General features: G+C 40.6%; 30 protein-coding genes across 64 annotated transcripts in view; 14 read left to right on the forward strand and 16 right to left on the reverse strand.

Moving 5' to 3' along the window:
* The first annotated feature begins 1,665 nt into the window (after window positions 1-1,665).
* On the forward strand, window positions 1,666-6,319 carry LOC118240388 (bactericidal permeability-increasing protein-like). Its single transcript, XM_081705785.1, has 11 exons — window positions 1,666-1,752; window positions 3,875-3,995; window positions 4,225-4,339; window positions 4,598-4,729; window positions 4,837-4,987; window positions 5,279-5,446; window positions 5,570-5,637; window positions 5,745-5,787; window positions 5,866-5,926; window positions 6,005-6,081; window positions 6,182-6,319. The coding sequence occupies exons 2-11, from the start codon at window positions 3,887-3,889 to the stop codon at window positions 6,221-6,223; spliced, it is 966 nt and encodes a 321-aa protein (XP_081561911.1). The 5' UTR covers window positions 1,666-1,752; window positions 3,875-3,886; the 3' UTR covers window positions 6,224-6,319.
* Window positions 5,475-12,486, reverse strand: LOC118240375 (mitochondrial tRNA methylthiotransferase CDK5RAP1-like). 2 transcript variants are annotated; one of them, XM_035520546.2, is made up of 13 exons: window positions 11,938-12,486; window positions 11,723-11,826; window positions 11,583-11,617; window positions 11,330-11,430; window positions 10,988-11,192; window positions 10,221-10,341; window positions 9,881-10,114; window positions 8,964-9,061; window positions 8,770-8,825; window positions 8,536-8,666; window positions 8,201-8,350; window positions 7,098-7,238; window positions 5,475-6,837 (listed from the first exon to the last, which is right to left on the reverse strand). In XM_035520546.2, the coding sequence occupies exons 1-13, from the start codon at window positions 12,218-12,220 to the stop codon at window positions 6,754-6,756; spliced, it is 1,743 nt and encodes a 580-aa protein (XP_035376439.2). In that variant the 5' UTR covers window positions 12,221-12,486; the 3' UTR covers window positions 5,475-6,753. The 2 variants fall into 2 exon arrangements, with proteins under 2 accessions (XP_035376439.2, XP_081561793.1); XM_081705667.1 differs by having other exon boundaries at window positions 8,189-8,350.
* A 4,491-nt stretch (window positions 12,487-16,977) lies between these two features.
* On the forward strand, window positions 16,978-19,486 carry ghrh (growth hormone releasing hormone). The gene is made up of 4 exons (XM_081705706.1): window positions 16,978-17,056; window positions 18,522-18,626; window positions 18,849-18,953; window positions 19,047-19,486. The coding sequence occupies exons 1-4, from the start codon at window positions 16,980-16,982 to the stop codon at window positions 19,168-19,170; spliced, it is 411 nt and encodes a 136-aa protein (XP_081561832.1). The 5' UTR covers window positions 16,978-16,979; the 3' UTR covers window positions 19,171-19,486.
* Window positions 19,487-19,533: 47 nt separating this feature from the next.
* On the reverse strand, window positions 19,534-27,440 carry rpn2 (ribophorin II). 2 transcript variants are annotated; one of them, XM_027001904.3, is made up of 18 exons: window positions 27,389-27,440; window positions 26,570-26,757; window positions 26,355-26,450; window positions 25,999-26,174; window positions 25,474-25,549; window positions 24,996-25,130; window positions 24,664-24,840; window positions 23,953-24,071; window positions 23,637-23,742; window positions 23,089-23,180; window positions 22,873-22,987; window positions 22,544-22,738; window positions 22,341-22,427; window positions 21,968-22,063; window positions 21,742-21,817; window positions 21,251-21,380; window positions 20,626-20,720; window positions 19,534-20,131 (listed from the first exon to the last, which is right to left on the reverse strand). In XM_027001904.3, exons 1-17 carry the CDS (start codon window positions 27,399-27,401, stop codon window positions 20,669-20,671), a joined length of 1,929 nt encoding a protein of 642 aa, XP_026857705.2. In that variant the 5' UTR covers window positions 27,402-27,440; the 3' UTR covers window positions 19,534-20,131; window positions 20,626-20,668. The 2 variants fall into 2 exon arrangements, with proteins under 2 accessions (XP_026857705.2, XP_026857707.2); XM_027001906.3 differs by lacking the exon at window positions 20,626-20,720.
* A 1,511-nt stretch (window positions 27,441-28,951) lies between these two features.
* On the reverse strand, window positions 28,952-37,340 carry mybl2b (MYB proto-oncogene like 2b). Its single transcript, XM_027001824.3, has 15 exons — window positions 36,250-37,340; window positions 35,318-35,405; window positions 35,086-35,157; window positions 34,675-34,767; window positions 33,989-34,209; window positions 33,620-33,764; window positions 33,413-33,469; window positions 33,025-33,228; window positions 32,413-32,685; window positions 32,076-32,218; window positions 30,942-31,041; window positions 30,748-30,858; window positions 30,338-30,460; window positions 30,094-30,240; window positions 28,952-29,811 (listed from the first exon to the last, which is right to left on the reverse strand). The coding sequence occupies exons 1-15, from the start codon at window positions 36,267-36,269 to the stop codon at window positions 29,683-29,685; spliced, it is 1,926 nt and encodes a 641-aa protein (XP_026857625.1). The 5' UTR covers window positions 36,270-37,340; the 3' UTR covers window positions 28,952-29,682.
* Window positions 37,341-37,799: 459 nt separating this feature from the next.
* On the reverse strand, window positions 37,800-43,293 carry ift52 (intraflagellar transport 52 homolog (Chlamydomonas)). 3 transcript variants are annotated; one of them, XM_027001918.3, is made up of 14 exons: window positions 43,165-43,293; window positions 42,537-42,698; window positions 42,360-42,447; window positions 41,990-42,119; window positions 41,809-41,884; window positions 41,585-41,656; window positions 40,106-40,232; window positions 39,948-40,031; window positions 39,779-39,847; window positions 39,037-39,191; window positions 38,856-38,943; window positions 38,547-38,655; window positions 38,311-38,456; window positions 37,800-38,209 (listed from the first exon to the last, which is right to left on the reverse strand). In XM_027001918.3, the coding sequence occupies exons 2-14, from the start codon at window positions 42,662-42,664 to the stop codon at window positions 38,165-38,167; spliced, it is 1,317 nt and encodes a 438-aa protein (XP_026857719.2). In that variant the 5' UTR covers window positions 42,665-42,698; window positions 43,165-43,293; the 3' UTR covers window positions 37,800-38,164. The 3 variants fall into 3 exon arrangements, with proteins under 3 accessions (XP_026857719.2, XP_026857718.2, XP_081561344.1); XM_027001917.2 differs by lacking the exon at window positions 43,165-43,293 and adding an exon at window positions 42,812-43,134; XM_081705218.1 differs by lacking the exons at window positions 40,106-40,232; window positions 41,809-41,884; window positions 41,990-42,119; ... (1 more) ...; window positions 42,537-42,698; window positions 43,165-43,293 and having other exon boundaries at window positions 41,585-41,633.
* A 1,022-nt stretch (window positions 43,294-44,315) lies between these two features.
* Window positions 44,316-48,744, reverse strand: srsf6b (serine and arginine rich splicing factor 6b). Of its 2 annotated transcripts, none has more exons than XM_027001880.3 (6): window positions 48,528-48,744; window positions 47,780-47,913; window positions 45,971-46,092; window positions 45,669-45,871; window positions 45,396-45,473; window positions 44,316-45,313 (listed from the first exon to the last, which is right to left on the reverse strand). In XM_027001880.3, exons 1-6 carry the CDS (start codon window positions 48,632-48,634, stop codon window positions 44,875-44,877), a joined length of 1,083 nt encoding a protein of 360 aa, XP_026857681.1. In that variant the 5' UTR covers window positions 48,635-48,744; the 3' UTR covers window positions 44,316-44,874. The 2 variants fall into 2 exon arrangements, with proteins under 2 accessions (XP_026857681.1, XP_026857680.1); XM_027001879.3 differs by having other exon boundaries at window positions 47,753-47,913.
* A 481-nt stretch (window positions 48,745-49,225) lies between these two features.
* On the reverse strand, window positions 49,226-51,596 carry acot8 (acyl-CoA thioesterase 8). The gene is made up of 6 exons (XM_027001877.3): window positions 51,262-51,596; window positions 50,987-51,123; window positions 50,305-50,530; window positions 50,059-50,216; window positions 49,666-49,857; window positions 49,226-49,556 (listed from the first exon to the last, which is right to left on the reverse strand). Exons 1-6 carry the CDS (start codon window positions 51,405-51,407, stop codon window positions 49,441-49,443), a joined length of 975 nt encoding a protein of 324 aa, XP_026857678.2. The 5' UTR covers window positions 51,408-51,596; the 3' UTR covers window positions 49,226-49,440.
* A 4,726-nt stretch (window positions 51,597-56,322) lies between these two features.
* Window positions 56,323-70,591, forward strand: hcfc1a (host cell factor C1a). Of its 5 annotated transcripts, none has more exons than XM_081705208.1 (29): window positions 56,591-56,726; window positions 56,929-56,997; window positions 57,704-57,910; window positions 58,956-59,104; window positions 59,190-59,350; window positions 59,450-59,658; window positions 60,110-60,194; window positions 60,294-60,400; window positions 60,508-60,687; window positions 60,796-61,131; window positions 61,332-61,483; window positions 61,593-61,775; window positions 61,891-62,115; window positions 62,437-62,541; window positions 62,658-62,874; window positions 62,969-63,102; window positions 63,205-63,337; window positions 63,519-63,718; window positions 63,876-65,796; window positions 66,000-66,127; window positions 66,444-66,599; window positions 66,811-67,021; window positions 67,160-67,450; window positions 67,717-67,820; window positions 67,912-68,049; window positions 68,129-68,314; window positions 68,582-68,879; window positions 68,977-69,040; window positions 69,176-70,591. In XM_081705208.1, exons 2-29 carry the CDS (start codon window positions 56,955-56,957, stop codon window positions 69,210-69,212), a joined length of 6,360 nt encoding a protein of 2,119 aa, XP_081561334.1. In that variant the 5' UTR covers window positions 56,591-56,726; window positions 56,929-56,954; the 3' UTR covers window positions 69,213-70,591. The 5 variants fall into 5 exon arrangements, with proteins under 5 accessions (XP_081561335.1, XP_081561336.1, XP_081561334.1 ...); XM_081705207.1 differs by having other exon boundaries at window positions 56,592-56,726; window positions 66,444-66,608; XM_081705209.1 differs by lacking the exons at window positions 56,591-56,726; window positions 56,929-56,997 and adding an exon at window positions 56,323-56,479 and having other exon boundaries at window positions 66,444-66,608.
* Window positions 70,592-70,888: 297 nt separating this feature from the next.
* On the reverse strand, window positions 70,889-75,387 carry si:dkey-13a21.4 (ras-related protein rab7). Of its 3 annotated transcripts, none has more exons than XR_014119328.1 (6): window positions 75,113-75,386; window positions 74,728-74,854; window positions 74,340-74,558; window positions 73,600-73,725; window positions 71,776-72,582; window positions 70,889-71,459 (listed from the first exon to the last, which is right to left on the reverse strand). XR_014119328.1 is itself a non-coding variant. In XM_027001830.3 (6 exons), exons 1-5 carry the CDS (start codon window positions 75,166-75,168, stop codon window positions 72,475-72,477), a joined length of 636 nt encoding a protein of 211 aa, XP_026857631.2. In that variant the 5' UTR covers window positions 75,169-75,387; the 3' UTR covers window positions 70,889-71,836; window positions 72,432-72,474. The 3 variants fall into 3 exon arrangements, 2 of the variants coding, with proteins under 2 accessions (XP_026857631.2, XP_026857630.2); XM_027001830.3 differs by having other exon boundaries at window positions 70,889-71,836; window positions 72,432-72,582; window positions 75,113-75,387; XM_027001829.3 differs by having other exon boundaries at window positions 70,889-72,582.
* Window positions 75,388-79,120: 3,733 nt separating this feature from the next.
* Window positions 79,121-84,677, forward strand: gata1a (GATA binding protein 1a). Its single transcript, XM_027001875.3, has 6 exons — window positions 79,121-79,275; window positions 82,409-82,637; window positions 82,898-83,392; window positions 83,551-83,696; window positions 83,776-83,901; window positions 84,030-84,677. Exons 2-6 carry the CDS (start codon window positions 82,424-82,426, stop codon window positions 84,291-84,293), a joined length of 1,245 nt encoding a protein of 414 aa, XP_026857676.2. The 5' UTR covers window positions 79,121-79,275; window positions 82,409-82,423; the 3' UTR covers window positions 84,294-84,677.
* A 4,145-nt stretch (window positions 84,678-88,822) lies between these two features.
* On the reverse strand, window positions 88,823-93,833 carry adnpa (activity-dependent neuroprotector homeobox a). The gene is made up of 4 exons (XM_027001903.3): window positions 93,492-93,833; window positions 92,625-92,737; window positions 91,973-92,062; window positions 88,823-91,891 (listed from the first exon to the last, which is right to left on the reverse strand). Exons 2-4 carry the CDS (start codon window positions 92,730-92,732, stop codon window positions 89,192-89,194), a joined length of 2,898 nt encoding a protein of 965 aa, XP_026857704.3. The 5' UTR covers window positions 92,733-92,737; window positions 93,492-93,833; the 3' UTR covers window positions 88,823-89,191.
* A 643-nt stretch (window positions 93,834-94,476) lies between these two features.
* On the reverse strand, window positions 94,477-97,936 carry si:dkeyp-97e7.9 (DEP domain-containing mTOR-interacting protein). The gene is made up of 9 exons (XM_081705586.1): window positions 97,097-97,936; window positions 96,745-96,923; window positions 96,394-96,541; window positions 96,006-96,184; window positions 95,667-95,846; window positions 95,204-95,341; window positions 94,973-95,043; window positions 94,752-94,856; window positions 94,477-94,602 (listed from the first exon to the last, which is right to left on the reverse strand). The coding sequence occupies exons 1-9, from the start codon at window positions 97,177-97,179 to the stop codon at window positions 94,477-94,479; spliced, it is 1,209 nt and encodes a 402-aa protein (XP_081561712.1). The 5' UTR covers window positions 97,180-97,936.
* Window positions 97,937-98,210: 274 nt separating this feature from the next.
* Window positions 98,211-99,948, forward strand: mafbb (v-maf avian musculoaponeurotic fibrosarcoma oncogene homolog Bb). The gene has a single exon (XM_027001872.3). It carries the CDS (start codon window positions 98,478-98,480, stop codon window positions 99,489-99,491), a length of 1,014 nt encoding a protein of 337 aa, XP_026857673.3. The 5' UTR covers window positions 98,211-98,477; the 3' UTR covers window positions 99,492-99,948.
* A 12,144-nt stretch (window positions 99,949-112,092) lies between these two features.
* On the reverse strand, window positions 112,093-117,211 carry fam83d (family with sequence similarity 83 member D). 2 transcript variants are annotated; one of them, XM_027001828.3, is made up of 5 exons: window positions 116,913-117,100; window positions 116,666-116,802; window positions 115,456-115,623; window positions 115,102-115,226; window positions 112,093-113,825 (listed from the first exon to the last, which is right to left on the reverse strand). In XM_027001828.3, the coding sequence occupies exons 1-5, from the start codon at window positions 116,953-116,955 to the stop codon at window positions 112,883-112,885; spliced, it is 1,416 nt and encodes a 471-aa protein (XP_026857629.1). In that variant the 5' UTR covers window positions 116,956-117,100; the 3' UTR covers window positions 112,093-112,882. The 2 variants fall into 2 exon arrangements, with proteins under 2 accessions (XP_026857629.1, XP_026857627.1); XM_027001826.3 differs by having other exon boundaries at window positions 116,666-117,211.
* A 1,442-nt stretch (window positions 117,212-118,653) lies between these two features.
* zhx3a (zinc fingers and homeoboxes 3a) lies at window positions 118,654-130,148 on the forward strand. Of its 3 annotated transcripts, none has more exons than XM_081705212.1 (4): window positions 118,654-118,915; window positions 120,021-122,375; window positions 125,331-128,388; window positions 129,169-130,148. In XM_081705212.1, the coding sequence occupies exons 3-4, from the start codon at window positions 125,489-125,491 to the stop codon at window positions 129,200-129,202; spliced, it is 2,934 nt and encodes a 977-aa protein (XP_081561338.1). In that variant the 5' UTR covers window positions 118,654-118,915; window positions 120,021-122,375; window positions 125,331-125,488; the 3' UTR covers window positions 129,203-130,148. The 3 variants fall into 3 exon arrangements, with proteins under 3 accessions (XP_081561338.1, XP_081561339.1, XP_026857703.2); XM_081705213.1 differs by having other exon boundaries at window positions 120,024-122,375; XM_027001902.3 differs by lacking the exon at window positions 120,021-122,375.
* A 735-nt stretch (window positions 130,149-130,883) lies between these two features.
* top1a (DNA topoisomerase Ia) lies at window positions 130,884-142,524 on the reverse strand. Of its 6 annotated transcripts, none has more exons than XM_081705215.1 (23): window positions 142,390-142,518; window positions 142,131-142,145; window positions 141,880-141,904; window positions 138,490-138,537; window positions 138,301-138,397; window positions 137,937-138,039; window positions 137,747-137,793; window positions 137,018-137,110; window positions 136,713-136,797; window positions 136,523-136,620; window positions 136,220-136,335; window positions 135,329-135,450; window positions 135,114-135,236; window positions 134,820-135,007; window positions 134,256-134,400; window positions 133,987-134,130; window positions 133,543-133,728; window positions 133,350-133,418; window positions 133,128-133,242; window positions 132,881-133,008; window positions 132,661-132,755; window positions 132,399-132,548; window positions 130,884-132,237 (listed from the first exon to the last, which is right to left on the reverse strand). In XM_081705215.1, the coding sequence occupies exons 1-23, from the start codon at window positions 142,420-142,422 to the stop codon at window positions 132,135-132,137; spliced, it is 2,328 nt and encodes a 775-aa protein (XP_081561341.1). In that variant the 5' UTR covers window positions 142,423-142,518; the 3' UTR covers window positions 130,884-132,134. The 6 variants fall into 6 exon arrangements, with proteins under 6 accessions (XP_081561341.1, XP_081561340.1, XP_035376338.1 ...); XM_081705214.1 differs by having other exon boundaries at window positions 137,931-138,039; XM_035520445.2 differs by lacking the exon at window positions 142,131-142,145 and having other exon boundaries at window positions 137,931-138,039; window positions 142,390-142,524.
* A 2,123-nt stretch (window positions 142,525-144,647) lies between these two features.
* On the reverse strand, window positions 144,648-151,065 carry cyld2 (cylindromatosis (turban tumor syndrome) 2). The gene is made up of 13 exons (XM_027001896.3): window positions 150,524-151,065; window positions 149,946-150,051; window positions 149,179-149,417; window positions 148,877-149,045; window positions 148,624-148,756; window positions 148,381-148,488; window positions 148,169-148,248; window positions 147,087-147,153; window positions 146,687-146,819; window positions 146,467-146,575; window positions 146,254-146,372; window positions 145,613-145,817; window positions 144,648-145,204 (listed from the first exon to the last, which is right to left on the reverse strand). Exons 1-13 carry the CDS (start codon window positions 150,935-150,937, stop codon window positions 145,014-145,016), a joined length of 2,073 nt encoding a protein of 690 aa, XP_026857697.2. The 5' UTR covers window positions 150,938-151,065; the 3' UTR covers window positions 144,648-145,013.
* A 5,074-nt stretch (window positions 151,066-156,139) lies between these two features.
* tp53inp2a (tumor protein p53 inducible nuclear protein 2a) lies at window positions 156,140-180,650 on the reverse strand. Of its 3 annotated transcripts, XR_014119389.1 has the most exons (6): window positions 180,512-180,650; window positions 180,129-180,220; window positions 165,425-165,594; window positions 157,472-157,707; window positions 156,838-156,949; window positions 156,140-156,698 (listed from the first exon to the last, which is right to left on the reverse strand). XR_014119389.1 is itself a non-coding variant. In XM_035520265.2 (4 exons), the coding sequence occupies exons 2-4, from the start codon at window positions 157,593-157,595 to the stop codon at window positions 156,455-156,457; spliced, it is 480 nt and encodes a 159-aa protein (XP_035376158.1). In that variant the 5' UTR covers window positions 157,596-157,707; window positions 159,530-159,724; the 3' UTR covers window positions 156,140-156,454. The 3 variants fall into 3 exon arrangements, 1 of the variants encoding a protein (XP_035376158.1); XR_014119388.1 differs by lacking the exons at window positions 180,129-180,220; window positions 180,512-180,650 and adding an exon at window positions 165,720-165,856; XM_035520265.2 differs by lacking the exons at window positions 165,425-165,594; window positions 180,129-180,220; window positions 180,512-180,650 and adding an exon at window positions 159,530-159,724.
* On the forward strand, window positions 163,073-167,679 carry snai1a (snail family zinc finger 1a). The gene is made up of 3 exons (XM_027001899.3): window positions 163,073-163,675; window positions 164,083-164,589; window positions 165,316-167,679. Exons 1-3 carry the CDS (start codon window positions 163,600-163,602, stop codon window positions 165,495-165,497), a joined length of 765 nt encoding a protein of 254 aa, XP_026857700.2. The 5' UTR covers window positions 163,073-163,599; the 3' UTR covers window positions 165,498-167,679.
* On the forward strand, window positions 177,143-196,791 carry myh7ba (myosin, heavy chain 7B, cardiac muscle, beta a). The gene is made up of 44 exons (XM_027001901.3): window positions 177,143-179,749; window positions 180,154-180,284; window positions 180,590-180,744; window positions 181,028-181,131; window positions 181,313-181,456; window positions 181,845-182,001; window positions 182,698-182,725; window positions 183,472-183,568; window positions 184,325-184,345; window positions 184,633-184,725; window positions 184,847-184,910; window positions 185,008-185,106; window positions 185,188-185,291; window positions 185,432-185,570; window positions 185,967-186,085; window positions 186,387-186,536; window positions 186,645-186,815; window positions 186,915-187,094; window positions 187,285-187,417; window positions 187,504-187,580; window positions 188,054-188,141; window positions 188,242-188,359; window positions 188,518-188,641; window positions 188,788-188,924; window positions 190,011-190,266; window positions 190,451-190,693; window positions 190,803-190,979; window positions 191,070-191,215; window positions 191,303-191,393; window positions 191,683-192,072; window positions 192,183-192,309; window positions 192,444-192,562; window positions 192,854-193,050; window positions 193,178-193,527; window positions 193,689-193,813; window positions 194,250-194,365; window positions 194,466-194,658; window positions 194,745-194,948; window positions 195,199-195,324; window positions 195,512-195,682; window positions 195,789-195,893; window positions 196,079-196,174; window positions 196,266-196,400; window positions 196,589-196,791. The coding sequence occupies exons 3-44, from the start codon at window positions 180,645-180,647 to the stop codon at window positions 196,598-196,600; spliced, it is 5,826 nt and encodes a 1,941-aa protein (XP_026857702.2). The 5' UTR covers window positions 177,143-179,749; window positions 180,154-180,284; window positions 180,590-180,644; the 3' UTR covers window positions 196,601-196,791.
* Window positions 196,792-197,196: 405 nt separating this feature from the next.
* On the reverse strand, window positions 197,197-212,412 carry trpc4apa (transient receptor potential cation channel, subfamily C, member 4 associated protein a). Of its 2 annotated transcripts, XM_027001898.3 has the most exons (20): window positions 212,260-212,399; window positions 209,944-209,975; window positions 208,863-208,991; window positions 207,615-207,731; window positions 207,423-207,477; window positions 207,223-207,278; window positions 206,939-207,067; window positions 206,315-206,516; window positions 205,815-206,003; window positions 205,543-205,685; window positions 203,485-203,616; window positions 203,321-203,379; window positions 203,132-203,233; window positions 202,934-203,017; window positions 202,601-202,691; window positions 202,171-202,311; window positions 201,904-202,015; window positions 200,107-200,219; window positions 199,696-199,902; window positions 197,197-199,485 (listed from the first exon to the last, which is right to left on the reverse strand). In XM_027001898.3, exons 4-20 carry the CDS (start codon window positions 207,708-207,710, stop codon window positions 199,348-199,350), a joined length of 2,049 nt encoding a protein of 682 aa, XP_026857699.1. In that variant the 5' UTR covers window positions 207,711-207,731; window positions 208,863-208,991; window positions 209,944-209,975; window positions 212,260-212,399; the 3' UTR covers window positions 197,197-199,347. The 2 variants fall into 2 exon arrangements, with proteins under 2 accessions (XP_026857699.1, XP_026857698.1); XM_027001897.3 differs by lacking the exon at window positions 209,944-209,975 and having other exon boundaries at window positions 212,260-212,412.
* A 4,245-nt stretch (window positions 212,413-216,657) lies between these two features.
* Window positions 216,658-222,136, forward strand: arf4a (ADP-ribosylation factor 4a). The gene is made up of 6 exons (XM_027001864.3): window positions 216,658-217,069; window positions 218,021-218,101; window positions 218,599-218,708; window positions 219,843-219,914; window positions 220,619-220,744; window positions 221,115-222,136. The coding sequence occupies exons 1-6, from the start codon at window positions 217,003-217,005 to the stop codon at window positions 221,199-221,201; spliced, it is 543 nt and encodes a 180-aa protein (XP_026857665.2). The 5' UTR covers window positions 216,658-217,002; the 3' UTR covers window positions 221,202-222,136.
* On the reverse strand, window positions 221,269-224,820 carry pde12 (phosphodiesterase 12). Its single transcript, XM_027001914.3, has 3 exons — window positions 223,523-224,820; window positions 223,246-223,324; window positions 221,269-223,157 (listed from the first exon to the last, which is right to left on the reverse strand). Exons 1-3 carry the CDS (start codon window positions 224,747-224,749, stop codon window positions 222,718-222,720), a joined length of 1,746 nt encoding a protein of 581 aa, XP_026857715.2. The 5' UTR covers window positions 224,750-224,820; the 3' UTR covers window positions 221,269-222,717.
* Window positions 224,821-225,044: 224 nt separating this feature from the next.
* Window positions 225,045-233,827, reverse strand: atp6ap1la (ATPase H+ transporting accessory protein 1 like a). Of its 3 annotated transcripts, none has more exons than XM_027001820.3 (7): window positions 233,692-233,827; window positions 231,075-231,115; window positions 230,650-230,738; window positions 230,083-230,324; window positions 229,779-229,829; window positions 229,441-229,684; window positions 225,045-228,403 (listed from the first exon to the last, which is right to left on the reverse strand). In XM_027001820.3, the coding sequence occupies exons 1-7, from the start codon at window positions 233,790-233,792 to the stop codon at window positions 228,167-228,169; spliced, it is 1,005 nt and encodes a 334-aa protein (XP_026857621.2). In that variant the 5' UTR covers window positions 233,793-233,827; the 3' UTR covers window positions 225,045-228,166. The 3 variants fall into 3 exon arrangements, with proteins under 3 accessions (XP_026857621.2, XP_026857622.2, XP_081561964.1); XM_027001821.3 differs by having other exon boundaries at window positions 230,650-230,802; window positions 233,692-233,814; XM_081705838.1 differs by lacking the exon at window positions 233,692-233,827 and adding an exon at window positions 232,622-232,707 and having other exon boundaries at window positions 230,650-230,802.
* Window positions 233,828-235,311: 1,484 nt separating this feature from the next.
* On the forward strand, window positions 235,312-236,590 carry rps23 (ribosomal protein S23). Its single transcript, XM_027001909.3, has 4 exons — window positions 235,312-235,419; window positions 235,915-236,074; window positions 236,156-236,276; window positions 236,397-236,590. The coding sequence occupies exons 1-4, from the start codon at window positions 235,416-235,418 to the stop codon at window positions 236,541-236,543; spliced, it is 432 nt and encodes a 143-aa protein (XP_026857710.1). The 5' UTR covers window positions 235,312-235,415; the 3' UTR covers window positions 236,544-236,590.
* A 4,634-nt stretch (window positions 236,591-241,224) lies between these two features.
* asb14a (ankyrin repeat and SOCS box containing 14a) lies at window positions 241,225-246,541 on the forward strand. Of its 5 annotated transcripts, XM_081705445.1 has the most exons (11): window positions 241,225-241,360; window positions 241,455-241,557; window positions 241,707-241,904; window positions 241,985-242,037; window positions 242,154-242,285; window positions 242,603-242,761; window positions 243,166-243,411; window positions 243,628-243,799; window positions 244,013-244,556; window positions 244,795-244,948; window positions 245,637-246,541. In XM_081705445.1, exons 3-11 carry the CDS (start codon window positions 241,780-241,782, stop codon window positions 245,813-245,815), a joined length of 1,764 nt encoding a protein of 587 aa, XP_081561571.1. In that variant the 5' UTR covers window positions 241,225-241,360; window positions 241,455-241,557; window positions 241,707-241,779; the 3' UTR covers window positions 245,816-246,541. The 5 variants fall into 5 exon arrangements, with proteins under 5 accessions (XP_081561571.1, XP_026857642.2, XP_026857639.2 ...); XM_027001841.3 differs by lacking the exon at window positions 241,455-241,557; XM_027001838.3 differs by lacking the exon at window positions 241,455-241,557 and having other exon boundaries at window positions 241,721-241,904.
* A 737-nt stretch (window positions 246,542-247,278) lies between these two features.
* On the forward strand, window positions 247,279-257,843 carry appl1 (adaptor protein, phosphotyrosine interaction, PH domain and leucine zipper containing 1). Of its 6 annotated transcripts, none has more exons than XM_027001832.3 (22): window positions 247,279-247,514; window positions 248,430-248,528; window positions 248,654-248,713; window positions 248,886-248,957; window positions 249,124-249,211; window positions 249,298-249,339; window positions 250,122-250,180; window positions 250,804-250,950; window positions 251,109-251,191; window positions 251,632-251,799; window positions 252,658-252,846; window positions 253,249-253,291; window positions 253,423-253,479; window positions 253,575-253,666; window positions 253,770-253,949; window positions 254,170-254,222; window positions 254,333-254,507; window positions 254,645-254,681; window positions 254,880-255,026; window positions 255,526-255,576; window positions 255,737-255,826; window positions 256,242-257,843. In XM_027001832.3, the coding sequence occupies exons 1-22, from the start codon at window positions 247,461-247,463 to the stop codon at window positions 256,389-256,391; spliced, it is 2,136 nt and encodes a 711-aa protein (XP_026857633.1). In that variant the 5' UTR covers window positions 247,279-247,460; the 3' UTR covers window positions 256,392-257,843. The 6 variants fall into 6 exon arrangements, with proteins under 6 accessions (XP_026857633.1, XP_026857635.1, XP_026857634.1 ...); XM_027001834.3 differs by having other exon boundaries at window positions 247,282-247,514; window positions 251,632-251,790; XM_027001833.3 differs by having other exon boundaries at window positions 247,283-247,514; window positions 254,173-254,222.
* Window positions 257,844-258,272: 429 nt separating this feature from the next.
* hesx1 (HESX homeobox 1) lies at window positions 258,273-260,396 on the forward strand. 2 transcript variants are annotated; one of them, XM_081705613.1, is made up of 5 exons: window positions 258,273-258,568; window positions 258,820-259,034; window positions 259,128-259,285; window positions 259,519-259,620; window positions 259,805-260,396. In XM_081705613.1, the coding sequence occupies exons 1-5, from the start codon at window positions 258,540-258,542 to the stop codon at window positions 259,913-259,915; spliced, it is 615 nt and encodes a 204-aa protein (XP_081561739.1). In that variant the 5' UTR covers window positions 258,273-258,539; the 3' UTR covers window positions 259,916-260,396. The 2 variants fall into 2 exon arrangements, with proteins under 2 accessions (XP_081561739.1, XP_026857661.2); XM_027001860.3 differs by having other exon boundaries at window positions 258,273-259,034.
* A 2,011-nt stretch (window positions 260,397-262,407) lies between these two features.
* Window positions 262,408-272,256, forward strand: part of il17rd (interleukin 17 receptor D) — a 25,025-nt gene continuing 15,176 nt past the window's right edge. The window contains exon 1 of the mRNA XM_035520660.2: window positions 262,408-262,579. Coding sequence (XP_035376553.1) covers window positions 262,463-262,579 — 117 coding nt within the window. The 5' untranslated portion in view covers window positions 262,408-262,462. The remainder of the gene's footprint in view (window positions 262,580-272,256) is intronic.

The raw sequence follows: 272,256 nt of genomic DNA on the forward strand, positions 1-272,256 counted from the left end.
TGTTTACAAGCTGCTAGGCATACATAGCTTTAAGGCCTTCCTCCATCATGCTAAAACAGATGGCTTGATTGATAGATTTTACCAGACTCTCAAGGCAATGTTTTGCACATTTGTCTGACAGACTGTCAATGACTAGGAGCCGAGGTTTCCATATCTTCTGTTTGTTTACAGAGAGGCAAAAGCTCTTTGGATGTCAACTGAGGAGTCTGTAAGACCTTTTGAGAGAGTGGTGGAACCCAAGAACTCTATAGTGAATGTGGTAAACATGATGAAGATGCTGGAGAAGATGGCTCAGGAACATCTGTGGAAGGCACAGAGCAGTCAATGTGCCTAATATGACTGCAAAAGCCTGGCAGGACAGGAGGTATTCCTGCTTCTGCTTATCAGCAAAAGGAAGCTCCTGGCAAAGTGACATGGACTGCAGATGAGGAAGAGTTGCTAGAACAGTACGTCCCCAATAAGCAGGCAGGATGTGGATCCGTCTCACTATTTCATCGGCAGAAATGCAGGAGCAGGTGATAATACTCCTGGGCCCAGCACTCTTCAACCTGGGTACTTTAAGGAGAACACAGCAGCCTCCCAAAAGTGATACAAAGTCCCAAAATGGCTATTACCTGTGCTGAATAACAGTATGAAGGACAAATCTACCCCTGTCCAAAGTTTAATTGATTTAATTGAATGCCAACTATACTACCACCATCAATCTGTGTAAGGTATACTGGCAAGTGCCTTTAGCACCAAAAGCAAAAGAACTGTGTTTTCCACATTTTACAGTACACTTTTCACAGGCTAATGGACACGGTTCTGCAGCACGGTACCGGGACACTGTTGCCACATTTATCAATACCTGGTACAACCATCTTTCACATCTGTAGTATGTATTTACTAAAATATATGTAGCTGGGTTCACGAATAATCCTCAGAAAAGTGTCATGGCTCAGCATGAGATGGATATGTGGAAGCAATATAATAATAATAAAAATTAAAAAAAATAATAATAATAATAAAATAATAATAGTAATAATAATAATAATAATAATAATACTCAACAATAATAATAATGCTCAGTAATAATAATAATAAAATAATAATAATAACAATAATAATACCCAATAATAATAATAATAAAATACTAATATATACAACCATATACATTGTACATTGTGTATATAATCATAATATACATATATTGTACATACATTGTTAATATATTTTGTACATACATAGAATATGTATATTTCTCTTTGCATATATATATTTCACATATATAGAATATCTATATTTCTCTATGCACCCCTGTTTTCTTTTCCTCAGTTTGGACAGAGCACGCTCAACCATTTCACTGCGAGTTATATTGTGTATGACTATGTATGTGACGAATAAACCAAACTTGAAACTTGAAACTTGAAACTAATAATAATCATAACAATAATAATACTCAATAATAATAATAATAATAATAATAATAATAATAATAATAATACTCAATAATAATAACTTTATTTGTAAAGCCTAAAACAGTTTACCAAGTGAATCACAGAGAATAGAATGTATAGAGGAATATGGTCATTTCCTGTACCCACAGAGAGGAGGGCTCAGTCCTTACTGGTGGATTGGTACTATAAATTTATCCTGCAGATCTATAGAGCTATAGGCAGTCAGAGAGCTGCTCTTACACGCAAAGCCAGAGAGAGAGTGAGTGAAAGAGAGAGCAAGTACAGGCCACATAGCACTTCATTACGACAATACAAGGTAAATATGAATGTAATTACTATTAGCTCACTGTAAGATATTCTAAACAGGATAAGATGAAACTTTGTGGTCTCATTGACCTGCCTGCATCACTCACCATGTTTGGTTCTTTTCATTAATTGGATCAAGAAATAGCTGAATAGAGACTTTTTTAAACGGGTTGCATGATATTTGCAATCTGTATTATCTCAGACTCTAGCATTAAAGGAAACATTAAAGGAAAGTTTTAACACAGATTTTGTCTGGGTACACACTTTGCAAACTTCAAACTGCATGATTAGCAGACAGTATTGTAGCTATCTAAGTTTATGATCAATAATGTAAGGTAAGTGTGTGTTAACTCTGGGTGGGTCAGGGTGTATTCTCCCTTAAACATACTTCTGACATAATGATTTGTTTAAACACTACAGTTCTCTATATCCTAATAATTACTGCCACATTTTAATAACCTGCAATACACTGTAAATACAGCATTTGTAAGCTTTAAATTTACAAACATGAACAATCATACTATAGCAAATATATGATATTCATACCTGTGACTATATGATATTCATACCCGCTGCCACACCTGCTATTTTAGCAGGCTATATAATCTGCCTTCTGAAATGCTAATATGCTTAATTTCATGCAAGTGCTAGTGTTCTTATTTGCTTGCTGATGTGCATGGAAGCGCCATATTATTATTATTATTACTATTATTATTATTATTACTATTATTATTATTATTATTATTATTATTACTATTATTATTATTATTATTATTATTATTATTATTATTATTATTATTATTATTATTATTATTGAGTCACTCTTTTCACGACACTGCTATCAAGTTAGCTGGTTGCGCTTAACTAGTAGTGCGAACAGGACAGGGGACTTGGGGAAGACCCAAAGGGTGAGGTTTGTGTGTGTACATTCACAAGTACTGGTGCACAGCCACTGACATACATAAACACTGCTATCTGGATCTGGAATTTTTAACATTAAAGTACAGACTATTCTTTCTCCTTAAAAAATTCATTATGGTAATAATTATGGCAGTGTATGTTCCCCTGCAAACAAATGCTAGGCTGCAGGCTGCACGATGCTGCATCAACCAGCTGATGGCAAATCCAGACAGTGTTGTTATTGTGGCAAGAGACTTATTGTAAATGCATTGCCATTAATTGAGAGTCATTTTAAAAGATATTTACTCTCCCACTGCGCATACTCCCATTTTCATAAATTGGTAAATATACATGTTGCTGCTTGTCACACAAACTTTTGTTGTACGCAAGTAATAATGAGAAAAAGACTCATCATATATTTTATGATATAGCTAAAGCTATGCATTTATCAAGAGGATTTAACACATTACAGAACACATCTAGTTAATCCTTTCCATGATTGACCCAAGGGCAGATAGCAATTATTTGAGTATTACTATGTTTTAATTTAATAATAAAAATGACCATATGAACCTTTTTGCTTTGTATTTGTTTATCTTCAGCTGCCTTTATAATGACAATTATTTATGACAATTTATGACAATGACAATTTACAATACATTATCAGTGATTAGTATAATTAAGGTAAACTCATTGTTAAATAAGTCTCATTCTTGTCTCAGATTCAAACACTACAAAATCTTGGTCTTTGCTTGAATGATTTTTTAATGGTCCTGACTACAACACTATCCTTTGATAAGCTTGGAAGTTGTACACTACTGTGAGAGGAAGTTACATTCAGCTAGGAAAGAACCAACAATCAAATAATATACACAGATTAAGATGCTCATTAAAGATCCCAAACTAAGATTAATGCACTAATTAATAAACTACAACTTGTTTGCAGGAGTTCCTCAGTGTTTTATCATTGGCATAGGTAAAGGGGTTTTCAGGCACAAGTTAAAAAAGGCACAAGTTGTCAAAGCATAAGAATAATTACCATAATGATCATAAGAAAGCCTTTCTGAGCCAAAGAGCTGAATTAACAGGGAATAACAGGAGCACTTGCAAAACTGTGCCTAAGTGTATCCAGAAAGCACTGTTGGGTTTTTGTAGGAACAAAAGGTTACACAAAGGTTGCTGGAGATCTACATTTCATGTGTGTCTCTGCGATCCATGTGTGTCTCTACCAGGCCTGAGTGGACATGCTGCCTCTGTGCTGCATTCTGGCCCTATTGGCCTCATTCTGTCCTGACACCTCTGGCACCACTGCTGGAGTCAAGGTGAAACTAACTCAGAGGGGACTGGAGTACGGTAAATGCAACATAAAACATGGTAGACATGAAGTTGGACATCAGTGTTTGTAGTATTGCAAATAACAGAGTAGTGGCAACATGATAATGTTACATGTCTCAAATAGAATACACAAAGTGGAGCTACAAGCTGAATGGTACCATTATTGATGTTCACTACAGATGTTGATACCGCTGAAGTTTGTTAAATCCACTGTGTGCAATCAGGTTTCTATTTGTTTTGACTATAGGCCAAAAGATTGGGATACCCATCCTGCTGAAGAAACTTAAAGCAATTGATTTGCCAGAAATGAGCGGCTCAGTTGGCGTGTTTCTCATTGGCCGGGTTGCCTACAGTTTGACAGGGTCAGAGCTACAACCCTACTCTAACATTGCTCCTGCTTTATGTTAAGTTGTATGTCCAGCTTCCTACAGCAGAAGATATTCAAATGCTTAAGAGAACATTGGAACAACACAATATTTTATAAATAATAGACATAGGGCCAGTTTTCCGGACATAAATTATGACTAAATGGTAAAATCTTAGGAATAATCTTGGTGTGGAAAAGGACTTTAGTAAAGTGTGGCTTATTGCTCCTCTTCTTGTGCTTCTGTCCTTATCAGGATGAAAGTGTTGAATGTGAGGTTGCCACAGTCAGCAGTGGGTTTGGTCCCAGGCATTGGAGTCAGCCTGATCATCAGTGATGGCTACATTGACACGGGTGGCAACTGGAGAGTGAAATTCTTGGGATTCATGTAAGCAGAAGATACAAGCAAATATTTTCTGTTCAAACTGGAACTCACTGGTGTAGTTTATATTAAAGATAAAGGAGAAAAGCAGTGAGGTGTTTTACATTCTATAGATCGGACAGCGGTTCTTTTGACTTGTCCGTGTGTGGATTGACCATCACTACCACCATTACCATCAAGAGTGACGGCACTGGCCGCCCAATGGTCAGAAGTGCCAACTGTGAAGCCAGTCTTAGCCACGCCAGAATCAGATTGCGTGGGGGTGCCAGGTAATCAATCAAAGCAACTGCTTGCATACCAAACTAATACCAAACCAAACACATAGGTTTCCTAACACAGTAGACTTTGAATCTTAAAGGAATAATAAGGTTTAAAGAGTAACAAATAATATGATCTCATTAGCAACGCAACCATATTTAGATGAAGAATTTCCGAAAAGAACATTTCACATGGTGATGCTTGGATGAAATCTAACATTATGGTCAATATTTAATACTGGCATATTTGAGAGCAAGTATTCCTTTAATGAGTGACTCCTACTGGTGTCTTGCTTAGATTGCTAAGCAGTACCCTAACATGATGATGAAGCTCCTGGTGAAGGCAGCGACAGCACCAACCGTCACGTTTGCACCCAACAACGTAACGCTGCAGGCCAACACCACTGTTACTGTTTACGCCATCCAGCCCAACACCACCCTCACAACCCTCTTCATCCTTAATGTGGTGGGTAATAAAGGGCAAAACAAGGGAAGGTGGTTGGGGAGTTTGACCTTTAATGACCACATTAATCTCAGTACATTATACTTCACTTCACCTCAGACAATATTTGCTGTATTCTGTGCATAGGATGCCAGTTTGAGCGCTCACGTTTATGTCATAGGGAAAAACCTGGCTGGAAAACTGAGTCTTAATAAGTAAGTCACACAGTAAGGTTATATACATTTATGTAATAAGACATATGCAGGCTGTTCATGTTTGTTTAAATATCGTTTTGATTTTAATGTCCTCCTTCTTCCCACAGATTTAATATAGACTTAGGTACAAGTTACATCGGACCATTTAAGGTAGGACAACAATCTCACAAGTTAGCTGAATAAGAGGAACAGTTACTCTTGTAATTGTATTAAATATGTTTTCAACAGGTGAAACCATTAGCCTCCTTCCTCCAGATAATGTTGAAAATTGTGATACCCCACGTTAATGGTGAGTACAGGATCTGATGTTTTATGTTTAAAGTTACTGGAAAGTCATTTTAAATGTCTGAATTCCCTTTTATGGCAGTTATCCTACAGCGAGGTTTTCCTCTGCCGAACATTGCAAATATCAGTCTGGTGAAACCTCGACTGGTTATTATGAAGGTAAGTTTATATCCGTCATATGAACAAACCTGGATGCATGAAGTGTTGAATGTTTTGTGTATCTATGAGCCTCTGCTATAAATACACACTGTTCTTCCAGGACTATGTGCTCATTGGGACAGATGTTCAGTTCAAGCCATGAATGAGCATCACCTGATGTCTGCTCACTTTCAACTGCTAAAAGTCTGTTCTTTTGTCAAATTGAGTGGAACAAATTGAAAACAATCTGCTTGGACATATCAATCTGCTTGGACATATTACTGTGTGAAAGCAATCTGCTTTTCCATCATTTATTACACTTGCACCTCCATTATTTGCTGCAATCATAAAAAATTAAAAAAATGTCATACATGATTCTGAATAAATGAATGAATGAAAAAATGAAAAATCTTATTTCATTTCAAACTGCACTTCAGGAACACTGAGCTCAAGTTCTGAGGAAACTTCCCTGCATATTTTCAGGGGTTTTCTGCCTCACCATGCCTGATTCACCTCATAAGGAGCTTGATAATGAGGAGACAGGATGACTGAGGCAGTGAAAACTCCTCACTGAGCATACTGGCTTCCAAGAGCTGGAGCTGGGAAGACCTATAGGTCTGAGACACACACTCCCACCCAGTCCTGATACTAAGAAGGTGGAACCTACAGGCTAATATGCAGCTGCCTGTGCATTCATAGGCGTCTGGGGTGTCCATCACTCAGGGAGGCGTGGCTGAAGGCGTGGCCTTGCAGACTCTGAGAGTTGGCTGAGGTAATCTGTAAAGGAGAGAGTAGTCACCAATAATCATGGAAATGTAGCCACGACTGTACAGTATATTTCACAACCATGTATATTACATATCACAGACCAGGCTTACCAGAATAAATATTCCACACATACAGCCCATATATATCTGTGTGTGTGTGTGTGTGTGTGTGTGTGTGTGTGTGTGTGTGTGTGTAAAAACATGTTCCTGTTTTAGTCTCAACACAGACAGATATACATGTAGGAGTAGCAAACTAAAGTAAGAGCTCACCTTCACCAGTACATAGTCTCCAGCTTTAACGGTGACAGGGTTTGTATCCGTGGGATAAGAAAGCAAATCCTTTCTTGGAAAAATAACCTTCACATTCCCATCATTCCGACCACAAAGATCTTGAGATGACTTCTTACTTTCCTGCAGAAAACAGACTCAGTCAAGCAAAAACAGCAGATAACATTTGTACAATATAAAAGGCTTGACTAAGCACTGTAGCAGACAGAAATTCTCTCCTGCTCTTACATTGCCTCCAGATACCATGCCACAATGTCTCACTAGTGTCATCCAAGCCAAAGGTGGTTATTCCCACTGTTATGTAGATGGTCATAAAATTCTGTTATCAGTGTGTATATCGGTAGATCCAATCTCAGCATGACTGGTAGCGCATATTAACACACAAGTGGCAAACACCTTGGGGTAGTTTTCTGTGCATTCGCCAGGCATGTCCTCAAAAGAAGGACACTAACAAAAATCAAAATTAAGTAAGACCCCAATCTTCAAACAATTGATGGCAGGTAATACACTAAAGACCACAAGCACAAGGAAACCAGTCATTGGGATTAACCCTGTACCAAAGATGTGAACTGCTCTCAACACTTCAAAAATAACAAAAAGCTCAAAGCATCCACAACAGACACAATGCTATGCCTAACCAGGGAAGGGTTTCAAATGAAAGGGCCACAGAAACCCATGCGGCAATCGCAAACTAACACCACAAACGGGAAAGTGACCATACAACTCACGTAGACTAAAATTGACCAAACAATGCCATAAATACATAAACTCTACTTGCCCTCCAGAAAAGAACAAGGCCAAAACCAAAATGAAATGCCAAAAGGTGCTAGGGCTGAGCTGACAGACAATGCCATTGTTCATCATCGTTGTCAGACAGACCTTATGATGTTGATCCAGCAGGTCTAAATAAGATAAGGGAGGAGAATTTACTGCAACTATTTATTTTCTTGCAGAAATCTAGTTAAATCGATATGCAAAACATGATGACCAAAACACACAGATGCAGCAATCCCAAATTATTAACAGCAGAAGTGCTCCAAACACAGTTGTAACACAGCATGGCTTCAACCCACTGCAGTACTCACTCCCTCCACTAGGACAAGCTGTGTGCTGCCGATGAGCCTGGTGTTGACCTTGGTCGCCTCTTCTCGGAATGTACAGATAAGCTCCTCCAGGCGACGCTTCTTCACCTCAGCTGGGATATCGTCCCCGAGACGGTGGTATGCCTGAGTTTTCTGTGGGTGTGGTACACACATGTTCATGTCAGAAGGTAAAGCCCAACTGGCAGCCACAACAGCCTTTCAATTCTCCAAATGATAATAGACAATGGTGAATTTCTTGATAGAACCACCACATGAACCAGGGAGAATGTCTCAGTTTTTTTGATAGTGTTAAACACAATGACAAAATAGGACCTCACCTTCCTCATGCTGTAGGCAAACAGGAAGGCTACATTATAGCCCACTTCCCTGATCAGAGAAACGGACTGCTGGTGGTCCTCCTCGGTTTCCCCACAGAAGCCTGTGATGAAGTCACTGCTCAGACTGACCCCTGTAGAAAGAAATTATACATAGATATATATATTCACACACGACCTATTATAGCTACAATAATTTTATAATTACATACTGAATGTTTGGTAATGATAGGACACCTGGTATTATCTTTCGAATGTTTTCCACAAGCTCAAGGTAGGCTTCCCTAGTATACCTATGAAAACATCCCAGAGCATGATGACTTAAAGTGAGAACTAGGTTTTAACACATGAGACATCAAGAGATTTGAGATAAGCAGGTTAATCTCTACTGTGCTTGTGGTGAGTGTTGTCGTTCTAGGAGCGTTTCTCACCCACGCCTCATGGTCTGTAAGACTCTGCTGCTGCCGCTCTGAGCTGGCAAGTGGATCTGCTTACAGATGTTCCTCCGCTCTTGGAGTAGCTGTAACACCTTCAGGAAACATACTCACCCACCCCAGCACAGGTCAAACGAAAACAGCACAAATTGACTATGGCAGTCAAACCTTATTTCACATATCTGATAAGCATAAGGCTTTTTCAATCTGATAATCTATTAATGATCTTATCTACTGCTCACATCCAAATTTGCGAATCCTAAATTATTATCCAGTCTGCTGCTTAAAATGGCCTATGAGCAATATCTGCACATGAATTCAGACTATAAGAAACCATTTTCTCATTCTCAACTAAATACTTAAACTCTTTGAACATCCACTACACCACACAAGCCATAAACAGTCAAAGACAGTCAAGGCCGGATTACCAATAGATTACCAGAGCAGGCAGTGACCAGTAGGCCCCACACCTTTTAGGGGACATGCAACAAGGAATTTTTAAAAAGAATATATTAGGAGATAATTTGCAAGGGAGGCCCCAAGATTATGACTGCCTAGGGGCCTCCACAGGGCTTAATCTGTCACTGTAGGCAGTGTTGGAATGGTTACTTTTAAAATGTATTTCACTACAGATTACAATGTACATGGCCCTAAATGTAATTGGTAACATATTCCATTAGATTACTCAAACGAGGAACATACTTTAAAAACTTTGGAATACTTCAACATTCTCCAAGACTATTTAAAATATAACTCACTTTAATTACATTTAAATTACATTTAACAGCATGTATTCTGTGTTCTGTATTTTGTCATCTGCAACGAAATACATTTTAAAAGTACCTTCCCCACACTAGTCATGGGTATCCCAACCAAAAACCACATGCTCACATCCATGACTCTGGGGTTTCTACCTCATCAGGAAAGTCTTTAGGATGTGGCGAGGTGAAGCGAATCCTTATGTCAGGGTTTACGAGGGAGACGTGGTGTAGCAGGTCAGCGAATCGTAGGCCACCTTGCTTATCACGGTACACGGTGCTGAAACCACGGCTGAGGCGCGAACCAAGCCCCGAGTTGCTGGCCCCGTCCCCAGACACGTCTCTGTAGCTGTTCACGTTTTGACCCAGCAGGGTCACTTCCTTCACCCCCTGTGGCCATGATAATTTCATATACTTAGTGTTCACATCTGGCCAAGTTTCACACACAGAAACTAGTAAAGCCAGACTGCACACATAGTCGCTGAAGGGAAGAGACCTGGTCAGACAGCATGCGCACTTCTTCAAGTATGGAGGACACAGGTCTGCTCCTCTCCCTCCCCCGGGTAAACGGCACAATGCAGTAGCTGCACATGTTGTCACAGCCCCGCATGATAGACCTACAGCAGTCAAAGAGGGACAAAATATACTGGATAATCCCACTGTAAGACAAGGTGCCACCAACAAGGCTTGCAGTACACAAGGTCTGTACTGTCAACAGCGTGAAAGGACTTTAAAAAGTATCGACACCCCTGATATCAAACCATTGTTTGAAGTGCTACATCTAAAAGCATGAAGGAGGTGAAGATGAGCCACCACGGTGTTTGAAGTTTTATATCCCTTCATAAGTGTAGGAAGGTCAGTGATGTATAAATATTTAACCAAAAAATGCAGATTGACAAGTGTTCAGTAAAATGATAATAATAAACAACTGAACTATGAGCATTTGCTGTTTTTGGCTTTATTGTGGATGCAAGTCCCATGTTTCATCCAATATAGTAGCAAATGCCTTTAAATTATAGCTGACTTTTCTGTATTTTAATCTAACAGTTGCTGTTCAGATTAAATTCAGTGTATTAGAGTTGAATATGAAAACACCAAAAACTGTCTATACATGTTAACTTAAAAATTGAACTGTACATGTGAGACTGTTATTTTACTCTTTACCATCTTTACAAAATCACACAATGCAAAGTTAATTTAAGAGTTAGTGTTTAGTAGGAACTCCTCCCTTATAAATCAGCCAGATATTATTATGGCACTCACACAAAGGCACTGTGTCCTGAATGGTGAATGGGCATGACATCAGCATATGTCTCTTCCAGGGAGAGCAGGACATTGCTGGTCCTCTGACCCCCATGGGCCAGTGCAAGGAGTCGGGGAAGATCTCTGTAGGCATCTGGCCCTGCTACAACATCCACCACCCTCTCCTTCTCCAGCAACTCAGTCTTTAGTCTCTCTGCCATGCAACCTACAAGAGAGCAAGCACACGTATGCGTATACAGGCGCGTGAACTCTCACACAAACATACATGCGCACACACAAACATTTCAGACTGAGAGATACATTTGAAAGTGAATGAAGAACTATGGTGAAGTGAGAAGTTACCCAGGACTCCTATCTTTAATGGAGTGCTGCTCTTTAGACGCTTCTTTTTCAGAACTGCTAGATGTTTGAGTCTGTTCCAGATGGTTTGCTCTGCCTTTTCCCTGTCACAATGATTTTTATTTTTTCCAACAAAAAATAGCATTACATCCAAGCAAAAAATGTCACTGAAGTCAAGGACTGCTGTCAAGTTGCACAAGATTGGCAACATATAGATTCACTGTGTAAAATATAAACAGAAATAGGCTTTTCCTACCTTATGGAACATGTGACAAGAAGCACCACATCTGCCTGTATAAAAAAAAAATAGGAAAAAAAAATTATGAGAATGAAAGCTTTCAAATAAAGGAAGCGCTGTGTTCATCAAGGGTCAAAGGTCAAGGCATTGACACTTACCTCTGATAGTTCATGGGTCCGAACATATCCACCCTTCTGAAGAATGGACCACGCAATTTCAGTGTCGTTGACGTTCATCTGACAGCCGTATGTTTCGAAATACACTGCAAGATGTAAACATCAAAATAAAATTGGCAACGACTACCGGCATACTGACACATGGGAATTAAAATCCTAAAGCCTGAACTATCACGGCAACAAATGCAGTTACATACCTTTCCGTAGCTGCGCCAGACCACTTTCTTCAGGAAGATACGATTCCTCATGTTCCTGTTGCGTCTCAGTTGAACTTTTGCCTGAAGAACTCTTAATGAAGTCGTGAAACGTCGGACCAGACGACAGCTTGGTCTTAAATGTGCTCACTCTCGTCTCATCAGTCTCATTAGTAGAAGTGCTAGATACAGACACTGAGCAATAACCTCTGCATTTGTCGGCGAGTCGAGATAAACACTTTTGAACAGAAAAAACTAGAAATCTAAGCCTGCGGGCAGACATCATGTCTAAACGGGAGATTCAGCTACAAAGCCATGAACAAGACAAGAAACTCAATTTAACTTTCAAAGTAACGTTAGCTAAGGCTAAGTGCTAACTTAGCAATGGTGCTGTGGTTTGCGCAGAACAATGTTATATACAAAAGTATATTATCAGCGAGCTAACAAATCTGTACAAGCAGCCAATAAATATAAAAATATCTGTAGCTTAGTTAGGTAACCTAATAATTCAGCTGTAACATACACTCACGTATGACCCCACACTGTTAACATTGACATGCAGTTTTGTAGTTTTCAAAATAACGGTTTTATTAAAACGTAACAGTGATAATCGTGTTTCAGTTCTAAGACAAGTAAACGGTGTAACTTGGGAGGAAGATCAATCGCAAAAATATCGATTTACGTTTTTTAATTAATAGTTTTAGTTAGGAAATCTTATATTTAACATAAACGGCGACTTTTATTTTGCAAGTGTTTACTTGTTAGTCATAAGTAGTGTTTTGTGAGATGATTGTTCGTTTTCACACATGGCTCTCTGTCCATCGCCTACTCTGATCTAATGACGAATGCGTCATTTATTTTATAAGTGGACTTCACACTTCGTTCTGTTACCTAAGGGTCAATACAACATACTCGTTTAAATGTGCGGATACAAAGATTGTGAAACAATTAATGTTTTTAATTAACTGATTAAAGTTTTACTCTGAATGAACACATTTTACGAATATATAGGAATGTTAACCTTATTACATTTTCTTTGATGAGGAAATGGGTATTTTGGATGTTTTAACCTTTTAAACATGTTTTAACCTTTTAACTTTTAAATATTATCGTAAGGTTATAAATATTTTAGGTATTTTGATTATTCATTTTGCCATTTTGATTGAAAATTTTTTTTTTTAAATAAATAAAATAAAAAATCAAGTTATTTAAACATGTCCAAGAATTGCTGTCCACTCTCTCATCTTTGGATAACCATCTTGGTAAAAATGCGACCTTTGACATCAGTGACCTCACAACTTTAAAAAAGGTCTATCTTCATTCGACTAAAGGCATAAACTGCGTGCTCCTATAAATCTCCATACTCAGATGAGTTAAAGCTAAAAATGTCCACCCCGTTGTGATGAAATATTCAGTTAATAAATATTATTTTAGAATATCAAAATCTATATTTGAAATGCTAGCTTTAGCTAAAATTGTCCACCCGTTGACATGACAGTTGCACAATACGGTGGACATATACTTGCATATACCTTCTTTGCTGTTTTCTTGTTGTTTTGTTTTAAGTAATATTTCCTAATATCTGTTAAACTGTTGATGTTCAGCTATGACAGGAGCTGAAGTAGCAAAGAGGAAAAGGTCCAGGTGAGATGCAGACCCTTGAAGGAAAGAGACAAGTACCTGTGAAATCAGAGAGAGAGAAAGCGCTGTAGAAAAGGTGAGGAGATTTTAACAAAAAAGGGAATTCATGACTGAAAAAGAAAAGTATGCAAAAAAAAAACCCCAAAACAAAACAGAGTCGAGAAAGGAATAGTTGCCATAACAACTAAACATGCTTGAAGAGCTATAAACTGTGTTATCAAGGTGTATTTTAAATGTTGATAACTTTGCTTTTAATGGCTTTAAAAGTTATATATATCTTAGAAGTACGTAGAGGTTGTTGGAATATGTGTGGCTATATTTGGGTTATTTCTTCTGTTTGGGTATGAGTGGTTTGGAGCATTTAGCTGTGGACATTGAGAGTGCTGAAAAGTCTAAATGTGTCTGTGAAAGCTTTAGAAGTATAAAGTGATTGATTTTTAAATTATTAATGAAAATGTCATAACAGATTGATATTAAAATGTAAGAGTTGTTTACTATGAAACTGACATATGTTGATTACTAAACAATGTGACAATCGTTATCATATTTAAGCCTTATTTGTGGTTAAAAATAGCCTACTAGTAGGTTTTTATCAGGAATTTGGCTTTGGGGAGTTGAGGCCTATGTTCCTTTGGGGATGGCTGTTATTCATGGACATTTGGCTGTGGGGGTCATTTTGGCTGATGGTTTTTTAGCTGTGGGGCAGTTAAGATTGAGTAGTATTTTGTTTGTGAGGTAGTTGTGGATCTGGTTGGCTGATGGGGCCAGTTGTGTTTAAAGGGCTTTGTTGTGTTTAAAGACTTTTGGCTGTGGGGTAGTTGAGGCATAGGGGTATTTAGCTGTTGGGTTAAATCTTGTTGTGGGCCAACTGCCATTAAGGGGCATCTGGTTGTGCAACAGTATTTTGGTTAACGGACAATTGACTGTGCGGTAGTTGAGACTCAGAGATACTTAGCTGTGGGCATAGTGGAGGTTGAGGGTTATTTGGCTGAAGTCATTGAATGGAGGGGTAATTTGACTGTCCGGGGGTAATTGCTGTGGGGTAGTTGAGGCTAAGTGGTATTTATTAGTGGCCGTAACTTTGATTGAGACCTAATAATCTGATGGGCTAAATTGTCATTGGGGCATTTGATTGTGCAGGGTATATTGGTTGAGGGCAAAATGGCTGTGAGATCAAATGTTATAATGAAATCATAACTGTACTTTTGCTTCAATTATGTAATATCCTACTTCACAGGTTCTCTAACTGTGCTTTGTAACACTGATGGTACGTGTGCTCCCTCTAGTTGTATGTGGAGGAATATCTGAAATATTTGTAAAAAATAAAATTGGGAAGATTGTAAGATGAATGGTTCAAAACTGCTGTCCTTACTTCCTGTGTGTGTGTGTGAGGGACTGCCCCTTGCTTTGTATGAGAGTTGTGTGGAAGCTTTTAAGTGCCAGTTCTAGTGCTACCACTTTGTACAGTGTGAGTGTGGCTGACAGAAGTCAACAATAAATAATATTCTTATTAGGAATAAATTTGCCTCAACTGTGTGTAGCCAAATAGGATATACCTAGACAACTGTATCAGTCATAATGGTGGTACTCGGAGAGCCAAATATTTTATGTGGTGCTATGTGGTGTAAAAACTTTGAGAACCATTGTCTTATTGTCTTACTAGACCAACATCACTTTACCTACTGGGCAAAAAGATCATCTGAGGATGCGATCTGTGTGATTCTCAATTCAGGCCTCTTTCACCTTGAAAGACACAACACTGACATCAAGATGCTCTTCGGTGACTACAGCCCGGTGTCTAATACCATCATACCAAACAAGCTGGTCATCAAACTTGTCACCTTTTACAGATACACCACAGACAGCATCCTACAGAGCAGCCTGGTATGGCAGCTGCACCAAAGCTCTCCAGTGTGTTGTGGTGTTGGCATAGAGCTGCCAGCACTAGAGCATCTTCACAGCATTTGGTGCGTGAGGAGAGCTTACAACGTAATAAGTCCACACCCTGGACACCATCTATTTAAGTTCCTCCCAAGAGACAGGGACTTTAGATCAATCCACACACATACAAATAGACCTAAAAAACAGCTCCTTCCCAAAACTACTGTGGAACTACTGAACTCAGAGATGACCTGCTATCATTGGGGTACTTGCAATATTCGCTTACATGAGATTTCAAGCCACTGATGATGTGTGGTTCTATACCACCTAAATGTGTGGTTCTAACACCCCAAAAATCCATGATTATAAAAGATTTTGAGGGATCATAATAATTACTGTTGAAAAGAGGACATGATTTCTCTCTGAAAATAACTATACAGATTCTATTTTCTGTTTGTCCATGACAGGATGGACACAACTTGTGGTTCCAAAATAGAAAGTATTTAAGCTTGACACGTTCCTTTTCTGGGTAGCCTACAGTCTTATAAATTTGATGAACATACTTAAAAATCTTACGTAATTTTTTTAAATTATGAGGTTACAAAACCATTGTATACTGATAATGACCCTGATCTTTACAGAGGATGCAAACATGATCACACTTACTCAAATTGTTTTGAAAGGCCTGTGTTGTTATATTAAATAATATGACAGACATTAAATCAGACTCAAAGGTCAACAGATAGAGAGATAGAGAGATAGAGAAAGAGAGAGAGAACAGAAAGATACTTTATCAGTGATAAATTTGCTTGTGAAGGTTTTCTCAGTGTTGTAGGTCTTTATGAAATGTTGTCACCTGATACCTTCATGTGGTTGGTGTGCAGTGTAGACCCTGAAGCCCAGTCCTCATGGTTCTCCTTTACTCAAGAACTGCCTTCAGCACCACCTGTTTGAGAGAGTGTTGAGCATGACAGACAGCCGTGAGCGAAAGTAACCTGCACTGGACCATCTATCCTTCACATCCAAGACTACAGGAGGGAGCACTTAGAAGCAACTACACTTAAGGAAATTATCCAGGTGAACTGATTAATTACTCAGTAATTAGTTAACTGGAGAATTTATTGCCTAGTGTAGCCCGCATTCTCTGCCTTTCTTTTCTATCTGTTATTTTGCATGTGCTCATTGCTATTGTACTCATTTCTGTTGTATTGATGACATATTTTGAAACAGCATTCTAGCTCAATTTTGACCAAATCCCAGATTCCAAGGATTATAATGATCTTCAAAAACATTTGTGCTTTAAAATCTGGAAATGCTATAACTATATAGAACTGCAAATTCCTCAGAAAACAGGTAAAAATACAATGTTACATCACTGCAATCAGGAAAAAAACAGTGTGTGCTGCTAGCAGGTTTTTGTGACTTTTAAAAAGTCAAGAGAGGTGAACTGTTGGTTCAGCGATTTCTGAGATGCAATTTTAACTGGTTTCTCGCAGGTCCTGTTGCCAGAACAAGGCAGAGAGATGGGGAGAGCCGTGGTGTTGGCACTCTGTAGCCTGTTGTTGCCGGTACCATGCACTCCACTCTATCCAGCATTACAGTAAGTCACACACAACCAGTGTTTTCCATTAAATATTTACTGAATATTTGCAGGAAAATTTTAAGTATGCTAATAGTGGCATGGTCAAAAACAAAATTAGTTTTAATTGGAACCTGAAATGTCCATTTATGTAAATTCATCCACCAAATTTAGGTTGCTATTTTAAACAAATTATTTGAAATTTAAGGATAATCAAAGGAAAGATGCATTTGTTTTTCCAATTATATACATGATCTTTCTAAGTAAACAATTGCTTCTAATTTCTAATTGACTATCAGTATATTTTTTTAATGTTTTTTATATCACTGATTATCTGCACAGCTACTTTTTAAGAGAAGATTATTCGTTTCACCATTTATAATGATTAGAGAATCTGATTGAAAATCTATTTACCCCAGTGAAGCTTCTAATGGCTTCAAAAAAGCTTTGAAAATACAAAACAAGTGAATGAAGTCTGCAATAGAGTAAATCTTCTCAAAGTGTTTAAAAATTTATTTAGCCTAGCCAACACAGATGTTCCACGCTAAAGTGATTGATGAAACATGCATAGCTGTAGTTACCAGCAGATCTCTACACCTACAACACTGATTACAGTGACCCTTCTTTACTAATAAACACTCCATCCAAATATTCTGCTCAGTCATGGACAGGGTTTGTACTGCAGTAGTATACGTACACATGCATTGTGCCATATCTAGAATTTTGGTTTTCATTCCTAGCTGAAAGGCAGCTAATTACTGCAATATGACTCATTTTGCACATTGCACATCCATATTGTTCCCTTCTTCCATCTCCAAACCCACCCACAATAGGGTGGGAATTAGGTAGAAAGAGCAGACAAAGACTTACTCCCTCTGAGAGGGGAAAGAGGAGCTCCAATGTGCCAATTCTGAAAGCAGGGACTGGCGGTCCTCACAGGTCACTCTACTTGACAGAGGCTGCGCTTGCGTCTTTTGTTGTGTTAACTAGCGGTAGGCAGTTGGAATAATTCATTAAAGGTGATGAACATTTGCAGAGTGCTTTTATTGCATTATTATCTATCAGACAAGGTTTTTCATTGGGGTGGTGTCTGTAATTCCTTTGCTGTCGATTTGTGATTTATTCGACCACAGAGTGAATGATGTGGAGGAGGTCAACAGAAAATGTTAAGGGTGTTTTTTTTCCCCCCAGAGATCTTAATATTCAACAGCTATCTAAATAAAAGTCATGAGGAAAAGGTATCTTCTCACATTGCCCTTGCTGATAGGACATTACATTTTAAGACAACACATTAGTATCGTATTACTACTTGAGAGAGAACAATTTTATAAAACACACTAACAATAATACATTTTATGTTTTTTTCAGGTCTTAAAACATAAGCGTTCCTGTTTAATGTGTCTTCTGTTCAGTTAGTTAACTACATTAAATCTGTTTGGAATTATATATTAATTTATACAGTTAATTGTGTTGAAACGTTCTATAGATTTGGACAGCAAGCAACGGCTATTCTGATGAGCTCCTCCCTGGAGGATCCATTGCAGTTGCCTACAGACTACAGCTCTGCACAGAGTCAAGATGTTGAATATAGGTGAGTCTTCCAACTTAATTCTTATCATTAACCTCACTTACCCAAATAACAAATGACTACCTCTCATTCTGAAGAAGGAAGAGCTGTAATCTTCTCCAGAATGTAGCCATTAGCACCATTTTAACACTAGTCTTTATATGCTTCACTTATATATGCAATATAATCAAATAAACAAGTGTAGTGGCGGTACTGTGAGGTTAACAGAACTCTACACATGCTTAGGTCAGGGAGACATGCTGATGCTATCTTCACCAACCGCTACCGAAAGGTTCTTGGACAAATTTCAGCCAGGAAATTTCTCCAGACAATCATGGGCAAAAGAGTTGAGTAAGTATGGTTAGTGGGTCATAGCATTTTTATTTCCAAGGCCTCAAGGTAAGAGCTTCTATCTAAAAACAGAGTGTTTTTGCTGAGTAATAGGCCAGAGTCTGAGACCTACATAAAACGCCATTTGGGCATTTTCGAGGACACCTACAAACAGGACCTGGCAGCCATAGAGAGGGAACAAAGTTACAGAAAGCAACAACTTACTTCGAAGGCTTAGGTACCTCTTTAGTATATATCTAAACTTCAGATTTTATCCTTATCCAGCTATCTGCTGTCTTTCCTAAGACCAATCTTTTTTTAATTGATCTTCCAGTTCCCAGTGCATTGACTGCATCTGTGGATGGACCACAAACAGCAAATGTACAGGAGGTCAGCACAAGTAACCGGCTGCTGGTGGACATCTATTAAGTGTAAAATACAGAATACATTTTTCCACTGTAGTACATCAGCATGTTTGTTGTTTTTTTTTCTTCCTGTGCTCATAAAATTAAAATCACAACGAAACATGAATTATACGAGTTCTCTTTTAAGATCAAGACTTCATCACAAATGTTTACCAGATGGTGGGCAGAAAAGAATCTTTGATCCAAGTGTTTCTGTATTTTATTTGTTTTCATTACAAAACCATCATTTGCTGAGCTGATGTTTCAGTGTGGTACAAGCTGTAAAATGCACAAAATGTTTCATTGTTTAATAAACTTTACTTGGGAACACAATCCCACATAGCACAGATGACTTCTGGTGATGGGTGTCTGCTTAAAAAGGTAAATCTGAAGACAAGTTGAAACCCTTGCTAAAGAATAACTAAGGAACAGATCAGGTAGAAGGACAAAGGAAGAATGTTTACAGCTTTACAGGACAACACCACTGGCATTACAAACCTGAACGAAACAATCAATGAAACAGCCACAATGTTACAGTGCATTTAATTATCCCCTGGAAAGAAAAAAAAGCCCCTGAAGGGGGGGGGGGGCAGGGGGAAAGGTATTCTTGTTTTCGTATTTGTAAAGTTCTCCCTTTTTTGGAACAGTCTTTAAACTGAGCTGGTCTGAAGCAACATGGCCATGTCAGTGAGCTCCTGCTTCACTTCCCAAACTTCTTTACTTAAATAAAGACACGAACAAAAATGAAGCACCAGTCCTCTCATGGCTGTGTTCATACGTCATTTTCTTTCCAGTCTGAAAGAGAAAAAAAATTATTCAATTGAATTTGTGTTAACCTAAACTAAAAACAGTAGTTTACAACTGCAAAGAAGCAGAAATACACTGAACAAATGTTTGATTTGTGACACTTTGAAATCGAACACAACAACAACAACAACAAGCAGAACTCCACATTCAAAGCAGACTGGGTTTTGAAGATGCAACTGCTCATGCAATTCTGTTGACCAGGCAGTGGACACTGTTTCCATTTGCAAAATTCAAAGACATCACAACAAAAAGAACCACATGAATCTCAAAGCTAACGTCAGTGACCCATGACGGCAGGGCAACTGCTTAGTGAAAACATGACTCATCAGGGATGAATGGGCTGGTGTTGATGACAGACTACAACATCACAGCTGGTGACACACTGAACCGAGCAGCGAGGACGCACACAGGTGAGCGGCCGTGAGATGGGCGCAAGCACGTGGGCGTGCAGGTCGCGCGGCAGCACTGACAGCGAGGCTTACTTCAGCCTGGGAGACTGGGCTCTGTTACTATCAAAGACACCTTTCACCGCAGATTCCTATACTTGGCCAACCTATAGCTCTGCTCAGCAGCGATCCTGGAGCCGCAGCAGGGGGAAGAAAAAGAAGAGTAGCAGAAAGCAAAATTATAGTCGCCAAGCACCACAGATCCACAACAGAAAACGCAGGGAGGATGGAAAACGGGTAAAGCAGTCACTTTCCATAAAGGTCATTCGGTTAAGGGAAGCATTGAGAAAGCTGTACGCAGAGTCTTAATTTAACTATGAAACCTCAATGTGTAACAGCTGCTTTCAATCTTAACGACAACAACAAAAAATAAATAAATAAATACCCCTCTCTTACAATCCTGTGGAGGTTTCTGAGGATACTACGCGCTAAAGAGATAAATGCCTGCCACAAGAGGGCGCTGACTCCGAGTGCCAGTGCCCAAGTTCACTGAGGCCTGTTAGACAATCAATCACTCAGTCTGATCTAGGCTCTGCTGATTCGTTGAATGATGCTAAAACCAAGTAATAACCAATGGGGATTGTTAAAAGGGCAGGTTCTCCTTCACAAGTGCTATTAATCTCATTGTAGTGCGAGCTGAACGTACAGAGAGGCACAGTACCTTTTGACTGCTTTCTGGGCCAGCATGCGGTTCCCAGCCAGGAACGTGAGACTGCCAATGATGGCCAGGTATTTAAGAGTCTGGAACATGTTGAGCTGAGTCCAGTACACGTACATTAGCCCCAGCATGGCTACAGAGGGAACACCACACATCAAACAATGGCTGAAAGATCCAGTAAATTCCAACGATTCACCCAAAAACTAAATCTCATCTGTAGGACTCGAGACATAAAGCATAAAAGAAAATGCATCAAGATGGGATCATAATTTTAGTTATGAGGGCAACATGTAGTTATTAGCCTATCAGGGTCATCTGTAGTTATAATAATGTTATCAGGGTAATCTATACTTGCAACCTAAGGCAAAACATACCAAAATCTACATGCAGTCACTGACTTGCTTAGCCTAATTTCTCACGTGCCAAATGTTTTAGTAAGTCAGGCGGACACTGTACGAAGTGTCTGCCATGTTTTGAGAGGACAGGCTGCTTACCTGCGTGGCCGACATGGAAGAGTACCGAGCTGGGGGAGAGGCTGAAGTTTGAAACATTGGCGCCCAATTTGAACCACTGCATGGAAAAAGAGGAACAAACAAAAACCTTTACCCATCATATACAGAGGCTTCTTCATAGCTTAAAAAAAAGTCACTAAAATAAATAACTGACAGTACAGCACGCACACCCTAAGAATGCCAGAGTGTGTGAAGACACTGCTCTTACCAGAAGGAGAAGCAGCAGGAAAGGAGAGAGGACCATAGCGGTGAACGTGTTAGACAGCACTGTGGGGGGCCTCCTCTCTGGCTCACGGAACAGATGCTGGAGGAAGAGAAGAAAGTAAATTCTGCACTGGGGTTTTACTGGTGCTCTGTGTTTAGCTGGCCTAGATATGCTCAGGGATGAGTGATCAAGTTTAATTCTTTCCAACCACATTTCTTTACTTGCATTATCCATCTCTTAACCTCAAGAACTACAGATCCTATGTGCACAAATAATGCCTTACAACGTTTGTTTTTAACACCACAATTTCAGCAATATTATAGTCCAAGGGCAGTTTTAAGTCAGCTGTGGTTTAGACCGTGATGGGGACACCTACCTGGATCTCTGGTTTGGGAACATACAGATTCTTTGACTGAATGGCTGATGGAGCCTCTTCATCTGGAAACTTAAGAACGATGTCCGCCTTTGGGAAAAAAAAGAAACATTCAAATATTAGATCTCCCGCAACACGTCACAATATGCACTGGTCCAGACACCATGTGATTAATGAAACTGTTCAATCCCACAGCACTTATGTACCATATTCCATAGGACTGGGTTCTCTAGAGTGGCATCTCCCACCATCAGGTATAGAGCGTAGGTGCCTGAGATGGAGTCGAACTCTGCCTTCCTCTCAGCAGTGTCCAGCTCAAACTTGTACAGGTTCTTGCTGTCTGGCTCAGCCACAAACACCACCTCCTGGCCAGTCTTCTGGTTATGCAGTCTCACAAAGGTCTGAAAAGGCCATAAAGAGGTTGGCTTGCTGAAAAACTCAAGGGTTAACACCACAATGAAGATATCTCCACATAGTTAACAGAAGACAAAGAGTGTTCGGGAAAGCTATTATGATGTGGGGGTGTGGCTCACACCTGGTGAGGGGTGAGCTCCACTCCAGTGCTCTCGTCTACCAGCTGGAAACTCATTGCAAAGTTCTGGTGACTATCGGCAATGAAGGATGACTTGGCCTTGTTGGGATATTCCACTCTAAGAACAAAGACATTTTAAATGCATAAGCCAATTCACATCATGAAGGGATGTCCATGAGACCCAATGTCCAAGAGCATCGTGATGGAGGTGGCTCTCACCGTGTGGTCTTGGTGCCGATGCTCTGGTCTTTGTCAACCACTGACAGGTCCATGTTGTTTATTGAAACCTTTGTGGAAACTTTGACTTTGAGCTAAATGCACACGAAGGAAGAATGTGGTTTAAATGGAAACCAATTTTTCATTTTAAACAAGGCAAATGGCAACATGCAAAGCAATACACTTAAAAGTGGTGAAGAAAGAAGGGCTTTGTGTGTCGTACCGAAATACATGTCAGCCTACAGCTCGCGAACAGAGGTCTACAAAAGATTACACTCTGACCTCGAAGATTTTATGTATGAGAAAAGTGAAACCCGCTTGACCTTACAATTTGACAGTACATTGACTCGATAATTGCACTTTAAAAGCCTCGTGCATAATTTGCGAAAAGTGGATGAATGGATAAATCAGTTCAGCAATTAAGCGCTAATCTGGGAGCAGGTTGTTGACCTTCTGCAACAAGCTGTTCACTTGAGGGCTCATGTGATTACACAGAGCTACACATTCACATTGCTAAGATCAGGCTGAGCAACAAATGCATGGCTCCTTACCTCAATATGGTTGCCTACAAGTCTGCTGTCCCCACTGATGGCCACAGAGAACTGATAATAACCACTCGCTGGCTGGCTGGCCATGAAGTTCAGCTGAAAAATCCCACTAAACCAAAAAATGTAAGCACTAATTAAAGCATTAAAGCAAACAATAGATTTTGATCAACAACAATACTGTAGTACATTTGCCGTGGCCAATACAGACAAAAATAAATTCCACAATGAAAGATGTACAGCCCAAAATGGCAACTAAAAGCAAACTCGCTCTCCGAGTGTCGCATGTGAAGAGTGAGACACAGAGGTGAAGGTAGCATACTCTCTCTGGGTGAAGGGGGTCTGGCTCAGGATGGTGGCTTTGGTGGCTGCAGAGGTAGCCGTCTCCACCAAGACGTTAGCTGAACTCAGAGACTGGCAAAGGACATCCATCACCTGGAGCTGTGATACACGTATATGCACACGAGGGGTGAAAACACAGAATCTTGCTAATTGTACACTATAACAACATCCTGAAAACTCTTTACACGTAAATACCAGCAATGAACACCAGCACAGAAGCTGTAGCATAACTAATTACCAAATCAAGTTTAGCAAAGGAGAAAGTTCACATTACAGTCTTCTAAAATTTTTCATAACAACCATTGTTACAATAACTAAACCATTTAAATCCCTCAGAATCTCAAGATCGGACACACAGTCAACACCTTTAAATCTTCTTAAATCTTGTAACTCCATATCTTTTTATATTAGTCTTAATGTAGTACTGCTTACTATTTACTGCACATTTAACTGCAAGATTAGTAATTAAATAAAAAGGATTATAAGAGGTTAAAGTACTTATTGAGTAATAATTTGTAGCAACATTGATGCCCAGATTTCCATCATGTACTGAGTACTAATTCATTGTTGCACACCATTTCAAAATACATTATAGTGTAACTACACTACAAGTGTGGCTTCATGATGTGCAACCCAGGCTTCCTGAGACAGCTTCCGTAGTGGTGCACTACAGAGAGACAATAGCGTGTACCTGCAGGAGCGGTTGACTGTGGGACACAGTGGCAGGACCCACAGCACTTACGATGACCGGCTTGTGAAAGCGGTTGTCGGCGAGAGCAGCAGCTGCACTGGCCACACTGAATGCCTCGGACAGGGAGTCCCACGACTTCTTACTGAAGACGGAGTTCAACAACTGGATCACCTGATCCTGCAAAGGCGATAAGGTGCACCGTTCGTCTCCCTATCGCAAACGCAGCTGGTCCGCCACGAACGCCAAACATCCACTTTTGATTCTGAAGGGTTAAAACCGCACGTCTTTTTTTTCGCTATTTGACGGACAGTGCGGCGAGATCGCTGCCCTACCTCTTTCAGCGGTGGCTCCACACCCACATGGTCAGACAGGGCATAAGCTGCAGACACAAACAGGGCTGTGACCTCCAGGCCCTCCTCAAACTGCAGGTACACCCCACCCAGGTCATCCAGGCGCGCTGCCAGATCCTGCACGCAACAGTTCCATAGCGCGCTCAATAACGCATCCGGAGTTTAACATTTACCATTACACAAAGCAAGGCAAGTTTATTTGTAGTGCATCTTTCATGCACAAGAGCAATTCAAAGTACTTTACACAAATATATAGAAACAACACAGGAAAAAAAGTATTAAATAATAAAGGCTATTGCCAAAATGAATTACAAAAGAGATAAAGTAAAATAAATTTACAAATGGAAGGTGTCGAGATAAAAATGAAGATCTGAATCATTAGATCAATCATAAAAAGGGGTTTGGAATCAAATTGTAAAACTGATGCAGCACCAACTTTTTTGGCAAGCCACATACTCACTTCAATTTCCTCCAAAATCTCTCCTAGTTCAGCCTGCTGAGATAGGTGGGAGGCTGTCTGCAGAGCCAGTGTGATACTGCATGTGTGTGTGTGTACACACACACAGACAGAGAGAGAGAGGGAGGGAGAGGGAGAGAAAGAAAAGGTAGAATATAACTTAATGTACTGTGTATGTATTGAATGCACATCTCTAATCCTGGCTGATGTCTTCACACCATATGCATAAGTATTTCTAGACAGGTTTAGTATGTTAATTTTTACTTTTATGCAATGTACTGTAGAAAAGCTATAACGCTAGTAAAGGTTTCAAGCAATAGTTGATGAAAGACCTCTATCTGAAATGACCTGTTTCTATGGAAACTGGGTACCACACTAAAACTTACTATCTATACATACATAAGTGTTTCATACATTAGTCATGAGGGCTATACTACACTAAAATCTCTGAACAATAGACATTCTGAAGCATATGCAATGAAAAGCCAAGCTTGCAGCACTCTCTAGCTAAGGGGAGATTGTACTCACGCCAAGACATTGTCCTCCTTGGAGATGCGCGCTTTGAGGGCACTGACCACCTCCTGGGAGGCCAGAGGAAGCCCAAGAAAACTGAGCGCACTCACAGCCTGGTGTATCTGAGACATAGTAGAGTCCTCACTTACTGTAGCATGGAGCAAATCTCGTGTCTCATTTGACACAGGGATCTAGTAAAGAACAAAAACACAACAAAGTCAAAAAATAAGATATCGAGTACCAAGAACAGACACAAAGAACTCTCGCTTTAATGGGAGCTGTTTGTTTTTTTTGTTAGGTGTTTGTTTGAAGTTTGTATTCATCATGCAGCCTGTATTCCACATAAACTAAAACACAGTTTGTTTTCATACCTCACAAGAAGCAATAGTCTGACTGGCCTCTGCAGCATAAAAGAGAGACTCCACACTAGAGGGGTCCAGATTTGACTTGATGAAATCACATGCCTCCTGAAGAAAGAACGAAAAGTGATCATTTCTGCTAATGAGAGTAATTTTAAAATAATTCATTCAAATACATGTGGTAAAGGGTTTTCAGTAACACCCCTCAAAAGTGTATTTGTCCTCACATTTGAGCCAGCAACAGACAATCCCAGTTTACTCTGGCCCACTATGGAGAGATATGCTGCCTTTAGGTCTGTGTAGGGTTGGCTCAAAACATCCTGGAGTCTAACTAGGTCTGAAGGGGTCAGATGATGTGATGGGGTTAGCGCATGGGCGCCAAGAGCCAGCACGAGAACCACCAGGCTGACCAAACCTGCGAACAGACACAATTCAAGAAATGATGCATGATTTAATGGCCTTTTCGCACTGCAAGGGCAGCGGTAGCTCAGTGCTTAAGGTATTTGTAATGGGAAGGTTGCTAGCTCAAGCCCCACCACTGCCAAGTTGCCATTGCTGGGTCCCTGAGCAAGGCCCTCAATTGCTCAAGTTGTACTCATACATAATTGTAAGTCGCTTTGGATAAAAGTGTCACGTAAATGCAACTGGGATGCACTGCCAACCAGCAAAAGAATGACAGCAACACAACTAGGAAGTATCTAGCAACATTTTATCAACATTAGGGCTTACATGCAAAAAGCATATCGTGGAGCAGACATCCATACTAAAATCAGTGGTTTGTGGAGCTAGTTCATTTAATTCCGTACTTGCAAAACAATGGAAAACCTTTGAACAGACTAATTTTACCCACTAGCGTGCTAGCTAACCTAACGCTTTAATGCGGTTAGCTACCTAGCTTTGTGCAAAAAGCCATTGATAGCTATATTTGCAGTAGGCACTCGAATGCATATAAAGCATTTAACATAAACTCTGCTTGGAAACTATTTAAGAATCAATTATGTAGCGATATACCAAAAATAAGTAAATAGATCAATCGAATGACTTACGGAGAAGCGCCATGTTGCGGAATGCAGCGTCACCAAAAGCACTGGGAAGACTTCCGGAACGGACAGAAGAAACCTTTTTTGACCACGATGTAGGGTGATTTTCTTTTTGTACCTCGATTGTGTTAGTCGTAGTGAATGTAAATTCAAGACAGCAACCAGAAATCCGTTTCATTTAATAGGTAATTACATAATCTAACGAAAGGTATTTATATAGTCTGCATTAAACACAATGCATATCAAACGTAAAATTACCACCCCTCGAGATTGAACATGGTGTGTTCCAAATGCTGATTATGAATTAAATGCAAGGGAAAATTTTTATCGGTGATGTTTGTAGGTTAAACGTCATGTGGCCTGTGTTTAAAAATATTTTAGATGAAAAATAAATTATTGTCATTGCAAATCGCGTAAGCATTCTTTTATTAGAAAGGCGAGAGGCGTTAATTTGGCATTGTGTCTTTTTCCCATTGGTCAATGTCTAGATACAAAGTTTCTATTCTGTCCAATCAATGGAAATAAAACGAAAATTACGCATTAAACCTAAATTTAACCCTTTATTTTAGTTCCTGTCACAGGGGTAAATTACAACAGGCCTAAGTTTTACATTTGTAAGATTGTGAACGTGTCTTTGTTGGCGTTGCTGTGTGCAGAAATTCCGACTATTGCTTGTCACTCAGACAGATATACAGATCTACATTCATGGTTAACATTAATAAACCTGAATTTTAAGTGTACAATGTACATCTCCTGCTGTGAACTTTATCGGCAACCTTAAATTAAGTACACCTTGGATTTTAAGAATGTTAATTACATGTAAAATAGCTTCTTGAAATAAATTGTTTATTAAATTGTTTATAAACAATTTATAAAATGGCTTTGTTTTATGGCAACCGTATCGCTGGGTGCAGAGGATTAGAGATACTGAAACGGGCCAAACGACTGCTGCACAACCCTTCCTTCCCCATTCGCTGGTCGGAGCAGTCCAATTGAAAATCTGTAACAATAGCCGAAATCTGCTATTGAGAGAAGGAACTCTGCAAACATTCAAGAGCTTAGGAAAAAAATGCACTGAAAGAAAAGGAAGAAACTACCAGCAGACATGTGAAAAAGCTCAAAGATGGTTAGAAAAATATTTGGATGCTGTCACTGTTGCCAAGGTTATACAACCAAGTATTAGGGAAGGGTGCTTTTAATGCCATAAGCTTCCTCATTTCTTCTTTGAAATGACTGCATGTATGTTGAAAAGCCTTTTTTAATGTTAAATGATTGGACATGCCATTAAATATAAACTAGGTACATATCCATTTATTTCTGATGGCATGAACACCAACCAGTTCTTCAAACATGGGCCCAGTATCATTGGAAAAAAAAAATTCCTCATATAGACCCAGACTGTCAAAAACCCAGTAGCTCGCAGGACTGTGTGCAAACATACCAGAGTTCAAAACGTTCTGCAGGAAAATGTTGAAAAATACTTGAGTCCCTGGTGTAAAAGCTTCTACCTGTTGTCAAGGTAAATGGCACACTGAGCTTTCAACACTTTTGGATGACAGGAGTATTTTATTTTCAAAATTACATACAGCACTTATTTCTCTGGCAACCAAAGCACAGCATAGCTCAACTCACATCAAAAATACAAAGTTAAGCACAATCTATAAAAATGTTATTGGAAAATACTGGGCATAATTATAGTTTAAGAACCTGGTAGAGCCAAAGATCTAGCTCTTTTATGAATGCTTCTTCCATTCTGCTGATCCTAGCAGACAAAATTATTTCTAAATTATCATAAAATGTATACAAGGGATCAAAAGAACCCTGAACTTTTCAACTTTTTTTTTTTCCACATAACTAGTTGTATTAAACAAGACTGCCAATTAAAGGCATGAATGCATTTTTTGTCTTCCAACAGGAAAGAAGTTGACAAAGCATTTCGGAAACTTAATAAATTACCTATACATTGACTCAACCAGATAGCATCTTTTAGCTGATGACATACCGTGGAAAAGGAACCACAACCTGAGAGAATGCAAGCACCATGACAAATTGACCATGCATAATGGCCATAAGGGCATACTGTATCACAACGCGCTTCACCACCATCATTCTCATTACACACGTTATTCAGGTTTTTTTTTGCTGGTTTTCTTTCTTTTCTTTTTTTTTTTTTTAAAACATCATAACTTGCAACTCGACATTCTACAACGTGTTGTAGAATTGAAGGTTGATGCATCAAAGCATGAAGGCTGATGCATCAAAGCAGCTCCTCTCAGAGGCCAGGATAAGGCGGTGCAGGCTCAAGACAGGATCAGAGCTCGGCTGTGCGTGGTCGATTTAAGGAAGCGAAGATAACGCCTGGCTTTCTCCGTCATGATCAGCTGGTCCTTCGTCCGGCCACATACAACAGTCTCCCAGGCTGGTGACATCTAGAAGACATGATCAAAACCAGTTCAGAACTTCTATACTAAAATCTAAATTCTAATTTATGAAATATATTTTATGCGCGTGCACACACACACACACACACACACACACACACATTTCCAAACACAGCCTGAACAGTTGATTACTAACATTCACATCAGTTAGACTGATCTCATTTTCAGTTCAATTAGCCCATATCGATGCTTAACTCATGATTAGCTTTTAGATTTTTAAGACTAGCATTAAAAAAAAAAAACAAACAAAAAAAAAAACACGGGACATACAAAGATAGGGGGAGTGGGTCTGGGGGCCACTCTTTCGTTGTTTAGCCCGCTTTCAGCGGGTCCAAGGATGAAGCCCTGGTCCAGGATGTTCTCTTCTTTCTTCACCGTGTAAGAGGAGTTGAGAGAGCTCGACAGCGACTGGTCGGCCTGTGGGAGAAGCAATATACTGATCCCACACTCTTTCGCCACGGAAGAGTGCATCCTGGTGTAGCACTCTGCTGTATCATCAGCCGTATTCTCCTACCTTCCTGTTGAGTTTCGCAGCAGATCTGGACTGCTGCTGCTGCCGTCGAACACCGCCACTTTCGTTACAGTCCATGACATCCAGTGCCAGTGATTTGCGCACTTTCTTCATGGGAGGTCGGTGCTGATCAACAAAGACACAAAAAAAGCCATGAGGACACAGGCCTCTGCAAGGAGACCAAGCCTAAACATCATCTCAGCTACATCAGGAGGGCTCAAGAAAAAAAAAAAAAAAAAAAAAAAAAAGCAAAAACAAAACAAAAAAAACCTTCTAGTCCAGTTCAAAGGTTAACTGGCATGCAATAAACCACACAATACTGTAGTGGGGTACTGCGGTATGAATCATGAGCCCCTGTGTGCAGAGGCAGGGCAGGTGAGTGAGCGGTCGTTGCTCTGCTGCATTCCATTCACCGATTGTTTGCGTCGCTGCTCAGGAGGACTCTCGTCCCTCACGATGAGCTCCACCCCTGCCTCGCTGCGCAGAACCTCCTTCAGGTCCTCCTCCAGGTTCGGTGTCGGGGGCTGCAAGACAGAACATACACACTGGGGTAACATGGACACCTCACCACCACGAACATCTTTTCCATCAGCTGGAATTTCCTTACCAGAGGCCGAATGGGCCCATATTTCTCCAGAGCGTTTTTAAATGGGGTCGGGGTGCGGGGGGTGCAGTCTAGATTAGCCTTGTGGTTCGGCGTGATGAACCTAGACGAGAGAAAAACTATATTCATATGAGTCTGCATAAAACCTCCAGGACAGTAGCACGTAGCTGGAGAAAAGCCCAGTTTGGTGATTCTCTGCTCAGAACACATCTGATTCAACTCGCAAGGCAAGTTTATTTGTACAGCATGTTTCAAACAGTGGCAATTTAAAGTGGTCGAAAGCCAAATAATAATAATTTAAAAATTTAAAAATCTCATTACACCTTGAGATCTGTCACCTCAGGAAGGTTTTTCCCAAAAAAAGGGGGGGGGGGGACAACTAATATAACAGTTTACATAATAGTTTACATAAATGGAAAACAAAAGAAACAATATGTTAGAAATCAAGTTTAAAACTGTTAAAAGAACATTAAAATATGAATGATTAAAATTGATTATTAAATTATTATTAAATTATTAACTAAGTGCATAAAATCAAAGTTGTATAAAATAGCAGGGGAGCTATCCTCTAGATCTAAAATCAGAGATAACATAAGGATTTACGTACAGGGCTGAAATGTTTCATTCTAAGGCTTTATTAAGAACCCTCACAACTGTATCTTGAATCAACTGAATCGAATTACTGTCTTTTTAAGAAGACATATATGGAGACCATTACAAAAACCAATCCTGATGGAAATAAAAGCAAGAAATCTATCATTACGTTACTATTCTTATTTGGTAATTTCAGCTAAAACTAGGATCAGAGTCCACTGGAACACCTAGGTCACAAACTGGTTCATTTGATATGATCTTGACTATGGTTTCATGGACTTGCTGCATATCTTTACTTCCAAATCTAATGAGTTTTTTTTCCCTTTTATTCAGCTGCAGTTGGTTTGTAATATGTACAAGCTAAAATGTTAACGGTACTGACACAGGGAGCCAACGGGACCACAGACATGAATCTGAGCATGATCTGCGTAACTATGGTATCGTCAGTTCATTACCAGGTTTAGCTGGTGTGTTAGAGCAGGCAGATCACCAGCCTGTGCTAGATTCCAGCCCTACCAGAGCCTCAGAGGCTAAAGGACATACACAGAGTTCTCCTTCTGTGTGAGGGGGGTTTTGTCCCGGTGCAGTGGTGTGGTGACAATAGCCTTCTGACTACACACAGGGGTCGACGTGAGAGAAGGGTTCTCCAAGTCCAGTGTGTCTTGTTTGGTCCACAAGTTAAGAAACTGGGAGACAAAATAAATATTTTATATTTATAAAAAATTATTATATATATTTTTAAATTTAAATATAAATTTTTGTTCTTCAGTTGACTTTGACCATAAAACAAACAAACAAACAAACATTCATATTACAGTCTCCAAACAGACATAAAACACCACAAAAATCTACCATATCCTAACAGAGAATTAATATTCACCTGGGAAGGTGAGAAGGGGAGAATCTTCACCGGCGTGCTCTTGGGAGTCATGGAGTCGTCGGCGTTGGGGGACAGAGCGATGCGGCGACGCGTGCGGCGGCTGAGGATGGAGGGTGGCGTGGCCCCGCCAGGCGAGATGGGGATCAGCTCCCCCTTGCTGCCCTTGCTGAGCTCATGCAGGGCACTGCCCTCCAGGCGGAACTTCAGCACCTCGGGACTCGCACTCGCATCTGGCAGGTCAAAGTCAGCCAGACTGCACCAACCTTCCAGGTCCTGTAGGGGGCGAGAGTGAGCTTTCGCAGCCAGAACATGCATGTAATAAAACGACTTGGATGCAAATCTGCTACTGTTGCCAAAAGGCTTTAACCTTTCATAATTTAACTACAGGAGGAACTGCAATTCCCCCATTTTCAAGTAATACTAAAACATCACTTCCGGATGTATTCAAGTCTTAAATGCCATTTCCTTCAGATCTGCAATTTTCAGCAAGGAATCAGTACTGCAACTTAGTTGAAGGCGCAAGATACGTGCACAGAGTCTGTAGGCAGCAGAATGACATGCTACTCCTGCTCTTCCTTCAGACAAAGTGATTTACAGTAGCCAAGTGCTCACCCCTTCCATCATCTCCATCATCTCCTTCACAGTGGATGCGGCTGAAGGTGAGAGGAAGCCTGACGCATCCACCACCCAGGTAGGCACATTTGATGCCCCTGTGCCCTCCGTTTCACTGGGTGTCACCGGGCCGCAGGGGGGTCGGGGAGACCCAGCGCTGGCTGCAGCAGGAGAACCTTCCTGCGGCTCAGGGTCGGCAGATTCCTGGAAGTTGCGAAATGCGTGAAGTTTATTTTTAGAACTAGTTCAAGACTAATAAATAAAGCAGTGAAGAGTTACAATAGACACAGCAAAGACTATCCAACTAAAGTCTTTCCCTGTGTGTAGTGCATACGTTTTAAACACGGTGTAATTTGCTTTTGGTCGATAAAAGCAGAATATGTTGCACCTGTGACACCACTTCTATAGGGAGACAGTCATCAACTCCATTGTAGCACAACTCCTCCTGCATTTAACACACAAATCGACATCAACACACTCGGGCATTACACAAAGATGTAGAGATTAAGCATGAGTCGAGAAGGAGAAGCAATGGGAGTGCTGTAAGGATACGCTGATTCATCTTTGCTGTGTACTATATACCAGCAAGTCCTACCGGTGGATCGGCGCTGTGCTGAATAGCATCGTCGTACTCAGGCTGGTAAACCAGATGCAGGGTTGTGTCCACTCCAGTATAATATCCCATCTCCACCTTCCGTTTGATGGTAGAATTCCAGTGGTTTTTCACTGCATTGTCAGTCCTGAGATAAAATAATGCACAACACATAAGGCAAACACGACAGTATCCACTATCTCAAACTCCAGTCTACAGAAGTGAAGCTTTGTTTTTATAATTATCACCATCACTGGTACCAAAATATGCTACAATGCTAAGATAAACAAAAACACAATTACTACTACTACTACTCCTACTATTACAACACCCCAGAACATACGATTGGATGAAAGGGCCACCCTCACTGACCTCCCGGGGAGCATCTTGGCGATCTCAGCCCAGCGATTGCCCAGTGCACAGTGGGCCTTATAGATGATCAGGTCCTCCTCTGCCGTCCACGAGCACTTCTTCACATCCGGGTTGAGGTGGTTATGCCATCGCTCTCGGCACTGCTTCCCCAGACGGCCCTTCAGGTGCTTGGCCACCACGGCCCACTGCTTATTGCCATATTTATTCACCAGCTCTATTACCTAAGCACACAGCATCGAGCAATGCCATCACTTACAACTGAAGGCCAGCGAGAAGGTCATGGAAAGCAACCCAAACCACCGCATTCAGTTGGCAGTTCACAATTGATATACGTGACCGATTCTAATAATCACTGCTCACAGTTGGGTTTGGCAGTCAGATTAACCATCTCTCCTCTTTAGGATCTCGTCTGTGTAGAAGGCAGCCAAGTATTATTTGAGCAGATTTGTGGTTAGATCATAGGCCACACTTAGATACACTGCCATACATTTATACTACAAAACTTTTTTTTTTTTTTTTTATTCTGACTAGTTAGTGTTTAATGTCACGTGACAAGACAGAGAGAATAATCAAAAAATGTTTTAAATGTTTTGGAATTAACCCCTTTAAGAAAACATGACATGCGTATTATTACATGTATGTATTGTATTATTACATGTATGTATTGCTTATATCTCCTGTCCTACCTTTTCATCTTCCTCTTTAGTCCAAGGCCCTTTGACAAGATCTGGGTCTAAAACCTTAGACCACCGGTGCTGGCACTGATGTTCTGAGCGATTCTAATGAAGACCATGTCTGCGTTAGCACCCAGTCGAAGCACGAGCGCAAAAGCACATTCTTTTTCAGGAAGCTAATAAACACACCAGGAATACTTTTATGGCTAGTTTTCTGAATGTGGATTAATCCTACTCAAGGACCTATTGCATAGTTTACAGTTAATCATCACTGGGAATTTATTTTGTCTTGGTTTAGGCTTAATCTAGGTCTAAGAAAACTGACACTTGGTACTCCTTACATCAGTATTTCTCAATACTGATTGCCACCAAACTCCTGCTTCATTAAATACACAATGTTCATATACAACTTAAATAACATACTGGTAGACAACTGGCAATGTATTTCCAGTCATTTGTTCCCACGTTCTGAACTAGTGTACGCAGATTATCATCCTGGAAAACAAAAAGTTTTATATTAGAGAAAAGAACTTTACATTGAAAAAAGAACACAGTGTTGTGCAACCATGACATTCTTGCAGAGCATTCATCTAGCCATCGTTCAATGGTAAAAAAGGTAAGTACAAACACTGGGTTCTCTTCAATACTAATTCACCTCTTCTTGAGTCCATTTCACTTTTACTTTACCACACTCCTTTTGGTCAGCCACATCAGAGTCAGTGTCCTGACACTCTGCATCCTCACTGTAAACAGACAGGCCATGTTAACAACCCGAGGACAGGAAGAGGGAAAACACTTCCAGCTAGTGAAGAGTAGCTAACAACAACGTGTTGATTACATGGACACCATTTGGATTTAAGGTGTTTACATCACCCTCCACCCAATACCAACAGGGCCAGTCTGATAACTGATTCGAAAATAGTTGCAGAAAATCTAACTGCCTAATAACGTATGTAAATACTCTATTTTAAATGCTGATTTAACCTCAATTTGTTTTACTTCCAACCACACCTATTAGTGCATTCTTGAGCGAGGCCTTGCTGGTATTGCTTTAACACAAAACCATTAGCCTGACACACAAAATAAGGTTATTTTTATATAGTTTGCTAGAGTAACTAGTCAGCCAAGATATTTGGCTAAATACATTCCAAATTATTATTTTGTTGAACATGGTTATCAACTTGCTGGCTTGCTATACGCTACAGCTAGCTACAAGAGCAAAGACGACTATGACCAATTCCGAGAGAAGTTGAAATTAGACTGAAGAACTACAAAAACAAACTTTAGACATTTAGGAAAAACCGTGCACTACATAGGTTGTATCTAGATAATTAAAAAGAAAATCTAGCGTTATGTATTTCACTGACCAAGATGAACTAGCTGGGATTACTCCTAGCAGAGTTAGCTCGCTAGCTATCCTATATATCCTATATAATTTATTAGGCGCGCTTCGACACATTATGTATGCCTAACTAGCTAGTTTCTGAAGTTATCCTGTCAAGTCATAAAACACGCTGGCTAGACCATATATTTATTTATTTTTTATTTATCATGTATATCTATATGCTTAATAAATTCTCTCCTTACCCGCGCGGCCACCAAGACATTTCTTGACTTTAGCCAAATTTTCCAATAAAAATTACTTTTCACGATGCCGTGCATGCAGCAGGTACTAAGACACAACCATTTGTAATGTAGAGGATGCCTAATTTCACAACTGTGTAATTACTCTTTGAAAGGGCCATAAAATTTTTGCAGACCAGCACTGAAATCTCCGCGCTCGAGTTTCTATCTCGCGCTTCTTTTTCACAGGCTTTCCCGGGAGTGACGTAGCTAGACAACATCTGCGCGCGCAACATTGTACACGCATTGCAGTGGAAAATATATTTCAGCAAAAGCTATAGTTAATCCCAATAAGCCTGTTGACACATAAAAGATGTGTTTCGCCAGCAAACTGGAACAGGGTCTGAAATTTGTAGTAATTCACATTTTTATGAAAACTGTTCCCAACCTGTTTTGTATTTTGGAGAAAACGACCAAATCAATCACGCCTATAAATACAAGCTGAAACTAATTAAGTGCAGCCTGGCAAAAATCATGGAGGAAGACCACGGCAGACGTGGTAAACGCAACAATAATGTTTCGCTTGTTTGCTTGGTACATGCTGTTTCTAACAAATTGTACTGAAGGTTCTGAAGCTGTATCAAGCTCTCTCTCTTTTTAGATGTGACTAAAACCAATGAGGGCCCATCAATGTCGGAGCTGGAAAGAGGCTTCTTCACAGACTGCAATCTCTCCTCTTTGTCTGTTGAAGGGATGTTAAGATCATCCAAAGGGATCATAGTAGAGTATCCAGATTCCAACCCTACCTTACCAGTTTGGTTTAATTACTCCTCTAGTGTTCTTTCACCTTCAAGTGCCCCCAGCAAAAACTCTCTCCTGTCTCCAGGCAACACGCTGAACACTGGACTTAACGGTCTCGCAGAGGACAGGTCCTCCACACCTTATGAGAGAGTAACTTTCCAAAAGCCTGGCCTAGCAAGCTCACTGGATCTGTCCTGTATTGATTTGACTACCTCCCATCCCTTATGGGAAGTCTCTCTCATCAAGCCCTGCACAGAAAGCCCAAAACCAGGCCTGAACCCAAACAAACTGGAACCAGCATGGAGCCCTAGTTACCAGTCAGCACCCCGTACACTAGCAGAGATTTCCTCTCTGGTCTGGTCAGGGAGGTCGCTGGGTAAATCCGTCACAGAGGACCATCAGAGGTCATGTCTGGAAGCCACGTTCCAGGAATCAAACCGTCGCCATGCTGTTCTCGAGCTTGCAGATGAGCAGCAGAAGAGTGTGCCCAGAGACCTGCCTCTCTAACATCATACTGGTGTAGTAAAGTTCACTTTAGGTAAGGGTATCACCTGTCACGTACCCTGTATTCTGCCTAATACTGGATCCATAGTAAACATTCCATTTTCTTTCATGTTTTCTAATTGTTTGGGGTTTTTGGTTGCAGGAAGCACATGTTGACCCATCCTATACTACTAACAAGTTAAATGTGTTTGCTGTTTCAAAAAATAAAAATAAAAAAATTGTATTTGAAAATAGTGTTATTTGTATACTGAATGAGCTGATTTCAAAGGAATGGTTAAAATGTTTATTACAAAATTGCATTTAAGCCTTTGTAAACCAAACTGTAGTGGAGCCACTTGTAACATTTCTCTCTGAACTTTACACACTTGAACATTTAAAGATTACACAGATCAAAAATATACATAATTTATAACCAGATCACTTGGTGAGTGTGGTGACAGGATTTGGTTCAAGGGTGGTGGATGTGTGGTTTTGTTTTATTAAGCCTTCATGTGCTACAACCTAAGTGGTGTTCCTTCTCCTAGGTCTGACAATTAATGAAATGGGCATTAATGACCTTTTGTGAGTAGTTGGACACATTCCATAAATTGGGTGCACACAGTCTTCTGCCTATATTCCTCCAGTGTCCTGTAGCTCAGATTGGAGAAAACCTGGTGTGAGTTGTGTCGATATCATGTTCCTAGACAAGAGAATCAATTTTAACACAGGGCTTTATTTTTAAAGAGATCTTTGTGTATAGGCACAGAGCAAATGGAACCATTTTATATATGCTGGACTTGCCTGATTTAGCTTTTTGAACTCCACCACCTGAAAGAAGACATGTTCCAGGATGTGCTTGGCATCTCTCTTTTCTTTGTCCAACTTCCCAGTAACCCCAAGGATGTCTCCACACTTCCTCACGTAAAACTCAAGGTCATCGTCTGTGCCTACGAGGTGTCATTAGCCTAATCATACCCAGGTCTACTATCTCAGCAGAGAAGTCACTCCCATTCTGAATGTCATGCCTGCAGACTCACATTTGTTTGAGAGTTGAGCGAGTCGCACTTTTTCAGATGAGAAGGTCTCGTCAAGGTCAAAGAGGTCAAGCATGGGAGGGGGCAGGCCCCTAAAGGGAGGCTGGAAGACCTGCACATACAGACCCATGTCACACTTGCATTGCCTTTTGTATGTTTGGTTACATGCTACCTTTTTTTTGTTTTACTTTCATATTTTAATTTCACCAAGAAAAAAGTTATATAACCAAAGGCCTGTACAAATTCAAATTCCAGGGAACCTGTCTCTGTTTGTGTTTGACAATGCTGCCGTTACGTGACTGAGCTGCTCACAGCAGGCTGTAGAGGTGGCAACGGTGTTTCAAACTGGGGTGTGATCAATTGCAGTTGCTCGTGCTTCACATTCAGCTGCTTGTAAGCCCTGAAAACAACAGAGCCTTGAGCTCAGAATCACACACTCCTGATCCTGCACAGTGCACTGTTCAGCTATGGGTAAAAGTATCAGCTGTGGTACCTAATAACACTGGGTAGGGCATCTGTAGACAGCTTAAACAGAGACATGTCGAAAAGAGAGGTGAAGTCCCTGGGGTTCTCTTCCCCCTCCTGTAGACACACCCTGAGTCTTTCAGACAGGCATCCTGTGTCTGGTAACATGGTGTAGTCTGTGATCTGGGAGAAAATAGACATTTTAGGTATTGATTTCCACAATCACTTTGAGGCACTGTGCATGGGTAACTTTACATTATGCTGCATTGTTTCTAAAGATAGATCTAGAATGATATTACAATATCATTCCAAGGCTCTATCAGACTTGTTGGTTAACTGAAGTGAGATGTTTTCTCACTGTGTCATTGTCCCTATGTTCTGGAAATAATTTATGGAACACTTCCACAAAGATCAATAATTATTTTGTCTCTGTAAACCTTTTTTAATGTCTTTATTAATGGGGTTTTAGGTCATTTATTCCAATTACAATTGGCACTACCTGATTTTTCGCTGTTACTGGCTAGATCCAAAGTATGCTGGTCATCTGAGATGTGATGGATAGATGTAAATAGTGATAAATACTACAAGTTGTAAATATTACTGGAAGTAAATAAGACAGAAATTCTGTTAAATGTGTGGTAATGATTTCCAAAGCACTCAGAGCAGTCCAAGTTGTTGCTAAGTTACTAGGGAGCACTGTCCTTAAACCCAGTGAAGTGGTGACTTTAATGAAGGTCAGTCGGTGGAAGGACGTGGCAGCTGCCTCTTACCTCTGGGTCTTCAGCGTCTATTTGATTAAGCTGAATGCTGTCAGTCATCAGCCACTGAAACACCACATCCTGCACCACACAAACAGAAATGTCGGAAGTAAGTGAGACATTCTCTCAGATTTCACAAGTGACTGCATTGGAAGGAACCACTGCTGAAACCAAAGCTCACCATTATTTTACTGTTCTCCTCCTTGTCCAGGTACTGGTCGCTGAACATGTGACATGAGCCCAGAACCACCAACTTGCCTGCATCCTGCATTCACACACAGAAAAGCATAAGCATACGGTGTGGGCAGATCCAGCTAGAAGAGCTAAGCCAATACCGACCCCAGCCTGGTGGAAGGCCAGTATAGGCCGGTTGAGCGGGAAGCAGACAGAGCCGGTGGACAGAACGGCTGCAGCGGGCTTCATCACGCTCAGCGTAGCCCCATACGGGTACACGAATGTCAGAGCTCTGTTAGATGCGCAAGGAATGAACAGAAAGTGCATGTTTGACTGGATGTCATATTTCATTCCTGTTATAAAACAAATTCTTGCAGACATTTGTGACATCTACACATCCTAAGCAAATGTATTTTCATAGTGAAGGCATAGGAACATAATTTTAATATTTTGCATACACTAAGAATGCTTTTCTAAAAATGTATATTATCAAGTAGAGATACATTACATCTGAAACACTTGGTCTTCTCCCTGCTATATTGACAGCTGACCCTTACACTAAAAGTAAACATATACATGCAGCAGTCCAGAAAGGTCCTAATGTAAACACTAATATGCAGCAGTCTAGAAATCACATAATGTAAACAGCCCACCACTTGAAGCTCAACCCCAGAAAAACTTCTGTACATCCCAGGAACTTCCAGCCCTTACCAGGACCTCACAGTTTCCTTTGAGAACTCCCTGGTATCACCATCTGAAACTGCTCGTAATCAGGGCAGAACCTTGGACAAACAGTTGTCGTTCTCAACTCATTTCAAATCTAACCCGGTCTTGCAGATTTCTACCCAGGTGCTTGTGCGGTCTCTTGTAACGTCAAAGCTAGACTACTGCAACTCACTACTTGCTGGCCTACCTCTAAGAGCCATCAGACCTCTACAACTTGTGCAGAATGCAGCAACACAACTAATCTTTAATCCTCTGAAGTTCACACGTTATTCCACTGCTGCACTCCCTTAAATGGCTTCCAGTAGCTGCCCGCATCAGATTTACAAAACCAAAAATGGACCAGCCCCTCCATGCATGAGGTCAGGGGTCAAAGCCCAATCCGTGCCTCAAGTACTTCAAACCTCAAGTACAGTTCAGCTTGAAATACCATGCTTCAAGTCTCATGGAAGATAAGCATCAAGACTATTCTCTGTCCTGGCTCCCAGATGGTGGAACAAACCTCCACTGGCTCTCCAGACATCAAAGTCCCTTGCAGTCTTTAAACGCAGACTGAAGACCCATCTATCTGTGGAATATTTAAATAACTGCTGAATCTGCTCCTATGTTGACTAACTGAAACGCTAATAATTATTGTAGGGTATTGTTTTTTGCACTGATTGTGGTCTGAGATAGACCTTATATGTATTTTGCACTTCTTGGCATCAGCACTGATCCCTGTATTTCAACAGCATTCTAGTTCATTGGTATCTGGGACTCTAACCTATTGTACTGGCTAGGATGCATTCAATGAGTAAATGACAAAACACTTCTGTAAGTCACTCTGAATAAGAGCGTCGTAAATGTAAATGTAAACACACGTAGCAGTCCTGAAAGCAACTGATGTAAACACAGTTCTACAGCAGTCCAGAAAACACTTACTGTGCATTGTTCCCAGTACTGTCATCATCAATGACCCCAGTTATCACTTTACCAGCAGCACGGCTGATCTCCCTAGCAGATACAATGAGTTTATCAGCATAAAGAATTTCTTCCTTTCTAACTATCATTTTAATACTTCTGACAGGAATCCAAATCATAATAGTAAAGTCATAAAAGAATGATTAAATGATTTAATCATAACACTTATGATTAAAATGAAAGACCTGTTGAGAACACCATTGGATACAAGTGCTTCTTTGGGATGGAAATATTTGTAATAAACATTTCTTACTACAGCATCTGAAAAGTGAAACAATGGTGGAAAGTGTGTTTTTCATAAGTTTGCCCAACAACAGATGCATTAAATACTCCATCATGTTTGTGTTCACACTTCCTCTTGCTCACCACTGTTCACCATGATACCAAAATCTTCCAGGAGGAAGTTGATATTAGTATCATTTTTGACTTCTCCTCCTTCTCCAAGCATCACAAGAACATTTCCACCACCATCCACATAGTGCTTCAGGACTTCCAACTAAACAACACACAAAAACATCATCAACATTTCCTCATGCACCGGAAAAATCACAGATGGTGGCAAACTTTACTTTGAAACCTAAGCGCTCACCTATTGTATCATTACTACCGATCAGCGCACCATACAGCAGTGTACAAGCATTTGTTCAAGTTCAAGTTTGGTTTATTTGTCACATACATATTCATACGTCATACAATTGTGTATGGTATAGCAGAATCCAGGTCATGAACACCTCACCTCGGCAGCCGTGAACTTTTCACGGGGACCCGCGGTGATCCACAGCTTAACACCATGCAATTTTTCTGCCGTGAGCTCATCTTTGATGCTAAGAGACAATAAACAATGAAATTCAGTCGCCGATATCATACCACGCTCAATGTGCAAATTAATCGGAGACGCAATAAAACGCGTTACCTTTGAATCTTCCATTGCGTCCTTAGTCTCTTCTGAAGAGACTTGTAACCACTGTTGACAGTGAAAAGTTCTCTTTTGGAAGAGTTGAAAATCACAACATTCCGCTGTTCCTTGTCCATTTTATCCATCCTCGGTCTTCGAGAGCTCTCACCTACCTAACGGCTACATAGTGTACAGAAATCATCATTTTACTCAGAAGAACGAGTGGTGTCACAGACCCATATTGGCAATGGCGAAGTAACGGTTAACCGATTTTCCAGACTTCCTCTCTTTACCTGCTGAAAATAACTGCTGTAGTTTATTTATCAAGTACAGTTAACTACTGAAATCAGAAGCAGCTAATCTACAATAGCTAGCGTTAGTTAGCTAACTAGCTACCAAAAGGGTAATTAGCTAGCTAGGTTAGCTAACTTTGGCTAGCTAGTTAGCCAAAGAGTCTATATACCGTTAGCTTGCTAGCTAGTTAGTCAGTTAACTGAGGCATCCACATATATAAGCATCGAGAAAAAATCGAATTGTTAGTGTAAATGGGATTGAAATTCTGCATAGATGGCTCGATAAACAATGTGAAAGTAGCCTATATTTAGTAAGATGAGAAACGCACAGCAAAAACATTTCAGCGACTTACCATGATGCATTGTGGGTAACTTCTGAAAACAACAGTTACCAGGGGCGCTTCGGCCATAGCAACAAGTCAATCTCTCTATCTCTCTCTCTCTCTCCATTTTTAATAATTTGAGCGCAAGCATCACCGTCCAATTAGGATCCATTAGAATGTACACACGGCCACACTGTAGTTACACAATAACTTCTCCCAGGTCGTCAGATGCACCTCATAGGCAGTTCAGGACAGACTACTACTCCTGATATTTACCTACTCTACTCCACTTTACTGCAGAAACTGGCTCTTATGCAGAACAGTCTGTACTCTTTACAGTATATGCTTTAAATACCGTTAAACATAACATTGTATTTAAAACTATTCCTCCATAGCCTGTTTGAATAGTTTGGTGTATAATGTGTTGTGGGAGGGGACATGGCCACTGTGCTAATATTACTGGGCAACCAACTAAGTGTTTCCCACAGGCTGAGAATTTGCTTGTGGCACTGAATGTAATGGGCATGCAGACCAATGCAGTTTAGAGGAGGAAATTGTTTTCCAGGGTATTTTCTGTAGTTACAATTTACAGACGTCCCATAAATGTCTCACACGCTGGTAGAAAACAGCTAGCCGACTGCATGCAGACAAGTACCTATGCCGCAGTTAGCTAGTGCAGCACAAGCAACTTGTGTGTGTGGCAAAAAAATAATGCATTAGTTTGAAAATAATATAGTAAGGCATTCTAATGTAAGATTTCCAGTTGAAACCAAGGGATTTTATCTACCTTTATCCAACATCTTTTTGCAACAGCAAGCCCTTGAAGTCTACATATTGAAGGTGGAACAACTGAGGTTTTGGCCACAGCCTTACAGGGCACGTTTACAAGACCCACTTCATGTTTGTTGATCAGAATTGACCTGATTCTAAACCCCACCCCTGCTCGTCAATAAACCAGAAGTGCATTCAATTTGTCCTGAGAGAACTTATGATCCTCTGCATTCATTAAAAGAAACTTGTAGCATTTAAAATATATGGGGTGGGATCATGAAACACACCACCACCCCTAGCCCCATCTTAAACTGGAGTGTGGGCATTTCACCACCTGGAAAAAGTGTAAAGACATATGCAAATAGAAACCCAAAAGGCACTCTACACCACAAACTATTCTGAAAATAATAGAAAATTAAACCAAGTTTATTTAACTAAAACTTGTTTACTCAGACATTAGTTTTTAAAAAATGAAACAGGACTTGAACACGAAAAAGGTCCAAGGGTCCAATTTGAATCAAAAAAAAAAAAACACACCAACAAATTACTGTACAGTAACCAATTACATTTCACTCAACCTAAGACAACGTTCTTTCATCTTATTAATAAATGGTTATTGACTTGATTATAAACAGCCAAAGATCAGCTTATTCTAGCGTCATCAACTGCTTACACACAAATGCAATTCAAGCCTTTTAATTTTACTTAGCAAAGTCAGTCATTCAAGTCAAACAGCTGAAGGAAAACCTGAAGAACAAGCCAATACAACTTAGAAAAATTACTCAAAACATAACTGAAGACGGCATGGAGTAGGAAAAGGTCTAGTAAAGACTTTACAGATTATCTGGTATGTCTGTTATTTACAATGTTTTTCCCTCCCTCATGCAACAATGAAAACACATGTGATCTTATGCACTCTGAAACACCTTGAGAATCACATGCTCAGCTAACAGCAGATCAGAGAGGACCTCAGTCCTGCGAGGCAGACCTAGAACGCGAGCGGGACTTGGAGCGGGAAGGAGAGCGAGATGCCGAGCGCTTGGCAGGTGATTTGGAGGCATGGCGCGCCTCCTGGGGGGAAGGGGAGCGGGACGCAGACTTGGAGCGCTCATCATTTCCATTCTCCATGGGCGAGGCAGAGCGGCTGCGGGACTTCTTACTTATAGACTTCTCCTTAGACCGACTCCGTGAGCCACGGTCAGATTTGGGCTTGGAACGAGACTTGGAGCGGGACTTGCGGGCATTTGAGCGGGAGCGGGACTTGCGACTTACAGAGCGACTGCGAGACTTTCGAGTACAAGAACGGGACCGAGAATGGGACTTCCTGGAGCGAGATTTGGCTGGAGATTTGGAGTGGGACTTTCTCCTGGACCTGGAACGGGACCGGCGTTTGCTGCGGGATCTAGAGCTGATAAGAAACAACGTTGTTAAAGTCTCTCTCTCTCTCACACACACATACGTTTGGTTTGGGTCAGTGTCCGCAATCTTACCGAGAGCGAGACCTTGAGCGACTTTGTGAACTCCTGCTCCTGCGGCTTCTGCTTCGAGAGCGGCGTCTGCTACGGGACCTGCGAACCAGCATCAAAGCAGAATTTACAATCACCCAATACCCTTACACCCTCTTGCTAATGTGCCATTAATATAAATAAATAAATAAATAAATAAATAAATAAATTTCTGCCATGCAGAGATTGAGGAACTCCATACAAAGTACCCAGTTAAAACCAAAAATGCTTCATAGGAGCTTGCGTTTGTGAGCACACCTGGATCTACTGCCAGAGTAGGAGCGCCGGCGCCGGGGCTTATCCTCCACCAGACGGATTTTCCTCCCATTGATGTCTGTGCCATCCAGCTTGTCCAACGCTCTCCTCATGTCTGAGTAGGTGCGGAACTCAATCACTCCCTCATTTGTCCGTTCCTTGTGGGCATCTGCGTAAGTCACCTCACCAGCCTGCCGCATGAAGTCCTGAAACCACCGCCCGCAGAAGTGAAACACTAGCCTGCAAGTTGGGATTTAAATATATGAACTGCTAGCCTGCACATGGGAACTTTGAGCAGCACTCACCTTGAGGTCCTGCCAGCTGCAACGGCTAGAAAGGTTCTCCACTATCAGCCGGTACTCTGTGCGCACAGGTGGTCCGTACTTGTCCCTGCCGGAGCGGCTCCTGCTGCTGTAACCACTACTGCCTTTAGACAAAACCGGAGAAGGGTACAGTCAGAGGGGGACATGAAGGCTAAGGCTACCCAGTGGACTGTGGGTAACCACGTTATACTAATTGAAAAGTCAATATATATATATATATATATATATATAGAAAGAAAAAAAAAAAAAAAAAATCTTTTTGCTGTTTGCTCCATTGAGACATCAGAAACACTCCTTGTTGCAGTCTAAGCGCCAGATACTGGAGGGATTGCAATATTTTAAAAGAGCATTTAAAAAAAGTGGAACAAAAGAAAAAACCTTGGCCGAGGTTGTTGAATGTACTCAGTTTACGTTACTGGTTTTTCATTCAACGGTCTAAAACCAGCAACAGCCTGAACATAATTCTGTTGCTCCAATATGTAGCCCACAAGGTGACCTACGAGACCTGCATATATAAAAGCAGGACAAGACTTTAGACAGCATGGATAAAACATGGGCACAAGTTATTTCAATTAGATGCACACTCTACCTAAAGTTGTGTGCATAATTTCGTAACGCATGGCCAACAGAAGAGCACTTGTCAATAACGTCAATTTTACCTGTTAGTCATGCTTTAACTAGTGTGCACGCTTTACCCAAACTGTTAAGCAATTAATTACAATCAAATCACAGGTCCCCTCCTGGGCTTCCTTCCATCACTAATTATTTTTTTAAACTTTGGTTTGATAAAAATGACCGCCACATAAGTAGCCATTAAAACCCTTTCCAAGTAGTTAGGGGGAAAAAAAAAACCTAAATAAACAACCAGGACTACTCACAATAGATGCTGACAAGCATTACCTTTCTAGTGACAGCACATGACAAAGCAACGGAAGCCCATTGCTCATTCTTTAAAACTAGATGACTGCTACATGTTTTTCCACAATAATCTCCCCGATATTTCGTTCAACATAAAAACCAATGGGTTTCCTCACCATCACCCTGGTCTATTGGCAAAAGGCTGCTGTCATCATGGCTTCCGGTTAGGTCAGCCAAGGGTCAAAGGGCAAAGGTCACACACACATTGTAAGGTGAAAGCCAAGGCCAAACGGGACAGGCAGTCATCTTAGCCTCAATGGACTCGGACTCAGCCCGCACTGGTCTCTTTCAAATTGAAACATCAAGGACTTTTGTTAATGTTGATTTAAAATGTAGACACATAGCATGATCACACGTCATATCCTTTGTTTACATGCCAGTGAGGCTCTTCCAACTAGAAGTTTACCCAAAAAAAGTGTTATATAGCAGTAACTGAGGTATAGCCTTCACCTGTCATGTAAACGATGTCATGTTCCCAAATTCTCTAAATTGTAAACTAACCATTTACACATGCCCTCTGGCACAGTAACAGTGTTGACATGTCCTCTTCGGGATAATCCCAGCTACAGTTTAACAGGAATCACACAATTAGGTTGAATGGTCAATCATTACAAAGATAACTATCCCACTGCTGTGCCTTGAGGCAACTGGCCTTATTTGTAGAAAAGGTGCACGTAGCCCAGCATAAAATTGTGAGGCCGTCTGTATCCGGCAGTTACTTCCCAAAATCCAGAACGGTTGGGCAGCAAACAAGACGAAAGGAACGAGTTATCGAGTGTCGTCTCTTCTGTGAACCTGGAAAAACGTTTTAACCTACGTCTCGATATCTTAGTAGACTTGACTTACTGCGCCCCCAACCCCCAGAACCCCCACCGTATCCATCGCGGTCCCGCCGTGGCCCTCTGGCATGCTCGACAAGGACGCGCTCGCCGCACAGCTCTTTGCCATTCAACTCGTACACGGCGTCGTCTGCATCGCGCGTATCTTCGAACTCCACAAATCCGTACCTTAAAAAAAAAAAGGTGATATTGTGGTAGTCAAGGTTGCATTCAAAAACCATAAGAACGTAGCAACAACAAAAAAAAATCTCCGTTACCCTAGCGTTGTAACGTTAGCTGGCAAGTCGTGTAGTTAGCAGTTAGCAACATTAGCTAGATTAGTCTGAAGGCTGGCTAGCCAGTTGAGTGCGCGCGCCGAAGCCTCGAAACCGACCGTCTAGCTAACATAATCGGTCTCATAGGCAAACTACATTTTTTTTTTTTTTTGGCAGCTGCACGTTTAGGAAATCAATTAATGTAAATATACAATGTGTGATAGCTGCAGATTCTCGAAGAAGCTATCTTATCGAGCCAATGCCTGAACAGCGAACGTATTGTTTCCTCATAGCCGCCATTTTGACCACGCGGCAGAATTCCACAGTTCATAAATTAACCGAAATGTGAACAACCTAGTTACAAGCTACTCGTTTCCGTTGTAACCTAGCTATGTGTCCCAAGATATATATACACGTTTTCGATTGTACTAACTTATTTACTGCGTAGGGATCGGTTGTTAATTCGAAGGCTCCGTCTATCGAGCGTGATGGCTAAACAACTAGCTAGATGACGTTTCTAAGGCTTACCCGTTTTTTAAATCAATCTCCAAAAGCTTCCCGTAACCACTGAAGAATCGTTGAATATCCTTCTCGCGAACGTGGTAGCTGAGTCTGCCTACGTATACACGTGGCATGTTTTATCTAGTTTACCTGACTCTTAAACCAATAAAAAAGACGAAACCTATTTCAAGCCTCCGTGGAACACTAGCTGCTACCTCCGCGAGAAATGTTTGACTTATGAGAAGGGTTGCGTCACCAACACTGCGACCTCACATCCGGTATTTGAACCATTGTAGACACGTTTAAGCAAAAGTAGCTTCTATTGACACTCTAGACTCCTTTTGAATGAAGCCATTCAAGCCTTGGTAAAAGATGCATCATCATTTTACATCTGAGCAAAAACAAAAATGAAGAAAATGTATATTTCTCTTTTGCACGATTAAGGAATTTGCATATGGAAGGAAATGGTAAGCTTAAAAAACGGACAAATGTACACTAAGTCAGTGTAAGGTATCAAAATATGTAAGGTTGCACAGTAATAATACAATTATAATATTTTGGTTTCTGCAGTCATGTTAGTCAATTGCAAGGAATTGTAAACAGCAACATTCAGATTTTCCATGTGCCAATGTACTCCAACATGCTCGCGTTATGTAGTTATGTAGAGGGCACTGTGACCATGTACCGGTAATTCTCTGTTACGAGCCATTAATTACAATTGCATGATCAGTTAAAATAACATGTTTTATGGGGGAAATTACAGAGATACTTAAATCTTTCATAGGATGGTCTTATGCAGATTTTCACACTTATGTAGTCCAGTATACCGTACTGTTGTATGTAGGACCATGGACCAAACGAAAGGACACCTCATTCCACTGCATACAAAGTATATGGAGGAATGGCAACAACACCTAAAATTCAAGTTTTCCAAAGTCATCTACAATTTACTCTGAGTCACATCTCTCACTCTTAACAGTCCCTCTTGCACACAAGAAGCTGCAAGAACACCATCTTCTCTCCACAAGCGGCCTTGTACCAGTCCTCTGCTACCGCCTGAAACAAAGGATATAAAACAAACACTTTAATAGACACACACACACACACACACACACACACACACACACACACACACACATACACAACGGTACACTGTGTTACTGACCGGCCCAAGGACTTTCACATTCATACAGCATCCACTGGTCTGCTCTGAATGTATTGTGGAACCACATGGCATGATCCAGGGAGGCTGCGAACTGGACCCTGTGCTTGGGGAAAGGCTGCAGTGTAGTGCCAAGGAAAGAGTAGTCTGACACATAGGCAGCAACACAACAGTGCAGTTTCATGTCATCCTCTCCTGAAAAAAAGCAATCACGCTATAATAGTCAACAAGAATTAAAAAAAAAACATTGCTCATTTTCTTGTATTAAGTAAATGAACATCTAGGCAAACAGAGAACAAATGTGACAAACATCAGTATAGTATACAATCTTTACTGCAAACTATAGTGAAAGGTGCCCTCTTTCTAATTAAATGTTCAGGAAGTGCAGACATTTACCTATATGTCCCTTTGCTCGGACCCAGAACAGCTTTTTGGGTTCCATGGCAAGATGCCTATAAACATCAGGTGGATTCACCGGTTTGATCTCGATAGGAACCTCATCTGCCAATATCTTGTTCAAACCCTGCTTGGTAACATCAGCCACATTTGGGTCACTGTAAACCCAGGCAGATGCAAGATATAATTAAAAGCATGTCAGTTTCCAGGTGACTTGCATAATGTACCAATATCTGTTAGTGATACCTAAGGTATTGCTGGATCAGTTCCTCCACTGTGAGCAGAGCAGCAGGTGAAGGAACACTGGGCATGGTGAACTGGTGCTCCAGTGGACTGGGCTGCTGCATGTGAAAGGATGCTTGGCATATTAGGATAGGTTGACCATGCTGGATGGCCTTCACTGACCTAATGGAGAAACTATGGCCATTTCGTGTTCGTTCAACCTGGTAAAGCACTGGAACTTTAGGATCTCCTGCAACACAACATCAGGTGTATTTTACACACACACACACACACACACACACAATCAATTTATTAAGAAACATTTATGTATTAAAACACCTTGTAGTTAGACACCATAGCTCATCTGTTACACTCAACAATTTGAGTTAATCATCGACTAATTCATCAGTGATCAGTTTCTGACCACATTATTATTATTTGATTATTATTTGGTGGCTGACCAAAATGTATTAAGTGTATGAATACTGCTGTCCTGGATAGACTTGTACCAGCTCAATACTCACAACCATACCACTATCATGTTGCTGTGAATGATTTAACAACCCCCCCTATAAATTGGTTATAGTCTATAATTGTACACCTATAAAACGCACACAGGTTTACCTAATTAAGTGACCAGAAAGTGTAGGTGGGGTGTTTTTGACAAAGTGCATTTCGAGTGTGTGCTGACTGACTTCTTGCTCACCTGCTTTTACAAAGTAACAATGCAGCGAATGAGCGTAGACATCATCACCAACGGACTTGGCAGCGGCTACTAAAGCCTGTCCCACAATTTGGCCACCAAAAAGGCGGCGAGTCCGTGGAATCCAGTGATGTTTTCCTCTTTAAAAACACAAATGTGTCTGACATCATAGATTAAGGTATACGATTAGCATTGTGGTATGCTATAGCAACACACTGACAGCTTTTACAGTATTTTATCAAGTTGCTAGAAGTAAGAATACTAACGTGTAGGCCTACCTGTAAAGGTCGGTGTCAAGCTTCTCTAAATTCAAAACACTTGTTACCAGAACGCTTCTGAGGTCCGAAACAGGAGGGTAAGGACTCGCCGCAACCGCATCATCTGTCATTTCACGTTTTGACGAATCAACATCGGCTTCGGCCATGTTAAAAGTGGAACAGTAAAAAACAGCTACGACTGCATCCAAAATGCCGTTATTTTTAGTTGAAAATGTGCTAGTTCTTTTAGACAAACTCAAAGAATATTAATGAGCTTTATCCTACTTGATCCTACTACATCGAGGAAGTGAATTCGCTACATTTCCAATGTCCAGCGACCCGTACGTTCTTTGACCTATGACGTTTCATCAGTACTGGGGAAGTTGTCCAATTAAACACGTTGATATTCACACTGCTTATTTATTTTGTTGCAGCATTTTCCCGTGCATGAACGCTTGTGTTGTTAGATCTTTTGTGATTCATTTATAAACGCTGCTGTCAAGTGTCGCCCAAAGGACATAGGGTTACGGGTGGCTATGGTCTTTGGAGCATGTCTCCGGTTTATTTGTTTTGTTTGTTTTTATTTGTTTTTAACGAGAAACTCAAATACAAATACAGCTATATTTCTATATTTTTATGTACTGCTAAAAGGTTTTTAGTTTTACCACAGCAGATTAATTAGGATCTATAAATGGAGCAACTGGAAATGGAAGACAATTTATGAAAACTACCGTACTGGGCACTTGTGAGTTCTAAATCAGCACGCAAACAATGATTCTAGATGTTTTATTTATTGGTTTATTGTACTGTTGTATTTATTGGTTTACTGGTTTATTGTAGAGCAGGAGCAAAGATGATGTATATCAATGAAAAGAACTGAACAGGAAAAAAACAAGCTTGAATGAATGCACTCAGAATGCATACAAACTGAATAACAGGCAAAACCATGGTAGATTTAGATAATCCAGAAAAGGCATAAAAGACAGTGTCCAAGCTTGTAAGATACTGTGTGGAGACAAACGTATCCTAAGGTGTCTTGCACATTTTCTTCTAATAGGACACATTGACTGGGGAGTTTGGACTGCACTTGGTGCTGGTCAGTAATGATTTAATTGGTATCTACAGGACTTTGAGCCAGTATGGGGCACACACAACAGTTTCATTTAATTTTGAGAAGGAGCAAAAAGGTAGGACGTGGATAGCTGGGTTGCTTTTGAGAAGGGGCAGAAGAATAGGACAAGTAGCTGAGAGATTAGTGGCAAGATGTTGTTGATGGGGATCTATATACCTGAAAAGAAAGAAGAGAACCAAGTATCCTAAGCATCGCAGACCAACCCATGTTGTTCTTGGATCTGATGGATACCATGTTTTGTCTGATGCAAAATTATCTACAGGCTTTTCAGGGTTAATGTAAGTGCAAAAGGAATTGACAGTAATATTAATGGTTCCATACACCATGGGCAAATCAGGTCCATTTGTATTAGTGACCTTATATGTGAAGTGGTCTGCAGCTGTAATAGGAATAAACCAGAGTCTGATATACTTAAACAGCTGAAGAATTTGCAGTTAGGGTCTAATTTAGTGACAATAGTGCTGGGGTTTGTCACAAGAACAGTGACAGATTTCAGAGCAGTGTAATCAACTGTGAGTTGATATGGCCCACCTAGCATGCATGCATACGGGGGGGAATCATGCTCTTTAACAATTCCTGAAGTACTGCCTTTTCAACATCCTTCTTGAGAAGATATTGTTGCACCTGAGTATGTGTTGGGTCAGAGGTTCTTAACAGGTGAAATGTAATGCTGGCCAACTGCCAGCTTGTCTTCTCTGAAAAGGATACTGTGAGGTTAAATAAGTGGTAACAGAAGAATTAGAACAACTACTAACTGTGGCAAGTGTGTGTTGGGAGGCAGATTTAGAGGGCTAGAGGAGGAGTCAAAGCCTTCCTTCAGCACATTTTTGGTGAGGATGATGTTATCTAACAGTCAAAGAATAGGCATGCCTAAAACGTTACCATCATTGTTTTGCTAACCAATAATGATATGGTTTCAGCTGCTTCTCACATTGGAAGTGATTTATGAAAAATATTGCTAACAGAGAGAAGTGTAGTACTTGTCAATAAGTGCATAGAAGTAGATTTATTACAGACACAGTAATCCTAGTGTCTACTAAACATGGTATTCCTGGCCTCCAAAGAGATCCCATCCATTTTTCCGCACATACCATCCACATCCCTCTTCCAGCATGAGGAGCTGATGATGAGGGAGAGTTTGGCAGATAGGAGGTGAAATAGGGAGGCAGGCTTATGGGACACTGTCTCTTACTCTGGCCCTTTTTTCTTACTCTTGCCTGGTGCCTTTTTTTGGGGGGGGGGAGATAGTGTTGTACCCACGACAGACCACATTCCCTTGCAATATATACCAAATGGCTGGCTCCACTAGGTCAGCCCATGTATTTAGGGTGGGTACACTGCTGTCATAGATTTCTGCGAAGGTGGAGTATAAATTACAGTAGACCCATCATCAAGTTATGGTGATGGGTGGTGCACAGTACAACTAGCTGTAAAGTCATTGAAAGCTGTCACAGAAAATTATAGATACTGAAGAAAAAACTTCAGTAGGCCAATGGAGGATGCCTCTCACATCAAAGAAAGAAAAACCTCCTAAACATAATATCTGCTGCATATTAACTTGCGATATCCCAAATGCCTCAGGATATATCCCAACTGGACTAAGCATTGAAAAGGCATTAATATAGTAGAAAAGGCATTAATATAGGTGGATGGTGTGCAAGTCTTAAGGATTTTAGTGACATCTTGAACAGAAAGATCATTGGGATCAAAGTATTCACTATTTTGATTGTGGGCTTCCCTAGAAAAAAACCATGCATGCTGATTCAAGCCTGAGAGGTGACTTTCATAACCAAACGTTTTCACAAAGGTGACTTGTATGAGTAAAGGAGAAAAGTACGCTAATTTTTCTTGTTCTACCTGCAGGGTCGGAATTATAGAATTAGACCCGAAAAGTGTACCTGGGATTATGTATTTAATGTCTATTAGTAAAAAAATGGAATAGAAAATCATGGTTGAGTGAATGCACCAATGGTGCGTCCAAACAGAATCAGTCAAAACTGTGCTAAGCTCAGATAAGCCTGAAAAAGCCTAAAATCCAGAGTCCAAGACTGTCAGTTATAGCCACTGCTTCAAGTATCCTATGTATTCTAAGATGTTTTGCACATTTACTTCTAACAGGAGACACCATAGCTTGGAGTGGAGGGTGGAGTGGTGGTATTGGACTTGGAGCTGGGTAGTAATGATTTAATTAGCATCTACATAGCTATCTGAATTAGTTCACTTAATTAAATGGTTTAATTAAAATACTAACAGTAAGAGCTCAATCAATAAGAAAATAAGAGTTCTCATAAACTAGAGTAGAAGTACATAATTATAATTAGATTAATATAGCTCTAAACTACTAGTCAGTAACAAAAATATGAAAGGCATAATATAACTGAAATGAGGTTAACACCTTTATTAGGTACTGACCAGTAACAAGTAGAGGTTATTCAATACAACTATTTTAAAGTGATTCATTATTATATAATTACAAATTATTGATTAACAAGTTTATACCTTTCAGCATCAAAGAAAAAAGAATATTCAGTTTTACTCACCGAAATGTAATGCACTGCAAGAAATTCTGAGTACTTATAAAGCTGAGAATTCTGATTTAGTAACTGATTAACTAGCAATATTGTATTTTTCAATAAAATTTTAAAGAATGAGAATTTTAAAGAATATTGTTTTAAAGAACATTTCTTCAGCCACCTACATTAAAAAATACATTGTAGGGAAGAAGAGTCCAAATAGAATGTCCCAGAAGCATACAGTCCCTTCCAACAAATCCATGGAGGTCCCCATCTCCTGAATCTGCCTGCTGCCGCCCCATTCCCTCAGTCTCACTGTACATGGTTCCAGACATAGGAAAGAGAACCTCCATGTTTTTTGGGGGATATTCTTAGTTTCATGATTTGGTCACCTATTTACTTTGTTTGTGTTTTCCCTGTACGATTAATATGAACTACAATAAAAGCCTCTCGCTTGCATACTGCTCTCATTCGTTCTGCATGGATGGCTTGTGGGAGAATATCCTGTTTATTCTCCAGGCTTCTATTTGTCTTGTGTACCTCTTCAGATGGACAGACAAAGCTGTTAATATTTGCTTAGCATTCTTCAAGGCCTCAGGTATGGACAGCTTGTTGTACTTCTCAGGTACATACATCATACCTTTCTGCATTTCTCATAGCTGGCTAAGATCACTTCGTGTTGCCCTTACCTTGTCCTCCATCCTCACTCGCCATGGAGGATGCTGCCGCTTGACGCTGTTCATCATGAAGCCAGGCATCTCAAGAATCACTGTTACTGTGGTGTATATGAGTTGGTTTATCTCAGTGATGGTCACAGTAGTCCTGCCATTTTATATATATAACACAAAAAGCTTAACACACACACACACACACACACACACACACACACACACACAAATAATTAGTAATTGTACTTGAAAACATTTTCTTTTCCCCTTGCTAATTCCAGGCATCTCTTAAAATTTGTTAATCTCGAAAAATGACATAAAACGACCAATGACAACAAAATTAACCCGTATAAAATCATGTTTGTTAACCAAACTTAATTTTTTTTTCTAATTTTTAGGACTGTTTGTTAAGCATGATATTAATTTGATTTCTATAAGCATGTTTGATCGCCTATATGTGTAGTTTTAGAAATATTTATTTTAGTGCATGGGAAACCCTCGTCCACGTCCAAAAAATGTACTTATTTGTTAAGGTCGCCATCTTTAGTGAGGGACAATAAACCGCTTCTGTAACTTTAAGAAGGAATAATTAAATACCTAATTATTCCATGAAACGTGTACGTATACCAACAGTACGTTTAATGTGAATGCCATCTTAATTTTTTTTTTTTAATTATTAATCATCTTGGATGTAATTTTGTTTCCAACTAGCACTAACTGCTAAAACGGGACATTTATTTCTCCATATTTGTCATGGGCGCTGTGCAGTTTTCCGTTCACCCTGCGCCTCAGTTACATTGTCAAGAACATGGCGGCTTCCAGGCAGGCATGAGAGTGGATACTTCTCAACAAATTGGATGAATCTGAGTTGCCGTTACAAAACAAGACCATACAGGCATCTCGTCAAGTATTTCAACTCATATCAAGTATGTGTGGCTTTTCTTTGGAGGAATGCGTTTTTTCAAAAATGATGTTTTTGTTATGGCGAACATAGGCGCCATTTTTCTTGTGGGAGCTGGAAAGTGGGCTGAGTTGTGGACAAGATGGCTGCGTGCACCGGGGAAGCGTGAATTAAAACCGCTTTTGATTTATTTAGATTTTATACATGTTTCCTCTTATTGTTAATACAGCAAATTATGGCTTCTTCGCTTCCGTCGTTGCTGTCTAGCTAACGTAAGATGTTCACGTATGAGCTCGTCAGTTTGCTTAACTGCTAATGCGGATAGCCTTGCTTACCAGCTAAACTGAAGTTGCTAACGCTTCAGTTTTTTGTACGAAAAAAATAATTTAAACATGCAATTTATAACATTAGACAATCGGCGTGAATGTAATATGGTTCTTTAATTGTTGGTGTGTCTAATTGTTTTTATTAAAGTTGGATGTTGTTTCCGTGCTGATTGGATGACAAGATGGCGACTCCCAGGGAGGCATGAACATAGAAAAAGTACAGCAACCCGGGATTGGGTTTCAGATATTAGTCAGATTTTTTCCTTCTGCTCCTGAGTGCACCACGTATAGTAATGACCCGCTTGATGATTTGTGACGCTGTAGCAGTTAATTAAGATGTTTGCTTATGTGAAATGATTGCAGAGTTGATAATAACCAGCTGCTGTTATTATTTTTCACTCCGCCATTTTTCGGACTGGCGGAGGCTCGTTTGGTCGGTTCAACATGGCCACTTCCATGGATTGATACGCTTTGGCATCAACTGTATTTAATCACAGACTGAGATTTTAATCACGGGCCTTGTACGTGCATCTCAGTAGAACAGGTCTTCCACTTTGCATATCAACTAATCAATGCATTTTTGCACGCAGGATTTTGCACAAAAAAACAGTCTTCTGTCTTGTTGCAAAGCTCCAAAATGGCGACATCCATTGATAGTCCATTCTCCCTTTTCTGACAACGAAATATATTATTCTTATGAATTTTAAAGGTGTCGTGTGTGATAACGCTGGCATCACAATTTCCCTGAAAATGTCGTTTGTTTCGCTGCTGTGCAAATATGTCACTCAGTTGCCTGCTGGCTAACTAGCGTTAGCTTGCTAACCAACTAAACAAAACAGATAAGCGCTTTAAAACAGACAAGCCAAGCCAAAAACTTAAGTTATACGTCTTTATTATTTTAAGTCATACGTTTTATTTTACAGTAAAGGACATGTCGTCCCCTGGTTCCGTGGTACCTGGAACCGCCGCTGGTTCCTCTCTGCAGCCGCGATGGAAGCGGGTTGTCGGGTGGTCTGGCCCTGTTCCCCGGCCAAGACATGGACACAGAGCCGTGGCAATAAAAGAGCTCATGGTTGTGTTTGGAGGAGGAAACGAGGGAATTGTCGACGAGCTCCATGTATACAACACTGGTGAGTTACTTTTAAGCCGGCAATTTTAAAGATGGCGAAGCTAGCTAACATTAGCATTTCTGGTATTTGCTAGATGTTATCTAACAGAAACTAAAGGGGTTTGCAGATATATAGATATTATAATTAAATATTATTTAATATTATTTTACGTCTATTTATACATTTACATTCTCTAGTTAGCTACGTATTTTACCTAAAGGAATTTAAGTGCTAATTAACATTTACCAGCCAAATGGTTAGCTAGCGATAGTTGATGTAGGGTTAACGTTAAAATATATTTGTGCTAGTCACCATTAGAGTAACTTGTCTAGCTGGTTTTGTCTATATTGCCACACTAGCAGCAAACCCGTTACACATTGTTACATAGCTCGTCGCAGTTGCACTTCTAGCTAGCGTGGCTGCGTAATGGTAGCTAGATGCTAAATAGCCAGATAGCTAGCTAGCTATTTAGATAGCATCTAATTTAGCAATGCTTTGCACACGCAGCGGACCGTGTGAGGATAACAAATCCAATATAGCCGATCGGCACGTAGATTTTAGCAGTGATTACATAAAGCTTCGGTTTGTCCACGTGTGTTCAGATTAAAGTTATACGATCCATGTGGTGTTGATCAATATTTAGATTTTAGCTGGCTAACAGCTGTCAGAGAAAAGGCGCGACGACGAAAAAAAAAAAAAAAAGGTCGACTCGGAGTCGCAGATATGTCTGTACCACTAGACGGCAGATTGTGCAGTCATGGTCGGTAGTTTTCTCCCTGCGGTTTAGACAATATTCATCAAAAATAATGTCAGTACAATAAAACTCATGAAACAGCCTACCAACTGAGATTAACAAGTGCACGTTGAAAAGTTTAAATGTCTTGTGTTTTTCAGAACATTTAAAATCTGTCATTCTGATTTCTTGGTTGAGCCCACTTAAAAAGTGCAGAGCAGAGTTGAAGGGACATGTGTGTTAGTTTGGAAAAAATGTTATAACTCAGAATATGTTCCTTGTAAAATCCCCGGATTGTACTGGCTGACACTTACCTTTTGTTTTTGTTTCCAGCAACCAATCAGTGGTTTATCCCGGCAGTTCGTGGGGACATTCCCCCTGGCTGTGCAGCTTATGGGTTTGTGTGTGAGGGAACACGGCTGTTAGTGTTTGGAGGAATGGTGGAATATGGCAAGTACAGTAATGATCTTTATGAGTTACAGGTAAGGAAAAGCTGTCTGTATATTTGTCATACCTGTAGTTCCTATGTCGCCTTGGCAGTGCTGAACACCTTTTACTTTTATTCAGGCAAGCAGATGGGAATGGAAGAAGCTGAAGCCTAAAACCCCTAAGAACGGTCCGCCACCCTGCCCACGCCTTGGTCACAGCTTCTCTCTGGTGGGAAACAAGTGCTATCTCTTCGGAGGTCTCGCAAATGACAGTGAGGATCCCAAAAATAACATTCCCAGGTGTGTAGTCTTTCTGTTGGAGGGCAGGGAGAAAGGACATGGTCTGAAGGCTGGTCCTGCACCTAACGCTCTGAGACTTGTGGCTTTGTTTTCTTGCAGATATTTGAATGATCTTTACACTTTGGAATTGCGGCCTGGTGCGGGTGTAGTCGGCTGGGACATACCGATCACATACGGAGTTCTGCCTCCTCCCAGAGAGAGTCACACCGCCGTGATTTACACTGATAAAACCAACAAAAAGTCTTCCCTCGTCATCTATGGAGGAATGAGTGGCTGTCGTCTGGGAGATCTTTGGACACTGGACATTGGTAAGAAACTCTGCTGTTTAAAACTGTTTTAAAACAAACCCTGCACAACTTCCACAATGTCATTCAGTAACTGTTATTGCAATTGCTGTTATTGCAGTTACTTTTTGCTTCTAAAATATGCAACTGAACCTTTGAGCAAATCAAAACATTTGTGTGATGTGACCACCCCTTCCAGTGTAAGGCATTACAAAAGACATTTTTGTAAAATGTGCACATGCAGTATATTATTTTGTCCACATTGAATAGACCAACGTATTTTGTTCCTTCTCCCAGGTAAAGCATTTTTTTGGCTCTTCTGGTGTTTTAAAGCAGTGCCTTTTTAGTGTTTTAACCCAACTTGATTGTGGTGTGGGTGGAACTGGCAACCTTTTGATTACAAGTTGAGTACCTTAACCACTGAGCTACCACTGCCCCACTAACGATTAACAATTGAACCTCTTCTCTTCTACAGACTCCCTGACCTGGACCAAGCCTGCAGTAATGGGCACAGCTCCCCTACCACGCAGCCTTCACTCAGCTACCACCATCACCAACAAGTGAGCTCTCCTCCATGCTTTGGGCCACATGCTCGCTTCCTCCTGTCATAAACATGAGCCCTTCTTTATCGTCGTCTTCTCTTCCAATCTGTTGAGCAGGATGTATGTGTTTGGGGGGTGGGTGCCTCTGGTGATGGATGATGTGAAGGTGGCCACCCATGAGAAGGAATGGAAATGCACCAACACACTGGCTTGCCTCAATTTAGGTGAGCTGATTTTTGTCTATATTTGCCGATAGCAAAGATTTTCAGGAGATATATCAGAAGTGCGCCTCTTGCGGGCGTTATGAGCACTCCACTTTTCCGTGTTTTAGATGTTATGTTGTGGGAGAACATTTTGATGGACACCCTGGAGGACAACATCCCACGGGCCCGTGCAGGCCACTGTGCTGTAGCCATTAACAACAGGCTTTACGTGTGGAGCGGTCGTGATGGATACCGGAAGGCCTGGAATAACCAGGTGTGCTGTAAGGACCTGTGGTACCTAGAGACAGGTGAGAAGAAAGATACATGCGGGACTGCTCTATAGCATGTCATTCATACTTCATATTGCAGTGGTGTTGAGTGGTGCGTGAGTGGCATCTGTGTTCCTGTCCTTGCAGAGAAGCCAAATGCCCCATCACGGGTGCAGCTAGTCCGGGCGAACACCAGCTCCCTGGAGGTAAGCTGGGGTGCTGTGTCCACGGCAGACACCTACGTGCTGCAGATTCAGAAATACGACATCCCCTCTACAGCCAGCACAGCCTCCCCAGCCCCCTCTCTCCCGAGCAACTTGCCCAAGAGCCCTGTGCCCGCCACTCCCATGCTGTCTGCCCAGAGCCTCCCTCAAGTGGGCAGCACACTTGTGCCCCAGACCGCTTCCCCGAGTGCCTCTGGCTTGCCAGTCTTGTCCAACACGCCAGGAAGCCCCCTGGTTGCCTCCCCTGCTCGGGGGCCAGGTAAACACCACACCAAAGCAGCCAAACATCCTTGTAAACGAAAACCTATACAGCCAGGAAAACACACAGACAGGGGTGCCAGGCTTTGGCCATGGAGTAAAGGCCTTATGAGAGAGGAGGGGGGGTGGGGGTCTTGTTTAACAATTCACTTAAACAGCAGTGGTGATGTCTCCCTTATTCTGTCTTTTTTATATTTCCAGCCATCCTTAAAGTTGCAGCTACTCAGTCTAGCACTGGGGCTTCATTTGTCACTGTGCGTCCAGCAAACCAGGCTGCAAAATCTCCTGTCACTGTGACGTCACTTCCTGCTGGTGTTCGTATGGTAGTGCCAGCACAGAGCACCCAAGGAGCGGTAAGATATGAAAATGTTTCTCTGTGTATGTTTTGTAGTTTTAGTCAAAGACTTCCTGATGAACTGAACAATGCTGTGTTAACTTTGCTGCTGCGATGGTTTTCCCCAGCCAATAGGCAGCAGCCCCCAGATGAGTGGCATGGCAGCTTTAGCTGCAGCTGCTGCCGCCACCCAGAAGATCCCACCCTCGTCTGGGGCCACTGTGCTCAACGTACCAGCTGGAGCCACCATTGTTAAAACCATGGCAGTGACCCCAGGCTCCACTGCAGTTAAGATGGCCTCTCCAGTTATGGTAGATATCTACCATATCAACAAATCTCCCAAGTCTCTTGGCTCAAATGGGTTTATCTCTTCTCTCCCAGATTTGTGTATTTTATTTGGTTTGTATGACTTTCATCCCCTGCCAGGTGAGCAATCCTGCCACCACCTTGCTAAAGACTGCTGCGGCCCAGGTGGCCACACCCACCCTGTCCAGTGCGACCACGCCCACTCGTCCCATCATCACCGTGCACAAATCTGGCACAGTCACAGTGGCCCAACAGGCCCAAGTGGTCACCACTGTCGTAGGAGGAGTAACCAAGACCATCACACTCGTCAAGAGTCCCCTTTCCATGGCCGGAGGAGGCACCTTGGTATGGGATTATGGAGATTAAATTATTTTTATAAAAGGATGCACTTAAAACAACTAATTAAGGAGCTAATTTCCTATGGTGTGCTCAATTTAGTGTTATCAAGTTATGTCTTTGACATAAAAATATTATGAAATCATGTCTAGTGATAATCAACAAATGCATCTAGAGATTTCTTTACACTAAATATAAGTAAGAATTTCTCTTTAATAACAATTGTATTTAAGCTTCTCTGAATAAGAACATCTGCCAAGTGCTGTAAATAAGTCCGAGGGAGGGAGGGAGGGAGGGAGTACTGTGACTAGAGTAATCCCCCTGCCACAGATCTCCAGCCTTGGGAAGGTGGTGTCAGTGGTACAGAACAAACCAGTGCAGACTTCTGCTGTGACTGGACAGGCTTCGACCAGCCCCGTCACTCAGATCATACAGGTAACGGAGTTCTGCCTTTCGGCTGGTCCTGCTGGTCTCCTACAACACTCTTGGATTGCAGGCTGTCTGTGACCCTTTTTAAATCCAAGTAAACCATGCTGATGTTCCTGGTCTAGACTAAAGGCCCACTTCCAGCTGGCACCATTCTAAAACTGGTGACATCAGCAGATGGCAAGCCAACCACCATCATCAGCACCACTCAGGCAGGTGGAGCAGGGAGCAAGCCTACGATCCTGGGCATCAGTGGCATAACACCTGTCAGCACCAGCAAACCTGGAACCACCACCATCATCAAGACCATCCCCGTCTCTGCCATCCAACAGGGCGCCGCAGGTATGCACTGGTGCTTCCTTAATGTAGCAATCTCTAGGTTACACACCAGTGTGTGGTATAACAGATACATGTACCTGCCTGATCTGCCCTCCAGGTGTCGCTAGTAGCACAGGGCTAAAGAGTCCCATCACCATCATTACCACAAAGATGATGACCTCTGGCACTCCTGGCAAAATCATCACAGCAGTACCCAAAGTTGGCACGGCAATGGGACAGGGACTGACTCAGGTACGACATGGAGACAGGAAGTTCTAATATTTGGCAAACTCTTAAACCTTCCTATGTTTTCTGTTGCCTTGGTGTGAGTGCCCTCTGTGCTCTGGGCCGTAGGTGTTGCTGAAGGGAGCACCGGGCCAGCCTGGTACCATCCTACGCACTGTGCCTATGGGTGGAGTTCGCCTTGTTTCCCCTGGGTCTGGCGTCAAGCCGACAGTTACTACGCTTCTTGTCAAAGGAACAACCGGTGAGTTGTGTTTTTTTTATTATTATTTTTTTTAGTCAGGTTGTTTTGGTTTGCTCAATTTAGGGTTTTTGTTGTCTTTACTGATTTGATCAAGTTAAGCACATTATATAACTAACTAATTGTAAATTTAAAGTTTCAGTGGTCTGTGTTGAACTGAAGTTTTGTTCGCTTCCTCTTGCAGGTGTCAGCACTTTAGGTACAGTTACAGGTACAGTGTCCACCAGCCTGGCAGGAGGAAGTGTGGTCAGTGCCAACGCATCCTTGGTGACGCCCATCACCACGCTGGCTACCGTCAGTACACTGTCCAGTCAGCTGCTCAGCGCGAGCGGGATCACCACTCCTGCAGTCGTCAGCAGCCAGAGCCACACCACCTCCGTGCAGGTAGGAGGTGCTGCAGAACAGTCCAGCTAGGCTGAGTATCTGAAATTGAGGATGACTGGAAATAACCATACCATTCAAAAACAGTTTGTTCTTATGGTTAAAGTGTGGCTGTAGGTGGTAATTGAGTTCTTGCTTGGTTTCCCCGGGTCCTCCCCAGCCTACGCAGGTGACCTTGATAACCACGCCCAGTGGTGCAGAGGCACAGCCTGGGCAGGACCTACCCGTCTCCTTCCTGGCATCTCCCACCTCCGAGCAGCCATCGTCCAGCGAGCCGTCCGCAGACGCAGCAGCCTCCATTTCCCTTGTCTGCTCCAATCCGCCGTGTGAGACACACGAGACCGGCACCACTAACACCACCACCACAGCATGTGCCAGCATGGGCACTGAACACACTGGCACGGTGCAGAGAGTCTGCTCAAACCCGCCCTGCGAGACCCACGAAACGGGCACCACCAACACGGCCACCACAGCTTCAGCTAACATGAGCAGCAACCAGATGGGGGCGGTACAGAGGGTGTGCTCAAACCCGCCCTGCGAGACCCACGAAACGGGCACCACCAACACGGCCACCACAGCTTCAGCTAACATGAGCAGCAACCAGATGGGGGCGGTACAGAGGGTGTGCTCAAACCCGCCCTGCGAGACCCACGAAACGGGCACCACCAACACGGCCACCACAGCTTCAGCTAACATGAGCAGCAACCAGATGGGGGCGGTACAGAGGGTGTGTTCAAACCCGCCCTGCGAGACCCACGAGACCGGAACCACCAACACAGCCACCACAGCTTCAGCTAACATGGGCAGCAACCAGATGGGGGCGGTACAGAGGGTGTGCTCAAACCCGCCCTGCGAGACCCACGAAACGGGCACCACCAACACGGCCACCACAGCTTCAGCTAACATGGGCAGCAACCAGATGGGGGCGGTACAGAGGGTGTGTTCAAACCCGCCCTGCGAGACCCACGAGACCGGAACCACCAACACGGCCACCACAGCTTCAGCTAACATGGGCAGCAACCAGATGGGGGCGGGACAGAGGGTGTGTTCAAACCCGCCCTGCGAGACCCACGAGACCGGAACCACCAACACGGCCACCACAGCTTCAGCTAACATGGGCAGCAACCAGATGGGGGCGGTACAGAGGGTTTGTTCAAACCTGCCCTGCGAGACCCACGAGACCGGAACCACCAACACGGCCACCACAGCTTCAGCTAACATGGGCAGCAACCAGATGGGGGCGGTACAGAGGGTGTGTTCAAACCCGCCCTGCGAGACCCACGAGACCGGAACCACCAACACGGCCACCACAGCTTCAGCTAACATGGGCAGCAACCAGATGGGGGCGGGACAGAGGGTGTGTTCAAACCCGCCCTGCGAGACCCACGAGACCGGAACCACCAACATGGCCACCAGAGCTTCAGCTAACATGGGCAGCAACCAGATGGGGGCGGGACAGAGGGTGTGTTCAAACCCGCCCTGCGAGACCCACGAGACCGGAACCACCAACATGGCCACCACAGCTTCAGCTAACATGGGCAGCAACCAGATGGGGGCGGGACAGAGGGTGTGTTCAAACCCGCCCTGCGAGACCCACGAGACCGGAACCACCAACACGGCCACCACAGCTTCAGCTAACATGGGCAGCAACCAGATGGGGGCGGTACAGAGGGTGTGTTCAAACCCGCCCTGCGAGACCCACGAGACCGGAACCACCAACACGGCCACCACAGCTTCAGCTAACATGGGCAGCAACCAGATGGGGGCGGTACAGAGGGTTTGTTCAAACCCGCCCTGCGAGACCCACGAGACCGGAACCACCAACACGGCCACCACAGCTTCAGCTAACATGGGCAGCAACCAGATGGGGGCGGTACAGAGGGTGTGTTCAAACCCGCCCTGCGAGACCCACGAGACCGGAACCACCAACACGGCCACCACAGCTTCAGCTAACATGGGCAGCAACCAGATGGGGGCGGGACAGAGGGTGTGTTCAAACCCGCCCTGCGAGACCCACGAGACCGGCACCACCAACACGGCCACCACAGCCACCTGCAACATGGAGACGGGAGAGGGGTCAGGTAATGTACCTCCCACATGACCAGGGTGCCCCACTCACAAGGCTGTCCTGTGATGGGTCTCTACACGCAGAGTTCCTTCATGTTCTTCATTTGAGTTCTTGTTGGATAGTGGTGGTGGTTGGTTGTTTTGTTTTTTAATAGCAGCAGCTGCTGTAAGGATGTGCTGACTGTTAATAAGGCTTTGGTATTGGTTTTGGCTGTAGCCCAACACAGTGGGGAGGTGTCGGAGGGAGCTGGCGGCCCAGACAGCCTAAACACTCCTGCAGTCCCTCAAAACCGCGCCATCACAACAGTTACCCAGGCAACGCCAGTACCTGGCCCTGCTGTTCCTGTGAGTTCTCACCAATATGCTCAGCACTTAATTATTTTGGTTGATTTTCATTTACTGCTCATTCAGCCTTATTTTTCTACTGATTTGATCTTTTAGATTACTTTTATTTTTATGGCATAACAAACAACAGTATGATGACGATCAGTTTCTCAGTCCAGTCTACGGGAGCCAAAAGTCTCAAGCAGCTTATAGTTTCTTTGAACTGAGTTGAGAAACACTGATGTACAGAATATTAAAAAGTAATTATTAAAAGGTTTTCTCAAGTCAGGTTTTTTTTTTTGGGTGAAGGTTGAATGTAATTCGTCTCCTTTTGCAGTCTCTCATATCAATCACAGAGCCATCTTCGGAAGCACCGGTGGAGGCTGGAGTGAGTGATGCAAGTAATGCAGGTGGTGCAGAAGCAGAGGTTGAGCCTATGCAGGTGGAGAACCAATTGGAGTCAGCAGAGCAGGTTGCCGCCATGACAACAGAGGCAGGACAGGTTCACGATTATTATTTATTAAATATTGAAACACTATCGCTGTCCTGTTATTGCTGTCGTCATGTACATTTTCAGCCTATGCTACTGGTTAACATTTACATGTTTACCTCCTAACGAGGCATTTACTGTCCTATTAAATGTATGCACCATGTTTGCTGGTGGTAGGCTTAAGCTGTGCTGAAGGTTCCTTTGCCCCTGTTAGATGGAGGGTGTGGAGGGAGTTGTAGCATCCCAGCATGCCGAGGCACTGGCATTACCCCCGGAGCTGATGTCCGAGGGACAGCCCACCACTCTCATGGTGACTGGGCTGACTGCTGAGGATCTGGCGGTCACAGCTGCAGCGGCAGTGAGTGACGAGGCTCAGGCCCTGGCCATCCAGGCAGTGCTGCAGGCCGCCCAGCAGGCTGTGATGAGTGAGTAAGGCTGAGCTCGCTGTAGTGGCTGAAAAGAATCCCAGCGCATTGCTTTTTAAGGGTCATGCCCATGGTTTATGCCAAAGCTTTTTTGCAGTGCTGTCGCCATGGCCTCCAGCTTTGAGCTGTCTTCCTCAGGTTCGAGCGAGGCCGAGGGCGGGGTCATGCCAGGTGAACAGCAGAGTCACGCCATCCCTATCGTGCTGACGCAGCAGGAGTTGGCTGCCCTTGTGCAGCAGCAACAGCAGCAAGAGGAGGCGGAGCATGGGGCGGTGCAACAGGTCTCTGCTCCGCCCACCGTGCCAACTGAGGGCCTGGCCCCCGCAGATAGCCTCAACGACCCTGCCTCTGAAAGCAACGGTCACAGTGAAATGTCTGCCGCGGTTTCCAGCACAGTGGCTGTACTGTTGCCAAACGCTACAGCTGAGAGTGAGTGCTAAATGAGCTGCCTAAAAACCTCAAGGCCATAAACTGGCCACACGAAACTAACAAACTCTGCTGCTTTTGTTGCAGCCTATGTGTAGTTGCCTGGCCAGTCTCTAGAATGGTTGCTGTTTGTGCACAGTTTTAGAATGTTGCTTGTTAGACTTTTACAAACACAAGCCCCTTCTGTCTGGCCCCATCAGATTTATTGGCCCTTACCAACATGCTTTGTTCCTCCGCTAACATGCTCCTGTTGTCTTGCCCCTGTCTAGCTTTAGCACCGTCCAGCACCCTGGCTCCTGCAGTTATCGCTGCTCCAGCCAGCCTGCAGGCTGCCGCCACACACTCCGAGGTAGCCAACGGCATTGAACCCACGGTAGGCCCTTCCTCCTTTGAAAAGACTCTAGCAATAATCCTCAGTCCGTGTTCTGGATTTTACCAACATCTGACATCCTTTGCTTGTGCAGAAACCACACCCTCCGACTGAGGTAGTTAAACCCCCAGTGAAGAAGGAAAACCAGTGGTTTGATGTTGGCATTGTCAAAGTGACCAACATGGTCGTAACGCATTATTATGTGCCGACCGATGACTCGCCATACGTTGAGGTAAGCTGCAAAGCCGCTTATCAAACGTTTTGAGCACATAAAGGAAATGAAGCACTCTAGCAACGTCTTGAATTTCTAGGGTGATTCTGGAACAGTTCCTGACTACAACCAGATGAAAAAGGTGGACTTGCAGTCAGGAACAGCATATAAATTCCGCGTGGCCGGCATCAACACGTGTGGCCGTGGCACCTTTTCCGAAATATCAGCATTCAAGACCTGTTTACCAGGCTTCCCTGGGGCACCGTGTGCTATAAAGATCAGCAAGGTAATTTTGTGACCCAGAAAATGGAGTGTAAATGCTGCTGTCCTTTAAAGCCTGTCCAGGGATCCAGGGAAATCCAGTCTGCAGTACTCCAGTGATTTTTGGTTGATGGTTGGGGATTTGGCGGTTTGCCATGTGCTGCTGAGAACTGAAGGGCCAGAGTCAGTCCAGGCGTGGCTGTGTAGAGAGACTGTTTGTTGTGGTGGTTTTTTTGCACAGTAGTTCACCTGTTGCCCCTCCCTGCCACCCCCCCCCCCCCCCCCCCCCCAGAGCCCAGATGGTGCCCACCTCACATGGGAGCCCCCGTCTGTGACGTCAGGGAAGATCATGGAGTACTCCGTTTACCTGGCCATCCAGAGCTCACAGACTGCTGAGGTCAAAGCTTCAACTCCGGCACAGCTGGCCTTTATGCGGGTGTACTGCGGGCCCAACCCCTCATGCCTGGTGCAGAGCTCCAGCCTGGCCAACGCCCACATCGACTACACCACCAAACCCGCCATCATCTTCCGCATCGCCGCTCGCAACGAGAAGGGCTACGGTCCTGCCACCCAAGTCCGATGGTTACAAGGTGAGTATCGGTGGTTTTGTTGGCAGCTATTGCTGTAGCTGGATGCTCTATGCCATGGTTTTTCATGCATGTATTTAAAACATTTCTCTGTTTCAAGAGTCAAGCAAAGATGGCATCTCTGCTAAGCCAGGTCCAAAACGAGCAGTGTCCTCACCAGATGTGTAAGCGCTGAAGTCAATCACTGACATTTTCTCAATTGTTTTGTTCATATGTGATTTTCTACTAAATTATGGGTTATGGCTTTTGGATTAAGCATTATTTGCTTGTGCTTTTATTTTTCTTCTTTTTAACTTCAGCAAAGGGAGTGTGAAGAAGGCAAGAACAGAGCAGTAGGGTTAATGGTGAGCAGACTCTGCCCCCTCACCCTGCCCTTTCCCAGAGCAGCAAGACTGAAACTTCATCCGGTGTTCAACATTCATGTCAATGTCACATCACAGTGGAAAAGACACCAGTCAGAAAATGAGCAACTTGTTCTAGATTCCCCCCCCCCCCCCCTTTTAAGTGAAAGGATCAGAAATAAGCACATATTACTCCTTTTGGGACTTTTTCTTCAGAAGCATCTTTTTTTGGAAGGAATAAAATGAGCTTTTTAGTAGAGTCTTCCTTATCTCCATTTCCTTTTCATTCATATGTCTTTTTGCTTCAATAATTTCACAATCTGTTTAATGTAATATAAACAGCCTGCTATACTATTGGCTTGTCTAAAATGGAGCTGCTTGTCATGTTAGACGAGTGGAATGGAGGGAAATCGCTCGTTAGGTGAGTGGACTCGGTGGGTGTGACAGAACATGAGTGGGTGTGGCAGGTGTCTGTTTTTGTTGTTCTTTGTTTGTTTGTTTTTTAAGGGGGCAGTAAAAACCGAGCAAAAGCACTTGTCCTTAGACAAAGGGAGGATGTGTTGTGTTTCTTTTTTTGGGGGGGGGGGGGGGGTTTCTCTCTTTTCTCTTTGTGGGAAGACTGGTTCATTAATGTAAGTTCTGCACACCCTTCAAGTATCTTTGTGAAGCTATCACTGAGTACTTTTGGCATGAAGAGGAGACTGGCAGAAACATGGACAAGAAAAGATGAGGTTTTACTGAAGGGATGCAGATGCTGCAGGACTGAGACTTGGTAAACATGAAAACATTACAAAAAAATCCAAAAAATTAGCAAGTAATGATGCAGAAGACCTTTTGTGTAGTTATTTTTGTATTTTTTAAAAGCTTCTTTCCTGCGTGTTAATGTGTATGTTGGTGTGCATTTTTGTTCTTGTTTGTTTTTTGTGGTACATTCTTGGTCATCCCCTGAGATTCAAAGCGATTGTGGGCAGAGTGTATGAAAGCTTGACTGGTTTAGTGCGCTTGGTATAATGGTGTGTGATGTAAAGTGTGCTGGCAGTGTTGACACACTGAGGTGTGGTGTAGCTGAATGGAGTTGAAAGAGCCTTCCGCATACAGGCAGGGGTGTGTCGCCAACTTTGTTTACTTCAGATTTTTTATGCTTGTTCCATTTAGTGTATGTTGTACGCCAACCACGGAGATGTCCTACCAAGCTTTTTTTTTTTTGTGTGTGTGTGTGTGTTCTCCATGTCCTGTATTCCCAGGGTTGATCTGCTCACTCTGGCTTTCCCTCTAGCTTTTTTAGAATGTTCCAGAATCGGGATTTGTAGATTTTTCTCTGCTCTAGATTGTGAAGGAAGTTGTCCATGTGAAACTTAATAAATTTTTACTTTCCTTCTTGTTTGGCTCTGTATTTTACAGAAAAATTTAACTGTTTACAGAGTCCGTTTTAATGTCTGCTTGTTTTGTCTTTAAAACGGATTCCTTGACCGATCGGGGATTCTTTTTTTGATGTTCTTATTGATTTAAAGCGAAGGACGGGTTCAATTGTATTATAGTTCATTCCTACTACAAAAGAAAATGATTTCATCCTGGCATTTTACATATTACCTGTAACAACAAGGTTTCTACATGTTGGTCATCTCCCAATTTCCTTTTTGTGTCTTGACTTACACTACCCCTCCCCCCACCTGCCAAGAATATATACTGTGCCCCTGGTGATTCATATTGACTTCTTGTTTGGGAATAAGACTCATTTAGCTGGTGTGATTCTAGCAGCAGTTCAACTTATGTCCTTTTGATTTATGTGGTAAGACGCTTTGGGGTAAATGGGATATATATATAAATATATATATATATATATATATATATTTTTTTTTCTTCCTTCCTTTTTTTTGTTTTGAGAAATTAAAGAACATCTTTGCCTCAATTTCTGGCAATCCTGTAAATTTAAAATTAACACATGCTTGTACAAAGGTTTTTGACCATTTTTATATGACTATTAAAGACAAACCTCTATAGCATACCAGCCCTCTTATTCTCAAATTACACGTAAATTTGTTGCTGCTACAAATTACGTTTATGTGCTTGAAAGGTGAAGTGAATTCCACGCCAAAGCACCAAACTCAGTTCCTTTGTAGTCTCACTACTGTCATCTAAGAGTCCTGTGAGATCCCAGCAGACAAAATGTGTCCAGTCAGGCTGGACACGTGTCCAGACTCGTGAATCTCATGAGTGCGCTACTTGGGTTTTTCAGTCTAAACTGAAAGCAAAGAAAGAAAGAAAAAGATGAGGGTCTGATAGATCGATTATCACCCGTCATGGCCAATAAAATACATACTTTTCTATTCAGACTCTAAATAAAGGTGCATTCTTCTCATCTTTTTTTAGCCACTTTTTGGTTGACACTTTTTTTTTGTTTTTTTTTTTTGCTCAGTTACCCTGATTAAATGATTCCCAAAAGCCTGTTTCTTATATATTTTGGCATGCTTAATGAAAATGGTTTCAGATTTTGTCAGCCATAGTTTTTTATTATAGTATACTTGCAAATGACAATGTATAGTAGGGAAATGTGTTACCAAGGAAAGTGGATCCCCTCTATGTTGTCAGATTATTGCTGGACACTGAAGAAGGATTTTCCTGAGCCCAAATACAGGCGTAAATCAAACAGTGCGTAGTAATAATGGCCTTATTTATGAATACGTAATTTGCTTTCACTTAAAACAATGCCTGATAGGTGGATCTTCTAATACTTTGTCTATTATAGTTTGTAGGACCAAAAAAAAGGTACATTTTTGGTGCCCATTGTTATTTGCATACATCAAGGTGAATACATCCCCATCAGAAATGTGTCGACTTGTTTAAACCCTGTCACCAATGACCATCAAGGGTCTGTTTAAACACTTCCACTTCAACTATAAAACAACCAACCAGTCAAGAATTTCTTAAGACTCGGTACACGAAGCACAAATGTCAGAAGGATTTTCAAGAACCGTTTGAAGACCTTTGTTCAAAGGTATGTGGTAGGAGGAGAGGTTAAAGTAAATCGATATTTTTGTTCTTCAAATCCCCTGCTTCCAAAAGATGCATGTAATTAAAAGTATCAAGATTATATTGTCAACAAGCTGGTAAAACGTGTCCTGTTTGCATTGTGTCATAAAATGATTAAACAGATGGCTCAGTAAATCTAGCCTTTGATGAATGGATGTTTGTTTCCATCTGAGGTTAATCGCACCTGTTGTCCATTTGAGTCACTACACTGGGACCTCAGTAGGACTTCAGCAGTTACACTGGGGACTTCGCAGGACTTCTGACTGTTTGCTGTTTGTTTCTTGCTTGCTGGTTATTTTGACTTCTTCTCTATGATCCATAGCATTAGACCTAAACTGTAGAGAGTGAAACATTTTAAAATATAGAAGTGGAATTTGATGGATACAGTCAATTAATTTACTTTGGCTGAGGACACCTGTTACACTGCAACAGCAAAAGTATGTTGCAAATACAAGCATCAAATACAAAGCATATTCAGTGTGATGCAGTATCATGAACATTATATAAATTAAGAAAATACTTGTTGATGTGTGCTGTATTTTGTAAACATGGTGCAAATTCAGAAAATTCATGCAACTTCAGAAACCCAGCCACATCATAATGGAAGAGGGCCACAACCAGACTTTATAATACCAGGAGACTGGTCACTTGCTAAAAAACGAATGGGACAGCTCGTAACACGGCGTGGTTGCTGTATCACAGGACGTCCTACATTAAAAAAAAACAATTGCCCTGTCGATAGAGGAGCAACTGCCAATAAAATGTCGGTGTCATGGTTGTCAAATATTTGTCCCTCCTGTCGCAGAGATATGCGCATGGATCGAAGCCGGAACAATCTGGAAAATAAAGAGCCCCGTTTTGTGCAATTCTTCTCACCTTGAAATCTGTATTAGAAACGATGTTTCAGCTACTAGTGTATATACACTAGTATATACACGTGTCCCCATTCAGAGATACGGGAGCCTGGACTTGAAATAACTGCCTGGAGGCCGACAAGTGGATAAACATGCCTATAAGGACTGTTGTCACTGGATTCGCAGCATTTCTGAATTTGCACGGCGTTTGCGAAATGTAGTGTATGTGCTGTCATTTTGAATAAAGCGTTTTCTGAATTTGTATAGTGTTTGTAAAATGTAACGCATGTGTTGTCATTTTGATTTAACATGCATGGTACATTTGCAGTGCGTTTTGTTTTTTTTGTTTTTTTTTCATTTGGTTATTCCCGGGCAGCGTATTAAATAACGTATTACAAAATACAAAGTAATACATAAAAAAATAATAATAAAATAGGGTAATTATTTTCAAACATAATTAGCAGGTTTGTCAAATAGATATAAAATAAAGCAACTCACATAGTGCAGAGCAGCTCTGGCTGCAACTTCGAACGCTGCGTCAATTGCTGTGCCTTCCTTAGCACTGCACTCAAAATACTGCGCTCCCACAGCCTCGCACCACAGCCGTGCACGGTTCATTGAAACCTGCCCACCAAATAATGACCAGGTTTACTGGTCAAGTTATTTTTAGTGCATCCTTAGACAGGGGAAAAGTGTAGTATTTACATGCACAAATATTCACATGACCCCAGAAAGAGCATTTCTGATGTACAGAGATATTTAAGAGGTCAATTTTATTTACCAGTAGGCCTCAAGGTTCTTGGTTTACTCAAGATTACTAGCCAAAAAAACAAAACAGAACAATGTAAATGCAGGAGTCTATTGACTTAATTTTGCTTTCTCAGTTTACTTTACTGTTGTCGCAATAAGACATTTTTTGAAGCTTGAATTACATGTATTCTAATGCATTTAAAAAGGAAATACATTAAAAAAAAACTGTCATTGAAAATAATGAAATTCAGAAAGCTTTATTGGCATGATGATATTCAGTTACAGTATTGCCAAGTAAGTAAAAAACAGTAATTGCACTGTCTGGAATATGTCAGACCAGTTCTGGTGTAGATCTGCTGTGAGTTGGGGTAAAAATAAATCAGTTTCATCCGAAACTGCCCCATCCTTCTCTTAACAATACCACCATCAACGCTTGAACCTGCGTGAACTTGGAAGTGCATTATCAGCATGTGTATAAGTGGTCAAACCTCTCGGACATCCAGGTCAGTCTTATTGCCAAGGACTATGAAGGGGAAACTTGCAGGTTCGGTGGGGCATGACTGTGCAAGGAACTCCTTCTTCCAGCCGTCCAGAGCACTAAAAGAAGCTGCTGAGGTCACATCGAACACTAGAAGGCAGCAGTGAGCCCTGCGGTACAGGGAAGTGCCCAATGAGTGGAACCTCTCTGTGCCAGCGGTGTCCCAGATCTGAGGGAGTAAGAACATTTTATGACACAACTCCTAGTTAAAATAGTAATATTAGTAATAATATTTCAGTGTCAAGGTTGTCAAATATTTGTCGCTCTTGTCGCAGAGATATGCACATGGATCTAAGCACAGCACAGCAAATGGGTGAAAGATGTCAGACTACTGTTACCTGAAAGACCACTGGGCTTTGGTCCACAGTCATCTCTTTAGTCAGGAAATCCACCCCAATGGTAGCACGATACATGTTAGTAAATCGATGGTCCACAAATCGAGTCATAATTGAAGATTTTCCCACACTTTGGATATACAAACAAGATCAGTTACTGGAAATAAAGCATTTATTTGCTTCTGATATTAAAGGTATCTGCAGCAAAGCCTTTGAAATAAAGATTATCAAGTCAAAGAAGGTGCAACAGCATCTTCCTTATCCTGAAACCAATCTGTCCTTCTCTTGAACATTATTAAAGCACAAATCAAAATCTCAGTGGTCGTTAAACCGCTCTTACTTTTCTTTTTTTTAAACACACCATGCTGGCATCGAGACATGTACTCACCCAGAGTTTCCTACCAGAACCACTTTCAGATGGGATTTACTCCACTCTGCCATCATTTTTAGACAATAAGCTCCTCAGTACAATGCAGCTATAAAACCAGCCTATTTATCAAGACTCCATTTGTGAATATTCAGAATACTGTGCCTTATAGCACACATCCTACAAATGTTACACCAGTACACATAGAAGCTTTTGAAGAGAAACACTGAGCTAATGGTTAACCATTTGAACATTGGGCAGGTAACACCCTACCAAGCAAAACAGGTGGGGCTACTTCGGTGCTATGCTGAACATTAGATATACGCTAAAGATTCCTACAGACTGTGTCTGTGCTTAAAGAGAACAGTTATCTGAGTCAGCACCATTTAAAGAGACAGAGAATGGAAAATGTGTGGGAAGTTTTAAAAGGCAAATCACCTGATCAAACTTCAGAGGGAACCAATGCTAAATATATGAGAATTGCTTTGATAATGCCAAAAAATCCCAAAACCCCTAATACATTGGTTATATTTTAAGGGGTATTTATGTTTTTACAAAATGACAGTACTGTTGTTTTGATGACACATTCTTAGTCTGCTCTAATACTTCTCTCTGTAGGAACTAGTTACAATGAGGTGTTGAAGCACTCTGGCTATATCCGGGCATTCCACAACTGATATCATTGGGCTTTTCTCCATAAAGTAGTTTAATTAGGTGTGATTAGGTTTTAAGTACCAACCTCAATTATATATGTGAGATAGTTCTGCTGTTCTGTAGTGATTATCTTATAATGTAATGCAAAAAAATAAAAAATAAATAACATTGAGTATTGTACTTTTTAAACCTTTTACAGTCAAGTTATGATGAAAAGATTTTCATGCTCTGAGCTGTGATGTGGGAGAGGTACTTCGACCTGAGTATAAATGTTGCATGAAAGGAAACAAAACATACAAATTACAGTGGAATGCCTGTCCATCAAAGAGATCATCACCCTGTGAGAGAGTAATAATATAATTAATAATATATAGAATATATTAGAGTAATAATATGTTAATTACTCTTCATTATATTATTATATAATATCATATAGTAATATCATATTGAATAATTGGTCTTCCTCGTTCTTAGACCTACACGCTGCTCCTGGGGGGAGTGTCTGTGCTTTGTGACAGTTAAGGGTGTGGAAGGCAAAACTGTAAAGCATGTGTTTTGGTAAGAATTGGGTCCAACACTCTGGAACAGATGAAAGACAAGAAAATGTGTCCAGGGTATCTATGTCTTCTAGTTTCACCAGTCTACCTCAGAAAAGGTTAAAAATACATGATACACTTAGATGCTGATTTTTAGTCACACTGAGTACCTGAGGGAACTGTGGCTTTGGGGTTTAGTTAACATCCTCTTAGTTGAAAATAATGTGAGCCAGACCTTTTACTTCACAGAACACAGCACAGCCACCCAAAGTGTCTGCATCACTGCTTATCAACCACTTTTCTTCTCCAGAAAACACAGATGCACTTTCTGAACAGATTTTGCATATATAAACACTGGAAGAGGAAAATTGTTTGTTTGATAAGAGGAACTACCGTGTATATTTTTTAAAACTAACAGAGTTTAGCTTTTTATGTCTTCTGGAAAACAGATGAGGAATATTCTCTGTGCATACACTTGTACTTATCTGTGGGATAAGGCCTTCTGAAAAGAATTGATTTCAGAGGCTCAACCACTGGACTGAACTGGTTCATGTTGAAGGGATTTACACTGTATCTTCCTCACCACTGACCTCATAGAACAATCTAAACAGGTTTGATCATGTAGCAGATTTGCAACAGAAGCAATAAGCATGAGACGACTATGGCAGAAGCGCGTGTAAGGAGAGAAGCCTCAAGGACGAAGCACATGGAGTTGTGCGCTCATAACACAGTGCAGCTCAGCTGGCTGTGTGGTGGACAGATAAGACTCGGCATTCATGGAAACCGCTTTCCCTGGAACTGGAGGCCCCATCTCAGTGAGCCAGCAGCACCACCACAACCACCCTCCCTTTTCTTCCCCCCCCCCCCCCCCCGCTCTGTCCTGTCACCCAGAGCAAAGCGCATGCTGGAAGTGTTTAGTTCACCCACATGGTAAACACATCCTGGCAAACCGCATCTATTTTCGGTTTGTTCAGCAACATTTATGTTTGAGAGTGTGTATGCAAGTGTGTCTGTGTGTGTGTGTGTAAAAAAGGTTTTGGAGAAAAGGGGAGGAAAAGTGATGCGTGTGTGTGAGCTTACACTATACTGTTCTTCTATGAGCACGTGTGTCTGTATGTGTATGTGTGAATTAGAGAGAGAGAGAGAGAGAGAGAGAGAGAGAGAGAGAGAGAGAGAGAGAGAGAGAGAGTGAGTGAGAGAGAAAGAGAGAGAGAGAGAGAGAAATTGTGTTTTAGTGTGTATACTGGGGCAGGCCTTGTGATTCCCCAGCCTCCCACACTGATCTTGATATTCTCTTATCACAGCTCACACAGACGCAGCCACGAGCCACATCCCTAATCCTGCACCAGTGCACTCACTCACTCTCACTCACTCACTCACTCACACACTCACTCACTCACTCACTCTTTTTACTCTCTGTCTATTTTGCTCACCCCCTCACTAGTCAGGTCTTCACAAAACCTTTTGTCATCTTTATATGAATTCATACATACAGGAGGTATTAAATTCTGTGTACCACTATAGTCATTTGTGATGAAAATGAAATCCAAAAACACTGATCAATAAACACACTGCATACACCATTTCAAAAAGGATACCATTAATCCACAGCAATGCCATCACAAGTAAATTCCAGCTACACTGAGAAAACACCATCCTGGTATCCCTGAAAACTGGTAAATGAACAATGGATGAGGAAAGTTAGAAGTGCTTTGACTACCAAATGACGGATCCTGTGCATGGTATGTGTGGCCTGGCCATTGGAGGCCATTCTGGTATCTCTTACCATGATTGCAGTGTTGGACCCAATTTGCATTTTAGTTCAGTGCTGCACCTAAGACTGTTGTTGCATTTTCATTTGTTTTGATACACATTTTGGTATGTCTGGTTTTGGTTAAAAATAAATTAATTTAAATGTGTATGACCTAAATGAGCTTGTGTGTGTGTGTGTGTGTGTGTGTGTGTGTGTGTGTGTGTAAAAAAGTAATAACTTTTTCATGCCTGTGCTTGTTGAGGTTTAACAGTTTAACAGTTGGGCTTTTTTCTGCCATTAATATGCTGTTATCTCTATACAGAATTATATATCTTCTATTTTAATTGCTGTATTATTAAAGTATGATTTGTTATGGCACTAGGGACATCTTTAACCCCAGTTTTGAAGTCCTACTACTTTGCAGTGCTACCTGATGTGCAATTTTCCCATAATAGTTCATCCTGATAGCGATGTGTAAAAAATGTTGGAGGTATTTAATGAAGAGTTTAAAGATGACTTTATCTTGGAACATGTGCTAAACTCATCACAGATTCATTTTGGATTATGTTAAAAAAAAAATGTTTTTAGACCAAATGAAAAACATATCTAAAGCTCTTTTTCTAGTGCATATATGTATATGTATGGTGGTCACATCGTTTGTAATTCATGATAATTTCTGCACAAAATGTTCTTGTTCATCTTTTTCATGGCCTTGTATGTCTTGCCATTCATTAATGAGCATGGAATTTTTAGATTAGAGTATATGTGAATTTACACAGGTACTGTGGATTCAAGATTTCCTATGCAAGTTCAGAAATGAAAATAAGAAAATATGTGTAATCGAAGCATTTCAACTAGAAATAGTTTTACTTATCAACATAATTTTATTACTGGACAAGTGCGTAGCCACAACTGAATTAATCTAAAACTGTTTAAACAAAACTATTCATGCAACATGGCCTCTGTCCTGTGGTTGGACTTGCCACTGTTCTAAATTCACCATATAATATTCAAATCCATAAATGGGAGTGTCCTGACAACTGCCCCTCCAACCCCACCCACTGGTCCCCTTCAATTTCAAACTAAGTGAGTTGCTCCCAGAGCACACGACTGATAAGCCAGAGAGACGATCAGTTTGCAGAGTGACACATTAGCCAGTAGCACCACATGACCTTCTGCTGGGCCTCCAGTCACTGTGATTAAGGCACTCACCTGAGGAACCAGACAATCAGTACAGCCAGGTAAGTGGCATCACACACCTGAATGACACCTTTCAAACACTGTGTACATGTCAAATATAAGCATGCATGGATACTTCATGCAGGAACACATAAATGTCAGTGAGCTTTTTGGTGATACACATACCCAGTTCTGTTCACTGTGCTTGGAACTCATCCAGAGATAAATATGAGTATTTGGCTGGAGTGAACTTTGTGAAATATAAGTCATATCTTTGCTTTTTGTTTCTTTTCTGTTGAAACCACATAGTTAATCCTAACATGTTAAATATGAATAATTATCCTTATTCATAAAAAACAGTTAATTATAAAAATTTAAAATGTACATAAAATTCACATACATAAATAAATGATCTTTTAGTTTTAGTAACTAGTTATCATTTCTGGAATACCTTTTCTTGTATGCAGTTTCTTATTTTGTGAGGGTGGGAGATGGGGTATGAAAATGGAATATTTAAATCTATAGTTATTTAACTGAAAATACTTAACATTTCAGGAGTGGTATTCCACATTCTCAGTTGTATTGTGTGACATATTTACCTGTGACATCCAGCATGACAATGAAACAAATTTCGTGGAAATTTGGTAGTGTAGTAAAAAAAAAAAAGTTTGAACAAATGTGCTGATATCAAGTGACTTTTTAAGATTTCACTTTGAGATTTTGTGTATGTGTTAATATCTCAAATAATATCTCAAATTATTCACAGAACTCTTCCATCCATACACCCACACAGACTGTGGGTTTAAATAAGAATTAAAAAATGTTTATTATCTGCATATATTTATACTTACAGCCTATGCGTTTTATTACCATTTTCAAAAGACTTTTATTTTTGTGTGGTTCACAAATTGTATGTATTTTTCTGGTGGACTCATGAGCCAGTAAAGGAAAATACACTTTATTAATAAGGCTCCACAATCAGGTAATTTTTACATAATAAAGACATAATTTGTCACATGTTTCTATTATATTAGTTTATTAAAGCGAGCAGATTTTTTTTTTACATTTGACATTTTCTGCTCTACAACTTTATGAAAAAAGAATAGCCCTGAAGTTCTGTTTAATTACTAATGCAGTAGTATTCAGAAAGCATACTCTCATTTACAAATTGAATGAACAGTACACTGATGAAGAGCTGTTCTGTCCAAAGTTAATAAATCATTATTTAGAAACATGTTATTAGGATTTATTTATTTAGAAAACACTTAATTTTCAGCTATAATGTAGTTCTCATTACTGTTAATGAAAAAGAGCTATTCAGATAATGACACCAGGAAGCCTACAAGTATTAATAGTATTGCTGGTTTATTAGAGTAAAATTATAAAATATTGTTTTGGTGATCTGCAGTACCTTTACCACTTTCTTAATACAGTATATTTTATTACCTCATGAAAATTTCTGGTGAGTTTTTATTGTCAGTATGTCCTGTTCTGTACAAGCAGTTTAAAAAGCAGCTGTACATCCTCATACAACTCATTACATATACAGCAGATATTTCAAAATAAAAAATAGGAGAATAATTTTGATTGTTCAGCCAATCAGAGAGTGTCTTGGTGATGCACATAACTTATTATTGGTTAATTGTGTTTTAAATTAGACCTTAATTTTAGACCTTTGCAAGGCCTATTCTGAAATTCCAAATCAATAAGACAAATATAAAAGCTATGCACATGTTAATGTTTCAGTGTTGTAAATCAAAGCATTATTTTCAAAGTTATTTCCTTCTCAAGTGTGAGGTACAGAGACAAAGTTACATATAAAAGTCAGTTACATTAACAGAACACATCTTGAAGGTTTTAACTACCTTGACCACATGAGGGCAGCAGCACAAAAAAGACCAAAAGCAATTGCAGTGAAGTACATATTTTTATATATTGAACTGGAAGAAAAAGAAAACACTGTGACACTGATTCTTTATCACAGTGCACTTAATCACTTGCGTTATGGTGCATTTTATGGTTTTGGAGTGTAATATAAGATAATATATGATGGCTTATTCAAATCTTATTCTCAAACACTATCACTATCACAGATATATATATATATATATATATATATATATATATATATATATATATATATATATATATATATATATATATATATATATATATAAAGAGAGAGAGAGAGAGCGAGAGAGCGAGAGAGAGAGAGAGAGAGAGAGAGAGAGAGAGAGAGAGAGAGTTAGTTAGGGCCCTGAGTGACAGACACAATACACAGAAAGTGTTTGTAAATGCTGTGAAGTGGTGATTTAACTGAATTAATGATAATATAGTTTAGAGCACCAAAATAAGTATTCCTTCAAATACTGTATTGACATGATAATGTGTAAATTGAATCTGAAAATTTCTGTAAATGGATTATAAAATATCAAAACAATGCTTTGTTTGGTTAAAAATACATTGCAATGTACAGTACACCAGTCTATTCAAGAATGTCTAAGACTGAAAGAATGAATGTTGCTTGTCGTACTGCTTGTGGTTTCAGCTTGTAACAGGTTTTGGCTACTGGGGTTATTTTTACTACTCACTTTCAGCCACAAGCAAATGAGGATCTTTTAAAGGGAAGCTGTCTGTCTACTAACATTGATCTTAGTACCAAAATATGGGGGGAAAAAAATTAGTCAAAAGCAACTGTATCCAGTTGTGGGCTCTAGTCTTAAAATACATCACATTACACACATAAAGTCACAGATGGGATTTCTGAACACTTACTGAGCACATGGGTTGCAGGTTTAAATGCAGCTGAAATCCAGACATCAATCCCAGCTTAACCAGTGTTAATGTACCTACAGATTTTATATTCAAAGCAGGATTAAATGATCAGTTCTGACTGGTTATGAAACATCTAAACATATACATGCATTTGATCTTTATAAATCAGATGAAGTGAAAATAGATCCTGCATGACCAAAGGAATTGAATCGAATTGATGATACAGAAATTGCTTTAAAACTGCTTTCCAGGAGATCAGTTTTGATTTCTGCTCATAAGGACCTACAACATATTTGCAAATGGGCAGCACAGGGCTACGCAATTCGGCTAATTCTTTCATTTAAAAAACATGCACACGAATTCTCCCTCGTGTTACAGTGAGTCCAAAAGCACTGAAAACCATCACTGACTCTATTGCAGAAACCGAAGTGAATCATGGAGAATGCGCCACCCGAGTCATCGCGGTGGGTCACTCCCAGTCTTATTGGCCCTGACCCACTGGCTGGTTTCTCAGCTGAGCAGGGCCTTCTTGCACCTGGGGAGGAGGGAGAGTCCTTCTACTGTGGCCCTGATCCTGATTTCACCAGCCTCTCATCCTACTTTTCCAGCAGCCAGAGCAGAGCATCGTCTGCCTTCAGACACAGCCCAGGTGACACCTGACCAAAGATTTGAATCTAAAAAGAATAATACTTGCAATACAAATCAGTCATACAAATCAGATTTGAATCTGAAGTGGATGGATAGTTTTATATTATAAAATCATTTATATTATTGTTATTATTATAATACATTTTCGAAAAATAAACTGCAGACTGATTTATATTATTATTGTAAACTTAAAAAAAACCAAAACTAATTTCAGGACATATGTGTGTAACATGCTAATAAGTTACCTGTGTTTAACTGCAGTTCGGCAAGTTTACACATCACCATCGCTTCTGAGTAATATCCAGTGGCTGGACAGTTCAGGGGGGAACGGCCTGAGTTCCCCCTACAGCACCCAGTCAGCAGGGTGGCCAGCCAGCTCCTTCGCTAAAGCACCACTTCACCCCCACACCTCTCCACCCCTGTACCCCACCAGCACTACCTCATCCTACACTTCCCCCAAGGATGGCTTCCCTTCCCCAGGCCGCAATGAAAAGGAAAACCCCAGGTTCCAGGAGGCCCTGAAGCCTGAGCGGCTCAGTCCTATAGGTGGTGCTGGAGGTGCCTTTCTTAATCTAAGTCCCGCTGCTGGTGGTTTGTACACATCTCCACATTCACACATGCTGGGGCCCTTCAGTTCGTACATGACATCACCGCAGGATTACAGTCCTGCTGGCCTCTACTCCACTCCTGGGGCCTGGATGGGACCTGCCTCATACTCACCCAAACTCCGCAGCAAAATAAAACTCTCGCCACCAGGTGAGTCATGAGAATGTCTACTACGACCTCTCCATTTTGGTGTTGGTAGTAAACGGTCAAAACATACGTTTATTAAAAGGTTTTACTACAGCAAGCAGGACAGGGATGGATGCTGAGATTCGGGGTGAATAACTACCTGTGTGGGTCTTCCACAACAGAGGCTCGTGAGTGTGTGAACTGCGGTGCTACTGCCACCCCTCTGTGGAGGCGGGATGGAACAGGCCATTACCTCTGCAACGCTTGTGGCCTGTACCACAAGATGAATGGCCAGAACAGACCTCTGATCAGGCCGAAGAAAAGACTGGTGCGTGATGCTGCACTGACCTGATTTAAGTGTTTCAGTTTAAGTAGGCCCACCTTTAACTGTCCCTTTGGTGTGTTAGATTGTGAGTAAGCGTGCTGGAACACAATGCGCCAACTGCCAGACCAGCACCACCACGCTGTGGAGACGCAACGCCAGTGGGGAGCCTGTGTGCAATGCCTGCGGCCTGTACTTCAAACTGCACAATGTCAGTGCGAGCTCTCACTCTTCCGTGTGTGAGGCAGCTCAGGCTTGCGCTCTCCAACCTAGATGAATAGCAGTAATTACATTTATCCCTCACTGTTACAAACTGACCAAAGCTGAATACTCTCACAGGTGAACAGACCGCTGACCATGAAGAAGGATGGCATACAGACCCGCAACCGCAAAGTATCCAACAGGAACAAGAAGGGCAAGAAAACTGGTGCAGCAGACGTTTATGCTGATGTATGCCACCCTGTGTTGCCAGAGGAACACGGGACACCTTACCCCTTGCCCCCTGGATCACTGCTCACCTACAGCTCTGGACCCCATATATTCTCTCCCACCACGTCCTACCCCCACCACCCAAACTCCGGGGTCGTCCACACACTGGTGTGACAGCAGCTTCCTGTTGACCTGCCTCTGGACATGTACACATGTGTTAATGCACTCTTGAGGCTTAAAAGCTTTCCTGTGAATATCCTGTTAAGGAGGCGTTGCCATTTTTATTAACAGACTGACAGGTGGTGGATGTCCTGTCATGCTGTTTTGTAAAACTTATTTTGTCCTCTGTTGTATGTAATGACAGAAGTAATGGCAAAGGTATTAGCGGATGTGAAAAAAATATTTTCTTATATCTCTTTAAATGTAAATATTCATGACAAAGTTTCCATTTTTGAGACGCGTTCTCTGTGTTATAAAGATTTGCTATAAACCATTCAGAATTGTATTTTGTAATGTCACTCAAGTCCACTTCCAGTGATAAAATTTTTAAATGTTACATCCTTTGGTCATTTTGTCTTCTCATTTTTGGCAGGATAAACCCTGAAATTGTAGCCATGGTTGAAAAGAGTCAATTAACAAACAACTCTGACTGTCAAAGGTTAATTTTTGCAGTGTGTAAATGGTATTTAAATGTTCAGAACTGTTTCAGAGGTTGTGGTTTACCGACCACTGTAGTGACATTGTAGTGGTGCCTGCTTAGTTATAATGCTGCCTTTGTCTGTTCACCACAGGTGTAAGGGCTTGACAGACCAACAGCCTTTGGAACACCAACATGCAAATTAAACACTTTCCATAAAGCTGGCAGTAAGAAAATAATTCACTGAACTAATTTTAAACTCTGACAGTAACAGTTTTGCCTATGTGGATAATACCCCACAAGGCACGTATGGATGCAGGTGCAGTGAATACTTGTGAAATATTTCAAAAAGAAAAAATAATGAATTGATGCTAAATGGATAATAAATGCTTTAAACACTGGTGCTAAACTGAGTCTTCTGGAACCCAAAGCAGCTGTGTGAACGGGTGCATTTTGCTGAGGTTGTTGCAGCACAGATAACACCAGCAGCAGTCTCACTACTCACCTCAGGGGATAGCTACTGTCAAGTCCCATGCATATTCAGTCTGTCTAATTTGATGTGTTATTTCTAATTTACATTTTCACAAAAACGTACATGAGAGCAAAAAAACCCCAAAAAGGATTCTCAAAAGGACAATTCGGGTCAGGAACCTTTACACGCCTAATAGATTTTTACCCAATGAGCCGCACAAGACAAAAAACAAAAACAAACATGACACCCGAGCAGACACCTGCTGTATGCCCTTAAAAAGCCACAAAGCAAATTACTTCCCATATACATTATGAACTAAACCCAGATATAAATGATCTTTTGCATAGTTTTGTATACTAGGTCATTTTGGACATGCTTGGCTGGTGCTCACATATGAACACAACCCATACATAGAGGCCCCATTTTCTTCAAACTCTGAGAGCTCCTAGAGTCACATATAGAACATCTGGAGATGCCACCCAACCCCTTGCTAATTCTCACTTCAGCACACTTTCAGAATGAAATAAGCATGAGCAGGCAACTTTTGTTTTCATGCTTCCTTTTAGAAAACTTCACCTCCGGTAGTGACTCAGTTTTTCTACTCAGACCTAAATCTAAAACCTCTGTCCAAGCTGTCCAAGGTGCATGTACTAGAACTACATCAAGTCACCGAGAATCAGTGTCCTAGAACATAAGTTAATGACAAACTCAGCTGGTGAATGTTTATTCCAAAGCAAGATTAGTAAACTTTGGTGTTCTGCAGGGAAGTGTTTTAGGTCCCATGCCATTTCTTTTCTACATCAATGATAAAACAGCATCTTATTTGTGTTAATTGTTTTTGTATCTCATAAAAATAAGGCGTGCAAATATTTTTAGTTTTGGTTAATAGATAATACATTTTCACCACACCATGAAAATCTTAACATTTTTAGATTAAAATTAATTGTTTCATTGATGGAAACTGAAAATACTGGTTGTTAAATGAACAGTGAAAGCATGGTATGGAAAATCAGATTAATTAAAAGATAGGTTTGCAAAAAAAAATAATAATAAAAAATCCATTTTTTTTAGATTGGTTAAGTTTAAGGTATAAAAATGGACAAAAGTACAGACAAAATCCCATCTTTAAGACATTTTTGCTACCTGCTTTTTAGCTATTAAAAGGTAGTTTTGTCCATTTTTATTAGATAATTCACATACAGTATTAGAAGATAAGCAAGAATATTTGGCTTTACTTACCTCGATATAGTTTGAGGCAAGTGTAATGACCTCAGCATGCAGTTTGCACGATGCTAACTAGAAGGTATGAACTTCCTTTACTTATTGGCAATGTTTGTTTTGTAGCTCAAGTACAAAACTAAAGAACCAAACTCATCTTAGCTGTTTAACTAAATCTGGACTAATGAGAAAGTTGTGTAAATTAGATTAAAAAAAAAAAAAACTACTTTTGAAGAGCAAGTACAAGCAGCACAAAACACTTAGTACAGGCTTTATGTACATTCTGATTTGATCTGGCTTGAGAAGCGAGTTAGAGTTCCAGTTAGTAAGGACACAGGAATCATTACATGCAAGGCTTTTTAAATAAAAAAAAACAAACTTTTAATAACAGAGCTGCTGATTTATCTTTTACAGGTTCATGATGAGTGTATTTTTTTTCTTTACACTGCTGAAATTGTGGGACAAACTGCTGAAATCTTTAAAATTTCTTAGATTGACTAAAGCTTATAAGGTCAAGTTACTCATCAGATATCTTTTTCTTTTCTTTTTTTTACAATTACGTAGATTTATTTATTTATTTTTAGTTATCATGCTTGTGTTCTGTGCATTATTCCACCAAACCTTACTAAAACTCACTTCAACACTTTCAGTATGAAACCGTCCTCAAGCATGACCAGGCAACTTTTTTTTGTGCTTCCTTTTAGAAAACTTCATCTTCAGCAGTGACGCAGTTGTTCTACTCTAAATTTGTTGCTTATTTGTTTCCTGTGCATTTTTAATAATGTACATTATTCTGTGTATTATTCATCGATAATTTGATGCTTTGATGGTCTGGTTCCTTTCTTCCCTGTGTTTTAATGATCTTGCTGTGCTTCATAAGGACCAGAATGAAAATAAATCTCTTGCATTTCATATTTTATCATCAATTCATTCTGATACTTTAAGAAACTATTCTATTATTATATTGTATGAACTATTATAACATTTTAAGAAAAATACAATATCAAGAAGCATCATTAATAATCTTTTTGTCTACAGAATCCAGTATGCAAAACAAATAACCAACAAACATTTACAACTTGAAAACCTTCAGGTTTAAAGTGAGGGGGAGTTAATGTAAGAAACTTGTTTGGTGAAATAGCTGAGTGGCAGGTGGGTTTCTATTTTTTGTTTTCTTCCTGACTGGGTTTATCTGCTGGGACGGCTAGCTATGCACTGGGGAAATGGCACCAAATGACACTAAGAGATTAGCAACCACAGAATCAGCCCAGCAAGCTTTTAGAAGCCATCCGTTAGCACCCCTCTGGCTTAACTGCCTCCATATTAATCTTAGCCTGAATGCTACAGCACCGAACCAGTGCGTTTTTTCATTTTTATATAGCAGTGTACAAAAACAGAACAATGAGGCGACTTCAGTCATAGCGAAGCAAGATATACGCACACACATTATATGAGCAGGTAGAAAAAGGAGAAATAAATTTGCATAAAATCTAACATAAATCCAAAAAATCATTAACATTGTGGGTTGCACCTTAAAAGATCTAAACAGTTTTGTTTAATCATTTCCATATGAAATATTTTAATTTAAAATTTCAAGGGATTATTTACCCTTTTGTGATAATTCTGACATCACCTACAGAACAATGGCAGTAGGTTTAATTCTTTCAGGGATAGAAGTACTCTAATTTCAGATTGTTTCAATCTGTTAGGATAATTTCAAGAAATATAGTTTCTTGTTAAAGCAAGAGATGCTGACTCCCTACACAGGTTTTCTTTTAAAAATATTAATCGCTTTCGATTTTTCAACATTTGCAGACAGTTCCATCTAATGGTGAAATAAAGCAAGCACAATGGTCAAGTCGTTAAAATGGTGAAAGCACCTGTTCAGTGGTCCATAATCAGATGCGTGAATGTCCTTAATTGCAATCCCATTAAGCAAACTTCTTTTTAAAGACTGCATATGTCAAAACTTTCAACAGTGATAACTGAAAGCAAGCTACTTCAATACTTTAACTGAAACACAGAAAGAAACTCTTGAGATGTAACTCAAAAACTGAGTTACCTTTATTCAGATCCCGAAAAACACATTGGTTCTGCATTACTGTGAGGAAGCTCAAATGAATTTTCTGGCACTTGTTTGGGGGGGGGGGGGGGGGAGGGGATCAACTTCACAATGAACTGAAGTAGACCATGGTTTAGATTATCAAAACTGCCAAATCTGAGACATGATCCAGTAACAAATTGCTAGGACAAGCTCTATAGCTAGAAACTACTAAAATGGCTATAAAATGGGCATTAAGCTCACAAAGAAAACTTCCTTTTAGAAGTATGAAAATTAAATCTGGTGACTTTAATAATAATAATAAATCAGAGCTCTTTATAGTGAATTACAATGTCAATTTTATTTGATCAGAGAGAAAAAGAAACAGACCTTCTATCAGTTTTGTTACAATTCCATCAAATGTGTGTGATTAAATACAGAGGGCAGTGTAGTAAAAAACAAAAAACAAAAAAGTCACCAACGATCTTATGGGTGAAGACAAATCATACAGTATGTGGGTTTTTTCGTTCTGCTTATTCAAAGCAGACAACTTGACAGTAAACAGTTCCATCACTGAGCTTGTACCACTGTTCGGTTTTGTATGGTTTCAGTCTCATCACGTTTGAAATCAGTTTGAGGTAAGGGGTCTGATCTAAGACTCAATGGATTTTACATACTGGGGTTGGAAGACTGACCACATGCCATCATCTACCCAGCAACCCCACCTCTTTCCCTTTCTCCTCAAACCGTCCAGCTGGTCTGTAGTGGCTCTCGTCAGGGGACATGCTGCCTGACCATGTTGCTTCTTCAGGACTGGAGCCACATACAGACACATCCAGACTCTTTGCTGCTGCTCTGGCGCTCCCACCCTGCTCATACAGGAAGCTCTCCCTTAGCATGGTCCCTTTTGTCTGAACCACTGAAGGCCGAAATGTAGCTGCTTGTTGAGTTTTGTGTTTCATGTTATCGATGAACACCACATCCTGGTCCGATTCACTATCGGAATCAATAGCAATGGGTTCCGAAGAAGTCCCAGGGCTTGGTTTGAAGGCACAGTTGCTTTGACTACTATATCCAGTGTTTAGAGCCTGTCTCATGCTCCTAAATTGGAGAGCTTTGGTGTCCTCCTCAGCAGAAAAACCAACAGGAGCCTTCAGCTTCATTTTTGAGGTTCTTGAGATTCCACTTTTCTCCTCATTGTTGACAATGAACAGCCACTCTGGGTCAAAGTTCATGTCATGCTTGAACTTGTTCACTGCTTGCATGTTAAAGCCTAGTAACACTACTGGTTTGCGAGTAACAAAATCCCGTTCACATGACCGCCGCCGGTTGGCAAAATGACTCGAGACATCGGACTTCCACAGCCAGAGGCTTGCAGCAAGTTTCTCTACCTCCCGTTGCGACGGATAGGGGCGCTGGTTGAAATAGGCTGTGAGGAAAGCCTTCCTCTCCTCATAAGACTCGTCAGCATGGCCTTTGGGGTCCAAGACAAGGACAACAGGCTCTTCTGGCTTCTCCACAAACACTGTGGGATAATATCTGCTTTGGTCTACCATCTTCCTTCTCTTAGGGTCAGATGCATCTGGGGCTACCAGCTCTCGCTTGAGAGCGCCCGTTCCTGCTGAATGCAGTGAAGTCGAGATGGACTTACTGCAGTGACCCTTAGGAGATTGCCCCACCCCTCGGCAGTGCACCAGGTGAAGTGTGATCGTGGAAGCAGTCATGTTACTGGTGTACACACCCAGACAGTGGATGCACTTGTAGGTGAGCTTTTTCTCCACTGGGTGCAGAGTCTGAAGGACCTGGTGCCGGTCTCTGAGGTGATGTGCCAACGCGTCGGAGATGGGGCCCTTAAGGATGGTGAAGCAGAGTGGGCAAAGGGTCTTTCCTACTTCCTTCTTCTGAGGTAGTGCATTCTGGGATGCATTCCTCATCTGAGATTCAATGTTTTTTTCCAGCACTTTTCCTGGCATTGTTGTAGGCCTGGCTACTGCACTGTTGGGTGGCTGTGCAGATGTGGATGATGACTCAGGTGTTTCTTTCATGTTATAGGTGGTAACTATAAGCTGCACATTCTTAGGACTACCTTGCTGAAGCGTGAGATCAAAGGTCAGTGGGGAGCCAGTGGGTGGGTCCCCTGGCTCATTTGGGTGGGCTTGTCGCTTGTGTGATACAATTTTTTCAACCTCATAAAATGTGGAATGACACTGTGGACAAGTCAGTCCATGTACCAGCATGTGGTTTAGAAGGGAGTCACTCGGCAGGTAGCGGTTACAATACAGACACTTGCTTGTGAAATTGTGGATCTTCATTATGTACTTTGCCATAGCGCGCACCTTTTCTGCCTGGTGTTCCTTTTCAAAGTGAGCACTATATGAATTTTCAGGGAACAGTTCATTGCAGATGGTGCAAATCTTCCACTTCTGCGTTTGTGAGGTGTTCAGGGCATTGGCTGAAGCCTTCTTAGCCTGCAGTGAGGTCAACGTGGCAGTAGCAGTATGCACTGAAGAGAGAGGTAGGGACTTCATTGATGGAGAGAACGAGGCATTACCATGAGAAGCTGTCACACCAAAGCCACCCAGGTGTTTTCCTGTATGTGACTGGGAGCCAGAGCCAGACATCAGAGCTTTGTCAGGTAGTGTAATGCGTACTGGCTGGCCAGATATACAGTTTCCTGTGACACCCTGCTTAAAATGGTTCCCCACAGGCAACCCCATCACTTTGGGCATGTTAAAGCGGTTCACTGGTTGAGCCATGGGAGAAGGTATGCCAGGGGTGATTGTGGCACCCCTCTGAATTATGTTGGCTTGTGATCTGGCAACTATAACATTGGTGTGGCCAATCATGGCAGTCACTTGATGGCCAATACGTTCATGGAACTCAATGACATGTTGCACAAGTGCCTCATATGAGCGCGGGACAAAGAGACAGCTCTTACAGTGGATGCCATGACTATTGACCGGGGCTGCATCACTGTTTTCCTGCTTCTCTGAGTTTTTAGCTACATAAGGTGTGGCCACATGCTGGAAGTGTTCCCTGTAGATATGCCTGCGCACTACGTTGTACAGTCTGTCCCGATAGGTGCACTTCTTGCAGTAGTATACTGGCAGCTCTTTCCTGTCATTCAGCATAGGCTTTTCTATGCGTATACCATCTCGAACACCCACCGGGGCTCCGTGAGGGCTAGCGATGCCCTGTCGCACCACGTTGTGTGGCATGTGGAAGAGCCTGACATGGGTCTCCAATGTCCTCTTGTTCCCACTATACATACAATAGGAACAGTTGAGCAGGATGCGATTCTCAAAATCCTCTCTGTGTACATTGCGAAAGTGGTTCTTGTACGCTGAGAAGTACTTGGAGGCAAAGGGGCAGTCGGAGCAGCAAAACTGCTTTGTTCTGTAGTCCTGGAACACATCAGGAGGAGAACATCAGCCCGAGGAAACCACTGCGGAACAGTGCAAATTCCATGTATGAAAATGGCTTACCTGTGACTTTGTCCAGGATGGATCCCATAAACATACATCAAGGTAAAAATGTTTTGTATAGAACTCATCAGGGCCAAACTCTTTGTAATCCTGAATGAGAATAGAAGTAAATAAAGACAAACAATGAAGGATGGATTATCAAAAAGTCAGAATAGTGAAGGTGGATTATACTTCCTGCAGGCACACCTGCCAGGCCCCTATTAAAATACACCAATTTATATGTAAAAGGACAGGATCTTTTTTTTTTTATCTTGCACTGGAATGTTCATACACACCTCACTGCATAAACACAAAAATGCACTTATTGATTTGTTCCGATCAACCATACTGCCCTGTAACCACCCCAGGTTCGACTCTGACCTCCAGTTTTTGAATCTATGAGACTGAAATTAAATTTAGCTACTTAAAAATATAGAGTCAATCCTAACATACTTGAAAGATATACAAGGCGTTACCCTTATCATACTTAAAAGATTTATACAGGGTTAATCCTATTATAATTAGAGAGAGTAATTTTATACTGAAAAACTTCTATATGGCAGTAATCGCACTTACCTATAACCTCAAGATACAACTTCATTAGTTACTTCAAGATTTACTAAGAAATGTTAATTCAGGACAGGATCTTTAAGCTTTTTATTTGTTAAGTTACCTCTACATGTTCCTTGCAGTAGTCCAGGCCGATGTCACTTAACAGCCTCTTAACCTTTTTCCTAGCTTTTCTTAGCCGGGTAAGGTTGTTCACAGGAAGCTGAAACATCTCGCCTATTACAAAGAGGGAGAAACATTAACCTTTCTGCCAAAGAAAAAGCTGTTGATAGCAGTGGGATACTTATTTTAAAACGAGGCAAAGCTACAAAGTTAGCTAATGATCCTCACAACAATTAAAGACAAAAATAAAGGACTAAAGAAAAACGTCGGTTTATAGAGTCGAAACCTTTAATTCACAGTTGCAACATCTGGTTACGGACAAAAGTTCGTTTGCACGGGCAGGGAAGAAAATAATTAGAAAAATCGATTATATACACTGCGAGAACCATATCCGTATCGTTTCTGTAAACTATATACACAATCTTGCCACAATGTTGCTTCTTACACACCACTTTTGGATAGTTAGCGGACTACATTAATGAGGAGCCGGATGCAAGTTAACTAGTAGCTACTCAAATGAATGTAGCTAAACTAAGATAACTAGCTAACGTTAGAGACAATGCAGGCCAGCCCGTCAATACCAGGCCCTGGATCAAGTGGCTTTAAAAAAAAACCACACAATAATCTACGTTCTCTCATAAATTATGAAAAAATTAATCATCTTAAATCTTACGTAATTGTTACTAAGAAATCACCAACATAAAGGTTCATTTCATCTTTAATCTAGTTTATTTAACTAGCTAGTTGGCTAACTAGCTAGCTAACAAAAACGAGACGTTAGCTGTGGATTGTTTGATGTTCAGTCAGCTAGCTAGCTATGTAGCCAACGCCAAGAACTGAACATGGCGACAAACCCTAAAAAAACTACCTTATTTCTTCACCACGTTTCTCCTTAGCGAAGTAACCGGGGCAGTAAGAGAGAAAACAAACTATTTATTCGGCCCAAACAGATGCTGCGGTTGCCCTTCGGTTTGGCTCGGCTGCCGGTGGATCTTTGCAACTCATCTTGGGGGTCCGCACCATGTGTCATCAGCGAAATTTTCTAATCTTCAGGGTTGTCTTTAGTGTCTATTGGATTTACATGGCAAATAGATCGTGCGACACTAGCAATTTGGATACTACAATGGTTGAAACTAGCAGCCAGAATAGTTTTTCTTTTCTAGACCATTCCTCATAGCTAGCTACCAGAGCCAAGCCTGTTCAAAATGGCGAATGGTTCCAGGCGGAAGTGACATATTTGTATAAGTTAAAAAGAATCTTGAATAAATTAGTCCCTTCAGGCAAGGAAGATTAATACATCCCAATGAATTTGCGAAAGTAATAACAAAGAAAATCTTAGATATTTAGATAAGAAAATCTAAATATTATGCAATAAAGGTGACCCGTTATAATGGAAACCAGACATCTATGTGCACTGGGCTAATTTAATTTATTGATTAGTCTTCGTAGCTTTATGTATTTTTGTCTGTGACTGTAAATTTGCTGTAACTAGTAGGAATCAATCAATCATCAATCAATCAATCAATCAATCAATCAATCAATCAATCTATCTATCTATCTATCTATCTATCTATCTATCTATCTAATTTTATACACTTAGAGGATTTAGATGTTTCATTTTAGCTGTCTTAACACTTCTCAAGGTACAGGATGAGTGATGAGGAAAACACACACACACACACACACACACACACACACACATATATATATATATATATATATATATATATATATATATATATATATATATATATATATATATATATATATATATATATATATATATATATATATATATATATATATATATATATATATATGTGACTTTCTGATTAGGGAACAGTGCAGAAGGATCATTTTAGTGGCTCCATTACTTCCAAAGTGACAACTCTGGGTCCAGTCATCACCATCTCAGTGAGCGTGCAGTAATCGAGATGGAGGACACTGCGCCCATTCAACTGGCATACAAACTGCCGCACCTAAGTAATAATGACAAGAATATATAACAAGAACATATGATGTGTGTCTGTACACATGCATATGTGTATGTGTCCACGTGTGTTTGTGTGTGCGTGCTTGTGTGTGTGTGTGTGTTTGTGCATGTGTGTGTGACTGTTTGTATGCCCACCTTAACGCCTGCTGCAGCAGCAGGGCTCTCTGGATCTACCGCTTGCACATAGCAAGGTGATCTTCCTCGAATCACAAAGCCCCAGCCCAAACAATCTCCCAGAATCTTCAGTTAAAAAGACACAGTGATAAACTAATGGGGTGAACTGAAGGGATAATGTACTTTCATTTAATTCTTTAATATTTCATGTTGTGGTCTGAGAGGAACAGCTGAAAACATACCGTCAGCACTTTTTTAATGTAAGGAGCTCCAGGGGACAGTAACTCCTCACATGTCACAACCCCCTTGAGTACTGTCAATAACCACAAAGCAGACAGGCCACTTGCATCATGAAGCAACAATCTACAAATCCTCAAGTGGTCTTAGATTCAAGCATTACACAACTACTCAGTTTTACTTCCACATTTTCTTGCAATGAAATAGGTATAGATATTGTTGTCATAATATCTCACCAGATTTAGGGTTGCATGTGAGTCCAGAAGCAGAAGAGAGTGATGGAGAAGCTGAGATTCCACCCAAGTGATGAAGCTGTTGTGTCACACTACTCCAACTCCCACTGGGAATCACCTTTAAATCATTACTAGGTTCATCTGAAGGTGAGTGCCAAAAAGGCCAAAGGTTAGCATACTAAGGGAGTAGCATACTAAATACATTGTAGTAGAGAAACATATCACAGACAGTCAAGACTGGGTGCCTGAAACATTCTCTGCCATGCTCCTCTCGACCTGTACACCCAAACTCATTTTGACACAACACATTTGTGAAACATACAATAAGTAAATAATAATCTTATATAGTTTTGTAAAAATATTTTGCTCTGATGGACACAGACATAATTTCTGTTTGGATTTTCAGTGAAGATGTTTTAATCTATTATGCGGCATTGTGTGCCCAGGAGACTGCCTTGTAGGTTACCAGGGAGGAGGATGCTGTTCCCGATGGACAGAGGGGTCCTGCGCAGGGCTGTCAGAGCCATGCACTCCCCATCTTCTCGCTCCTCCTGGTTCAGCAGCTCAGCCAGTTGTCGCCGTCGGCAGAAGTTCACACAGAATTGATATAGAAGCCTGCTGTCGAGGAAGTGATGCTTCCGAGACACTTCAGATGTGAAGGAAGAATGGAGGTGAAGAGGTAAAGAGAGGTGTGGTGATTCAGTTCATGCTGGAATAGTTATACCTTTTTGCCATTTTACATATTTAAATCAGCTCTTTGTCATTTTACATATTTAAATTAGAGTCACTGGTTACTGGTCCTCACCGTGCTGAATGATGCCCTGTTCCAGCAGAGCCCTGTAGAGCTCCAAAGCCAGCGCACGGCTCTCCACCTCCCCATTTTTTAGCAGCCAATCAATTAACTGGTAGCCTGGGAAAGATCGCTCATAGACCACGCCTCCTTCCTCTCTCAGCTGTAGGAGGGAGTCTTTACTCATAAGGAGACTGTGCATAATTAACACATACATTTAGATTCCATGATATCTCACTTGGTAAGCAGTTATGCTGAAACATTGGTCACTATCCACACTGGAATGAGGGACCTGCACCATAGTGCTTCTAACATGCTGTAGGAGACTACAAGAGATGATTCTCTATTATTGTTAAAATCTCAGTAAATGCTGTTAACTTAGAACACACAGAACCTTGTTCACTGAACTGTGTGATAAGAATAAGTCTTACTGTCATAAAGACTCTGTCCACGCATGAAGACCTCCTCAATGCTAAAAGGAAATGTGTCGTCGTCCTTTTGGAACCGGTAAAGCAACTTGGCATCTTTGAACATCGGCCATTTATCACATACTATTTGGAAGAAATGGGAATTTAGACAAATCTATATGTAGATATATAATGTACCTTCGGGAGAAATGGTACTAAGGCTACCAAAAACGAACATATGAGTAAATAAAACATCATGCTCTTTGAACTTATTTACATGACATGTAGACTAGATACTGTCTCACAGCAATGTATGATAACATCATACATTATACTGTGTATCATACCGTGATGTATGACGTCATGGTCCATTAAGTGCTGCATCACTTTGACTGCAGACTCTCGGTTCTGTACTTCATTGTGAGCCGTCAGCCAATCCACCAGCTCCTGGGCCACAAAGCAGTCGGGGCAGGTGCGTAGGTGGTACCTTCGTTCTTTGATCATCTTACAGTGATGCAGCCGTAATCTTTCACACAGCCCGTTCACGTCAATAAAACTCTGTGATCAATTTGTAACAAAATGGATTTGGGGCTATGTGGACTATATCATATGATATTTATACTCTCTTATTTTCAACCTACAAGATTCCCCTAACAAATTTGAGTATATATGCCTGCTGGTATATTGTTAATAGCATACCGGAGTTGTTCTCCTACAATCATGGCTTCAGCTTTGTTCTGTCTTGTCATGTCCCCTCTGCAAATGTTTCCTGTTCGTTCCATGTTTCATTGTCTTTTTTCCTGGCTCAGTGTAGGCTCTTTATTGATGTTCTTGTGTTTACTAAATAGCTAGTGAACAGACGTACCCATTTTCAACAAGGGGAAATGTGTACACAAAACACCTCTTCTAGTTCTCTTTTTCTATTAAACACATACATGCACACACGCACTTAAGAAGCAAAATGAACATATATACATCAATCTTACATCAGTCTTCAACAGAGCAATACTTCTGAAATTAGAATATGTAAAATAATTGGTTTCAGATGTTGGCCACAGGATGTCACCAAAGGGCTTTCTCAGCACCATGTCATATAAAACTTCTTTAATTTGTCTGGTTTCATTAACAGAACGTCATCTTATTTTATGTGGTAAGCTAAATACTATCTCAGTCAACATAAGGTGTTAAGTAGAGTAAAAGGGGATTCCAGGACCAGGAAGACTATAGGCCCAGTAGACCCACTTTCATATTTTCTGTGTAGTTATTATTATTATTATTATTATTATTATTATTATTAACAATGTTACAAATGCATTGAATATAAGGCTATGAGGATATATTACCAAGATTACCAAATCAAACAGATGAAACAGAAGTCAGTATATTGTACAAGGGCTTGTTAGATTATAGATAGGCTATTACCAAAACTTTAATTATTTTGTTATTCTAAATGCAGTTTTTTAGAATAATATGTGAATATTACGTTTATTAAGAAAATTACAATATATGTCCTTAAGTGAGTGCGTATTTGTATGTGTGTGAGAGAGTTAATGTGTGTTTGATAGAGAAAGATAACTAGAAGAGGTGTTTTGTATACATATTTCCCTGTTGAATAATGGGTTCCTCAGTTCAGACAACAATAAATAAAAATAAGTAGTCCATTTTAATCATTTCAAATAATTTGTCAAGTAAATTACATATCCACGTATGTTTAAATTGCATGGTATTGAAAGGAGGCTGGCGTGCCAGTGACATCACACGTGGGCATAAACAAGGCGTGGCTCACACGAGCCGCCTCGTTTAAAGCTGTGCAACTGCTCGCACTGCGATCACTCCAGTAAACACAAGTGACAGTTCACTTTTACAGTAGTACTGAGGTTATTTTTATGTTATTGATAGGACCTAGAGGCTTTTGTTAATGTCGATGTTTTCGAAGCCGTTTACTTACGTTTGAGCGAGAACAAAGAGGATAAGTAATTGATTTTGATGCAAGTTTGTGTTTTTCAAGGTTGATGGGGTCGATGTAAGCAAAAACACAATACGGCATTTTTGTAAATTCTAAAATTTTATCCAAGTAAAGATGACGGCGGAACAACATGCGCCTCTGGAACTTCCGAAAAATCCACTGATTCTGGATTACAGCGATTTTGACATGATGAAGTTCGAAGTGAAAAAAGAGGTTTCGCTGAGCACGTTCATGAATCAGTGCGGTCAGCGTGTGCCGGGCTCCGTGTCTACGACCCCTCTGAGCACACCGTGCAGCTCGGTGCCCTCGTCTCCTAGCTTCAGCCCCGGCGGCCCGCGAACCAGCGCTGAGGATCTCTACTGGGCAATAAGCGCCAGCACATACCCCCAGCAACTCGAACCACACGCTTTAGACATTGCACCGGAGGACGCGGGCGAAATCTTTGGCGCCAGTAACATCCACGGACACGCTTCTCTTCAAGTTCATCAACAGCTTCATCATGTTGACTACGAAGGATACAGGACAGGGCGCCAGTTTCACGGCCAAACTCCAAACATTCAGCAGTGTCCGCAACAATACCCTGGAATAGTCCACAATTCAGAAGCGCTCGTCGTTCATCCTGCGACACACGATTTTGCGCACGGTAAAAATGAATATCATTATATGCAAGATGTTGACAGCCCAGCAGCAGGTGTAACCCAGTCCTTTAATCATCTGAGATCTCAAAACATTCACCAACAACAGCAAAGACGGCAGGACCGCAGCACCGGCTTGGAAAACCGTTTCACCGACGAGCAGCTCGTGTCCATGTCTGTCCGCGAGCTCAATCGCCATCTCCGGGGGATGAGCAAGGACGAGGTTATCCGCCTGAAGCAAAAACGCCGCACCCTTAAAAACCGGGGCTACGCTCAGTCGTGCAGGCACAAACGCGTCCAGCAAAAACACATCTTGGAGCACGAGAAGACGAACCTCGCAACTCAAGTGGAGGAGTTAAAGCACGAGCTCGGCCGGTTGGTCCGGGAGAGAGACGCTTATAAACTGAAATGTGAAAGATTAGTAAGCGGGATGAACAGTCACAACCGTGGGTCTTCCAGTGAAAGCCCCTCATCTCCGGAATTTTTGTTATAGCTTTTAAAACTGGATTTTTATAGCATTTTATCAGTTTAAATAGATTTTTATCTCAAATGTTATTGTATTTCCCCCTCTTTGTTTTCCACCTATTCACTTTTGTTACTTCATTGGTGTATGGTTGCTGGATTTCTCCAAATAAATTGTGACGTTTTTGGTTTGGTGTACAGGGACACAGTATCTGTTTCCTCTGGCCTGAGCCAGCTCAGTAGGAGATGCGGCACCTCCAGCAGTTCCTGTGAACTATGTAGATTTTTTGGGGGCATTTTTAAGTTATGCCTTTGTTTTTTTGTGTGTGTTGTATTATTTGTATTGTATTAATCACTGTTCCACAATATAATTCTTTAAATAATTTGTTAGTCTACATATCGATCTTTTTCAGAGGAGAAAAAGCTGTTAACCTGATAATATTTCTGCTATTTCCTTTTAAATAAACCTTAAAAATGCATTGCATTCAGCAGTTGGTCTCCTTACCATAAAATGTTTATGTGGGTAAATGGGGGTCTGTTTAATAAATATATGATTATATATAATATACTAGCATATAAGAATATTAATGTTAATCCTTTCAGTGTAAATAACAAAATAAATAGACTATTATTATTTCAGAATACTAAATATTTAAGATTATTTCATAACTAAAGACACTCTACACATGATCTTGAATTTCTCACTTTCTCAGAATATATCCCAGCCAAGACATGATCACATTCTGAGATGATCAGATTCTGAGGAAATATGTCAAGACAACTCTGAAGTGACATAATGTTCAAGCTGATATAAATTTACACCGCAATCAGGAAGCACATAAGTCTCGTCTTTATTTGACCTTTATCCCCATGGAACAATTATTCCGTGAAGGGACTGTAACTACGCCCGCTGAACTATTCTTTAGAAAAAAGCCCTTTTTTTTCCAGAATGGAGAAGATAAACAAAACCAGTATACTGACACATAGCCTTTTAAGTCTCAAGCAAAGATGAATTTTTAATTTTTTTTTAATAGTAGTTAGTTTTAATGTAAAAGTTAATGTCCTGTCGCCACTTTAGAATGCAGGGCCACCAACGTAAAGCCCCAAGTATCACAGCCAGTAGTCTAAGAGCCACCTTTATAAGTGCTAAGCAGTTTGTTACAACATTTATTAACATTAGAATCGAATTAATTATGATGTTTGAAAAAAAAAAACAGGTGTTGCTTTTGTGATACTTTTTATTTTGATCACAATAAAGATACATATCTCTGCTACTCTAAGCTGTTATTTGTGATTCTGTTTGGTAAAAGCTTGTTTTCTTTGGTTAATAACTGAAATATTCTGGTAATATAATGTTTTTTTTATAGAGACATTAATGGGCAATACTAATTACACACTTAAAGACACTGTTATGTTTCCCCACAAGTACTAGTCGATATTTACTGTGTGCACAACATTCCTTCAGGGTCCAAACACCATGTGTTGCAATATGGCCTTTAACCCTTGATCTTGTTGTTGACTGTCCTCTTATAGTTAGTCTTTGATTGACTTCTGTTGTGAGCTGCCGGTTGTGGTTGTGAGACACAAATGCGTCTTGGGCCAGGTGCCGAAGCTCCCTCTAGCTTTAGTGATGGGTCATTACATATAGTCTATTTTTAGGGCATTTTGTTTTGTCACACGTTATATGAAAAGTACAGAGCAGCCTAAATCCGGTGATTTACTAGTTAATGACACAGACATTTCCAGAGCCTTCACCGTGAGTGAAAGATTCAGCAGTCAAAGGCCTATCTGTTTTTCTGTCAAAAACAAAAGCCAGTGTGATTCTTCAGGAATCTGCAAAGCGAAGTTCGGCTTCGCGGGCCAGCAGTAGCTAAAGGTAGAAGGGGCCTCGGGAGAATCATGATTTCTGCAGTACGTGTCGCTCTAGAGCTTATCGGGCTTCATTTGTGCTGTAAATGCTGAGCCTGCTTGCCTACTTGCCTTTATCCAGGTCCACCAGAAATCCCAAAATACTAGAACCACACTAATGAGCATTAAAGAGTTGGTTAATATTTGTGATATTTATTCTCTATAGAATCGAAGCTTCGCGTCATGCTCGGGTTTTAAGGAGTGCGTTATAAGGAGATAAATGGAAAAGCACCAGGCAAGCAATGCCTCACCGCAGCATGCAGGCTGCAATTGTAAAAGTCATTAGCAAGCTTTTTCCCCTGTGCATGTGATAGCGTGTGTGCTGTCTGAATCCACCACAGCCAGCCCTCACCCTCTACCCATAGCGGGGGGGCTGAGTCAGCACCCAACCCAAGGTGTCTGCTTCTCTGTGGCGTCACACGGTCACTGAAACCTGGGCAGAGGGCAGGCAAATCTGTATGTTCTTCTGCTTCCACATGTCCACTGCTATTATGATAATTATTAATGTTTAGTCCTATTTTTGTGGGTCTTTTTTTTTTTTCGTCGACAAACTTTGTTTTCAGAAATAGTATTTGCAGCTTTATCGGGAACCTCCAAAGGTCCAGTCACATGGAACTAACTGAGATAACTAGCAGAGAGTGTGGGAAATGCACAAAAACAACATCAGCAAAAAAAATTTAGTGGCAATGGATGGAGGGACATAGTGCTATTGCATAGTTGAAAAACCTGGTTAGCTGTAAATTGACTACAGCTAAACTCTAAAGGAAAACTACTCTGTTAAGAAACCATAACAATAGGTGTAAATAAGTCCTCATGATAGAAGTAACAGGAATTGACAGTGGCCTTCGGGCTGAACATTCTCTTCAAATACCACAGTGTTTTGATCCTAGCAGGTCACGTCCAGTGTGTGTCTGGCCTCTGAAGCAGAACTAGGCTGGCCAGAACTAGTCTGTTCTTGATTTCAGGTTGTTTTGCAGCTGTCGCGTGGACAGTGCTAACGTCCTGTCCGTCGCTCTCTTCAGGCTCACCAGTGCGGCCGAGAGGATGGACATGGATGAAGGGAACTTCCTCTTTCACTTCCTTAATGAGGTCTGGTCAAGTGACACTGTGTGAGAGTGAGGCGAGATGGAGGGAAGGAACGCAGGGCACAGCGTTGGTGGTTTCCGTTTAGGATGCACGCTCGTAGCTGTGCGAGGAGTTGTGACACTTGGCCAAGGACTGTGAATCACTCCCTCAGAGTTACTCAAACATGTCACCTCAAATCAGTGAAATGTTTTTGGTTTCTTTTCCCAGTAAATGAAATGGTTCTATTTTAATTTGAAAGCAAGTGAATTAATTTGATCTCAAAATTCATACATGCTTCAAGTCAGTGACACTGTCAAGGCTAAGGGGAACTAGGTTTAATTAGTATCTGGGACTGTTAAGCCTGTTAAGCATTTAGCTTCTTCTGCAGCCTGAATATTTACAGAAAACAAAGTGGAGATAAGGTCCATGTGGGCCTTTGTAAACACAATTGCTAGAGAATCAAATCCCTCTCTGTCTCTCTCTCTCTCTCTCTCTCTCTCTCTTTGAGAGTTACATAGGCATGCAGTTTGAGGTGATAATGATAACAGCTCTTCCTTAGCACGCAGAATCCAAATGAGAACAAACTCCTGTTTCTTTTCTTGTTCTGCTCTCTCTCTCTCTCTCTCTCTCTCTCTCTCTCTCTCTCTGCCTCCTACTCACCCCTCCCCTCCCTTTTCCTCTCTCTCTCTCTCTCTCTCTCTCTCTCGCTCTCTCTCTCTCTCTCTTTCTCTCTCTCTCTCTCTCTCTCTCTCTCTCTCTCTCTCTCTCTCGCTCTCTCTCTCTCTCTCTCTCTCTCTGCCTCCTACTCACCCCTCCCCTCCCTTTTCCTCTCTCTCTCTCTCTCTCTCTCTCTCTCTCTCTCTCTCTCTCTCTCTCTCTCTTCTCTCTCTCTCTCTCTCTCTCTCTCTCTCTCGCTCTCTCTCTCTCTCTCTCTCTCTGCCTCCTACTCACCCCTCCCTCCCTTTTCCTTTCTCTCTCTCTTTCTCTCTCTCTCTCTCTCTCTCTCTCTCTCTCTCTCTCTCTCTCTCTCTCTCTCTCTCTCTCTCTCTCTTTCTCTCTCTCTCTCTCTCTCTCTCTCTCTCTCTTCTCTCTCTCTCTCTCTCTCGCTCTCTCTCTCTCTCTCTCTCTCTCTCGCTCTCTCTCTCTCTCTCTCTCTCTCTCTCTCGCTCTCTCTCTCTCACCCACTGTGTACATCTCTTTCTCTTTCCTTGTCCATAACCTCAAACCCAGATTCATCCTTCCCTGTTAGCGCCTCTTAAAATGACCTGGTAAAGTCAGGGGTCAGAAGCCAAGGGTCAGGAGCCAGGGGTCACAATTCTGCTTGAAGCTAACAGGCACCCTATTGTTTTAAAAGATTCATTCCCCTCACAGTTAAGTTAACAGTCAGTGCTTTACTGTAATAGCAGCCATGAAAAGTAAGAGCGGGTGTCCTATAGTCACTTCACATCCTGCGTTTTTTTTTTTTTTAATACGTTGGCCCTTCAGGGCAGAGGCACTGTGATGGAGCAGTTTCCTGGTGATTCCCTGAAATACACACAGACATTTATGGGGCAGGATATGAGGGGCTGTAGAGCCTGTTTCTGATTTGAAACTGCTCTGTTCTCATAGCTTTTAAGAAGATACTCCAACAAACTGGTGTAAACCCTACCCTGAATGACTATGTAGTTAAATCCAGTCAAAGAGGAAACTTCAACATGAGTCACAGTAAAGTGGAACTGCAGTGCTGACATCCATTCAGTGAAAGACACTCTGTGGTCCCTCAGTGGCATTGAGCAACATCACATGGGTGGGCCTACATACTTCAAACTCTTGAGTAACATTCAATAAGTCATGGTACAATGGACTACATCTTTTTTTGTCAGTGTTGTGTTTTATTCCAGTTAGGAACAATCTCCTTCAATATATATGTGTAAGAAATCACCAAAAGCAATACTGACTCTAGGACTAGTCAATATTCAATGTGTTGCTTCTAGGGGCTTGGGCACAAGTTCTATCAATGTTATAAGTGGTTATAGAACACATAATGAACAAATAATAGTGGTAAAACTGGTAAATCACTTATCAAGAAGATGTTTAGGTCAAGGGGACATAAAAAAAACAGCATGTTGTAAAGCCTGTTTCTGATTTTCTGGGAATCAGCCTGTGTCCTAAGAGGACGATGGTGGCTGAAGGACAGGAGGGTGGACAGAGAGGACCGTTCCCACAGGAGCCGGTTTAAGAGCTGGTTCCCTGCTGCCTAATCAGCTCTCTCCATCTCCTGCTTCTAGAGTTCACCTGTCAGCACTTCCACCAAAGCGCTCACACTTCAGCGTGACACTCTGTGTCTACTCTTAGAGCACACAGAAGAGTGTGCAAGGCTGGAAATTATTATCAAAATCAAAATTTATTTATATAGCACTTTTTACAACAGATGTTGTCACAAAGCAGCTTTACAAATGTCCAAGTCCAAACATCCAGTGAGCAAGCCAAGCGCGACAGTGGCAAGGAAAAACTCCTTAGAGCACGAGTAAAAAACTTTGAGAGGAACCAAGGCTCGGGGGGGGGGGGGGGGGGGGGTCATCCTCCTCTGGCCAACAATGGTCACCACAATAATAACAATTTTCAGAGAAAAAAAACAGAAAAATGAAAAAGTAAGCAATTAATGTCTAGTCCAACTTTCTAGAGGTCCTTGTCTTGTCCCATTGTGTGCATGTGTCAGAGACCCATTATCTATTTTCATTTACTATTAGTAAATAGTCTATTAATTATTTTCCATTTCTCATTCATTTTAAAGTTACTTAAAACCAAATATATAGCAGACGGCATTATCTATTCCACTGTTACTATGTGATATGAGTCACTACATTTTTCTAATATTGAAAAGCTTTGACAAAGGCCAGTGTTTAGAGACATTGCTGACAGAACTTACTGGTGATTAACATGAGCTTTATGTGCTGGAACCAAATTATTAATGTAATCAAATAGGATGTTTTTGCATTAGCAGCATGTCAACAAGGCATCTGAAAAACCTGGAAACTGATCAAAGCTTTGTCACCATGGCAAAACTGTCAAATGGCCCCCACTCAAGTCTCGAGTCATTCAGACAAGCACAATTAATTTGTTTTGAAAGCTGATGGAAAGGTAAAGCACACAGTTTTCCCACAGTCAGTGTGTCAAGAGGCCCAGCCCTCGGGCTCCCCTCTGACAGTGATAAGTAGTTTATCAACTCCTTCATCTTCACAGCTCATGGCCATTGGTCTGCTTTGTCAGGGCCCTCCCCCTTAGTGCCCTCCACACCAGTGCAACCTACATCAGGGTCCTCCACACCAGAGCCACCTGCATCAGGATCCACCACACCAGTGCCAGCTACATCAGGGTCCTCCACACCAGTGCCACCTACATCAGGGTCCTCCACACCAGTGCCACCTGCATCAGGGTCCTCCACACCAGTGCCACCTACATCAGGATCCACCACACCAGTGCCACCTACATCAGGATCCACCACACCAGTGCCAGCTACATCAGGGTCCTCCACACCAGTGCCACCTACATCAGGGTCCTCCACACCAGTGCCACCTACATCAGGGTCCTCCACACCAGTGCCACCTACATCAGGGTCCTCCACACCAGAGCCACCTGCATCAGGGTCCTCCACACCAGTGCTACCTACATCAGGATCCACCACACCAGTGCCACCTACATCAGGATCCACCACACCAGTGCCAGCTACATCAGGGTCCTCCACACCAGTGCCACCTACATCAGGGTCCTCCACACCAGTGCCACCTACATCAGGGTCCTCCACACCAGTGCCACCTACATCAGGGTCCTCCACACCAGAGCCACCTGCATCAGGGTCCTCCACACCAGTGCTACCTACATCAGGATCCACCACACCAGTGTCACCTACATCAGGATCCACCACACCAGTGCCAGCTACATCAGGATCCACCACACCAGTGCCACCTACATCAGGGTCCTCCACACCAGAGCCACCTGCATCAGGGTCCTCCACACCAGTGCCACCTACATCAGGATCCACCACACCAGTGCCACCTACATCAGGGTCCTCCACAACAGAGCCACACTAGAGTCCTGCCCACCATCAGTTCAAGAATTTATATGATGTTCCTCCTTATAGAAGATTATAATAATAGATTGAAACATGTCTGGACAGATATGGACCAGCTCAAATATATAGCACGATGCAAACAAGCTCCCACTAGTGAAGACACATTTCACTAACAAATACATGCAAATTCTCCTTCTCAATATGTCACCTATACACAGTTACACTACATTCAGGGAACTAAACTATACAGGAGAGAAGGATAGACGTCTTGGGAAAAGATTAACTGCAGTTGTTCCATGGCAAACTGACATACAGAAGACGCCAGTATGCCACACCCTCCTACCAAGCCACTGTAAAGAAGAAGTGTATAAATACGGCAAATAGACAAAGCACTGAGTCTGCAGAAAGTCTTGGCTGTGGTGTGAGAAAACCGCCTGTCTGTCAGTCACATTGTAGAATAGTGGGGATCACATCCTCATCTTCACATGTAAAGTCTGTCATAATTACCGTTCAGTCTGAAGGACTTGAAAATGGTATAATTAATATGTAGCATGCCTTGTCATAATACTTACACAGCTAATTTTGAAAAGCTTAGAATATCATCAAGGGTTATTATAGATGTCACTTCATCGTCTTCTCTCAGCATTTTAAAAAAGTGGTCATCTTGTGAGAAGAAGGGCCTGATATTATCATGTTAAGAGAGAACACGCAAGCTGCTATTGTTATGGCCCTCTATGGTATGTGTCACTGAAAACATACCCTCCATGGTACATTCTGTCAGTGCAACCTGAGTGGTGCTGATTTAGCAGGATAATCATCTCTCTACCTGACCAACACTATACACACATGCACGTACGCACTATAAATACATACACCAACACCACACACACACATCCCTCAACACAACACATGCATGCACAATCACACTCACACACACATTCCAATGCTACATATATGCACACACCAACACTATGCATGCCAACACAGACATACACATCAATACTCAATGCCATTCAATACTGTCATTTAAAAAACACTACACTAATGTACACCAAATGGCCATACCATGCAAACACCATTATCTTTATTATTTAGTATAGTTTCTGATTTCCTGCTTATGTGAGATTTTTGTCTAACAGTCTTGATTGGAAGCTCATTTAATGAACATTGTGTGACATGTGTAGCAAGTTCATAAGTAGAAATGTTTGTCGTGAATAAATGTGTTCGGATTACTTAGAAGCTGTCTCTGCCTCTTTGTGTTATGTTCTTTATAAACTTTATGTACTTTAGACATTATGACTTCACATTTCACTTTTTCATAATATGGACACAGAAGTGTAGAGAAAAGCTATTTAGTGTTTGTCTCATTGCGATTAGAGTTGTCATTAATTGTTGTGTCATTAATTGTTCAGTCTTGATTTTATAGAAATCAACGTGAGAGTTCATCATGAAATTTGTACTTAAGGATGGGTATTTTTTGTAATGTTTCGTAAAAGCTCAGTTAAAATATATGAGTATATATGAGTTTTGTGTCAATGTCATCTGCAGTAAAAATTCCTAAACAAAACTCTGTTTCGGTATTTTCTATTGTACTGTGTGTTTTGTATTTAAAATACTCTGAAATGTTTTTGCTATAGTATAGTATTTGTCAATGTACGTATATATTTCAATAAGTATAGAAAAGTAGCATCTTTTTCATCTACTGTGCATAGGTGTAAAACACCCACTTTGAGTAACACCAAAAAGGGTATAACTGTTTTTTACTGAACATATCAGTGTGTCATTGTTTCTTAGGACACTTTATTCATATGATGGTGACTTTTTCATGTAGTGACATTTGCCATCATATTAATAGTTTTGAATGTATCACTTTATTTAGAAAAAAAAATTTGTTTTGTCTTTGGCCTTTTAAAAACACAAACCACATTTTCAGAAAATGCATAAATGATTGTGAGAAACTGAAGCCTTAATATAATATTTTCCCCAAATCTTTATTCGCAGCACCTAATGACCTGGTTAACCAGTTCACTCCAAATCCAGTGGCAAGCACCCTGCAGCAATTACTAACTCTATCATTCCTCTGATTCCCAATAGCTCCTGAAAGAAAAGGCCCTGAAATCCAGGTCAATAGAACAATTATTTGAGGTTCCTCTTGCATAGTTAGGTCCCCAATTGTTTCTCTTTATAAATATTATTACCTATAAATCTTTTATATGGACACAGACACACACCACTTGACCCTGTGTGTATGAGAGGCCCATGAGCAGGTGTGAAGGGTTTATCATGTAGCTTAAAAGCTATCATTCACTGCAGCAATACCTTCAATGGAAACACTAGTAATATCTGTTATATTTTATTCAAATGGAAACATCACGAAGCTTAAAGAAGGACATGGTTGTCCATGTTTTGCAGTGTCTGTTAGGAAGCGCCCTGCACATACTCGTTCTCCATTGCCCAATCAGATCCTTATGAGTGTGGTTTCTGGTTTCTCTGAAGGCTGCAGAAGACTTGAGTTGAATCTGATAAATGTTCCTGTGCCTGTGTCAGAAGCTGATGAGGTCGGTGGAAAGAAGAGAAAGCTTTGCAGTGTATCTCTGGCTGCGTGTGGGTAAACTGACAGCGGCACGGTGCAGCATGTGTGACAGTGTGGTGCAGGCCCAATGAGAGGTGTGAATGAATAAAGCAGGTGAAGGTGGCAGGAGGTGGTTCCATAAGAAGAGCTAAGAGATGCCTTATCTAACAGAATCCTTTCCTCATACAGCATATTCACTTTCAATTAAAGCCGGTTATATGATGGTAGTCACTGGGGTTTATATTGACATATTGAGACTATATAAGACAAATGCTGTTGTTAGCAACTGACATGATATTGGCTGTTGCTGTGCCAGGTAGAGCATCATTACTGAATGACAACTCCCTCCCACCATCTACTGACAGGTGTAATGTGACGGACCGAGCGCAGACCAGCACCTCCGCACTGCCTCCTTGCACCTGTGCTTTCACGTGCGCTCCTCCCCGGCCTCGGCCAGGACCGCAGGATGCGTTCACCTGCCGCTCGCAATGCATCCTATTAATAGCGCAATGCGGCTAGCAGAGGAGCTGACACGCGGCTCCAGAGGTGACAGTGGTTTCCTATACTGACCAGAAGCTGCTATAATGTGGCTCGTCTTACTGTCATTCTGGCAATGTGAACGAAGGTCACAAAAACTGCAGACTATGATCAAGATCAGTGTTAAATGACCAGCTCATCACATTGACCTGACCTCCAATGTTGGCAAGTAAAATGGTATTTGGTCACGAGCTTGCCAATTACTCTGAGTTGACCTGGGCCAAAGGGCAGGACCAAGCAGCAGCACTTTGGGCAAACTTGCAGGAGGTTTGTTCACAACAGCACATTAAATATAGTTTCATGCTGCCTGGGCCACAGGGAAAAGACACAATGATGTGTCATCAACATTTGAAGGCCAAGAATAGGAACCAGGCAGTGTAAGTGCAAGCAGTCCCTGCACCCCCAAAGGCCGGCGTATGTGTTTCTGGCACACCTCATCACATTATTTTTCCCCTGACTGGGATTTTCATATCATTGTTTTGTGTCCTCAGGCCATGTACCCTCCACCATACAGAATGCAGCCTCTCCTCCAGGGAAAATTAACTAATTATGAAGCTCCAGTGTGAGGGTATGTAGAGCTGACACTGTGCTGTTCCACAACCAAGCTGCATTTATATGTATTGTGTTTAACTTGACTAATTTATGTTGGATTCATGGGACAGGAACTGATTTCAGTTAATCTACCCATGGGCAGCCTAAACTAGTACTAGCAATTTGGCCTGCTAGCTCTGTGAGAAAGGTTAACTGTCCGGGTCCGGGACGCTGTGCTCACATAGAATCATCTCTTCCTTGGTCATTTTAGCAGTTATAAGGGTACAGAAGGCACACCACCACTGTTTGCAGGTATGCCAAAACAGTGGCAGTATGTGTATTTTTAGGCAGCATTTCCAGTGTTATTGCTCTATTAAGGTGTGGTTATGGCAGATCGGACCTTTAATAGGATGTGGTTCATATTTACAGTACCGACAGTACCGACCAGCTCAGCCACTGGTGATCATTAGCTCTCGGGCAGCTGCCTAGACAGTCTGGATAATAGTGTCAGGCACTGCACTTCTGCCTGGGTCTTGGCTTTGTGTGTATATTGTATAGCAGCAGTGAGAAGGGATGATGAAGGGGTCACAGGCATATTTATCGTATCTTCTTCTGACATTAGTGACACATGTTTAAACTGCAGGTGTCATTAGCATAGAAAAATAGTTAAGGTGGCGATCATTACAGCTGCTTAAAATTGCACCTTTGAGCATGCTATATCTCAGAGATTAGTAGAACATGTTCAGTAAATAACAAGTGTTTGCTGTAATAGAGTGTGATCATGTAAAACTAAAATTAAGTGTAAACATTGTAAATCTATAATCAGGTGTGTTGATGTAAACCTATAATTAACCATGTACACTGTAAACCTGTAATGAAACATGGCACTGTAAACCTCTAATCAATCATGTTGCTGTAACATTAAGAGATTAAGAGAATCTTGAGAATAAAGTATCTTAGATTGAACTGGCCTTTGATGGCTAAAATTATGTCCAACTGATTTCGACATGAAGGCATTACCCACTAAATATTTAAACAAGAGATTACATTAACCTGATGTCAGTGATAGTTCCTTATTGTGCATTTTATTTTTATGTGGTAGTATTTCACATCATGTACTGCTACTAATAATATGGAAAGCATAAATTATAGTGAAAGACTGCAGTAGACAGGAAGGTATCCATGGAAACAAGTGAATGTACCGACACCCAATGCTTGGAGAAACATAAACAAAAACCTTTCTCCTCTAATGACTGAAAAACACGTTAGAGTCCATTTCCATCCTATGCATAACATACTTTAAACAGTGACTGCAGGTACATAGGTATGGCAAATGGCACATCTTCATATGAAAGTGTTTATCATTAATGAATAAATCACTCTTGCATTAGTTATAAATCTTATAAAAAGTAAATTACACATTTTTCCCCCCAGAGACTTCTTGCTGTTATGCAACTTAATCTTAGCGTGATACTTACAAGATTATGTAAAATGTGGCTGATTAATGAAGACTATTTACTAGGGAAATAGCGCCATCTTCAGGATGTTTGGGACATTTGCTTTTGCACTTTTACTTTCCACTTTTCCATCCGGTCTCTCTTGATTTCTTTCCTGTTGCTACCCACAGTAACACTGATTTCTTTTCACTCAGACACTGCTTCTTTGGGCATAACCTATTCATCACGTGAAACATTTATCAAACTGCACGAACAGCTGTCCATTTAAACACCACCAACGAACATGTCTGTTTAAACACTGCCAGTGACCATCAGCAGTCTGTTCAAACACTGCAATAAATTATCACCTGTACACACTAACAAGATCGAACCACTAGAGTACCTGAGATAAGCGCTGCCTCCGCTGGTTTGGAGAAAGAGCACTTGTGAAATATTTTATAATAGAAACTAGAGCACTGTGAAATGTGTTGTGAAATATTTAACAAAGGTAAAAAGCAAACACCACTGCTAATAAAGACACTTTATTAGAATTTGTTGTACTTACAAGCCAATTCAATCATAGCTAAAACCATTTCAGTGTTTTCAGAGAGATAGAAAGAGTCCCCAAGTGCCTGTGCATTGTCAGTAGTGAAACATAAAGAGATGTATAAAATGTGATTGTAACCATTTCTCAACTGATTCACTTTTAAACAAAACAGATGAAGTAACGTATGTGATTTACTCCCATCACACTACCATTTTAAGACAATAATGTCATCATATAACTATCTTTTCTTCTGATAAATTTATATACATCATTAGTGTCATTATCAAAAAAGGAATCCTTAATGATATGAGTGTGGAATATTTGCTGTTTTTCCATTCTTTTTCATGTGGGAAAAATCAAACACATATTACAAGGTTAAGAACAGTTTTAGAAATGTTCTTACCAACTGAGCATTGGCTTCTCCAGCTACAAAATCTGGCCTCGGTATACTTTGGCTTATTGAATACCACAGAGGCAAAGGTTACAGTAATAATACAAAGATAAAGTTGAAATGAAGAAGTACCATTGCGGTAAAGTCCCTTTGACCTGAAGTTCATACATTTCTCTATAAACCTCACCTATCCTATTACAATTTCGACTAAATGCATATTGGTAAGGCATTTAAACCATGTTATGTGGTGCATGCCTAAAGCCCTTAACCATAGCCATAACCCTAATCTTAGCCCTAATCCACTACCCCTAGCCCTAAATCACTAACTTTAGCCCTTAGCCTAGCGTACCCACTTTCCCATCACTAGCTCCATTCCTACATACTTCACTGCAGACACCTTGACCTTGGCCATGTCCCCATAAGCACACTGTCCATCACACTATGGACGTGCCTGCCCTCTACCTGCCCTGGGTAGCCCCTGGGTGGGCCAGTGCCCAGGGCCCCGGCATAGTCCACCCACTCCCTGCGGTGGGAGAGCAGCATCATCATGTGGTCCAACTTGGCACGAATCGTGGTATAGTGGCGCTGCCGCTCTTTGGCCAGCCTGCAAAAGCACTCCCTCAGGCTGCTGCCTGCAGCGGCTGTCCTGCTGGTGGTGACAGGGTGGTGCTCTACCTCCTTTGGTGCAGGACTGTCCCTGGGTGGCATGGAGCTTGAGATGGATGAGTCGCTGGAGCTGTTGTCCTGATCACCGGAGGTGGTGCTCGGAGATGTTGGGTGGGGCTCCTGAGGTGTTTCTGTCTGGACCGCACTGTCTGACATGACACCGGTGGTCCGCGTGGACGCGTGGCAGTACGAGGCAGCTGGGGAGGTCATAGTGGCCACTGTCTGAGTACCGTTGGACCCATCGACCTGCCCAGCCTTCGCCAGAGGGTCACCAGCACCAATGACATCCTCTCTGAGCTCCTGATCCATCCAGTCATCTCCGAGAGTTGAGGTGTCAGATCCAGGGTTGCTCTTCTTGTCCTCTTTCTCTGATTCTTTATCAAGCGGTTGGATCTCTGCAGCCTGACATTTGCTGGGTGTGCTGGTCAGGCATGCTAGTTCGGGTTTTGCTGCCTTGACTAGCTGGGAAGCAGGTGTTCCTGGGAGCTTCAGGAGCAGGTGGTCATAGATGCCACTGTTTCGGACACTAGGGGGTGCTCTTGTGTTCACTGGGAGAGACTGGGCATACAGGATCCGGTACTCTTCATCAAAGTTCTCAGTGATTTGGCCAGATAGCTCAATCAGATTGCTACTGTTGAGTTTACCATCAGTCCAGTTGAACCTGAGGATAAATGAATGAAGCAACACATCTTAATTCATTTTTACAAGTGATGTTTAAAGTACAGAGGGCCACAGAACTTCAGTTTAGTGGTTGACCTGATTTTACATGCCTGACTCAACTCATAAGCTAGTTAACAAGCTGTTGAACTGGGTGTGGCCAAAAACAATGGACTGGACTCTCGACTGGAGCCTCTTGTAGATTTTCAAAAATATCCAGGAGTTAGGTTCACTGGTATCATTTTTTCTCCTCTGTATGCTTTGGCCACCACCACTCAGATTCACGGATAAACAGCAGCCTGTGGAAACTCTGAGCTCTTCATAAATAAAAGGGAATATACATCCTAAGTTGTTCTTTTCACAGCTGTTTAAAATAAATTTTTGCTCATTTGCCTGTCTTACCAGAAAGCATTAAAGTACCAAACCCTTCTCCTGCCTCCACAGAGCTCAGTGACTCGCCCAGAGTACAACTCTATGATTCCATGTGTCTGGGTCTACAGTCCTATTTGGAAAGTAATTTTTTCAGATATATGCCCATAAAGTAATTTTACCTCAACGCACCTGTAATGTTTATGAGTGATTTGCACAAGATAAGAAATTACAGAGATGGGAGTGGCTACTTAAATTATGCATTAATCAAACAAAATGTCCATGCATAATATGCAGTTTTTATTGACCACATCTACAAAACATAATTGCATCATAAAATATTAATTAACCATTACCTATTTATGACCATTATGAATCAGGAGACTTAGAGTTGAGTCAAATTCCTCACTCACTTGTCAGTAATCTTTTACGCAAAATGTTGATATTTTATATAACCATTTATAGAAACAATAACTTAGAAATAAATTAGCAAGCTATTAACAGGTAATAGACCCTACAGCGATCAGAAGAATTGCTCTGGAGAAGGCCTTTGGGTAGTATATGCTGAAGAATGTAACTAAAGTACATGTTTCCTCGATCGGTTCCATGCCTGAAGAAAGCAAGAAAATGGCTTTTCCACAAGATATGTTGGAACATCTGCTGGCAAAGCAATTTGCACAGGATTAAAATAACCTGGGGTTATTTCTACAGAATGTTTTATTGTAGGCATAATGCACTGGAATCTTTAGTGATACGGGAGTTCTGTAAAAATGACTGACATGGCAGATTCAGACTGGAATAAAATCATTGATGATGGTGGGTAATAATTACATAATACCACCTCTCCACGTAAATCCAATCCCATTTGAATAATGTTTATGAGTGTTTGAGTCTGGGTCTGTGAGTCTTACCTGTAGGAACCAGTAGCCACTCTATTGCCATCAATTAGCATGAATCGTTCATGAACTTTACCCGTGATGCGTGCACCTGATCTCATGTAGTAAGTAGATCCCGTTATGGTCCTCACTCTCATATGCTTCAATAAAAACAAAGCGATTTTTAGTGGACCAGTTTAAAAAGCCCAAAGGAAAACCCTCAGGTAATAAAACTGCTTTATCATCTTTATTATCATAATTTATTGTTTAGTTCAAAATATAAGCCATTTAGATGAGAGGATTGGTAAGCACTATTTAGAACTGTCAATAAATTAGTGAGTCTACTATGTGGTTTTGTCAGGAGGGGTAATGTACTCCACAAGCAGCTACCTGGAGCTCATCGAGGTGTACATTCAGGTTTTTGCACATCTGCAGGAACGCTGGGAGAGAAGTTTGGTCCAGGAGGATGTACACAGGCACACGACGTTGGCAGCACGCCTCCTGCAGGTCGCGGAAAATATCCAAGTCCGTCAGCGAGTCTGTTACTATGGCAATGACCTGCAAACGAAAACAAAACAATCACCCAAAGCTGGTTCCCTCTGTTTAGTGGGGTTCTTCATCATGACCCTGGGATGCAAACACCCACTGTCCTGTCTGTGTCTTTATGAACATCTTTTACTTTTGGCATTAAAACAGATGTACAAGCCAAGCCGCCTGCAGGCCTAACTGCAAAATGAGTTCTCTCAGAATGTAAAGCCTCATGACTGAGTAAGGGACATGTTATGGCACCTCTGAAGCTCCAGGTTCACTCTCTGGAGGCTGCAGCCAAGTGTGAAAGATTCCTGTACACATTCCTGTCATTCTGTAAAAAATAACCCATGGGGATGACTGCTCATTACCCCAGGCTAACAGAAATGGTCTTATATATGTGTTAAATTATTATTTCAGAGACTATGTCTATTTCTTTAAAAAGCCTAAATATCATTAACGTGTGATCTGCTTAATAATGTACTATTTAAGAAATTATTTTTAATAAAGATTAAAAATAGTCACAGCATTTTTGATCGGACCTCCCTAATATGTGCACCAAAATAAATAACCATTTCTTCTACTGTTTGTTCAGTAAACTTGTTTTCTTTTGTTAATAACATTCATTTCAAAAATGGTTCGCCCTACATTGTCCTGTGGTCACGGAAGGCAAAGTGGTAGTTTACATTTACTCTTCATGTGGGGAGAAAATCGGGGAGAAAAAGGAGGAACAGTGTGCACTTACCAGCAGGGCTGCCATAGAGAACAAAAGAATGTTCTAAACCTAAACATGCGCTATTGGTGATGAATAACTTCAGCGGCGATCGTTTTATTAATACAATTCAATGCTTGACAGCACAGCATAAAATAATTATTTTGTAGATAAAGCTAAATTCTTGATTAAATCAGAGCGTTAATATGCAGCCAGTCATTTGTGAAACTCCTTTAAACTGAACAGCCCGCTTGCTTTTATTGCACAGAACTACCCCAAAGGTGATTCTCTATTAACAGTTCAACTATACGATATAGCGACCGTTTTACACATTACGTGAACGTGAACAGTAAGAATTACCTCCTTGGCACTTTTGATCATCCTTCTTGCCGCCTCTTTACAGCTGTAAATGCACTCGCCATAGCTTGGCTGGAAGTATGCAACAGCGCGGGTAACTCCACGGAACGAACCCCTTGTGAAAGCGGGCCAACCGATCTCTAAAAGCGGGGGCTCTATGTCAGATATTTCGGGGAAGTATGTGACCGACGAACAGTCCAAAGTGCCAGACTGATCTAAATGGGATTCATCCCCGATTAAGGAAACGCACCTAGGTACCACTGCGGCACGAGAAATCCGTCTGATCTCTTCATCGGAAAGGAAATTCGGTATTCTTTCCTTCTTCAGAAAGTCCACAAAGGAATCTGCTCCTCCGGAAATCAGTTCTTCCAGAGCAAGCCGGTGTCTTTCATTATACAATTCTTTTAAGCTAGAATCCTGTCCGATCCGTGGAGTCCGCCAGCCCGGTGAATCCTCCAGACACTGCGATAGCGCCATACTTGGAGTATTGCAACTTGTGTCGCAGAGTTAACGTCCGCCTTGACAACGTGATAAAGCTGAACTGTCATTTCTGAAGTCGCGTCCTACCGCGGCGCGGTATTGGCTGACACGCGTTTCTCGTTTGCGATGCTGCGGTCACATGCCCGAAAAGTAGGTATTTCATTCGACCGAGGATTTCACGTTCATTGGCCGAGAGTTTGAATTTGGAGGCAAACGCACTCTCTTCCAGTTAAGTGTCTCGAAAGCTATGTGAGCTGGATCAGGCTTACCGAAGGTTAAAGCTGTAAACCGCCTTAATAGTCGGCGCTTAGGCTGTGTACGACTATTCGCTTAAGATAATGATTACAGATATTTTAAAGTATGCCAGATTTTTAAAAAGTAAAACACCAGCTGCTTTATTGTTATTTTCGCCGGGGTTTACAGTATTCTGGGAACATATAATGTTTGTTTGTTCTAGAGCAATTAATCAAGCTATAATATTTTCTACATTGTGGTAGTAAGTCTTGTTAGGATAAAACCCAATGGAAGTTTTGCTCTGAAAGATTTAGTCCAGAATTTTGAACAATAAGTGCAGAAACCCTGGCAATGGTCTATAAACACTAAAGAAAGAGCAAGAGGAAGGCAATAAGCAAGGAATCTACAAATTTTAAAGTGTTTATTGATAGTATACATTTAAACAAAATTGGCTTTGCAAAACCCCAGATAGTGTCTTTAAATGTGAAACTATAAGCATATATTATATATAAATAAACATTCCGTTACGTTTACAGATAACAAATTATAGCCTAATATTGCTTTTTGGTGAGTAGAAGGTAAAACCAGACACCTGGCAACCAATTCATGATGGACGTGTTCACAAGCTTTATCCAATCAGATTAACCACTGCCTACCTGTACTGTCAGAAAGAAGCTGCGATAGCGCATGTAATTGTCACTCTGACGTCAGGGGGAGCCCCTGGATAACTGATGCCTTTCCTCTAGCAAGCCACAGAGCACAGTGGAGGAAGTGTGTGTGTGTGTGTGTGTGTGTGTGTGTGTGTGTGTGTATTTCATGAAGGATCAAGTGGCACTTCACCTGATGTGTCCTTACTGATGTCTTCTTAAAGTGCTCACAAATAAACAGGTCAACTGCCTTTATTGGTGTAAGTAATCTTCATAATAACATCCAGGCATGCTTCAAATCATGGCATAGAGTTAAATATTCTTTTATGCTGTTACTTAAGCTAAAACGTCTACTATATTATTAAGTATCAAACCAGCAATAAACTATTACTATGCTGAACTATAGTATGGTCATCACTTAGAAAATGATATCCAATCTATAATAATAATAATAATTACTAAATTCAGTTACATTGTTTTAAATCTTAAAGACTCTATTCATTTAAAGACCCAGTGACCGAAATGTTCTGCTCCATTTTGAGGCTGTCAGACGTGTGCATATGATTCACCCTCTCTCTGTCCTCAAAAGAGGGGCAGGATTTTTGGGTTTGGGTGACGCTTTTAATCACGTGCCCTTGTTTGAGAACGCACGGCGTACGTTTCTTGCCTCTCTCACTCGCACCAGTGTCAAACCGGCACAATGAGTGAGTCCTAAAGGAGTAAATGTACCTTGCCGTGGTCACCGACGGGTTCACACTAGTTCATAGGGTTCATCTGAGGAGAGGGCTGAACCCCTCCTCCTCCCCAGAGACCCACAGCGGAGCTAATCTAATGCTATTCATTTCTTTATCAATAACGGATTTTCATTCTTAAACACCGGACCAGCGAAAAGGTAGGGGATTTTACCTCATGCAAGTTGTACTTACATATATAGAGAATATTCAAACCTTCTCAACGGAGGTTACTTTACGTTAGACTGGCATAGCTTGTTATTCTACTCATGCGGTGAAGCAGCAGTCAACGCAGTTTACATGAAGTCGCCTATGTATAAAATGGCGACAGTAGATGAGGAGTGCTTAGTTAAAATTTTGGGAATAGTCAACACTTGCGTCTTTGCTCCGCGCTAAACAATGCAACTTTCGTGTTATTAAATGAAAGTTACTAGCGTGTTAGCACAAAGGTGAAAGGGTTAACTTGCTACTTCGTTACAGTTTAAAAATATTTCGGTTACTCGGTGTTCTATCTGCTTCCAATTCGATTATTCGCACGCTACAGGCTCGCGAGCCCGTCTGATCTTACTGTACGCGCGATAGGCTTGTCCTTTTCAGCGCCTTTTCCTTCTTCGGATTTAAAGGCTGTTGTTTCGTAAAGTAAAATTCGAGACGACGAACATCATTATATTACAAGATACGACCCAGGAGGAAGAAATAATAAAAAGCGATTATTCTCATTCTTAAATTAAAAAAAAAGGCCTAAAGAAAGATAAAGCGAGGTTTTGACTAATTGAGATCGTTTTCAGTTAACTACAGTACTGCGAGATAACTATAGCCTACAGCCAATACGCTTACAAAGTATGCCATTTCACCTGTTAATATGCGGAAGGTGTGCAGAATCTTAACATCGCTCGCCTTAAAAAAAAAATAAAAATCCTACTCCGAAATCACGCCTTGTAAATACCAGTATCAACAAGGCTCTGCAACGTAGTGTAATCTAGGGCAAGATCTGTCAGCACTCAGCGTGGACTCGTGCTCTCCTGGTTCTCGTGTGTTCGTAAGAAAGGGCGGTTTGTGTTCACTACTGTTTATAGCGTCCGTGCACTCTATATGATATGCAAAGACCTTTATATTGTGCTGTATTTCTCCTCTGACTTAGCTCATTTACTCCATCTTAATTGTTTTTTTTTTAAAGCAATCCTAGGAAAAATATCTGAGTAAAAGTTTATTAAAACATAAAAGTTTGAGATGTCTAGTTCCTGACGTTTTATCTTGGTTTTCCAGCAGTCGTGTGAAGTACAGCTGTTTTGGGATATGCGAACATCCCTCCTCTGGCCCCTCTGAACTGTTCCAATAAGGCCAGACATATTGTCTTTCGTTGTAATCATAAGCAGTTAAGGACAAGGAACATGTGTGACTTGTTTCTTTAGATTACGTATGTGGAATAATGCAAAGATCCTGATTGTCAGTTTATGATGTAAATTAATTTATATGAATATGATGGTAATCATGAGAAAAAACACCAGTTTTGTTTGACTAAATAACAACAAATTATAAAATCCCAAAATATTTTTCTATCTAACCTATCATCTATTGATCATTCATATCTAATTATTTAATTTATGTAATTATGAGAAATTGGTAATTTATTATTAGAATAGGCCATTATAATGGAATATGATGACACCCATACCAACCATCGTGCATAAATGATTTTCTATTGTCTTGTTATAAAATATTACTCTCTCACACACACACACGCACACACACACGTACGCGCACGCGCACACACACACACACACACACACACACACACACACACACACACACACACACACACAAAGAGGCCCCTTAATTCTTTGTTTTAAAAGTTGTTCATTTTAAAGATGTTCATTTGGTCACAATTTATTTATTTATATAGCTAATTTATGTAGCATGCTTTGAATTCAGAAGGCAGAATCAACTGTAATACGTGTAAGCGTCTGCAAACATTTTAAATAAGTTGCATTGTCGATCCATTTCAATCATGCAGGTGACAATCGTTAATAAGAAATAATATAGAATAAAGAGCCTCTGATGTCTCTCAGAATGTTTCAAATTGTTGGATTCAGAGATTATTTTTCAATCTTAAAGGAGGGTGGGCATGTTTTATATCCACACACACAAATGATCACAGAGATAGAAAAGTATTCCCAAAACCCTTTTTAAAGGAATCTTCACCTATCTCCACTGCTTTCGAAACAAACTTGGTGGGGTTTACCAGGAGCAGTGCTCCCGCAGCAAGTGTTTCGACTCTGTGAGTGCGGCTTGGTGTGAAGGAGCTGGCATTTGCTGAGACCTGGCACTTGTCTGTGGTTACAATGTCAGCCATTTTAGGCTGGACAGTACAATTCATAGAGCTCCGCCATCTTCCATTTTGTTTTTAATCAGTATCATCCTGGCTATCAAAGTAAGCACATCTCATCAGTGCTTATCTAGTATGTGTTGCGCAATAAGAAGTGAATTCTGGCAGCAAACCCCTGCATGGTCCTTTTTGGTAGACTTTTCTCACGAGACTATGCAATCATTCAGAAAGCAACATCTTTCATATTTTTTATAAAATGTGAACCAAACTGAAATGCATTTTTGTTTAGTATATGTTATGGCAGCAGAAAGGACAGAGCAAAGTCTTTGGTTATTTCAAAATTCTAAAATTGGCAAGTCCTGTAATGGTGCAAAAAGCTTGGAATTTGGTCTTTTTTGGAGGGTATAAAAGACGTCCCCCAAGTGTGTGAGCAGAGGAACAGAGGATCTAGTCCCCTGAGTGTGTGGCGGGCAAGTGAACGGAAGGGAGACGGGTTGCTATGGCAATGTTAACACATGAGTGGCAGTGCAGACTGGCCTCCCAGCAGCCCCTTCAGTAGTGACTGAGGTAGGGGGGGACAGGCGGGTAGTGCTGATGGCACCTGACACATTGCAATGTTCACACACCACACGCGTGCACACACACACACACACACACACATACACACACACACACACACACACACACACACACACACACACACACACACACACACACACACACACGTGATTAGGTATACATTAAAAGTATGGGTTTCCCAGAAATAGCTGAGGGGACTTAAAAGCCCTTACTGCTGGCATTTCACTAATAAGTCACATCCGTAAATGAAGGTGAACTGTTATAGGACGTCTCAGTGGAGCTTGAGTCTACATAATTAATGTGGACATGTTCGACTCTCATATAAATGAAAAACCTCACACATACAATGCAGTGGGAGATGATGGCATGTTGTCGCATGCTCCTCTCACAACCTGGCACATGTATATCCAGACATACAGGAAATGTAACAAAGGCATGCCAGTGGAAAGGGCACAGCACAGACTATTGCTTCCAGCTTAGTATCACATTTCCCTTGTAAATGGAGGTGCCATTACGTGGAGTCAGACTGGATGAAACCCTGCCACACTTGAAGACACTGAAGAGGACCAGCCGATCCTAGTATTCGTTAACCTAAAGATGGGCGTCTAACTCTTAACACGGCTAAATTTCATTTCATCACATTTACTTTGTTCATTTACAGCACAACCGAATTCAATGCATACTGCATTACAGTTGACAAGAAGCAGCCTAACACAGTGAGTTTTTTTGTTTGTACACCTGGCACACCAGTGTTTCTGCTGAGGAAAGATGCCATAGCTGCCTCATTAAGTGTTGTACCATGAGTTCAAGCAGGAACAAGCAGGCAGTGCTTTAATCAGTAGTGAGAGAAGAAAGTAGTGTGAATAAAATCCATTTTGCATCTACTAAAATCACATGCCATAGTAAATACAAAGCCACTTTTACTTACTTTGTATGTTTTTATACTGTAATAAATAATACACATATCTAATAATAATGTATTATAATACATAAAAAATATCTTGTTTCAATCATTATTGGAGTGACATCAGCAAAAAAAACAACAACAAACAGTATTGGATATTGAAGGAAAAAAATAACAACCATGATTTGTAACAAATCATACTGTAGCAAATTCTGCCTAAAATGTTACTGAACTGCTTATGGTGCAGCATAATGTAAACCATAGTACAGTAGGTCTCATGAAAATCTAAAAAGAGCAATAGTTATGTATAAATAAATTTAAAAAAAAAAAGTTTAGAATATACATTGTAATAAATTACAACTCCTTTATTTAAATAGCCTAATTTGCACTGTAACCAGTAGGGTTTTGTGAGAGTTTAACTTAATAAAAAATGTATAATAATTAGAGGTTATGTATTAGTCTTGTTGCAAGTTATGATTTAGTAGATTATTATGTTTAAGCACACTGTGTATTCAGTAAAGTGTTATGTATAAGCAGTTTCAGTATATTTCCAGATGGTCTATTCACTTGTGTTTTAATTAAAAAATAATTTAAAATCAATTTAATCATTTTAACCATTAAAATATACAAATCAGCTCAATATTGTGTATACCAAAGCCATATTATTATGCTATCTCTATAGATCATTAGTCTTCACTAATTTTGAGACATGTTAGATGTTTCAGTACCTTCAGTACTTTCTCTCCATAGGTTGCTTGAGGTGAAAAGGCATTTAGGTCTGCCATATGGGTAACAAAAGTATCAGGAAACACACAGTAGAAGGTAGAGTGTTTTGTGGAGGAGTGCATAGTTCACCCCTGAGCTGAAACACGAGTCCCCTCTTTCACAGTGTACTTTTCAATAGCTCACTGTCTGGAATAGTCTGGAAACCTCTTGTCCTGTGTCTAATCATATGGCTTGTTTGCCAGATAAAGCATCCCAACTCTTTGATGAGTGACCTGCTTTTTATGTGACATTTTCCGAACTACCCCTTCTTTCTCAGGTGGTAATCAAGCAAGTGCTCCGGTGCCTGTGTGGTAGAAGATAGTAATGTTTCACTCCCTTCCCTTCACACCACCTGCGAACTCCCATAATTACATTTTTTGTACTTTGTCAGAAAATGCGTAAAGTAACCTAAATTTGTAGAAATGCAATCATTTTATACAGAGCTTAATTAATTTTGAATAGTAAATAGAGCATTCTGTCTATTTTTAAAATTTATTTATTTAAAAAAAGCCTCATTGTTAATCCTTATACTAGGTATACTGGTATATAATGCTTTTTCTAACCCAGCTGTAACTGGGGGAAAGGTTAAGAGCAGTGTGATTTAATGAATGTCTTATGACCTCTCAGCTCAACGTACAGTAAATGCCCATGTCTGGATGTAGAGAAGTGGGATTACAGCATAAGATGCTGGTGACCTAGTTTAAATTTTTCTCCCCTGGCAGGAAGGGAGCCGTCATGAGAAATAAAAAGAGTGAGTTGGAGAGAGGACGTCACAGCTCTGTCTGGGAGCACAGTGTATTCTGGGCAGTCAGCTCAGGGTTTTTTAATTCCAGAACGGTTTCATCTTTTATTTAAAAGACAGGCAGTCACTGAAAAAAAATTCACACACGAACACCACATTTTTATACAATACTTTATAGTCTTTTATATAGTCTAATACTTTTTATAGTCTAATGAAAGACATGTTGAAGAGAACCAAACCCAAATCAAAAGTGCAAATGGTTCCATTAACACATTTTAGAGATGCCTATTGCATGGAAAATAAAGAATGATAGTATAATTATTCAGTGGCTATTTATTGGCACGATGACTGAGACTCTCCAAATGAGACAAAGTAAGTTAGGTGCTAACAGATGGAAAAGCTTGGAGAGGAAGACAAAGTCAGAGACAAAAAACTGTAGTCCTGCTAGGACAGCTGAGGAGAAATTTGTCTGACTATGGTGAGGGTGTTTGGGATGTTCACACAGAGTACTGTGAGAGTATTGGAGATGCACACACTGAGTATTGTGAGAGCATTGGGAAAGCACACTCAGAGTACCTTAAGAGCATTTTGGATGCACACACACAGAACTGTCTTTAGTTTCAAATTTTATGTTCCAAACTCATAAACTATGCTGCATATGGTTGAGCGCCCAGAGTAACAATCATTACAAGATATTTACATAATTGTTAAAACAGAACAGGCGGAAAAATGTGAACCACAGATGAACCTGAAAAGGCCCTGAACCGCCTGAGGAGTAGCGTGCGGGGGAGTCTGGTGAGCAGACAGGAGATATGGGTGGGGGGGGGGGATAGCATATGTGGGTCTGGCACAATATGTAAAACTACAAATCCAGGTTTTTTGATAGAACTGATTTTGTGCCTAAAAAAAGTGGCAGTGGTTTGGTGGTGGGCACTGTCTTTTACTCATTCATCTATTCATGTACGTTTATTGCTATTACTGTTCTTTTCAATTTCTTGCCTGTATTTGTGCCTTTTGGTCAACATTCATATATTTATATAGAAAAGCAAGGCTTCTGCTTCACTAAATCTGATTCATATAAGAATGTCTCCACTGCCAAAAGTGAACTTTGTTTAGTGTCCATGCTTTTCAAAGCAGATTACGTACCTGATGATAAATGCTCTTTCCAGTGAATAGTTATTTTTTATTCTTCTCTGGTTTATTGCTAGTATCTCTACTTACCTCATGTTACTTTTATTTCATTGTTTTGTTCATCCACAGACTCCTAGTGTGTTGCTAGATCACTACTGTGCAATGGGGGAAAGTTCTACACTGAAGACATGTGATGTCATCATGGCTGTTCTATGACACTGAAGCTCCATAAAATTCCTGTACATGGTCCTGACTCTTAGATCATTTTTCACAATTAGCCCTGCAACATGGCCAGCAAAAGGAAGTCCACCATTCCCTGCATGATTCCATCCAAGAACAAACACCTGCGAGACGAAATCATGCTGGGATGTTTACCAGAACTCCTGCCTACTATACCTGAAGACAGCATCTTGAGCATCTCTGGTCAGGAGGAAGAGGAACAGAAGATCCCCCTTGTTTTCAGACATGATGGCAACAAATCATACTGTGAAAGGGGAACATACAGCTGCCCACCATGTGGATTTGAAATGTCAGATCTGAACCTTTTCCTCAACCACATGGACAGCAGCCATATGGACTTTCACACACAACCAATATTTTACTGCCTGAATTGCAAGGTTTCACTGGCAAAGTTTGAGGGTCTGGCATTGCATAACGCAAAAATACATCCCAAGCTGCACACAGCAGGGAGTCCTGGCAAAGTATCTTTGCAGGTTACTAAGCGAGATGGAGTTATAAGAGTGGAACAGACACTGTTTACAGAAAGAGAGGATTTCAGTGAGACTGGTATATCCATTACTAAGACCCCAATAATGAAGATGATGGTCAAAGGGGAGCACAAGAAAATTGTAGTTTCTCACACAGTTGAGGTACAGAGGCCAGAGTTTAGTGTTGACAAGGCCATGACAGTAGCTAATGGCACCACAGGGAGGAATTTTCCCCCATCAAAAGCACAAGTTCTGACTGGTACTGGTTCTGTCTCAGTGATGAAACTGCCAAACACTCATGGCATACCAGTAACACAGAACTTAAGGCATTCTATCCCATCTGGTCCCATATCAAACAGTGATCTCCCAAAAGTAATGATTCCTTTAAGCAGCATTCCCACCTATGATCCCGCCATGGACTTAAGCAGTTTCCTTAAGACTTCTTTCGGCAAGTTTCCATACCCCACCAAGGCAGAGCTCTGTTATTTGACTGTGGTGTCTGGTTTCCCAGAGGAGCAGATTAAGCTCTGGTTCACAGCTCAGAGGCTGAAACAAGGCATCAGCTGGTCTCCTGAGGAAATTGAGGACACAAGAAGGAAGATGTTCAACACTGTGTTCCAAGCTACACCTAAATCATCACAAAGGCAATCCTATCAACAGTCTCCCCAACACTGTGTCTCTGTTAAGTCCACTTCTGCAAGCTCTGGCTACATACCACATGCGCCAAAGTGTAGTTTGATAGGATGGAAAGGAGGGGTCATAGTCACCCAGCCAGGTATAACCCAAGTTTCCCCTCTAAGGCACCAATCAGTGGTGGATACACCACAAGTCACTGTTCGACATGGGATCTTCACAAAGGAAACTGGAAATGGGTTATTCTCAATGAAAGCTGAGAGCAGCTCAGTAAGCCGAGCGGATCACAGACGTGGTGAAAAAACTGAGACAGGAACCAGTGGACCTGGCACAACCATTAGCATAGTTGGTGGCACAGCCAGTGCAAGTGTGTCAAATAGTGCTAATCAGATGAAAAACAGTAGTTATACTGATGGAAGCATAATGAACTTGACTAACATTGTCAGGAAAATTGATTGTAATGTAAATCACAGAAACACCAATTGCACCAGCAAATCCTACACAAGCTCATCTTCCATATGTGGACAGGAGAACCTATTGACAACTGACAAAAAAGAAAGCAGCAACTGCAACATCGCCACCAGCAGCAATTCCAGTAATGGAAGTATTTACAAAAGCACCAGCCACAGTACTATTTGCACTAAAAAGGAGGGCAACATATCTGACTACACCAGCAAAGCAAGGAACACTGACTCTAACGTCACTTGTAGCAGCACTGGAGCAGATGGGTTTTCGCCAGTCCTTACCCACAGCCTTAGTGTCCAGACTGGTAGTCTGCTGGATCCATTCCTTAGTAAGAGCAAGAGCAAACTGCCTGAGGAACTAGAGACTTTAAAGCAAAGCATTATCCAGAGCCCATTCTCAGAACAGTCAAAACTCATGGCAGCCATGGACGTGCCCATATGGGAGGCCGATAAACCGTACAGTAGTAGCTTGACAGAGTCGCAGTTGGCTGCAGAGCCATTGCTCAGTAATATGCCCACAACCTCTTTTTGCTCAGATGATTCATGCCTTCAGGAGGATAAAAATAAACCCTCCTCTAAGTCTCTGCCTGCTCAAGTACAGAAACTTTCCCCAAAAACAATTCTGGGAGCTTCTCAGGTTCCATCTCCAGACTTCACTGCCATTCATTACAGGGACCATGAACCCCCTGCCTTAGAGGATGCTCCTCAGCCATCTAAGGTTGTTGTAGACATGCCAAATTTTAACAGCAAAGTTAAGCAAAGAGAAACTGATTATAGGTTTTTGGAGCAGCAGAAAAGCCAAACAAACAAAATGTTTTGTAACACTAACAAAGATGAGCACTCTAGGATAGTACACATGCTACACACTTTGGAAAAGGATGAGAGTAAAAAGATGGCTTCAGGGGATGAGATACTGCCTCTCCAGCAGCACAAAGAAGAGCTGGACCACTGGGAGGAGAGCAGCTATTATGATCTAAAGAACAACCTTGTGAAGATCAGCAGCTTCAAGCCCCTCAAAGAACAGGAGCACACGTCTGAGTGCAACAGGAAGAAAACAAATAACCAGCAACTGGATGAAGATGATGGTTCCAATTATGAAAATGGGTCTTCAAAGTGGCAAGCAAGCCACCAGTTTGTTGAGGATGATAAATATATCAACAAACATTCAAAGAGGCATGATGACCAGACTAACTGTAGGGAGCTTGAAACTAATTCTGAGTATCTCAGCTCAGAGCGACAAAGTATTTTTCAGAATTTCGACACTCGAGTTCCTATGGCAGCAAAGAAAAATTTAGAAGGGAAAGAAGAGACTGTGGAGAAAGCACCACCAAAAGATCACTGGTTGATGAAAGATGGAGAGCACCAGCAAGACACTCAGTCAAGGTAAAACCTCTCTTCATACAGTATCAGGTGTATAGACTACCAATAAATGCAAATGATTAACATATTATCTTTTATGTAGTTTTGGAAGGAGTAGGACAAATTTTACAGGACATCAGTATTAAAGTGATAAAGCCATTTTATGGTTTTCTTGAATTATCTCATCTCATCCAAATGTTTTTCAGTTGTTTGCCTTTTTAAACATGTTTGTACATTTACAGTATGAATAGTTAGGATAGCTGGGTTTAACCTTGTCAGCCAGCATCAAAGCAGCTGGAGAAACAGTAAAAATGTTAGCCTTGCAAAAACTATTATTAGGAGGAAAAAGGTGAATGGATACCACTGTGCCCACTGCCCTGGTGTCTGTGTACCAGTCATCACACAGCAAAAAAGGGAAAAAATGCACCCCAGTGTTTAAACAGCTACGCTGTCCAGCTGGACCAAAATGAACCCTACAAGAGTTAAACACTAGGTGTTAATTCAGCATTGGGATTTTTGCTGTGCAGGACTGCGTTAAATATATGAAATTAAACTTGTGTGAGCAGTTATTAAGTATAATCAGCTATCATCATCTATTTCTAACCCAGAGTGCTGGAGATAGGATGACAAAAACAGATACTCTCCAAATAATTTTAAAGATACCATTTATGAATCATGTGTGCAATAAACTGATATACCTCTGCAGATGCACGTTGAAGCTTCTCATGTAAAACTGATTATGGCAGTGTGATGGTAACTTTGGACAGTTTGTATATCAGCACATGTTTATTTTCTCATCTGCAGAGACTGTATGAGAGGAGAACTGCTGAAAGTATGAGGACCCCACATGAATGCTCACTTATGCTCAAGTTTTTAACTGTTTTGATATATGACAGCAGATCAGACTGTTGTCAGTGAAGGACTTTTGTGGTGTGCATCCTGTCATTGAGTGACAGAGGCTCTGTTGTAGGTCAGACTTCATTTTGTAAGAGGCAAAAGTAAAGTAGGAAATGTACATGGTTGTAACTGCACTACTGAGGGTGTTCTAGACTGTACAACAAAATTGTATAAGTGGGATGTTGTGATACTTCGTATTATTTCAAATAATCAGCACTTCTGCATTGCCTTGAGTTTTTATTTACTAATGTTTTCCTTCTGTATGTCCAGATTGAAAAAGCTTAAGAGCAGTTTAATTTTCATAAACAAAAGCTGAGCAGTTACAAGTTTTCACTCTTACCTGCTTTAGTGGTGTTTGTTTGCACAAACCAGAGATTAGCCAGACATGGTAACATTGCCTTAACAGTCACCCATTTACTTGTATGACTGGCTACCCAATTTGCTTCCCAGCAACTGTGTTGTAAAGACAATGATGGGTGTACAAAAGTGTGGGGTATAAATCCCAAGAGAACTGCTGCTATACTTTTTAAGGAAACTGAGTGTTTTTTTTTTCTTCAGAAACAAAATATTATAATGTGAAAGGTTAAAAAGAAGTGGAAATAATTTGTTAACTTATAATGGAAAGAGCTTGAAACAGTGTGCTTACAGTCCAAGTGAGAAGGAATTCTCAAAGCCAGCCAAAACAAGTGTTCCACTAACTGGATATTCCCTAAGTTTATGAAGTTGGTCTTTTTTTATTTACACATTATGCATCACTGATATGCTGCTAAATTGAAAAGAAAAAAAAATCCAAAGTGAACAACCTAAAGGTGCTTCTCATCCCATATCATTTGCATTTGTATATCACATTATTTTTAAACAAAATATTAAAATCTGGACTTACATTATATTCACTTTGATTTTCATTGTGCAAGATTGTCAGAACACATTACACTGTAGTGTTACTCTGTCCACACATTAAAGTCAGCGATAAATGGAACAAAACTGGAAGACTTTTTTAATGTAAATCATTCTAAGAAAAGTAAACCTACCTTTTATATTTTTAGCTCTTACTACAATAAAACACCTGCAGATTTAAATCTCAAGTGCTACTTGGATCACCCACTGAATCTTTTTAGAGCTAGACTGGTTTCTCAACACATCGTCAAGACACTACAATGTAAACCAATGGATATATTTTCTGCTTGGAGAAAAAAGCAGCAGCATTGTAACCGGTCTGTTGGTCATCAGGAATGCATCCTCCCCCCCGAGTGTGAATGACCAGAATGCTTCCTTTAGAGGTAGTGCAGAAGGGTTCACAGAGCACTTTTTGAAAGAGACGAAACCTCACCGGAGCATCCAACTTGGCCAATACCACGTGCAACCATGACTTCCAAGACAAACAGATTTGAGTCCTTTCCCCACTTTGGTCCTCCCTGAAGCCTGTTTTTAGGGCAGACTGGGTGATTATTTCACAAGGTTTTGGGAACACAGGAAGTCTTTCATCTCTTTTACTGTATGAACAATTCATTTGCAAATATCACACAACCTTTCCTATCCAATCAAATCACATAGTAAATCTTAAATAAGCACACCTGGGTTAAGGTAAAAGAAATGTATAATAATTTAAACCATGTAGAATATGTTGTTGTAGGAGTTTATTCTTAAATAACCTACAATGAGCAGAGAAAAAAAAGGAAAACATGATTGGAGGCCATGACATGAAATTACACTGCTGCTCATGTGAAACTTTCAGAATGGTGCAGAGAGAAGTAGCATTAAAAGAATTCACATTAACACCCATGTTAAAATATTTGTCTTCTATCTTTACACAATTAAAAAATAGAACTGCCTACAATCATAACCTTTTTTGGCAAAGTTGATATCCCTCACATACCCCTTTTGGAAAGAAAAGTGTTTCCTTTCAACCCCAAACAATACATTATAATAATGATATCCAATACATTATAATAGTGATATCTTCAAGTAACAGATAAGGGATCTTTTTTCCTCATGGAAACAGTCATCAGACAGCAATTAAAACCAGATGGAGACTCAAAGCTGTGCAGAGAAATCTATAAGATGGTTGGTAATGCAAAAGGGAAAAAAAATGGTTCACATTTATGCTGAAAACAAGTCCCTGATAGAAGCTGTTAAAAAACAAACAAACAAAACAATTCACATTCTGCCTGCTTAAGAAAGTCAACATTGTAGTTATTTCCTCTTCCAAATATCTTAGTTTGTGGTATGGATACACTTTACACAGTTCCAAGTCCAGTTTAAAAAAAAAAACAAAAAAAACACACACACACACACACACACACAACATTCTTTCACTCACTCACACACACACACACACAGCTTTTCATGGTCAGATCTACAACCCCTCACAATGAACACACATTTCTTTTCCTAAAAAGGCCCATGGGTGTATTTAAGGAATTGATTTTTTTTTCTTCTATTAAAATATAGAATATTAATAAAGAGGGCTAAAATACACACAAACAAAAAATAAAAACGATACATGAAGCAACTGGTTGTTGAACACAGCAGCACCAGGACCACAGATTTTTTTAAATGGTTCGGACATCCTTGTGCACCTGTGCCCAAAGGGGACAAAGTCAGTTAAAGTGGTCAAATGTGGCGCCACTAACGGGCCGTGAAGGCTTCAGCCCAGAAGGCCTGATCAGTCCTCAGCAAAGGCCACATATTCCCCACACCCCCACCCGGGCACCTCATGGTCAGTTCTTTACTCCACATCAATTCCCTTATCAGTTTTTTTTTTCTTCCTTTTTTTATTTTATTTTTAAATACACCTGCTGGAATAACATATGCTAAAAGGTATTTATATATTAAAAAAACAGAAAAAAGGGCTATTAAAACTGCAACAGCATTTAAAATTCAAAGTCTTCATCTGCCATGTCAATAGCCCATGCAAATTTCTCACGCTGAGTTTTATTGTAGATCTTCTCGACAGGGATGCCCCACTTCTTGCACCTGTGCGCATGTCCGTGCATGCCAGGAATTAAGCATCACAAAATTAATTCAGTGAGAGCTGCATTATAAATAAGAAGTGCTCATAATGGATAATGTAACAAATTTCCATCAACAGAAAACCTGACTAACATAAGCATGCATGGACAGCAAGTCACGCTCACCAGGCTACACTAATGCGCGGGTCCAAGTAGTTGAGTTTGGAGGTGCCCAGGGCAATCTGCTTGTTCTCCTCACGGTCGGTGGCCTGCACCTCCAGCTTCATCAGCTGCTCCTCAACCCTCTGCACAGCTTTCTTCTTGCACTCTACAGCTCTGTGTTCACAACACACTTTCAGAGACTCCCACAGGACACGTCCACCCAAAAAACGACTGTATGAAGCCAAATTCCACTGGTCACCCTCCAGGCAAATATTTTCTTACTCACTTCTTGGATTTCTCATCTCTGCGTACTTTGGCGTCAGCCTTGGCACTCTTTAGTTCTCTCTTAGCATCAGAAAGCTGCTCCTTCTTGGCATCGATCTGATTTTAAGGGGCACATGAATACAGGAGGATCCACGTCAGAAAGGCCCATAAAACTACACATGAACAGGAAGAGATTTGAGCAGCATACAAACAACTTAAGGTATGCGATAACAAATCCATACTTTTGATTGTAGATTCTGCATGGACTTCTCAAAAGTCTTAGGAGGCGCCCTCTGGTGGTTACACAGGATAGCTACTGCCCTGTTCGCGCGATTATAGGAGAGGATCTTGGCAGGAACGTTGTCTTCCGCTGTATACAAGAAGTATGTTAGTTAAAGTGAAAATTGGCATTTCACGTAAGTTCATTCTAACCTTCAGTTAAGCGAACAACTGCACAGAGGAGCTAAACGCCCATTAGAGTTGTCTTACGACTGGTCAGCTCCTTCAGCTGCTGCTGCAGGGTGATGGAGGCGTTATAGGTACGGAACACTTTGGCCGTCAGTCCGTCCATCAACTCCTGAAGATGCTTGTTAAGAATGGTTGTCTGAGGAATATAAAGATGTATACTGATGTACAACAATCATCACTGGCTTCTTTAATACTGCTGGGGAATATAATATGAATGTGAATTCCACAAGGGTGGGGGCCTACATTGAGGCGGTCAAACAGGTCATCCTCTGGTTGCTTGTTCTCCATGAAGAGCTGAAGATTCTTGAAAACCTATGTACAAATATGAAGAGAAAGGAAGTACAATGAAGTACAATTCAAATCCCTGAAGCTGTGTACAAAAGTGGACAAATAAAGAACGAGCATCTGGACATAACATACCAAACAGCTCTCTTACCCGCTTTTCCACAGGAACTTTGTTGTAATAACGGATGGAGTCTTTTCCAAGGAAGTCGAACTCCACCACATACTCCTTGCCATCTTTCTCTGGGTGGAGGGTGATGTGCTCTACCCGAAGGGAGCAGCAACCTACTGTGTCTGCCGTTTCACCTTCCTCCTTCTCGTTACCTGCTCTCAGAGCCAGCTACACAGCACCACACTGGGTCACACTCATGAAAAAGTATCTGCCTTGCCCCAAATTGCACATTTACACCAATACAACCGTAAATTAATATAAAACAGTCAGGAAATGAGACACTGTGGCACCCATATACAGAATTCAGGGGGAAAACAAACACATGCTGATTAGACTTAAAACAAAAACACCCAAACACTTTTACCTTACTTGTGCAAAGCCTCTACATTAGCAAAATAATGTGTATATGAGCAAACCGCTATAAACCTTGTCAATGAAGTACAGGGCCACTGCTCTCTGTCGGATTCTCATCTCCTTGGACTTCCAATCATCACGATATTGAGCCCTCAAGCGGTCCACACACTTCTTCAGTCGCCGAGCAGTTTCATACTTCTGCCAGTCCTTCTCACCCTGAGAGGTACAGCATAAGTGTTCAATAAACTCCAGTTTATGCCATTTTATTTCAATGAGTAGGGCATAATATCAAGAGCTTCTTCATACTACACAGTCATATGAGAGCGGGGACTGAATTCTACCTTAATTCTCGAGCTGGGGTTCAGCATGATGTATTTGATTGCACCCTGGATGTTCTCAGTCCAGGACACCAGCCATGTCACTTTGTTGTCATGACGAACCTCCTTCCATTTAGTTCCAGGGGGTGGTTTAGGATGCTGGGAGTCCCTGTAGATGAGAAAAACAAAACACAGAGAGAGGAATTTACGCTACCTTCACGTTGTTCATTCATGTGCGACTTTGGTCAGGAGCTTGCACTGATAATTTGCATATGATAAGCACATGAAGACTTAGGATATATTAGGAAGTAAGCAGTCATACCAAAAAAAAACATAGTAAGAACATTGGCTGGGCAATTAAAAAACAGATCAGCATGCTCATTCACATTCAAAATCCCACCATTTCAAACAATAGATTACAGAATATTTAGTAGCCATATAGCTGTAGCCATATAAACAAACAAAGGTGAACAGTGGAGAGCACTCAGAGACTTCCCAACCACCACATAGGCTGGATGGGCTGCTTAGTCCAGAATATGATTTTGTTGATGTTTGGCCAGCGGGGAATGTTTGTGAGCTTAGCCGTACTTGCTGCAGTTGATGATGATGTCCTCTGGGCGGATACGGCGCTTCAACATGCCCATCTTCGGATGGTCTCCTCGGCCGCGGAACAGACCTGGAGGCTCAATGCGGAAGTTGGCAATTCGCTCTTTGTGATTGTCCATAACACAGAAGCCATATTCCTGCAGGATTCGCTCATTTTCTTCTTTGTTTTTCTGGAAAAAGGGAACATTGAATGCAATATTCAGACACAAATCCTCTCCCCATTATTGCTACACAATGAAGAGTTAGTCTATGCTGGGGGCACTGGGAGTAGGATACCTGCTTCTCCTCCTTAGACAGGGCCTTCCTGGCCTCTGACTGAGCCTTGAAGTATTCATGCATGTCCCCAAAGTCACACTTATTCAAGTCTGTGATTTTAGCCTTCTCTTCTGCAGTCATTTCCTAAAGCACAAAAAATAAATGAGCAATTACAGGCACAGTAAGGAGGTTTCAGATTCTAGAGAGATATTAAAGAAATTCCTAAATATTAATACCTTCCTCCAGTCTTTAAAGAAGTTTTTCCGGAATATGTCCTTGGTAGTATATTCATGGTCCAGCATTTTAGCAAAGAAAGTTCCAACTTCCTCTGCCCCTAGGCTGAGTTTCATGGGCTTGCCTGAAGGACAAAGAAACAGACAAAAGCTCATGCACAAAAGATCAGTGAAAGTGTCATCTTAAGGCAGAAATGGGAATACTTGCATTTTATTTTACTCTGGTGTACAGGGTGTAGTTTCAACCCCAGCTGAATAAATGTTTCAAAGTATATTTATACATGGCCTAATAAACTACAAAAGCTCTGAAGTATATGCAGGACAATAATTTGACAAAGAACCCCACCAGAATTAAGAACAATTACACCAACCCCTGCCACAGAAGAACAGTGTCATATAAAGCACATAGGTACTCTTTAAAACATCCATGATCTTAAAGGAGAGGTTCATTATTTTTCAGTAGTTGGGACGTACTCTGGCAACCAAAGAGTAAACAGCATTAAGACCTTTTTTTGGGAACAAACAAGCAAGCAAACAAACATACAAACAAAAGAAACAGTGACGCATGGCTGAATTCACAGTTGTATCTTTGGGTTCTCTTAAATATTGGAATCTGTTTAAGCCCCATAAGAAACTGCATGAAAGAGGCAAGTTTATCAGCACTAAAGCCATCAGGAAGGTTGTGCCATGTCATTAGAAATGGAAGGAAGCAGCCATGTTAGAGTGGACCGGAACAGCAAATGTACCCTTCAAAGTCTAAATAAAGAAAAATGATAAACACACCAAGATCTGTTTGAGTTCTAACATAAATTCAGTTTTAAAAGCATACAAGCAGCATCGCCTCTTCCTTCATACACCACAGAAACATGCAGCCCTGAAGCTTCAAGGACTCACCATCATAATAGAACTTGATGTTGCTGGGAAGAGGCTCATACGCTGGAGCAAACACTGGTCCTTTGTGTTCCAGAAACTTCCACTTGACCCCATCTGTATATCTCTCTTCCTCCCACCTACAAACCATTACAAAACACATGGACAAGAGAAAGCAAAAGCACATCTTGACATAGAAAGACAAAAGCGTTATACATTGACAAACAAATTAAGCCCATTCTGGGCTGGTGAGAGAGTAAAATCAACAACAGTATACAATGCTCTTTGCTATCTGGACCATAATATGAGCAAATATGAGAAACCAACCATTTCCACTTCTCCTCTGGCTCCTTCTTCACTTTCTTCTTGCCATCTGTTCCCACTTCCCCTTTCTTCTCTTTAGTTTTCTTTTTGGGCTTAATGTCCTGTTTAAGACAATATCGAATTTATTTTTAAATGCTCAAATGGAAATATGACATCTGTAGTGAGTAGATGAGGGATGAACACTTGCACATACCTCATCATCCTCCTGTTTCCTTTTCTTTATTTTCTTTTCACTTTTATCATTCTCAGTTTTTATTTTTTTTGGCTTGAACTCAGAGCTAAAAGAAAAAACAAACTCTGACTAAACAGCACTTAAAAAAAAAATCAGAATCAGATCTTTCATAGTTTTCAGCTTCTACTTCATAAACATTTTTGGCCAATTTGAGACTGTTACATTTGGCACTCAAGACCCAGTAACATTCACTGAACTGGAGTTTTCTCATCTGTCACCCAGGGAACAGAGAGAAAAGTGTGAAGAGACAAAGCTGTGTCACTTACTCCTCATCATCACGCTCTCTCTTTAGGGACTTGTTATGCTTGGGCGAGTGGTAAAAGTCTTCACTCTCAGGCTCAGACTTTATACGAGGGGGGCTGTAGGACCAAAGTTCAAAGTTCAACGAGGTTTTATTGTCATTTCAGCTATGTACAAGTACACAACAAAAACAAGACAATGGTGCAACACAAAACAATAGTGCAACAGACAACATGCTACACAAGTGCAAACAGTCCAATATAGTGCAAAAATGTCATTAAATAAACATTAAACAAACAATAATAAATACAGGACAAGACAAATACAAAATGAGTAGACAGTGCAATTATTTAGTCCAGTACACAGTACTGGGCATATGTAAAGTGAGTTGTGCATAGGAATCAGTGACATGCTACCCTGAACATAGCAGTCACCGGTAGCAGCCATAACAGTTCAGCGTACAGAGGGGGATTTTAGTTATTGTTTATTATAACACCAAGTTGAACTTGTTATAATGTTTCATTGAAGGATAAATATGTACACATATTTCCAGGCCCAAAAATCCTACAATCTGAAAAGAAAAATGATGTAAAAGCAATACACATTAACAAAAAGAGAGAGAGAGAGTGTAAGAGGGAGCACGAGGAGTAAAAAAGAAAAAAAAATGAGACCAGATAACCCAGACACAAGCCAGAATGGAAAGTATGTCCCACACTTGCATCATTCATCCCTCACAATATATTCTGGTTACCCACCTAGCAAAGCCATTCTCTCGGTCTTTCTTGGACTCGCCATCAAAAGGCTTCAGGGAGGAAAGAAAAGATGGTCACTACTAGCATTCATTACTGTGCCACAATAGACTCGATGCAAAAGTTCTCAAGCAGAACGATAGATGTTTAGAGAATAACAATGTTGCAAAATCACAAAGAAACCTTTCACCTTTACCTCCTTCCTCTTCTCCTTGTACTTGTCCTTCTCCTTCTGCTTGTCTGAGGATCCATCTTTCTGTTTCAGCTTTTCTTTCTCTCTGTGTTTATCCTTGTGCTCACTGCCAAGGTGTAATAAAACAGTCCACTCAGTCCACAACAATATCAAAATCAACTGCAAAAAAAGGCCAATCATGTTTATGGAGGAAGCTACACACGAAGCCAACATTCCTTCCTGTGGCTTTCCCGACCACACCCTGCTTATCAAAACACTGAGCGAGGGGCCACTTTTGAGCTGAGAAACGCAGCAAACATGCACGCTGCACCATCTGCAACGGCAGGGTGAACCAAAGACTACAGCTGAGGGAAGCACTGAGTCATACCTGTTGGTGTACTTTGATTTTTCACGGTCTTTGTCTTTTTTGTGGTCCTTGTGTTTGTGTTCTTTGTCCTTATACTTGTCTTTTTGTTTATGAGAATCTGCCAAGGAGAAAATGAAAACATTATGCAACACACAGAAGGGACAATTACCACCTGGCATCAACAGTCCACTAGTGAAGCAGCAAACTTACTCCAACTGCCAGACTGATGGGGGCAGTAAACAGGGTTTAGCTGGAGGCCTGGAGACAGTGAAAACTGACGTCAACTTTTTTTGATCCATTTTGGTTTGTCAATTGTGTAATACCCCCCTTTACTGTTATGAAATCATGAGGTCTTGCCAGTGAAAGACAAACTGGGCCTAGACTGCATAATATGTTCTTGTACTGCAAACCCTTCCAGCATGGAAAAAAAAGACAGGAAAAAAAGGTACAGAAACATGTATAAAAATATACTTACCTCTTTTTTCCCCCCTGTCTTTTTTTTTTTTTTAAAACACACACACACACACACACACACATATATATATATATACACACACACATACATACACCCCTGGCTAAGGGAAATGACACCCCAATGCACTCTGGCTACATACGGAGGACATGCCTATCTAAGATAACCCACTGAAAACATGGCTCATACATAACTCAAAGAGATGCAGGAAAGACCCTCAGTTTCCTCTATCCTTGCCTGACCTACTGTCACAATGCTAGTCATACCTTGTGGATCCTGGCACCTCACCCCTCAAAGTGAAGAGCCATCCAATTCCTGTCTTGGCTACTGGTGAATAGTGTTTACAGTGGGGCTATTCTCTGCAAGGCTCAGGCAACCAGGCTACTGCTCTGGGAATCATCTATGGTGATGCAGATTGGATTACATGGGGCCAGTGGCATTCCACTGAAACCATAGCAAAAGCAGAGAACCTTCTGTGGGAAAGGAGTGTGATGTATTCCCACATGCCCCAGGTGCACTGAGCCTTACACCTTGTTCTGCCATCAGCAAGCATGTGCCAAGCACAGCTTCAAGGCCTTGGAGGGGAGCATCTTCCAAACCCAACAAACTCAGTGATCCTGCACATCCAAAAGGAGGCCCACTGATAAAACAACCACACATGTTCCAATACCACCATGACATTAAAAAGAATTAGAGGATAGATAAACCACCATTTATTTTATGTCTGTGCCACTGAAAGCCTACTCTGAAGCTGGGTCATGCTGTAATTGTGCAGCACATCTGCTGGCGTTCCCCTTCATACAACTTGCTATAGTCCAACTGCGCTAGTCGTCAGGAACATGGACTGAATAGCTGATTTGCTGCATCAATAAATACATCTCTTAATCAGCTGAACTAATGATTCCCTATGTGCAAGGCTTGATATGATTTCCTTATTGCGGAATAGCTCAGCACAGCACATGGACATGTGGAGCACAACAGATCTTTGTGAACAGCACCCTCCAGTGGTCAAACTCACTTTAGCCACTGCCAAACACATCTGGTATTTTCTATAGCAAATGTCCCAATATATGCCAAAAACCACACTGCCATGTAAACAAGAGCTTGTACACTCAGCTCCTAAAAGAACAAAAACACATCTTTCACATTTAAATCACTGATGGTTCCTTTTAAATCAAAGCAGTTTTGGGCATCAGCATTAAAAACATGTATGCATTACATCTACAATGCATCTTTGTATCACAAGAACAACAGCTGCAATATTATACAAATAGCATGGATAATGCAAGCTTGCTTTTTGAAGAATTAAAAAGGGACCATTTCCAATACTCTGTACAGCAGACGTGTAACTTACATCCAGCATCGTGTACAAAGTGTGAAAGTACAACTTGTCATGAAATTAAATAGTAAGTCATACTTATAAACCAATTTTGTTTTAAAAATGTAGCTGTTCCAGTGGAAAATGGAGTTTGTTAGAACCACAACATAACCTCTACCACACTATCATTTGGCCAGTAAATGGCAGAAACGGCAGTATATACATATGGACTCCTAAAGCTCACCAGGCACTGTGCCACATATGGTCAAACTAGGCTCGCAACACATGGTCAAACCAGGGGCAACCCACACTCAGGATGATATTATGATAAACATCAAAACACACAGTGTACTGAGTGTTTGGTTTGTATAAAAAAAGTTTGTAAAAAAGTCAGTTTGCAAAACTTGCAACCCAGACTGTATAGGTACATATCTGCACCTTTATATAAGTGGAATTGCTATTTAAAAAAAAACTCAAATTTTTGTGCATGCACAAGGACTTTTATTTTTGTTTTGGAAGCATTGGACTAAATTACCATAGATAGTTTATAATGGATAACAGAACTGACTTAACTTTAGTTTCTTAAGATGGAACAAGTTTTTATTTTGTGACAAAACTGGTTTAGAGGTGTAGACAAAATACAGGACCACAAGGACAAGTACAATTAAATATTACATGTTATTTGTAGCAGTAATAAACAAAAGAAATGTATATAAAAGTTTAAAATCTTAAAAACATGAAATTATTATAAAATATTTTAAATTACAACCGACTTAAATAATTGCTCAACAGTGTAGTAAAACTGATGTTTGTGTTTTTTTTTAAACACCTGAAAATCAAAGTTCAGATGAAGTAGACTGTTAAACACTGTCACTGGGAGTCTTGGAGGAAGGAAACACAATAAAAAATTATGACCAAAACTGGTGTGGAAATGCTTGTTGCGACTTGTCCAAGTCTTAAAAGCTCTTTGTATTGACAGCAACAACCTCGAGCAATGTTGTCAAAACTCCTCAGCACATTTAAGATTTTCCTTCGAGATGAAATTAATAATACTTATCATTGTCATCAGTACAAAAAGCCTGTGTCTGGTCTAAACCATCTAGGTTTTTTTTTTTGTTCCAAACCTTATATTATGTTCCAGTACCTTATTATGAATTGTTATGATAGATATAACATAACTAAACAGATCGTCGACAGATTGTGCCTATGCATCAATATACAGTTAGCTAGGTCTCTTCTTAAAAACGTGGTCTTGGGCAAATAGCGCTCATCTTAAATCTATCTATATATATTTATATATTACACACACGCACACACATATACATATAATTTAAAAAGAGGGGAAAAACGGCACAGGAGGTCATTTTTCCAAAGGGGAACCAAAATAGATAACACGTTTCTCTATGCTTCGCCTCCATATCATGTCGATCTGCACTTAATGTTTTCTACATTCAGACCGCTAGGCAGAGAAAAAGAAAATGGCGCAGAGACTAAGTCCTTAGCCCTCAAACCCCTACTTTCAAAACCCGAATAAGACCAGGCATGCCATCTTTCAACTATATCAAGGAACTATTTGGAAAATCGATCTCTTTAACTACCAGAATCCGTGGTCTAATGTAGTAAAATGCCAAAATAAATGCTGTTTCAAAGGCCCCAATGTGAACAATAGGCGCCTGTCAGTGAGCGAGGGGGACTTAGTCTCTGGACGCCATTTCTGTCCTTAAAAACTAACTGCCCGTCAAGCGAGCTAGAGAAGTGAAAAACAGTTGTTAGCTACTGTTGTTGTTGTGATTTAGCAACTAACACTTACCACTATATTTGGATCCAGAATTAATCTGTGGAATAAAAAGGAATTTAGGTTAGACTATGTAATATCAATTGAAAACTTGCTAGCTAGCTTGCTAACTTTCAACTTGATAACCGGACGGCTAGCATGTCGCTACTCACGCGAACAAGCTCGATAGCAGTTAGCCAGATCAAAACCAAGGCCAATAGCAAGTATCGCAATGAAAACAAATACATTGATTTAAAATTATAAGGACAACACATATACTACTTTACCTTAATGTATAAAACCTGTCAAGAAAAAAATCAAGGCGTGACACTATTATATTGCGTTCAAATCCAACCTGAAGTAACATCAACTAGGTCAGCTAGCTAACTAGCTAGCTAGCTAGTTTAGCCAGCTAAAGAGCTAGCGGAATTAGCATAGCTTGCTGGGAAAAGCCTATTGCTGCGAAGGCAATTTAAACATCAAGCTAGCTTTACAAACAACCAAAAACGACAAACAACTACAACGTTAAATTTTGTAGAAAATTACCTGGGAATCGTTATGGGAATGGTCCCCACTCATTCCTACTACCCTTACTTTCTAAAAACGAGTTTAAAACGCTAAAGAGTAAAATGCCGGCGAGGAGCTGTGGGTAGAATGAAGAAAGACACAATTGTGTAACAGACTAAGTCTGAAAATTAAACAAGTGCGCATGTGCGAGATATTTAAAAGGGTGAAAAAAAACCCCGTTCGCCGCTTTAAGCTCCTCCCCTACAGCGTGCCTACACTGTAGGTCCTGCCTATATTCATGACCAAGTCCCCCCCCCCATAGCCATGTGGCAACAAAGACGACGTTGCTTGTGTGCTGACGCAGGATTTGAGACTTCAGGTGAACATAACGCGTTCTGAAAATGATGATTGCTGCCAAAATGGACAGTGTGTTATCATTTGTTCTTGGTCTGTTTTATAATACAGACACAATTCACAAAGTGTTTTTTTTCTCTCTGATTAACATTAGAAAAAAAGATTTTAATCTATAAAGTATACTGGGTGATGCGGTTGTAAAAAAAAAAAAAAGGCCCTAAAACATACCGTAGTGAATTTGTATTGAGTCATAGGGCATGCAATATTTTGTCTTTCTGTAACTTGGTGTACTCTTATTCAAGAAAAGTTATCCCTGTTAGAGATAAAAGTTATAAAATCGAAGTCAGAGGAGTGCCTTTTAAATAAAAGAATTGCTGCTTAAAAATAATGTTTTATTACTCGAAGAAGCTCAATGTAGGTTTGCAGTTAGCGTTTGAAAACGATAAACGATTTTCTATGAGCCTTTGTTCAGACAGCGCTATTTCACGATCATTTTACTTTCACCCTCCCCCATCTCTGGGAGGGTGAGCGGCTGAAGGCTTGATGTTCGTTTCTCCATGAGGGGGAAGCCTTGTGTTGCCTATTAAGACTACTTCTTCAAGTTTTTAACAACTCCATTTATGACATTCTAGTGTTGTATTATTCTTATGTTGTTGCGTTTTATCATCATTGCACTGTGTTAAATGTACAGCTGAAAGCTCACTTTCCCAGAAATGTTCATTATAGGCCATGACCTAGAGAAGCATGCATATAGTTATTCTCCTACTCCTGCATATTACCACAGACATTATAGATGGAGTTTTCCTCCTGCGCAGGCACAGGTTACATCTCTACAGGCTATAGATAGCCTATTTCATAATAATTCCAACTTACATCCTTTGAGAAAATGCTAAGTGACAAGTGGGCACTAAAGCAATTTATTAAAACAAGAAACAATATCCACTATCAGAGAGGTTAGCTTTAAGCATTAGCTTTAAATTCAGGCATATACAGCCATGTATCTGCTCGAATATACAGAATGAATACTGCAGTGGTATCCAATTCACAAAATTTGCTGGGGAGCATTGTTTATTGTTTTTCATATTACATCAGTGGATAGGATCAAAAAAGGCAGAGATACATGTGTGCTGGGCCTGACAATGGAGAAGATTCAGAGTCAGGCACTGAAATAATCATAAGAGCGGGGAGGAAGAGTAAATTTGACAGAAGACACATAGAACATTACTTTGACTGTGCAGTGATTACATTTTAGAGTAGTACGATAAACTCAAACTTGTGATGGAAATCAAATGAAGACTTTGAGATCACATGAAGGCCTACTCAGAATATAGTTTTGACACGTTAAAAGCACTGCACAGTGAAATGCAATGTAACGGTTTGGCTTGCTTTTCAAGGCAGATTGCATTCGCTTATGAAATGAATTAGCATTTGATTCTTGGAAAAGCAAGCCCCTGCTAATTGATTTTAGTGAAGGAATCAAGCAGAGACAGGCAGCCTAATTAAGGTTTTGCTTTTCAGCTTGGCACATTTTCCTCACGTCAGTGAAAAGTAATTTGTATAATTTGTGTATTGCATTTCACATTTTTTCGCTGCAATAAATACTGCAAGGGCTTATTTGAGGGATATGCTGTTTGGGAAGGGTAAGGGTGGTTGCTGCTGAGAGCCATCACAACTCACAAGAGACAAAGCTTACCGATGTATTAAATTCCTGTTAAATTTTCTAGCAACCACAAAATGCCTTTGTGGATCAGTATTGTTTCAGTTAGTGAGGCCCGTAATGTAACAGCGCCTAATCCTTTCTCATTTGTATGAGATATTCCACCATAGGTCTAAAATAGAAAAAAGAAGCACAGCATTTTACTGTTAGCTTGCTTTACAATTCCAGTAATGAGGCTGATACTGAGTTTGTGTGAATATATTTTTTATATAATAATAACAAAGCAGACTGCAAAAAATGAATTAACATCAGTACAAAACAAGAATTGATATTAAATTACAAGAGCTATAAACACCTATAGGCTGTATAAAATAACATATAAACAGCTAGAAAACCATGGATTTCTTATACCGTAGCCTGGATCACATCAACAAAAGCTACAATAGAGCACTAATCTTCAAATTGGTCAGATTTCTGGCTTCTCTTCTCAAACAAATAATGATTTACACCACTGCCTAATTCAGAATTGAAACCTATTTGAGCAGGAGAACTATTTCTGTCACCTCCACAACATAATTGTAATGATGTCATGATGATATAGGGACCAGATGAGAATGATGTGTTTTCAGGGCAGCATGAGAAGTCTGTGAGGTCAGATCTGATAGGTGTTTGTGGCTGTGCTTTGGTACAGGTACATGTAGGAGTCACACAGCAGTCTGCGCACCAGCTCACTGGTCTGACTCAAGTCTGCTCGGGTCAGTTTGTCCTCCGGCTGGGACAGGAAGTCTCCTACCTCCGGACATGCTCTGACTACAGGGATGTTGTAGCCTTTGGTGTCATCACCTGCACACAATAAGTAAGGTCAGCATGTTTTAGTCCCTTGAGAATAGGGGAAATCTAAGTACATATGAAAGTTATGGAATGGTAAAGAATTTAGAGTGCAGACATGAAGCAATTCTCTCAAAATAACCAACCTGGACTGTTGTCTAACACTCTGAATCAGTGTTTCTTAACCCAGTCCTTGGGACCAGCAGATGATCCACATTTCCTCTCTATCCCATCTCCCAACACATCTAATCCAGCAATCAAGAACACCAAACACCTGTTAAAGATGCAGGAGGAGCTAAGTCAGAAAGAAAATGTTCCCCTGTGAAGATTCTGAAGACTGGGTTGAGAAACACTGCTCTAGTAAATTGTGGTATGTGGTATTGTGGTATTTTGTTATGTCACTGGTAAGTCCTTTTGACTTACCACATCGGTCAGCCATGCTGTCAAAGAAGAGCCAGGATTTAGGACTAGGGCCATATTTCACAAAGGACACATAATGGCTGGTCTTAATGCAGAGCACTGCAAACAGCTGCATCCGATGCTTCTTCACAGGCTCATCTGCTGGGAACAGCTCAAGTCCAGAGATTGACATAGGGTTGTGTGTCTGTCTGGAGGGGTGAGCGTGCACCTGGAGCAAAAATAGACACAGCTGTGGGTTTCGGGCCAGGGAAAAGATCACATGATGTTTGTCATGAGTATCATGTAACACTTTGGTGTACCATATGTATCATGAAGAGTTTTAAAGATTTTAGGGGACACAATTCTGGCAGTGAAGTGTCAGAGTACAGCCCATTTGAAAAAATTCCAGGTTGAAACACACTGGACTCAACCCCTTATGTAATAAACAGGTTCAGTAGATACGTTCACACAGATAAATTACCAAACTGTGCTTGACTCCATTCATTCACCACCAGAACTGGGCACTCGTAATTTACATGCATGCAGTGTGGTGTGACCATTTTAGAGATGAAAAATGACACAGCATGTAATTAAACCTGTGCTAAAATGTCCACAATTTATCTAGTGGAAACTGTAATAGCAGTTGAAACTAAGTAAAGCATTACCTGTATGTTGCAGGTGGAGCAGTACAGTTTCATCACGCCTGGCTGGAGCTTGTGGTCCTCCGTGCACTGTATGCATTCACACACAGCGAGCTGACCGCAGAGAAAGCACTCTAATGGGGCTAAAGGGAAGACAGCTTTACTTAGGACTAGGAATTGCAGTAAGAACCATGGAAAGAAGTTGTGTTCAGTGGAGGTTCATAATCTCAAACTCACAGCTAGGCAAGAGGTCAGTGATGTCTAGCTCTGTGGAGGGAATGATATGAGGAAACATCTTAAATTTCTTCCCAAACCGTGGCATCTGAAGTATCAGACAGGTTGGAACCTGAGAGAGAGAGAAAGAGACAGATCAACTTGCTAAAACGTATTTAGCCTGTAGGTGGGCCATTTGATAGCCTTAATTATCATTGATTATTATGAAGATTAAAAAAGGTACCTCATCAAACTTCAGGCCACTTGTCATGAAAGACATTAACAGAAGCTCTTGGACATTTGGAGCAGATTTCACTTGACTCTTCTCAATAATTATCTGGTGGGTATAGGCCTCCTGATATAGCTCTCTATTTGACCTAATAGAGCAGGCACAGTTACTAAATTTTTGTCATGCACATTTGAATAGTGAAATTTTCGGCAACCTTTATTTGGTGGAATTATCACTTCACCAAAGCCACTTCACCAGTGCCCCAGTTTCACAGTTCTGTCATTAATCAGAACAATTTAACGAAGTTTTGCATCACATGACTAAAAGCGTAATTATGTTACAGATTATCAGGGTGGTGAGCTGGTAGAAGTCCAACACAGGAGAACCTGAGAAAAGAGATCAGATCTGAACAAACCTGATTTTTAGTAAGGATTCTGTATGTAGAACCTCCTTAAAGAGGACAGTGACAAACTCCTCTGGATCTGGGGGAAAGAGACATTTAAAGTGATACATTAATTAACACTGTCATGAGGCCAGAATTGAAATGTTAAGCAGGATGGCAACAGCTCTGCTGCTTTTGCAATTCTGTTTAAATATTGTTTAAAGCCCCTGTTAGCTTGGTTTCATATGATTAGAATTCATTTTAATGGAAAAAAAACATTGACCAATGTTATATTCAAGAAATATATATGTATTAATATAATTTCATAGTAGTTAAATGCTCCAAAAACTGCTGCCTGTAAGGGTGTCAGATCGCATAATGATTGACAGTGGTGACTCCTGCAGGAAAACACACCACTGTAAAACTTATTATTTGTCAAAAAAGTGTACCCAAAACACTAGCTGGTCGTAAAGATGCTATTTATGTGGCTGTTTTATGTGAGAGACTGCTTTCAGATGGGAGAGCTCACAAGCTCTTATAGTAAAAGTTCAGTAAATCAATGTAGAGGAAGTCTGTCATTTATTATGTATGTCGAAGCCAAATATTTTCAAAATCACAAATGTAAAATGTCATATGTGCAGTCCTGTGTGCACCCTTGACCTCTGGGTTCATTTTCCCACCCGTTTTCGGCACCGCTATCTCCTAAGTAACACGTGACGAGTGGATGTATGAGAGCCTATGAAATGCACGGGTTGCCTGAACACAGCAGGAAGATGATGTAAACATTTCACCAACTCTGATTGATATTTTGGTAGACCTGATGTCACGTACGTCAAAGTTAGTTCCGCCCAACTCAAATACAACAGATCTGAGGAAACATCGTTTAAAAAGTCTGACATTCTCAAAAAATTCTTGTCATTCTTTATCTGCCAGTTCATAATAAATTACTTACAAAAACTTTAGATAATATGAGATAATCATCAAAATGAGCAGACAGGGGCTTTAAGAAGTATTACTTTGAGTGTATATCTCTAGTTCCACAGGTATACAGTCACGTGCAGACACACAACATGCGGCATATTGTATTATCGACTTCGGAGAAGCTCTGCCTCTACCTTTCTCTTCTGTAACGAATGAGCCGCAGCCAAGCTTTTTGCGCAGATTCATTACACTCTTCGCTGACACGAAGCCGCATCTGTGGGCAGAAGTGGTGGTATGTTTATTGCACAGTCGCACTGTGAAGCAAGGTGAAACAAAAGCCGAGTTTCTCAACCGAGTCACTCTGTTACAGAAAGCAGGGAAACGAGGGATGTGCGAGTAGATTTACCTGCGTAAAGGGTTCACAATGTCTCTCCTTAAAGTGCGTGAGATGTCCGTCTCTACATCTGCTGATTTATGAAAAACACTGTCCAGTATCATAGATGAACTGAAAAGACTAAAGACACAAACAGAAAGAGAAGTAAAATATCTAATCAGCAGTAATAAACCTGCTACACCAATTGGCAAATAATAGCACAGTAACAGTTGAAAGACAAGGCCGTTTAAAAGACTGAAGCAGCCAGGTGCTGACCCAAAGAGGGTGGCGTCTAGGTAGCAGGAGTTGAAATGCCCCTGGATTCCCTTCATCCTGCCCACCAATAAAGACAAGGCCGCAGACTCAGCTACAGGAAGCACATATTCATCCACATCCTCTACCAGTGTAGCTGGGGCGAAGAAGAAGAACAATAGTTAACAACCATTATTTCCATTTTTACGCCATGTCCTCTTGAATGGAGGGGCAGAGCTGGAAGCTCTAGAAGTTGTGGCCACATGGAGATGCTTACGAGGCAGGGTCTGGGGTGGTGTGAGCAGCTCCTGTGCAGGTAATGTGAGCAGGAACCTGCTGTCTGGTCTGCACTGCTCCAGTGGCACAAAAAGAGCCCTGTTCCCCTCACACGTGAAGTAGCGCTTAGTGCCAAACTTCCCATCTGAAACAATGGTCGTGTCAACCTCCTGGATAGATGTGCAAAAGCGACATATTTGAATATCTGTGAAACTGGTTTCCATGGCAAATTAACTATGAGCATTTAAAAGAGAAAATCAGGAAGAAAGGTTAGAAAACTGTAACAAACTGTAACAAACTCACCATCTCAAGCCCCGCCCACTCATGTCTCTTTCCTTCCAGAACCCCAATCCACCTGATTACACCATATACAAGCCTATTCCCAAACACAACCTCCACCAATGACCCAACCTCCAAAGGATGACGGCAAAGGGTCTTGGTGGGGAACATTTCCTGGCTAGATATTTTATTCCACAATTTTCCACAAGGAGAGCTAAAACTGGGCATGGAATCCGTGCGAGAAACAATTGTTCTGGTTAAACCTGCAGGGGAAAAAAAATCCAGATGTCATATAATAACATAATTTAGATGAAGTGTAACCTTTATACACAGAGCAGTGTAATCCTTCTGAGAAATTCAAAGATTCCTCAGCTGGTCTCTCTAGTTCTGAGTTAGGATCTGTCACTCTTCCTTATCACATGAACCCTCAGTCCTTACATCAGCGCTCTACCACTCCCATCATCAGCCAGCCTCTTCACTGGAAGAATATTCCACTGCTAGTCTGTGAGACTGTCACTGGTATCATTATCAAATCTAAATCCATAGAAATGGCTTTGACCTGCTCTCACTCCCTACCACTGGCTGATCTTTTGAAATCCATTTGCTGATGCCTTTTGCTCCAGAGCAGGTGCAGCCTGGAGACAGCCCACACAACCTCACTCTCTCCCTTTATTTAGCCTCAAACCTCCCTATAATTGCAATCTACTATCAAGTACAGCGGGTGTACTTTCCTGTGCACCAGTGTAATATAACATAAAAATAAATGATACAGGTAACAAGTGGAAACTGACCTGAAGTGTGGTGCCTTAATTTCGGAGCCACCTGCACAATGTCTGAGGCACTGAACCAGGGCATCGCAATGGACTTCTTCAGCACCTTTTGCTCTGCATTCTGGGACTGAAGTGAAGGGGAATCAAGCTATTGAGACAAGCTGCTAATAAATAAGAGAAGCATTATTTCAAATGCATAGCTTATACATAATCTGTATGGTTTTAAAATGCATATCATACAGAGAGTTTGTGCAGTTTTAAAATGCATAGCCTACGTTGAGTTTGTGTTGTTTTGTTGACATGTTATTATGTCAGTGTATGCACTGCATTTACAATTACATTTACTGCAAAACTCCCTTAAGAAGAAATCACAGGGGAAAATGTCAATTACCACTAATTAAGGAAGTAAACCATACCTATCAGAACTATAATTGTAAAAATATAAGACTATAGGTAAACATATATATATATATATATTTTTTTTAATTCACTATTAATATTTTTTATTTGAGGTTTCCATGTAGCTGGTGTCGCGTGTGCACTGATATTATTGCCATTAATGTACAATTCTTAACACAAATATGCACTCTTTTCCTTACCAACTCTAACTCAAAGCCCAGCATCTGCAGGTCTTCTGGGCTGCCCTTCTGACCAATCTGTACGAGGTTCTTTATCAAGCAAGGCTGAAAACCCTTTTTGGACCGGACCACCACCAGATCCTCCTGTGCCAGTTCACAGATGGCACTGAAGAGCGCAACATTGCACAGCACCTCCAGGCGCCGGCTGGCAGGAGAGACGAACAACAGTAGCTGGGCTTGGTGCTGGGTGAGTGGACATGCGTCTTCCTTCTTCACTACAGCTGTACACTTACAACTGCCCCCTGCATGAATCAGTGCAATAAGATCTCCACTCTGCGTCTCTGCGTCCACACGTCCGATGCAGCCTCGCGTGAACTTCTTTCTGCTCTGCCCCCGAATTACTATGAAGAAACGCCTTTTCCCTTCTTCGTTCATCTCTGCTGGTAAACTGCTGATTTACTGTAGTCTAACTGCTGTGTAACACACTCGGCGCCTGTTGCCAAGCTCGGCTTTTGTGAAAGCAAGCACCCCTATGAAGGATAACATATCTGTGACATATTTGTGATGTCACATACATTCCACTGTTCGATCACGCGGGAAGCATATGATTCAGATCCACCAAAGTGTCTGCAATTAGCTTTGGCAGTATATTTGACATTACTTCGTGGTTCCATTTTACATACAGAATATTTGATGCCTAGAAAAGTTTCAGGGCTGTCAGCGCAGTCATGATTCAGAGCTAAGCCTCCTGCAAATCGCTGAAGCTTTTCCTAATTTGCTTTCTGAACATGTTCTGCCACAGTCATCACTTTGCAAGCTTAAGTCTGAAGTGTTAAACAAACTTAGCTTTGCATTTTTACATGAACATCTTACATCATCTATTTAACAAATAACCCCAAATGTTACATCTGTTAACAGCTTGCTAACACAAAGGAGCACTTAATTTACATATGTGTAAAGTGTAAAAAATATGCATCTTCTTTTCAGTCTTTGTTATCATCCTATCAAAAAATGTTATCAGAAACACCACGAGTCTGCATACTGAGCACTTGACCTGGCATGGCTGCTGAATGATTTTCCTGTGTGTCATGTGGCTTTCATGTGGGGTTACATTATATCACCACCATGGAGTTATGCATTTGACGTGTAATTGCATTACTTCAGTATCAGTCAAGCATGAGTTGCAAAAGCCCATCCTCTGTTCTGTTTTATGACTACATTACAGCACGAAGCATTCTGCATCAGATCCCTAAAACAAGGCTAAGAGATGATCTGCATCTGGGCCACAGCGTCTATGCTTCCCAGGTGTGTCACATATCTAATGGCACCATGTACCTGCTCAGCGCCCCCGGCAGGCATGTACAGAAACCCTGCTCTCCAGATTCAGTGCCTTACATGGTACAAGCCTTTGATGTCTTCAGCCACAAAGGAAACTCAGCTGGCATGTAGAGCACAGTGCGGTCATGGACACATGCATTTTGAGAGAGATTCAGTTACTTCTAATTGCATTCTATTTGGATTTGTTGTCTTTTATAATTTTACTGCAAAATACTTATTGAAATGTTCTGGTCATTTATTTGATCCTTTTCTTTTAATATTACTGTTATTTTATTGTAGTTTATATTTTGTAGCTTTATATTGTAAAGTACTTTGTAATCTCTTAAATTTTCAATAAAAAGTATTATCTATGCATTATATTACAGGCTCCTAACACAGGCAATAATCCTTCCTATATGCTATAGGCATGATAGCTTAGCTCAAAAACTATCATTGGATAGTGCACCAAAGCATAACAACAAGAACACTCTTTGTTGCATAACATTGTGCTTTCATTGTATGTCTTGAGCATAACAGAGATGGTAGGTTCACAACAACATGAATCAAGTATAGACATATAAGCATGCAGTCAACAAAGATAAAATCAGACTTGAATTATCTTCTCTGTCAGCCTTACTTTTCAGCACATAGGTGAGACGAAAACACAATAACATGTCAATCATACACACGACATGAAATGCTTACAGTCAACAGAGATTCTATTGCTTCCCAGTTGGGTTGCAGGCACCTCAGGGCCACACTGGCATTCACAGTCTTGTGGAATGACAAACACCTGCAACGTGATGCATGTTACCTCCTAAAGATGTGCATATGCATGTATATCAACAGATCCAAGCCACGAGCAGTAAAATACCAATTCACCTGGAGATGGGACACACTGTACTAAGAGAAGGAAACATACTGACCTGAGTTATTGCTCTGTGTCATAAGAACATGACAATGACAATATACAAGCCTTCGAAAATAACCACCTTCTTTTATTATGGAGTATTTAGATTTCTGCATTGAACTGATCACCCTTTTTAGTCTTTTTTTCCAGGAGTCCAGGATTTGGCTGGTCAAGAAACTTCAGAATTGCTGGCCAAAGAACCAGTTGAGAGAACTAGCACACAAAGATAAAATAATCACACCAGTGATCTCCCCTCATTTGTTATGTAATTTAAAACAAATTAAATTAAATTAAATGTGTTTTTTGTTCTGTACCTTAAATCAGATATAATGAGATCATCCCAACCCATGACAGCCACTGTCATGGCTAGAAACTCAGCCTCCTACATATGTAGAGCTGAGGGGTGTTCTACAGGGAAGGGGCTAGGCTCAGACAACCTGCTCTTTGGCCTGGGACTTACTAAAGCAAAACTAAATAAACTAAAAATGGAAGCCAACTATACATGCAATGTTACACGCCTTATAATCTCAATGCCAAAAATAAGATGAAAATAAACAATTTCCTAAACAATTTACCTAAAGAAAAAAACACCACATATGCTAATTATGCTAATAATTATTGAAAGCAAGTCTACGTTAATTTTATGCAAATGTGCTTTATGCAAATTACACTACCTAGCAAATATTGTTATGCAAATTACATGATGCTGTTGCAGGTCATATTAGCATTTTTGACTGTTAAAGCTTATCCTGTTAATACTATACATATTTTCACCCAGCTTGCTGTGGACAGCAGATTTGACACAGACATGCAGTCCTGAAACAACTGCCTAGGATGGTGCTTTTAGAGACTGTAAGAGGTTTTAATCCGTGCTGTTAATTGATCATTCTATGAGGTGATCATGCTTTGAAGCTGTGAGATGGAGGCCCATGTGACCGACAAGCAAACGTCACTAGCAAACGCTGGCAAGAAAATGAAAAGATTGGTCGATTGGAATCTTGTTTACTGAACAAACAAATCTTGTTTACTGAGCAAAGTGTTTTGTTTCTGCTATGTTTTGACAGACAACAGATGCTCTGATGTGGCTCTGATGTGCTCTGTGTGACTGCTGCACTACAGTTTCTCTAGTTTCTCCTCCGTGAACTACCATGTGCTTGCACCTGCATACCATGTCCATCACTTTGTCCACCATCATGTCCATCATAGTGTCCATCACTTTATGACACACCTGTGGTGAAATCAATTCAATGCAGGTAAAACCAAAAACCTCATAAACAGGTAAGCCTCACCTTTTTGTGAGATACTTCCAGAGTAAAACTAATCAGCCCCGTGGTATGCAGCTTTGTCTGACGGAGAAGCTGCTTTAGCATAAATCCAGTAGGGGGAGCCATTTCCACTTTCCTGAACTAATCAGAAATATTGACAGCTCTCAGTGCACATACGGCACAGGCTACAGAGAAACCTTGAGTAAGAAGGATGCATTACAAACCGAAGTGATAGCATTGCACTGATATGCTGAAAATAATAGTCTGACATATTTCCATATTCTGTGCTCATATGATCATTTTAAATAGAATAAGCCTTCACCCTAAAAAATTCCCAAACACATATTACAGTAATAAAACTTTCATCTTAAAGTAATCTTTAGGTAGTCTTAGAAATGTGATTATACATATCAAAATGACAAAATTAATAATATGCAACATAAATTTGAGTCAAGATTGCAACTCTGGAGATTGAATCCTGCCAATGTAATCTTTAGGAATTGTCAAAGCAGTGCAGAGTTCAGACTTTTAATCTAATTAACATCAAATGTGAAAGAAAATATGAAAGTTATTTTTCATTCATCTGTTGTTACTCATATCATTATTTCATCATAGTTTTCACAATAGTACATCAAACTGTCAATTTTGGAAATTTCTGAAAGTATTTGGCTTTGCTTCCACAAGCATTGAAATGAGCAGAAATCTCCTTTCACAGAGCAACTACATGGAGCAGATACAATGGCACAGAGCAGCTATAATTATGCCAGAGTCAATGGCTTCCAGTCCTTTTAAGCCCCGGGGCACGTCTGACTGTGAGTACAACACCATAACAGTAGACTCTGCTCTGAGACACAACATTTAATCGACCTCCAGAAATATTCAGTGCATTTCCAGTGTGTACAGTTACGCTGAACAGGACCCATCCCCTACTTGCTCCAAAGTAAATGCTCAGAGGAAAGGCAATGGCTGAGCCAAACGTAAATGCAATGCAGGCAGCAAGAAAAAAACCTAAAGCCCCCAGCCCAGCAGTGGGCTTCTTTGGCTCCTTTATAAAGCGACTGACGTAAACTGGAAAAATGAGAACACAACTCAATTCGCATGCAGAGAATTCCCCACACACAGAAGCAACAGCAGCATAGCAGAGGAGACTTAATGCAGCCGCTTACAGCAGGCTAGACACACACCTAACAACAACCACACATGGCCATCATAAAAGCCTCTGTTTCCGTTACAATTTTTTTTGCATATTTTTGTAATGAGCTACACACTGCTCTGGAGTTTTGTTTCCATAATAAACAAATCAGCATATGTTCCATGTGTAAATTACATTATCCACAATGTCTACATTACATGCTGTGGATATGTGAATAATGTTGGTGTGTGTCAACCAACTCAAGCCTACTTACTATGGAAATAGTCATTTTAAATTTCAGAAGCTTTGATATTATATTTCAAATTTAAATCACTTTATTCAGTTCACCCAAATTCAGTTTTTTTTTTAAGTGAAATATTCTTAAAATGGGAAATGAATAGGTCAGTAGTTTATGCTCTCAGGAGAAAAAAAATAAAAGACAGAAATTCTGCATTTGGGGTGTGCATTATTATTAAAGCTATGCTGTGTAAAGGGCCGTGATGTTGTAATTGGCTAGAAGTGAGTCCTTATATGGCAGTGGGGGGCGTGGTCGAGCATTCTCTGTAGGGCGGAGGTTTGGGATGAACCAGCGTGTAAGTAAAATGGGTTGCACCTGTGTATGGTTATCGGCAGCCTGCTTAGATGCAACTTCTCTTTCAGTAGGTCACCAGACCCAGAGAGAGAGAGAGAGAACAAACAAAGTGGCTGAAAAGCAGCAATAGAATAAATATTCTTAAGAGAAAATTAAAAGAAGCTAAAAACAATAAAATGGGTCTTACCCTGACTCCTGCATGCAGTTTATTTTTCAAAGACCAGGAACATACTATAATTTAAATTAAAAATGACCACTTATATACAAGTATTTTGATGACGATAGTTGTCTGGTCGGTTCTGTGTTGATAACTGCTGAAATACATTACTAGTGGGACAGGGTTTTGATGCACTGCACATATTGCAATTAACATTATGTCAATTCCAGTGAAAACTTAATAATCATAGCAACAAACACAAGAAACACTTGATTTATTTTATTGCTCTAAGGCTAAATACATGATGCAAAATAAAATTTAAAAACCGGCTATGCCACAGGACTCAAGTAAAATGTTTCTGGGTCAATATCATAGCTGCATTAAAATACAGACTAACATAACCTGTATTTGTGGGGAAAATATGCATTTGTGAAAATTGCAAACACTAAGTAAAATATATTTCTTAGGAAACTTTTTATTTCCCCACAGTGGAACAGACTACTAGGATGCACTTCTAGTATGTAGTTGTGTTTATTTGTTCAGTGCACCATTCATATAGGTGCCACGTGCTGTGTGTTCTCAATGACAGAAGCTGCGGTAGCCAGGCTGGTGGAGGATCATGGGACGTGTGCGGGAGGTGGGGCATGGAAGTCGCTGGTGGACGCAATTCTGGCGCTGAATGCAGTGGTGGCCCAGGCGGAAGCGCTCGGCTCGAGTCTGAGCCCACTGACGTCTCCCCACCCGGACCACTCTGGCCTGTGGCACTGAAAAACGAGACACCGGGCCACTGCCCTGACCAGTAGGCACTCCTGGATCTACCATGCTTTATAGGACACACAAATAAGATATTACCACTGATTATTCACTGGTCCTCCCAAAAAATGATTATAAACATGTGTTGCAAAGAAGCAAATAGTCTACAGATCACAGTATATTTTATCTGACATTATTGGCATAGTCACCTATTACTGCTGACCAGATTGTCTGTGACTCTTGTAGAGTTTGCATCTTGGACAGACCTGGACACACTTGTGGTGGAGGGAACAGGGATCACTTCAACTAGAGGCTCTCCATCTGCACATAAACAGTGAGACTGAGAGGTGACAAGGATAACATCAACATCAGCATATTAATATATATAATCAGTATATCTGTGTATATATTAGTGTATCGACACACATCCTTGCAATTGTAATGTGTCCAATAGAATCTTACCTATAACCTTTACAGGGCTATGAAAATTCAGCCAGTTTCAATGAAATAACAAGCTGATTTTATCCTTCAGTGCATTTGAATGTATTCATAATTAAAACCAAAATGAAGATGCTTTGTCTGAGATTCAAAGCATTTGCCTGGTTCTGCCAAACAAGGTCCGCCCTACCATAAACTAATGCCTTCCCTTTACTTACATTAAATTTGTAAGTATGTGAGAACAAAGCAAAAATGTAAGTTTACAGAACATTGCTGTGGTGAAGACATATCTTGTTAAATTTTTAACTTAAAGCAGTACTGTTTTTAGCGTATTTTATGTGAGAGTTAAGCCAAGCTGCTGTAATATGCATCGCGCTGTGTGAGTGGCGTCACAAGGATCCCCACCAGGTATACTAACAAGAAGCCACTCCTCATCTTCTTCTTCCAAACCTCCAGAATTGGGCACTGCCGATTCCTGAGTGGCACTGCCCAGGCTTCCAAACAGCAGGTCAGTGAGACGCTGAAACATAGCTGAGGTTCGACCTCTTTTTTCCTATTGCTTGTTCTTGTATATATGCTGGACTGTGTCCTTGTCTCTTTGGTAGAAGCGATGGTAGGTGTGAAGAAATCTCACCACAGGCCTGGTAGAGGAAGAGAAATGTATCCGTCAATCTGATCCTGGCGTACTGTTAGAAGTCATAACATATATACTGCCGTTTAAAGGAGCAATAAGTATTTTTTTTCCAGTTTGCCATCATATGGACGCTTAGTGGGCTGGATGTATCAGATATTCTGTACTAAATCTATTTTAAACATGGCCGCATCTATGTAGGGGACCTGCTCCATAGAGCATAAACTGGTTCATTCAGGGACTGCAAAGCAGTCTGATTCTTCATCTCATGTGAGCTGCACTTTATAGAAAAAAGGGGGAAATAAAGAATTATAATAAAATAAATATAATACAATAATATAACAATAAAATATAATAAAATAAATAAAATGATAAATAAATATTGTTTTTTAAAAATAAATAGTTTCAGGTTTTTTTTTCAACACACCACACCAGATCAGCTTATTTGCTCTTATTCGCCAAAGCTTTTGAAGCCTGTAACAAAAAAGAGGATAGACCATGCCATCAGTATAGCTCACCCAGCAAGGAAAACAAAACACAGGAAGGAAAGGGATGAGCTACTTTTATCTTTTATTCCAGACTTCACAATTCAAATTGAGGTCAGCGCTGCACAAAACTCACAGGCACTGTGCAGTTCATTGATGTGGTCACACGCATTTGCTTGAAGCTACATTTGGGCTAAAAAACTACATCAGTAATATTTTAGGCCTGATTTTGAGGGAGAATATTAATAGTTGTATAAAACACCAATAACATGAATTCGATAAAGATAATGAATTACACTGAATAAGTGCCTGCAGTAACATGAGTAACTAATAGCCTATTGCAAAATAATAACTACAACTAAAAATGTTCTTATTTTGCTTTGTTTCTCACTATGTATTATTACAGTGTTTATTACAGTTTTAGAACAATATTTATGATTTCTATAGTTCTCTAGTCCATGTGTTCAAGCAGAGCCAGCTAAGAGCCGCTGTCATATCCGTATGTCTGCGAATAAATTAAACTGAATCAAGCAGAATAATCTCAGTACACTGTTGCACCCCCACGGCTAGTCCATCTGTTGTTCTCCTCCTCTAGGGGCTATTTAAAAACATATCTAAATTTCCTCCAACATCTCAGAGACCTACTTGGCAATTAATTATCAGAAGGCGATTATCAATCAATTATCTTTATTACGAATGGGGATAACCGCCTTTTTAGTGTTTCTTTTACCTTAACTGTTACTGTGTTAAGGCTCGAATTAGCAACAACAATATTAATCCATTGCTAAGTGACCAATTTCATTTTACAACACATACACTAAACAATAATATTCTAGAAAACAAGCCCAGCAATTAAATACAAACTCTATGCACAAAGGGCAGCGCTACACGCCCCCATCAACTTTGACGTCACTTTAGGTTCCAGCCCAAGCGAGTGATGCGTTAAAGGTTTGAAAAAAGTCATCTGTTTGCGTGAACGTTTCTGGTAAAATATCACGTCCATTTGCGCCAATTGCTACAGAACAATATAGGACAAAAGCGCCAGTACAACAAAAGCAGATTATAACTGTAAAAATTAAAGGCAGTCTATTAAGAAACCTCTTTCCTCTTAACAACGACCAATGACAGTCAGTACTAGCCCACATTAGGCTTGAACAAATTCGGGTCAAATTCGCTTTTATTTAGATCTATATAAATTTAGGCAGAACTCACACGTGTGCTTGCAAATTATGTCGTTCCAGAAAACTGCAATGCTGACTTTAAACTTAAATAAATTAACGCAGTTAACAAGCATAAAATAGACACGATTCTATCTATTCTGTCTACCTATTCGAAACAATATCTTACCCGCAGGAGCTAATTTCAAGACAGAATCTTTGGGTTTGTGTTGCAGTTGAAACTTTTCTTCAGGTTATGTTTTTCTGTTTTTCGGTTTAAATGTTCTTCGCGCTCTAATGGAAAAGCTATTCATCCACAACAAACAGCTGATCGTGGCGACAACAGTCCAAGGACTGGATAACCCAACCCACTTCCCAGCTAAACCAATGGGAATAACACCAACGAGGCGCACGTCGCAAGCTTATAAGGGCGTTTTCATTCAACAGCTGTGCAAGGAACGGTTACTATGATTAAAGGCAAATTAAAATAAATTACACTGTTCTACGGTGTGCCTGATTCCAGTTCAGCTGCAAGCTTTGAGCTTTGCAAAAAGCAGGAGTCGGATTATAGAAATTTGAAAATAGCAAACAGCAGTGCCGTTACAGTCAGGAGAGCCAGTAAATACCACTAGCGCCCCTTGTATTATACAAATCTACATTTTTAAGGAAAATAGACGTAGCCTATATTTACTGCAAAGAACCTCGCTTCTAGTGAACCAAGGAGTATGACGTCAGAAAAAATATATCACCGCCGTAAAATCTTTCTTTGAAGTGTTTCAAAAACACCGCCGTAACAAAAGGCTCGCCAGGCCTATGGAGAAAAACCCACGTTGGTGGGTGTGTATCACTAAAATCATAAATGTATTTTAGTGGTACACGACACCACTTTGAAACTGTAAACAAAAATAAGAGTATTCAGTTTAAAAAAAAAAAAAAAAAAACAACAACCTTGTTTGATTATAATTTGACTTAAACATTAGCTCAATTTATTTTCTTGAGGGGTTGAATAGGCCACATAGGTTGGACCTACTTTGCATGGCTGGTTTCAAAGGTTTATTATCTGTAAAGCACATTAGCCTTGGGGTTCAGTTCCACACATATTCTACTAAATAGATAGACGATCACCCAGTTACACTCATCACTTGCTTTATTAGCAACAATTATTTTATTCCTTCATTCTCTGGCCACTTATCAAGGTATAAGTGTCTAAAAACTGCAGCCCATCTGTTGCTGTGAAGTTTGTAAACCCATGTCTTCGTCTTCCTCGTTCATCACTGCTCAGTTTCTGGCAACGGGAACACTGCTGACTGGAACTCAGGTCCCTGTTCTAACAATGGGCTCTAATGACCCGCTGTTTATTGGAGTAAGATCTGATTACAAAGCACTGTGCTTTATCTCCAGAGATAACATACACTCACTTTTAAAGTTTTAGTCTTTTTTATTTCGAAATTATACTCTTAATCATGTCTCTCTCTCTTTCTGAGAGATATAAAATCTGAGAGAGAGAGAGAGAGAGAGAGAGAGAGAGAGAAAGAGAGAGAGAGAGAGTATAATTTCTGAGAGATATAAAATCTGAGAGAGAGAGAGAGAGAAAGAGAGAGAGAGCGAGAGAGAGAGAGAGAGAGAGAGAGAGAGAGAGAGAGAGAGAGAGAGCGAGAGCGAGAGAGAGAGAGAGAGAGAGCGGGTTCCGTCTTCACCGACCTGCATATCACATTGTCTGCTTTGTCCCAACTAGGGGGCGGTTCTAGACCCTTTTCAAGAGGGGGCGTCAGTGAACATTTTCACCATCGATATTTTCCCAAACAAACTGATGTCCACCAACCAACCAGCAAATCGTCCTTCCAGTTCTCATTTACTCATTTGTCAGTTTGAATCGAATTGAAGCTCGTTGCACGAAGTTTTTCTCCGCTGCTCAGTGTACGTCATTAAATAGATAAGAAGTAGGCTATTTAGTTATCTTACATATAGTTAGATATTCTTTAAAGTTACAGAATAAGTGTTAACCACTGATCTATAACATAGAAGTATATTATAAATCAGTTGTGTTAACTCATAATGAAGCCTTTATTAACGCTATATCGCAGCAGATAACATCACAGACGTTCACACGAGCGAGGAATTACGTTTCATAAAGGTTATTAATCTAGCTCGACTGCACTAGAAATGTAAGTGTATCGTTTCGGCTATATGGATGTGTAGCGTACTCTAGCTAATTACTCCATGCGAATTAAATTCTAAAGACGGCCATGTAGCTAAATTCTGTGCTCGTCCGAAACCTTTTTCTACCTTATATGATCATACTGGAAATGAAGGACAGTAGTAACCAGGTGAAAGAATAAATTATTTAATTTAAGTCTGCCAGGAGTTTCTCATAGACATTTCTGAACTCAAACATTTCCTCTTTGCCCCTAACTAGCGATTCAGTTTATTGAATGGCTGTGCATTACTTCTTGCCTTCTACACAGCCTTTCATAGAGCAGTGGTTACACTAGTGATCTCTACATTATGGTTAATCAATCTTTCTCCTACAAGGTCAGTGTACATGCAGTTTTTAAATTCCAGTCAAGCAAGAGTACAACTGATTCTGTTTGATGAATAAAATAGTCTGGGTCTTCAGTTGACTACATTTTGCATCTCTTATTTGGAATAAAAATCCAATTACACCTGCCCTTTGCAGATAAGATTGAACAATTATACACCACCCCTATTCTCATGCTAACTCGCTTTTTATGTATGCAATACTATCAGCACTACAATAACATACACAACACAAAAGCAATACAATAAACCACTATATTCCCACTACAACAAGGCCTTAATCACTGCTTCACTGTGGTCAGATGCAGAACACATTTAGTTCTTCTTGGTTATGTATTTCAACAAATCTTACCCTGATGTTTAATATTTATCAAATTTACTATCTGCAGAAATATTTAAAAATAATAGTATGCTACACCTGCTCATGTGTACACAAATGTGAATATTTTCAGCTGTTTAAGTATTACGTATAGTGTTCCACATTCTCTTTAGGTTAAAATCCTGCAGTCAGCCCTGGTCCTGGCAGAGCCTTTATCAAGCCAGAAAGCTGCATCTAATTGCCTCCTTGGAAGGGAAGATAGCAAGGATCTTGCTACCTGATGCTCACTGAGAATACAGACTTTCATAAGACTAAAAACCCCAAAACAATGATCATGTTTGTCATGTCTGAATATCGTGAATACTATCGACATGCTTATGAAAATCAGTTAGAAGTGTTAAGCACGCAGATGCCATATTAGACAACTTAAAATGACATACATGTGTGATGCATTTTCATCTTGAAGCTGGAATGGTTACCTCTACTTGAATGCTTATACAGTACCATATAAAGACCTGCTTGCAAAGAAATAATGTCAGAAACGAAACGCGGTTTAACCACAAGGTGGCGCCATTTTCAAACCCATTCGAGGCGTGTCTAAACCACGCTTCTCATCGTGCTATTAATTCAATTCCATTGAACATCTGTTAACATCTATTATTCAGGACGATCTACTGACATCGGTCGAAAATTTTGACTATAAAAAGGCATATAAATAGGGATGATATAATCTTTTTTTTTTCATTTTCCTAAGGGGCAACCCCCCCCCCAAAAAAAAAACCCCAAAAAACAAAAATTTAAAACCCAGGCATTGTGATTGTGGTTTTCTTGCACAGGACAAAGGTTTTCAAACACTATAGACAGTTAAGTATTTATTGTTTCTTTGTGAGCGTAGACAAATAGAAGACGATGGTACTTCACCTACGTTTCTTGGAGTTGATTTTATGTTTGCAATGAACATTTCTCTGCCTTTTTACACACGATGATTCGGCTCTACGAGGAATTTGAGATAACTAATTTGACAGGTATTCGTGAGAATTAAACAAGGGCATTTCACTTATGAGTCTGACGTGTGAAAATCGCTCTAAGCTTTCTCACTTAACATCCAGAAAGTCAGCATGCTGAGCTCTGACAGCAGGGACTGCAGTAGGCAGTACTTCAAGGGCGGGTCTAAGCGGCCGTATACACAGATAGTATGTCACGCTTTTTTAAAATGAGCACAGACGCTAATTGTAGTCTAAAGTACTGCTCGGTGCACTGTGATCTATAACGACAAACTGGAAGTTTTCAGGGTCGGTGCGTTAGCTGAAGATACTGCTCTCACCCGCAGATATTAGTGTTTCGTCAGTTTCAGAGCTCTTACTTCTGGATAGAGCTGGATTAGTGACACTGGAAAGACCAACATGCCTCGGTCTTTCTTAGTCAAGAAGTACTTCACCAGCAAAAGGCCAAACTATAGCGAATTGGAATGTCAGAATGGTGAGTTTTCAACGTTTAAACTTGCAAACTAAACTTTTACCAGGTTCAGAGCGCTATAGATAATATACTTGACGATTTGTCGTATTTGGCGTTTAAAAAAGCTTGTGGCTCGTCCATTTTAATAAATGTGTGGGTATGAAAGGCATTTTTTACGGTTCCTTATTTGGTTTGTAAAATGAATTTTTACTCGGTGTGTCAATTCTCTTCTTGTCGTGTCCGCATTCATGTGCATGTGTTTGGGCAAACTTATTTTAGCTGTTATAACATATATTCCCGTTAAATTAAACAGAACCAACTAAATTAATATCGTAATTTTACCCTCTGGATTTAATCGTCATGCATGAATTACATCTGCAGCTGAATAAGAATGACATGCTTTTCAGATCTGATCTCTCTCTGACCCCCAGATATTTTGCCTGAACGATACCCACTTTCAGAGCTTCCTGGAGCCAACAGTGATTTCCCTGTGGCTTGTTTCACGGCTGGGCTGGTGTGGGATGTTAGTTTGGTGCCACAGCTGCAAGGCCCTGCGTCCCTGTCTGGCCTGTCCTCAGCTCAGGGCCCACTGGACCTCAGCTCTCCCTCCAGTCTGAGCTGCAGCAGCAGTGGGGAGGAGGATGAAGGCAGAACCTCAGACCCTCCCAGCCCCGAACCCACAGACACCTACCACCCCCAGCAGCCGAGAAGCCGTCGTGGCAGCAAGAGCAAGCCGAGACCCACTGAGGAGCAGCGAGAAACGACTGTGCCCACCACACGCCCGCCCTTCTTCTGCAAGCACTGCCCCAAAGAGTATAACAGCCTTGGGGCTCTGAAGATGCACATCCGCTCGCACACACTGCCCTGTGTGTGCCCCACCTGTGGGAAGGCCTTCTCCAGACCGTGGCTGCTCAGAGGACACATTCGCACACACACAGGTACCTTAGAATTGCATGGAGCTCATTAATAGCATTTTCCATAATCCACGTCATTTAAAACGATCCCATTTCATTCTCAAATGGGTTATTGCTTTATCATCAGGACATGTTTAGTAGCTTGGGTTTATGCAGGTGCTCTACATGCCTCCTATACACAATGTGCAGCCTTTTGTGCTTTGTGATGGGTTACATTTCAAAGCCCATCACTCCAAAGGTCTGATTAGTTTAACACTTCCTCTGAACGGGTAAACATGGTCATGTGAGAGAGCTCTCAGCAGAATGGCTTTTCATTGATCACTTATTGTGTGTTGACATCATCCTTAACAATGGGCTCAGCAGGGCTAATCTTATCAGGGGGCAGAGGGGGAGCAGGCCGCATCTGGATAACATTGTGATGAGGGCATCCAGAATGCTTGTGAATGCTTGCTTTCGTCCTGCTGAGTTGCCCCTTGTTTTGTGTACTTTTATTCAGTGCCGGGCTGAATCAGTGATTCAATCTCTCTGTCTTGTGATGTTTATTAACTACTGATAGTCTCGTGGGGTATTTTACTAAGCTCGTCAGTGGGCCTTAGACCAAGGAGAATGGGCCCATTTAGGAATAATGCAAGGCTGTAAATCTAATGTAATGAATTTGTATGAGCTTTGAGCCATGTGCACTTAAACGCTGAAGTGAATTAAATGTGTCAGGGAGGACTTTAAGCCACGCCCGTGTTTGCTTTCTGGCAGGCGAGCGTCCGTTCTCCTGCCCTCACTGTAACCGGGCGTTTGCTGACCGCTCCAACCTGCGGGCACACCTGCAGACGCACGCGGAGGTGAAGAAGTACCAGTGCAGTACCTGCTCTCGCACCTTCAGCCGCATGTCGCTACTGCAGAAGCACGTGTCTGCGGGCTGTCCACACTCGGCGTGAGGGAGCCGCGTCGCACGTCTTTCATCAGGCGTGCAGAACGGTGAAGTTGTCTTGCAGCTGTGTCCAGGGTCCTCACTGACAGCATGCAGGCACAAACCTGGTGTAAGAAAAGGACACCACAATTAAACACTTCTTCCCAGTTAAACAGAGTCTGACCTTATAATACCAAAGGCCTGGATGGTTTCTTCCCTCTGAATACATGAAGGAGGTGTGTGGGTTCACCGCGAGTCATTGAAGACTTGCTGGTGCTCATCCTCTGGAGTTCCACAGAGGAGACATCTGCTGTAAGAGGGGGCTGGACTCACTGGGGAAGGGTATGTGTCACTCACACACACACACACACACACTCACACTCACACTCACACTCACACACACTCACACACATGGACAGCTGTCAATGGCGTAGAAGCAACATTCTAACAGGTGTGATATCTCTCACATTGATGTGTCTGGTAAAGCCAGAATATGCAGTACAGTGGTTGATTTAATGTATATTTTCTTTCTTTAATAAGATTAAAACTCAATTTTCAAGCTCTTTCCAAAGCTTTTACACATGCACATCACAATCCTTTCCGTTTCATTGTTATTTTCTAGTGTTTGGGGACTAGGGATTTGTAATGCACTCCGAGTTACTATACAGTGTTAACATTCTCTTATGTTTTACAGTATTGAAGTTAGGGCTGCAAAATATATCGTTTGTTATTCTTTATCACAGTATTGACCTTTGCAGTCTTGATATTGCAGAAGTCTGTAATATGCACATGAGCTCTTGAACAAATCACACAGCTTTTTATCGTGTGCTGCAGACAGCCTGATCATCCTCAAGATTCAGGATGAGGGTTTGCTTGATATTTTGATGCAGCATTTATATGATCCAGCAAATGTATAATAAGGTTAGTTAAAATAATGCAGACCCCATTTTTCAACCATGTCACACCAGATCACCAGTGTGCTTTTAATATTTGGCCAGACATATCATAATCGGTGTGTAGCAATATAATCGTGATATGGTGTGTTGCTCATATTGTGCGGTCGTAACTGAAGTACAGCTATTGTTCTAAACCAAAGCAAAATTTCCCTTAGTAATTTAAAGAATGTTCTAATACCTCATTTTTATTGTTGATATTCGGATGTGATTCTCCAGTATTCTTTTTTGTTGAGAAGTTATGTAGCTAATTGAAAGTAGCTGGGACCATCTTAATATACAAATCTAATGCCTAAGATACAAGTTTGTCATTAAATTGGCAGTTTTTGCCTTCTCAAAATGGGCTGTGGACATTGCAGTCTATATTTTATCTTGCATTTTCTTATTTTTCTAATGTGTTTGGTTTTTTGAATGATTTGTATCCAATAAAATAATTTATGTTTGTAAAAAGGGTCTTGCTGCAAGTTTACTTACATGACCTGACATGACCTACCGTTCAGACCTGAAAGTGAGGAAGTCACAAACTGATTCATTACGGTTAGATGCAAAAAAATGACCAGAGTGGGCACTTTGCTGCATTGCTGAGTACTGCGTTTGTGAGCTGCTGTAAGCGCAGGTGATTCAGCATCCACTGCACATTTAGTGTTACATTTGTAAATATGGTTGCTGCCTGAACAGGTGAATATGTTGTGACATGACAGGGACAACTGTGTGCACCTGCTTCATGTTCATGCACATGTTTATCCACACACACCCAGCCACCCACCTCCACACCCAATCTAGACAACTGGGTGTGTGAACACGCGTGCACATGCATCCGCTCCCCCCCCCAACACAACTGCGCTGACTCAGAACGTGTTCTTAATACGTCTGTGTGAATGGGTGTGTGATCATTGCGGCAGATGCCTCTCTATATACACTTCATAAACATGTCTGTGTGCCACTGCAGTCTGTAAATCATGGAAGTGCTCTGTGTTAATTCAAGCTGCCTTTCGTCTGTACAGGCAATGCTATTGCTCAGAGGCAAACCAATGGAATGCCTTGCATAAATATTTTCCAACTGGAAGTTCTGCATAGGGCTCCACACTGTATATGCTGTTTGTGAAGTTGCTCTCTAACCACTAATTTGAGTCCAGATCAGTTTTTTTTTCCTTCGGAAGGACGTTGGTCTATTTAAGACAAGTTAGCTGACTTCAAAAATAGATTATAAAATGGTCTTTTTTTAAGGAGTCCGAACTTGGATTAGTTTGATCAGAGTCACACACACACATACATATATATATATATATATATATATATATATATATATATATATATATATATATATATATATATATATATAATGAGAGAGAGAGAGACTCTATACATCTCAGACATCATCCACAAAACCCTATGAAAAAAGATCAGGTCTGAAAGGTCTGATAACTGTGCTGTACAAAATATGATTACAAAATTTCAGATCCCTATCATGATATAATTTTTATCCAAATAATTGTCAAGAACTTATCAATCTTTTGCTTTTCTGCTTATATATCCAGTAAATCAGGCAACAGGTTATAACTCAGTTACATAACTGATGTACCAGCCATAGCACTAAAGACTGTAGAAATGTAGAGAGCTCAAAAGTATTTGAATATTAGTATTTGAACTCTATAGAAGGTGTTTACTTTAAATCCATTTTCAGTTTTGCACATTATCATCTGCAAGTTCTGCACACCTCATCTGTTTAAAGGGTGCAGGTGTGTATTAGGTAGACCGTGAACAGTGGCATCCAGACAGTGAGTCAGACACCATCAGACCTGCAGCACTGCAGTTCTCATCATCTCCATAATTCCCAGTTAGAGAAGGCATTGCTACAGAGGATGAGGTAAGTTCTTCCTCATGTCTTCCCAGACCCGATGGCTGAACAGAACACTTTCTAACCAGGCAACTCACAGCCTTCCCTCTTAGTCATGTGGGTATTCACAGATGTGTACAATCCCAGGAATACCTACATTACATGCTGACATGCACTTTATCCCGCAAGAGCAGAGAGGTCCGGTGGGGGTACTGGCTACAGTCTCGCTGTGGTTGTGGAGAAAGTGTGATGTAATGGGATTTGCTCTCTACACAGTACAGCTGGAGTGCGACTCACTCCCTCGGCAGCTCCAGGAAAAGAAGGGAAAACATCTGCGTAAAATGGGAGCGAACAGCTACGTGTAGTTGATTTGCAGCTTGCCCAGAGGAAAGGTTAATTAGACGATGCTGTTGCTTCAGAGCTGAGGGGAACAGCTCTTAAGAACACAGAGCTACATCCTCATACATCTGCATCACAGATCTTGCTCCTTGAAAAAATACATAGGCAGAGGAACTTTCTGACTCCAGCGTGAATGGAAGTAAATGTTGAAGCCCATGTGTCGGGACGACATTTCCGTAGCCTGCCAGTTCACAGAGGGCTTGCTGTAGCGCGAGCCGCAGCAATATTTAGGAGTGCATATTTTTTTCCCTTTACTGTGAAATGAGGAGTAAATATGCACTCTCATAGGCTTGCTCCTGGGGGATAATGAGATGTCTGGCTCTGAAATTGGAGAACTTCTCCCTGCTGCGTGCTCCTCACTGCCAGAGCCTTCACTGTAATTTACCAAAAGTGGCTGCTGCTCATACCATAAAGCATGTGTTTAACATTCCAGCACCCAGCCCAGGGCTCCGGTGTGTGTCCCTGGAGCCTTTACTCACTCACTCACTCACTCATTCACTCACTCACACTCACACTCACACTCACACACACTCTCTCTCTCTCTCTCTCTCTCTCTCTCTCTCACACATACACAAACATTCACGTACACATACTGTCGCGCATGCGTGGCCAGCTAGGTGTCTCTGCTCTTTTCCCATGATTATCATCCTTCCCCACGAAAGAGACGCGCAGTGTCCCGGGCAGGAAATGGGAGTTTACATTGGCGTGACATTGCAGAGGAGAGAAGTGGGCTAAAGTGCTCTGGAATTGCCCCCTCCCCCCATGTGAGTCTCCCTCCCACGTCTGCTCTCTCAGTCAGCTGGGGGTGGAGAGGAGTCACTGGTGCTGGTGGTGTGGAGTGCTATGGTCTTAGCCTGGGTCCAGAGCTTGGGGCATGGGATACAGGAAGAGGTTGTCAGCCTCTTATAAACACACCAAGACCTGAAGCTTTGACACTCTGGAGCCTAAGGGAGCTCTCCATAGCTGCCATGCTGTCTCTGTGCTGTGCTGCTTTAGTGTGAGTGTAACAGTGTGTGTGTATTCGTTCAGTTCATGGATTTTTTGTTTGTTTGTTTGTTTGGTCGGAGTCGCTTTTGCTGAGGAGCGTGTGGGTGTAGGTTTTCCTGGTGGACCACACAGCATTTGTATTTCATACTCAACCCATAAAACCCCTCTTCTGCTCACGTCATGTGAGCTGCCACACACAAACACACACATACAAACGCGCGCGCGCACACACACACACACACACACACACACACACACACATACACACACACACACACAAATGTATATATCAAAAAATAGAGCAACACTGATTGTCCCCCATTTACAATGGCATTTAAACAAAATGACCAATTGGGCACCGGTGACAACTCTGCTCTTTCCAAAGCCTCTGGAGTTGCCAAGGAGCTGCTGGGAGTGGAGCTGTACAGAGGATGCAGGGCAGCTTTCAAACACCATAATGAATCACACACACACACACAGACACACACACACTCAGTCACAGGGATGCCGGCGATGAATGTGCTCTCTGTTGGTTTTCCTGGAGCTGAGTTTACTAACTGATGACGCAGGCTGTGCTGATCGGAGGCATGTGTTACAGAGGACCTGGTGCCAGTACAGAGCCTGAAGCAGGATGCATGCTAACCCCCTACCACACACACACACACACACACACACACACACACACACACACACACACACACATAGCTCATAGGGGGTCAAGCTGGGGATGATTCCTCTCCTCCCTCCATCCTCCCTCTCTTCTCTGCTCCCTCTGTCCCTTGCTCCTTCTCTTATGGTCTCCCTCGCTCCTTCTCAGCGCAGCTGGACTCCCCTGCCCACATGCTTTAATTGTTACTGTCATTATCCTTGATTTGCTAATGTTAATCTTAAAAGTATACTACTTTCTTATGGTGATGGCACTTGTGAAGTTGTTAGCACAAATCTCTAAACAATGTTAACCAACAAATCAAATCTGTTTTCTCACATCATAGAAAGTGTGAGTAACCACCAGGGAAGTATACTAACTAATGTCACAAAGAAATTCCAAACTATTGCTTCAGCAACTTCTGGTAACACAAGCACACCAGAGCTGGACTGGGCCAGTACACATGGGTGTTGGCTCAAATAATGAAGCTGAAAGGAAATGAAGAGCATGGAGGATGTAGGCCAATTTTAGATGTGTGGCTCACAGGTCAGAACTTGTTCCTGAGCACAGCGGCTGGCGTCCTGTGCTGTTTTCACTCTGCTGAGGCACCAAGGCAGAGCTGTGTGTGTGTGTGTGTGTGTGTGTGTGTGGTATTGACTGGAGAGACTGTGCATGGGAATTCAGATCAGTACTCAAGCATACCCTGACCTATTGACACATAACATCATTCAGCTTTCCATTGCTTTCTACCCAAAAACATTTGCAAACACATCCACAGACGAGCACGGGCGTGCACAGATATGCACACATACACGCACACGCACACAAGTGTGTGCACAAATACACACAGGGGTTTTCTTTTCACGCAGCAGTTGTGCAATGAACAGCACTTTGTAGCCTTTTTGTCAGTGTAAAGTACTGTGCAGGATTCACCCTTCACTCCTGCACTCTCATTCCCTCAGGCTGTCGTCTGGAAATGTGTGCCATCTTACAATCCATAAACATACACCGAGAAGAAAAAACTTGTTTGTAAATATTAGGAATTTTGAGCAGGAAATAAGAACTATTTTTAAACTGTTCCAAACTCACAAATGTCTAAAAGAATTCATACACACAAACACACACTGTAGTGGACACACAAACATGTACATGCACACACACACACACACACACACACACACACACACACACACACACACACACACACACACACACACACACACACACACACACACACACACACAAGCACATACATGCATGTAAAATGACATTCTTTCCAGCTTCTTTAAGTTCGTTTTACACACACATGCTGAAGTGATTAGCTTTCAGTTTGGCTTTTTTCCATTACCAGAAGAAACAATAAATAGAGAAAGATTTGCTACCCAATTGGAGGACTACCTATATACGTATATGGGAAGTTTAGTTTGAAAAGCAAAGAGTAATCAAGCATGAATATTCTGAAAAGAAAAAACCCAACAAACTCTCTTAACAATAGAAACAGGCTGAGTTCCGTCACTGAATGATGCTTCCTTTGGCTCAACTGTTTCTGGCTCCATAACATCAGTTTGTAATGGAGAGGCTCCACGTAGAGCGTGAAATCAAGGCAAGCAGCGGGGACATGTCCAGCACCGTGGCCTGTGAAGGCGCCGTGTATATCACAGGCAGACGCAGGACCCACAGACGGCCATGTTTCTGTCTCATGATAAAACAGAAAGCAACATCCATTCATTAGTCAGAGCCAAGCCTTAGAGGCTCAGCATGGCCCAAAAGCGGGGACTATTTAAAGAGCTTTCCCTCCCTGACTCCCACACTGTGGACACACATGCACCACTTGCCTTCCCTGTGGTGTGTGTGTGTGTGTGTGTGTGTGTGTGTGTGTGTACTCAGCAGTACGAAGGCAACGATGCCTCTGAGAAGACACCGTCTCTCACCCCAGCGCTAAATGGATGACACTTGCTCGCAAGTCTAGACATTCGCACCCCAGATCAAAGCAGCAGCAGCTGAAGGACTCCCTTGCGGTATGCTGTAGTGGCCTCCCCTGTTCACAAGGGTCCTTTTTACACACCGCTGCCAAATGGCACTAACACCTGTACGAAACTCACCCTCCACTCTAGAAGAGTCACCCATCAGCTAAACAACAGGAAGAGTTTGGTGCAGAGTGAAGAATGTCTCTGCTCTACTATTTTGATGGTTGTGCTGGGTAACGACCCGACAGATAGACAGACAGACAGACAGACAGACAGACAGATGGAATGTAAAGTGCCGTGCTAACTTAATTCCTCTTAGATTATAGACAGATTATGCTGTGTGGAACAGACAGAGTGAGTGAGAATAAGTGCAGTAGGAATGAGGAGACAGAGATCGAAAAGGCTCAATCCAGAGGTGCATAGGGGCATGGAGAACACTTGAGAAGATCAGAGAACACAGGCAGGAAATCCCACTGCTTTACAGCAACTCCAGGTTTTAGACACGCCCCCTTTGATTTTAAAGGGGGGTGGGGGGCATCAAAGCTTTAGCGTCCCTGGTGTCATTCAGATGGACCAAACCAAAGCAACCAGTTAGGCACCTTCTCTGAATGAGAACCAAATGGGGAAAAATACCAAGACCACACAGTAACATGCTCCCATACAAACAGGTTTTTCAGACACTGAAATGATTAAGCATGTGCATCCTGTCTTTCCCAAAGAATGAGAACTCAGTTTGTCTAAATGTATTCTTACATAGACCAGATGTCTCTAAATATCTCTCAGTGTATTTCTCATAGAAGCAGATATTTCTCAAAATGAGGAGAAAACAGACAAGTCTGTTTCTCAAACACACACACACACACACACACACACACACACACACACACACACACACACACACACACAAAACATTCCTTTACACTCATCCAGTGGGCGAAACAGTGCTTCTCTATCATCTGTTCATCCTAAAAACTCATGGTGTGCATGTGATTTCAGTGAAGACCTAGCAGTGCAGAAGTGGCTTTTTGGTTTATGGTAATGAGAGAGTGACTGCTGTAATCTTAAATTAGGAGATCAAATAGATAAATATACTCTAGTGTTTTCTAGAGGTTACTTTTGACAAGTGGATTGCTCACTTCTCTCTTTCACAAAGTCCCCTAAAAAGAAGAAAAAAAATCATTCCTTCAGTTGAATTTTTGTCATTCAGTTGCAGCACATTCGTTTGGAAGTGTACAAGGGTCAGCCATTCTCCCCCTCGCTGGAGAAACCTTCAGTCCGACAGAGCTGGCAGCAGGAGAAACAGCAAGTGCAAGGCAGGGGGTGGGGTGAGCACCTTGCAACAGCTGTTGTGAATTAGAGCGGGTTTGTGGGGGACGACGCAGGGTTAGGGGCCCGGGAGACTGCTGGCGCCAGCCGAGGGCCAGCAGGTCAGGGTGGATGAACATTAGCAAAACAGAAGTGAGTGAGCGAGTGCCCTGCGGAGTGAGCAGTCTGGCTACAGGAAGTGGGCGGCAGGAACCTTTTCCACTTCCTTTCCCGATAACTCTTTCCTGTCCAAGTGACAGAGGGGGGAGAAGAAGAAAAAAAAAGAGCTTGAAAGGAAAATGTGGGGCGCTGATACTGAATGAATGAACCGCTGTTCTTCATGAAGCCACTTTTACAACCTATTGAAGTTGACTGCTTCCAGTGTGCTAATATCAACCTTCTGTGCAGCATTTCATAAGTGTCAGTTAATAGAACCCAAGTCTAACTTCACCTATTTAGACTTTAGTTATTGAATAATAAATTGAAAACAGAGTGAATGCTGCTGTAAAGCTCTAAATATAGAGGTTTTATTGGATTTGGAAGCCAAGAGCTATATAAACATATTCAGCTGCTAGGTCTGAATGTTAGGCAAGGAATGTTAGGCTCAAATACAAACTCCATATGAGGAAGTCAAAAGCATTTCTAGCCTGGATAAACCAGCAGCTCCTCAGTTGCTCTGCTCACTCTTTTCTTAACTGGTATTAGGGTTAGTATGTGTCAAAACTGAGATCCCAAACTCAAGAATTGAAGATTAGGTATATACATCTGCTTTAATGTATACACCCATATATGAATTCACATGCATGTGATTGTACACAGACATACACACAACAGAGTAGCATCACGTCAAAATGTACCTATCAATTTTTACACTATGTACTAATAATGCTCAACTGTGACGATTAAGCACATGGCGCCATCTAGTGGGTAGCTGTAGTACAGCAAGGTGCAAAAGTCAGTTGAAATACCCCCCCCTCCCACACACACACACACACACACGCACACGCACACGCACACGCACACATGCACACACTTGTTATGTACAGTTCCTTCTAGCATTGTCTTTTCCAGATGTGCAGGCTGACTCACCCCTTGGTCCTGGGTGCTGATCAAAAAACGGTTACTATAAATTCTATATGAAACTCATATGATCATACTCATATGATGGTTTTATTACCATCATATGAATGATGGATGATGGTGTTACATGAAATCAGTTTGATAGGCTGTACACTACTGAAATCCATATGATAGCATGTAGTATATGAAGTAAGTACATACAGAAGCCAAACTTTCATATCTATTTTTCATTCTGTTAAATGCTAAATTTCTAATTATTCATTTTATTATGATGAACAGTTATCTGGTTATAATAATAATAATAATAATAATAATAATAATAATAATAATAATAATAATAATAATAATACTTTGAGGTCACTGCCAGCAGATGGCAGTAAAACGTTGGTGTCATGCATTGTTACTAAAATAAAATAAACCCCTGTATCTTATTACTGAAATAAGTAATTAATTAATTGATTCATTTTATTAATAAATTAATACATTATTAATATATTGAAAACAAATAAAATATTTTAGAGTAATATAGTAATATATACTATTTATAATATTTAATGTAATGATTTATAATATAATAACAGATGTTATAGCCTAACCAATGAACTGAACTATGGAGTCTCTTAGAATGTCATGATACAACCTACAGATTGTGTAATAGGAGTGTACACTGTTTATCAATTAACTGTAACACAAAATGTAACAAACATGTAACAAAATGTAACAATAGCTTTTCCCCTTGATCTCCTTTTGGGAAGAACAGTAAAATAGATTAGAGCTTGTACTGATCATGAGGTGATTAAGATTCACAGCCCTGAATGAAAAGTCAAAAATGTAGATTGATTGTGGGAATGTATTTGTTGTTGTTGATGTTTTGTATGCACTAAGGGGAACTACTCTGTGGGATATAAGGTAAGGTTTGGCATGTGCACCACTATAGTAATCTATACATATAAATTATTCTTATCATTAACAATAATGATGATAATAATAATAATAATAATAATAATAATAATAATAATAATAATAATAATTAATCACGAGCACCTGTGCCTTATTTTGTCCTCTTCCTATATAAAGCACAGAGGTCCTCTCCTCAAGTGCTGCACATTGCTCGCTTGTACAGCACCAAAAAACAAAACTCAGTTTGACTGTTTTTCTTCATTATCAGTTCATCTTCATTATCAGCGCTTAAAGATTTTACTGCCAGCTTGTATTTTGTTTTTTTTTAGCTTGTCTCTGTGTCTCTTCTTTTGCTGTCTTTATTGTTATGGAGAATAAAGAGACTCCTTATTTGCACTAGAGTCTCAGTCCCTCCCAGCCTCTGTCACGTATACATTCCAGATGTGTCTCTAAGGAGATCTGAGCTTGAGTAATATGAAGTTGGCCTGAATGATGTGAAATGGGCCTGAGTAATGTGGTGGGTCAGAGTAACATTAACTGTGTCTGAGTAATGTAAACTGTGTCTGAGTAATGTAAACTGTGCCTGAGTAATGTAAACTGTGCCTGAGTAATGTAAACTGTGTCTGAGTAATGTAAACTGCAGAGCCAGTGGACTGAGTGACTGCCTGGCTCCCTGCCGAGAGGTAACAGTTCTCAGGATGCCTTGCGGATCAGAGTATTAGCCTACAGTACTGTAGAGGGCTTCCTTCCAGGTTCTCCCCTCCACAGCCACACACACACACACACACAAACAAACAAACAAACAAACACACACACACACCTCACACCTTGTACACAAAGTCCATGGGTGCTTCTTTCCAGGACAGCGTGGATCAGAGGGTGAACAGGACAGACACTCCTGTCAGGACCAAGATACTTTCAGATGATGACAACTGGAAGTAGGTGGGGTCCATTACCTAGTTTAACATAGTGGGCAGGACTTATGACTTAAAAGCAATTTTTTTTCCCCCAAGTCTCGATTTTCTTCTAATAAATCTATAACATGCTATGATAAGTGTGTAATACAGACAAATAAAAAGAAGGCTATTGTTTAATAAACAGTGAGCAAACTGAAATTTAAATGATTTTACACACTAGGAGCCCACATTACTTGTTAATGATCTGATTGTGTAGTTACAGTAGTGGCGAATCAGTTCAAAAGACACTCTGCTGTTTAAATCAGATTTACATTTTATAGGCATGCAAAACACATTTTATTATTTATAAATGATCCAAATAAATACTATTGTAGAAGGTACTATGAAACAAATCACATTTTTGTGTGTGTGCTGAGAGCATCCTGTTTGCACATTAATAAATCATGCCATTCATATGATCCAGCAAACACAGATCAAAATGCAGAGCAACCTGTTTCCATTTAACTTAACACAGAGATCAAAGATTTTTTAAATATCCTGCGAGGCATTTGCAATTTGTTGCTATAGTGCGGTATTTTATCAATATATTGCAACCATATTCATGGAGGGTTTGTGAATGTGTTTGAGCAGTTGCCATGGGAGACAGGTGCTAGAGTCCCCTAGTGGTGGTTGGGGGGGGGGGGGGGTGTAGAGTAACCTTACTGTGCGCCTGGGTAAACCCCCTACAACCCCACACATTCCACAGAGCTTTAAAGTCAAACAGCGCCTGCTGGAATGCAGCTTGCTGGCCCTGCCCCTGAAAGAGCTCCAGTTTTGGCCATGCCACCAATCGCCCCTGTATCATTTGGAGTGGGTGAAGCGGCTGGTGGATGCTGGGTGCTTGAAGTGGATAAGCAGGGTTCTCTTTGCTATTCTAGACTGCGACGGCCTGTCTGTGCCGGTTTAGATAATGGCACATGCTGCTGGCAGCAGTGCAGATTACGCAGTGAATGTGTGCAGGCTAAGAGCACAGGAGCCTGAGACGGTGTCTTCACAGTTCCGAGGCAGGAGCATTGTCTGCTTGAGTGGGATACAACAGGAAGATTTTAGAATTGCCATATTTGCTGAGCAAACGACCAGTTCCTGTTGCTTCAGTCCACATGTATGCTCATTTGTCTTGAACTACACTGGAGTTACTGAATAGGATTATAGGACCCAGGCATTAGCTAACATCTGTCTAGCAAGCATCCTTGGCTCTCAAATAGGCCAGGGCCTTGCAGTGAGACTCAACACTTAGACAACAGTTAGCAACGGCCCATCACTTAGAGATTCATAGAAATGGAGTGTTCAGTAGAGGACAGAGTGACTGCTGCTAGGATAACAGATAGTACTTAATGGTGTTGCTTTAGCTGAGCGCACAGTATAATAGTAGAACCAACAATACAGCTATGTTCATGGACCTAATTGATAAATTGTCAAATGTATGTATGTATGTATGTATGTATGTGTGTATGTATGTATGTATGTATGTATGTATGTATGTATGTGTGTATGTATGTATGTATGTATGTGGTGGTGTAAGCTGGTCAGTGCAAGCATGCATGTGTGTGCTACTGTAAATCTCAGTCTCCCTTTACTTCAGCATCTAAGCTTACTGGTATTTGATGCATGATGATCTAAAACAACTGTGACCCAGCTGTAATCCTAACTTGATTCCAGAAACCCCATTTTCATCTGGGTGATTCAACACAGCTCCCCTGCTTCTACAAATAGGCAGCAGCATTTGAGATTTAAGAGCAGCCTGGCTGGGTTGTTTAATATTCCTGCATGAAGTGTTGGATGAAAGAATCCTGTGCACGAAGACACCACTTCATAGGCACAACCTCTGATTTTATAGTCTCTCACAGTTTATCAAGATGTTGCCTCTTTTTTTTACCAGCAAGTGAGGTACTACATAACCCAGTCAGCATTTTTCTGAAGTGGTCCAAGTCCCTGAATAGCACTAGATGAGGCAATTATATCTAACCAAAGCTCAAGTAAATTTTAGTCATCAGTAGTTCCTGCCAAGCTGTAGTGCCTGCCATAAAGTCTAGTTTCAGCATTTGTGTTTAGTCTGTTAAATGGTCTTTTAGCCATGTTTACACATAACACAATATTAACAGTTAAATCCCATTTTATGTGGAATTATATGCCTGTTTTCATTTGCATAATCACCTGTTTTGACATCATTAATGCATAAATGAGTTGGTTCCTTCTTAGGCACTCAAGATTGGTCTGGGACCTCCCTATTTTGATGTGCCAGGTATCTTGCACTAAGAAATAATCAGTGTGTTGTGTAAAAGTATGAAAGGTGTCTGGGTGTAGCAGCTCTTCAACAATACGTTCACCAGTGGTGCTCCATCAGGAATGCTGGCCTCTGGTACTGTTGTGGTGGTAGGAGGGGGTATTTTTGTCTATATTGAGATGCTATGAGCCTCCTCCCCAGCGATCCACAAGCTTTACCCTTTTCCACATACAAGGACACAGAGCTCAAGGTTAAACCCTCTGGGGCCAGTGTGTAAAAAGAGGCCCCACTTTACTGCACGCTCAGTTACTGCCCTGACACCCTGCTGGAAATGTGGCACCGGCTGCCTTAATAATAATCTGAATATAGGCCTGTTATTTTAGCACTTTATCTTGAAAGTTCACCACAACACCTGCCATTTTATACATCAACAATTTGGGTGAAGCCAAGTGAATTAATGGCAGTTTCAAATATCATCAAGTTGTATTTGGATATCACGCCATCACACTGACAACACAAAAGAAATGCAACATTTTATTTTGCAGAATAGCGTGGGAAATTTCTATTTGCATTGTATATTTACATATTTAAAAATATAATTATTTTGGGGAATATAAATGTTTATTTAAATAATAAATATTTATTAGCCCTCAGCTGATGTTAGTGTTATTACTATCCAATATTATTAGAATATTAAATTTTTTACTGGGCAAGTAAATACCGTTTATGTAGACCGTCGTCAGGGGTAGTGTGCCTTGGCTAATATTGTGTTGTATTTTTAGGCGCCATATTTAATGTCAAGCTCAAGGGACCCTTAAATAATTTCGTCTAGAGTTGCACTTAGTTCGGCCACACGCACAATGGCAGGCTATCCTCCGCTGGCGTTTACAACAAAGGATTCCGCAAACAAGCAATTCGAGAAAGGGAGAAGTCCGAACACATGGCCATTATGTTCATCTAATACTTTCCTCCATGCTGAGGAGAGAATTGTTGACGGGTTTCTGGAGAGATGTTAAAGAGGCCCGGGTAAGCGAGTTGCTTGTCGCCGCTGAGAGAATTTCTATCGCACTCTAACCAAGAGGGACCGAATAGAATTTACCAGAGCCTTTTAATAGGATGAATTAATCTTAATAGACTGACAATTTATTTGAGGAAAAATGTATAGAAAAGGCCTAATTAAATTTAGTGTTTTATTATTTGAAAACATCATCAATACGTATTTTTCTGCACCCATGTATATGCGCACAAATTAACCATTTGCTATCAGTTAGACCGCTCACAATGAAACTATTAACACTTAGCGTCGGTCCTTTGATTAGCAATCCTTTCCCATGAACTTAGTCTGCATAATACTGTTATAAAAATAACCAGCTTGGGTTTGAGCAAAGATAAAAATGCAACTTGCCTTTTGTGTCAATTGAAACACGCAGTCAGCACCAATAGGCGGTGGAGGAGGTGACGCATGATGATCTCTGACATCTCTTCACTGACCGTGACCTTGGTGGAAGCAATAAAAGCAGGCCATGTAGTTTCGGCCACTTCACCCTTTCTGTTAGAATTGGTTAGTTACCAAATCTGTATTTCTGTTTGAAGAATACAGTTTAATTTGCTTATTTTCTTTGATAATTACGCAATGTCTTAACCAAATATTTAAAAAGATGCATTTCGTTTAATTATCTAATAATCTGTGTTCATGTTGGAATAGTCTGAACTGTAGACATATTGGGATTTTCGACTTTTTTCCTCTCAGTTTTTCACACTCGCACTAACATTCACACACACACTCACTTTTTCTGACGTTTTTGAGACTTTTGAGTCTTCGGCCTCCTTCTGTTTGATTTACATTATTTATCTTTCTATTTGAAGGCATCACCAAAGTGTGTTCTTCTTCGGTACGTAGCTGGGCTGTGGAAATAACGCCATGTCCCGCATGTTGGATATGAAGGACTTTGGAGAGGCTGCGCCGTACCTCAGAAAATCCGACCTGGAGTTACTGGCTGCGCAAACCGTAGCTTTTGATGGTACTTAATATTTTCCCCAATACATTAAAATAACATCCTCATAGAACTGTAGTTTCGAATCTTTTGTTATTCTTGCTTATTTTCCCGACTGGAAACCTGTTTGTTTTTTCTGATTTATAAGCTACGGCTTCTAAGCTCTATGGTTTTAAAATGCACAGTTCCACAAGAAATGCATCCACGTGATGTACAAAATTATTGTACGCGAGTAAAGTTGTGTCCAGAGCCCCAATCTGAAGTTAAACCAGTGCGCAAGAACGCACGCTGAAAACTCTGTTGCGCGCAGGGAAAAGGAGAGCTTGGATACCGGACGAAAAGGAGGCTTACATTGACGTTGAGATAAAGGAGATGAGCGGCGACAAATTCATCGTTGAAACCAAAGATGGGAAAGTAAGCACTTGAATTTTATGAATTAATATGCGACGTGCTATCGAATGATTCAATTACTAGTCTTACGTATAATAAAGCACCGAGGAGGCATTTTTAGCAGAGGAACCGGTATATTATTCGACAGGGCTGGACATTATAAAGTCCCACTGTCTTAACACTGTCTTTTCCTTCACAACTTCAGTCTCTCAGCGTCAAAGAGGGTGACATTCAGCAGATGAACCCTCCTAAATTCGACATGATCGAAGACATGGCAATGCTCACGCACTTGAATGAAGCCTCCGTGCTCCACAATCTGCGCAAACGCTACAGCCGCTGGATGATCTATGTCAGTACCGTCACAGCGCAACAAAGCGAAGTCCTGCCCTTTCTCACTAATCTTTGATTCCACAAATAACCAGACCCGTGTACTGACTACAGAGAACGGCTATTCATAGCGCATTACTATTGCACTCAGACATTTATCACTTTAAGCCTCTAGTCTCCTTATGACCCAAACAGGTGAGTTGTATAGATCTCTAAGCAACCTCAGGTCATCATGTCAAGGAATAATAATTTTTTAAAAAACAAAAAACTTAATGTAAGCGTTAACGTGAAACATGAATATTACTACAGTAACGCCAGAAGTATAAGTTAAGCAGTCATTTGTAAAAGTCAGTGGCTTTTGACAGACGGACCATCATACGAGTTATAATAGAAGTTCTCTGTGTCTGCAGACCTACTCTGGGCTTTTCTGTGTCACAGTGAATCCATATAAATGGCTTCCTGTGTACACGGCTCCCGTGGTGGCTGCCTACAAAGGCAAACGCCGTTCGGAGGCTCCTCCTCACATCTACTCCATCGCGGACAACGCGTACAACGACATGCTGCGAAGTAAGTCGCACATCGGCGTTTTAAAGACATTCATATCTTAGCGCCTCAGTGTTGTAAACGTCACCCATTTGAAAGGGTAGTGTTTTACTGACTACCCGATGACGCCTGTGAAGAACTTGTTGATGTTATGGTTTCTAGTTTGATGCAAATGGGCTGGGGCCTATGTGAAACTTTAACTTTGCACAGGATATTTGACATCTTATCATGTGTATAATTTCAGGTTACATTCCTGTTTGAGCTTACAACGTCTGTTACATGACCATGTATATTAAATTGTGTTACAGTCATTAGCAGGTAGGTTAAGATACGTTAAGACATGTTGGTTAAACTGTATTGAGCTGTTAACCTGCATATATTAAAATGAGCTAAAGGAAGACTTCATTGTTAAACTTTATTTTATTCTATTTTATTCAGCATCCATAATACTTAAAAACCTTTTAGGGGCTCTTTATTAAATGCTTAGCTTTACAGTTACTGACAGGGAAAAACAAATCCTTCCATAGACCTCCACAGGCCATAATACCAGGGCATTATTTTTGCATCCCAAAACTATAAAACCAATCATTTGCTATTTGAAAACCTATTCTGAAAGGTTTAAACATGTTAAGGTTGTGTCATGTTAAGCTGTATTAATTGTGTTAAGTTGTGTTAAGACATGTTAAGCGTGTCACGATGTGTTCTGATCTCTCTTTACAGATCGGGAGAACCAATCCATGCTCATCACGTAAGTCTTACACCTTTCACACTTACATCAGTTCTCCTCTTACAAAGTAGGACTTTAGAGAACACAACAGCATATTATCAGATACACAGGGAACTCACCACAAAGATCACTAAACTGACAAATAGGGACTTTTTAAAGTAGGGACTATTGATCAGACAATATTTTCTCTTGCTTGCCTCCTTTTACTAATTAAAAACATGCTAATCAAGTGTTAAAGGTTGTGTGGCCCAGTACTCATGTTTTCATATTTGATATAAAAACAAACAGAGATGTTTTTTTGAGAATATATTTTGTGCTACATATTTTACAGAATGACTTGTGTAGACCTAAAGGAGCACTGGTCATGTTTTTAAAGAATGACTTGTGTAGACCTAAAGGAGCACTGGTCAGGTTTTTAAAGAACGACTTGTGTAGACCTAAAGGAGCACTGGTCAGGTTTTTAAAGAACGACTTGTGTAGACCTAAAGGAGCACTGGTCATGTCTTTAAAGAATGACTTGTGTAGACCTGAAGGAGCGCTGGTCATGTTTTTAAAGAACGACTTGTGTAGACCTGAAGGAGCACTGGTCATGTTTTTAAAGAATGACTTGTGTAGACCTGAAGGAGCACTGGTCATGTTTTTAAAGGACGACTTGTGTAGACCTGAAGGAGCACTGGTCATGTTTTTTCACTTTTTTCTCCCTTTCCCCCTCTTTTCCCCCACTTTTTAAAAATATTTTGTCTCCAACGCATTTCTTACATTCTCAGCGGAGAATCCGGTGCTGGCAAAACTGTCAACACGAAACGTGTAATTCAGTATTTTGCCATAGTGGCAGCCATGGGTGATGCAGCAGCTAAAAAAGGAGTAAGACAAAAAAAAACTCTCCCGTTCCCAGCCTCCCATTGTGTCCTCCTACCACGTCAATTAGCCTTCTGCATTTTTGTCAGAGTTTTTGTCCGTTCATAATTAAAAGCTTTTTATCCCCTTTACTGAAATATTACATCTGGACCCACATCATCACTGATCATGTTCTCTGTTTTTGTATTGACATGATAACATGTAAGCTCTGTACAGTTATTATGTTAAATACAAAGCTATTATGAACAATCATCAATCCTGGTATTTCACCTGTATTTTCTCGAGTTTCTCACACCCAGTCAGTGCCTCATTTTTATCTTACACACCTTTCCATCATTTTTCATCTGTCTGTTTTTCTACATCTTTTTTAAAACTTTGTTTCTTTTTTTGTAAATCATTGTTTTGATTAACAATCACATATGAACAGTTTTTGGCTTTATGATGACATTTTTGGTTTTGATCTTCTTGATTCCAGATTGTTCACATTGTTTGTTTTATTTCATTGCATCTCTGGTTCTCTGTTCAGCACCTCATTGCAAATGCCTAATACATGATGTAGCTACACGCTGGAAGCACCGATGATGACTAACATTGAAGTAGCTCCAAATCAAACACTGCTATTCAAATTTTTGGCTGAACAGAGTCCCAAAAATCTAGACATTTTAAGATTGCATGATATATCAAGAATAAATCTGTGGCATAAAAGGGGAGGGGGAACAAGATCTTTATACTAACCATCATTATATCTTCTCTCTGGTAAAGGGCCCGGCCACTAAAACGGGGGTAAGTGCACACGCACGCACGCATGCACACACGCATGCACACACGCATACACACACGCATGCACACACGCACAGAAAGAGAGAGAGTATTTGCATCAAAAATGCAATTTAGAACATGCCAATCAATATATACTCTGTGTATGTAATCATTATGTTAAAAACAAAAACTGATTGATGAGCACATGGCTCTGCACACACACAAAAAATAACTAGCAGCATACAAATGAACTATGTACTAGTGCAGTATCTGGTTCATTTTTACATCATCGCTCTGTTTGCCCCTGGTAGGGAACCCTCGAGGATCAGATTATTGAAGCTAATCCTGCAATGGAGGCTTTTGGTAACGCCAAAACACTGAGGAATGACAACTCATCCCGCTTTGTGAGTATCTGAAAAGTCTGTACTCCTGGGCTAGCTACCAAGCCACTTTGTCATCAGTCTACTTTGTGTATTATTAATAAGGTAAGACCTGTGTTGAGCTGTCTGTAATTAATCTTTGCAGGGCAAGTTCATTAGGATCCATTTTGGACCCACAGGGAAGCTGGCCTCTGCAGATATTGACATTTGTGAGTTTAATGATAATTATTTGAATATCTGGTCATGTTCATTATCATCTTTATGTTCAAGAAAATAATTAATTATTTTCCTCTGACATTTTTCTAGATCTCCTGGAAAAATCCAGAGTGATATTTCAGCAACCTGGAGAACGAAGCTACCACATCTATTACCAGATCATGTCCCAAAAGAAATCGGAGCTTCTGGGTATGACATCCAGTTTAGTTCAGATTCAGAATACAAGCAACTTCCCAACAGTCGAATAACATCTCTTTGTTTGCATTTAAGACATGCTTCTGGTCTCTTCAAATCCCTACGACTACCATTTTTGCTCTCAAGGAGTAACCACTGTGGAGAATTTGGATGATACACAGGAATTCTTGGCCACTGATGTAAGATCTGTGTGCTAGTAAAATGTACATATTATAGAATAACTGTTGAAATATTGTTCAAGTTGCAATAATATAATATAGCACTAACATAGCACGTGCTTTTGAACGGGAAGGACTGAGCATTGTGTATTTTCTCCCAGCATGCAATGGACATCCTGGGTTTCAGCCAGGAAGAGAAGTATGGTTGCTATAAGATTGTGGGGGCCATCATGCACTTTGGCAACATGAAGTTTAAGCAGAAGCAACGAGAAGAGCAGGCAGAGGCAGATGGCACTGAGAGTATGGAGACACACAATCAGACACTAACATAATCAGTTACGTACACGATCAGACACAATCGTTTACCAACCCAATCAGACAGCTACATAATCAGACACCTACATTATCAGACACCACCTGCCTTTGTCAAACTGCATTAGCAGCATGTCGGAAACTTGGTGATTGGCTTCATGTATCTTGACATGTTGACTTTTGTACTCCAGACTGGAGCTGTACAATAAAGGACTCAGAAAGTGCGCAAGAACTGGCCCCAGATAACAAAAAGGCAGAAAGATGACTTCAGTTCAACCACAACTCTCTTCATCTTTCTCGCGCGCTTCAAGCCATCAGCCATATTTGTGCATTTGTGTGATTCATACTGAGCACTGAATTGCGCTGGTTCTTATTATCGCATAGGTGTTGATAAGGCCTCATACCTGATGGGGGTGAGTGCTGCTGACCTCATCAAGGGGCTCCTGCACCCACGGGTAAAAGTGGGCAACGAGTACGTGGTGAAGGGCCAAAACGTTGAACAGGTACAAGCTGCCCTGGGTTAAATAGCAAAAGGCAAAAAGAGACACATAAATAAGGAAAGAGACACTCATAAATATTCACCTCCTTCATGTAGAGAAGGACTAGGTGTTTGTATCTAAATAAAAAAAAAAAACTAAGTTACCCCTCATGTTTTCTTTAGTGATCCAAAGAGGGATTTGTAGCTAAAATCCTTTACTGATTAGAGATACAAAGCAGTGGACTGGTATCCAGGCAACTGTGTGTATCCATGAGAACGACAACTGTGGTTTGCATGTGTTCTTTCTGTGTGTGGGGCTTCATTAGGTTAACTATGCAGTGGGAGCTCTGGCCAAAGCCACATACGACCGCATGTTTAAATGGCTGGTGGGCCGCATCAACAAGACACTCTACACAGCCCTTCCTCGCCAGTTCTTCATCGGTGTGCTGGATATTGCAGGCTTTGAGATCTTTGATGTAAATTTAGCTTTTCTGCATCAGACACATTGAACACCATGTCTGTAGCTGAACATGAAATATCATGTTTGTAGCTGTTTTGCTCATGACCATGTCTCTCACTTACAGCTCAACAGCTTCGAGCAGCTGTGCATCAACTTCACCAATGAGAAACTGCAACAGTTTTTCAATCACCACATGTTCATCCTGGAGCAGGAAGAATATAAGAGGGAAGGCATTGAGTGGACCTTCATCGACTTTGGGCTCGACCTCCAAGCCTGCATTGACCTCATTGAAAAGGTAGAGAGCACAGTTTTAAAAAAAAATAAAATAAAATAAAAGATTATTGTCAACTGAAAACTAATCCATGTGGTCATCCTCAATGCATGTTATACCCAGCCTCTGGGTATCATGTCCATTCTTGAAGAGGAGTGCATGTTCCCTAAAGCAACAGACAACAGCTTCAAGGCCAAGATGTATGACAATCACCTTGGCAAGTCTCCCAACTTCCAAAAGCCACGACCAGACAAGAAGCGAAAGTACGAGACTCATTTTGAGCTGGTGCACTATGCAGGAGTGGTAAGTATGTAGCTATGAACCACACCTACAGTCAGAGTTCAGCTTTCAATGCAAAAGCTGACTGTTTCACATTGTTTCCTACTGGTCACATCATTTCAGCATTAATAAATACAGAAACAGTTCTGAAATATATGTCACTGGAAACATTTAACATAATTTTTGCTTTTTATAATTAATTTATTTATTTTAGGTACCATATAATATTGTTGGGTGGCTGGACAAAAACAAAGATCCTCTGAACGAAACTGTTGTAGCCTGCTTTCAGAAATCTTCAAATAAGATGTTAGGAAGTCTCTATGAGAATTATGTCAGCTCTGACACAGGTACAAGGTCACATTCGCTTCATTTGTTTTTGTGATATTAGTCTTGGATTGGCTAACTGTCTGACCTATTCATCTTAATTTTTTAGCCTTTGATCCGAAAACAGGAGGCAAAGAGAAGAGGAAGAAGGCGGCGTCATTTCAGACAGTGTCACAGCTACACAAGGTGAGACATTACTGAGGTTGCAGAAAGCATTCCTCTTTGCTCAACTGGCCAATAGATTAGGTCAATAAGGCAATGATTTCAAGAAGACAAGAATTGAAAGTAGGTTCTAGACCACAAATGCTGGTGTGACCATCTTATTTTTTTGATGCAACAGTGGGTTACACAGTACTGAGAGGGAGGCAGTTAAGACTTGCAGTGATGTTTAGAGCAATGAACACATGAACATCACTTTAAGTCTGTGCTGGCTTCAGTTCTCTCTTCTTCTAAAAAGTTGAACCGCCAATGACCAGGTAAGTCCTCCCGAGAGGCGTAACTTCAAGCTTTAATTGTAAACTACTCTGCATTTGCAACAACTACAGATTTGTTTATGGGTGCTCTTAAAGTAGGTGGTTAGACACTTCATATATAGTTCATATACAAGCTACAACAATCTGATGGAGTCATTTCCTAATTGCTCGCTTCTCTGATCGTAGGAGAACCTGAACAAGCTGATGACAAATCTGCGCAGTACGCAACCGCATTTTGTACGTTGCATCATCCCCAATGAGACAAAGACTCCAGGTACACCATCGTCATCCTCACCCTGCAGAGATACAGGACAGCACATAAAATGACCTCATCCTGATGCAAGTACAGTGGACAAATCTCCTCCCTTTGGTAGGAATTATGGATGCATTCCTGGTGCTGCACCAGTTGCGGTGTAATGGTGTGCTGGAGGGAATTCGTATCTGCAGGAAGGGCTTTCCCAACCGCCTCCTCTATGCTGATTTCAAACAACGGTTAGCAGAGCTAATTTACCTATGGTTACTGCGTATGTGATCGACTTCATACATCACCCCTAGGAGTTACATGATACCCCTCAAGATAGTAATTATTCACACTTCAAAAAGATATTTAAAAATGTGCAATATTTTTTTTATTTTTATCAATCCAACAGTTATCGGATTTTGAACCCACATGCTATACCTGATGATAAATTTGTGGACAGCAGGAAAGCAGCTGAAAAGCTGTTAGCTTCACTGGACATTGACCACAACCAATACAGATTCGGGCACACAAAGGTAAGATCCGCCCCAAATCATATAACATACACATCTCTGTTTTCACATCGATCATTAAATAAGCATGAATTTACTGCTGTAAGATTCACATTCTGTAAGCAATGATTAGCACAGGTGGTTTAGGTGTGCATGCCTTGGCTCTACAGGTGTTCTTTAAGGCTGGTCTGCTGGGGCAGCTAGAGGAGATGAGGGATGAGCGACTGACTAAAATCCTCACACTGCTGCAGGCGGTCAGCCGGGGCAAGATCATGAGAATAGAGCTCCACAAGATGATGGAGAGGAAGTATGGAATGATTTCAAGCACTGCTATAGATGCAGCTCATTTTATGATTACTACAAATTATGGGTCCATCTAGAAGGTGACATACACAAATACTGCAGACAAAGTGCCCTACGCGTCCTTGGCTGTTGCTGTAGACATATTGCTTGTCTCCTACAATTAGAATCACATGTGCAAACATATACTGTTTGCATGGTTCAACGATGCTGAATAGGTTCTCTGGCCGTAAGCTCAGTGAAAAACCTGTTACCTCGGTCCCCCCCCAGCACACAGGGAGTATTTTGGGCGTTATGTGGATGGAATGCATGAGCCGTGCGGTATCTAACATGCACATGTTGGTGAGCATGTGAGGACCCCGCTAACCCCCCTACGCACTTTCACAAGGCTGGCCTGAGTTCCCCACCCACTCCCTTTTATTAGCCGATGTTGACGATGTCCCAAAGGCCCAGTGGTGTGGGACCATGTGACAACTGCTCAACTCCCCCTAAAAATACAAACCCAACCCCTCCGAGGACGCATTTATCAAGGCGCCTGTTCCTCTAAATTACCACAATGACAACATATCTGCAGACTGGCGAAGGATTAAAGCCACAGACGGACACATGGCACGGGTTTCTAAATAAATATTATGGACCTCACCTTTAGGTGGTCTGAGGCATGAGACCACTACAGTTATTTGGCCATACCAAACCGCTAAGCAGTCATCTGCTGGCTCACACCCTTCCACAAGGGCAGCAGTGTGACTGAAAGCACATGACATCTGAAAATGGATGGGCTAAAAAGGACCTCAGATTTACTAAGCGACACAAGACAGGGAGTAGAACAGGGGTGACAATATAACCATGATGTAGAAACAGCCTTGCATAGTTGAATTACATTTCAAATTAACACTGCTATAGTGCTAAACGACAGTAAGCACAGATAGCAATAAGGCAGAAATATGTAGTTTGATATTACTACAAAGCACATAAAACCTAGTTACTATCCCTGTTTATTCATGTATTCATTTTTACTGTTTAGACCCATTATGAAATTAATTTAATATTCTTTTACTTTTAATGTTTAAAACTGTTACTCTTGCTCTTACAGAGAGGCTCTGATGATAATACAGTGGAATATCAGGGCTTTCAACATTGTGAAGAACTGGCCATGGATGCGACTCTTCTTCAAAATCAAGCCTTTGTTGAGAAGTGCAGCCACGGAGAAGGAGCTGATCGCTTTAAAAGAGGAGTTCCTCAAGCTGAAGGAAGCGCTAGAAAAGTCAGAGGCCAAACGAAAAGAACTAGAGGAGAAGCAGGTCAGCCTGATCCAAGAAAAGAATGACCTCTCTCTACAACTCCAAGCTGTAAGTACCAGCATTAACTGTCTGCATACAGTATCAGATGACCTGATGATTTTAGGAAGAGATTTTTGGTCGTTTTCAAAAGCATCTTCAAACATTAAACGTTTGATTGAGCACAAGTCTGACCCCCTGTTTGGAAACTGAATTGAAGGGTTTAGTTGCTAAAAGCTGCTTCTTCCCCCTTCAGGAACAGGATAATCTGTCTGATGCAGAGGACCGCTGTGACCTGCTGATTAAGGCTAAGATTCAACTGGAGGCCAAAGTAAAAGAGATGACAGAGCGCTTGGAGGATGAAGAGGAAATGAATGCTACCTTACTCTCCAAGAAACGCAAGTTGGAAGACGAATGTGCAGAACTAAAAAAAGACATTGATGATCTGGAGATCACCTTAGCCAAGGTGGAGAAAGAGAAACATGCCACAGAGAACAAGGTGTGCTCACTAACTCCTGGCTAAGTGTAACGAGATATATGTTAAGCAAAAAGTAAGCCAAAAAAAAAAGATAAACACAAATCTACAATTTTGTCTTTACCATATAAAGATTAAAAACCTGATAGAGGAAATGGCAGCTTTAGATGAACAAATCCTAAAGCTGACCAAAGAAAAGAAAGCATTAGCGGAGAGTCACCAGCAGACACTGGATGACCTGCAGGCAGAGGAGGACAAAGTCAACACTCTGACTAAGGCCAAATCCAAGCTGGAGCAGCAAGTAGATGATGTGAGTTTTCCTTTCTTCGGTATTTGGTAAATGAGGCCCTGTGTATCATTAAAGTACTAAACCAATCACTTTGCATTTTCTGCCCCGCAGCTGGAGGGCTCCTTGGAACAAGAGAAGAAGTTGCGCATGGACCTTGAACGAACCAAACGCAAACTTGAGGGTGATCTGAAGCTCTCCCTAGAGTCAGTCATGGACCTGGAGAATGACAAACAGCAGCTGGAGGAGAAGCTGAAGAAGTAAGCACCAATGCGGTAAATAAAATAAAGCCTATACAAAAATATAATGACTCCTTACTCTATTTTTACTATTTTTTTTTTCTCTAGGAAAGACTTCGATATGAACCAAATAAGTTCAAAGATTGAAGATGAACAAGCCCTTGTCATACAGCTTCAAAAGAGGGTCAAGGAACTGCAGGCCAGTAACACTAATCAACTTCATTTATATTTTTGGCATGAAACTGTTAAGAATTTTCATACTGATCACATCTTCTGGATGTAAATACCCTCAAAATAAAGCTAAAGATCAGTCATTTGAGTTTATATTCATCGCTTTATTTCAGCTCTAATATACTGTGGTAGACTGTTAAAATAAAAATAACACTGTTGACATCCAAATATTTATTGACCTGGCTGTATTTACTGAGCATTAATAAGAAACTAATGCCTAATGTAGTGCTGAAGTCAGTTTTTTTCTTGCACCACAGGCTCGCATTGAGGAGCTTGAGGAGGAACTGGAAGCTGAGCGTTCAACACGGGCAAAGGTCGAGAAGCAGCGAGGAGACGTTGCCCGTGAGCTGGAGGAGCTGAGTGAACGTCTTGAGGAGGCTGGAGGCGCAACATCTGTTCAGATTGAGATGAACAAGAAAAGGGAGCTGGACTTCTTAAAGCTGCGGCGTGACCTTGAGGAGGCCATGCTCCATCACGAGGCCACAACTGCCACGTTGCGTAAGAAACATGCTGATAGTGTTGCTGAACTGGCCGAGCAGATCGACAGCCTGCAGCGTGTCAAGCAGAAACTGGAGAAAGAGAAAAGTGAGACCAAGATGGAAGCAGATGACCTGGCATCCAACTTGGAGCAACTGGCTAAAAGCAAAGTGAGTCTTCTTAGCAATTCTTTACACTCCCTGACAGTTTTGCTTTGTTGAACTGAGTGCTTTGAGAAACAGCTGAATAAATATTTCTAAACTTCTGCAACACCCTCCAGGCTAACACTGAGAAAATGTGCCGGCTCTATGAAGATCAGTTGAATGAGTCCAAGGCTAAAGTGGAAGAGCTCCAAAGGCAGCTCAATGAATCAAATACACAGAGATCACGTGCTCAGTCAGAAAGTGGCAAGTTAACATTAAACAACAAACTTGTACATAGGCATGCTCTAGTAACCTTCACAAAACCCACAAGGCATCAGTGGGTTAAATGTATGATTTCTATTCATATTTGTTTATATCTTTCCTTTATCGTTGTTTAGGTGAACTTTCTAGAAAGCTAGAGGAACGTGAAGTCCTAATGAACCAACTCCAACGTACAAAGAACACTTTCACCCAGAATCTGGAGGAACTAAAAAAGCAGCTGGAAGAAGAGAACAAAGTAAGAGGCTGACTAAATGACATTTTTTTTAATATAACATTCTGTGCCTTTAAAGACATAGGATATATATTTACTTTAATATATGATGGTCATATATATATATATATATATATATATATATATATATATATATATATATATATGATGGTCATATATATATATATATATATATATATATATATATATATATATATATATATATATATATATATATATATGTGTGTGTGTGTGTGTGTGTGTGGGTGTGTGTCTGTGTGTGTGTTTTTAATTTCTTTCTTCTTCTACCTTCAGGCAAAGTGTGCTTTAGCACATGGACTGCAGTCCTCCAGGCATGACTGTGATCTGCTTAGAGAACAGTATGAAGAGGAACAGGAAGCCAAGTCTGAACTGCAGCGAGCCCTCTCTAAAGCCAATGCTGAGGTGGCCCAGTGGAGGACCAAGTACGAGACAGATGCGATCCTCAAGACAGAGGAGCTGGAGGAAGCAAAGTGAGTGTGGCAGCAGCCGATATAGTGGGGGGGGAAAAAAAATCAGAGAAACCTTAACACAACTGCTTTGCATCCTTTGCAACCTGGGCAAAGTCAAAAAATGACTTTCAAATTTCCTTAATACCAGGAAAAAGTTGGCATTTCGTCTTCAAGAAGCTGAGGAGCAGGTTGAAGCTTCAAATGCAAAGTGCTCCTCACTAGAAAAGACCAAGCATCGACTACAGACAGAGATCGAAGATCTAGTTGTGGACCTAGAGCGCTCTAACGCTGCATCTGCTGCCCTAGACAAGAAACAGCGCAACTTTGACAAGGTGCTAGCAGAATGGAAGCAGAAGTATGAAGAGTGCCAGTCAGAGTTGGAATCCTCACAGAAGGAGTCTCGCAGTCTCAGCACTGAGCTCTTTAAGTTGAAGAATTCCTATGAAGAGGCTCTGGATCACCTAGAGAGTCTCAAACGGGAGAACAAGAATCTCCAGGGTGATTTGAGTTCACATTTGGTTTGCATTGAGTTTACTGGATCGGTTTTGTGTTGACTTATCAGACCTTTGGCAAATAGTTAAATGTTAAGAAAAGCAAGCCAGTAACTGCAGGTTGTTAAGTTAATTCATAGGTCACTGACTTTTTTTTCTCTCTGACAGAGGAGATCTCTGATCTGAATGACCAGATCAGCCAGGGAGGAAAGACCATCCATGAGCTGGAAAAGATCAAAAAGGGCTTAGATTTGGAGAAAAGTGAGATTCAGGCAGCACTGGAGGAGGCTGAGGTAGGTTTTCTTTCTCATGAAGGCAGATAGTTACAGATTGGGAGTGACTGAGAATTTGTAGGAGTTTGTAGAGTGTGAAGAATTTGTATGATCTGCAAGATTTGTAGAGTCTGGAGAGTTTTGCAGAGCTTGTAGGATTTGTAGAGTATGAGAGTTTGTAAAGTTTGGGACTATCATGGCAGTGGTAGCTCAGTGGTTAAGCTACTTGACTTGTAATTGGAAGGTTGGTGGTTCAACCACTGCCAAGTTACTACTGTTGGGCCCCTGAGCAAGGCCCTTAACCCTCAAGTTGTACTCAGTCATAATTGTAAGTTGCTTTGGATAAAACTGTCAGGTAAATGGAAAGTTTGTAGCATTTATAAAGTTGGAAGATTTGTATTGTTTATAGAATTTGTAAGGTTTATAGGTCTCAGTACCTCTGTGGCTGTTGTTTCAGGGCACTCTGGAGCATGAAGAAAGTAAGACCCTGCGTATCCAGCTGGAGTTGAACCAGATTAAAGCAGATATTGACAGGAAGCTGGCAGATAAAGATGAAGAAATTGACAATCTCCGGTGAGATTTTTCTTTATCTTTCAAGAAGACGCAGCAAAGGTTCTGCTTTTTACCACCATGGTTAACTTGGGACACAACCCTTTTATTTTCTCTGCATTAGTCGTAACCATCAGCGTGCTCTGGAGTCCATGCAAACCAGCCTTGATGCAGAGGCAAAGTCACGCAATGAGGCTATCCGGCTGAAAAAGAAGATGGAGGGAGATCTGAATGAAATGGAGGTTCAGCTAAATCATGCCAATCGCATTGCTAACGAGTCCCAGAAAATGGTCCGGAATCTGCAAACCCAGATCAAGGTATATCCAATAATATTTAGATTTGCCAGAACCAGGAAAAAGGTCATGCAGAAACAAAGATAATGCTAGGACCATGTAAATGACAGGACCTACAGATGGAGCTGGATGAGACAATCCATAGAAGTGAAGAGCTGAAGGAGCAGGTGGCTGTGACCGACCGCAGGAACACTCTGCTGTCTGCAGAAGTGGAGGATCTGAGAGGTCAGGCGGAACAGACTGATCGTGCCCGCAAACTCGCTGAGCATGAGCTGCTGGAGACTGTGGAAAGGGTCAACCTGCTCCACTCGCAGGTCTTTACCACACTGCTCACTGGCAATATGAATAATAGACTAGTGCCACTTATATCTACCACATTAACATTTACGATATAGCCAGGAACGAGTTTTCACACACAGTTTAAATGAACAAACAATATGTACAAATGCATACAAATATACAAAGGTCTGCTAATCTATGAATATCCTTTTGCTTGGTAAGAGAATGCAACATCACAATATCAAGCAAATCAGCATCAGAAACTGTGTGTGACTCCTCCTCCAGAACACAGGACTGCTCAACCAGAAGAAAAAGCTGGAGAGTGATCTCTCTATGTTGTCAACTGAGGTGGACGAAGCTGTTCAGGAATGCCGCAACGCGGAGGAGAAAGCCAAAAAAGCAATCACAGATGTAAACCATGTCTATCAATACACTGACCAAGCAGACCATACCACAACATATAAAAACAACTGGGGAGGTGTCAGCCATTTGTATTATAATTATTGTATCCATTGAAGTCTTGATTAAGTAAATACATATATGATTACATTGTTCCGTCCTTAAAGCAAAACAGAACAAAAAGTGTTCCTAAAAACAGGCAGCTATGATGGCAGAGGAGCTAAAGAAAGAGCAGGATACCAGCGCTCATCTGGAACGCATGAAAAAAAACATGGAACAGACGGTGAAAGATCTGCAGAGGCGTCTGGATGAAGCTGAGCAGATCGCCCTCAAAGGGGGCAAGAAGCAAATCCAGAAACTTGAGAACAAAGTGAGAACTTCAAAGTGCATGCACATAAAGATCATCTTAATGCGAAATGCCCATGTACTGTACTGTACGCCTCATCTATACACTTATGTTGGATTTGTTCTTGTAGGTAAGGGACCTAGAAAGTGAGCTGGAATCAGAGCAGAAGAAAAGCAACGAATACCAGAAAGGAGTGCGCAAATATGAGAGGAGGATTAAGGAGCTCACCTACCAGGCAAAAAACTCCCACATAGATTACCACATTCTGCTCAGTTAAACAACTGACAGAACCGTACGCTCTCATCTATTTGGGAGGGGGGTTGAGTGTATTTCAACTAGTGAGAAAACGTAGACTGCACTTTAAAAAAGGTAGAACATGCTCTTCAGCGGTAAGATTACACCGCCCTCTGCTGTCTACAGAGCGAGGAGGACAGGAAAAATGTTGTACGTCTGCAGGAGCTCATAGATAAACTGCAGGCCAAGGTGAAGAGCTACAAGAGGCAAACAGAGGAAGCAGTAAGTCCAGTCATCACATACATTTTACACCTCGAACAATGCATCACTCACTCATATCACTTCAACTGATCCGGTCCACTGGTTGTTTCAGGAGGAGCAAGCAAACTTAAATCTGTCCAAGTACAGGAAGATCCAGCATGATCTTGACGATGCAGAGGAGCGTGCTGATATTGCAGAGTCTCAAGTGAACAAACTGCGCACCCGTACAAGGGACCAGGGTAACAAGGCAAGAACCATAATGGGCTGGTTTCGTCAACATGGATTAAGTCAAAACTTGGAATATTCTGATGCATCAGTGGGAATCACAATTGGGAATTATGTTTTTAGTCTAGTGTTAATCCAGGTTTGGGAAACTAGCCTTGTAAAACATGGAAAGACAAAAATATTCATCTTGTGTTCTTTTCACCATTTCAGCCTGCAGAATGACAATAAAGAAGTCTTTCACCAGGACCACAGTTCTCAGCTGCAACAGTTTTGGGTGACTGTGGAAATGTCTTTGCATAACTCTGTGGCGTGTGCTCTGAAGTAGAAAAGGTACTCATATATTTGGCACTTCATGTCAGCAATCTCAAAAATGGTTACCTTCTGAGAAATAAAATGTGCATTGCAATAGACAATTCACAATTGTTGTCCAATTAATTTCTAGTCAGTGCCAACTACACGTAGACCATGAAAATGTATTTAAATGTGGAAAATGTCCAACCATTATGCTGTTATTCTATCAAGAAGCCCTTCATGTGTATGCAGTAGTGCAGGTAGTAGAGGAAACCCTGCTAAATCACTTTCATAAGAATGGAGCTGGACTAGTAGCAAAGCAAAAATGTTCATCAAAAACGTTGGTTACAAATAAAAAGGTAAACCACATCTTACAGGAAACTGATCAATTTCCGCAGTTGCTGGGAAGTTCTCAAGGCTTTAGTCCAACAGCCAACCTCAATAAAGAGACAACAACCTCTGGATCCTGCAGTACTCACATGACGACTGATCACAGTGATGGCTCAGAAATATATTGGACACAGACGTAAAAATAGTAAACTCAAATTTATTAAAAGACACCTACTGGGTTTCAGTGACTTTAACTATAGAGTGGAAGCTTTAATAATCCCATATTTTGAACAATTACATAGCCATGTTGCTAATATTGGCAGACATCAGTCCCAAAGAAAATATGTGTAACAGGAAATGGATGATAAAAAGCTGTTGGAAATATTTTCATATACAAAGAAGAGATATTCTTATGGCAACAGCTAAACTTACATCAACTATAGCATTTAATTTAAATGAGCACAGGAAAAACATCTTAAATGAATCGAAAAGCTTGATTCTCTGGCCACCTGATTCAATAATTCGCATGACAAAAAATATCATTAGCCTCAGTATACATGTACAAATAGGTGAAAACCTATAGGCCTAGCCATGCATTACAAGTCCAGCATAATTCCCCATCATATTATTCATAGGTAGGAAACCTCAAGATTGCTGGATGCTGGTAATGTTAGTTGGTAGCGTATATGGCGCTAAACACATTCTAGAACTCTGAGAAATTGACAGAGCAGCAAACCTCAACCTCTAGCATCATCTAGACCCGTTTACATGAATTGAGACTGCTACCCTGGCAACCACACTAGGTTCTCTTATACAAAGTCTCTTGCTAATAAACGTGAGCTGCATGAATATGAATCGGGCAACCGAGAAACCTATAACCTCTAAAGAAGTGTGCGACTCCCTAAATTGAAAGTGAACCATTTATGCTTTTGGTGCTTATTTAAAGAACAAACAAACAAACAAACATACAAACAAACAGAAGTGAAACATTTAATTATGAACAAAATAATTTTTATAAATCAAGCTTATGTGCAGATCAAATGTGCTAATAATCACTCAAACTTACTGTAGTGGGCTGGAATGAGGTAGTCGATACAGTTTCTGATCTTGCTCATATGTAGGTTGCCTAACCAGTATTGAGCACCAGAAAAGAACTAAATATTTTTAATTCTGTCAAAGAAAGGCTCACTGACAACACAAAACTGCTAGTTATCTAATGGCTAGCGAGTGGCTAGCTCAAACCTAGACAGAGAGAGATCTCTGTCACATTGTACAGTAGATTCTGGATCTTAGCCAAAGGAACCATCATAAGTTGTTAGCATTTATGGGAAGGCTACATAAACAAGACAAGCATTTTATTCTTTTTTATGAGCCTTGTGTGGATGCATCTGCATAGTTTTTTTAAATACTTGCTGTGCTCACTCCGAAAACATGAGACAACAGGACTAAAAAAAAAGTAAAAAAAAAAAAAGTGTTTTTTTGATTGGTGTTTGTGTTGATCATTAAAACTAACTAGTCCTGTCTGCATTTACGTTTGCTTTTAAGAAACCAAGACCTTCAGCAAAGAGGCAAATAAGGAACAAATTCACATTACTGCTTCTTCACAGAGGAGAGGGATAAGCGGGGCCCAAGTACACAATGGGATCCCATCTCCCCATTAATGTCTGTGCCTCCTTCTCAGGTCACTGTGATACAGACAAGCCAAATGGCTTCTCCAGGAGGCCAGATCCCTCAGCCTGGCAGAGCTCACCTCTCGCACAGAGTAGTCATGGATATAGACAAAAGATATTCTCTCTGCTCTCTCTCGTTCAAAAGGCTCTTCATGTGTCAGGTGTGTAAATTCGATCAAAATCAAGGCTTAGCAGTGCGGAGGTATGCGTCGACACACTCTGAACATTTACACTGGACCAAACTCATTAATCTTTACTCAGGATTGTTGTGTCAAATATATTCTCATATTTGTCACCCCCTCCTCCGACCAAAAACAGTAAAAACAAAGCTCCAATAAATTGAACTTCATCTAAAAGCATATCACCAACAAACATATCCAGATGAGAGCTTCCATCTCCTAAAGTACCACTTTGATGTGAGCTCAGCAGGCAGACTCTCCTCTGAGAGTGCTGAGACGGGGGGCCCAGCAGGCGATGAGCCCTACAGTCTGACCAGGTAATCAGAGGGCCCGCGGGAATCTCGCTCATGAGTTACTACATGTCACTGAGTGGGTCGAGAGGGCTGGCCCCAGAGCGTCAAACCCATGGCCGGAGTCTCTGCTCTAAATTCAGAAGAGGGGTGAGCCAACGGGATGTGCGGCCGTGGAGCCCGGCTCCCCCGAGGCCACTCCCAGGGGGTTAATCCTCAAGCAGAGCCCCATCCAATTCCATGTATGGCTCATCGATGTAGCTGGCTATGGCACAAAGGGAAGTCCTGTCTTCACCAAGAAGAACCGAGACCGTTTCCTTCCAGTAACTGAAAGGAATGCAGGAGCTCTGTACAGAAGAACATATACATTGCATTTCGATTATATACATAATGCCTGTAAGAGGTCTTACTTTTGGGAAACTGAACCATATTCTACAATTTAAGAACATATCGCATATTAGGTTTAAAAATAAATACAGATAATAATATACTGTGAAATCATTTCAAATATGAATTTGAAGTATAGCAAATGCGGTGAGTCAGGTATTGGCACTTACATTCTCAAGGCAGGTGCTGTCCTTGTCTTTGTTGAGGTAATGATGCTGCCAGAAGCGCAGCAGTTGGTGGAAGTTGTTGAGCAGGCAGCCAGGGTATTTCTCTGCACGCTCCTTCTCACGCAGAGCGCTCAGGTAGAAGGGAAGCTTGCCTCTCCTTCGTGCCAGCATCAGCACCACCAGACTGGTGTTTAGACAACTCACATTCTCCTAAAGTAGACCGGGGGGGCAGAGAAGGTTTTTTATGAGAGCATATGCTACAGAGACAGCATTTTGGAGATCAGGTTGACATAACATATTTAGCAGCCGCAACGTGTAAATATAGTCAGTTTACGCAGGACGTGCTACTGATGAAACCGAATGAAAGTTTTGCAAGCTTAAAAACAGGGCTGTGTACTGGCAGTGAAAGCTTGCCTGGGTAAGAGTCTGTACATTGATGATGTTGATCAGACGAAAGAGAAAGGACAGTCTGTTCTCCACTCGAGCCATGAAGGACAAGAGAAAGCACTCGGAGAGCACTTCAACTACTACAAGCCGCACACACACGTACACAGACACACACATACACAACCCCATGTGTGTAACCACACGCACACACACACAAACAGATTAGCCTTCAGGCTTAAAACCTTAAAATAGAATACAAAGACTGAATTTTGCTAAAGATCCTTTCTAGCAAATGCAGGCTATAATCATTTAAAAACTGCTTTATCCCTTAATTTCGACTGAAATGTTGATTAAGTATCATTTAGGATTACTAACCATTTGAAAGTAGGACTGTCAGCTACGCACACACACAGCCCCACCCCTTCAACAGACCATGGCAGTATCCAATAAAAAGCTCCATATTAGCAGCCTTAACATGAATGTTTTAGAAGCCACAGCACTGATATAAAGACGAACAGTATTCAAATATTGTATGGCCTCAGAGGAAAGGAGGTGTTTGATTGTTGTGCTACACAGGGTCCAAATCATCCTGTGTAGTTTAATGACTAGCTGACTAATAACCCTTACTTAAAAGGGCAATAATCAATAAGCTATTAAAATGTAGTTCGCCGAGTTGCATTATGTTAAATGAAGTAGCTTACACTGAAGCCATATCCATGACAGATAGTGCCACTTATAGTACTTATCAAAAGAATCTGTTTGACTGTTTATTGTACTTTGGTCACATTCGTGTCTGGCACATACAAAACTTTACTTTATGCATGTTAATAAAATAATACGTAGTATTTCTCAAAGTCACTCTGGTATTCAGTCGAAGAGATAATTTGAGTACCTAATCTAAAAGCTATTTAATTAAAATAAGGAGAGATGCGATCCCCTTGCTACAAGAAAACGTAGTAAACACCTTTACCACTAAAAGTGATGATACCACCTAACTAGGATACTAATAAACCTTTACAGACTGAAGTCCCGTCTATTTGCAGAACATCTAAAGGACAACCGACCCTGCTCCCTTATTGACTGACTAATTTAGTACTTATTGTAGGGCACTATTTATGCTTTTTAACAAACTCTAGCACTTATTGTTTATAGCACTTATTGTTTAAGACAGACCTTATGTATTTTGCACTTCTAGGCATCAGCATTCATCCCTGTATTCTACAGTATTCTAGTTCATTGGTATGTTTGATTCTAACCTACTATACTGTACTTGGATATACTCTATGAGTAAATGACAAAGCATTTTTGCAAGTCACTCTGGATAAGAGTGTCTGCTAAATGCCGTAAATGTAAATGATGTACATTAAATCATCCATAAACATGGGCCAATATTACTCTACAGTTTACTGAATGCCTTAGTGCTAAATGTGATTAAAACAGAGTCAAAAGGTAGCTCTATATTTTGTACTGCCATGCTTTCCCTGCTTCTTATCACCACGATAGCCACGAAGATCCACATTTAACAGAATATCATGTACCGCAACGTAGCACTTTGTAATTGCAAAATGCAGCACTTCATTTTTTTTTCCCCCCCTATTTTTGCACTTGATCAAGTGGAATTTACCTCCATTGCATCCATTTGAAGTATGCTGCGTGTGTAAATAATATACATTTGGCAAAAATGACAAAGCCATTTATTTTAATAACAAATAGCCTGTATGTTTTTTAGAGCATATTTTAATATTGTAACATAATAAGGTCTACACATCTATCCAGTGTGGGTTTCTTTTAAAACACCTATGCCGGAAGTAGAACTGGTCATACCTCGCACATCCTCAGCCAGGTTCTCGAAGCGGTCCAGAGACAGCACGATACAGCGCAGCAGCATATTGGAGTCAACCAGAGAGCTGTCGATCTGACTCAGGAAGGCCTGAAACTGGATGCAGACCAGAGCGCATGCACGTTGGCGGATGCAAACACTCATGTGGGCAAACGTGAGATAAGCGCGCCACAACCTGGAATATGTGGAAGAGCTTGTATTTGCTAGGTGCTTCCAACTGGACTGCTGGAATTGTGGAGCTAGCCTCATACCTTCTCCTCTGTGTTCACATATTTGTTGAACCTCTTAAAGGCATCAACATTGAACTTCATGAGCTCTCCCAGCAGATCAAAGTAACTCTGCAACACGTCTCTGGACCTACACCCACTGTCAATGATGCAGAACAGGATGTGCTGAAGGAAGAGGAAAAGTAGATCAAGGAAAACTGAAAAACCTCATTATTATTATTATTATTAATGATAATAAATAAATGAATGAATGAATGAATGAATGAATGAATGAAAGAAAATGTGTCCATGAAATCATGGCCTCAACAGCACAATGAGAGCAGAAACATGACACATCAACCTAAATGAAACCAGTAATGTTATTCATATTACTCCGGGCTTCTAGTGAATTCAGCAATATTTGATGCTTCCATAAAAGAGGACCCAGACGGGTATGCTGAAATGATATCTTTACCTCCAGCAGACCTCGTTTTAGTAGGAACATCTGGTCTGCATATGAAGTGGCTCCCCTGAGAAAGCTCTCCACTGCACGGGCCTGCCAGAACCTGGCAGAGGGGGTCCGGACAGCCTCATTAACTCAGACTTCAGCATAGGACAAGGAATATTCCAGAAGAACTTAATTACTGCATTTTTTGTTATCCCTGTATGTGCTGGCTTTTTGATTTTTCTTGTGTAGGATTTTTAAAAATTTCATGAAATGAATATACATAATGTTATTATTGGTAAGAATACAGCAGTGGCGTCAGGGTTGATGGTGGTCCGGCTGCAGCGGACAGTCTGGCCTCACCTGAAAGAAGAATCTGGAGGCTCTCTTTTCATAACAGTGAGAAGTCTTGTAAGAAGCCCCTTCTTACCATCGCACACCAAGCTCCTAGAACAAAGGATAACCAGCACTTCACCAACAGCCTCAGCTGTTTTATGTCAGGATAATTAAGCTACATGTCTGAGAGCATGCTACACATTTTCACCTTCAGACCAAGCTCACCTGTCTGTGTTGACCAGAGCGTCAACCTCAGGGATGTTTGCTTTCAATGAGATGGCGCTGAGCTCGTTCAGTTCCTGGCTGTTCAGGAGCAGGTATTTGTTCCTGGCACAAAACAGCATCCTTGATTTAACCCTGGGCATCTTATACATCATTAGATCCCTCCAGGTAAACAAGCAGCCTGTTACTTACTCATGGTGGTCACTGAAACTCTGGAGAAGCCTGAGGAACTGGATTTTGAATGATATTTCCTACCAACAAGAGGAACAGCAAGTAAGATGAGGCAATTCAAAGACTCAAGTAAAGGGAAGCCATCTGATGACAATACGATATGTACAGTGGGAGAAAATGCTCACAGGACTGCAGTCGCAGTTCTCGTTCTGACCGTGCACAACATGGTTGGCGGCAGTGTATTTTCTCCAGATCAGCTTGTCAAACAGACTGTTGAGGCCAGGGATGAGGCGGAACTCTGCCAACATTTTGTGAACCTGGAAGATAAAAAAATAAATGCAGAGAAGTGCCTTAGGTGTAACAGTCTTCCGGCTTCACAGAACACATCAAAAGTTCTGAAACCCTTTCTTTGCATTTTGAAGACAAATCCTTAATTCTGATGGTCTGAAGGTGTTCAACAAAAATGTTCAGCAAGTCTTCTCTTGGGTTCTCTGTGGTTCAGTTTATTACATCTCTTGCAAGACCACTGCTGCAGTAATTTATCTTTTAGGGCAGTGTTTTTTAGTGGCTATGTTAATACATTTACATGTACTGCAAAAAGAGCAGTTGCAGGTTACAGGTATTATTGACAAGCATGTCTGATGTTTTTGTCTTGTTTTTAGCAGATGAATAGAGGTTCCTTTTAAAGGGACACTGTCTCCATCATCCTGAAGGATTTGAAGTGTTTAAGTATAATAGCCACTGTTTTATTTGTAGGATAAGTGAGCACCAAAGGAATTCTTGACGCTGTAGCAAAAGACTGTCCACTGGTCAGTGCATTCATTCTCTTAAGAGGTTAAACACAAAAAAGGCTTCATCTAGGAAATCTAGGACTTCCTTAGGAAAATGAGTTATGAACATTTTCACACTTTCTGTAGGAAGTCTTCATTCTTACTGAAAATGTATTTCAATCGCTGTGAAGGTATGGAGTTTTTGCAGATGTTGGAATGCAAAGAGTTATATTGTAAATAAGAATGAGAATATGACGGTTTATAATGGATGGTAGTATTTAAACCAGATTTAACTGAAACATCCAAAAAAAAGTTATCCAGTAACTTTAAAAAGTATAAAGGTTATCAAGACGTGCTACTTGTATATTCCATTAGAAGCTGGATAAGGAAGAAATAAGCAGTTAGAGCAAAAATACTGTGCATATAGGGCCAGAAAATTTTAAAAAATGACAAAAGAGGTTTGGATAGGATGGTCCCATTTTAGTACACATACTAACTCCTCTTATCTGTGTAATATTTGGAGTCAAAGCTAGAGTAGTTTAGAGTTAACAAGTTCTGACAACCTTACAGAAATACCTGTGGGAGGGGTCTTTTCAGGTCTTGCATTATGAATATGCTTTAAAGTTCTCAATCCATCTTCGCTGAGATGGCCATATATAAACTTTTAATGCCCAAATTCAGAGCCAACAGGTATCGTTAGGTCTTTCAGGCATTCAAGGATTTGTAGAAAGGTATAGAGCCTCTAACATGTAGATAAGGACTAAATTGGGTGAAAAATGTGATCCATAAATTGGGATACAATTTATGTTGGGCAAGAACAAGGAGATACAATAGGATATCCAGGATTGTTTTTCCTTTGAATTATTATTTGGATTAACATCTCATGCAAAATCAGCGAAGTGTTCTGCTGAAATTGCAAAATAGCTGACTAAATTGATTAATAGCTGACTAAGTTGACATGTAGATGGATGTCAGACCCATTCTGCTTTTAAAAGTTGGTATTGTTAAAGCTGAGTGATTTCTCTCTTCTTTTCTTCAAGTGACAACAGCACCAAATTATCTTTAGTGTCATTGATGAACTTAAATTCATAAGTAGTAGGTCTTGTACGCACAAATTTTAGACCTTTGGATAGTATAGATCTCCCTGTAGAAGTGCATTCTAAATATAGAGAGAAACAAATTCAAAACTGTAGTGAAGCACACAAGGTTTCTAGAGAAGCAGGAAGAGTTCCTTCCTATTATATATATATATATATATATATATATATATATATACATATAAAAACTCTTAGCACCTGAAATCTATAATAGATTGACAATGAGTGTTTTTAAATTCCACATTTTTGCAGACATGTGCAAGAACACTCCAGTGACATTCAAAACAGGCAGGTAGACTTTGCCTAGCAGATGGGGCTGTTCTTTCAATAACCAGCCCTCAGACAGCAAGCTCAAGAGTGGAGTCGGGATTCCCACCTGGTTTCTCTGTCGACCCATGAGCAGCACGCATAGCACGTAGAGTACCTCCACCTTGTGCATGATCTCATTGACAACCTTCATGGACTGAGGCAGACGATGCCTGAGGGGAGCTGTGGCCAGCGTGCTCTCATCTGAAGACTCTGAAAGCAAAAAGTATCAGTGTCTGTAAACACTCTGCCAGTTGCAGCCTAGGAAAAAAAAAAAAAACACGTAAAAAGAAATATTTTGATCCATTGCGAATAAAACACATTTCAAAACAGCAATGTTACCAGTACTGCTTTGTTCCACTTCATCTGTGGCCATCTGTACGAGTGCATCCAGCACCAGGGCATTGTCCAGCCATGTGTACCACTCTTCCAGCTCCTGCAGGAAGTTGGACACGCCTGTGGCCTCTGACACCTTGCGTGTTGCCAGCTTACAGAGGCGCTCGATAAAGCCAGGGATGTTCAGAAGGGTCACTGAGGAGAAGGAAAGTCACTGCACTATATACATGCAGCTAAAAATAGGCAAGGAGTGCCATATAATGACAGGCCGTGTGCAAACCAACATTTCTACTGTGTGTTAAAACAGAATTCCACTTCATTTCACTTTTGGGGCCTTGGCATCCTAAAAACATAAATGAATACTGAACTATAAGATAAAGGTCATGGGTTTTACAGCGAAAGATTGCACTTTAATTAAACTGTAATGAACTGTCTTTAACCTCTTCATGATACAGGTGTGCAGGAGCAGGAAGAAAAAGTGAAATGCCATTCTAAAGAATGCTTACCCTGGTTATGCTCAGCACGGGAGGGGCTGGTGTTGCGTTTCTGCTGTGCATTCTTAGCCAGGAGGGTGTGTTTGTCATCGTTTCCCACGTCTGGCTCCGAGATGGTGACAGACAGAATGCGGCAGAAGTTGGCAAGTTGCTGCTGGTCAAAACTCTGAACCAGACCAGGCAGGTTAGGAATCCCATCCAGCTGGATCATCTCCTGTGGAAGAGGAAAGTCATTTACATAGACAAACTCAGCCAAACACAGTAATGCTGCATTATATTCTCAGCCAAACACAGTAATGACGCCTAATAAACTCAGCCAAACACAGTAATCCTTAGTTAATGTGAGTGCAAACAAATCGAGTTTGTAAATGTTTCAAAGGAGGTAAAAGTAGTGCTGGAGGAAGTATGAAAACAAAAGCCTCTGATAGTTTGGATGGTTTCCTGACTAAAGTCTCAGTATTTAGCTGTAGCCGTTCGTATCTTTGTTAGTTCCGATCTGTTCCAAAAATCTTGACAACAAAGGTGAAAGTATCAAATCCTAAATAAAACAAGAAATAATACAGTTCCTAATTTGTACTATGAATAATGCTTAAATAATAATGAGTTACCCAATGCTTCTAATTCAAGGTCACTGACCTTTTTCACACCAAGAATGTCCTCTATTAGAGTAGCAGTTTGCAAAAAAATCTTCTTATTGGTCATCAATGTGAAGAGAAAGAAGACAAAATCATCCCTTGCTGCAAGACTTTTTGTCACACCCTCCGTCTGAGAAACAGCAAAAACCACAAGCATTAGTTACTGCCGTTTATGATTTATTATATGTAAATGAAAAAATACCACCCCACACACTGTCGTAACAAATCACAGAAAAACATGACAGTGAACTTCAATGTGATGAAAGAGAAAAGCTGAGATCTTACACAAATGCAGCAGTTGTAAAGTACACTGAGGCAGTCTTTCACCAAGTCATCGTTCACTGAAATAATTCACAACATGCACATTTCTAACTGCACACACAGATGTTTGGGGGAAAATACAAAACACCTCAACTTAGACTGTTTCTTAGACTAGAGCCTAATTGTTCAGCGATAATAGCCTAATGATATGATTCTTCTCTCACTCTTATTTTTCTTCATTGAGGTAAGAGTGGGTCTCATCAGGATATCAACCAGAAGCTGAACATAAAAAAAATAGTTGGTAATTAACACACATGAAAACACAAAACCTTCAGTTTATATAAATATTACACGAACATTCAATATTCATTTGCTTCAAGGCGAGACAAAGGTGCAAGACCAGAATAAACACTTACATCCACTCCTCCAAAGAGGTCAAAGGTATATGTATTTGGGAAGGTGGACTCTTGGGCTGTCTTCCTATCCTCTGTCACAAACGACATGGCTTCCATTGAGAGCAAGGAAGACAGCTCCTGAAATGGAGTAAGACACATCAGGGTTTTCCTGATTGTTTGAAAGTCTGTATGCAGAAAAGAAGCAAAAGTTTTCTTTAGAAAAATTGCTGGTAGAGTGGATGGAGAGCAGTGGACACTAGTGTCGGCCAAATTCAAAACAATGGAGTGAGATGCATCAGGACCGCATCAGTTTTTTTATCCGTTTTATAATCTACATGCAGAAGTTGCTTTATTGTTTTATGCAAAATGCTTTAGAAAAAAAAGCTTGTAGTTTGGCGTGCACTGTACATTATACACAATGGACAGGACTGACCAAAATTACTGATACACAATGTCAATTACATTTGTACATTTCTGCAATTAATGACTGTTAATTATCTATTTAATTACTCCACCAAAATGTACAGAGAACAACAAGCAAAAGATGTTTACCATAAATAAGCAGTACACACTGATTATTTTAAAAATGAGACAGTACCTTCAGTCTAGTTGTCTGGCAACTAAAGAACCTGATACTACATTAACTTCACACTAACTAGAATGGTACTGGTAGCCCTCATTTTTTCCCTGCTGGGTGAAGATTTCCCCAGTGCAAAACTACCTGGTTGTACCACAAGCCCAACAATGGTACATTACCTGATTTAGACTGATATTAATGAGTTATTACAATCTAATTAAGAGCCAACAACTTCAAACACTAAAAGTATTTATTTAAAGTATATTAATATAGCACACCTCAGGAAGGACTGACTGAATTTTTTTATCCATGCGAAGAAATTAATAGCTGTTTAAGTTTTGTTTTCATATATGCTACCAGAGGTTATTTCAGGAACAGGCTAGCATGGTGGTATAAAGGATATCCTCAACTAGTGACAGAGAAGCTCAGTGGTTGAGGTACTTGACTAGTAATCAGAAGATTGACAGTTCAAGCCTCACCACTACCAGGTTGCCACTGTTGGGCCAACGAGCAAGACCCTTAACCCTCAATTGCTCAAACTGTATTCAGTCACAATTGTAAGTCTTTTTTGGATAAAAGCTTCAGCAAGTTGCTTTGGATAAAAGCGTCAGTTCAATGCCATAAATGTAAATATTTAGCACTCTCCCATTAGGCTGCATTAGGGAAAGCTGTGTATTAAGAGTGCACGCTACCTTGAGCACAGTTCGTGTGCGACTGAAGTCACTGTTCAGATGACTGCTAGCGTACAGCTCCTGCACGAGCACAGGGATGCCATGCCAGCGGGCTCTGTTGTCCCTCTCCTGGAGCAGAGCCTCCGGGAGCTGCGGAGCAGCAACAGCCAATGGGAACACAGCAAGACGACACGCAGCGATGATGCTCCAAAACTATGTTGTAGCTCAGGGTTTGTCAACATGTTTTTGCAATTAGGAAACTGTACTTAAGACAAACTATATTATCACATGCATCCTCTTTTCCAAATTCCAGAGTTTGTATTTCATATCCTATGTCTTTGGGAGACTTCCTTTTTTCCTCCAAAAATACTGTCATACAAGTTATACAAAAAAATACTCATACAAAAAATACTGCCAGTATGATCTAAGGGCCAACCAAAGACTACTTCATTACTTAAGTTAGCTTCTTATCCACAGCTTCAAGCTTGAGAAAACTCAAGAAAACCCAGCAGTTTAGAAAGTCAGTAGGTAAAGACCACTTTGGAGAATGGGAACCTGGAAATAGTTAATTGATCTGGGTAACCATATGCTCACATTAGGAGGTGTTAATGTCACCAAATATCACCAAAGAAGCCAAAAATCTCTGCTAGGTCCACCCACTGTTTTTCTTAGAATTATTTCTGTAGATGAAAATATATTATTATATTGTATATGAAGCCAGATTTTATTTTTCTAAGTTTGGGAGCATTGACAGAACAGAAATATGGGTAGAAACAAACAGAACAGGAATACGGGTAGGAACAAATTGCAGGACTAGCCTCTAGGAACATCAACTACACTTTTTTGGTACAACTGGTTGAAGGAATTTACACGTTCTAATAAAATGAAATGTTTCACCACGTCACGTTTACTTTGCATAAAATTAAGTACTTAAAAATTACCATAGTACTTCCCTGAAAAGTGGACTATGCAAGAAATTCAACCATTTATGTCAGATTCCAAATCAAAGGAAGTGAAAACATTCAGTTTTCAGGAATCTTCAAACTGTGCAAGGAGTAAAGGATAACTGTTCATCATTATGTAGGAAGCAGATGCAGTTTACCCATCAATGACTGCGTGCCTCATTGAAATCTTCTGGCATGTTGTGAATGTTGGATGGATGATTATATAATTGAAAATAAGAAGAAAAATGTCAGAGTTCACTTGTGTGTGCCATTCATATTTCATATACATTGGTATAATACTATCAATAACGTGCAAGTAACCCGTTCACAAAAAGTTGCCAAATTGGCCTGAAAATGAACTTAGATTAACAGTTATCCTCAGGTTAACACTGGCGGTAGATGGTTTAGGAGCATCATCACCAGAAAGATGTGCATGCATTTTGGTAACAAAAGTGGAAATTTGTGCCATTAATCCACACTGGTGATCCCATTTATACAACTTATATAATACAATTTATATAAACTGCACATCTTACAAACAAAAAATACATAAAACTTAGAGTGCAGGTGTTGAGGTGTGATCATAAGAAGACTGATTTGTGTCATATAGTTATTTTGCCACATGCATGTTATACACTAATAAAATCGAACATTGCAAAAACAAAACAAAACAAAACAAGACCAACTCTCGGTTCATCAAAGTCGGCTTTGTGTTTTGGGCATTTTTAAGCTTTGTTAATGTACCACACAAAAGACCATTTAGATGGTAAACTTGAAGTGCGAGAAAAGCTAAATCCCAGACATTGTAGACATTTAGAAACCAGCCAGACATCTTTTAGGTCCCAAAAAGAAGACCTGGAATAGCTGCACCTGGTTGAGAGCCTGCGAACTAGCTAGCTACACAATAAGGTAAAAATAGTCAGGTCTCCAAATAAGGTGATCGCTCATGTGCTTGATGAATACCTAGACACTATTTAGAACAAACAGTACAAAGATGGATGTTGTAACATGCAAATCAATTTGATCAGCATAGGGACTTAAGAATAGATTCTGCCATTACTCTCGCTTTTAAAGGACCTTATTAAACATAAAAGGCTGTCCTTATGCATCATCATTCTGTAAGGATAAAAGTAGACTCTTTTGACATGCATACATACAATATCTTAATCTTCTGGTAATTCAGTTAGTTGTTAAAAAAAAGTGGGTCATCACGGTGGATCGATGGCACTTCCAACGACAACGTGCGCGCCGTCATCTTTGTTTACAAACTTTGAAGGGGTCTATAGCAAGCTGTTTAACCAGCATCATTCAGATGGTCATTTTACTTGCTAAATATAGAGCAAAAAAACAACAACAACAAGACACGCAAGACTCCGAATGAAAGAATTTAATAAACTGCAATTCCCTTGATTAGTATCTGATTAGCCGGATGTAATGCAGTTATTCGAGTCGTCGCTTGTCACTAAATCGAATTGTAAACTGGCCTAATTTTAGGGAATTAGGATCTCCCGTCGCTTTCTTGCTTCCTAGTGTGAACGCACGGTAACTTCATATTTTTGAAGCGGCCGTGAGGCAAGCCTTTCTGGACGTCCATTTTGATCGATTACATTCGCCTTAATAAAGCACAAATTCACAGTAAAATACAGAACGTGTTAGTGTTGCTAAACGTAAGCCATCCACAGACCACTTTCTCCCTTGTTGTTTCTAATGAATAATGGTTTTGCTAAGCATTATGCTACGTCCAGAAGATTGGCTAGATTAGCTAGCCAATGTTATCTAGCCCTCTGTGCAAAAAAAAAAAGTTACTAGGTTAGCTAACCTAGGTATACACCTACAACGCTAATTGTGACCGATCTGATACTATAACTAGCTAGCTAGCTAGGTTACCTAACCTAGCTAATAAATGAACACATTTCAAAGTCGTAGTGCTTCTTGGATGGGGGGAAAAAGAAATCTTAAGACGCTAAATGTATACGATCAACGCCAAGCAAAATGAACGTTTAGCTAGCCAGCTAGCTAAAACCACTATGGCAGTGGGATGCTAGCTAGCATTTACCCACTCAAATGCCATGGTTTGTTTATATGCAGAAACAAACATTTCAATTATTGTTAATTACAATAGATAGAAATGTCTATATAAAGATAACCATAAATACACAAAATCTTGTTAGATAGATAGAAAGAAAAATAAATTAGGCTGATTCAGCCTACATCTCAGCAGTCAAGACAACAGAACCAAGCCAACAGTGAACTTTTCTTTAACCTTAGCTGGCTTAATCGGAGTTTCTTTGCTTCTCTTAAGAGTACATTAAGCCACACGTTGACATGTTAAATAGCAAACGTTAACTAGCCAGATGTCACATCGGTGTGATTTGGTGATTAAAACTGCCGAGATGTCGCCTCTTCGGCTCAGTTCCTGATCACGACTTGTTTCTGTAAGACAGGCTTTGTCAAAATCCACAAACAATTCCTACCTGCGTCCCTCTGCTGAAGCCTCGACCTGCAATCTGACTTTGCCTTATTCTTGTTAAAATATTCCGACTGCGATATATTTTATTCCTCTCTGTCCAAGGGGACTCGGGTCCCAGCAAAGTCGCCATTACCTCTTCTTCTTCCTGAATTTTTCTAAACAGGAAGTCCAAAATCGTTGCTATCATTCTTCAATGTGGTGTGTCCAGCGCCGCCATGTGGAAAAAACAGCATGAAAAAACGGAACAGAATTCAGTACAACAGTAAAGTCTCTAGATTTAAATAACATCAATCTAATGTTAGGCTGCATAAAGCTATCTCGAGTTTAGATCTAGAAAGAAACGGTCTCAATATATAATTAAAACAAATTATTAATCACTGCCCTATGCCTGACAATACTGAAAACACAAATATAATAATTGAGAAACGTTTCATGGTAAGAATGTAAAAATCCTTGCATGTTCATCTTAATATACATTTTCAAAATGTTTTATATACATTTTCAAGTCTTAAACTTTAAGTTCATCACAATCTCCACAGACAGATCCCTCAATAAGCTATGTGCATAAAGCTATAGCCTTACGTAGATCCTCACAGACCACGGATTCCACAAAGCTGATAAAATCACAGTATTGTGGCAGAGCACAGTACAACAATGCGCACGTTCCATTGTTGTAAGTTCCTGTCTGACACACTAAAATATGCTCAAACAATACAATTCTTAATAAAGGATATTCAGTGTGCACTTCCTGATGTCCTAAGGGCCATGCCCTACCATGTAAGGTTTTCCAGTTGAGTGGAGTTCTCTTGATGGGTATGGATGAGGGAGCAGATTCGATTGGGAAAAAGTAACTTGAGCTTCTCACTATATATACACACATGAACGCACCATTTTATTACAAACATCTACCTTTCATGCAGACTCACTGGCTACTTTAGTAGTTACAGATATTTTACAGACATTTTACATTACAATTCCAAATACCACTACCCCAGTGTCTCTGCACTGGATTTCCCCAATCTGTTATTGATATGTGCCTTAAAAAATGTAAATGTATATGGTTAGAGAAGTAAGGAGTGATAAAGCAGTCACCAGTTCCCCCTACCAGAGTAGACTAGCTGCTTGAGAGAGGGAAAGGATAAGCTATACAGGATGTAGAAATAAATGCAGTGGAATGTCATGTCCCAGCCAGTATCCAGTACTGACTGATTCAGTTGGTGAAATGTGGTTATCCCTGATGCTAGAAAGCTAATTAGTTAACTATTCAGTTGGAAATATCTAAATGACTCAGATGGAAACACACTAAGGTAGCTATGCTAGCTAGCTAAGATGTTTCCTTGTTTTGCTATGTTTTACTATCAGGAATTTTAACTTGAAAATCAATGTACATTATTTATGAAATTACTACAGTGTTATTACACTGTTTTATTACATAGTTATTACACTGTATTAATGTGCTAATACGCCATGCTATTAGATGTTATGATGTTGTTATTGCAATGTGTTATAACACTGTCTTATTACACTATGTAATCACATATGTTATTACAATGTGTTCTTACAACTTGTATTAAATATATTTTGTACATATTTATAATGTCCATGAAACAATGCTGCATTGTTACTGGATATATAGCTATTGTGATGGGTGCAGGGAGGGAGCGAGGAACAAACACGCGCTTGGGTGTGAGTGTGTGTGTGTGGGGGGGCATGTCCCTCTGTCTGGATGTCTGCCGCACTATGACAGCTATGTATGACCAGTCTGAGGTTCATTTCTGATTTCATAACAGGCTTTCCTCTTATTCAGACCTAAATAATAACATTATATCAATAATAACAATATTTAAACATCCTTTCTTCATGGTGTTAATTCATTATCATTACCTCTATAATACTACCAATGTTTGCTCCCAGGAAAATGTGACAGGATTCTGCTACCCCTATGCTCAAGAAGATTGTCTTAACCTGTCACAGATTTGCAGGTTTAACATTTCCTGCTACATGCTCTGTTCATGGAGTCTTAGGTCTGTATTGAAAAACCAAGCTTAATTATTATTATATAGGTAAGCTTACTGTGAATGCTAACGTCCATAATAAAAATTTTTTACCACAGCTTTATTCTGATATAGGTGATGACTTTGAGGTTAATGTTTACCTATCAAAATCTTGCTTCTGTTGATGTTTCCTGGCTGACATCAGCATAACAGATCCAGATTCTCTATATTTTGCAGCATAGACTGCCATGCCTTGGGTTGATGTGACATCAGTAACATCTCCAGTCATCAACAAATGATAGAGGGCATCCAAAATCCCAGTCCTTTTGATGAGGATCCTCTCCATACTCATGCCATTCTTGTGGGCAATGACTTGAATACAGGACAATCAAATGAACTTTTAAGTCATTCCATGGCATCTCACCTAAGGTCTGTCCAATCTTGTCATAGATTTCCATGAACAAGTTCAAGCAAATATGAAAATCTCCACTTACACAATATTTTATCTTCTATCCAACATATGAGTTATTAATTTATGCATCCATATCTTTATGCAATAATATTTTATATTCAATATAAATCAACCACATTTTTTCTCAAAAGGGACTAATACTGTTTCTTTCAAACATTTGTTTCTGAATCATAATACTTATAGTTTTAGATAACTGTTTTTAAATGTAGCACTGTCAGTGTATTTTGCCTCTGTTATGAAAATATTGTGTATCATTAAAATAGCAAATATTGTGATTGTAACGGCCCGAGAGGCGCAGGGCACGGGGCAGGACGCACAGACTCCCTCGACTTTTACAGACGCTTATTAACATATAACGCATACGAGGACCGCACTCACACATAACATAAACGGTGAACACAAACACATTTCTAACTAGCACAAGCTACGTGAACGTTAACAACGATGACATGAACAATGACCAACAATGATACAGACACCAACACGGCTTCAAATACATACAGACACACAACACTAAACCGTGCGCACGTGTGTGCTATCAAGGAGCGCGTGGTTACAAACAAGACAACGTGAATTCCACAGCACGCGGCGGGCCGTACCGCGTGACCAGTGGCAAGGGGAGCGTTCCGTGACAGTGATTTAATGTTTTAATGGCTTGCTGTCATTTAAGGTACTGAATGTTCGGTGTGCTTAAGCAGCATGCAGGAAAGATTAGAAGAGATAACTCGTATGGAATTAAAGGCAACTTGCTGTAAAGTTATTAATGACAGTTATAAAAGTTATAAAAGACAACTATTTTTTTTCCCCTCTATTCTAGCTGAATGCCCGTAATGTCAGTGAAAATGCACAGAAAACTGGGATTGACGTAGGGAAAAATATGGACTTTTCACCTTTGATTAAAATGGAAAGAGATTTGGTATTTGGATTTAGATTTTTAGCATTTAGATTTAGTATTTAGAGATTTGGTATTTAATATAATTTATTTTGTGAAAGTAATAGTCTTCTCTGCATTTTCACTGGTCATATGTTTTCATAGTCTTGTGTAATCTGGAAATACTGTCATATTCTGTTACTCATTTTCCTGATTAAATCTTTTTTTAAACTAAATTCATGTTATAGCCTTTTTGCTCACAAAATAATTACTTCCATCTCTTAAAACTAATTTTCATGTCTCAAGACAGAGACAATGTCCACTCATAAGCCTTAAGGTGTCTTTAGACATCTTGGTATAAGAAACTGCCTCAGGACATCCTGTCTAATCCTATCAAGACATCTTAAAACAGTGATAGCTGGGTGTGTAGAGGTATCTTTAGGGTGACTCTGATATTCTGAAACCAATTAATCATCATAATTCATAGATGGCTGTTCTGATTTTCAGATATATTTCTGAGCATATGTCTAGCTGACCTCTAAGATTTAAAATAGTGCCTTGATCTCTCTCTTTTCCTCACTCAAAATGTTAAAATATGAATGTGCTAAAACACTATTCTAACAAGTGTCCCTGTCAACATACAAGTCAAAGGCAGAGATGTTCATAAATACAGAGCAGATGACAGTGGAAGAACGAACAGTCAGTAATTTCTTAGGAAATTGTCATTACTTGACAAGAGAACGAAACACAAAGCATGTAAAATGAGGGTGCAATATCACCATAGAGATTTGCAGAAAGGAGACATAATGTAACCCTCCGAGATCACAGCTTTGGGACAAACAAAACAATTTTAAATTATATTCCAAGGGAGGTATGAATATTGTCAAGTTTTCAGACCAGCCTACTACTCCAGTCTATTTTGCTCAAACAAACAGACCAAAAAAAGCATTACTATGGCTCACTGATGATGATTTCCTAAGGCACTGAGCACTGGGATATCCTTTGTTATAAGACAGTTTATTTCACAGCGCTTGTGATGTGGCACGTGTGACGTAATTTCGGCCGCAGTAGAATCGTCCCTGGTGGAGGCGACGTGGTAGCTGTTAGCTAGCTGGAGTCCCATTCAGCTCTGTTTGTTTACTGTTAAAACACTCGTCTTGACTGGATTATTCAAGAAATTAAATTTTTAGTGAAAAACTGAAACCTTACTTTTACGGGGAAGTGCAGACTTTTCAAGCCACCAGACCGCATAGTTTCACCCTCCACCCAACTGTTTCAGCTAACACCTCTCGGACCTCCACAGTCTTTGATGTTGCTGTTGCTAACGAGCCACCTAGGTTAGCTTGTTAGCCGTCTGCTGTTTATTCATTAGTAACTTTTACCTAATTACGACGCTGGAAGAAAGATAAGATGGGGCTAACCATTTCAAGCGTCTTTTCTCGTCTTTTTGGGAAGAAGCAAATGAGAATTCTTATGGGTAAGTAGAAACCAAATCTCCGCATTCAAATGCAAGTTCCAGTCGGCTTTTGTTTTGCAAGTAACGTTAACGTTAGTGAACCGGCTAGTAACCTACCTAGCTAGCCGTCTCCCCTATATAAGTGTTGGTTATCTAACGTTAGCGGTCTAACGGTAGTTTGCCAGCAAATTATTATCTAGCTAGACCGGTTAGCTTAGTTAGGTGAGGTTAGCTAGCCATCTAGCTACCTACGAACTGCTTTCAGCAATTAGCGTTAGTTAGCTTAGTTAAGAACTTAAATTATCGGATCGTTTGATTTACAAGTGAGTTCAAGTTCAAGTTCGGTTTATTCGTCACATACATAGTCATACACAGTATAACACGCAGTGAAATGGTGGAGAGTGCTCTGTCCAAACTGAGGAAGAGAACCAGGGGTGCATAGAGAAAAAGATATATATACAGATAAATATATATATTCTATGTATGTACAAAAATATATTAACAATGTATGTGCAATATATGTATATTATGATTATATACACAATGTACAATGTATATGGTTGGGTATATATGGTTGGGTAAAAGATATATATATATATACAGATAAATATATATATTCTATGTATGTACAAAAATATATTAACAATGTATGTACAATATATGTATATTATGATTATATACACAATGTACAATGTATATGGTTGGGTATATATGGTTGGGTGTATATGTAAGTGAGTGTTTTATCCTAGTTAGCATTATAGTTATGAGTCGTTGTGGCTTGTTATATTTCGAGTTTCTGGTGATTGAAATAAGGTACATACGATATCTTAGTAGTTTGCATAAGTTCCACTTAATATAATAGTATTTTTATGGATTTTCTGTGGTCTCCCCCGGACTGGGAGCTTAAAAAAAAACCCAATAAACTTTTTCTCAGTTGTAGCTGAGCTAAATATTCTTTTCTTTTTCTTGCAGTTGGCCTTGATGCAGCTGGGAAAACTACAATCCTTTACAAACTTAAACTTGGAGAAATAGTTACAACAATCCCAACTATAGGTTTGTTACAGTGTAGAACATAACCCAATGTTAAAATAATTACGCTAAATGTTAACTTAATATGTAAATATATTTCAGCACCTATGATCACATTTCAGCTAACCAGTAAGCGCAACAGTAGCTTTTTAGCAAGATGTTAATGATAAAATACTGATTAATACTGTATTAATTATATTTACTGTATACTACATTAATACTCATTAATGTGGTCATGATTAATGTGACAGTTCCAACCTTAAGTCTGCAACTGCCACGGATTGCAGACCAGTTTCTAGTGCCTCAACAACACAATGTATTAAATATTGTATCCCTACTAAAACTACATGTATTTTTACCAAGCCCTTGTTGAATAAGCAAAGAGCAAGTCCTGGAGTGGGTGTGGTGCTGTTTTAGCAAGTCCTGATGATTGGGAAGCAGTACTTTAAGATTGAAAGGTCATATTTTAACCCGTAACTCTGTGTCTATGTAAACCACAAAACACTTATTTGTTTTTGCAGGCTTTAATGTCGAGACCGTCGAGTACAAGAACATTTGTTTCACTGTTTGGGATGTAGGTGGACAGGATAAAATCAGGCCTCTTTGGAGACACTATTTCCAGAACACACAGGTAACCAGATGCTGTAGTATTCATAAGAGGCTACCATCCATATTTTTTAATTATCAGAATGTTGGCCTTTGCTTTCCTGACATAAAATACTTCGTTATGCAAATTAGACCTCTGTCAAATAAAAACAAAAATCTTGTCTGCTGTGAGCCTCCTAATCAATCAAAGATAATCCAGATGAGTGTTCTGTTTTGATCAATCATCCCCTTTCACACAGTCAAATACATGTAAATAATTTTGGTCAGAAAAAAGCAGGTCAGCGTGTAACCAAGGCTTTACCTTTGTGTTTTTATATAGTGCAAGTCATATCACAGTTAGTGTAGTATTTTTTATCCATATTGTGCAGCCCTATTGCTCTTGTCACATAGAGTTGTTTGACCACAAAAGCAATTATGACTTTTCGCATTCTGAAGCATATCAGATTGTCTTTACTATGACTATGGGATCTAGTCATGTCTATTACTATCTCTGAATGTGGTTTTCCATTGAAAAAAAAAAACACGGAAAACCCAGTGGAAGGCTTGTATTTGTTTGTTGTTTTTTGTTGTTGTTTTGTTTTTCTTTCCTTTTTTGGTCTACATGCCCATGTATATTGTGTGCTCCCTGATTGTGGTAGGTTAGTAAAACTGGCTGCTGCAGTCAAGTGGAACTTGACTGATGACTGATTAACAGATGCTTGCTGATTATGAACGTGCACAAGTGCGTAAGGGTTAGGATAAAATAAAATGTCGAAGGGGATGTGTGTCAAGCAATGGCTGGCTGTTATCAGTGTGCCAGGATGTTGGTATTATACCTGGGTGAGGGGCAGTGGTACCGAAATGAGTGATTTTTCACTGCGAGTTATACTGTGACTATGTATGTGACAAATAAACCGAACTTGACTTGCACCGAGTCAGTGGAGATGCCAACCCCAATCCTTTTACATGCTTAAAAAGACCTGGCATGGTATGTCTAGATACTAACAGGTATCGTCCCGTGAATTTGACTTTTCCGGGAAGCGTGAGGGAGAGAACAGCAGCATGTGGGCCAGTAGTGAATATTTTCGTGTTTAACAGTTGGTGTTAATGGCACTGGTCGAAGCCAGGACGTTTGTGTCTTGCAGTTTGGTGGTTACCAATGTGTGCATGTCCGTTGTAGGGTCTCATCTTTGTGGTAGACAGCAATGATCGTGAGCGTGCACAGGAAGCTGCTGAGGAGCTGCAGAAGATGGTTAGTGCTACACCTCAGTCTCCATATAACAAAACTCATAGTTTATACTGTGGCTTGTAAAATGCTATACTCCTCCACACGTGTGTTAATAACTTTCCAGTATGCTGCACACTTTCAAAGAAAGTTTTCAAATTTTAATCTTTTGAAATGTTTTAGATCACTGTTCGAACACATGCATGTGTGAATTTTCATCTGAATTCTTAAATGCAAACTTAGATTACCCACCTCTTAATGTTTAATGACCCATGTATATTATGGTTGAGGAATTTAAAAAGAGAATTTCTCATGCACAGCAGCCATTTAGTTTGAGTATCTTGCAAAGTGTGTTGACTGTTTATAATTCCTGTCTCTCTTGTGGTATGATCAAAGCTTTTATTTTACATTCAATTATTACATCTTGGACATAATGCAGTTACTAAAACACTACTAATATGGAGTGTATATGCATATTGGATATGTTAAAAGTGAGAAAAGTGCTCCTGTAGCTCACCTGGTAGAGCGTGGTGCTAATAACACCAGGGCAATGGATTCAGTCCCCAGGGAGCATGCCTAAACTGTCATACTGATAAATATGTAAATGTATCTGGATTAAAGCATCTGCCAAATGCTGAAAATATAAATGTAAGATGGGGGTGGAGGGATCCAAGTTGCATTTTCTGCTGTTGTCTGTTGTGTGGATGTAATTAAATGTTTGTCTTGTACAGCTTCAAGAGGATGAGCTGAGAGATGCAGTACTGCTGGTGTTTGCAAATAAGCAAGACTTGCCCAATGCCATGCCCATCAGTGAAATGACAGATAAGCTTGGCTTGCAGGCGCTTAGGAGCAGAACTGTAAGTACACTTAAGAACTGTAAGGGAGTCCTCAGCAGAGTAACCTGTGTATTTCTTGAAGCATAAGTTTTATATATTACAGTGCCTGGTTCTAATTTTCATAAACACTCTGGCTATAATATTAAGATTTGGCTTGAAGAAAAACCAAATTTGTACGAAACAAAGTTTATGTATCCATTCTACCTATAAATTTGCATAGCTGTTATAGGTTCTTTTTATGGCGCAGGAGATATGGAAGTGTCGTGGTTGACTCCCTGATGAAGTGCAGCCTATGCTTATGTGTGAACATGTGTTTAAAGTGTACAGGAATATATAACCAATTTTGAAATTCCCTTCTCTCCCCCCCCCCCCCCCAACCCCACTCCAACAGTGGTATGTTCAGGCTACATGTGCCACTCAAGGAACAGGTCTGTATGAAGGACTTGATTGGCTTTCCGAGCAACTCTCCAAACGCTAAACTGCAATGGTTAATAGTACCAGAGGTGGATTTTAACAGAGGACATGATGATCAGAATGGACAGAGACAGGGGAAATGACACACTTTAATAGAGTTGATTACCAAATTTGACATTGAATCAACTTGTAACAACCTCCCCCTCCCTTCCCAGAACAGGTTGGCCATCTTGGAATTCCATTTTAATTTCTATAAGGCTTGTGGAATTGTGCCTATTTTATATTGGAATATGTTGGGGGATTATAAAAAGCATACTTGTAAGATGGCTCAGAGATCATTGTTATAGTTGAAGGGAAGGGGTACACACAAGCGTAATTATGGTGGTGAACTTTTCCTTAGGCTTTGTCTAAGCCTTTTTTTTTTCTTTCTTTTTTTTTTAAAGATGGGAACATTTATATATATTTTGCTTTGAAAAGACATTCCATTTATTTTTGTCTTTTTTAGTTGGCATGCATTTTAATCTGTGTATTACACTTTGTTTTTTTTTTTGAAGAAAAAAAGACATCAAATAGGCATAGTGATTTTGAGAACAGAAGGCACAGTGAGCTCTGGTTAGACAGACAATTGAGTTGCTCTGATCAGTTTTTATGTATCTGAACAACTGTGAATGTGGCTCAAGCCAACTTGTGCCTAGATTCTAGGGGGGGGAAATGACAGCATATTGATCTTCATAAAATCTCAGAGAACACCTTTGTAGTTATCATTACCCTGACATCAAACAGTAACTTGAATTGTTATACATGCATTAGGGAAGGTGGTCCCAGTTGGATTTTTGTTCCCCCCAACCTTCAGAACAATCAGCTATGTGGGAAAATAAGATTTGACTGCTTAACTTACCCTTAATAATTTAATTGCTTAGTGCTAAATTCACTGAACTTGCCTGACATGGCCAATCTTTGTGCAAGAAAAAGTCTGTTTACTATTGCCTTAAAATATGCTTATTCTTGCTCTGCTAATGTATTTTTGGGTGACAGGATTTACTTGAACTGAGGACAAAGTCAAATGCTACAACTTTAGTAGATGGTAAGGAAAGCGCCTTGATACTCCAGTTGTTGGCATTTGCAATCCTATGGATCAGTTTTCATTTTTACATTAACCCATCTAAAATTCTTAATAAAGACAAAAAAATGTGATCTAAGGATTTTTAACTTATCTTGAGAAAATGAGATGTATAGTGATGGACTGCTGTTGCAAAAACTTAACTCATTTTTACCATATGATATACTTTGTGGCTAGAGCATGTAAACAAACAGCAAATGCAACATTTAAATAATCTTTTTCAAAGGCATATGGCTTTTATCATTGCATTCCTTTTGCCCAAGCATTTCCAAAATGTTTTTATATGACAAAGTGTACATGTTCAACCACTGAACTAATGCAATTATTTAAACAGCCACCGTGTCAGAAATCCACATAAATGAATGAGATATTGGTTTACGGTGTAAAATGTACACTCCATATCAGTTTCAACCTAGATAACTCCCAAAACCAAAACCAAAGCCAAGCTTGATACATAACCTCATTTCCATTTGAGGTCACACACTAAAGCTATGTGGTCAGATGGGTGAGAGACACTTGGAAGCGCTTGGTAAGTGGTGACCTCTTGGTGACTGGGCATAGGAATAACCTGTTCCACCAGCAAAGCCTGTGAGTCTATGTAAATGTAGTCTAGGCAACCATGGAAGCCGCCAACATAGTTAGTGTAGGCTGGCTCTCCACATGCACTAGTCAGTTGAAAGGGACTGCGAAGCTCCATTTGGACCAGTTCCTCAGGCCCATTGGACATCCAGTCACTGTGGTTCTCCGATACTGAACCCTGGCAGAGCAGCTGGAAGAGCCCAGAGGATGGTGTGCTGTTGAAGTCACCACAGAATATCAGAGTCCCAGAGTGGTGATCTGCAATTAATCTCTTCAGATGCTCAAGGGCCACACCCATCTGAATTAATCGGACATTTCCCCCTTTTGACAAAAAAAAAAGTATAGCTTGTTAATAACAGTGTAACTTTAGGACATTAAATAATAGGTTTGACCATCCAAACTAAATTACCTTTGGGATGCCAATAGAGATGTGTGTTCCCAACACACAGTGTCTTTGATGGATCACTTACTGACTGAAGCACAGTAACCTTACAATAAATAAGTACATTGGTAAACATCAGTTATGAGCAGCAATACTGACATGTAGTTCTAAAAATTACCAAGTCCTACAGGAATTATGATAGTGTGAGCCTGGCCCTCTAAAATCAGGTGTAAAACGGCCCCGTTATTCTAGCACTTCCATATTGTTTTGTGGCTGGTTACAACACATTTAGACTTCTTAATACCTGCAAAGTTGTTGACCTTTGTAGAACCTTCTCTTTCAAGGTGGAATTTGTAGATACTTTTTCTAGTAGCACACTATGTAAAGCATCCGTTGTCAAGGCCTCGCTCAGCATTACATCATGTTGAGAAAGGAATTTAAACTTGGATCTCCTGTAAAAAGTAGCCAATCCTTCATGTTGCTTCTCTTTAATCCTGAAGCAACCATCCATGCCAAATGCATCAAGAGCAGGTAATAGGCTGTCACTGAAAGCTCCTTTGTCTACCTCCTGAAGACAGATGATGTCAGCATTGTATCCAGAAAGCTCTTTCTTTATTAGGTTTTGTCGATAATCAAGTCCCAATGCATATGGAGCACAGTAGGGATACAGCACTGTTTTTGAAAGTTCAGTCTGTGCATAGATGTCAGCTAAAATGTTGTAAGATACAACCCTCACTGTTAAGTCATCGGTGACTTTCTTAGTGTACATGTGTCTGTTGTCAAAAGTGCACACCCCTGGACCAGCCTCAACTGTACCTGTAGACACCAGTTCCTTAGTCGCCCCGTATTTAGATTCGTTCCCAGGTGTGCATTTCAGCTTTAGCCTCAGACCAATGTCCAAATTTGACGGTATAAATACACGCTCACTGCCTGCCTCTACCCAGCAGTCCTCTTGTCCAGACGAATGTGCGTTGGAAAAACTTTCCTTATACCATTTAAATACGCAGTCTTTTAAATGTCCGAATTCTATTTCAAATTTTGGGCAAACCGGAAAGCCAGCAAGAAGAGATGCGGGTAATTCGGCCGTGGTGAAAGTTGGAGGATTCCGTTCAATCTTGTACTTTGTGTCTCCAACATGCAGCACGGCTCCATCCTGCCATGCATCGGAGTTCATCGAGTCTTCAGCCACGAAGTCCCCATTAAAATAAAGACGCACGACTGGCTCTTCCGTGGTAGTGTCGGTGGTTTTATTTTTCTTTGACTTCTTCCCTTTGGTCTGTGCCTTAATAATATTGTTGGATATTCGTGCTAATGCTTTTCCGAGCTCTTCAGTCTGGTCCCTCAGAATGTGTTTGTGGCTACCGTCAAGAGTGAAAGAAATTGTGAGCTTGGACTCCCATGGCACACATCTCACAACCGCGCGTTCCATTCTATTATAAATTCGGCAAATAAATATATTATTTCGTACAAATGCTGAGGAAAACAACATACAACGCAAAAACGATCTAGACAGAAATGCGTGCCTGAACATAAGGGCTTGACAAGTAACACCACGAAAGAGAAGGCGAACATGCAAGCAGAACAAGCTACCGGAAGCTTTCTTTGTCGTTTGCGTCAACGTAGTTAGTTATACGTAGCTCGGGTATATAAACGTGGCACATATTAGAAATCTGCAGATTCGACATTTTTTTTCCCCTTCCTCTAAAAACAAGACTTAAATATTTTTTCTTTGCCATATCACAAACCACACTCGAGTGTCTCTTGTCAAAGAAGAAGGAGCAGTTTAATATTTTATTTACCTAGCAAAGACTTAATGTATCGCTCTCAGATGCATAAGGCTTCGCCGCAAGGTGGCAAAGTTTCTTCTTGGTGAAAGGGCATTCAAGGTCTTCTGATCTGACAGTGCGTGCTGCGAAGTTTCTTGTCAGATAAGAGCCTAGTCAAATGTTATTAAGTTATAATGCGTTTAAATTCGTATTCAGGTTGCCGTAAATGGCGAAAGTGGATCAAGTTACTAGCTACTCAGGTATTGACGAAAGGCTCAAATTAAATAATACCAACACTGAAAACAATATTCAAGCAAAATTGCTGTCCTGAATGTGCTGCTGGTTTTATTTAATTCAACAGAGGGGACATTAATTAACATCAATACACCATAGCCTATTTCATATATGTATAAATGAAAAAAAAAAGAATATAGGCTATTTCCTCATTCCGTATATAATGATTATTTGAAGTATACATTATACAATGCTAACCATCAGGTTGTGGTATTGAAATGGTCCTAGCCACTGACATGCTGTATGTTATAAATCGATGTTGCCTCCTTTGTGCTTGAATTGCTATAGTTATAATTCAAATAGTTAATATGTTGAGACCGATATCCACCTCACAGTTGAAGGCTCAGATCAGAAGCATACACATAATTTAAAAAATAAGAAATTACAAAACCAGAGTAAATGTACAATTTACACACACAAAAAAAAAAGTGATAACAACAATATTTAAAAACACATCTCCCAAAAGAGTATGATGTGTGTGTAATGAATAAAATAGCCTATATCAACTTCTGCAAATCCTTGAAAGGAAGATATGGTATTTGGATACACTTTGGGTCCCATTACATACTGCATAGAATACATTACTTGATGTATGTTACTGATACAGTGGTGTAGGTTTCATTTCAACTTGGGGGGCATTCCTCTCACCCCGTAAAACATTATATGAGTAGTGTGAGCAGGAATTATTGGGGGGCCACTTCACGCCTGTGCCTCCCCCAAACAAAAACAAAAGCAAAAACCTACACCTATGTACTGATATATAAGCATCTGTTTATATTTTATTTAAGAGAGAGTATATTTTGTTATAGAAAAAAAAAATTAAACACTGGGAAGTTTAGGTATTGTATTTCCATATTTTCAGTGTTTAACACAACACAGATCATAATTCTTAATAGTATAGCATAATGCTTTATACAAAGTTTGTAAATAAAGTGTCCACATTTTAATTAACCTGGTCCTCACCAGAAGGTTATGTGCTTAGACATACAATACTATGGAAAATGTTTGCCCCCTTTCTGAATTCCTGAATTTGTGCACAATGTTCACATCATATTTTGACTAATTTTATAGTTGATTGGAGCAGTATATAAATATAGAGTCTGGCAGGAAAATCAACACAAAGGTTTAGTGTTCAACCAAATATAATCAATTAGTAATCAGTAACTAGTGTAAATGCTTCAGTTAATGACCTGCCTTGATATGGACTGGCCCTATCCAATCAAAAGCTACATTCAGGCCTTTAGATCAGAGTGAACATGGCAGAATACAGGTTCTCCAGTCACACACATCATTGCACAGATAAGGGAGATTCCTGAAGACATCTGGAGAAAGGTTGTGGACACCAATCAGTTTAAAAAAAGATACCAAGGCATTTCTAAGATTCTAGGCATCCACCAAACTACAATCAGAGTCATACTGTTCAAATAAAAGAAAGTTTAGAACAGTAGTATATCTACGACTATGGGTACCCAGAGTGTAATCTAACGCATGAAATCATCCAGGAAGTGACCAAAAATCAAAGAACAACATAGAAATTGTCACGTCTCTAAATTGTCATGCCTCTCAGCTAAGATCAGTGTTCAAAATTCAACCATCAGAAAACACTGGGCAAGAATGGGAACAGCACAGTGGAAACCATTGCTAGTCATGAGGAATATAAATGCTCATCTCAAATTTGCCAAGAAACCAGATGATCTTGGGAACATCTAGGAGAGTTCTGGAGCAATGTGTTATGGACAAATTAATCTCTAGTGAGGTTTTTTTGGATGACATGGACCCCATTATGTCTAGTGAAAAGCCAACACTCCTTTTCAAAGTGACTTCATACCATCTGTGAATTATGGTGGTAGTGAGGTGGCTTGGGGATGCTTTGCTACGTCAGGACTTGGATACCTTGCAGGAACTATGCCATTACAGGAACTATGCCATTACTGGAACTATGAATCCTGCTCTCTATCAGAGAATTCTTCAAAAGAATGTCAGGTCATCTGTCCATGAGCTGTAGCTGAAGCCAGGATGGGTCATGCAACATGACAATGATCCAAAACACACAAGCACGTCTACCTGCCAATAGTTAAATACAAATTGAAATGTAGGTCAAAGTTGAGATCCAAAAGCTATTGAAATGTAGTGGCAAGACCCGAATTGCACAATTTGTGCTCGTAAGCCTACAAATGTAACTGGGCTGAAGCAGTTCTCCATGGAGGAGTGGGCCACAGTTCTTTCATGACATTGTGAAACACTAATTACCGACTACAGAAACTTATGGTTGCTATTAAGGGGCTATTAAAAGTAAGGGTGTAATCACCTTTTCACAAAGGGGAATTGTGTGTTGAATATAATTTCTTAATAAATACATAAACTATGTAATGTGTTTTTGGCTCCCTCAGGGTTCTTTTTGTGCATTATTAGGTCTTGGTTTCAGCTTGGATGTCATTCAGTGTTTGAAATGTGCACAAAGTCAGGAATTCAGAGAGGGAGCAAACACTTTGTCATGGCTCTGCATAATACAAATTCAAGATACACCAGATATTGTGCTAATTTGAATTTCATTCAAAAATCTGAAGTTTTTTTTCAGACACCGAACACTTGCAAAGCCACTGGTGGAAATATTTTCAGTAAATGCTGGCAGATGTGAATCCCAACATCTCCCAGTCCACTGCAACATCCGAGCCTGTAAAAATCTCATTGCGATCTGCTTTGGCCTCTCACTGTCCCACCACTGTCCTACGACAGTAGTAGCACAGTCAAGCGCAAAAATCTGCAAAAGAGGTTCCTTGATCCTCCCATTGCTGGCTCAGAGTGTACAGGCTTTGGTGCTTTGCCCAGGTTTTCCACCTCTATGCTGGGACGATGGCAGGGGAGAAACTTGGGTGGATCCCAAAGGCCTAAAGGTTGTTCTTCTCTGTGCAATCGGCCTCCGTGCTCCGGGGGAAGTAGACAGTGGTCTTGTGCTCCTCGTAGCGGTCGATGTGCTTGAGGTGGACCACCATGTGCAGGGCGTAGGCAAGAACAAGCAGCAAGATCAGCGAGGTGATGAGGCCCATGAGGATGGCAGGGGTGAAGAAAGTGCCACAGTCACTGGCCACAGAGAACTTGTTGGACTGGACATTGAATGCTTGAATCTGGGAAGGGGAATGGAGCAATAATGGGTATAAAGGAATTCCAGCAGCGATGGCATTCTTCATATTTAATAAAGTCAGGCAGAAATGAGTTTTGTAACACTACTAAAGTACAACCGTGTGCTGTAAAACCTACTGTAGAACAATAACAATAAGATTCATTCATGTAGCACTTTGTATCAAATAAAAATTCAAGATAAAAAAAACATAAAATATAAAGCAAATACAAGAGCAACCCCCCCCCCCCCCATATTAAGGTTCAATAAAATATAAGATGTAAATCAAATAATAAAATACAGCTGGAGAAAATAAAGAAGAGAAGTCACAGGTTAATTAAAGCTAATCTTTTAAGATTCTTAACCTTCACCTTAAAAGTGCCTAGATCATCAAGATCCCTTAGGTCACTATGAAGTGAATCCCACAGCCATTGTAGGTAAAGGATAGCTCTCTTTAATCAAGCAAGTTCTCTTGCGGGAACTTACCTAATGATCAGTTCTTTCAGGTACAATGGGGAAAGACCATAAAAGCAATTGAAGGTCTTTAAAAGTATTTTACAACTAATTTTTAAAGACACAGGGAGCAGGTTCAGCTGTGTGAGAACCAGAGAAGATTTTTCCTCCTTATTCCCAAGTACATCAATATTTTTGTTGCAGCATTTTGCACTTTCTGAAAGCTAAAATTGGACTGAAAGTGGGAAAAGTAAGCTTTCACTTACAGATCAATTGAAATTCCCAATGCAATTCAAGGAATGCTTTCCACATTTCCTTGCATTTTTGCTTTGTTCTTAATCCATCATTGCATTATATAAATCATGTATAGTAAATATTTTATCGTATTATTTTCCACAAATTTCCAAACAGCTCCAGAAAAGTCCTCAGTTGAATAGTCCAGATATAAAAGCATTTCACATTCGTTTATTACATATTTACTGTTTATTACATTAGTAAGCTAGACTTATTCCCATTACCTGACTTCTATAAAGTCAATACTGACACATGTGCTAAGCCACTGCATCTTCATGAACAATGATACATGCTTACCTGGAAGTCTGTGAATGTTATATGCCAGTTTGCTGAGCTGTCAGTATTGGAGCTGGGCACTAGCAGCGTGTCGTATTTCTGGAGGCTGCTGACATGTTGGCAATGGTAGGAGTTGGTGGAAGGAGCATAGACAACAGAGGCGTTGAACGTAGCCTCATGCGTCCAGTTGTAATGGATGTGAACGCTGTCTAGCATGAACCAGTTCTGTCCTGCTGACTCATAGAAAGTGTTGGACAACTGCAATCTGCGTGAAACACGGTATCCAGAATGTTCTTTCCTTCATGTGAAGTAAATGTGTCAGAGTGGAGGAGGGGGGAAAAAATAAAGTATGTACTGACCTGATGGAAAGTCCTCTGAGGTCGTCCACATCTCCAAACCGTAGATTAAGTCTAAAGAGAAATGGGAGCATGTTAACAATTATGTTTGTAGCCCCTGATTTGCATTCTTGTAGTAATCTCCATCATATGGAATTTCTCATTAAAATTGTGAACTTATGGGAAATAATTAATTAAAATCATCTGGGTATGTAAAATTTTAGTTTACCATCACATAAAATGCCAGTAACTCATTAGAATTTAAGTGTTTCATTACATTTTTTAAGAAATCAGTCTCATTGTTCTTAGAAAAACACACTGAACATACGTGGCCTTGTCTTTGCTGCAGAATGAACCTTTGGTGTCCACTGTTGCATCAGGACCAAAAGCTCGCTCAGTAAGATCCACTAAAGTATGGTTCCTGTACCTGATGGCCAGCTTCCTGGCCCTAAAAAGGATGCAGGTTTTGCCATTGTAAACTACATTCAGAGGAGAGTAGGGCATGATTCCTGCATACTGCAGCAAATTTCGCCTGCTCCTCGGAGCAGATTCTGGCTCCCATTCATGTGCCTGAAAGACACAAGGGGATTAGGTGCATATATGTTCGCTTATTAAATACAGGAAAAAGGTTGCCATCTTGGAGGATTATACAAGCAATGTCTTAGAATTTAATCGGTGGAGGGTTCTGTACACGCATATTGTTCACTAAAGGTACAGCACTTTGCACTACATCAGGCAAAAAGAAGAGGGAATTTCTGATTAAAAATAGCACAATTCCTTTAATGTCTTCCCCGAGGCTTGACCCGGGTCTGGGGTTAGACTCGTCTGGCATGGGGGAGATAGCCACACTCTGCGGCCTGCCCAAGGTCACTCTGGAGCGACTGCAGAGCCTCACCTGCAGGGGTGGTCTGATCTGCTCCTCAGCACCGAATGGTGAGCTCATCTCCCCATACAAGGCACTCTGACTCTTGCCAGCAGCTCCATCTGTGAATCGAATGGACTCGAAATAAAAGCGGTTTTTGGCAGCCTCATCCAAGATAATGACATTCTGCTGAATAAAGATGACAACTGGCATGTATGCATTGTTGGTATGATTTAAATGAAAATTAATCAAAATAAACACATTGCCTACACATTAGATGTTTTTAATGGTAGTTTACAGTACAGAGTCATGTATTCACATTCATTTATATATTGCATATGTCCGTGCACAAGAACATGGTATCAGATGCTATTTTAAAGTGCTGTTGTCAAATAAAATGAATATGTACGAATGGATCAAAAACAGACCAGATTTCAACAATTCTCAAAATAACTTACTTTCACTAACTCTGCTGTCTGTGGATAGTGGATCATTTGAACTGTAGAAGAGAACATGGAAAGTGGTTAAATATGTTTATTTTAACATCCTTCAACTTGAGGATCATAAAATATAGAATAAATGAACAGCTAAATGCATTTCAGTCACTCAGATCCAGTATTTGAAGGAATCCATAAACAATTTGTAATTTGCTTCCAAACTCAAACAAGAGTTCTCCCACTGTGTCTAAAACAGGTAGCTTTCAGGATTGATCATCATAAACAAATGAAATAAACATTTCTGGCTTTTTTGGGGAGTTAGGAGTTGGAGGGGGAGTTAGCGAGGATCAAGCAGTAAAGACCATCTCAGGCAAATGTGAAGTTATGACAAAATGGCAGGTCTCAGGCACGGATAGCTCAGCATTTAAGGTACTGGTACAGTAATCAGAAGGTTGCTGGTTCAAGCTCTACCATTGCCAAGGCCCTTATCCCTTAATTGCTCAAATTGTACTTAGTCACAATTGTAAGTTGCTTGGGATAAAAGCTTATTCTAAATGCTGTAAACTGAAATGTCTTTTGCAGGTTAAGTCCAGAGAGTAAAGAACGACCAAGCAGAGCCACTAGGACAGTTTCTAATGAGGAAGTAAGCTGCTTGTTGAACTAGTCCAGATTCTTTTCCATCCCTCACAATAAAATATATATGGGTACCGATATCTGGATTATTTTCTTCCATGAGTATATTAGAGTGAAATCCCCAGCTATGATACCTAAGGCACAGCACAACAATGTGAAATATTTGGAATTAAAATATTGATTAAACAAAAAAAAAAAGAAATGATTAAACAAAAAAGGGCCTTGACAAACCCGTCCTTTCTGGCCGAACTGTATGGGATATGGCTACTCTGCGATTATGTAATTGTGCAATTATAGAATCGGTGGAACCATTTGAACAATTTCGCTCGTTCACCTCGCGATTTGGTGCGCGATGGAAGATGTTAGAGCGCGAATCTGTGAAGTTGCGTCTACATACACCACCGGTAGTGCGGCTTCTCGCGCTATAACATCTCAGAATATATATTTTAAAGTCGCCATAATCTAAACTTACATCTGTTAAAGTTTCAGATAGGAAGACGTACACTGTCACTTGTGTTTAACTCCACTTTAAAACGGATCCAACCACTGAGTAGATGTTGACAAGTACGCACACTTGCCTGGAAGCCTAGTGGAAAACGGCATTTCTTTTTATATAGGTCTATTTACACAATGCACTCTTAATAGAAGTCTAACTACTAATTATTACTACTAAGTATAAATATGACTCTGAATATTTGAACAGTACTGATGTCATAGGCGCTGGATAATAAAGCTTATATTTATCATTACAGTAATTTTTAATAAGTACATTTCGGCATAGTACCATCACGAACGTAAGGTACCATAAAACATGCATGTTACATTTGTTTTTTATAAAACAAAAGCACAGAGAAATTCATATAAATATGCATTGCTATATTACAACATTTTAAATGTTTTGACATAGATTGTCACAGGAGATCAGCGAACGATACCTGACGATAAGCAAGTCTGTAAGAGATTTAACTTGAGGTGGTGGTGCAAATAAAGAATAAAAAGAATTTTAAAATATAAGAAGAAGAAGAAGAAGAAGAAGAAGAAGAAGAAGAAAAGAATAAAAAGAATTTAACTACATTTAATTCAGCTTTGTGCGCCATCTGGTGGATAACGAAAAAACAACCATCTGCCATCTTGTTGAAACATCAGAATTGGTCGCCCTATGGATACTAAGTATATATTAGTATGGTGTCGATGTTGTGACTAATGTTTCAGACAACTCTAGGTATGAGATTATATCTACTATCTATTTTTTTCAAGATGTTTCTACCAAAGTTAGCTAGTGTATCAGGGCTTGTAGGCTATTAAGATGGTGTATCATATAAGGAATGATTGTTATGTTATATCATGATGATTTTAGAATCAAAACAAATTATTGTTGTCCATAAAAATTTGGTAGATAATTGAATAGGCCTACATTAAAAAGTATTCATCATTTTACTCTCATTAATGTTTAAGATTTTTAAAAGACATTATTTTCTTAAAACAGGCGGAAAAATCATTCCTGCTACATTGTTCACCTTAGCAGCCTCGCGCCAACGGCATGTTCCACGCGCCACCTCGCGAGGATTTAAATCTGGACCATATTGTGCACAATTACCTAATTTCCAGATGTGTACCAAATTTTACGAGGGCTCCCACCCGACAAAAATTAGCCCATTCGTGGCCTAGGATAGACTATGGATTGACGCTATAAACTAAAGCATTCAAACTAACAGCCATGGATTTTCTCTTGTGTTTCACTGTCAGAGCGTAGTTCAGTTTCATTGCAGATAGTCTATAATGTGCAACCACAAGAGACAAAGGGTTGTAGCCACCAGGTGTATCAGTTTTAAATGCCAGCTTGCCGCTGAAGACCGATCTGCACGACTGTTGCTATTAAAACTAATCTTGATATTTGTTCATTTTTATCCTATAGCATGTCACAGTGAGACCACCGCTGCATCTTTTCACGCACTTAATGAGGTGTTATCTTGTTAATGGAGTTAATACTGAATCATTTACCTACCTCTTTTCAACAGTCGTATTTACTTGTTCGTAAGACGAGGATATCTGAAAGAAAATAAACGAAAAAATCGCAAAAGACACCGGGCGCCTCTGTGATGCCATGTATACGTTCAGACACGCTCGCCACAGCTGATGACTGCTGCTTCATTATTTGCACCGATAACAGCCGAAACCTCAGCCTAATGATTGGCGTGAGTAACAGCCAATAAACACTCGGGAGCAAATAATATAGATTGACTGCCACACCCTTTCGCAAAACGTGCTGACACTGTGATACACAAACCATAAACACGTATCCACACTCCCCAAAAGATTAACCTATAAACTTATCAAAAGAATGTGTGTTGGTTTATCCCTGTAACTGTTTATTACATCAAAGTAATAATACGCGTTTTGATTCACCTGCTGTTCAGCGGGGAAATTACCTAGATTTGTACTGTATATTGCTCTTTCAGTAGTTGCTTAATCTACTTAATGAGTGTGCGATCTCTGCAGAGAAGATATCCTGCCTAATTTTTAAATAGGATTATGGCAATAATCGCTTGAAAAAATGGCTATTCCTGTCTGAGGATGTATATCAAGAGATGTACCATTGTACCCACGTGTACTACTCCAAAGGAACCAGGCCGTATTGGTGTTTTAGATTTATTATATATCTGTGTAACATATGAGATAATATGAGATTATAACTGATTGAGAAAAAATAGATAATAATTTATTTTATTGTCTAAAAAATAAATAGAAATAGAATCTGTGAAAGAGGATAACTCCTACCTGACCTGAAACTTGATATTAGGCTATTCGTTAGCCTATTTTTAGACCTAAAAAACAACAACATCAACAATTATTATTATTATTATTATTATCATTATTATTATTAGTAGTAGTAGTAGTAGTAGTGTAAATCTATTTAGGCCACTTCTGTACAGTTTCCATATTAATTTTTGTTAATTTTGTTAAGGGAAATATATATCTCCAAAATCTTACTCAATTCAAATGTTTTAAAACTGAGGAAAATTGGCATGTTAAAAATCCTCTTAGCCCCTTAATCATAACTATTTTTTCTTATTGTTCCTCCTTTTCCTTATTATTATTATTATTATTATTATTATTATTATATTATTATTATTATTATTATTGTTGTTGTTATAGTTTTTTATTCATATGATATCATTTTAATGAATTTTCACAGCTTCGATAATAGGCGCAGCATGTAGCGAAATGTATGATTAATGAATATAGTGTAATTTCCATAACAGAATATATTGTAGTATCGGTTATTAGCTCCTTCTTGTGATTTAGGTAGACTTATTTTAGTTAGTAAAGCCTATTACTTTCTGTGATAGCTTTGAGCTACGAGAAGACCCAGAAAAGATCGTAAGATAACGTTTAACTGCGCTCTAGAAAGTATACGTAAGTCAAAGGATCGGCCCAAACATAATTTGTATGATATGCAAAATTATGAAGGTGGAAAAAGAATGTGGAGGAAGACTTTCTCGCCAAACTTTAGTTCCGTTTCTGTAATTCCAAATGTAACACACATCATTAAAAATAGTCAGAATCTCTATTGTTATTCGGAAAAATATGCTGTTTCTACAATTCAGAGGAAACGTATTCTCCTTATGAGCTGGCATTCATGTAGACACCTATGAGGTCTTGAGGGAAGATATTTTCGCAAAGAATTGTGGGTTCTCTCTTTCCTCCCAGGACTCGTATCCATCTAATATGGGTATGCGTTATGCTCGGTTTTAATATGGTTTAAAATGGTCATGTAAGGTGCAGTTTTACACTAATAATCAGATCCTTGCTAAGCGTCTTCTCTTATTCACCAGAATGTGTCCGCAAATCATGTATGCGATACATGGCCAAATAGTTTTATTTATGAGTTCCTGTACGACAACGTGGAGCGCTACCACGCCATATCTTGAGCTCGCTGGCTATGCTAACTAGCTCGGTGATGGGTGGGTTTTCTCTCCCTGCGAGCTGCAAGAAATCTGTTCGTTTGTCTGATAGAGTTATTATAGTTCTCTAACAAAAGAGGTAAATTAGGATTCCGGAATTACGCCATAGTTGGCTAATGACATTATAGATGGCTCGCTAACGAGTATTCCGCTTGCTTGCTAGATGAGTTGGTTGAGGTGGTCATCTGAAGGTGTCTGCGACGCTAATGTATGTCCGTCTATATAATGTATTTTGCTGAGGGGTTTATGCCATGTTTCTTTAGGCAAGTGCCGTGGATTGCGTACCGCCAGAAAGCTGCGGGACCACCGCCGCGAGCAGAAGTGGCACGATAAACAATACAAGAAGGCCCATCTGGGCACAGCTTTGAAGGCCAACCCTTTCGGAGGAGCTTCACACGCAAAGGGAATTGTGCTTGAGAAAGTGTAGGTGTTATGCTTCGTTGTCATTACACACGTTGTGCTTGTATTGGATGTTTAACTAGACTATTCCTGTTACCCTCACAGTGGTGTGGAAGCCAAGCAGCCCAACTCTGCTATTAGGAAGTGCGTCAGGGTTCAGCTCATCAAGAACGGCAAGAAAATAACTGCTTTCGTCCCTAATGACGGTTGCTTGAATTTCATTGAGGTAGATATTGGTCAACATGGTTTTGGAGAGTTCCGTTGTACCTTTTGGCGGGGCAGTTAAATGTGATTAACTGTTGTTTACTTGAGCTCAACAGCACTTTTTGTTTTCTTTATCTGACAGGAGAACGATGAAGTTCTGGTGGCGGGTTTCGGTCGGAAGGGTCATGCTGTGGGTGATATCCCTGGTGTACGATTCAAGGTGGTGAAGGTGGCCAATGTGTCCCTGCTGGCCCTCTACAAAGGCAAGAAGGAGCGACCTAGGTCATAAATGCCATGTGTCCAGTGTAACTCAATAAAATTTTGATCTAACTTGTATCAATAGGCTCTCTTTTGTGACTCTTAAAATCATGTAAATTTAGCAAAATCTTCTGAATTGCAAGTTTGGTTGCACCAAACATTGCATTAATTTTGACAATATTATCAAACTACTTAGGAAAAATTGTGCTTTAATGGTGAGCTTTAAAATTAAGTGCTTAGGTTTCTTATGGCAACTCTCTCCAACTCCATGTGGGTAAAATTACTGAATACTCCCAAGTGCCTTAAAGTTTCTAGTTTACAAATGTTCTGTGCCATAACCTTTGTCAGTGTTTTAATACCTTAGTTTGGTGTTTATTGCAATGAGCTGTTCTAAGGTCTGTTATTAAGAATCTCAGTCTGAGATGTGCAGACCACCAAGTTTCAAGGCCTGTGCTAGTAAAGCAGCTGCTAACATCTGGTAATTGCAGCCTTGAAACAATTGCTTTTTTCTTGTTCTGTGGTTTACTGTTTGCTTAATAACTGAGGAAGACAACCCTTTTCACTTTTAAAAAGTCAGCGGGTAGAATCAATCTCAATGTAAAATGAATTTTCGTATGTAGAAAATAAACCTTAACAGCATGGTCACTTATAGACTATATCTGCGTAAAGACTGAAATAGTTTTTCTTCTGTTAATTTATCGCTGAAATATTTGGCCAATCTTAACTGATCCCATGAAATATTTAGAATGCGTGTTTTTTCCAAGTTAAAGGTGGTAACAACTTCCACTTGTAAAGTGGCATTAGGCGTATTAAATCAGGAAAAATACTAAACGCCAGCACTGATCATCAAAGAATGCAGAACATCGCGGACCTGTTTAAAGCATAACAAGGACTTTCTTCATATTACCTTATGTGCTTCTTTTACTATAAACCTGCCAATCTATGACATGTTGTAAACTTTAACATTTTTAATGTGTTTGTGGCAGAGGTTAAAAGATTTTTTGTATGCTTCATGTCTCGGGTATTTGTAGCAGTGTCTTAAGTTTTGGTGGGCTATTCTCAACAAACAGATACTTCAATAATTAATTCTCACTTAAAAGGAGCATACATTCTTAAGAATGTCTGCATGTTTTTGTTCTAAAAGAAGTTTATATGTTAAATTACAGTTTGTTTTCCAGGCCTGGGCTACCTGTGTGATTTCATTCGCGTTCAGGTAAAATCAGAATACTGCACTGTAACTAGGAAATGGGTCTAAAACCTAAATTAGCCACAGTACTAGAAAGAAGTTTTTTTAAGGAGCAATGAAAATGTACCATTTGCCTTCAAATACACAGAAATAACTCACTGGAAACACAATGTATACCCTTTACTTAAGGTCACCGAATCCATCTTTTTCAGTTACTGGAAATCGGATAAATGAGTGCTTGATTAGTGAAAGTACAGACAGCAAACAATGCCAGCAGCCTGGTGTGTCTGTAGGAAGCTGGCGGGCTTCCCGTGCTGTTTGTGTTGAGCTGAGCGGCCACAATATTCTCTGCTGTGCTTCATTAGAGTCCAGACGGTGCTGTTATGCCTCTAAAAACAGAGCCAGTGCAATAATAGAAATTGGCCACACGGAATTGAGCACACATTCATGGCAACAAATGAATTCAACATTAATTAATTGATCTGTTCATTTGTCCGTTTCGTTTATACAGTTGGAACATAGTTTGGTTTTAAAGATTTTGCTTATATTTATATTTTAGTTTACATTTTGCATAACTTTTCACCTTAAAAACAATGCTCACTGCGTAAATTTACCCATGGTTCTGCCTCGGTTCTCATTTGTTTCATTAGCCCTTGTGTAATTGCTTCGTGTTTTGAATCCCTTATTAAGACTCCATATGACCGTCTTCACCATTAAGCTGGCCTGTCCATCACTGCCATAAGGAGGATGTTGCATTGTCTGAGCTTGTTCATTCCGGTTGTGCTCAGCCTTCTGGGCTCTGAGGTTTCTTGGGCAGTTGCCTGTGTTTCTGGAACATTATCCATCGAGTGCATTTGGGTGTGAAAATGCAGCTGTCTGCTTGGTCGGTCTTATCTGATTTTTCTTACTGACTGGCAATGCTTCCTCCATTCCACACATTATTGCCTACCAGTCATTAGAACAATGGCTAAGATGTGTCAGGTGGACAGCATAAAGACATTATTATGATTGATTTTAATTCATTTGAATACAAATAATTTGGTAACTGTTCAGCAGCTGTTACCAACATGTCTACTCTTCCACTGCTTCCACAGGCTCAGGAGCAATAAGCATTCTCATTTAGCACGTCTGGTTTTCAGGTTGCTGCTCAGAGTAACAGCTAGCACAGAGTAATGTGTAATAATGTTGCTGTGTTGTGGTGCAAGCAGGTCATTGTGCTGATCCTCTGCTCAGTGATTCATCCATGTTTAATATTGCACACAGCACAGCAACAAGGTGCCAGTACAGCCTCTCCGCAGTCAGAATGGAGTGATGGAAAACACTGCCCTTAATAAGGCCAGCCTTCATGCTGCGTGTGTGAACCTGTGTGCACCGGACTGCTTTTAGTGACTGGAATAAGGGATATAACTAATGAGAATAAAGACGTGGATAACAGAGCTGAAAACGCCAGTTGATGTTTTGACAGGGTGAGATATGTCAGTTGTGAGACACTTACAAAGGAGTACCAAAATGATAGAATTATTGTTCCTCAGTCTTTTCAACTTAAAAATGGTTTAAGCTAGCCAAAGGTGGCAAAAGAAAACAGGCCAAATCTTGTAATGTCTATCCGTAATCACCCGTGAAATAAACCACAGGCAGAGGGATACATTTTTAGCAGCAGTTGTATAAATTATTCATGTGAATAATTACAAATGCGGACTTTGACGAGCATTGCCATACTATTTATTGCCGTAATACTCATAAAATTAACCATAATGTGATGATGGCAGGAAGGGCACGAAACATGAGTGCCATAATGGAGTGTCTTTATTTTCCATTGCAATAAAATAACAAAAGCAAAGAGTAGAATCAAATGACTGTAGCACTGGCAGTAGTTCTCAAGGCATAGTGAAGCAGCCTTGAGTTTCACTTGGTGTATCCATTGCATGTAAGCATTAGGAGCAATGCACAGCACTGGATGAACGTGCCTGTGGGCTTTAAATAGAGGCACAGATGCTGACACAATGTGATGCATACATTATAACACACACAGAAAAATGAAGATACATATGAGCTAGTCAGAGGCCAGTAAAGGCCTGGTTTAACCTGAAATATAGTTCCATCACTTCCTAACGACTCAATTCAATATTCATGTTGTTTTCTCTCCTTACCCAGCACTGGTATGGTTGTATCAGAGATAAATCGGTGTCAAAGCTTAAATTTTCCAGGTTGTGTATTTCTTTAAACATATTATTATTATTTCATTTTATTTTTGCTTTACCACAGATCTTGGGAAGGTATAACAACCATTCCTACAGGTACAAAATGTGTTTTTCCCTTTTAGCACATTTGCTATCTAGTGATCAAAATGACTAAACATAGCCCAACTTTGGTTCTAAATACATAATATAGTCTACAGCTGTGCAGTTTGCTTCATTTTAGTGTATCCCTGTAATTTAGTTCAGACTCATATTTGGGGGTTGGCTCTAAGTGTGCGATCTTTTTTTTTCCCAAGCAGCAATAGCATCATAGCTGTCAAACAGCTGTGTTTTACATAATTTTAGGTACTGTTACTTTCTTCATAATTATAATCTACATAACACATCAAAACAATTAAATCCCAAAACTGACATCTCATATGCTCTGCTAATAAGCTTTTTGTTTTTTAAATGAAGCTCAGTGTAATCCAGTACTCTGCTACATGTTTACAACTGTCAGCGAAGGCACATCATCGCAATATTCTGCATGTTCACGCGCACACACACACACACACACACACACACACTCAAAGTTAAACTTTAAACTAGCTACTTTGAGTTAAACTTTCTCCAACTTTGGGCACCCGATGCTTGTTGAACTGGAATAGGTGTGTTAGATTAGCTCTGGAATGGAACTCTTCATTAAAGCCCCCATTAAAGCCTACCACCCAGTCAAAGAATGTTTCATCCTGACACACCTGTCTATTTTCTGCTTTTTCCCAGCGGTGCCTGAGGACATTTGGAAGCATTTTGACAGCCTTAAGCTGTCCCTCAGGGAATCTATTAATCTGCCCTGTCTTTGCGACCTTCACCTAGCTGCTTGTCAAACACGACCAAACATCTGAGTCCATGCCACTCAGGCACTTGAATGGTAATTGGGAATTATTTATTTGTTTATTAGTTATTTCCACCCACTTGTCCTTAATTATGCTGATCAAGTTGTGGCCACATCTTTTCGCAATTTCAGAAGCTTGACTTTTTTTTGCATTGAAAGAATGAAAGTTTATGGGACCTATCTCACCTAAGGGACTGGTCAGTTAGACAGAGACCTGAATCCTGAAGGACTGCAATACTCAAGCCAGAGAACGCCATGACCCTAGTATTTAAAATACTAGCTAAAGCAGTTGCCACTTTTTTGTGCATTTTAGCAGAAGAGGATTTGATGTAGCATAACTGTATCCTGCACTTGGCAAGAAGACCTCATTCTGGGGACATGGGGTGAAAAGTGTCACAGGGCCAGGTCCCAGGCCTTGGTCTGTCTCATGATCAGATATTTATAGCAGGGCCACGACATAAATAACCTAGCATGCAGTTCAGGGCTCTCCTGCCTGCAACCTGACATGATATTGCTACAGCTCTTTTGCTAATAGGTAATATAAACATTTGTCATAGGGTATCACTGCTAACGCACATCACAAGTAAGGGGTGAGTAATGCTTACTTTTTCAAATGTTAGCTGCTGAATGGTTTGTGCATTATAGGGTTGTGTTTTGCAGTACTAATGTTTGTTTACATTGTAGAGCTAAGAATGCTGAAGGAGAAGATTTGATTACTGTCTTGTATAAAACTGAAGGAGCTCAGGTTTACCCAAGTTATTGCTGATAAATCAATAAACATTAACATGTAATTAACTTTCCATTTCACACTTATTTTCAGTTATCTCCATGCATATTTTTAAAATAAGTACAGCTCAGAAGGAAGCACATGGGTTAGAGTTCAATAGCATGAATGTCAAATTGTCACATGATTTATCTGTATTACACTGCTGACAGTGACAGTGTTTTAGGGTTAAGACTCTCACTACAGAGGGCTACATAACTACTGGCTGCAATTCAAGACGCCACTATGGATTTTGAGACATCCGGAGGGATTTTTGATGAAGATGTGGCAACTCAGTACATGATAGAACAGAGCATTCTGCCAAGCAATAAGACTGAGTTCAAGGACATATTTTCTGAAGACGGATGCAGGTAGAAAGCGTGACCTTATTAAACATTATGAAAGAACTTTCTAATTGCTTTTGTGGAATTAAAAAAGTGCCTGCCCACAGGATATTACTAACTAGTCCAGAAAGGGACAAAATCTCCAGTGCCATCAAACGAGGTGAGATTCAGAAAGGGCTTTTACAGCAGATGGTTGTATTCTGTAGCTAATCTACTGAGAACGTTGTTATCTACTGTAATCTACTGAATGGTTTTGTGTTGCTGATTGGATGTTAGGTGATGTGGCAGCTTTACGTAAGCTCACGACTCACCAGTATGCTTTCTCAGAGGAGGACAATATGGGCAATATTCCCTTACATGAGGCAGCCAAGCAGAATAACCAGTACATCCTAGAGATCACTTACACAGGTCTGAAGGGACATCAACCATTGTTCTATTGATATCCATTTTCTTCCAGTATGGTTATATCCTGTAGAATGGATACCACCATGAAATGGTGCAAATATTTTCATATTTCAGTTGTTTAAAAACTCACAGGTCTCAGTTGTGAGTGTGCATGCTATGAATACTGGAGTAGGTGTACATGCTGTAATAAATAGTATATACCTTTTCTTTCTGACTTTTGCTCTGTTAGACTAGCATATGTTGATGTTTGGCGTATTGTGTGTTACACTAGCTTATTTTGTCTGTGGATTGGTGTATTGTGTGTGCCTGTTTTATCACAGCATCACCCGCAGATGCTAAGTTGAAAAAAACGCTTCGGGGTAAGACTGCCCTCTTCCTAGCTGTAGAAGAGGGTCTCCTGGATAATGCCTGCTACCTACTGGACAACGGGAGCAGTCCTGATTGCCTGGATGGCGAGGAGGACACACCTCTTTTTGTAGGTCAGAAAAACAAACCAATAGTTATTTTAATGGGATATTTCCTATAAGTTTCATGTTCATATACATAATATGGAGGAGTATGTACAATACACATATATGCAAGAAATGCAGAATATATAGGGCGAAGATGCATATGCTCTGGTTATGTGAGAGCAAGTGCAGTTCCTTTGGACACTGTAGTAGTGTGTAGTGTGTGACAAATGTAGTTAAAACAAGTACATGTGAGGCTGCTAACAAAAAAGGAGTCTATAGACATTTGCTGGCATTAAGCAAAGTTATGGTAACTGGTCTCTATGGGCATTTAATTGCCACAAGCCACCTCTACCAGTCTTCTGGACAAGGCATTCCTTTAAAGATGTCCATGTTCTGAATTCTTTTTCCATAACATCATTACATCCCTACAGCTATAAGAAACAACCACTATGATATGGTGAAGCTCCTCCTCTCCTTCAATGTCAAAGTGAACCAGGAGGGGGCGCACTGCCGAACGGCCCTACACGAAGCTGCTCGCATGGGCCTCACAGACACAGTGAACCTGCTGCTGCAGTCCGGAGCTCAACCCGACCCCAGAAGCAACTACGGCCTCACCCCTCTGGCCCTGGCAGCTCAAGGGGGTCACCTGGAGATAGTACAAGCTCTGCTCCGCAAAGGTCAGACACTGGGCGTGAATGTTAGGCACTACCTAAGATAGTGGGCCGCTGTTTTGTCTGTACGATATCCAAGGAAACTGTGAGCTGTTTTTTTTTTGTTTTGTTTTTTTAAAGAACTTTTTAAAGAGTGCTTTGACATGTAGGGAAGACTGGGGAAGGAAGAATGTAAGAGTTCAGTTTTTGCCTGTAATGTCAGTCTTGATATTTGGCTTGCAGGAGCTAATGTGGAGTCCCAGGCTCAAGACAGTGCCACTATCCTTTTTGAGGCATCTGCATCTGGCAACCCTGATGTCATTTCTCTGCTGCTAGAGTACGGCGCTGATGCAAATATGCCAAAACACACAGGCCACCTGCCTATCCACAGAGTAGCTCACCGCGGACATGAGAAGTAAGCATTTATCACCCCCTGACCACTAATAAAACTTGTGACACGATCTGCTAATGATCATATTCAACCCTTTTGCAAAGGGGATAAAATCTTTATTCTATTACATATTCAACTATGTTAACCACCTCAGAATAAAATTGCAGTAGTTGCATTTGGGTCATGCATTTGGAAGTTCATAAAACAGATGTACATATTTATCTTTCTCTTTGTCAGGGCTCTGGCTCTGTTGATCCCTGTGACCACCCAGGATGCTGTAGATGAGAGCGGCATGAGCCCCTTGCACTCAGCAGCAGCCGGCGGGCACACGCACTGTCTGCGGATGCTGCTCAGGGCCGGCTACGACCCCAACTTCATGCTGGACCCGTGGGTACAGCGTAGCTACGACGACCGTCGCAAGTCCGCCCTCTACTTCGCCGTGTCCAATGATGACGTGCCCTCCAGCAGAGCACTCCTGGAGGCTGGAGCCATGCCCAACCAGGATCCGGTCAAGTGCCTGCAGGTGGCGCTGCGTTTGGGCAACTACGAGCTAATCGACACCCTGCTGAGACATGGCGCTAACGTTAACTACTTCTGCCGCGTGAACACAACGCGCTTCCCCTCGGCACTACAATACGCACTCAAGGATGAGGTGGTGATGAGGATGCTCTTCAACTATGGGTATGATGTGCAGCTCTGCTTCCACTGCCCATATGGAGACAAATCTCATGTGCCTGATGACTACGAGGGGTGGAGCAACACTGTCATCAAGGACACGGCGGTGAGAGAATGCTACTCGTCCACTTTGACTGCAGAAGTACTAGGAATTCGGGATCTAAATTCAAAAACAATGGGTATAAAAGAACCATTCTGTAATTTGGAAAGAGGAATCCATAAACCACCCTATTTAATATACCTCGAATTGTTATTTTATCCTTTAAAAATATTTGATTGTTACTTATTCTTATTATTGTCATCCATGACACTTTCCCACCTTTTCATTCATTCTTACCCTGCAGTTCTGTGAAGTGATAACTGTCAGCTGGTTGAAGCATCTCGCAGGACATGTGGTGCGCGTCATGTTAGACTATGTAGACCATGTCAGGTTTTGTTCAAAGCTGAAGGCAACTCTGATGGAGCAGACACAGTGGACAGAAATCTGCAGGATTCAAGGTGTGTAGTGAAAAGGATGTGCGGTACGACATACATTCAGACTTTGTACCACTTCTTTTTTCAAACTTGTAAACACATATTACTGAGGTATTTTTGTATCACTGCAGGTAATGAGTGAACACTTATCAGAAACTAAGTAGACATATGGTATCTTTCAACATGACAACCAAAGTCTCACTGCCAGCAAAGTACGCCAGCATGTTACTAACAGTTAAAGACACAGAAAGAGTTAGTCAAAAACATATCTATATACTGTCACCAACAAAGTACAAAAACTGTTTGATACATTATTAAGAACATTTATATATAATTAAGAAGTGAGAACACACTCATTAGCATAGCAACAGGAAAACAATTCATTGGAGAAAATAGCGGATGACCAAAGAATACTTTTAATCATGAAAATAGCATTAAAAAGAGACAGCTGTTGAGGACGTGGGCAGCTGTTGAGGACGTGTTTGTGCTGAATTTTCACTGCAAGATCACAAGCTATTAGTGAGGTGGCAAAACAAAACTCAAACAAAGTACAATTTTAATTAAGATTAATTACAAAGTAAAATTTTTATTAAGATTATATTCATTAGTCCAGTTACTTGCTGTTTCGTGAAATTGAGAGAGACAACAAAAATTGTCACTGTGCAATTACTATATCTTATATCTTATACTTACTATATCATGAATCCTTCAGAGAATGTCCGTTGCTTGCAACACCTGTGCCGGCTGAAGATCAGGAGATGCATGGGGCGACTGCGACTCAGAGCTCCAGTCTTCATGAGCTTCCTGTCTCTGCCACACCGCCTCAAGGAATTTATCTTATACAGAGAGTATGACCTTTACAGACAGAAGTGCCAAGGTCAGTCCAAGTGATGTGGGGACAATCACACATGCGGTTAAGAGTATCGGAGTGCAAAGAGGCTTCTTCATGGAACTGTCCTCTATTGTAACAAATAACTGAGTAAATGGTCTCGTTGACTGATTCATTATGTTTTTGGAAAATGCATTTACAAAGTGTCATTTTTAAATGAATTGATGTTCAAACAAAAGTTGTGTTGAAAATACTTAGGGCGTGCAATGTGATATGAGTTTTGTTTACTTGAGCATTTAAGATATTTTTAGCTATTTACTTTATGTAAAGCTTAGATTTTGATGAGGAAATGTCATACATTGGTTACTGAACTAATGAGACACACCTGTGTATACCAGCACAATAGTCTATACCCACAACTATGTCAATGTCAACCTCATGCCAGGGCAGGATGAAGAATTATGCAAGCCAACAGAAAGGCTATCGATAATTGTAAACTGTTAATTGTAAAATGCACCTATGTGATTGCTTGACCTCATAAAGTGGTGAATGAGTGCAGGAACAAGGGAAGTATTTCTAAATAAAGTGCATGTTGCATGTAATAAGCATTCTTTTAGCAATGGAAAAACCTCAAAAATTTCAGTTGATATAATATCAATACTATTTTTCCAAAAGAGATGCAATTTATTGAGTTTGTCTATTTCATATGAGCAAAATTACATTTTCTGCTTTGCACATTTCAGTTAAATGTAGTCTAAACAATGTAAATAGTAAAAAAATTTTTTTTTCAAATTTGTACACTTTTATCATAATTCCGAGCCCTAATAGCTAACTGTAAACATTAATCATATATATTAGTATTTGAACATTAGATTTATACATTTGTTCACTTACATGACACGGATCTATAGTCAACGTATGATTTGCCTTATGGTGGTCACTGACCGCCAGTCTTCAAGCTAAAAATGGAATACCGAATATTTCATTTGTAGATTCAACTGTAGACAATCAAATTCGTGGGTTTCTCTTTTCTTTACTTCAGTATAAATATTGTTTGAAGTTCGGCAGCTGCCATGGTGTCTGTGTGCAGTTTTACGTTTGCTAGAAGCAGATTTGAACATTTGTTCATATACTTCAACTGAACTGCTGGCAGGAAGCGGAGAGCAAAAGCTTGCTTTAAAAAACAGAATATCGGATGACATTTGCGCATGTTGAAATTCATGTCTTGATCAAGACTTTTTCATCGTGATATGCGTTTCCGATTTACTGATTAGACTACTTAGTAAATTGTATTTGTTGGGTTACCATAAGTCTAAGGTTAATCATTCATCATAGACGTCATATAAATCCGAAAAACGTCAAGCTCACCTCGACTAATTTATCTCAAAGTACATCGGCCATTCTGATATATGTTTATGAAACAGCGAATCTTAACAAAAATAGTCTTTATCAAAGCATTTTCGTTTAGCAAAATAGTTTTTTGTATAATGTATAAGCTACAAAAATAATAATTCGTCATCATAACACAAACTCTCCGCCAATCCGGGGAAAATGAGAATACGGCATGTCCGCATTTGTGGGAGGATTCTGATGAGGTGTAGATTTGTCTTGAATAAATCAACCAAGGAGAGATTTTTCAGAAACGCTATCGGTGGTTTGGTTTTTAGATCAACAGCAACTCAGACCTGTTAGGTTCACGCTGCAGTCATGCCTGGAATTGACAAACTGCCGATAGAAGAGGCATTGGAGGACAGCCCTCAGGTAAACACACCAAAATCTGGGCTAGCTTCATAGCTACGTGGCTAGCAGGGTAACTAGCCAGCAAAGCAGCAGCCTTATGCTAACTGTCTTTGTGAACCATAAATACAAAATAAAAATCGTTGATAACGTTTTCACAATTTCAAAATGTTGATTTTGTAGATTAGCTGCACCGTGGGTCAGGCAAGACTATTAAAATGTAGAGGAACGTGACGCTATTATTAAGATGGCTAACGCCTGCGTTAGCTATTTAGCTATCTGTGGGGAAATGATTGATGCTGACGCCAACGATTACTGGCCCTCAATGTTTACAAGCGAAGAATAACGCGTTCAGTTCGTCCCATAGCTAAGATATTTCTAGGATATCTCTACCTAACTGTGTAGGTAACTAGCTAGCTAGCTAGCCTGGAGAGCCACAGATTTAAAAAAAACCCGACGATCGACAGGTTAGCGTTACGGTACTTTGAGTTTCGAAGTTCCTTTGCAGTGCCGTATACCTCCGACCACCTAAGTTAATTTACATTAAATGATTTTTTTGAAGTATTTGTAGACCTTGTAGGGCATATCTAATTAATAAGCACCGTTTACCAAGAAAAGGGTGTAGAAGTTTATGGTCCGGAATCTATTCCCGTAGAACATTTGCTAACGCTAGCTACAATTTTAAAATGACTCCTAAAGGGCCACACGTTTTCTGAGGCGTTTTCTTTTGGCAAAACTTTGTCAGCTAGGTTAGCTAGCTAATTTTAGTGTTTGACAAAATAGTAATATTTTAAGATGAGGCACAAAACTGGCTTCTCTTCTCTCTAGGATTACGGTGACCAGTAGTTTGGTGTTATCCATTGTACATTCTGATCAAGTAAATTGGCCATCTTCTGCTTTCTCACATAAATCCACACACTCTTACTGTTCTCTTTCTAGACACGCTCCCTGCTTGGTGTGTTTGAGGAGGACACAGCTGCAATATCCAGCTACTACCATCAGCTCTTCCAGGCTATGCAAAGAATATATGATGCGCAGGTAAGGTAGCACTTGTAAGGCGTTTCCTTTTTTTCACCTCATTCAGTAATACTCTAAAGAGGGTTTTAAGTGTCTCATCTTCCATGTCTCCTGGAACTTTAAACTACAGCTTATATGGTTTACAGAATGAACTTAGTGCTGCCACGCATCTAACATCCAAGTTATTGAAGGAATATGAAAAGCAGGTAACCTCTCTTTTAACATCCAAGTGTCCTTGTTGCCTTTCAATAGGCCTTTCTGTGCAAAGTGATTTCGCACTTGTAGAAGTACTTTTACTGTTGCAGAAGTACCTTGAGTGCATGCTGGCAGTAATCCCATGAGCCTTAAAGCTTAACACTGCCCTGCTCTCTGTTGTAGCGTTTCCCTCTTGGTGGTGATGATGAGGTCATGAGCTCAACTTTACAGCAGTTTGCCAAAGTCATCGACGAGGTGCGAGAAATGTGCTGAGTCCACACCAACTGTGTTTTTATATTTTGACCTTTTTCTGGCTAGTTTATAATCTTTCCTAACCTTTCTTTTAACCTTCTTATTATCTCTCTCTCTCTCTCTCTCTCTCTCTCTCTGTGTTTATTTATTTAAAATTTTTTTTTGGCAGCTCAGCTCCTGCCATGCAGTTCTGTCCACTCAGCTAGCAGATGCCATGATGTTTCCCATCACTCAGTTCAAAGAAAAGGACTTGAAAGGTAAAGGAACTATACGTTAGGGCCGTGTGTGTCACATCAATGTGCTTATTATGGAGATATGCACATTCTGCATCTCTTTCCTACAGAAATCCTCACCCTAAAGGAGGTATTCCAGATATCCAGTGATGGTGAGAATCAGCTTTCTACAAAAATGAGGAACTTTCACCTTATGCTTTTTGTGAGCTTACTGGTGCGTTGGCTCTCCAAAATACAAAATTCAGATACATAGAAAGCATGGATGCCTACATGCAACAAGGAAATGTGTGAAGTTATTGCTGGTTCTTTTATTTACTGTAAGGAGGACATATTTTGGGTCATGCTATCCTCAGTGCTATTCAACATTGGTGCATATGGATGTTGCTTTAAGTACTTAACATCGCATGACTCTCAGATGATCAAAAGTAACACAGCTATAGACCCAGGTTATGAGTTCAATACAAAATTAAAGTCTGTAGGCATATATACATTTCCACATTCTCAAGCAAAATGCTTAAAAAACCATGAAACTAATTCCTATTTATTTAATGGAAAAAACGATGTAATGTTCAACTCATCATTCTTCCCTGCTAGAAACATGGTATCTAAATTATGAATCCAAAAAGCCTTTTTTTTTTTTTTTTTTTTTTTTTTTTTTTTTTAATGAATCCAAAAATGTTGTTGATGTCCCCATTTCTTCTTTCAAGTGTGACTAGGGTTAGGGTTACATTTAAGGCATTGAACATTGTGATTTATATATAAAACCACTGGCAAATAAAGATTCTTTCTCCTGATGCACCTAAGCCTAGTTTTTAGAGGTTAGCTTTGTTTCATGCATCATATAGCAATAGATCGGGGGAAGGGGGGGGATTTTAGGTTTTTCTCTGAGTGAAATGTTTGGTAAAATTTAGTTTTTTCTTTTAATTTTTATTAGATCATGACGTGGCTGTCAACAGATATAGTCGATTATCTAAGAAAAAAGAAAATGAGAAGGTAAGTTCCTGCAAAAATTAATTGAAATGGCACAGGTTGAGTTTTATCTCACAAACATTTGCACACATGCTTATCAAATCCTGTCTTATCCTCTCACCCATTCTGTTGGGCCTTATTAAAGCAGTGTCCTATTGTGCTCGATCATACACCACACTGTCTCTATTTAATCAAACCCATACTGAGGCCTGGCTTGGCACCTGCTAGAGGTGCATATGTTACACACATTTGGCTGGCTTAAGTTGTATCTTTTTGTGTGGAACAGGAATTTATTCTGGATCTTGTTTTGGAAGCAAAAGTGAGGTTAATATTTAACACATACAGGAAGTGCTGAGCTGGTTAATATACCTGTAGGATTATATAAATTATTGCTGAGGTGCAGGCATTGAAACAATTGCAGGACTGTGTTTGAGAATTTTCTGTTTACTTTGACGTTGATTTGATGACGAATGTACATGACTCTGGGTGGCTTGAGATAAGGCTGTTTTTCATCATTAGCTTTTGCTTAGCCAATATCATAATAATGGCATTATAATTACAATAATTATGATGATATTCACCACAGTAATATTCATCAAATTACATTACCTAATTATAGAACACAGAAATTCTTGCCTCCACAACAGGTAAAGGGTGAGGTCATGGAGGACGTATATACCTCCAGGAAAAAGCAGCACCAGACTGTGATGCACTATTTCCTGGCTCTTAATACTCTACAGTACAAGAAGAAGATTGCCCTGCTGGAGCCGCTGCTGGGTTATATGCAAGCACAGGTGTGGCTCCTCAGATGAAATGATTACATGGAGTTGTTCTTTACACAATTTGTGTTTTAGCTCTGCTAGGTCTTGGAGACATTGGGGAAGAGGCAGTGCCAAGCCTTAACCACAGTTCTGTTTGGATGTGCTCCATGTTTTTCTGTACCTTTTATCAGATAAGTTTCTTCAAGCTTGGATCAGAGAACCTGACACAGCAATGGGAAGACTTTCTTACAAACATTGGGACCAGTGTACAAAAGTAGGTTGTATATGCATTTATTGCAATAATAATACATTATTATTATTATTATTTATTTATTTATTTTTAAAATCTCAATTGTAAATTAGTTGCAATTGCCCTGTCACTTTGGAATAGTTAGTTTTTCTTTGTTAGTTTATTTTTTTCACTTGTGCTACTGGGTTGTATTTAGCTGCACCTTGAAGTATTGAAAGACACACAGTTAATTTGTGTAGAGTGATCCAAATGAGTGGTCATAATGTTGACTTTAACTCTGGATTATAATATTTGATTAGGGTTAAAGAATGTACCTGTACTTCACCTTGACAGTGGTGATAAGAAGGTCTAGTCTGTGTGCATTTAAGCACTTGTGCCATTATATGCTTTTATGCAAATAGCTCACTGTGTGGGTTTGAGTAGTGTGACTTGTAATCAACAGTTCCACCTATGTGTGTTTGCAGTGTCCGCAGGGAGATGGACAGTGAGGTGGATGCAATGCAGCAGACCATCCAAGATCTAGAGCAGGCCAGCGACATGCTGTACATGCCGGACCCTGATCCCAGCAAAATCCCCATCAATCGCAACCTGACCCGCAAGGCCGGCTACCTCAACATGCGCAAGTATGGGCGGTGAGAATGCAGAGCAATGTAGCATACTTCCATATCACATTTATTCCTCATCAAGTGAAAGCTTGATGTACATCTACACACATAAGACATAATCTTAATCTGGGAGGGTACGTTAATAGATGAACATTCTGTGGTCGTTCATCTTTTGGCAATTGCAGAGGGCAGCAACCACACTGGGCTTCAGACCTTTTGAAACGTGATCTGACCACCAGCCCAAGGACCCAGTTCGGGCGTGGGAGCTAAAAGACATATTTTTCCCTTCTGAACGATGGTCTAAGTTTCACTGTTCTCTCTTTCAGGGCTGACTGTCTTAGTCATATTGTCCTCTCCCTCAAGGCGTGCTCCTACACACATCACACATTTCATGTATCTCCCCAGCATGCACCAGGGTCACACTCATACCCTTCTCCCATACTTGGGGTTTCACATAATCCCCTCACAGTAGGGCAGGGGGTTTCTTTAACCATAGGCATGCTCCCAATGGTCTCACAATAACATCCCACTTCTGACACCATTTGTAGTGAAGGCAGAGGGCAGTGACTGTGCCTTGCTTTGAACCCGGGTCGCCCAGCTGTGCTCTGACCAGGTGTGACAGTCTCCGTCGCAGGAGTATGTAGTTTAAGATTAGAATCCTACGATTCTAAGCCTGCAAGGAGAACGCCACCCCAGCCAGAACGGCAGAAGAAATATCTGTGCATCAGAAGAAAACATTACATTCTGTATTGTCAGATTTCGTTGTACACTTAATGGCCTTTTCGTTGTACAGTTGTGCAGTTGACGTTGTACGGTTAATAAACACCAAAAAATTATCCCACTTGTAAGAAATTCCAACAGAATAACATCACACTTTACATCTAGTAAAACAGGGCTGGTGTCATCCACCTGGGATCGGCAGTATTTCTTCACCCAAGGCGGGAACCTTATGAGCCAAGCACGAGGAGACGTAGCTGGGGGTCTGGTCATGGACATTGACAACTGCTCTGTAATGGCAGTGGACTGTGAGGATCGGCGCTTTTGCTTCCAAATTTCATCATTTGATGGCAAGAAGTACGTTTGTCAATCCTGTTTGTTAATGGGGCACACGTCAGAAATTTCCTTCGACCAGTGTTTTTTCTCCATAAACAGCTATTGAGAGCTCTGGCTTCATTCAGTACTGCTAGCACCATTTGAGGCTTGTTTGTGTAAATCTCCAGTAAGAATATTGCATAAGAGCATTCATTAAAATCTTTGTGCTCTGGGGAATTATGCAAATAGACTCTAGTCCTATTGTCCTTTAGTCTGAAATGTCCCTGAAGGTTATTTATTAACGATGGTTTTGTTCAAAAGCTGGATAAAACAATCCATGCGTCCTCTCCGAGAGCTGAACAGTGACTCATTTCTTTTTTGCTTACTGTGACAAAAGCCCTGTTCAGTGCTTGAGCAGAGCTGTGATCTTTCTCTTCACTGCAGGGTTGCCATTTTGCAAGCAGATAGCAGAAAGGATTGTGAAGAGGTAATGAAACTACAGGGGTTTTTTGGCAATATTTATTAAAATACTATAAAAGTGTATTACAGTAAAAATGTTAATTCCTGAAACATGATTGCGAAAAATAACTGCAGAAATGTCTTCTCATGTTCTTTCAGTGGATTGCAACAATAAATAACATCTCCAAAAGGATATATCTTAGTGACAACCCTGAGGTATTTATGCGGCTGTTAACTCTCATATACATGGTGCTGATTTCCAGTATTGCTAAATCGTTGCGTCACTGAAAAGGTTCCCTCCTTGTTGATAGGAAACAGCCGCCAGAGCGAACCAGTCTGCGCTGGAAGCTGTGACACCTTCCCCTTCATTTCAACAGAGGCACGAGAGCTTTCGACCCAGCACGTCAGTATCTGCTCAACACTCACGTGGCCCCCCTTCTCACTTATTCCAGACTGATTTGTTTCTCCATTAGCCAGTAGCAGTGATCTCATGCCCATGGTTGCAGGCAAGGCCGACCCAGAGCAGCACGGACAAGCAGCCAGGGATCCGTAGGCTCTGACTCACCCGCTCTATCCTCCCTGTCTCTGGACTCCCTCGTGGCCCCAGACACACCCATCCAGTTCGACATCATCTCGCCTGTCTGTGAGGAGCACGCCACCCCGGCCAAGAATGCCAGCCAGGGCAGGTCAGCAGTTTTAAGCCTGTGTTGTTCTTCGGGAGGCCTAGGAAAGTCTAAATTGGCAAGTCACATAGACTTTTAAGTGTTTCTATTTCAGCATCTGGTCACACAAATCAGGCCTTTCACTTTAGCTTTTTACTTAGTTTATCATTTGCCCCACAAAGTGCTCATTTAGTACTTATACTCTTGGAAATAATGGCAGTGTTTTTTGCCCCTTTGTTGAAAGAAGGACCAACCCATTTGGGGAGTCTGGAGAGCCGCAGTCCGGAGACAGTGAAGGTACATGCTGTAAAAGGAGCCTCTAATTCATAGAAACAGCAGTCTGTTGTTCCCTGGTTATCATGAGCCAGAGCAGAGGAAGAGTAATGGGCCACTGGCTGTGTCTGCAGACTCTATCTTGCACCAGCTCTTTATCGTACGTTTCCTGGGCTCCATGGAGGTGAAGGCCACGGAAAGCACAGATGTTATCTACGAAACCATGAGGCAGATCCTGGCAGCCCGAGCCATCCACAATATCTTCAGAATGACCGAATCTCACCTGCTTGTCACCTGTGAATGCCTGAAGTGAGACACAGCCCTCAAACTCACTCAGATCAAAATTTGGTTGCTGTTACTGTTACCCATTGCACAGTAGGAATGCCAAAGAGCGCAGCCTTGCGTTATAGCCCTTCCTTACCGGACTGTCTCCATGGTTTTTCCAGGCTCATTGACCCTCAAACACAAGTCACAAGATTAAGGGTAAGTCTGATTTATAACTAATACAGCATAGTTGATCCCTGGGACCATATATACAGCACTGAGCACTTTGTTCATCTAGTTATAGTTGCATGCAAAAATATTTATCCTAGATGAGCGGTGTTATTAACTTCATTTGAACTTGAGGTGGAACAGTTGTCCACAGTTTGAACACTCATTGTTCCTGTCCCTTCGCCACAGTTCCCCCTTTCCGGCGTGGTGCTGTGCGCCTCCCACCAGGAGAACAAACGCCTGTTTGGCTTCGTCTTGCAGACGGTCGGGGGGCGGGTGGACGGCCGGCCGGTCGCTACCTGCTACATCTTCGAGTCCAATAATGACGGCGAGAAGGTACAGTTAAAACGGTATTCTCTGAGGTGCCTGGGAAGCACACACTTCAGAGGTCATATGACTGTGTGTAAAAGGGGATAGATTGGACGGGAGTTCAGTCCATCTCCGGGTGACCTATTACATATAGGAAGTTTTAAGTTCTTATCAAGACAGTCATGGATATTTCTTGGCTTAATATTGCATTTTTTTGACTATCAGGTTATGATTTGTATTTGTTCATTTTTGGTCTGATTTTTTTTTTTTCCCCTCTCCCTTTCAAGGTCATCATGTTTTATTGAAGTTCACATTTTTGTTATTGATGTCAAAATCTTTCTTAAGTTCTGTGTACATTTTCAATATAATGTAAATGTCAAAAAAGCCCAAAAAGCATTACTGTAAATGCATCAAGTGCTGTGAAGGTATGCATGATCAGAGATGTACTTTAATTGCATTTGTTATAACATAGGCCTGTTGTCAGCTGTTTGCCTAATTCTCCACTTCCCTGTTAACTGTCTGTCAGATCTGTGATAGTGTGGGACTGGCTAAACAGATCGCTCTCCACTCAGAAATGGTAAGAGTTTGCTAAGGTTGGACACAGCGAAATCGCTCTTAATGTTGTTTATGTAAAGTGAACCCTGATCTAAATGAGGCTTAAATACAGCTTGTATTATGCGATTGCAAGTCTTGATTGTGCACTGTGGCTGTTACCAATGTCCTGTGTTTTCTGGCAGGATCGCAAAGCCACACAGAAACAGAGGGAGCTGGACAAGGCCAAAGAGAAACAGCAAGAGGAGCTGACCAAGCAGAAACAGATTGAAAAGGTATGGTAGGAAAACATCACATTATGTAATGTCGCATTCAAATGCATATTACATTTTCACCTGTTTAACCAAACAGACTTTTCATAGCCAGGTAGCAGCCAAAAGTCCAAAGCATATATTGCATCATTTTTAAAGAAGTTCTTCCCAGCTCAGTACTCCCTTTTCTACACCAACATCCTAAAACACCTTAACTAGCAAACAAGAACACTGAATCCCCGGGCAGATGTGGTAGTGCTGGGGATGGAGCTAAAATATGAACTGCCTAGAGAGCCCAAAGAACTGGGTCGGGGGACACTGACACTACTTTGATCTATTATTCTAAGTATTAATACTGCTATTATCCATACTGCTCAGTTATTCTTAATGATCTATCACCACATTATTATAGAATTAAAAAGTTGTTATCTTAACTTAGGACCTGGAGGAGCAGAGTCGCCTGATAGCTGCTTCTAGTCGGCCAAACCCACCAGCTGCTGATGGACAGTTTCTAGTCCTTAGCAACAGCCAATCAGAGGACAATGATGCTGGGGAGGAGAGTCGGAAAAAGGAAGAATCGGAGGCTTGACACTAAAAAGCAGGAAAAAAAAAAGCCAAAAAAAAGTTTTATGAACCTGAGTTCATACTTTTTCCCAAAACGTAGTCTTAATGACATTTCCTTCAACGCTAAAGGAAATTATATTAGCAAGGTGATTGCAAAATATTATAGATGACACATAAGAAGTACAAGAGGATTCATGATCATTTTCTGCGTTGGAGAATTGAGAGTATCTCCTGGGAGTTTGGTTTATTTGTATGAATATTGTATTTTATATTGGTCTGTTATCTGAAACATGATTTTAGAGGAGTTTTTTCCCAGATATGTGTGATGATTGATATTCTACAATGGCATACAAAAAATGGAGATGTATGGTTGAAATTAATGGGGGGTTTTTGGTAGGAAATCGCACGTGTGAATAACAAACATTTATTAGGGACTCTTATTAATATTGTATATTGTACATTTGCCATCATGCGCTAACAAACCTGCATGTGCTTTGTCATAGCACTCATATCATAAAAGCTGTCTGTTGGGTTTGATTTTAACTTGATTGCACCTAGGGTGTGTTACACTGTATTTGCAATCATGCTATTATGGTGCTTTGACTCATCACCAAGTCCAGTTACATTTTCTGATTACTAACAGTCATCCACCCAGAAGGATTCTGTCAACATGGACTTGAACTGTTGATGTGGTCACTCATCTATGGCAGTGGTTTCTCACTTTGTCTTTGAAGAAAAATTAACATGACATGAACCAGAATTGGCTATACATAGCAATAACATTTTTAATTGAATTTGCACTACATCAAGATTTCGCCATGTACTTTGTCTTTGGAAATATGAACATAAGGCACATTCAGAGTTGTCTTATTTTTGGGAGTGGGATGGTGGTTTGTATGACCAACCTCCTTAACCAATTAACAGCACCCTTTGTAATGAATATACTGCAATCATGCCAAGGTTATTATTGGACTCACCGCCAGTGTTAAATTACAAGCAGTCTGTGAATCTTTACTTTTTGTTGTGTATATTAATAATTAATGTTGATCTTCAGTGAAAGCGTCTGTTCTGTGTAACGGTGTTTCTTTAAAAATTTCACTATATAGACGCCTAGAGCACACTTGAGATGTGTACGATATGCCCATCTAAATTGACTCTTAATGCTTTTTGGCTTATAAAAAAAATGTTAGTCTCTATAATTAATCATGTCTAACAATTTTGGTTATTTTTATGGTTAATGATTTAGAATTGTTTTTTCCCTTTTAAATGCGATTGGCTTGTACATAAATAACATTTGTCAAATATATTTCGGATGGATACCGATTTGAAGTGTCCCACATTCTTGTCCAAAACTAAAAGGAAAACATGACCATAAAACCTTAAGAATTTTACCAGAGTCCATTTCTGGTAGAGTTGGTAGGGCCTTTCTTGTTAGGTCATTTGGCCACTTTGCATTAATAAAATTAATTTCCAATGATCAGTGACCGTGAGCAGTCATCTTTCATTTTATTTACGAAGTAAAAATCAAGAGGTTTTCAAGTCATTAGTATAGTTTAAATTAATTAACGTTTACCTTACATTTATTTAATGATGGCCCATACTTGGTACCTTTGCCCAGTTTTGTGTTTTTATTCTGTATTTATTTTTTAATGGATTTATATTTGTATTTTGTATATAATCGTTTTTTTCTGTTTTCATCTAAAACTAGTTGCTCTGAATTTAGTTTGCATGTTAATGGCTCTAATTAGTCAAACTTACCATAACAAAAAGAGCAGGGACACCGTGCTCGTGCACTGAGGTTTGTCTTCAGTATCCTTAAGTCTCTCCAAACGAGAGGAGTAAATAAACAAATAACTTATTTATTTAAAGCGCCCTCGGTTGAATAGAATAGTGACAGGCGATCAATTCGCCACTGAATGGGACAATTGCGACGCTCAGGCTTCCAGCAACTTGTCAACCTGCCATTGTATTATTTGCCAATGCCCTTTGTATGTTGCCGAGATGCATTCAGTCATCCCATGCATGACAAGAGGAAAAGGAGGGAATATTCAGTAGGATTAGCTCTAATAGTCTTTTTTTTATTATTTTAAATTTCCGAGCAAGAAAACCGCGTAAATAAGATTAGTCACTAGTTGACTGGTTTCTCATAATACCGTCAGATCGGCTGAGGGAAATGAGAAGATTCGCTTTAAGCGCACATGGGTGAGTGGGAATGGAGCTAATTTTCTACCTGCTGCGTAAAAATAAAAGGACATCAGCGCGGTTTTGTCTCTCTAAATACAAGGTTTAAGGGATTCTCTGTCCCTAATAGATAACACCTTAGTGGTTGCGGCTGTACCAACTAATTTGTACACTAAATTACCTGTAAATCGACCTGCTCCCATGGTGGTGGAGACCATCAATTCAAATGTAAAAGTCTCAGTTTTAATGAGTGACGTGTTGTATCCCATTAGTTCGGTTTTAAAAGGCTACTCGACAGCCACCAGGTCAAGCAGTTCGACGTTCCTTCAGAATCGGAGGACTTTCTTGGAAATGGCATCTCTCACCGTGAACACGCATCAGAGCAGACCTGTAGCGAGGCATTCGGTTTTCACTATTGATAGTATACTAGGACTGGACAGGCCAGAGCAGAGGACCGTGATTGCAACACCTTATCGCCCATGGGCAGGTATGTTAAAGTATTGGCATGCGTATTTGATACAGCAGGCATATGAGAAGGGTCAAACAAATGTATTAACAATATGTGATTCATCTCTTTCAGATGTGCAACCAACGCAAAACCGTTACGGGGTAGCGAATGGGTCACTGGATTTTGCGCCAAAGGAGGACAGTAAAGACAAAGCGCCTGCGGATAATTACAGACAAACGCTGAACTGGTACATAGGACGCAGGCCACGGACTGCTTTCTCCAGTGTACAGGTTAATCCGTACAGTGTGCAGGGTTAATCCGTTCTGTGTGGAAAAAAATACTAAACGCTACTGAGTTAAAATGCATAGGATTTGTGTAGAGGTAACTGTTTGTTTAGGCTTATTTATTTACAAATAGGCTTGTATGAAATTATTTTTGTCAGTACCAGAACTGTTCTTCATGTATAGCCTAATTTATATCCCCTTAATTTACCTTTTGACCATTTCTCTCTTTGACGGTACAGATTGAGATACTTGAAAGTGTGTTTCGAGTAAACTCGTACCCAGGGATCGACGTACGAGAAGAGCTTGCCCAGAAACTGCATCTTGATGAAGACAGAATACAGGTATAGAGAGAAACAGTTTTGTGGGGTTGATGTCTGCTTTTAAATTACAAACTAGCGTTTGATATGATATATGAACTGGGGATGTTAAACGACTTCGCGAAAGAAGGAAAAGATAACATTTTCCCTGTCAAAATATTGACCCATGCAGTGAGTATAGTAACCCAATTTCTCTGTTTCTTGTCAGATCTGGTTCCAGAACAGAAGGGCCAAACTGAAGCGATCCCACCGAGAGTCCCAGTTCCTCATGGTAAAAAAGGTCATTGGTCTTCAGAGAACAGATCAGCAGGAATTGTAATAAATACTGAAAATATGTTTTTGTAATAATGTAATATTGTAATCTAATATATCTATTGTGATTTGTTTTGAAGATAACGCGGTATAAATTAGCATTTTAAAATTTGCCTCTATAATTTGACTGTTTCTTGTTAGAATAAATTAATAAATGTTGTTTGACATTACTAAGGGTGGCGTTGGTTTGGACTACAATGTTTGTTTCGTGAATTTTGCTTATAAAAATATTAGATTATTAGATTTAAAAAATTGTTCGCTCTATCTGAAGTTCATTTCAGACAAATAAGTTTTATTGACTGGAGGCGTTTTTCTTTTAGCATGTTCTGACAAAGGTCAGTATTTAAAAATGAAACGATTTCATCATTATGTAATTTTAAGTTATAGTGTGCACGCAAATGTCTGATAGTTCCGTTTTAACACATCCAGTTCACTGTTAAAACACAACACTAGGAGGCACCAGAACGTCTATTTTGTATAAAAACACATCTTCGTGAACAATGTAACCATTTTCTAAAACTTCACAGTGGTAACAGGCACAGACAAAATATATTTAAAAATTTTACTAAATCAAAATATTGTAATTGTTTTATTTTGGTTCCACCGACAGATAACATGCTCACCACACATTTACCAGACTTGTACTGCACCCACTGGTCATTTATTGGATGCACTATTCTGTAAGATGCATTCACTCGCACAATTACGGATTGTGGTTCATCTCCTCATGAGCCCAATTTTGGCAGCCACCTTCTAAACTGTTCACCACAAATTAGATCTGTCCACAGGACCACTGCTAACCTGATGTGTTTTTGGGTGGTGGATCATTTTCAACACAGCATTCAGATTGACGTGTTAGTGGATGTTGAGCTTGTAGAAATTTATCAGGCGCAGCAGTGTAGCTGGAGCATTTACTTGTCACCGTCACAATGAGCGGATTCAAAATGAAGTGCCAAGCCTAAGAATGCTGTGTCTTAGCAACAATGTTGCTGTGATTATTGACTGCCATGTAGATGGAGCAAGAGTGGAAACTATCAGATACCCCTTAGCCCTTAGGCCTGTGACCTCTGTCTCGGATACCAAACACTGGCGTCATCCTGAAAATGTGATACATGTCTTCACATACTGCAGTGTCTGAAGAGGCGGGGCTGTAGGAAATTCGGAGCCAATCAGGAGCTTGTGCACCCTTACTATTCGTTACAGTGACCTCACATTGTGGACTTGGGGTTCTGTGAGGACAACAAAAAAAAAAACATCTGCATAAAAAGAAATGATACATGATAGGCCAATATAGTAAAAACTATCATATATTATACGGATATCATATTGTAAAAAGCATCATAAAAAGCTATTAACATTCACTCACTATTACACTCTCTCGCTATGACAAATATGGATCATATATTATTATAAGCTGCCTGAACTTGTATTAATACAAATGTTAATTTATAGTACACATTGCGCTCATATTTAATAATAAGCGCATCTATTAAAACTAAAGTTAAAGCTCTAAATCAGAACTTAAAGGATCGTTTGTGGAGTCGTGCCTGCATGAACAAAGTTTTGGAGTTCCGGGCGCATGGCTTTGTCAGAAGTAGAGGGCTCTGGTCGTCTTTCAAGGTGAAAACAAAAAGATGAGTCGTTTCATGTTCACATCAATAGTAACAGAAGATCGTCTGAAAGAAGAACTGGGTGTTCCTGCCCATACAGTGGGCTCAAATGCACATCTTTCCCATGAACCTCCAACTAAGCTCTTTGATCTCCACAGTCAAACAACGCACTAGCTGTGTACGTAGTCTCGGTTTTAATCACTGTAACAATCACATTATTAGTCCATACCCTATTGTAACGTTTTGGGAAAATTCTATTTTATATAGACATTGACAAAAGAAATCTAATCTTCTAAAGTGTTTTTCCATGGACTCAGTTTTCATATCAGCTTCATTTCTATAATAAAAATCATATTACTATTTTTTTTTCTGTAGGAAAAATGCTTTGTTACAGGCTCGGTTGCAGTTAGTCGCAGGCTAACCTAAATCTGTGTTAATCTATCTCCAGCCTTTTAAACACTTATGGTGGTATTCTGCAGTTATCGTTATACTCACTTAAGGGAATGCTCATAATGACAGTTAAACTTTTGAAGTTTTTGGCTAAGATTACAAAAATATTTCTTAAAGCCTCTACAAGGCTCTACGTGCCTCACTACACACATTTCATCTTAACTAAAAGTTGTTAGTTTGAAAGGGAAACGTCCCACTCGTCATCACCGTGGCACTATGCTTCCTTGAGTGCTTCGCAAAGATCACAGTCTTAAACCCCCGTTAACATTTCGCACAAGTGCAATTTCGTTAAATGGTTGGGACATTTCGGAAGTCAAATAGTCGACCTAATCGTGAATAACCAACACACTAGGGATTTATTTTTTCTTCTGGGGGTGGGTACACCCATTGCTCCACCTAGCGGAGAGCCGCAAACCTCTACTGCGGATATCAGTGCGCTCCGAGGAGAATCGGCGTTCATTTCGAATTCAGTGGGGCTTCATGGACGAGCGGGCATGGCTACGCGAGTTAGACTTTTACAGGTCATAACGTTGTTCCTGTTTTTCTTTCACGACGCAGTATCAGCAGCAAATGCAGGAAGGAAAGGAAATTCGGAAAAGTGTGGTTACAAGGTAAGCAAAATCACAGTTTCCAAAATGCATCGCAAGCGGACGTTTCTTGCGGAGTTGCGCAAAGTTCGGTGCGGTCGCGCCGGTTCTTTGACGGTTAAAATGTCCAAAGCTGGTATCTAAAGACAAGTGTGTTTGTGCTATTTATTAAGAAGCACAAATCAAGTATTAACGACACCGTACGTCTCTTGAGCAGGTTTGCTCAGTGGTAGCCCATCGAAGGAATCACTTGTCATTTAACTTTTTCGATACGCTGCATAATCTTATAGGCTATAATATATAAACTTTAACATACTTTATGGAAAGTCGGCGCATTTTACAATTTATAGAACTTATTTCTGAGACGTCTGAAGAAAAACAAATGACGTTTAGGTCGAGTTGTCACAATAAAAGAATTAAGGGTCGGGTAAACCAGGTTAATGGATTTAGGGTATTGTGTTGGGCATTTGAATGTAAAGAAGGTCTAGTTTGAACAAACAGTATTCATCCGGATAGGAACACTCATGGTGTGGAAGTGGTGTTTCCAGGTGTTAGATGTGCGAAGAAGTCAATCAGCGAGCTCTGTTGTTCTCCGCGGTCTGCTTGACCTGACCCGTCTCGCGAGGGTTCGCGAGCCTTTTGTTATTCCAATTGGATTGCGGTAAACAAGAGAGCTGCAGAGGAAACAATACAACTCTGCAGAAGTAGTGTCCCAAAACTTTCTTTTTTGTCTGCTTTAGTTTTCGTTACACAGTCAGAGATCACGTGCAGAGTAAACGATTGAACAGCGTTATATTTAAAAATACTTTAAATAGTGACCCATTTTGCACCATAATTCTTTGCCAGGATTTAAAAAATATTTTACTAGCTTGTCAGTTGTTTTTACGAGGAATGCTCTGCAACCGGAGGTGTTTATTCGACTGGTTGAACTGAGTGGCTCGTTGTTGAATTAGTGACCGTTCTGCGTTCATTGTCTTCCGAGAAGCCGGGATGCTTTTGAAGTGATTTCCCATAGGAAGTAAAGACTGCTTGCTCTATTAAAATGCTTTGGTACTTCCTCCCTCAAACCACAGCCACTTTAAAGCCGCGAGCAGGCAGGTTGCTGATAGAAACACTTCCACTCTATTTTACAGGTGTTAGGGACCGCAGTGCGCAGACATGCATCAAAACCCTCACCTGCGGTAGTTATTACTAACGCTACGGTCTTTAGACTAATGGTGTTTTGGGTAAGTGATATAAAATGAGGACAGCTTAAATCGTTCCTTTATCCGTCTTTAAAAAATTTTTTTAAGTTATGGTACACAAGTTAAACATTTCTTTGTTTGGCAGAGTGAAAGAGTTTTGAATTGTAGAATACAGTAGACAAATGTCTGGTTTAAAAAGAGAGAATCATTGTTAAATGTGTAAGAAATATCTACCCAGTGTTTCATGAATCTTAAGGAATTTTCATCATGCCTCTTGGATGACATGATTGTAAATCTGTGGAATCATTAAGGTCTGACTCTGAGGCTTAGGAAAGAAAATAAAGGTGAATATTAAAATTGGCCTCCACTTCACTCCATGCATGTCCCCACTGAGAGGGCTGGAGGCTTCATGCAAAATCCCAGTGGGGTCTCCCTGGCTTTGGATGAAAGCGCCTGCTCTCCGGAACTCTCAGGCCTCTCGGCTCAATAGCATCCTGCCTTTGGTTTTCCCGACAGGCTTCCCGAGACCTACAACAGCCAAGGAATTGTTTAAGCCTCCGAAATGAGCCAAGCTCTCAGAGGCCGACCACACATTCCATGTCTATGCTAAAAAGAAACGAATGAGTCAAGCCAGTCTGTGTTAGCGTTCATTACTTAACGGATATCGCCAGCTGCAAAAATTGGTTTATATAGTGTCAAGTTTTTAAAAAAAAATCCAGTCCCATTCAGCTGGTGAACTTGTGGGCTCGGTGCATGTGGATGGTGATGCCTGCCAAACTCCAAGACATGAGCCAGGATCTGAGACGTTGTTTCCAAGGTGAACAACAGTTTCTGTGGCGCTCCGATCGCAAATCCTTGTGATTAGCATTAAGGGAGACCTGAAATGTGTTCCTTTCTTTATGTAAGCCTCTGAGGCCAATTTGGAGAGAGAGGGGAAAGCACTTTCTCTGCCTCTGCATCTGGGAAACTGAAGTAACACATATGAGGACGACCGCTTCTACTGTGATTTATACTTCTGACTGCAGACAGATGCTGATCGGGTGATCTGTCAAGTTTGGAGAACTTGGTTTGAAGAATTTGGAGAGCTTTTCTTATTGGAATACTTACCAAGTTGCATGCAATTTAGTCAAGAAATTTGTTCAGTCATATTAACAGAATTCATCGTTTACTGCATGACTGTGTCAAAGGCCGAAATAGTTGTTACTTTCTTCCCTCTGCTCTCAGAAGAACAGATGTGATGACACAGACCCTGCTTCTAATCACGGGCGTTCCAGCTCCTTTTTTCCTGCTTTGTACTATTCCCATTATTGGAGGTCGGATTCCTCCAAATGGAAAGTTTTAGACATTTCTTGATTTTCTTTTAATCGTGACCATTTTGATGATTATTTTATTATTTTAGTTAGTTCATATAATGTTACTTAAGTTGTCAAGGTGTTCTGTGCTGTTTGTCGTGCAGAAACGTTTTTCTTAAAAGCCAAGGTCTCATTTAAGAACATAAAGGGCTGAAGTCTAGTGGGTAGTTTGAACCGAGCCAGTAGTTTCCGGCAGAGTCGGACAGCGGACAGATACTGAGCAGTTTGCTAAAAATTATCAGGGCTAGAATATAAGGATTCATTGTGAACTGTGAAATGGCTTTGCACTGGTCAACTCTTATGTCTCGAGTTGCACATCAGCATTCTGTGTCAACAGAGGAAAGTGCCACAAAAGAAAATGTTTTACATCCATACTCACAGAAAAATAGGGCTCTAGCCAAGCTGTTTATTAGTGTGGTCCTGGGATCTCCTGCAAGCCATGGCAAGCGTGCACATGTGGGACACCTTCCTTGGTTTGCCTGTTTCCTTTTCCTCTCCTATCTACACGTTTTCCATTTTTACTTTCACAACTTTGGGCTACAGATGAATGATGAAGCAGGAGGTGTGTGTGTGTGGAGGGGAGGGTGCGTAAAGGGCTAACTTATTTCTGTGCCACCTTTAAGGGAGCATTGAAAACCATCCAAGCAACTCGTAACCTTGGAGGCCATGTCTTGTGCTGCGGTGGGAAAATGCCTGGTTGGCTAGTTCTGAATCGGCTTAGCTTGCTACGAAGCTTTTTTTCTTTTCTTTTTTTTTTCTTCTTTTTTTTTTTTTTAATGAATGCGAGGTCTGGAGGCTTTCTGCAACAGCGCTCCCTTTGACGGGGCAAGTGCCCCGCTGTTCTACGTGAATGGGGCTATGTTGCTGGCAAACGGAGGTATGTTGAAAGTAAATGAAACGTCCAGCCACTCCGGTCACCTCTGGAGTGTCACTGGTGGGTCAGAAGGCTTGTTGTAATCTCCTAGTTCAGGCGTCTGATCTCTGAGCACTGCATTAAAATAAGTAAACAATGGTGCCATTCTCCATTTCCTTTAAATTACCTTCTTTTCCACCTTCTTTTTGTTGGAAAAAAAAAGTCCATACTGCCGGATTCATCATTTAAATGGGTGGACGAAACATCTGATTAAATCAGCATAAGGAAAGCTCTCTTGAGGAAACCAAGATGCTTGTAATTTGACCTTGAGTAAGATTTGGTACTCTCTACCAGAGATCTGTAGGCAAGGCAACCCTCCGGTCTGTAATGTGATATGTGCCGATCAGGCTCCTCCGAAGGCTTTCCTTTGGCCCCCAGATTGAAGTCATTACAATCAATTAGCTGCTCTTTCCTCTGGCCTAATCAAGGATCTGATGCCAAAGGACTTCCTGCCTTTAGGTTTCAGGCAGCAGCTTGAGATGGTCTCTTCACAGGATGAAGCATGAGGGCTCTCTTTAGAGCGCAGCTCTCTCTCTAGAGCGCAGCTCTCTCTCTATGCTGCCGGCTATGCATGGCCTGAATGTGGTTGGGAGAGAGCACTGGTGTTTCTGCAGTTTTCCATCTGCTTTAATAATCTGTCCCTTGTTGTGGTGGTGTTATCCTTTTGTTCAAGAACAGCCTTAGTTCTCCTACATTTGGCCTGTTTGTCAATGGCTGAGTCTAAATCCATAGCTCTTATTTTCTTTCTTTCCTGCACAGAATCCTAAACTCTCTCTGTGTGTGTGTGTGTGTGTGTGTGTGTGTGTGTGTGTGTGTGTGTGCGCGCCTTCACGGTAATCAGTCTCATTTAGTAAATGATATGGGGTTTTCCATTAGAGAAGAAGGGCAAGTCCTCTCTTTTCTATGGTCACTGATTTCTAGAAGGCTTGGGGCAGCAGTGGGTTCTTAACGCGTGAAACACAACACTCCAAATCCCACCAGCCCCCATCCTCACCATGAAGACATTTATTGTTTGGTTATGTCATCCGGCAGATCTTTCCATGCCTGAATCTGGCGAACACAGACATGATGCATCATGGTCCTCAAAGACACCGTCACCAATTTCAGTTCAGTATGTCACCGTCTGCCTCCTCTCTTGATACAAAGTAGTGTTCCCCCCCCCATTTTAGCCACTAGGAACAATTAAGCTGGTCCAAATGGAAAGCTTTGAGAACTTTTGAAGTTCAATTCATGTCATGTCATTCCTTCAGAAGACATGTCTGGGCCTGTTCCTATTGGTGTCTACTGGCTGTGTTTACACGTCTCATAAAGTGAACTTCTCAGCATGGTTACGAGATATGATTTTAGCAGATAAGGGATGGTAAATATTGAAGAGCTTAAGCAAGGTTGCTGTTTAGATTCAAATAATGTAAAACGATCCTATCCTACTTTTGATTTGATAAAAAAAAAAAAAAATCTAGTAAAATAAGATGACTCCTGTGAATTTGCCATCTTCCTCATGCTGTGGACCATCTCATACAGAACAGCAGCTTTAGAGCATGGTCCTCGTGGAGCAAAGGTGAGGTCATCTATGCACAGGCTCTTAAAACCATTTAAGAAGGTTCACAGGGTTCAGAGGGCAGAGCTACGTGAGCCAACACCTGCGATGGCTTCCTCATTGTGGGATGATGGACAGTGCTGACCTGAGAGCAGTTTTGTGGTTCCTCCTGTAATCCCTCAGGCTGGAACTTGGTCATCTGTCAGTGGCAAGGGGCAACTTCCATCCGGAGCGATTGAAGCTGGAAAAGCAATCTGGTCCACCGGCTGTCCGCTGAGGAAGCTAGGTGTCTGTTAAAGACATGAACGTTATGCATGCGGTACTCAGGCTTGTCAATGTCCCTCTTGGGGGTAGTTAACGCATTCTTCTCTGCTTTGGTGGTTTGCTGCCTGGTGGAACCTACACAGTATAGAGTTTTGAGGGCTGTTGTGTATTTTGTGTGGGTGGTTGGGGCTGTGTTTATGAACATATTGTGAGAATGTGATTGCTCGAGATCAAGAGAGCACTATGACTGCGTAGAAAGACCTTGTTTACAGTTCCGAACTGATAAGTGTTTAAGCGCTAATGTCATCACATATGGTTGCATTTCCAAAGGGCCTGGTTGTGACTTGCTGTTTGGAGTGAAACAATAAAGGCATTAGGAAAAATGGAGTAGGGGGAACATTAAGCCAGACGGCCCTGCGGCATTTGATCCTCAGCCATGGATGCCCTTCATCAGATCTAGTCTACCTCACCTTGCCGCCCAGCTAACCTAGTGCTCTCCGATGCTTACTCTATTGAGACAATTCACCATATCATCCATGCAGCCCAAAGAGGTGGTCCTTCTGTAGTGTTTCCCAGGGAATCTTGAGTAATACATTTGTAGTTTTATCTACCGGTCGATCAAGACGGAGAGATACCGCTCTAAACAATTGTGTAATAGAGTGTGTGTGTGTGTGTGTGTGTGTGTGTGTGTGTGTGTGTGTGTGTGTGTGTGTGTGTGTGTGTGTGTGAATAAACATAAAATGGATGTATATGTATGTATTTTCTTTTGAGAGTACATACATAAGTTTCCCACCTTGTCTGGTGCATACTTAAAGCGCTCAGTAGTGCAGGTCCTTTCATTCTTTACATAGGCCATTGAGGAATGTGTGATCATTAGCTAAATTATATAATTGAACTGCTGACTTGATGGGCATTAATTCAAGACTACTGTTCAGAGCTCATCAGTGCTATGCATGAGTTCCCAGTGCCAACACTACCACTTTTCATCATGGTGGCTGAGGGGTCTTGAAGACATCAAAGATGCTTTTAGCCACTCTCATGTTTGAAATTGCATTCAACTATCAGGATGTTTGTAATTGTCATCAAGTTAAGTACTTGCTTTGAGTCGCATATAATTGCCAAGATCTGGGCAACTGATACGTGCCTCATTGGTGCCATATGGCCACCTGCAGCTATGTTGCATTAGTTGAAAAGCAACTATGCCAATTACGTGTGTGTGTGTGTGTGTGTGTGTGTGAGTGTGAGTGATTCACAAATGCAAGAATTCACATGAAGTAGTGAAAAAATGTATTAGCAAGGATATTAACCACATGTTCTGGTGCTTATTTTGTATTTAATAGTTCAGATGCTGTTTGGGTATTTAATATGGAAAGTATTTTGACTTCACCTAGTTAACTTCACCTAGTCGTCTTAAAGTTTTGGATGATTTCGTGATGCATTAGAGTTACCACATTGTTACTGATCACGTAATATATTAAATTGTTACAGGATGAACATCATGTTACCAGACATCCTGTTATATCCATTTTTGTCATGCAACTCCTTAAATGTGACTCAGCAAATCATTCCCCTTAAGGTAGACAACAAATCCAAAAAGAATGACTGACTATGGTCCTTCTTTTACAATTTGTGGGTTCCAGTCTCACTTGAAAGCAACGCGCAAAAGAAATGTGATGATTAATTAGCGTTAGAAGGGCACCGATAAAGGACACAAAGGCGATTGTCCCATGGAAAAAAATGACTCCTTTTGGGAATGTAAAATGGGAGACACATGTTGGGGATAATGAGAACAGCATGTCAGGGTTGCTGGTTGGAGCACAGTTGTGGTCAGATTTGTCAAGCCAAATGCAAAAAGGTGCTCATTTCCTTCCACTCGGATGCTCTGGACTCATGACCATGGGAGTCCAGCTCAGCCTCTGGGTGGGCATCTTGTAAACATCCAGTTGAAAAACTTCTCCCACACTATTGGGAGCAAGCAGTGCAAGCAAATTGTTTTTTACTTGTCACAGATGACACACACTTGTCAAATTATGGATGAAATTTCATCTAGGAACTGACATTCACTATTACTGATTTTGTTTTTTGTTTGTTTTTGTTTTTTTAGCTGAAAACCGCTGAGTCACTAAGCAGTGTAATTCTCTCTCTTCCCCCCCCCCCTCCCCCCTTCAAATGATACCCATCTGTAGTTTCTCCTGCAAGTTCTTTGAAGGTATCCTTTGAAATGGATGCTGGGAAGGGGAATTCTTGGACAGATGGGCCCTGAGAATAATGACAGATGGCTTAGCTGCAGTCTCCTATAGCAAGTGGCTCATGTGCTGGAGTTTACACAGTGTCTCAGAAGCCATGCCATTCCCTATGGCTAAATCTCTAAGCAAGGTAACCCCAAAAGGGGCAAAAAATAAAATCAGATGGACCAAAGTAATTGATCAATTAGATTATAATGGACTGTTCCCTGTCATTTGCAAGGTCTGTTTTCATTACTGTAGTATTCTCACTGGGAAGTTTCAGAGAGCCCGTGGTTCTGTCGGATCCAAGCTTATGCCATTGTTTTCCATGTATTACAGGCAATTTGTTGGACAAACGGTACTAAGGCACCTTTTGGGTTTTGTTTGTTTCCATAGATGGGGGGTGGAACAAGCCCAAGGGGAACAGCTTATCATGCAATAAGGAAGATCTGAGCAATATTATAACTGCATACAATGTACACTTGCTGATGGAGAGCACCAGCCTCCTCATTTAACCCCTATTTAGGCCTAGAAAAGCTTCCTGCTCCACTCAGAGGTTGGATGAATGCCTGAGGGAGGGAATTCCTGCTCCGTACCGTGAGCTTTACTTTGTTTCATTTAGAACCCCCAGATTTGTCCAACTCCATTGGTCAGAGGTAATAAGCACATTTGGTATCATCTTGAAGATTTTAATAATGAAGATTATATAGAGGCCAACAGAATTATTTTTTTTAATTACAAATTTTTATTTGTATTGAAGTCACAAAGTGCTTCATCAGGTACAGTAAAATGCACAAAAATAGTGCGATTCACTACATGTACAAGACGCTGCATGTACAATCAGAATAACGAAAGGCAAAAGAATAAAACGGACATTTCTTAAAATTGTGGACAGAGGCTTTATACTTATGGGATGATCACTCAGATTTAGGTGCATACGCCACAATTGTAATGAAATATCTGGCTGAAATAATAGTTATAAAGCTTTTCATTTATTTTGTGTTGATATTTATGCTGTTTGTTCTAGGCAGGGACCAACCCACTGGTTCTATAAAATAGGTGAGACTGGTAGTGTTGGAGAGGTGAGTTGGTGGTCTGAGGCTTGAACTTTACACATAAGTTCAACAAATGTTGCCAGCTAATTAAGCAAGCCATCATTTCCCCTCTGGCTAGAAGATTAGTCGTCCCAAACACCCCCAACCCCCCCCCCCCCACCCAAGACTAGCAGTAATTGTACCCTAATTAATCAGTGTCGCCAGAGTATCCCTATGAGACCTGTCTGGCATTCAGCAAATGCGAGCTGATAATGTACATGCTTTTTTGTTTTTTTTTCCCCCTAAGGGAAAGGCATTCAGAACATATGCCCACACCCACACATACTTTTCTTCTCAGAGGTTCAAAAGTTGTGGGCGTGTGTGGGTTTGAGAGCCCAAGGATCAAACAAATACTTCCTTAAAAAAAAAAAAGTAGCATGTCGGTTTGTTTGGAGTTGTCTCCATATGGGTTACTGCTAATGGGGTATTTAAAGAGAACCATCTCCACTTGTAACATAGCTGGCAGTGTTCTCATTAAATTAGCTTCATGTGTGAAGTTGGATGCCAAGAGAGGCAAAAAAAAAAAGGTTGTTGTAAACCAGGCAGCCTTTGATCACAATGAGATAGGGACAGTGATGGCTGAGCGAACATACAAACTCTTATTTTTGCTCGATGTTTGTACCAAGCTGATGATATGAATTGAGCTTTCTCTGAGACATGAGCTCAAAGTCGGATGTGCGCAAGCGTGTGTGAGTGTGTGAAAGTAATGGAAAGAAAAACACAGAGTCCAGAATGAGAGGCCCTGGATTCTGAAGCATCTCTCCTCAGACGATATAATTACTGTTATTATTCAGAGGGGAGACGGAACACCTGGTTGAAGGAGTCTTTGGTGCACACATTTCCCAGTGCTCACCTGCTGCTGCAGTCTGTTCAGACACGTCCTGCTCCAAAGCGTATTCCCCAAACGGGGCACAGTCATGATCACATACTGGTCCATTACACCCTGTAGGGTGGAGGGGATGCCATCAGCCACCTGAAATACCACTCGTTCAAAATATTACACTACTGTTTCCTGCTAAATATGTTGTGGTTATACATTATCATTTAGGTTTACTTTCAGACACTTTAGCAGATGTTGTTGGTTGTTTTGTTTTTTTTGGCTAGAGTGACCTACCCAAGTTCTTCTTTTTGA

Source organism: Electrophorus electricus, chromosome 22 (genome assembly GCF_041902795.1).
Source record: "Electrophorus electricus isolate QZ-2024a chromosome 22, ASM4190279v1, whole genome shotgun sequence".
Taxonomy (NCBI): domain Eukaryota; kingdom Metazoa; phylum Chordata; class Actinopteri; order Gymnotiformes; family Gymnotidae; genus Electrophorus; species Electrophorus electricus.

Excerpts from the sequence above, each read along its gene's own strand:
- asb14a (XM_081705445.1), top strand. The coding sequence starts at position 241,780 with ATGGATTTTGAGACATCCGGAGGGATTTTTGATGAAGATGTGGCAACT. Across the intron at positions 242,038-242,153 it reads CTCCAGTGCCATCAAACGAG|GTGATGTGGCAGCTTTACGT; the intron begins GTGAGATTCAGA and ends ATTGGATGTTAG. Across the intron at positions 244,557-244,794 it reads CTGTCATCAAGGACACGGCG|TTCTGTGAAGTGATAACTGT; the intron begins GTGAGAGAATGC and ends CTTACCCTGCAG.
- trpc4apa (XM_027001897.3), bottom strand. The coding sequence starts at position 212,385 with ATGGCGACTTTGCTGGGACCCGAGTCCCCTTGGACAGAGAGGAATAAA. Across the intron at positions 207,732-208,862 it reads GCACACGAACTGTGCTCAAG|GAGCTGTCTTCCTTGCTCTC; the intron begins GTAGCGTGCACT and ends ACTCCATTTCAG. Across the intron at positions 202,016-202,170 it reads ATGTGAACACAGAGGAGAAG|TTTCAGGCCTTCCTGAGTCA; the intron begins GTATGAGGCTAG and ends GTCTGCATCCAG.
- gata1a (XM_027001875.3), top strand. The coding sequence starts at position 82,424 with ATGGAGAATGCGCCACCCGAGTCATCGCGGTGGGTCACTCCCAGTCTT. Across the intron at positions 83,393-83,550 it reads AATAAAACTCTCGCCACCAG|AGGCTCGTGAGTGTGTGAAC; the intron begins GTGAGTCATGAG and ends CTTCCACAACAG. Across the intron at positions 83,902-84,029 it reads TGTACTTCAAACTGCACAAT|GTGAACAGACCGCTGACCAT; the intron begins GTCAGTGCGAGC and ends ATACTCTCACAG.
- mybl2b (XM_027001824.3), bottom strand. The coding sequence starts at position 36,269 with ATGTCTTGGTGGCCGCGCGG. Across the intron at positions 32,219-32,412 it reads TCCCCTTCTCACCTTCCCAG|TTTCTTAACTTGTGGACCAA; the intron begins GTGAATATTAAT and ends TTTGTCTCCCAG. Across the intron at positions 30,241-30,337 it reads CTGCGAAACTCAACAGGAAG|GCCGACCAGTCGCTGTCGAG; the intron begins GTAGGAGAATAC and ends CTTCTCCCACAG.
- adnpa (XM_027001903.3), bottom strand. The coding sequence starts at position 92,732 with ATGTTTCAGCTTCCTGTGAACAACCTTACCCGGCTAAGAAAAGCTAGG. Across the intron at positions 92,063-92,624 it reads ACTGCAAGGAACATGTAGAG|GATTACAAAGAGTTTGGCCC; the intron begins GTAACTTAACAA and ends ATTCTCATTCAG. Across the intron at positions 91,892-91,972 it reads CATCCTGGACAAAGTCACAG|GACTACAGAACAAAGCAGTT; the intron begins GTAAGCCATTTT and ends GATGTGTTCCAG.
- si:dkeyp-97e7.9 (XM_081705586.1), bottom strand. The coding sequence starts at position 97,179 with ATGGAACGAACAGGAAACATTTGCAGAGGGGACATGACAAGACAGAAC. Across the intron at positions 96,542-96,744 it reads CCATGACGTCATACATCACG|TATGTGATAAATGGCCGATG; the intron begins GTATGATACACA and ends TCTTCCAAATAG. Across the intron at positions 94,603-94,751 it reads CTGCTGCAGCAGGCGTTAAG|GTGCGGCAGTTTGTATGCCA; the intron begins GTGGGCATACAA and ends ATTATTACTTAG.
- tp53inp2a (XM_035520265.2), bottom strand. The coding sequence starts at position 157,595 with ATGTTTCAGCGTCTCACTGACCTGCTGTTTGGAAGCCTGGGCAGTGCC. Across the intron at positions 156,950-157,471 it reads GCTTCTTGTTAGTATACCTG|ATGGAGAGCCTCTAGTTGAA; the intron begins GTGGGGATCCTT and ends GTTTATGTGCAG. Across the intron at positions 156,699-156,837 it reads AATCTGGTCAGCAGTAATAG|CATGGTAGATCCAGGAGTGC; the intron begins GTGACTATGCCA and ends TGTCCTATAAAG.
- hcfc1a (XM_081705207.1), top strand. The coding sequence starts at position 56,955 with ATGACAAGATGGCGACTCCCAGGGAGGCATGAACATAGAAAAA. Across the intron at positions 59,105-59,189 it reads ATGATCTTTATGAGTTACAG|GCAAGCAGATGGGAATGGAA; the intron begins GTAAGGAAAAGC and ends ACTTTTATTCAG. Across the intron at positions 62,542-62,657 it reads CCGTCACTCAGATCATACAG|ACTAAAGGCCCACTTCCAGC; the intron begins GTAACGGAGTTC and ends TTCCTGGTCTAG.
- zhx3a (XM_081705212.1), top strand. The coding sequence starts at position 125,489 with ATGGCCAGCAAAAGGAAGTCCACCATTCCCTGCATGATTCCATCCAAG. Across the intron at positions 128,389-129,168 it reads CAGCAAGACACTCAGTCAAG|AGACTGTATGAGAGGAGAAC; the intron begins GTAAAACCTCTC and ends TCTCATCTGCAG.
- arf4a (XM_027001864.3), top strand. The coding sequence starts at position 217,003 with ATGGGGCTAACCATTTCAAGCGTCTTTTCTCGTCTTTTTGGGAAGAAG. Across the intron at positions 219,915-220,618 it reads CTGAGGAGCTGCAGAAGATG|CTTCAAGAGGATGAGCTGAG; the intron begins GTTAGTGCTACA and ends TGTCTTGTACAG. Across the intron at positions 220,745-221,114 it reads AGGCGCTTAGGAGCAGAACT|TGGTATGTTCAGGCTACATG; the intron begins GTAAGTACACTT and ends CCACTCCAACAG.
- ift52 (XM_027001918.3), bottom strand. The coding sequence starts at position 42,664 with ATGGATAAAATGGACAAGGAACAGCGGAATGTTGTGATTTTCAACTCT. Across the intron at positions 41,657-41,808 it reads TCCAATGGTGTTCTCAACAG|GGAGATCAGCCGTGCTGCTG; the intron begins GTCTTTCATTTT and ends TGTATCTGCTAG. Across the intron at positions 38,656-38,855 it reads TGCCACCTCTACAGCCTGCT|GTCTTCCAGCCTCCCTTTAG; the intron begins GTGAGCAGCTCA and ends CTGTATGTGCAG.
- top1a (XM_081705214.1), bottom strand. The coding sequence starts at position 142,422 with ATGAGTGGGGACCATTCCCATAACGATTCCCAG. Across the intron at positions 138,398-138,489 it reads CCATCAGTCTGGCAGTTGGA|ATTCTCATAAACAAAAAGAC; the intron begins GTAAGTTTGCTG and ends TCTCCTTGGCAG. Across the intron at positions 133,729-133,986 it reads CCCTGTACTTCATTGACAAG|CTGGCTCTGAGAGCAGGTAA; the intron begins GTTTATAGCGGT and ends GGTGCTGTGTAG.
- rpn2 (XM_027001904.3), bottom strand. Across the intron at positions 22,988-23,088 it reads ATCGGCACCAAGACCACACG|AGTGGAATATCCCAACAAGG; the intron begins GTGAGAGCCACC and ends CTTTGTTCTTAG. Across the intron at positions 20,721-21,250 it reads GCCCAGAAAGCAGTCAAAAG|GATCGCTGCTGAGCAGAGCT; the intron begins GTACTGTGCCTC and ends CTGCGGCTCCAG.
- atp6ap1la (XM_027001820.3), bottom strand. The coding sequence starts at position 233,792 with ATGGCATCACAGAGGCGCCCGGTGTCTTTTGCGATTTTTTCGTTTATT. Across the intron at positions 230,739-231,074 it reads AGACAGCAGAGTTAGTGAAA|ATGGAGCTGCTGGCAAGAGT; the intron begins GTAAGTTATTTT and ends TTCGATTCACAG. Across the intron at positions 229,830-230,082 it reads TGCAGCAAAGACAAGGCCAC|ACTTAATCTACGGTTTGGAG; the intron begins GTATGTTCAGTG and ends ATTTCTCTTTAG.
- acot8 (XM_027001877.3), bottom strand. The coding sequence starts at position 51,407 with ATGGCCGAAGCCGATGTTGATTCGTCAAAACGTGAAATGACAGATGAT. Across the intron at positions 50,531-50,986 it reads TTGTTACTTTGTAAAAGCAG|GAGATCCTAAAGTTCCAGTG; the intron begins GTGAGCAAGAAG and ends GTTGTGTTGCAG. Across the intron at positions 50,217-50,304 it reads CTGATCCAGCAATACCTTAG|TGACCCAAATGTGGCTGATG; the intron begins GTATCACTAACA and ends CTGGGTTTACAG.
- pde12 (XM_027001914.3), bottom strand. The coding sequence starts at position 224,749 with ATGTTCAGGCACGCATTTCTGTCTAGATCGTTTTTGCGTTGTATGTTG. Across the intron at positions 223,325-223,522 it reads AAAGGTCAACAACTTTGCAG|GTTACTGTGCTTCAGTCAGT; the intron begins GTATTAAGAAGT and ends ATTTATTGTAAG. Across the intron at positions 223,158-223,245 it reads TCTCTATTGGCATCCCAAAG|GGGGAAATGTCCGATTAATT; the intron begins GTAATTTAGTTT and ends TTTTGTCAAAAG.
- LOC118240375 (XM_081705667.1), bottom strand. The coding sequence starts at position 12,220 with ATGATGTCTGCCCGCAGGCTTAGATTTCTAGTTTTTTCTGTTCAAAAG. Across the intron at positions 10,342-10,987 it reads TCAGGACACAGTGCCTTTGT|GTCTATCATGCGGGGCTGTG; the intron begins GTGAGTGCCATA and ends TGACTGCTGTAG. Across the intron at positions 8,826-8,963 it reads TTACAGACCATGAGGCGTGG|GTATACTAGGGAAGCCTACC; the intron begins GTGAGAAACGCT and ends ATGTTTTCATAG.
- LOC118240388 (XM_081705785.1), top strand. The coding sequence starts at position 3,887 with ATGCTGCCTCTGTGCTGCATTCTGGCCCTATTGGCCTCATTCTGTCCT. Across the intron at positions 5,447-5,569 it reads CCCTCTTCATCCTTAATGTG|GATGCCAGTTTGAGCGCTCA; the intron begins GTGGGTAATAAA and ends TTCTGTGCATAG. Across the intron at positions 5,927-6,004 it reads TGTGATACCCCACGTTAATG|TTATCCTACAGCGAGGTTTT; the intron begins GTGAGTACAGGA and ends CTTTTATGGCAG.
- hesx1 (XM_027001860.3), top strand. The coding sequence starts at position 258,749 with ATGGTGGTGGAGACCATCAATTCAAATGTAAAAGTCTCAGTTTTAATG. Across the intron at positions 259,035-259,127 it reads ACCTTATCGCCCATGGGCAG|ATGTGCAACCAACGCAAAAC; the intron begins GTATGTTAAAGT and ends CATCTCTTTCAG. Across the intron at positions 259,621-259,804 it reads TTGATGAAGACAGAATACAG|ATCTGGTTCCAGAACAGAAG; the intron begins GTATAGAGAGAA and ends GTTTCTTGTCAG.
- ghrh (XM_081705706.1), top strand. The coding sequence starts at position 16,980 with ATGGGGAGAGCCGTGGTGTTGGCACTCTGTAGCCTGTTGTTGCCGGTA. Across the intron at positions 17,057-18,521 it reads CCACTCTATCCAGCATTACA|ATTTGGACAGCAAGCAACGG; the intron begins GTAAGTCACACA and ends AACGTTCTATAG. Across the intron at positions 18,954-19,046 it reads ATCATGGGCAAAAGAGTTGA|GCCAGAGTCTGAGACCTACA; the intron begins GTAAGTATGGTT and ends GCTGAGTAATAG.
- snai1a (XM_027001899.3), top strand. The coding sequence starts at position 163,600 with ATGCCTCGGTCTTTCTTAGTCAAGAAGTACTTCACCAGCAAAAGGCCA. Across the intron at positions 163,676-164,082 it reads CGAATTGGAATGTCAGAATG|ATATTTTGCCTGAACGATAC; the intron begins GTGAGTTTTCAA and ends TCTGACCCCCAG. Across the intron at positions 164,590-165,315 it reads ACACATTCGCACACACACAG|GCGAGCGTCCGTTCTCCTGC; the intron begins GTACCTTAGAAT and ends GCTTTCTGGCAG.
- si:dkey-13a21.4 (XM_027001830.3), bottom strand. The coding sequence starts at position 75,168 with ATGATGGCAGAGTGGAGTAAATCCCATCTGAAAGTGGTTCTGGTAGGA. Across the intron at positions 74,559-74,727 it reads AAAGCCCAGTGGTCTTTCAG|ATCTGGGACACCGCTGGCAC; the intron begins GTAACAGTAGTC and ends TTACTCCCTCAG. Across the intron at positions 72,583-73,599 it reads CCAGAGCTGCTCTGCACTAT|TTTAGGTCTAATGCTATGGA; the intron begins GTGAGTTGCTTT and ends CACTCTCTACAG.
- myh7ba (XM_027001901.3), top strand. The coding sequence starts at position 180,645 with ATGTCCCGCATGTTGGATATGAAGGACTTTGGAGAGGCTGCGCCGTAC. Across the intron at positions 185,107-185,187 it reads AAAGAAATCGGAGCTTCTGG|ACATGCTTCTGGTCTCTTCA; the intron begins GTATGACATCCA and ends TTTGCATTTAAG. Across the intron at positions 192,563-192,853 it reads AGCTGGAAGAAGAGAACAAA|GCAAAGTGTGCTTTAGCACA; the intron begins GTAAGAGGCTGA and ends TTCTACCTTCAG.
- srsf6b (XM_027001879.3), bottom strand. The coding sequence starts at position 48,634 with ATGCCACGTGTATACGTAGGCAGACTCAGCTACCACGTTCGCGAGAAG. Across the intron at positions 45,872-45,970 it reads GCAGCTGGCAGGACCTCAAG|GACTTCATGCGGCAGGCTGG; the intron begins GTGAGTGCTGCT and ends CGGTGGTTTCAG. Across the intron at positions 45,474-45,668 it reads TACTCTGGCAGTAGATCCAG|GTCCCGTAGCAGACGCCGCT; the intron begins GTGTGCTCACAA and ends GCTGGTTCGCAG.
- fam83d (XM_027001826.3), bottom strand. The coding sequence starts at position 117,139 with ATGGCGCTATCGCAGTGTCTGGAGGATTCACCGGGCTGGCGGACTCCA. Across the intron at positions 115,624-116,665 it reads TGATCAAAAGTGCCAAGGAG|GTCATTGCCATAGTAACAGA; the intron begins GTAATTCTTACT and ends TTTCGTTTGCAG. Across the intron at positions 115,227-115,455 it reads TACACCTCGATGAGCTCCAG|CATATGAGAGTGAGGACCAT; the intron begins GTAGCTGCTTGT and ends TTTTTATTGAAG.
- rps23 (XM_027001909.3), top strand. Across the intron at positions 236,075-236,155 it reads GGAATTGTGCTTGAGAAAGT|TGGTGTGGAAGCCAAGCAGC; the intron begins GTAGGTGTTATG and ends TTACCCTCACAG. Across the intron at positions 236,277-236,396 it reads GTTGCTTGAATTTCATTGAG|GAGAACGATGAAGTTCTGGT; the intron begins GTAGATATTGGT and ends TTTATCTGACAG.
- mafbb (XM_027001872.3), top strand. The coding sequence starts at position 98,478 with ATGACGGCGGAACAACATGCGCCTCTGGAACTTCCGAAAAATCCACTG.
- cyld2 (XM_027001896.3), bottom strand. The coding sequence starts at position 150,937 with ATGAACGAAGAAGGGAAAAGGCGTTTCTTCATAGTAATTCGGGGGCAG. Across the intron at positions 149,046-149,178 it reads AGTGGGCGGGGCTTGAGATG|GAGGTTGACACGACCATTGT; the intron begins GTGAGTTTGTTA and ends ACATCTATCCAG. Across the intron at positions 146,576-146,686 it reads GTGGCCTGAAGTTTGATGAG|GTTCCAACCTGTCTGATACT; the intron begins GTACCTTTTTTA and ends TCTCTCTCTCAG.
- appl1 (XM_027001832.3), top strand. The coding sequence starts at position 247,461 with ATGCCTGGAATTGACAAACTGCCGATAGAAGAGGCATTGGAGGACAGC. Across the intron at positions 248,958-249,123 it reads TTGCCAAAGTCATCGACGAG|CTCAGCTCCTGCCATGCAGT; the intron begins GTGCGAGAAATG and ends TTTTTTTGGCAG. Across the intron at positions 254,223-254,332 it reads GCAGTCCGGAGACAGTGAAG|ACTCTATCTTGCACCAGCTC; the intron begins GTACATGCTGTA and ends CTGTGTCTGCAG.